Source organism: Symphalangus syndactylus, chromosome 1 (genome assembly GCF_028878055.3).
Source record: "Symphalangus syndactylus isolate Jambi chromosome 1, NHGRI_mSymSyn1-v2.1_pri, whole genome shotgun sequence".
Lineage (NCBI taxonomy): Eukaryota > Metazoa > Chordata > Mammalia > Primates > Hylobatidae > Symphalangus > Symphalangus syndactylus.
The window spans coordinates 94,336,083-94,608,395 of NC_072423.2; the positions used below are offsets into that span (position 1 = coordinate 94,336,083).

General features: G+C 54.7%; 14 protein-coding genes, 3 long non-coding RNA genes and 1 pseudogene across 84 annotated transcripts; 10 read left to right on the forward strand and 8 right to left on the reverse strand.

Moving 5' to 3' along the window:
* The first annotated feature begins 3,088 nt into the window (after positions 1-3,088).
* On the forward strand, positions 3,089-16,205 carry SCYL1 (SCY1 like pseudokinase 1). Of its 29 annotated transcripts, none has more exons than XM_055254787.2 (18): positions 3,089-3,315; positions 3,625-3,765; positions 3,972-4,094; positions 4,175-4,401; positions 4,834-4,924; positions 5,013-5,168; positions 7,836-7,994; positions 8,776-8,883; positions 9,906-10,019; positions 12,741-12,896; positions 13,468-13,656; positions 13,777-13,852; positions 14,104-14,268; positions 14,505-14,647; positions 15,310-15,381; positions 15,468-15,683; positions 15,771-15,825; positions 15,943-16,205. In XM_055254787.2, the coding sequence occupies exons 1-18, from the start codon at positions 3,205-3,207 to the stop codon at positions 16,065-16,067; spliced, it is 2,427 nt and encodes an 808-aa protein (XP_055110762.2). In that variant the 5' UTR covers positions 3,089-3,204; the 3' UTR covers positions 16,068-16,205. The 29 variants fall into 29 exon arrangements, with proteins under 29 accessions (XP_055110762.2, XP_055110846.2, XP_063499013.1 ...); XM_055254871.2 differs by having other exon boundaries at positions 3,113-3,315; positions 15,313-15,381; XM_063642943.1 differs by having other exon boundaries at positions 3,117-3,315; positions 14,508-14,647; positions 15,313-15,381.
* A 113-nt stretch (positions 16,206-16,318) lies between these two features.
* LTBP3 (latent transforming growth factor beta binding protein 3) lies at positions 16,319-36,786 on the reverse strand. 6 transcript variants are annotated; one of them, XM_055254415.2, is made up of 28 exons: positions 35,677-36,786; positions 31,804-32,133; positions 31,454-31,656; positions 31,178-31,283; positions 30,917-31,009; positions 30,613-30,735; positions 30,004-30,162; positions 29,728-29,913; positions 29,304-29,320; positions 29,158-29,230; positions 28,882-28,980; positions 25,418-25,543; positions 25,181-25,312; positions 24,930-25,058; positions 24,308-24,430; positions 23,930-24,052; positions 20,888-21,010; positions 20,566-20,685; positions 19,067-19,195; positions 18,595-18,762; positions 18,340-18,423; positions 17,969-18,097; positions 17,728-17,865; positions 17,496-17,636; positions 17,204-17,365; positions 17,034-17,114; positions 16,814-16,945; positions 16,319-16,717 (listed from the first exon to the last, which is right to left on the reverse strand). In XM_055254415.2, exons 1-28 carry the CDS (start codon positions 35,996-35,998, stop codon positions 16,566-16,568), a joined length of 3,903 nt encoding a protein of 1,300 aa, XP_055110390.1. In that variant the 5' UTR covers positions 35,999-36,786; the 3' UTR covers positions 16,319-16,565. The 6 variants fall into 6 exon arrangements, with proteins under 6 accessions (XP_055110390.1, XP_055110621.1, XP_055110501.1 ...); XM_055254646.2 differs by having other exon boundaries at positions 35,681-35,756; XM_055254526.2 differs by lacking the exon at positions 16,814-16,945 and having other exon boundaries at positions 35,677-36,582.
* An 8,104-nt stretch (positions 36,787-44,890) lies between these two features.
* LOC129469271 (uncharacterized) lies at positions 44,891-49,324 on the reverse strand. Its single transcript, XR_008653002.2, has 3 exons — positions 49,201-49,324; positions 48,883-49,005; positions 44,891-48,383 (listed from the first exon to the last, which is right to left on the reverse strand). It is a non-coding gene; the product is annotated as an uncharacterized lncRNA (long non-coding RNA).
* ZNRD2 (zinc ribbon domain containing 2) lies at positions 49,202-51,270 on the forward strand. The gene is made up of 4 exons (XM_055255371.2): positions 49,202-50,015; positions 50,108-50,259; positions 50,388-50,472; positions 50,893-51,270. The coding sequence occupies exons 1-4, from the start codon at positions 49,919-49,921 to the stop codon at positions 51,234-51,236; spliced, it is 678 nt and encodes a 225-aa protein (XP_055111346.1). The 5' UTR covers positions 49,202-49,918; the 3' UTR covers positions 51,237-51,270.
* Positions 51,271-52,035: 765 nt separating this feature from the next.
* On the forward strand, positions 52,036-53,729 carry FAM89B (family with sequence similarity 89 member B). Of its 3 annotated transcripts, none has more exons than XM_055255579.2 (2): positions 52,036-52,499; positions 52,894-53,729. In XM_055255579.2, the coding sequence occupies exons 1-2, from the start codon at positions 52,218-52,220 to the stop codon at positions 53,065-53,067; spliced, it is 456 nt and encodes a 151-aa protein (XP_055111554.1). In that variant the 5' UTR covers positions 52,036-52,217; the 3' UTR covers positions 53,068-53,729. The 3 variants fall into 3 exon arrangements, with proteins under 3 accessions (XP_055111554.1, XP_055111461.1, XP_055111640.1); XM_055255486.2 differs by having other exon boundaries at positions 52,943-53,729; XM_055255665.2 differs by having other exon boundaries at positions 52,038-52,499; positions 52,904-53,729.
* A 1,767-nt stretch (positions 53,730-55,496) lies between these two features.
* Positions 55,497-72,899, forward strand: EHBP1L1 (EH domain binding protein 1 like 1). Of its 5 annotated transcripts, XM_055255908.2 has the most exons (20): positions 55,510-55,938; positions 58,599-58,656; positions 58,862-58,957; positions 59,461-59,514; positions 59,606-59,784; positions 59,862-60,004; positions 60,583-60,651; positions 60,736-60,898; positions 61,066-61,492; positions 63,119-63,292; positions 63,768-63,925; positions 64,013-64,061; positions 64,487-65,119; positions 69,593-69,662; positions 69,778-69,833; positions 69,926-70,049; positions 70,334-70,433; positions 72,049-72,122; positions 72,225-72,339; positions 72,452-72,899. In XM_055255908.2, the coding sequence occupies exons 1-20, from the start codon at positions 55,835-55,837 to the stop codon at positions 72,549-72,551; spliced, it is 2,946 nt and encodes a 981-aa protein (XP_055111883.1). In that variant the 5' UTR covers positions 55,510-55,834; the 3' UTR covers positions 72,552-72,899. The 5 variants fall into 5 exon arrangements, with proteins under 5 accessions (XP_055111809.2, XP_055111883.1, XP_055112051.1 ...); XM_055255834.2 differs by having other exon boundaries at positions 55,497-55,938; positions 61,066-63,292; XM_055255987.2 differs by lacking the exon at positions 63,119-63,292 and having other exon boundaries at positions 55,513-55,938.
* Positions 72,900-73,001: 102 nt separating this feature from the next.
* On the reverse strand, positions 73,002-77,148 carry KCNK7 (potassium two pore domain channel subfamily K member 7). The gene is given in 6 exon segments (XM_063643237.1): positions 73,002-73,395; positions 73,397-73,449; positions 73,714-73,780; positions 73,782-74,113; positions 75,692-76,128; positions 77,137-77,148. Coding segments are annotated over 5 exon segments (921 nt in total). The 5' UTR covers positions 76,011-76,128; positions 77,137-77,148; the 3' UTR covers positions 73,002-73,245.
* Positions 77,149-77,897: 749 nt separating this feature from the next.
* Positions 77,898-94,747, reverse strand: MAP3K11 (mitogen-activated protein kinase kinase kinase 11). The gene is made up of 10 exons (XM_055256757.2): positions 93,489-94,747; positions 88,728-88,908; positions 88,380-88,528; positions 88,099-88,274; positions 87,728-87,971; positions 87,177-87,290; positions 86,431-86,566; positions 86,246-86,337; positions 79,533-79,907; positions 77,898-78,769 (listed from the first exon to the last, which is right to left on the reverse strand). Exons 1-10 carry the CDS (start codon positions 94,225-94,227, stop codon positions 78,432-78,434), a joined length of 2,544 nt encoding a protein of 847 aa, XP_055112732.1. The 5' UTR covers positions 94,228-94,747; the 3' UTR covers positions 77,898-78,431.
* Positions 94,748-96,074: 1,327 nt separating this feature from the next.
* On the forward strand, positions 96,075-118,218 carry PCNX3 (pecanex 3). 4 transcript variants are annotated; one of them, XM_055256407.2, is made up of 35 exons: positions 96,075-96,944; positions 97,304-97,491; positions 97,730-97,829; positions 97,952-97,991; positions 98,093-98,188; positions 98,422-99,549; positions 100,019-100,142; positions 100,236-100,414; positions 100,820-100,910; positions 101,299-101,434; positions 102,975-103,135; positions 104,257-104,410; positions 104,695-104,727; positions 104,961-105,132; positions 105,237-105,347; positions 105,690-105,781; positions 105,936-106,045; positions 106,202-106,307; positions 106,449-106,541; positions 106,701-106,851; positions 107,701-107,845; positions 108,202-108,379; positions 109,391-109,499; positions 109,615-109,744; positions 110,135-110,193; positions 110,298-110,513; positions 111,127-111,380; positions 114,904-115,134; positions 115,316-115,419; positions 115,751-115,898; positions 115,996-116,226; positions 116,308-116,582; positions 116,953-117,086; positions 117,170-117,468; positions 117,545-118,218. In XM_055256407.2, exons 1-35 carry the CDS (start codon positions 96,792-96,794, stop codon positions 117,749-117,751), a joined length of 6,138 nt encoding a protein of 2,045 aa, XP_055112382.1. In that variant the 5' UTR covers positions 96,075-96,791; the 3' UTR covers positions 117,752-118,218. The 4 variants fall into 4 exon arrangements, with proteins under 4 accessions (XP_055112382.1, XP_055112501.1, XP_055112599.1 ...); XM_055256526.2 differs by having other exon boundaries at positions 102,993-103,135; XM_055256624.2 differs by having other exon boundaries at positions 103,014-103,135.
* A 643-nt stretch (positions 118,219-118,861) lies between these two features.
* SIPA1 (signal-induced proliferation-associated 1) lies at positions 118,862-131,669 on the forward strand. Of its 4 annotated transcripts, none has more exons than XM_063642931.1 (17): positions 118,862-118,967; positions 121,610-122,379; positions 123,026-123,153; positions 123,239-123,415; positions 125,709-125,883; positions 126,600-126,703; positions 126,965-127,122; positions 127,200-127,407; positions 127,714-127,809; positions 128,128-128,402; positions 130,003-130,221; positions 130,302-130,413; positions 130,498-130,606; positions 130,691-130,792; positions 130,879-130,933; positions 131,144-131,222; positions 131,314-131,669. In XM_063642931.1, exons 2-17 carry the CDS (start codon positions 121,701-121,703, stop codon positions 131,458-131,460), a joined length of 2,823 nt encoding a protein of 940 aa, XP_063499001.1. In that variant the 5' UTR covers positions 118,862-118,967; positions 121,610-121,700; the 3' UTR covers positions 131,461-131,669. The 4 variants fall into 4 exon arrangements, with proteins under 4 accessions (XP_063499001.1, XP_055112874.1, XP_063499002.1 ...); XM_063642932.1 differs by lacking the exon at positions 118,862-118,967 and adding an exon at positions 118,978-120,800; XM_055256899.2 differs by having other exon boundaries at positions 127,200-127,809.
* A 2,686-nt stretch (positions 131,670-134,355) lies between these two features.
* Positions 134,356-143,829, reverse strand: RELA (RELA proto-oncogene, NF-kB subunit). Of its 8 annotated transcripts, XM_055257578.2 has the most exons (12): positions 143,608-143,829; positions 142,963-142,989; positions 142,721-142,872; positions 142,471-142,619; positions 140,915-141,006; positions 140,457-140,588; positions 139,509-139,613; positions 139,078-139,290; positions 136,609-136,689; positions 136,442-136,516; positions 135,572-135,753; positions 134,356-135,262 (listed from the first exon to the last, which is right to left on the reverse strand). In XM_055257578.2, the coding sequence occupies exons 1-12, from the start codon at positions 143,612-143,614 to the stop codon at positions 135,131-135,133; spliced, it is 1,347 nt and encodes a 448-aa protein (XP_055113553.1). In that variant the 5' UTR covers positions 143,615-143,829; the 3' UTR covers positions 134,356-135,130. The 8 variants fall into 8 exon arrangements, with proteins under 8 accessions (XP_055113553.1, XP_055113313.1, XP_055113386.1 ...); XM_055257338.2 differs by having other exon boundaries at positions 134,356-135,753; positions 140,457-140,579; XM_055257411.2 differs by lacking the exon at positions 135,572-135,753 and having other exon boundaries at positions 134,356-135,546.
* LOC134737217 (uncharacterized) lies at positions 143,789-152,064 on the forward strand. The gene is made up of 2 exons (XR_010121896.1): positions 143,789-143,931; positions 145,158-152,064. It is a non-coding gene; the product is annotated as an uncharacterized lncRNA (long non-coding RNA).
* A 37,655-nt stretch (positions 152,065-189,719) lies between these two features.
* Positions 189,720-197,248, forward strand: KAT5 (lysine acetyltransferase 5). 13 transcript variants are annotated; one of them, XM_055258331.2, is made up of 14 exons: positions 189,728-189,984; positions 190,084-190,150; positions 190,479-190,547; positions 190,635-190,771; positions 191,061-191,216; positions 191,306-191,380; positions 191,487-191,561; positions 192,205-192,453; positions 192,531-192,620; positions 194,319-194,459; positions 194,539-194,632; positions 196,236-196,395; positions 196,521-196,602; positions 196,695-197,248. In XM_055258331.2, the coding sequence occupies exons 1-14, from the start codon at positions 189,973-189,975 to the stop codon at positions 196,827-196,829; spliced, it is 1,542 nt and encodes a 513-aa protein (XP_055114306.1). In that variant the 5' UTR covers positions 189,728-189,972; the 3' UTR covers positions 196,830-197,248. The 13 variants fall into 13 exon arrangements, with proteins under 13 accessions (XP_055114433.1, XP_055114306.1, XP_063491683.1 ...); XM_063635613.1 differs by having other exon boundaries at positions 189,735-189,984; positions 192,370-192,453; XM_055258458.2 differs by lacking the exon at positions 191,061-191,216 and having other exon boundaries at positions 189,720-189,984.
* Positions 195,324-198,482, reverse strand: RNASEH2C (ribonuclease H2 subunit C). Of its 2 annotated transcripts, XM_055258572.2 has the most exons (4): positions 198,221-198,482; positions 197,889-198,064; positions 197,692-197,811; positions 195,324-197,456 (listed from the first exon to the last, which is right to left on the reverse strand). In XM_055258572.2, exons 1-4 carry the CDS (start codon positions 198,390-198,392, stop codon positions 197,430-197,432), a joined length of 495 nt encoding a protein of 164 aa, XP_055114547.1. In that variant the 5' UTR covers positions 198,393-198,482; the 3' UTR covers positions 195,324-197,429. The 2 variants fall into 2 exon arrangements, with proteins under 2 accessions (XP_055114547.1, XP_063491690.1); XM_063635620.1 differs by having other exon boundaries at positions 195,324-197,811; positions 198,221-198,462.
* An 18,956-nt stretch (positions 198,483-217,438) lies between these two features.
* On the forward strand, positions 217,439-218,494 carry LOC129488773 (keratin, type II cytoskeletal 8-like; annotated as a pseudogene).
* Positions 218,495-235,369: 16,875 nt separating this feature from the next.
* AP5B1 (adaptor related protein complex 5 subunit beta 1) lies at positions 235,370-243,898 on the reverse strand. Its single transcript, XM_055258703.2, has 2 exons — positions 243,321-243,898; positions 235,370-243,221 (listed from the first exon to the last, which is right to left on the reverse strand). The coding sequence occupies exons 1-2, from the start codon at positions 243,468-243,470 to the stop codon at positions 240,735-240,737; spliced, it is 2,637 nt and encodes an 878-aa protein (XP_055114678.1). The 5' UTR covers positions 243,471-243,898; the 3' UTR covers positions 235,370-240,734.
* Positions 243,899-249,961: 6,063 nt separating this feature from the next.
* Positions 249,962-260,086, forward strand: OVOL1 (ovo like transcriptional repressor 1). Of its 3 annotated transcripts, none has more exons than XM_055258825.2 (4): positions 249,962-250,396; positions 256,906-257,123; positions 257,411-257,600; positions 257,919-260,086. In XM_055258825.2, the coding sequence occupies exons 1-4, from the start codon at positions 250,297-250,299 to the stop codon at positions 258,212-258,214; spliced, it is 804 nt and encodes a 267-aa protein (XP_055114800.1). In that variant the 5' UTR covers positions 249,962-250,296; the 3' UTR covers positions 258,215-260,086. The 3 variants fall into 3 exon arrangements, with proteins under 3 accessions (XP_055114800.1, XP_055114877.1, XP_055114905.1); XM_055258902.2 differs by lacking the exon at positions 249,962-250,396 and adding an exon at positions 251,753-251,943; XM_055258930.2 differs by lacking the exon at positions 249,962-250,396 and adding an exon at positions 252,316-252,581.
* On the reverse strand, positions 252,264-256,207 carry LOC134737218 (uncharacterized). Its single transcript, XR_010121898.1, has 3 exons — positions 255,160-256,207; positions 253,645-253,972; positions 252,264-252,325 (listed from the first exon to the last, which is right to left on the reverse strand). It is a non-coding gene; the product is annotated as an uncharacterized lncRNA (long non-coding RNA).
* Positions 260,087-272,313: the final 12,227 nt, after the last annotated feature.

Sequence of the window (272,313 nt, forward strand, 5' to 3'; positions counted from 1 at the left end):
ACTTTAAGACTTTCACGGCCGGGCGTGGTGGCTCACGCTTGTAATCCCAGCACTTTGGGAGGCCGAGGCGGGCGGATCACGAGGTCAGGAGATCGAGACCATGGTGAACCCCGTCTCTACTAAAAATACAAAAAAATTAGCCAGGCGTGGTGGCAGGCGCCTGTAGTCCCAGCTACTCGGAGAGGCTGAGGCAGGAGAATGGCGTGAACCCAGGAGGCGGAGCTTGCAGTGAGCCGAGATTGCGCCACTGCACTCCAGCCTGGGCGAAAGAGCGAGACTCCGTCTCAAAAAAAAAAAAAAAGACTTTCACTATTCCTTCTACCGCTATCTACTTCGAACTTCAAAGAGGAACCAGGAGTATGGGAGGTGCGTGAAAGTGGACAAGCAGCGTGAGCATTGAAGCACAGCACCACAGGGAGGGGTTTAGACCTCTGGATGACTGTGGGCAGGCCTGGATAATATCCAGCCTTCCACAAGAAGCTGGTGGAGCAGAGTGTTTCCTGACTCCTTCAAGGAAAGGACACTCCCTTTCGCGGTCTGCTAAGTAACGGATGCCTTCCCAGACACTGGCGTTACTGCTTGTCCAAAGAGCCCTCAAGTGGCCCTTATGCAGGCGTGACAGAAGGCTCACTTCTTGCCTTCTAGGTCACTTCTCACAATGTCCCTCCAGCATCTGACCCTATACCCACCGGTTATTCCTAGGTTATATTAATAATGCAACAAAGAGTAATATTAAAAGCTAATGATTAATAATGTTTATAATAATGATTGATAATTGTCCATGATCATTTCTAGATCTAATTTGTATTATGACTATTCTTATTCTAACTATTTTCTTTATTATACTGAAACAGTTTGTGCCTTCAGTCTCTTGCCCCGGCACCTAGGTAATCTTCCGCCCACACATATGTAGGGGAAAGGAAGACGGATCAGACTGTTACTGTGTCTACGTAGAAAAAAAGAAGACATAAGAAACTCCATTTTGATCCGTACTAAGAAAAATTGTTCTGCTTTGAGATGCTGTTAACCTGTAACTTTAGCTCCAACCCTGTGCTCACAGAAACGTGCTGTATTGAATCAAAGTTTAAAGGGATTTAGGGCTGTGCAGGATGTGCCTTGTTAACAATATGTTTGCAGGCAGTATGCTTGGTAAAAAGTCATCGCCATTCTCCATTCTCTATTAACCAGGGACATGATGCACTGTGGAAAGCCACAGGGACCTCTGCCCGAGAAAGCCTGGGTATTGTCTCCCTGACTGAGACAGCCTGAGATATGGCCTTGTGGGAAGGGGAAAGACCTTATCGTCCCCCAGCCCGACACCTGTAAAGGATCTGTGCTGAGAATTAGTAAAAGAGGAAGACCTCTTTGTGGTTGAGATAAGAGGAAGGCCTCTGTTTCCCGTATGTCCCTGGGAATGGAATGTCTTGGTGTAAAGCCGACCAGTCATTCTATTCTGAGATAGGAGAAAACTGCCCTATGGCTGGAGGCGGGATATACTAGCGGTGATACTGCTCTGTTACTCTTTGCTGCACTGAGATGTTTGGGTAAGGAGAAACATAAATCTAGCCTACGTGCACATCCGGGCACAGTACCTTCCCTTGAACTTATTTATGACGCAGATTCCTTTACTCACATGTTTTCCTGCTGACCTTCTTCCCACCATCACCCTGTTCTCCTGCCGCAGTCCCCTTGCAGAGATAGTGAAAATAGTAATCAATAAATACTGAGGCAACTGAGAAACCAGCGCCAGTGCAGGTCCTCATATACTGAGTGTGCCGGTCCCCTGGGCCCACTCTTCTTTCTCTATACTTTGTCTCTGTGTCTTATTTCTTTTCTCAGTCTCCCGTCTCCACCTGACAAGAAATACCCACAGGTGTGGAGGGGCAGGCCCTCTTCAAACATGTTGGTCAGGCTGACCTGGAACTCCTGACCTCGGGTGATCCTCCAGCCTCAGCCTCCCAAAGTGCTGAGATTACAAGCGTGAACCACTGTGCCTGGCCCTCACCCCAGTTTATAGATGGGGGACCTAACGCACCCAAAGGGAACTGTGTGAGTTCTCACATCCAATGAGGGGCTGAACCGTGATTGAAACCCAGCACCGTCTCACTGTGGCATCTCTGCCCTTGAGTTATCTCCCAAAGGCATCCCAACCAGACTTTTCATAACCGGTCCCAGAATCTCACCAGTGCTCCATAGCTGTGGTTGAGGCACTGTCCCCAAGCCTGGGTCCTGAGACCCTACTTGCAGAGGAACCACTGCCTGTCCAGCCCCTCCTACACAGCTCAGGGTCTGGATCCCCACCAGTGTGATGCGCCGATTGAGCTACCATCACCCCATGGCTGTCTGCACAGGCACTGAGAGATGCAATCCGTTGGCTTGAGAGCTGGGCAGCTGAGCCCAGGAGAGCAGGGGCCCTTCCCAGCCCTTTGGCCTCTTCCGGACTTGCCCAGCTGCTCCTTCTCCATCCCTCCTTTCCTGGGGTCACTTCTTCTTCCCTCCTTGGTCTCTCCTTCCTCTATTCGCTGGGTGCCCGCCCCTGCCCCGGGGTTCTGGATCTCCTTGGAACCTGGGATTCACTCTCTGCCTCTCACCCACGCTCTTTCTCTGGGGCGTCTCCTCGTGCTTCTCTAATGGTCACTTCACCAGCACGGACTCCTCCCCGGAGCCTGGAGGCACCCACTTGCTGGTGGGAGAGAGTGTCTGGCGTGGGGCCAGTCTCCCTCCTTGGGTCTCTGCCTCACTCCTCACTGCACCCTCTCATGCCTGTCAGTCTCCCTACCTCTCCCCCTTTTTGCCTCGGTTTCCCCACCCGTCTGTCCCTTCTTAAGCTCTCATCCTTACAATACGCTAGAAGGCAGGCTCTATTATCCTTTAGGATTTAGGCCCCTTTAGATATAAGGGCTCACAGCCTTGGAGGGTTTTAAGTGACTTACCCGGCGGCGGAGTACTGATCTTAGTACCGCCCGCCGCCCCTGACGGGCCCCGCCCTCCCCCCGCCCCTCCCTAACCCCCGTCCCCGCCTCTCTCCCGCCCCTCCCTTGGCCCCGCCCCTTCCCGCCCCAACTCAGGTTCTGCCCCACCCCGCCCCAGTTCAGGTCTTGCTCCGCCCCGACGTAGGCCCCGCCCCCTCTCCGCCCCGCCCCGGCTCGGGCGGCCGGAGGACCCGGAGCTAAGGCCCCCGAGCCCGTGGCGGCGGTGGGGACGATGTGGTTCTTTGCCCGGGACCCGGTCCGGGACTTCCCGTTCGAGCTCATCCCGGAGCCCCCAGAGGGCAGCCCGCCCGGGCCCTGGGCCCTGCACCGCGGCCGCAAGAAGGTGAGTGCGGCTGAGCTCCGTAGGCCGCGGCCGACCTGGGCCTTGCCTAGTCCGCGCCGCCGGCCCCGTCGCGTCGCGCCCGGCCTGACGTGGCGGCGGAGCCACGGGGTAGCAGGCCGGGGAGGGGGCGGGCAGTGACTACGTGGCGGGCGGAGGGACCGAGGGACCGACAGGCGGACAGGGCCGGGGTCACGTGGGCCCGGCGAAGTGTCCCTAAGGCTGACCTGGGGAGAGAGCTGGCTGCCTGCCCTTGTCTTCCGGCCACACAACAGCTCTGGGACCATCTCAGGCCCCGCTGCCCTCCCCTAGGCTACAGGCAGCCCCGTGTCCATCTTCGTCTATGATGTGAAGCCTGGCGCGGAAGAGCAGACCCAGGTGGCCAAAGCTGCCTTCAAGCGCCTCAAAACTCTAAGGCACCCCAACATCCTGGCTTACATCGATGGACTGGAGGTACCCGCTGCCTTGCCTGCCCGTCTCTGCCCCTCACTATCTCCTGGTTACCCACTTCTGTCTCCCCTCCTGCCCTGTTTCCACCCTATGTGCCCCAGCACCCCCAAATTTGGTTTCCTCTTACCCATCTCTCCCCACTTCAAGTCACTTATCTCTCCTTCCTCTCTGCGCCTCCGCCCTTGATAACCCTGTGTCCCCTTCCCCAGACAGAAAAATGCCTCCACGTCGTAACAGAGGCTGTGACCCCGTTGGGAATATACCTCAAGGCGAGAGTGGAGGCTGGTGGCCTGAAGGAGCTGGAGATCTCCTGGGGGCTACACCAGATCGTGGTGAGGTGGGGGGCAGTGGTGATGAGAGCAGGGATGGGGGGTTGCAGGTGCTGGGGCGTGATGGCTCCTTCTGCCCCCAGAAAGCCCTCAGCTTCCTGATCAACGACTGCAGCCTCATCCACAACAATGTCTGCATGGCCGCTGTGTTCGTGGACCGAGCTGGCGAGTGGAAGCTTGGGGGCCTGGACTACATGTATTCAGCCCAGGGCAACGGTGGGGGACCTCCCCGCAAGGGGATCCCCGAGCTTGAGCAGTATGACCCCCCGGAGTTGGCTGACAGCAGTGGCAGAGTGGTCAGAGAGAAGTGGTGGGTGACTGGGGGCAGCGTGCCCCAACCTGCCCTGTCCTGGAGGCCCCTGCAGCCTCAGGACTCCTAGACTAGTTGGCACTCCCCTGTTCCCTGCTGCCTGGCTGGGGAGGGAATCAGTGTCCCAGGAGTGAGGGACACTCCTCTGCCCCCAGGGTCCTCAGGGCGGTAGGGTAGGATGGACACAGCATTCGGGGTTGGGTGATTCTGAACTTGAAAGCTCTGTGACCTGGACAGATGTGCCTAGTTCTCCGAGCCTTGGATTTTTTTATCTGTTAAGTGAGGCTAATGAAACCTGCCTCTTGAGACTGATGGCTCAGCTGAGGGACATAGCCAGGCCCTGGCATGCAGTGGGTGCCTGGTGCCCAAGGCAGGCTGGAGGCCTGTGCAGGTGGTTGGTGGGGCCCTAAGAGCTCTGGGTCACTGCCACAGGTCAGCAGACATGTGGCGCTTGGGCTGCCTCATCTGGGAAGTCTTCAATGGGTCCCTACCTCGAGCAGCAGCCCTACGCAACCCTGGGAAGGTAAGTTTCTTGCCCCTGGCTCTTTGCCTTGCCTCAGCCCCTCTGCCAGCTGGCTACCCCTGCCCTGACACTGACCCCTCCCCTACAGATCCCCAAATCGCTGGTGCCCCATTACTGTGAGCTGGTGGGAGCAAACCCCAAGATGCGTCCCAACCCAGCCCGCTTCCTGCAGAACTGCCGGGCACCTGGTGGCTTCATGAACAACCGCTTTGTAGAGACCAACCTCTTCCTGGAGGAGATTCAGGTGAGCCCCCAACCCACCCTGGGCTTCGACCCTACCTTTTTAGTTCTGCCCCTACCCTGCTTTTCAGGGTACCTCACAATTGACCCTCAGGAGACAAGCATGGACTGTGGAGTTAGGCCAATCCAGGTTCAAACCCAGGCTCCAGCTCATACTCACTCTGTGACTTCCCTTGGCTGAAATTCAGTCCCAATAATAGTACAGGTTGAGCATCCCTAATCCGAAAATGCATGATCTAAGTACTCCAAAACTGGAAACTTTTTGACCACCAACATTACAGTCCAAGGAAATGCCCATTAGAGCATTTTGCATTTCAGATTTTTTGGATTACAGATGTTAAATTGGTGCCGGGCACAGTAGCTCACGCCTGTAATCCCAGCACCTTGGGAGGCTGAGGCGGGTGGATCACCTGAGGTTGGGAATTCGAGACCAGCCTGACCAACATGGAGAAACCCCATCTCTACTAAAAATACAAAAAATCAGCTGGGCGGGCACCTGTAATCCCAGCTACTCAAGAGGCTGAGGTAGGAGAATCACTTGAACCCAGGAGATGGAGGTTGCAGTGAGCCGAGATCGTGCCACTGCACTCCAGCCCGGGCGACAGTGTGAGACTACATCTCAAAAAAAAAAGATGTTGAATTGGTATAACACACATATTCCAAAATCTAAAAACATCTGAAATCTGAAACATTTCTGGTCCCAAACATTTTGGACAAGGGAGACTCAACCTATACCTACTTCAAAGGGACCCAGTGAGGAGTCAGAATTGAAAGTGCATGGTGTAGTGTTCTGTGCCCAGCAGGCATTTAGGGCCAGCTCTGGTTACTCCAGTCACTCCACGTGCACATTCTGGCTGTGGTCCCCAGGGGTGTAACACCCTGTGCTGGCTGCAGGGGGTTGGGCAGCACGGTGTGGAGGAAGGTGAGGCAGACCTTGATCACTGCCCTCAAGGATCTAGCAAAAAGTAAACAGACCAGATCCCCACCCTTGGGAACTCTTGCTGGGGGAGAGACAGAAAACATAAAAACCATAAATAAGAGCCGGGTGCAGTGGCTCACGCCTGTAATCCCAGCAGTTTGGGAGGCTGAGGCGGGTGGATCACCTGAGGTCGGGAGTTCGATACCAGCTGACCAACATGGAGAAACCCCATCTCTACTAAAAGTACAAAAATTAGCCGGGCGTGGTGGCACATCCCTGTAATCCCAGCTACTCAGGAAGGCTGGGACAGGAAAATCGCTGGAACCTGGGAGGTGGAGGTTGCAGTGAGTCAAAACTGTGCCATCGCATTCTAGCCTGGGCAACGAGAGCAAATCTCCGTCTCAAAACAAACAAACAAACAAACACCATAAATAAGAAAGCCAGTGCGGTGGCTCGAGCCTGTAATCCCAGCACTTTGGGAGGCTGGGGCTGGTGGATTATTTGAGGTCAGGAGTTTGAGACCAGCCTGACCAACATGGAGAAACCCCATCTCTACTAAAAATACAAAAAATTAGCCAGGCGTGGTGGCGCATACCTGTAATCCTAGCTACTCCGGAGGCTAAGGCGGGAGAATCGCTTGAACCTGGGAGGCAGGAGGTTGCAGTGAGCCGAGATCGCACCATTGCACTCCAGCCTGGGCAACAAGAGCAAAACTCAGTCTTAAAAAAAAAAAAAAAAAAAAAGAAAGAAACAAAAAACCAGTGCAGGAAGGAAAGTACTGGAGTGGGTGTTCAGGGATGGGCTCTCTGAAGTGTGACATTGGAGCTGGGGCCTGAAGGACGTGATGGTGGGAGCCAGAGGGATGGCACCTGGAGGAAGAGTTCCAGGCAGAGGCGACAGCACACGGAGAGATACTGAGGAGGGTGCCCTCTGCTTTGCCTCTAAATGTTGGTTTCCACATGTGTATAGTGAGGAGCATCTGGGTGCACTGGCCTGCAGGGTTGCTGTAGGGAGGAGGGAAGGAGGCTCTGCTCTCTGCAATGCCCGGACCCAGCCGTGTATGGGGAAAACAGTGGGGGCTGAGAATCAGAATCAGGAGCAGGGGAGGAGAGTGGCAGACACTCCACAGACCCTGACCCAGCAGAGGTCATGGAATCTTGACTCAGATGCTGCGGGGCAGGGAGAGCCTTTGGAGGGTGGAAACCTGGAAGGAGAAGCTGCTGGAAACGCTGAGGCCCCGTTGCCTCCTGAGCAGTGTCGGGGCAGCAGGAACTTTGCTACGTGGAGTTCTCCTCATACAGCTGGCTCTGCCAAGCTGCCCTTCTCCTTAAAGTGTACCCCATAGGAAATAGGGTTTCAGGAGCCTCCAGGAGAACATGGGAGGGCAGTGCCCAGGGCCCCCTCTTCCCATTGTTAGGTGGAGTGGTGGGAAGAACCCAGCTGCGACTCTCTTGAGTCGCGGTCAGGTGGCCGCAATGGCAGCAACAGTCCCTAACCGACCGAGCATCTGCCATGTGCCAGCCTATGCTGCAGCTTTTATGTGCATTTTCTGGTTGAATCCCAGAACTATCCCATAGATGGTAGTGCTATTATCCCATTTTACATGGCAGGTAAGTGGGACAGTTGGGCTTTGAAACCAGACAGCCAGGCACCGGAGCCCATAAGCGTCACTTCTCCTTGTCCTCACCCATGGCTGGGTTTGGGCTGCAACCAGGCTGATCTCTTCCCCGGGTCCTGTCCTCACTCCCCCAGATCAAAGAGCCAGCCGAGAAGCAAAAGTTCTTCCAGGAGCTGAGCAAGAGCCTGGACGCATTCCCTGAGGATTTCTGTCGGCACAAGGTGCTGCCCCAGCTGCTGACCGCCTTTGAGTTCGGCAATGCTGGGGCCGTTGTCCTCACGCCCCTCTTTAAGGTGAGTGGAACTGTGGGGTCCAGAAGGCTGGCTGGGTGCACAGGAACTGCCAAAGAGAAGTCCCTGGGGTAGGGCAGCCTGGTTAGGGCAGACCCAAGCCCATATGAGCTCCTGCCAGTGTCTATAAACAGGTACCTGACCAGCTATCCCCTGGGGAGGAGAGACTCTGCCCCTAAAATCCTTTTTTCCACAAACCTCTGGCATCACAACCCTCAGCCCTTCCTCCATTTCCCTGGGTCTGACCTGTGCACCTTGGTTCCCAGGACCCAGGGGATTACCTACTCACCACCGCACTTTACCATCCCCTCTCCTGACTGCTTAGCACTCAGCTCACCTGACTTCTGGGGGCTGGATCTTCCACCCCTTCCTCAGACCCCAGCCCGCCTTTTTATGGGCACCTGGCATTCCCTGCCCTCCTCACCTTGGGGAGAACTCTTTCATCTGAATGACTTGCCAGGAGGGGAGAAGACAACAAGCAAGTCCTGTATAGCTGAGAACCCCCAGAAATTGCAGGCAGAATTTCTGCATATGGCATAAAGGTACCTGTTTGTAGGGAGGGGCCCAGAGCTTTCATCAGCCTCCTGAAAGAGGCCTTGGCCCAGAAAGGTTAAGGGCAGGGCTGAGATGGAATATGGGTAGAGGAGCTGCTGAGGAAATGCCTGCCCCTCGCTCCGCCATCACTTCATTCCCACCCTGGGATATCAGCCCCAGGAATTTAGATGAGCCCAGCAAAGTCAGCCCATTCCTGTGAGCGGCTGAACCCCTCTTCCTGCCCTTTCAGGTGGGCAAGTTCCTGAGTGCTGAGGAGTATCAGCAGAAGATCATCCCTGTGGTGGTCAAGATGTTCTCATCCACTGACCGGGCCATGCGCATCCGCCTCCTGCAGCAGGTGAGGCCTCTGTACCAGACTCCGTGGTGGTCCACCTCACCCAGACCCCACCCTGGTGGCTGGGGAGGCACCTGCCCTGGCTGCACAGGGACCCCAGAAACCCAACCCCTGAACACGCACACAAGTGAGGGACCCACTGAGGCCAGGCTGTCAGAAAGTTGGCCACATACAGGGCTCCTTGGCAGTTTTGGGAATGGCCAGTTTGCCCAGGCTGCAGCGCTCTAATGCCCCCTCCTCTCCTGGCTCAGTCACTCTAGCGCTCTAGAGTGGGGATACAGTCTCTCTCCTGCCAACCCCAGGGCAGCTGGGAGCATCAGACAGGATGGATGGGATCTAGGAAGTACCAGCGGCTCCCAGTGCCATTCCCTCTGCAACCACCAAACGTACCAGTCTTCCTCATGGCACTGTGGGCAGGCGGGGAGGAGCAGGGCAGGGGTGATACCCTCGTTTATAGAAGAGGCTCAGGCTGGGCGCAGTGGCTTATGCCTGTAATCCCAGCACTTTGAGAGGGCCGAGGCAGGCAGATCACCTGAGGTCAGGAGTTTAAGACCAGCCTGGCCAACATGGCGAAACCCCGTCTCTACTAAAAATACAAAAATTAGCCAGGTGTGGTGGTGGGTGCCTGTAATCTCAGCTGCTCAGGAGGCTGAGGCAGGAGAATCGCTTAAACCTGGGAGGCAGAGGCTGCAGTGAGCTGAGATCGCGCCACTGCACTCCAGCCTCGGCCACAGAGCAAGACTCTGTCTCAAAAAAAAAAAAAAAAAAGAAAAGAAAATAGAAGAGGCCAGATGAGAGGGTGGCCAGATGAGCCGGACTATGAGCCAGGCCTTCCTAGCGCCCTCCTGGCCTTTCCTCACTCCTCTACCTGGGCCTGAGGCCAAACACCTGAGTGGTAGCTCAGGAGGTTGACCTGGCTGGCCAGTGCCTGCTGGGTGGAAAAGCTAAGCCAGGAGCGGTTCCATGGCTATGGGGAGAGAGTGGGAGGGGCTGACCATGTTGATACATCCCAACCTGGGCCACAGATGGAGCAGTTCATCCAGTACCTTGACGAGCCAACGGTCAACACCCAGATCTTCCCCCACGTTGTACATGGCTTCCTGGACACCAACCCTGCCATCCGGGAGCAGACAGTCAAGGTGGGTGTGGCCAGGCCCAGAGTGGCTACCCCTGGTTTTCCAAGGTTTGGAGGGGCTCACCCTAGACACAGAGGCCTTGGCTTTGGCCCATGGGTCCAAGCAGGCACTGTCTTTGCTGTGTGGGTTCAGGCCGTGGGTGCAGCTCGGCAGCTGGCGGGGGAGCACGTCCTCCATTCAGCAGACAACGAGCACCTGCCTGTTCCTGGCCCAAGCCCCATGCTTTGAGGCAGTGTGCATGAGGTACCCAGCCCCCTGCACTCATGGAGCTTCCTTTCCAAGGCACAGAGAGTGGGCTTGCCAGACAATACAACAGAATTAGAAAATATGTATTGTTGGCTGGTCGCAGTGGCTCACGCCCGTAATCCCTGCACTTTGGGAGGCTGAGGCAAGCGGATCACCTGAGGTCAGGAGCTCGAGACCAGCCTGACCAACATGGCGAAGCCCTGTCTCTACTAAAAAATACAAAACCAGCTGGGCATGGTCGCGCATGCCTGTAATCCCAGCTACTCGGGAGGCTGAGGCAGGAGACTCAATTGAACCCAGGAGGCAGAGGTTGCAGTGAGCCGAGATCATGCCATTGCACTCCAGCCTGGGCAACAAGAGTGAAACTCCGTTTCAAAAAAAAAAAAAAAAGGAAGAAAATATGCATTGTTGGAAAGTGTGGGGAGAAGAGTTTGTGGTTTTAAAAACAGTGGTCAGGGGCTGGGCGCGGTGGCTCACACCTGTGATCCCAGCACTTTGGTAGGCCAAGGTGGGAGGATCGCTTGAGCCCAGGAGTTGGAGACCAGCCTGGTCATCATGGCCAAACCCCATCTCTACAAAAAAATACAAAAGTTAGCCGTGTATGGTGATGCACGCCTGTAGTCCCAGCTACTCGGGAGGCTGAGGCGGGTAGGTAGCTTGAGCCCAGGAGGTTGAGGCTGCATTGAGCTATGATCGTGACACTGCATTCCAGCCTGGGCAACAGAGTGAGACCTCATCTCAAAATTTAAGAAATTATTTTAGACCGGGCGTGGTGGCCCATGCCTGTAATCCCAGCACTTTGGGAGGCCGAGGCGGGTGGATCACCTGAGATCAGGAGTTTGAGACCAGCCTGGCCAACATGGTAAAACCCCATCTCTACTAAAAATACAAAAAATGGCTGGGTGCGGTTGCTCACACCTGTAATCCCAGACTTTGGGAGGCTGAGGTGGGCAGATCACAAGGTCAGGAGATCGAGACCATCCTGGCTAACACGGTGAAACCCCGTCTCTACTAAAAGTACAAAAACAATCTAACTGGGCATGGTGGTGGGCGCCTGTGGTCCCAGCTACTCGGGAGGCTGAGGCAGGAGAATGGTGTGAACCTCAGAGATGGAGCTTGCAGTGAGCCAAGATCGCGCCACTGCACTCCAGCCTGGGTGACAGAGCAAGACACCGTCTCAAAAAAATAAAATTAAAATACAAAAAATTAGCGGGGCATGGTGGTGGGCACCTATAATCCCAGCCACTCAGGAGGCCGGGGCAGGAGAATTGCTTGAACCCAGGAGGCGGAGGTTGCAGTGAGTAGAGATCACACCACTGCACTCCAGCCTGGGTGACAGAGTGAGACTCCATCTCAAAACCAAAAATGATATGGAGATGAGGGTGGCTCTGAGGCTTGTGGCCTGAGCAACTGGAAGGTTAGGAGTTGCTATTTACTGAGAAGATGACGCAAGCATGTTGGGCCCCATCTTGGCTGTTTCTGTTAGGCAGCTGGATGGAGATGTCAAGTTGGCCACTGGTTATGCATGTGTGAAATTTAGGGAAGCCTGGGCTAGGGGTGTGTGCCTGGGGGTTGTCAGCTCACAAGATGGCATTTAAAGCCATGAAATGGCTGAGATCATCTAGGGCAAGAGTGTTAGATATAAAAGAGCCCTCTAGATTGGCTCCGAGTGTGTGAACGTTAGAATCTCAGCAAAAGCAGCAGCCACGGCCGGGCACGGTGGCTCACGCTTGTAATCCCAGCACTTTGGGAGGCCGAGGCGGGCGGATCACAAGGTCAGGAGATCGAGACCACGGTGAAACCCCGTCTCTACTAACAATACAAAAAAATTAGCCGGGCGTGGTGGCGGGCACCCGTAGTCCCAGCTACTCGGAGAGGCTGAGGCAGGAGAATGGCGTGAACCCGGGAGGTGGAGCTTGCAGTGAGCCGAGATTGTGCCACTGCACTCCAGCCTGGGCGACAGAGCAAGACTCCGTCTTAAAAAAAAAAAAAAAAAAAAAAAGCAGCAGCCAGCCAGGTCAGAGGAGAACCAGGAGGGGCTGGTGTCCTGGAAGACCAGAGACCAAAGTTTCAGGGAGGGAAAACTCAGGGGTGTCAGAACTGCTGAGGGTCAAGTTTGGTGAGGATGGAGAACTGGCTGTTGAAATTAGTACCATGGAGGGCATCAGTGACCTCACCCTGAGCCAGTTTGGCAGAGTGTGGGGCTGTTTGTGTGAGTCTAGGTGGGGTGCCATCAGGAGAGCAGAGCAGAAGAAATGGGAGACAGGAGTGCAGACGGACTTTGGAGGTTTTGCTGTAAAGGGGGACAGAAATGGGGTCCCTTTCCTCAACATGCTGGACAGGGCCAGGCCCAGGCTGGGAGGTGGCCTTGCAGGCTTTGATGGGTGTGCTCTGGGATGAGGGCTGCCAGGAGGCTGTTCCTGCACAAGGCCCTTTGCCCACCACAGCCCACAGTTCCCACTCATTTCTGCCCCACAGTCCATGCTGCTCCTGGCCCCAAAGCTGAACGAGGCCAACCTCAATGTGGAGCTGATGAAGCACTTTGCACGGCTACAGGCCAAGGATGAACAGGGCCCCATCCGCTGCAACACCACGGTCTGCCTGGGCAAAATCGGCTCCTACCTCAGTGCCAGTGTGAGTGTCCTGCACAACTGCTGGAGCCCGGTCCCTGTCGCAGGACCACAGCCTCCTTCAGGGCCAGGAGTCTTGTGTGTGGGGTCCTTCATTCTCCCAGAGGCGTAGGCCCTGCATGCTGCCGGCCCCATATCTGGGTTCCCAGAGGTGGAGTGAGTTGGCCGAGGTCACACAGCCAGGAGGGATCTGGGATCTGAATCCAGGCCTGCTTGGCCCCATGGCCTGTGTGCATCCCCTCAGCCAGGGTTTGTAAGTTCAGTTGCTTGCCATGCCCAGACAGTTAACAGGAATGAACGGTCAGCTGGGCAGGGAGGAAGGGAGCCTGTGTCCGAGCCCTGGGGACAGCTGCTGTTGTGGTCCCATGCCCTGAGGCAGTGTGGAGCCCAGTGATTTGGGAAGAGAAGCCCAGGTCCAGAGTTTTAGGTAAACTCTTCCCCATTTAAGTGATTCATTCACATTTTTCAGATTCTGGGGGCCTATGGGTGGCCCCGTTCTGGGAAGTAAGGGCTGGTGGTTCTGGGTCCCAACATTGACCCTACACTCAGGAGCCCTCTTTCCTGCCCCATCGTAGACCAGACACAGGGTCCTTACCTCTGCCTTCAGCCGAGCCACTAAGGACCCGTTTGCACCGTCCCGGGTTGCGGGTGTCCTGGGCTTTGCTGCCACCCACAACCTCTACTCAATGAACGACTGTGCCCACAAGATCCTGCCTGTGCTCTGCGGTCTCACTGTAGATCCTGAGAAATCCGTGCGGGACCAGGTGAGGCACAGCTGGGCCTGGGCCCTGGGCTGGGGCTGTAGGGGATGTCAGGCCCTAGCTGGCCTGGTAGGTTCTTGAGAACCCCAGAGGCCCCAGCTCTGCCCCTTGTTACCCCCACAGGCCTTCAAGGCCATTCGGAGCTTCCTGTCCAAATTGGAGTCTGTGTCTGAGGACCCAACCCAGCTGGAGGAAGTGGGTGAGTGGCCTACACTCGTGTTCCCTCTTTCCCTGCCATGTCCTTAACTGTGACCTGTTTGTGTCCCACCCCCACTGGAGTTTCTGAAAGGCCCTAGTGAGCAGACTTGACTCAGCTCCCCCTTCACAGATGGGAGAACTCAGGCCTGGAGAAGGGAGGGGCGGCTGCAGGGCACTGTCAGTTCCTGCTGTCCTGTCACCCATGGGTGCCCGACGTGCCCATACCCACCTCTCTCTCATGCCACTGCCCAGAGAAGGATGTCCATGCAGCCTCCAGCCCTGGCATGGGAGGAGCCGCAGCCAGCTGGGCAGGCTGGGCCGTGACTGGGGTCTCCTCACTCACCTCCAAGCTGATCCGTTCGCACCCAACCACTGCCCCCACAGAGACCAACATTCCCCAAAGACCCACGCCTGAAGGTGAGTGTCCTGGCCTGGCTGCATCAGTGGCTGAGGGGGCTGGGAGCTGCAGGCACCCAGGAACTGTTACTGTCTGACTCCCCCGGGGGTGGTGAGGGGGCTATAGGAGCTGGGGTAGGCTCTAGTTACCCTGTGGGCTTCCTTGGTGCCCCTTCCCCCCGGTAGCCCCCTTCTCCTAGTAGCCTCTGCCCTGTCCCAAGACCCCCCTGAAAGCTCAGTGAGCCTCTGCTCCCCAGGAGTTCCTGCCCCGGCCCCCACCCCTGTTCCTGCCACCCCTACAACCTCAGGCCACTGGGAGACGCAGGAAGAGGACAAGGACACAGCAGAGGACAGCAGCGCTGCTGACAGATGGGACGACGAAGACTGGGGCAGCCTGGAGGTGTGTGGGGCTGAGGGAGCCTCCCCAGGGGACCCCAGCTCAAATCCACAGGCTGCCATTCAGGGAGCTTCTGTGGGGCCTGGCTGGAGTTGGCCTGTCCTCATCAGCACAGCATCCCTGGCACGTAGGCCTCATGGAGTGGCCATTATAGGCCAGAGCCAGCAGCAGGCCCCATTCAAACCCAGCGGCCCCAGGGAGCAGGCCGGCCAGATGGTGCCTTGGGCATTCCCTGAACTTCCTCACTCTCACCCACACTGTCCCTCTTCCCCCTCCTCCAGTGCCCACCCAGCCGTGGGGGTCAGCAAGGAGGGGCCACTCCTGTGTCTAGAACCAGACCAGTTCTGCTTGGGGGATGGGCTCAGGATGGGCTGAGGGAGGATGGGGCAGAGCTGGGGGCCCAATTTCCCCATCTGGCTGACAGCAGCAGTTTCTGGCCCCCAAGGCTGTTGGAAGGGGCATCTAGATCTCACCCTCCAGCCTTAAAGAAGGGTGAGGGCAGGCCAGGGTCAGCGTTGATTTAATAGATGGGAAACAGAGCCTGAGGAGCAAATGAGGAGGAAGGCAAAAGACAGTGGTGGGGCCCGTGGCTGGGACGGTGCTGGGGCGGGCTCACTTGCCCTTTAGCATGCGGTGGGAGTCAGTGGTCCCTTCCCACACTGCAGCAGGAGGCCGAGTCTGTGCTGGCCCAGCAGGACGACTGGAGTACTGGGGGCCAAGTGAGCCGTGCTAGTCAGGTGAGCTGGGTCTGGCGGGGGTGTGTCTGTATGGGGCTCTTTCCTCCCTGGGCCCAGGGCTACTTCCCTCTCCCGCTCTTCTACAGGTCAGCAACTCCGACCACAAATCCTCCAAATCCCCAGAGTCCGACTGGAGCAGCTGGGAAGCTGAGGGCTCCTGGGAACAGGGCTGGCAGGAGCCAAGCTCCCAGGAGCCACCTCCCGAGGGTACACGGCTAGCCAGCGAGTATAACTGGGGTGGCCCAGAGTCCAGCGACAAGGGCGACCCCTTCGCTACCCTGTCTGCACGTCCCAGCACCCAGGTACCCAGCACGGGTCTGGCGAGAGGGTAAAGATGGTGGACCTCAGCCAGAAGTGGGCCCCACTGCAGCCCACACTTCTCTTTACAGCCCAGGCCGGACTCTTGGGGTGAGGACAACTGGGAGGGCCTGGAGACTGAGAGTCGTAAGTGCTTCCCCTGAGTGGGCTGAAGACTAGGGCTCCCCGACTAGCCCGCCCCTACAGGCCCCGGGCAGGCACTGGCTGGAGAGCTGAGACCGGGGCTCCCCTTCTTGACCCCAGGACAGGTCAAGGCTGAGCTGGCCCGGAAGAAGCGCGAGGAGCGGCGGCGGGAGATGGAGGCCAAACGCGCCGAGAGGAAGGTGGCTAAGGGCCCCATGAAGCTGGGAGCCCGGAAGCTGGACTGAATCGTGGCGATGACCCTTCCCGGCTGCGGAGAGCCCGCCCCGCAGATGTATTTATTGTACAAACCATGTGAGCCCGGCCGGCCCGGCCAGGCCATCTCACGTGTACATAATCAGAGCCACAATAAATTCTATTTCACACCCCTTGTGCTGGGCTCAGTCTAGCCCCTGGGAGGCGGTTGGGGTCTGGCGCCGCCCTGCGCAGCCCGCGCCCACGTCAGATGTGAACATCAATTTGCTTCGAAAGCCAAGGGTAAAGAGGCACGATCTGATTTATCAGTTTCTAGGAAACACCCTCTGGGAGGAAGGCAGGCGGTCGGAGACCTTACAGCCGCTCGCCAACCGGGGAGGGGGGCCGGTAGGGGCGCCTCGGGTCTCAAGGCGCCAGGAGGGTCTGCGGGCCCCGAAGGTCCGTGGGTCCGAGCCCCAAGTCGAGGCAGGAGTGAGGCGGAGCTCGCGGAAATCCCTCAGTGATCACCGAGGTCTGGGCCGAGGGCGGCGTCAGCGGCGGCGCTGGGGAACGCAGGCCCCGTGCGGGCGGCTGCGCGCGAAGCCGGCTTTGCAGACGCAGCGGAAGGAGCCGCTGGTGTTCACGCAGCGCTCGCTCTTGCACAGCAGCCCGCGCTGGTTCAGCTCTCGGCACTCGTCGATATCTGAAGGTGGGGGCGACAGGTGCGGCTTCGCTGAGCCTCCAGGCGGCTCCTCACCACCGGCCCCGCCCCTGCCCCCACCCCCGAAGCCCGGCTCACCCACGCAGCGGGCGCGGGAGGCGTCGAGCTGGAAGCCGCCGGGACACTCGCACACGGCGCCGCCCGGCCGCGGCACGCAGCGGCCACTCACGCAGCGACACTCGTCCGAATCCTCCTCTGAACTATCCTCATCTGGGTGGCCCGGGACAATACGGACTTCAACACTGAGCCCCGGCCAAAGGCTACCAACCCCGCCACCGCCCGACCCGGCAGCACTCACCTCTTGGGGGCTTCCCCAGCAGCAGGGGGCTCGTGTCCCAGAAGGAATTGCTCTCGCTCTGCGATGTCGGGCACTGGGACCCTGGGAGGAGCAGAGCTGGTCAGCGACGTCCGGGTCCCGGGGCCCTGACCCCCATCCTCGCACCCGGCAACTCCTCCCGACTGCCTTACCCGCGCCGCGCGGCGGGCACGGTCGGCATTGGGCGCCCCAGCCGCGGCCCTGGCGGCAGCAGCAGTCGTCGAAGGTGAGGGCAGGCCCGGCCAGGGGGCCAGCGCACATGCCGTCCTCTCCGCGCTGGCTCCAGCACACGTCGCGCCGCTCCGGGGCGCGCTCTGCGGAAGGCACCTGGCATCAGGGAAGGGCCCAAGGCAGGGACCGCCCGCCTCCGCCTCACCCCACCTGCGCGGGAGCCACGTGATGGACAGGGCCCCGGGGTCGGCCAAGGCCGACCCTCGCCCTCACCGGCCGGGCTCTCGGGGAGCTGGCAATCGCGGCCGGAGGGCCCGGGCACCCAGGGCGGGCGACACTCGCAGCGGTAGGAGCCCGGCAGGTTGACGCAGCGGCCAGGGCGGCAGGCTGCCGGGTCCTGGCACTCGTCCACGTCTAAGAACAGCGAGGGGGTGGGTGGGGGCCGTCACAGCTCGGCCCGGGCCCCGCCCCTCCCGCGTACCCCACTCCCCGGCCCGGGCCTCACCCATCTCTTCCGGGCTCAGGCACTGGCGCTGCGCGGGACTGTACTCGGCCGGGGGCGTGCAGGCACAGCGGTAGCCGCCGCGCGTGTTCTCACACACTCCGTTCCGGCAGTTGGACTCGTCCAGGCACTCGTCCACGTCTGCAGGGAGGAAAAGCGTGGGTGGCAGGGGCAGGCCCGGGATGGGCGCGGTGGCGCTTGTCTCCCTGCCGCTTCCCCACGGCCGCCGGGGGGCTGAGCTCACCCACGCATTCCAGCAGGTTCCCGTCATAGTAGAAGCCTTGCTTGCAGTAGCACTCGTAGCCAGGCTGAGTGTTCACGCACTTGCCCTCCTTGCAAATCTCCGCCCCGAACAACATGCACTCGTCGATGTCTGCGGGGTGACAAACACTGGCCGCTCGGGTCCTGCAGCCGCAGCCCAGAGGCGTGGGCTGGGCGCACCACCTGAGCGAAGCCATCCTCGGGCGGGGCCTACAGGAGGGGCGGGGCCTGCGAGGAAGGTGCGGGCGGGGCTTACGCGGCGCGGTCTGCTGACCCAGCGAGCCCCGGCGGGATCCGGGCGAGCCCAACCCGGGGTGAGTGGGCGTGGGGTGGGCGGAGCCGCAGGGCGCTTACCACGGTGGGCTGGGATGCCGTAGTTGACGATGTTGTTGTCCTGGGTGTACCCCTTTCCGTCTGGGCAGAGGCTGTGGAACTCGGCTGCAGGGGCAGGGCGGCCGTGGGGAGGGAAGAGGCAGGACTGAGCGCGCGCGTGGGCTTAGGGCTGCAGCCCGCCGCCTATTTCCCAACTGCCAGGGGGCGCCATTTCCCACATTTGGCTTCCAGATGAAGAAACTGAAGATCTGGGAAGGGGTCTGCCCGGCTCCTGACCTGAGCTGTAGACTGGACAGGGGTAGATTTCGCAGTGGTCGCCCCAGCCGGCCCCCAGAGAGCAGCAGCACTCCTGCTGGGTCACGTTGGTGGCCAATACGCTGTCGCAGAACACTGTGTCATCGAAGTTCAGGTAGCACTCCTTCTTGTGGTGGGGCTGCTCCACCTCTGAGGGGCGGACGGCAGCTCAGGGTCGTGCACAGACCCCCTTGGCCCTGTCACCCTGCCCACCCACCACAGTTCTTTCCCCCCACCTTCCCTGGCTCCCCTTAGCCTCCTCCTGAGAGCTGGCTCTGTTCTCAACGTGGTGTTCTGGGCCCTTCATGGTCTGGCCCCACCAGACTCCCCCAGCCAAAAGGGATTTCTTCCGGTTCCCCAAATTTAGGTGGGTGGGGCCAGGACACATCTCTGAATCCCAGCTGCAGCTCAGGGGAGTTGTCCAGTCCGAGGGAGAAGCTGGGAGGACACTCACCCTCACAACCGTGCTGGTCCTGGGTGGGAGTGAAGCCCTCATCGCAGACACACACATAGGAGCCCTGAAGGTTCTTGCAGGCCCCATGGGGAAGGCACAGGCCTGGGTCCTGGCTGCACTCATCTATGTCTGGGGGGCAAGAGTAGCGCAGCTGGAAACCCAGCCCCTCTTTCCCTGGGGCTGCACCTCAAGGGCCTCACACAAGTTCAGAACCTGAATTTCCACTTTGGTTTCAAAGTATGTACAGCAGGAAGTCTGCTGTGTCTGTGCATGTGTCTGAATGTGCATGGGGACATTTCGCCGCTGTCCTTCTTAACACCTTCAGTGGCTCCCACTAAACTTACAAGACCTAAAGGTATCAGAAGCCCAGATGGAAAGGCCTCAAATGCCACTAAACTCAGCTTGGCATTTGAGGCCTTTCAAATTCAGCTTCTGATACCTTTAGGTCTCATCACGCCTTACTCTAGACCACCCTCCACTCCCAACTCTGTGCTCAGGGCACCCTCCCCTCCTCTGTAAACATAACTAGCTCCTTCCAGATCTCTATGCTTTGCAATTACTGCTCTTTGGTCCTGGAATGACTTCTTGTGCCTTTCCTTTCCCATGCCTAGGGAACTCCTACTTACGTTTCAGTCCAGTTCAGTCCAGTTCAACATCCACCTCCCCTTTGCAATTAATCATTAGTTCATACCTTTCTTGGCACCCAGGACCCTGAACTGTCAGAATCAGTTTACATGTCGGCCTCCCCTAGCTGGGAGCCCTGGGTGACTGCTGATTACCTAGTACAAAGCACAGAACCTGGAAAATAGTAGGTGCTCAATAAACTTTTTTTTTTTTTTTTTGGAGATGGAATCTCACTCTGTTGCCCAGGCTGGAGTGCAGTGGCGTGATCTCGGCTCACTGCAACCTCCACCTCCCATCTTCAAGCGATTCTTCTGCCTCAGCCTCCTGAGTAGCTGGGACTACAGGCGCACGCCATCACGCCCGGCTGATTTTTGTATTTTTAGTAGAGACAGGGTTTCACCGTATTGGCCAGGCTGGTCTCGAACTCCTAACCTCATGATCCGCCTGCCTCAGCCTCCCAAAGTGCTGGGATTACAGGCGTGAGCCACCGCCCCCAGCCTGAGCCACTGCACTCAGCCTAAACTTTTGTTGGATGAATGCATGTGTATGGGTGAGTTGATGGGGAAGACCAATACATTAATATCTGTAAAGAGCTTAACAGAGTGCCTGGCACATAGTAAGCACCACGATAGCACTAACTGTCATATTTACTGTGATCATTGTTATTCTATGTGAAAGACTGGGAGGCTGAGCAGATGGATGGGTGGGTGAGTGGAAGGATGAATGGAAGGATGGATGGATAGAAGGATGGATGGATGGATGGATGGATGGATGGATGGATGGATGGATGGATGGATGGAGAAAAGCCACAGTGTGTCTAGGGAATTACTGCTCCCTGCCATATCCCTCAGGAACCCTCAGCCAGTCCCTCATACCTTGGCATTTCCTGCCACCCACCAGCCGATGCCCCTGGGGGCAAAGACATCTGTAGGAGCCATTGGTATTGATGCAGTCACCCCCAATGCAGGCTGCAGGGAAGTCACACTCATCAATGTCTGTAGGGGATGGAAGGGATGGAGAATCTCAGGGGCTGATCACCAACCCCAGCCTGAGGCAGCCAAAGCTTTCCCCCAGAGCCCTGGGTCAGTCCCACGCCCCTATGCCCCAACTGAGATCTGGAGTAGGACTGGACCCTGGGGGGTGGGGGTCCTGGGGTAGGGAGGGACAGGTCAGCACCCCAGCTCTAAGATCCCTCACCCTCGCAGTGGCTTCGGTCCCTGGACAGATGGTAGCCAGAGAGGCACTGACACTGGAAAGATCCTGGCGTGTTGGTGCAGATGCCATTGTCACACACGTCCCCAGCCTCACACTCATCCACATCTGCAGGGCACAGGGGGTGTCAGAGGACCAGGCTGGGTGGTCTTGGGTTTCTACTACTCTTTTCTCACTTCTGCGCATGGCCTGGAGCACCAGAGCTGAGGCCAGCAGCACTCAGAAGCACAGGCCTCACCCCACTTCTGGGTGGCACACAGTGCCCTGGCGACCAGGTCAGATGCTGCCAGGGTCCCTAGGCCAGCTCTGATGCTAAAGAGCCTCCCCAGCCTCCCCCACCCTCTCTCCCTGCCCCAGCCGCTTTCACTGCTGTTCCCACCCTTCCCTCACCTGCCATGGCTCCCTTTTTCCCGGGTGGATAAACTCCCTATCCTTGTCCTTCCCACTTTCTTCTGCTTATGCAGTAAAGGAACTTGACCCTCCCCCAGGACACACTTTCCTGAGGCCTCTCTGGTGGAGCCAGTTGTTGCCCACACCCCAGACCCCTCCAAGCCGCAGCTCTGCCTCTGAGGTGCCGCCGGCCTCCTGCAGCCTCAGCCCTCCTGTGTCTGTCAGCACCCACCTTCCTCATTCCTCCTGCTCTGTTTTTCTCTCCATCCTGGGAGTTTCGAACATCCGCGTGGACAACCAGGTCAGCCTCTGACCTCACATTCCTGGATCTCTCGGCTTCCGTGACCTTCCCCTCACTCTCAGGGTCCCAAGGGGATTTTCATCACTCAGATCTGCTCCAACCTGGGGCCCTCAGAGGCTGCCTTCTTTCCACTGTTCTCAAGTCCTCACCTCCACCTTCTCTCTCACAGGGCTTGGTGGCCTCCCTCTCAGTCCTCCGAGCTTGCTGACACCCCCAGACTCTGAGAGTTCCCAGTTGGAACCCAGGGCTCATCATCCCTAGGACTCCCGTCCTTGACCCGTAAACACCTGTCCTTCCTTCTCACTGGTCTGGCAATGCCCAGTCTCTGGTCAGAGCTGTGGCCTGTGGATCCTGGGTGCAGGGTGGGACTGGAGCAGCCACCAAGCTGAGCATGCTGGGCCATAGCCACACACTTCAGCCTCAGTCCAGCAGAGCCTCATGTGGCTGGCACCTCCCTGTCTGACTCCTCTTCAAGCTTTGACTTCCATAAAGCCCCTAGGCAGCCCCATGCCCTGGGACACTTCCAAACCGCCACTGTTCTCCTGAGTCCCCTACTCAACCCAGGCCCTTCACTGTGTATTGAGAGAATTAAAGGTAATCACCCTTAACCCACTGAACATCGTTATCTACATCCATTCCCCTCCTGCTCCTGTTACAGCAAGAGATGTCCCTTCCCCTGTCCACAGCCAGCTGCCCGCTGGCTCTCCTCCCTCCTCTCCTGACCCTGCTGCCCTCGTCTCCTGGTCCACTCTCCTGGCATCGCCTCCTCAGCCTATACCAAAGCCCCACTTAGGAAAAGCAAGAGTCCCCAGGTCTTGTTCTTCCTCACTTGCTGCCCACATATCCTGGCCTCTGTCCCCATCATATCCCAAAAGCTACCCTGCCAAGGCCACCAGGGACCTTCTTGCCAAGGAAGGCATCACTAGGATTTCCATGTAGGATTAGGGGGCAGACCCCTAAGTCTTGTCCTAAGACTTATTGTCTCACCAGTTATTATTTTACAAGAACCTCTCTACTGCACTTGGCTCATCCTCCTCCTTCCCTGGAAATATGTCCTCCCCAGCTTCCCAGATGGTGCCCCTCAGGCGCCCCTACCATCCCTCCCCCACCATCTCCTCCAACGCCTTCCCCAGCCTGCCTCTGAACTGTCAGTGTCCACAAGCCTCTGCTAGATGCTCTGTTTACCCAACCCACCTTGGGTTGGCTAAGCAGGCCCACCCAAGACTCCACAGCTCCCCTGGTCCATGGTCCATCATTCCAGGTAGGTATGCTGGCATCTCCTGCTGAGAGGCTCACAGGCATGATCCACTCAATTTTTCCAATGTGGAGCTCAGCATTTTCCCTCCCAAACATGCCCACACCTGCGGACCCATTCCCAGTGAGCAGCACCATTCCCTCACTCACCCAAACTGGAAACGGGGAGGGGTCGTTAACACCCTCGCTTTCACTTGACATCCAGTTAAAAAACCCAGGAGGTCTAATATTTCTCCAGTATCATCGTCTCATGGCCATCCTGAGCCCACCACTCATCCTGTCCACCACTGTCTCCACCCTAAGTCTCTCCAACAGACCTCCCTCCACAATCAGCAGCAGGGAACGTTTTAAAACAAATGGCAAATCTTCTCACTCTTACACTTAAAATGCTTCGGGTGCCCTCTAACACCTTCTGGGTGAAGCACAACCTCCCAGGCAGGAATTAGGGGGCCCTCCAAGGGATGGAGATCTGCCCTTCCCCAGCCAGCCTCAGCCCCCATGCCCTGGTCATTCTTTACAGTTCCCCAACACCCCACCCCTGTCTCACCTCTGATCTGCCAGTGCCAGCCCCTGTGCCTGGCATGCTGTTCCTCTCCTCCTCCTCTCTTGCATAATTCCTAGTGATTCTTTAAGATGACCCAGGCCTCCTTCCTCCCATCCCGCTGTGTCTCCAGGAAGCAGCCCAGCTCCATCCAGGCCCAGCACTGCATGCTACAGTCTGTGTCTTGCCTTCTCCAGTTTTCTCTGAGTCCCAGCCCCCAGCCCCGCCTCTTGGTGTATAATAAACATGAGTGCAGGGGGGAGTACTATCGCCTGCCCCCATTTTTTGATATCTTTTTTCCTTCAAATTTAAGTAACATGCTTTGCAAACGCAGCTTCGAGCTCTGCCCCCTGAGACCCTTCCTACGTGGAAATTCTAGTGGTGCCTTCCTTGGCAAGGTTCGTTGAGAAAATGAGTGAGCAGAGTCACCTGGGGATGAATGAGCCACCTTCCACCCACTGTTTACAGACAGCGTGACCCGCTCCCACGCTTCAGCGCGTGGGGGGCGGCGGAGGCCCGGGGCGGGGGTGCTGGCGCTCACCCAAGCAACTGCGGCCGTCGGGCGCGGGCGCGTAGCCCTGGGCACAGGTGCAGCGGAAGGAGCCCGGGAGGTTCTCGCACCAGCCAGGCGAGCAAGGGCTGCCCTCGGCGCACTCGTTCACGTCTGCGGCGGAAAGACCTAGCCTCGGACTCTGCCCCACTGGAAGGCGGACCGCGGACCGCGGACCGCGCACCGCGCACCGCGCGAGGGTGTGGGTCGCCTCCCTGGAACGCGGGGTTGAGAGGGCAGCCTCTACTCCCGGAAGGCCCCGCCCCCGGACGCCAATCACCACCGCTAGCCCCGCCCCGCCCCCGGCGGAGCCAGACTGGGGGAGGCAACCGACGGCCCCACCCACTCGCCTCCTGGCCCCGCCCTCACCGCGACAGGCCCCGCCCCCCTGGCTGCGGTAGCCGGGCTGACAGGCGATGCACTTGAAGCTCCCGGGCTTGTTCTCGCATTTGCCATCCGGGCAGGAGCTCGGGTCCCGGCACTCGTCGATGTCTGCACGGGAGGGAGAAGGAAGAGGACCCATCTGCGGACAACGCGGGTGGCCCGGCTGCCATTGTCCACAGCAGGGCCTTCCTCCTACACAGATCAACGAGGCTCCCGGACCCCAACCTCTGACAGGCCCAGAGCCGAGCATACAGGCCGGGTGCAGTGGCACACGCCTGTAATCCCAGCACTTTGGGAGGCCGAGGCGGGTGGATCACCTGAGGTCAGGAGTTCGAGACCAGCCTTGCCAACATGGCGAAACCCCGTCTCTACTAGAAATACAAAAATTAGGCGTGGTGGCAGGCGCCTGTAATCCCAGCTACTCGGGAAGCTGAGGCAGGAGAATCGCTTGAACCCGGGAGGCGGAGGTTGCAGTGAGCCAAAATCTCACCACCGCACTCCAGCCTGGGCGACAGAAAAAAAAAAAAAATTGCAGGCCCCCTAGCCCCACCCCAGGTGGAGAGACAGCTAAGGAGCCCCTTCTTTGGTCTGAATGAGGTCCCCTCACCTTCGCACACAGGAGGCCGGGAGGCTTTGAGCCGGTAGCCGGGGTAGCAGTTGCACTTGTAGTGACCGGGAAAGTTGATGCAGAAGCCGCCGTCGCCGCACAAGTGGGGCTTGGCGCATTCGTTCAGGTCTGTGAGGGAGGAAGGGGCCACGAAGGGGGTGTAGGAGGCGGCGGGGGAGGGGAGGGATTACACGGCGGTCTGGAGGAGAGCCCGTCTCACCCAGGGCCGCCCCCGCCCTGGCGGCGCTCACCCACGCACGAGCGCCCCCCGGCGCCCACGTGCAGGCGGTAGCCGCGGTTGCAGTGGCAATTGTAGGAGCCGCCGGTGTTCATGCAGATGCCCCTCCCCGGGCCACAGGGCTCTGCCTCGCACTCGTTCACATCTGAGAAGAACGGGTAGGCCGAGAAAAGTCAAAGGAAGCGTCGTTATCTGGGGTCCCCCTCCCTCCACTACCCACCTGCACGCCCGCCGCCTGCCCTGCGCTCACCCACGCAGTAGCGGTGCTGCGGATGTGACCGGTAGCCGGGGTTGCAGTGGCAGGAGTAGTCTGGGGGGCCCGGCACGCACTCTCCGTGGCCACAGATGTTCTGGTTCAGTCGGCATTCATCAGTCTCTGCGGGCATGGCCAGGTCAAGGGGCGGAACAGGGAGCGCTCACCTTCTGTCATATCCCCAGGGCAGACCTCAACACCCCAGTCACACCATGACCTCAGGTTCCTGTATGCCCATACTCCAACTCCAGGATGTCCTATTTCTCTCTTTTAGATAAGTCCAATATCAAGACCCCAGAAAGATCCAAACTAGAACTCCAGGCCCCTGACGTCCGTATCACCCCACACCCAGGCCCGGATACTTCCATTCCCGGTTCACTCCAAGACCCTGACCCCAGTCACCTCAAACCAAACCACATCCCCTCAGGGCCCCTCAGTCGTCCCAGTACTCCCACCCAAGGGACTAAAACCACTTTCTCCCCAGTCACCTCAATACCTTAAACTCTAGCCTCAGTCACACCAGTGTCCTCTAGCCCAGTGATTCCATAAGCCCTTGCCCCAGGGACCTGACCGCCCTATTCCAGAAGGGTTGATTACCTCCTCCCAAGACTAGCAGGAGCTGGTTTCCTGGGAATCCTAACTAGTGCCAAAGCTGTGCACAGGCAGTCAGATCCAGGAACCGGCCCCCTCACTCTCTGTCACTAAGCCCAGGACTCCCTGACTCCAACCTCTCCCTCCTTTGGATCCTCACTGCTCACCAGTTTCATTTCCCACACCCCTTCCCCCCCACTCCTGCCATGCAGCCTGGGCCATGACAGTGAACTCTGCTCTGCCCCAAACTCACCTGGCCAGTGGGCTTTGCAGGCTGTTCTCTTTGCCTGGAGTACCTCTCTTTAGGCTTCCTTAACAGCCCCTCCTTTGAGGAGCCTTGTCCACATTCCCAAAGCCCCCAAGAACAGCCATCTCCCACCTGAGCCCTAACCCCAGGAGCTCATGGAGGATCAGGGTTTCAGTTGGGTTGGCAGTTCCCTTGTGCTTTTGAAGCCCACACGGGCATGGGCTTGAACGCGGCTCAGCTGTGTGAGCTGGGGCAGGTTACTGAACCTCTTTGAGGCTCAACTTTCTCATCTGGAAAATGAGGCTAACAATGCTCACTTTGCAGAGTATGAGAAGGTTAAATGGTATTTAGAATGTAAAACTCTTCAGACAGTACCTGGCACAGAGGGACTGCTCAGTCTGAGCTAGCAATTATGATGCTCAAAATCCTGCAGACACTGCCCATAGCCTCTGGCATTAAACTCAAGCCTCCTGACAAGGCTCTATGCACCGGACTTGCCCTGGTTCAGAGACACTGGCCTGTGTGTGGGTTCTCCCTCCTCCACCAGTGTTTCATGCTTCCATGCCTTTGCCCAACTTAACTTCCCTTGTGATATCCTTTTCCCAACCTGAATGCCTCTCCCTTCCTCATGTCTCTAGCATTTCTAACCATCTTTCTTTTTTTTTTTTTGGATGGAGTCTCACTCTGTCCCCAGGCCAGAGCACAGTGGCACGATCTCAGCTCACTGCAGCCTCCCATCTCCCAGGTTCCAGTGATTCTCCTGAGTAGCTGGGACTACAGGCGTGCACCACCACCCCCAGCTATTTTTTTCTTTTTTTGTATTTTTAGTAGAGACTGGGTTTCACTATGTTGGCCAGGATGGTCTCAATCTCTTGACCTCGTGATCCACCCACCTCAGCCTCCCAAAGTGCTGAGATTACAGCCGTGAGCCACTGCACCCTGCCACAGTTTCCCAGCTTTCACAGGAAAACTCCCCAGGCCAAAAAAAAAAAAGAGCATGGTGGCACACACCTGTAATCCTGGCACTTTGGGAGGCCAAGGCTGGAGGATCACTTGAGCCCAGGAGGTCAAGGCTGCAGTGAGCCATGATTGTGCCACTGGATTCCAGCCTAGGTGACAAGGTGAGACCCTGTCTCAAAAAACAAACCAAACAAACAAAAAGAAAGAAAGGAACCCAAATATTTCTTGAGCACCTACTATGTGCCAGGCACTGTTGAGGTGCTGGGGATACTGCAAGAACAAAAACAGACAAAAATTTCCTGTCCTTGCAGAGCAGACAGGCAACAAGCCGATCAATAAGCTGAATCTCCTATGTCTTATAAATGCTATGAAAAAATAAATCAGGGCCAGGCGTGGTGGCTCATGCCTGTAATCCCAGCACTTCAGGAGGCTGAGGAGGGCAGATCACAAGGTCAGGAGATCAAGACCATCCTGGCTAACATGGTGAAACCCCGTGTCTACTAAAAATATACAAAAAAATTAGCCGTCGGGCGTGGTGGCTCACGCTTGTAATCCCAGCACTTTGGGAGGCCGAGGCGGGCGGATCACGAGGTCAGGAGATCGAGACCACGGTGAAACCCCGTCTCTACTAAAAATACAAAAAATTAGCCGGGCGTGGTGGTGGGCGCCTGTAGTCCCAGCTACTCGGAGAGGCTGAGGCAGGAGAATGGCATGAACCCGGGAGGCGGAGCTTGCAGTGAGCCGAGATTGCGCCACTGCACTCCAGCCTGGGCGACAGAGCGAGACTCCGTCTCAAAAAAAAAAAAAAAAAAAAAAAAAAATTAGCCGGGTGTGGTGGCGGGCGCCTGTAGTCCCAGCTACTCAGGAGGCTGAGGCAGGAGAATGGCGTGAACCCAGGAGGCGGAACTTGCAATAAGCCGAGATCGCGCCACTGCACTCCAGCCCGGGCGACACAGCGAGACTCCGTCTCAATTTAAAAAAAAAAAAAAAAAAAAAAATCAGAGTAGAAGGAAGGAATTCTGAGAGTTGTGATAATAAGTAGGGTGGCAATGATAGAAGGCTTTCTGAACAGATTTTGAAAGACGGTTATGGGCTGGGAACAGTGGTTCATGCCTGTAATCCCAGCACTTTGGAAGGCCGACGCGGGCGCACCACGAGGTCAAGAGATCGAGACCATCCTGGCCAACATGGTGAAACCCCGTCTCTACTAAAAATACGAAAAAAAATTAGCTGGACGTGGTGGCGCACGCCTGTAATCCCAGCTACTCGGGAGGCTGAGGCAGGAGAATCGCTTGAACCCGGGAGGCGGAGGCTGCAGTGAGCCGAGATTGCGCCACTGCACTCCCGCCTGGCGACAGAGCAAGACTCTGTCTCAAAAAAAAAAAAAAAACTGGGAAACCTGCTACACAAATTCTAAAAGACCTGTAACACTAATAAGTATTTGTTGAATGAATGAACTCCCTCAGAATGGGCTAACCACCATACTACCCGGATCGTTTAGGGCAGTGGGATCTCTGGTGCTCACCAGGCTTCCCCAGTGCTCAGCCCTGGATACACGCTAGCCTATTAGCGCTAGGGAATGCCTGGGGGCTGGAGGGGAGGAAAGAAAACTAAACTGGGGGCGTGGCCTAGGCAGGGCGTGGCTTTGCTGGGCGGGCCTTACCTGTGACCTGAGTGGGAGCGATCTCCACGGCGCTGCGGGAAGGAGGCAAGTCCGGCAGGAACCAGCGCATGGTCGGGGGCGAGGGACGGGAGATCAGCTCTGCGGGCGGCAGTGCACTCTGGTCAGAGACGATATTGACTGAAGCCTCTCTTTCCACTTCAGTCTTGGTCCAGTGCCCCACCCCAGCTTGACTGTCCCCAAGTACTTAAACTGTGAACTCCCCGCCCACCCAGTGATTTAGCCCTTGAGGACTCATCCCTACAGTGCCCAGCTCACCGGGGTAGGGCCGGGCAGGAGACGTGGTGGCAGTTGGGTGGCTCTGCTGCACTGACCGCTGCTCACTCACTGGCTGCGGGTGACAGCAGCATAAGCCCTCCTGTCCCTCGCCTGCCCACCCCTCCCATCTGGGTTCTCATACTCACTGAGTCCGTGGTCACCCCTAAAAGGGAAGAAGATGGGGCCATGAAGTGTTGGGGTGGGAGAAGGGAGTCAGATCTGGGATCAGCAGCTGAGTATTTGTAGTTAGGGTCTCTGGGAGTTCAACAATCATGTCTCCAGGTCAAGGGTCAGGAGTTAGATTCTGGGGTTTGGGTGTGTTTGCATAGTAGTCACATGATCAGGTTGATGGGCCTTGGGTTACAGGTCAGGCTGTAGAAGTCTTAGGAGGTTATAGCTCAGGGTCAAATATCTGGGTCAGGGGTCAGAGGGTCAGGTGAGAGGTCAGTGGATGGGTCAGGGATAAGGAATTGGGGGTTAGACTGTGAGGTCAGATCTGTGGATCACAGGTCAAGGGGTCAGGCCTAGGGGCTCGGCATGGGTCAGGGATCAGAAGGGGTCAGGCTAGACCTCTCTCTTCCTCTGTGTCCTCAGGTGGTGGAGCCTGGCTAGGGCTCTCCGGAAGCTGCTGGGGCTTGGGTGGCCCGTCAGGGTGCAGGAAAAGGGAAAAGTCACTTTCGCCCTGAATGGTGAGCGTCTGGTGGGAGGTGAGAATGTGGTATCCCTTCCCAGCTGGGCAGATCTCCTTGAACGCAGCTGCAGTCAAGACAGCAGACACAAAAGTGAGCATTTCCTGGACAGGTGCATGGACCTATGAACCCCTACCCCTGGGTAACCCTGACTCACCGGTGCCATCTGCTGGGCAGCGCTGACACCGTGCACCCCAGGCCTTGCCGACACTGCAGCAGCAGAGCTGGCGGGTCAGGCGGGTGGTCAGTGGGTGCTGGCACTGGTGCTCAGGGCTCACCAGGCGGAAACACAGGCTCTTCTCCTCCGATTTGTCTGCTGCAGGGGGCAGTGGGGGGCATGGGCATCTGAGCCTGCTCATTGCCCATGTCCCTCTGCCCAGCTGCTGCAGACCTTGCTTCTCCGGCCCAGACAACTTGATCCCCCATGTGGTCTCTGACCCCATATGACCCTGAACTCATGTGACCCCTGAAACTTATGTGACCACTGACCCCATTGACTCCTGATTCTAGCTATCCTGGATGTCACCACTCCTATTTATCAAGCCTGTGTTCTGCATGACTCTGACTCTATGTAATCTCTGACCCCATGTGACTGCTAATGGCAGATCTCATGTGACCCCGGACCCCGCAGATCCCTGATCCTATTGGCTCTGGGCCTTGTTCCTCCTGCAGTCAACCCTTAACCCCACTCTGATCTCTTGTGATCTCTGATCCTTGCTCCCATCCATGCCTTGTGACCTCCCAGGAACCTGAGCCCCAGTCTCACCAATGCACTGTGTACGGGACGGGCCTAAACTATGGCCAGGTGGGCAGACACAGCGATAGGAGCCAGGGTTGTTGAGGCAGTCACCATGGCGACACACACCCGGCATTGCGCACTCGTTGATGTCTGTGGTAAGTGGAAGTTTGGCCCCTCTGGTCTGGGGCCATGGGGTGACAGCAAGCTGCTACAAGAACCTCAGGGTCTTGCCCCAGCCCCACCTCCTCTCTCGCCCACCTTGGGACCCTCCCCACCCCCAGTGATTGTTGGCCTGCCCCTCCAGCCTGCAGAATCTCCTAGCTGGCCATACCCTGGCAGTGGGTGCTGTTGAGCCTCTTGTAGCCCTGCGGGCAGTCAGCGCCCACTTCCCCACGTACAGGCCCTGGCTTCTGCACTCCTGTGTCTGCAGAGAGAGGATAGCTTGGCAGGGGTGAGTGAGGAGGGAACTGGGGAGGGGCACAGCAGATGTAGAGAGGAATCTGGTGACCTGGGGACTCCCACTGCAGGGATGGGTGGGGCGGGTGGGGAGGGGCCACCAGATGGGGAACGCCCCCTGAGCCCAAGCACTCACACTGCAGCTGGGGGCACTTGTGGCACTTGCTCTGGCCCCAGGCAGTGCCGATGCTACCGCAGCAGTCTTCCTGCTTGGTGAGGCCGGGGAGGGGGTTGCTGCCACACTAGGGGAAGGAGGGGGAGGTGGGGTCACAGAGCACCCCGCCCCGGGGCCGCCTGTTAGGGTTGGGCCTTTTCCTCTTCCCCCGCCCCTCAGTTTTCTGCTATCCGAGTGAGTTGGGGCAGAGCAACCCTGAGAGAAGGAAACACCGATCCCGACTGTGCATTCACTCACGGGCTGCTTGGGCAGAGTGTCCTGGAAGCAGCGGCCCAGGGGCTTCTGGGTGGGCGGCCGGGGGTGCGAGGGCTTGGGGTGCGGCAGCAGGTGCTGGGAGGGAGCCGCGCCCTCGGCGTTCGAGCTCTCAATGCGGTGCACCTGGACCGAGGCCTCGGGCGGGTGATGGACGCGCACATTCACCACGGGGGGCGGGGCCTGCACTGGGGGCGGGCGCGGTGGCCTCAGGGCTGCCCGCACCGCGCCGCGGGTCACCGCGCTGAGCTCCTCCAGGGCTGACCCTGCCCTGCCCTGGCCACCCTAGTGCCCACCCACTGGCGACCTTCCCGGGTTTGCCAGTTGCCTGGTACCTTCTGCTGAGATCTGTCCCGGGCCTAGGGGCACCAGGAAGGCTGCGTGCTGGGCAGGGGGCCCCTCCCCGGGCCCAGGAGGGTCAGCGATCACCTGGACGGCGTAGATGGCGTGCTTGCTGGCCACAGAGTCGCCCTCCGGAGCCAGGGGCGGCAGCGCCCCTGTGGACAGGGCCCCCGCCCTGCTCAGGCCGGGGCCCAAGCCGCCGGTACCCCCGCTGGCTCCTCCTGCGGGCACCTGGCAGAAGCGCCCGGTGAAGTCCGGGGGACACAGGCACTGGTTTCGCGAGGAGCACTGGCCGCCGTTCATGCAGGGGAGAGGGCACACCACTGGGGAGAAGAGGGGGGTCAGGCCCTCACCCACATCCTGTCTCTTTCCCCTCCTCCCTACTTCCTTGCCACCCACTGGCTCTGTCCTCTTGGGAAGCCAGGTTTTGAGATACATCCTACATAGGGAAACTGCCCTCTCTAGGTTCCGCAACATCCTTACACTCATGTTAGGTTCTGGAGTCCCAAGTCCAGGATTTAAATCCTCGCTAAGCCATGTGCCAGCTGTGCGACCCTGAGCAACTCATGTCCCCTCCCTGTGCCCCAGCGTCCTCATCTGTAGAGATGTGTGGGTTAGATGAGGTAAGGGCAGTACAAATGCTTAACCCAGGGCCTGGTACACAAAGGGTGCTTAATAAGGTTAAGCAAATAATTATGGTGATCTGGCTTTCCCCTTGGGCCTTCCAAAGGTATTGGCTCCCTCCCTGGCGCCTCCTCCTCTTCTCCCCTAAACTCTTCCCTCCTTCAGGCCTCAGTCCTCTCTGCCTGCTCTCCACCCTCTCCCTCTTCACCATCCTAGGGCCCCCACCTCACCACTGCCAGAGATGTCCACATCTCAAAACACAGACACAGCCCCCAGCCTTTCCAGGGCTCTCTCAGGCACTTCTGCCCAGGACATACTGTCAGAAGTCAGCATCCTGCCTCCCCACCTCCTCTTCACCTGGCCACCAGGCATCCACAGCTGAGCCCCCACGGCTCCATCCCTCCTGCTCTCCCCTGCCCAGTTACAGCCTCTAATGTCCCATGAACCTGCCTCACCTCCTCCCTAGGGCCACTGTTCCTGCCCTGGCTCATGCCTGGCCACCCGGACCCCTCCTTGGCTTCCAGCCTCCCCTGCTGGTCCACAATCTCAGTGTCCCAGAGAAACTTGCCTCAGGCAGAAGCTCACTCCATGGACCAGAACCTTTTCAACCCATCCCCCTCTGCTCCTTCCCTGAGCACTGCACACCCCAGGACCCATCTCCCTCTTGCAAATGTGCCTGCCTCCTGGCCTCATTCATGCCCTTCCCTCCACAACAGGGCCCCATGTCCCCCCTCTCTACATATGCAGATCTCATCCTTCCTAGCTCAGTGTCTCCACCAGGAGGGAGCCTTTCCTCCTATCCGGCCCACCTGAGCTCCCTCTCCTGCCTTACCACCCGCTGGCCAGCTCTGCCTAGCACCTGCTTGGCTATGTTCTTGTCCTTATAGAGGGTACTCTGGAAGGCAGGGCCAGGCTGGCCTCAGCTCTGGGTCCCACAGGGGGTTCGGGGGAATGAATGAAAGAGTGACTGAGGGAGAGGATGGGACCTCTGTCTGTTTCTGTCCCATACCCACCTTCCACCTATGCTACTACCAGCCTTGGGGCTCTGACTCATCCCAAAGCCCCAGCCCTTCTCCTGCCCACCCCATGGCTGCCCTCACTTCCCAGGGCAGGAGGGCAGGGGTGCTGCTCTCCTGGATGCCAGAAGGGCCTCACAGGGACAGCCCACATTCATGGCCCTCAGGGTCAGGCTAAGCACATCCCAGCCCAGCCCATCCTGCCTGGCCTCTTGGGGCCAGGCCTCACAGAGCAGAGGGGTGTGTCCTGGGCTGGGGGAGGTAGGATTCTCTTTTTCCTGTCTCCCAGTGAGTCACTCATAGCGGTGAGAGTGACCTCCCAATGACACCCGCCCACTGTGGCCTGGGCACTGAGCCTGGGGGATGTGGGCAGCACAGATGGAGACAGCAGCCTGGGCAGGATGGCCAGCGAGCCTGGGAGATGGACACACATACACTCACACCCACAGTCCTCTTGTCACACACACAGAGACGCATCCTGACACCAACACAGGTTCACATAAACATTCCCTTACATTTGGCCAGGCGCAGTGGCTCACACCTGTAATCCCAGCACTTTGGGAGGCCGAGGAAGGTAGATCACTTGAGATCAGGAGTTTGAGACCAGGCTGACCAACATGGTGAAACTCCATCTCTACTAAGTATAAAAAATTGGCCAGGTGTGGTGGCGCATGCCTGTAATCCCAGCTACTTGGGAGGCTGAGGCAGGAGAATCACTTGAACCCGGGAGGTGGAGGTTGCAGTGAACTGAGATTGCGCCATTGCACTCCAGCCTGGGCAACAAGAGCAAAACTCCATCTCAAAAACACAAAAAAACATTCCCACACACTCTCTAACAGCAACTAGAGACACACACCCGCCGGGCGTGGTGGCTCACGCTTGTAATCCCAGCACTTTGGGAGGCCGAGGCGGGCGGACCACGAGGTCAGGAGATCGAGACCACGGTGAAACCCCGTCTCTACTAAAAATACCCAAAAAAATCAGCCGGGCGTGATGGCGGGCGCCTGTAGTCCTAGCTACTAGCGGAGGCTGAGGCAGGAGAATGGCGTGAACCCGGGAGGCGGAGCTTGCAGTGAGCCGAAATTGCACCACTGCACTCCAGCCTGGGCAACAAGAGCAAAACTCCATCTCAAAAACACAAAAAAACATTCCCACACACTCTCTAACAGCGACTAGAGACACACACCCAAGACGACACAAAGACGGGTACTTCACAGTGTGCCACACCATGCCCATGGCATGACCCCAGACACAGAGGCAATACGTGCACAGACACACGCACGCACACCCCATCTCATGACAAATGTGAGCCACTTGAGTGGGGTTCCTTAGCTCTGTGAGTGGGCGAGTGAATATAGGAATGTGTAAGAGGGGCTGTTTTGCTGGTGCCATCCTGGGCCTGGCCTAATTACCCTGTCCAGGAGGGTAATTACTGCTGGGACACCTCCCCGAGCCTGGCCCACGGGGCCTAGCAGGAGGATGACTGAGCCCCAGGCCTGACCCTTGAAGAGAGATGCTGGGGAGGGGGTGGACTCCAAGCTGAACTGGGGAGGGTGTAGGGGCTTGGGGGAGGATGAGGGGGGCCCTGAGGGCCTCTGAGGCAGGATGTCAGGAGCTTATGGGGAGGCATTGGAAAAGGAGAGGCTGAGAACCCCAAACTAGTCCCTACCTTCAGGCCAGCACCCTACTTTTAAGCCTCAACACCCTCCCTTCTCAGACCTTGCCAGTAACCGGCTCCCATCCCCAGCCGTGACCTTAGCTCCTCCTCCCAGGGAATGCAGGTGTCTACTCTGGCAGGCCCTACTTTAGACATTTTGTAAAGACTTTTCTTGTTTCTTCCAGCAAGTCTGCTTCTTGGGGGAATATTTATCCCTTCTCTGAGGCTTCCTGTGCCCGGCTCACATTCCTCAAAAACCCTGTGTGCTCCTGCTCAGAACACAGCACCTTCTGGGTAGCCAGTGTCATCCAGGACCTCTACATTTCCCCACCCCTTAGGCCCCAACCCTAACGCAAAGCCTTAAAGTCCAGGCCTCCATGCAGCCCTCCAACTCTGGCCCCCAGAGTTCTAGCCTCCCAAGTTCCCTGAGGCCCCTGGTCCCCCAGGCCCTCGGACCTCTGCCCTTTATACCCTCAGCCCCCACTCTCTAAGGCCAAGACCCCACTAGCTCTCCCACCGGGCCTGGTGCCTGTCCTTCCCCTGCCCCCAGCCGTGCCCCTGGCCCTCACCCACGCGGAAGCCGGAGCCCGTGAGCGTGTCTGTGCTGTGGCCGTTCTCTCCGATGAGCGTCATGTTGGAGCCCTGCTGACAACTGTCCCGACACTGGCCCTTGAGACAGGTCCGCTTGCAGATCACCGGCGCAAAGACCACCTTGAAGCGCTCGCGGGCCAGCGCCCCGCCCCCGCCTGCGCCCCGCTCGCCGGCCGGCCCCCCCTCGACCCTGCTGCCCAGGCCCAGCAGCAGCAGCAGCAGCAGCGCCAGCAGCCCCGCCGCCCCCGCCCCGCGCATCTCAGGGGCCAGGCCGCCAGCAGCCCCTCGGGGCCCGGGCATCCGGGGCCGTAGGACCCGGGGGAGGGGGGGCGCGCCCGGGCGGGGCGAGGAGCCCGCGCCCGAAGGGGTAGAGGGCCGGGAGCCCCGGGAGAGGGTAGAGGGCAGCGAGGGAGGGCAGCGGGGGAAGCGGGCGAGAGGGGACCGCGGGGGCCCGGCGGAAGGCGCGGAGATGGAGACTGGACCGCGGGGAGCGCAGAAACTTCCCAGCCCCAGGACGAAGCCCAGCCCAGGCCCCGAACTCAGGCAGGAGCGAGGAGGCCGGAGCAAGTTGAGGCGGAGAGGAGGAGCGAGGGAGAGGAAGGCCGGGCGGCCGGCCCGCTCCGCGCCTCCCCCTGGCCGGGCTCCTCTCCCGCGGCCGCGGGGAGGCAGGGAGCGCGCGGGGAGGGCGCAGGGAGAAGTGAGCAGTTGTTTTCCCTGGCTGGAGCGCGGCGCGGCGGCGGCGAGGGGGGCTGGGACGCTGGCCCCGGGCCAGGGACAGAGTTTTTTTTTTTTTTTTTTTTTTTTGTTTAAAGCGTCGTCTCTGCCGCCTGGAGAAGCGAGGGTGTGCAGGCGGGCGGAGGCTGCGGGGGGGGGGGCGCGGGGACGGTCCCCACTCCAGATGCCCGCCCCCGCCGGAACCCGCGGCCGCGCTGGGCCCTTTCCAGAGGGCCCTCACCTGGGACCGTTGGGTCGGCCGCGGATTCCTCCGGGCGGGGCGGGGAGGCCTGCGTAGAGCGAGATACCGAGACTGAGGGAGAGAGGTGGCCCTGCCGGGTCACACTGAGGATGGAGGCCGGGTGGGGCTGGAGCCCAGGCCTTCCAGCTCTTTCCCAGCCTCCCTTGCAAACGTGGGGGTCTCAGGGCCCCAAAGGAACTTCTCGTTAGTGCTGGTCCAATCCCCTCTGAGGAAAGTGCTCAAGGGTGGGGACAGTCTTTGGCCAGGGCTCACGGAGGTCCCAGGAGGAAGTCTGTGGGGTCCAGAAGAGGAGCAGAAAGAACATAGCTAGAACCCAGCTTCCCTGCCAGTCCCCTCGGAATGGCTTCCTGGTGCCCACCCTGCCACCTCCCCCCTTTCCCTTCGTCTGGCCGTGCTGGCGGGGCTGGCTCTGGGCCTCAGACACTCTGGAATCGCCAAGGTCTGAGCTCAGGGCCTGGCCCCCTTCCCAGGCTAACAGCCGGGAGGAGGGGGGCGCTGTTCGAGGGCCCAGGGGCTGGAGAGAGGCACAGCAGGGCCGTAGGGCAGGGGCTGGCAGCGGCTGGGTGTGGGGGTCTTCAGGTTGGCCATGGCTGGAGAGGAGCATAGTTCCAGACCAGGCTTGTCCACTGGTCTGGAAGGAAAGGCTGCAACGTCCGGGGGCCAGGCCTTACTGTGGGGCCTGCCAGGAGACCCCAGGGTTCAGTCTCTGACTCACAGAACTCAGCAGGAGGTGGGGACGGCTAGGGCACATCTAGGAAAAGCACTGCCAAGTCAGGGCGGCACCAAACCCTCTCCCGGACAGCACCCGGGGCAGCAGTCTAACTGGGGAGAGGAGGTTCAGGGACTCACTTTCAGGCACACCTGTCCAAGGAACTCTCAGTTTTTACTTTGGGTGTAAGTTGATGTGGGTAGCTTTAGGGGGGCCCTTAGTAAGTACAGCTTGGCGGTGCAGGGCTGGGAGGGACAATCACATGTCCCCGGGGATCCCTGCTGCCGGAATCCAGGATGGGGTGCGAGGGGCAAGCCCCTGCTTCTTGGGGCCCTGGTCCACACTGAGGTAGGGAATAATGCTAGGTGCTGACCACCTGCCAGGCACAGGGCTGAGCATTGTATACTCGTTTTTTCCTAACACTCATCTGAACCTGTCCTGACCCTGCCTAGATCTGGCTGTGGCTCACCATGGAGCACAGCACAGTCAAACAGTCCAGGGTTGGATTCTTACTGTCTCTAAGCCAGTTTCCTTGCTTGTGAGATGGGGATCTATTCACTCAACATCTATGTTCAACTACTGGTAATAAAAATTAAAAATTAAAAAGTAAATGTAAAAAATTCACCCAACAAACTGAGACTCCACCACGTCCTAAGCTCTTGGCCACAAATAGAACCAGTCCTGCCTTCCTGGAGCTGCTGTGCTAGGGGAGCTGGATATGTACCAGATCAATTCACACAGAACTGTGGCTACAACAGAGGCTGGTACCGTGACAGAGAAGGGCAGGGAAGCAGGACAGGAGAGGGCTGGGACCTGGGAGACAAAGAGAGTCTTCCACTGGAAGCTGGAAGATGAGTAGGAGTGAGTCACACCTGTGGGCATCTGACCTCGGGGGAGGCTGCAGGGGGAGGCTATCCAGAGAACTGAGGGAAGGCCAGTGGAACAACAGGGTGTGGTGGAGAGGGAGAGCTGAAGGTGTAGTGGTGGTGGGAGGGGCCAGCCATGGTGAGGAATTTGCTTTTATTCTCATTGCAGTGGGATTGTGTCAGGGCAAGAGCAGGCACCCTGCCTTCATCCCAGGAGAGAGATCTCACTTGGCCCCGGGAGAGATGTATTTGGGAGGGGAGATGTAAAGACTGGGTGAAGTGGGCGTGCTGGAGAGGTAGGTGGCATGAATGGCTCCCAGGTTCCTGGCTTGATCTCTGGATGGGCGAAGAAGAGGGGAGGCAGAGGAGCTGGAAACATGGGGCAGGGTCCACAGCTCTGTTCTGGTCCTGCTGAGTTTGAGATGCTTGTGAGTCATCTAAGTGGAGGTGCCCAAACCCGGGAGTCTGCAGCTCAGACAGGATGTCTGGCCTGGAGACAGAGGCTTGGGGTTATACAGGGGGCATCTACGACAGCGGGAAAGGGTGGGCTTACTATGGAGAGAAGAGAGCGCAGGGTGCCCCAGGGAGATCACCGTTCCCAGGTCAGGGAGAGGAGGCGGAGTCAGTCAGGGAGAGGAGGTGGAGTCAGGCGAAAGACCAGAAAGAGCAGCTGAAGGGAGCAGAGAGGAAAACCAGGAGTGTGGTGGGGAAGAGCCAGGAGGAGGGTGTGGCCCTCGGTGTCTAAAGCTGCTGCCAGTAGGATGGGGGGATGACAGGGGCTGATGAGGGGACTCAGTGAGAGGGATCAATGAAAGTGTCCAGCCCAGTAATGATGCCCAACTCAAATGATACCCAACCAAATTCCTTCAGCTCTCAGGGCCTCCGCAGGAAATAGCTCAAACCACTGGGGCTAGCTAGCAACAGAAGGACATCACTCCAGTGCACACTGCTCCACTGGCATAACCAGGGAGGGTGCCTGAGAGGTGTGGCCTGAAGCAGAGCAGCAGCCCCTGGCCCCCTGCAGCCTGCAGGGAGGGCGCTGGGGGAACAAATATCACCCTAATCTCTTCCTAGCCATGGGTCTCCAGCTGGGCCAACCGTGGGCTGAACCAGAAGAAAGCCTGTGGGCTGAGGGGCCTGGGGGTACAGCAGGTGGAGCTTAGCTTCCTGGCGCAGCAGGGAGGTCAGGAATGCAGAAGGGGTCTGCAGGGCAAGCTGACAAAGCCCGACACACATGGTCTCTTTGGCCTGAACATCTTTTCTAACCTCATCACTACATGTGGCACCTCATTTGCCTAGAATCTGCCAGCACATTTTTTTTTTTTTTTTTTTTTTTGAGACGGAGTCTCGCTCTGTCGCCCAGGCTGGAGTGCAGTGGGACAATCTCGGCTCACTGCAAGCTCCGCCTCCCAGATTCACGCCATTCTCCTGCCTCAGCCCCTCCAAGTAGCTGGGACTACAGGCGCCCGCCACCACGACCGGCTAATTTTTTGTATTTTTAGTAGAGACGGGGTTTCACCGTGGTCTCGATCTCCTGACCTCGTGATCCGCCCGCCTCGGCCTTCCAAAGTGCTGGGATTACAAGCGTGAGCCACCGCGCCTGGCCACATTTTTTTTTTTTTTTTTTGAGACAGGGTCTCACTCCGTGCCAGGGCTGGAGTGCAGTGACATGATCTTGGCTCACTGCAGCCTCAACATCCCTTGAGCAGCCTCAAGGGATCCTCTAACCTAAACCCCCCCTCCCACCCCCGCCTCAGCAGGTGGAACCATAGGTGCACAACCATGCTTCGCTAATTTTAGGATTTTTTGGGTTTTTTTTTTTTTATTTTTTTGGAGACAAGCTCTTGCTCTGCTAGAGTGCAGTGGTATGATCTCGGCTCCACTCTGCAACCTCCATCTCCCGGGTTCAAGCGATTCTCATACCTCAGCATCCCCAATCAGCTGGACTACAGGCTCATACCACCACATCTGGCTAAATTCTTTTGTATTTTTAGGGGAGAGAGGGTTTCACTATGTTGGCCAGACTGGACTCAAACTCCTGACCTCAAGTGAGCCACCTGCCTTGGCCTCCCAAAGTGCTGGGATTACAGGCGTGAGCTACCCCGCCCGGCTACCGGCACACTTTTATTCCTCCATGATGTACATTCTCCTGTAAGTCCAAGGAGACCATGATCTTCCTGATTACTTCAGATCATTCCTAGCAATAACAGGTCTTCCCACTGCTACTCTGCATCATCTGGTCCCTCCTCCTCCTGGTGCCAGAGTCACCTTTCAAAACCTAATTCCACCATGACTCTCCTCCTTAAAATACCTCCAGTGATTTCCCTTGCTCACCCGAGCCTGCCAGGTCCACTGTGCCTCAGAGCGGCTGAGCTCATTCCTCTGTCTGGGGATGCGCTTCTGCCAACTTCATGGTCCTCATGTCAGGGTTCCTGCAGATGCTTTTCTCTAAAACAGCCATCCCTTGGCCAGGCGTGGTGGCTCACGCCTGTAATCCCAGCACTTTGAGAGGCCTAGATGGGCAGATCAGTTGAGGTCAGGAGTTTGAGACCAGCCCGGCGAACATGGTGAAAACCTACCTCTACTAAAAATACAAAAATTAGCCGGGCTTGGTGGCGGGCGCCTGTAATCCCAGCTACTTGGGAGGCCGAGGCAGGAGAATCACTTGAACCCGGGAGGCGGAGGCTGCAGTGAGCCGAGATCACACCACTGCACTCCTGCCTCAGTGACAGAGCAAGACTGTGTCTCAAACATAAATAAAATAAAAATTAAAAAATTTTTTAAAAAACGAAATAGCCATCCCTAGCCCTCTGGGTCACATCACCTGTGTTTTTCCCCGGTATTCCACAAAATCTGAAGCATTCTTCTTTGTGGACTTGTTGACTTGCTTATTGTCCATCTTACCGCCCTCTCAGGGAGGGACAACCTTGTCTCCAGATCCCAGAACAAGGCTTGGCACAGAGAGGGTGCTGAGGTTTGTTGATTGACTGCACAGAGAGGCCATGAGAGTGCCTGCCATCTACCATGCACTTTACACTGTGGAGTCACATCATCCTCCCAGTGACCCTGCAAAGGGGAAACCAAGACTCTGAAAGATGAAACAACTAGACTCAGCTGGGCGCAGTGGCTCACGCCTGGAATCCCAGCACTTTGGGAGGCCGAGGCAGGCGAATCACGAGGTGAGGAGATCAAGACCATCCTGGCGAATACAGTGAAACCCCGTCTCTACTAAAAAAAAAAAAAATACAAAAAAATTAGCCGGGCATGTTGGCAGGCGCCTGTAGTCCCAGCTACTCGGGAGGCTAAGGCAGGAGAATGGCATGAACCCTGGAGGCGGAGCTTGCAGTGAGCCGAGATAGCGCCACTGCACTCCAGCCTGGGCAACAGAGCGAGACTCTGTCTCAAAAAACAAAAACAAAAACAAACGAGGTCAGGGGTTCGAGACCAGCTTGGCCAACATGGGAAACCTTGTCTCTGCTAAAAGTACAAAAACTAGCCAGGCGTGATGGTGGGCGCCTGTAATCCCAGCTACTTGGGAGGCTGAAGCAGGAGAATTGCTTGAACCTAGGAGGCGGAAGCTGCAGTGAGCCAAGATAGCTGCTACTGCCCTCCAGTCTGGGCGACAGAGCGAGGCTCCATCTCAAAAAAACAAACAAACCAACCAACTAGACTCAGGTCACCTGGTGATTGAACCCAGGCCTGCCTGATCCAGAACCTATATATACAATGATCCTGGGGAGAGGAATGGGAGGTGTCCTGAAGGCATCAGGAGCCCTGACATTTGTTCACAAATGTCCTGAAGATAGGTGGGTAAGACCCTGAGGGCAATGAGGGGCTTTGCTGGAATGGTACAAGGAGGAGGAATGGGACCCAGGCCCAGGGAATGTTCGGGCTGCTCAAATGTTCTTGAGGTTCTTGGGTTCTTGAAGCCCAGGGAAGATATGGGACTTGACTAAGGTTACACAGCCAGCCATCAGCAGAGCCAGAACCTGAACTGAGGGCTCCTGATGCCATGTTAAGGGATTGGCTGGACAGGGTGACAGCAGCTGCATGATGAAAGTTCTGTCTCAGGAGGCAGTGTTGCGGTGGTTGTTTTCTAGCATTAGCTCATACTGGCTGTGTCATGCACCAGCTAAGTGAATTGGGAAAATTCTTCAACTTCTCTATGCCTCAGTCCTCGACCCCCTACCCTTCCTTTTTTTTTTAGCGACAGTCTGTCTATACTGCCCAGTCAATATAGAGTCAAACTCTTGGCCTCAGTGATCCTCCCCGCTCAGCCTCCTGAGTAGCTGAGATTACAGGCACACGACCCTGCACCTGGCTTTCCTCATTTTTAAACAGGGAATGAGGCCAGTCTCAGTGGCTCATGCCTATAATCTCAGCACTTTGGGAGACCGAGGTGAGCAGACTGCTTGAGGCCAGGAGTTCAAGACCGGCCTGGCCAACATGGCGAAACTCTGTCTCTGCTAAAAATACAAAAAATTAGCCGGGTGTGGTGGTGCACATCTGTATTCCAGCTGCTTGGGAGGCTGAGGCACAAGAAGCGCTTGAACCCAGGAGGCAGAGGCTGCAGTGAGCCGAGATGGCGCCACTGCACTCCAGCCTGGGTGACAGAGTGGGACTCTGTCTCAAAAAAAAAAAAAAAAAAAAAAAAATTGGCCGGGCACGGTGGCTCACGCCTCGGTGGCCGAGGCGGATGGATCACAAGGTCAGGAGATTGAGACCATCCTGGCCAACATGGTGAAACCCCATCTCTACTAAAAATGCAAAAATTAGCCGGACGTGGTGGTACGCGTCTTAGTCCTCAGGAGGCTGAGGCAGGAGAATCGCTTGAACCCGGGAGGCAGAGGTTGCAGTGAGCCGAGATTGTGCCACTGCACTCCAGCCTGGCAACAGAGCAAGACCCCATCCCCCCACCAAAAAAAAAAAAAAAAAAATTAACAGGGAAGTCTGGGTGTGGTAGCTCACATCTGTAATCCCAGCATTTTGGGAGGCCGAGGTGAGTGGATCACTTGAGGTCAGGAGTTCGAGACTAGCCTGGCCAAGATGGTGAAACTCCATCTGCCAAAAATACAAAAATTAGCTGGATGTGGTGGTGCACGCCTGTAATCCCAGCTACTCAGGAGGTAGAGGTTGCAGTGAACCGAGATTGTGCCACTGCACTCCAGCCTGGGTGACAGAATGAGACTCTGTCTCAAAAATAAAAATAGCCGGGCGCGGTGGCTCATGCTTGTAATCCCAGCACTTTGGGAGGCCGAGGCAGGCAGATCACGAGGTCAGGAGATCAAGACCATCCTGGCTAACACGGTGAAACCCCATCTCTACTAAAAATACAAAAAATTAGCCAGGAGTGGTGACGGGCGCCTGTAGTCCCAGCTACTCAGGAGGCTGAGGCAAGAGAATGGCATGAACCCGGGAGGCGGAGCTTGCAGTGAACCGAGATCACGCCACTGCACTCCAGCCTGGGCGACAGAGCAAGACTCCGTCTCAAAAAAATAAATAAATAAAAAATAAAAATAAAAATAAGCAGGGAATCAGTGGGCTGATATTTATGAAGCCCTTAGCAGATGCCTGCCACATAGTAAGCACCCAGGATATGTGAGACCTTTTCATCGTCTGGATCTGCAAGCCAAGATGGGCAGGGTGGCGAGAGACGGGCTGCTGGTAGGAAGGAGAGCCACCGTGCTATGAGGGCTGACTGTGTGTCAGGTGCTGTGCCGCCTCCATGTGTTGTCCCTCTGAGTTCTGAATGTCTTTGGGAAGCTTCTAGGCTCTGAAGAAAGAAATGGCTCTTGGCGAGGGGGTGGGTAGGTAGAAGGGAAGGGGGCCACACTCATCAGTTTTATTTATTTTTTTGAGACAGAGTCTCAGTCTGTTGCCAGGCTGGAGTGCAGTGGCACAATCTCAGCTCACTGCAACCTCCACTTCCTGGGTTCAATCGATTCTTGTGTCACAGCTTCCTGAGTAGTTGGGATTATAGGCAGCCACCACCACCACTCTCAGCTAATTTTTGTATTTTTAGTAGAGATGGGTTTTCACCATGTTGGTCAGGCTGATCTCGAACTCCTGGCCTCAGGTGATCTGCCCGCCTCGGCCTCCCAAAGTGTGGGATTACAGGCATGAACCACTGTGCCCGGCCTTGCTCATCAGTTTTAAAGATGAGGGATGGAAGTGATGAAGGCCTGGAGGGGACAATGTTGCCCTAAAGCATTTCTCTCCAAAGACACTTTACTGAAAGTGGCTGTTATTAAACCCCTCTAATGTGCCACTTACTGTGGATAGTAAAACGATGGACACTGAGAGTTGGGATTGGAAATGAAATGAAACTACCTTCACGCTTGATAAATCAGGGGGCCCTTCTGCCCTGCCACTCTTCCCCGCCTTTTGAGCACAGGAGAAATCTACTGGTAAGAGCTCAGGCTCAAGAGGTGCACTGGCTGCCAGCCGGGAGCCCCAGCCCTGCCACTCCCAACTGGGTGACTGTGGATACATCTCTTACTACTCCAGGCCTCAGCCTCCTCATTTGCAAATTGGGAATGATGATAAGACCTAGCTGCCAGTGTTGTCCTAAGGAATAAGTGAAATACTCCATAAAGAGCTCTTAACACAGTGCCTGGCCCAAAGAAAACACACACACCAAGTTGAGTGTGATTATTTTTATTGTTGTATCATCCAGCCACTTCCTGTTTCACAGAAATGTCAAGGTGATTCACATTGCAGTGAAAACCAAAAAAAAAAAAAAGAAAAAAAAGAATAGCTGACCCCTTTTCAGTGCCAGTGTGAAAATGCAAATGATGTGAGTTACGTTTTTCAGAGGCACAGCAATGTGGCATAGGCCACTTGTTGCCATGTGAACCATCCCCACCAAATCAGCCAGCCCAGGGGGAGCTGTAATTGAGCTGTGCATGACTGAGCTGCTGTGGTGTGCTCTATCACCCAGAAAAGAGCCTAACTACAGCCGTGTCATCAGTGCCACAAGGAGGGACCAGTTTGGACTGGCTCACATGAAACTGTGATTCCCTTCCCTCCCCCTCCCCCTCCTCCTTTCCCTCCTTTCTCTTCCCTGACTCCATGCTCTGTTGCCCAGGCTGGAGTGCAGTGGCAGGATCTCCACTCACTGCAACCTCCACCTCCCAGTTCAAGCGATTCTCCTGTCTCAGCCTCACGAGTAGCTGCAACTACAGGCTCGCACCACCATGCCCAGCTAGTTTTTGTATTTTTAGTAGAGACGGGGTTTCACCATGTTGGCCAGGCTGGTCTCAAACTCCTGACCTCAAGTGATCTGCCCATCTTGACCTCCCAAAGTGCTGGGATTAAAGTTGTGAGCCACCATGCCTGGCTGAAGGTGTGATACATTCTGTTGGCAAGGGAAGGGTGTGAAAGAGCCCAAGCCCACTGCTCCACAGACACTGGCCTGTCCACTGTGACTGCTGCAAATAGGTTTTACCACCAACACCTGTGAGCACCTTCTATGTCAAGGACTGTGAAGCATCTGAGATCTTACCCACTTGCAAGCTACCAAGGTAGCCCGTCAGGTTCAAGGATGCTGGCAGAATACAGGAGAGTCCTGGGTCAGAGACAAAGGACTTGATCGCTGTGCAGCAAATAGCATGAGCACCACATATTTCTGTTAGTTCCTTTTGACCCTAAGTCCCATGGGGGTGATGCTGATGGGCTCAGGCAATTGCGGGCACACAGAGTGAATTACATTGTGGGAGAGGACCCTAACCTTAGGAAACTCAAAGCCAGTAAGCATGGCTGTCCTTTGCTCTGGAGGGAGACACTATCTCCATCTTCCATGGCTGTTCCCTAGATAAACATCTTTGAAGCTGGCACAGTGGCTACGCCTGTAATCCTACCACTTTGGGAGGCTGAGGCGGGCAGATCACCTGAAGTTGGGAGCTTGAGACCAGTCTGGCCAACATGGTGAAACCCCGTCTCTACTAAAAATAAAAATAAAAATAAAAATAAAAATAAAAATTAAAAAAATTGGCTGGGCGCAGTGGCTCACGCCTGTAATCCCAGCACTTTGGGAGGCCGAGACGGGCGGAGCATGAGGTCAGGAGATTGAGACCATCCTGGCTAACACGGTGAAACCCTGTCTGTACTAAAAATGCAAAAAAAATTAATCGGGCGTGGTGGTGGGCTGTAGTCCCAGCTACTCGGGAGGCTGAGGCAGGAGAATGGCGTGAACCCGGGAGGCAGAGCTTGCAGTGAGCCGAGATCGCAACATTGCACTCTAGCCTCGGCAACAGAGCAAGATTCTGTCTCAAAAAAAAAAAAAAAAAATTAGCCAGGTGTGGTGGCGCATGCCTGTAATCCCACTCCAGTGGATGAGGCATAAGAATCACTTGAACCTGGAAGGTGGAGGTGGCAGTGAGCCGAGATCACGCCACTTCACTCCAGGTTGGGTGACAGAGACTTCCATCTCAAAAAACAAACAAGCACCAAATAGGCATAAGTGGCCCCATTTTTATTTTGAGTCAGGGTCTCGCTGTCACCGAGGTTGCAATGCAGAAGCCTGATCATGGCCCACTGCAGCCTGGATCTCCTGGGCTGGGAGCAATCCTCCCACTCAGCCTCCTGAGTAGCTGGGACTACAAGTGCATGCTACCGCACCAGCTAATTTAAAAAATACATATATTTTTTTAGAGTTGGGTTCTTAACTATGCTGTCCAGGCTGGTCTCAAGCAATCCTCTTGTATGTCCTCCCAGAGTGCTGGGATTATAGGTGTGAGCCACCGCACCTGGTCTACTGGCCTTGTTTTACAGATGAGAAATTGAAGTCCAGAGCGATGAAGTAAATTACTCCAGGTGATACAGTAAATAGCAGATCCAGGATCAAACCCAGGCCTGTCTCATTCCAGTTCTGTGTCTTGTCCACCCTACAGTGGAACTTAAGATGGTGAGGGGCCCTGAGAGGAGAAAAGGGACAAGAGTCCTCTTGAGCAGTGGGAGAAGAGGGATGCAGGGAGGATGGGAGATGTGTGTGCGTCTCTATATGTGTTGTCTGGATGTGGTGGGTCAAGGACCAGATTTATAGGACCTTGGAGACCATAACAAGGACTTTGGATTTTTGTCTAAGTGTGAAGAGGAGATGCCAAATGGGGTTTTTTTTTAGACAGAGTCTCATTCTGTCGCCCAGGCTGGAGTGCAGTGGTGTGATCTCGGCTCACTGCAACTTATGCCTCCCGGTTCAAGCAATTCTTCTGGTTCAGCCTCCCGAGTAGCTGGGATTACAGGTGCCCGCCACCATGCCTGGCTAATTTTTGTATTTTTAGTAGAGAAAGGGTTTCACTATGTTGGCCAGGCTGGTCTCAAACTCCTGAACTCAAGTGATCTGCCTGCCTCAGCCTCCCAAAGTGCTAGGGTTACAGGCGTGAGCCACCGTGCCCAGCTGCCAGATGGTTTTTAGTACAAGAACGACACTGTATTTTAACAGAATTATTCGCCGGGTGCGGTGGCTCACGCCTGTAATCTCAGCACTTTAGGAGACCGAGACGGGCAGATCACGAGGTCAGGAGATCGAGACCATCCTGGCTAACACGGTGAAACCGTCTCTACTAAAAATACAAAAAAAAATTAGCCGGGCGTAGTGGCGGGTGCCTGTAGTCCAGCTACTCAGGAGGCTGAGGCAGGAGAATGGCGTGGAACCGGGAGGAGGAGCTTGCAGTGAGCTGAGATGGCGCCACTGCACTCCAGCCTGGGCGACAGAGCGAGACTCCATCTCAAAAAATAAAAATAAAAATAAAAGGATTATTCAGTTTCCTGCTTATATGGGTATATATAAGGTTGTCATGAGGAGTAAATTGGAGAGATTAAGTGAGAGGACTCACGTAAGGGTCTTTGTAGGTGCCAGGCAGAACAGACAGTTGGGTGGATATCGGCCATGATGGTGACATAGTCGACGCACTGAGGAATTCAGGGTAGGGGTGGGAGCTGGAGACGGTAATAACCTGGGGGTCTGTGCATACAGGCTGGAGTCCAAGAGATGGTTCAGAGACAGTTCCTCTAGTCAGCCTAAGGCTGGGTGCCGTGGCTCTTCGCTGTAATCCCAGCACTTTGGGAGGCTGAGGTGTGAGGATCACTTGAGTCCAGGAGTTAGAGACTAGCCTGGGCAACATGGCCCCATCTCTACAAAAAATACAAACAAAACAAAACAAACACACAAAAAACGATGGCTCTAGTCAGCCTGACAGAAACGACTTGTGGTACAGGCCGTAAGTCAGGTACGCTGCTGCCCAAGAGCCTGACTGGTAGATGGAGATGTGAAAAGGACACAGGGCTCTCCAGGTAAGCAGGAGGCACCAAGAATGACAGTTCCAGGGGTTCTACGTGGAAGGAAGAGGGGACCAGGAGGAAGGGACTTCAGGTCAGATTGAGGGGGCCTGTGCCATCCGGAGGAGGAGAATGTCGATGTAATTATGAAAGTCCAAGTCCTAGCTGCTTTTCCACTCCCCTGGTGTACAGCCTCAGGCCCTGCAGACTGCACATCTGAGGACCCGTGCCTGCCCTGTCTGGCTTCTCTGAATAAGGGAGAGGATGCGTTTGAAAAAGAACACGGAAGAGAGAGAAAAAAAAAGCACCAAGGTCCATGTTCAGAGAGCCCTGGTAATTTTAACTTGAAACTCACCGAAGAAGGCCGGGCGCGGTGGCTCAAGCCTGTAATCCCAGCACTTTGGGAGGCCGAGGCGGGCGGATCACGAGGTCAGGAGATCGAGACCATCCTGGCTAAGACGGCGAAACCCCGTCTCTACTAAAAGTACAAAAAAAAATTAGCCGGGCGTGTTGGCGGGCGCCTGTAGTCCCAGCTACTCGGGAGGCCGAGGCAGGAGAATGGCGTGAACCCAGAAAGCGGAGCTTGCAGTGAGCCGAGATCGCGCCACTGCACTCCAGCCTGGGGGACAGAGCACGACTCCGTCTCAAAAAAAAAAAAAAAAAAGAAACTCACCGAAGAAGAGCCCAACGGTCGCAAGAGTATGTAGGAAGGCCCCAACCCGACCCGGCCCAGCACGCAGCACCCAAGGGCGGCTGGAAGCGCAATGCGCGTGCTCAGTACAGCGCTATTCAGTCCGCAGGCTTTTTGAGGATTTCAACTTCAAAGAACGGTCGGCTTCGGGGCGGACTTTGCTTCAGTCCCAGGCCTCGGGAGGCAGCGGGGAGGCAGACTGGGACACCAAGCATACAGAAGGGGAGGGGTCTTGAAATTGGCGGAAAGCGAGAATGCTCCCCTCCTGGCCAGCCTTGCCGAGCGAAGTGAGAAGTACTGAGGCCTGAGGAGGCTCCACGCGTGCGCAAAGGGCCGCTCGCTGTGATTACTGGTGTGGCGACGGTTGTGATGACGCCGCTGCCCCGCCTCCGCCGAAAGGGAAACTCCAGGGGAGGCGGAGGCCAGCGGGGATTTCTGAAGCCAAGTGTTCCCCTTCATCCACGACGGACAGGAAGGGCGACCCCCTGAGGCCACTTCCAGTTCTTGCGACCGGAGCAGAGTTACCACGGAGACGCTCCTCCCGACGCCTCGCGCGTCGGAAGCTCCTGTCCCCTGGATTCCGGCTGACGGACGCGTTCCCCAGGCAGGTTCTCGGTAGCAGCCGACACGCCCCACTCCGGGCACAGCGAGGTCTGAGGACCACGCTAAGGCGTCATTTCCGCCCTGATCCGCGGCCGCTATGGAAGGGGCGGAGCCGCCGCGGAGGGCGCTCCGCTTGGACGTCACTTCCTGTGAGCCCGGCGGTGACAACGGCAACATGGCCCTGAACGGAGCTGGTGAGGACTTTGGCGGCAGGGGCTTGTGGCTGTGAGGTACGGGAGGCAGCCGCTCCGGCAAGACCCCCAGTCCCTATGCCTCTCTTCCCCAGAAGTCGACGACTTCTCCTGGGAGCCCCCGACTGAGGCGGAGACGAAGGTGCTGCAGGCGCGACGAGAGCGGCAAGATCGCATCTCCCGGCTCATGGGCGACTATCTGCTGCGCGGTTACCGCATGCTGGGCGAGACGTGCGCGGACTGCGGGGTGAGGAGACTCGGGCGAGTGACCGGGGATGGGTCCCCGGGCCAGGCCACTCAGCGCTTCCTCGGCTCTCCCCTCTGGACCCCATTGCCGGCGTCTCATTCCGGCCCCATGTGCTTTTTGGTCCGTAGACGATCCTCCTTCAAGACAAACAGCGGAAAATCTACTGCGTGGCTTGTCAGGAACTCGACTCAGACGTGGATAAAGATAATCCCGGTGAGGGTAAAAAATAATCCGGGAGAGGGGCCGGATATGCTTAGCGGGGAAGCGTGGTTAAGTGGTGATAGAGGCCCGAGAACAGTAGGCCTGAGAGGTGACAGTGGAGTCTCTGGGTGGGGTAGAGGTAAAATTATTTCTCCTTTAGGCTCTAAAGAGGACCCTTAACTCAGTAAGAGCACCAAGCACCTCCTTTGTGCCAGCCACTGCGGGAGAGTCTGAGCTCAATCAGGCCCAGTACTGATGGAGAATTGAAGCTAGGGCATAAATGTGATACAAAGTAGAAAGTGGATGAGTTGCCTTATAGAGGGACAGAGAAAACACCTCAAGCACAGAAAGAGCAGAGCAGAAAAGGAGATGGCTCAGGGCTGAGGTGGGCCAGGCATCCTGACCATTCCACCCACTTTCTCCTCTTTTTAGCTCTGAATGCCCAGGCTGCCCTCTCCCAAGCTCGGGAGCACCAGCTGGCCTCAGCCTCAGAGCTCCCCTTGGGCTCTCGACCTGCGCCCCAGCCCCCAGTACCTCGTCCGGAGCACTGTGAGGGAGCTGCAGCAGGACTCAAGGCAGCCCAGGGGCCACCTGCTCCTGCTGTGCCTCCAAATACAGATGTCATAGCCTGCACACAGACAGCCCTCTTGCAGAAGCTGACCTGGGCCTCTGCTGAACTGGGCTCTAGCACCTCCCTGGAGACTAGCATCCAGCTATGTGGCCTTATCCGCGCATGTGCGGAGGCCCTGCGCAGCCTGCAGCAGCTGCAGCACTAAGAGAAGCCCCTGAGAAAAACCCTCTAGAAAAACAGCTGTTCCTCTGTGTCGTTTGTTCTTTTCCTGGTTCCGAGTGCGCATGCCAGCCCCAGCTCCACTCACCTTTTTCCAACTTTTGGCCTCTCACCTCTCCACTCTCTGCTCTCTTTGACGCCCTGAGATGAGTTGAGCTTGTTTCTTCTCAGTTTCCCTAGTCAGGATGAGAGAGTAGGTAGAGGACTATGTGATGCCCCTTTTCTAAGGAAGACGCCATAGCCTTTTCAAAGGTAGCAGCCAGAGGAGTGGACCCTAGCCTTGTCTCTGGCAGCACCTCTGCAGCCTCTTCCGCCATCCAGTGTCCATTCCCCACCTGGAAGTGAGGTTTTGGGTTCCGATCCCCTTGATAGATTCCCTTCCTTCCCCTGAGCATCCTGACCCTATCAGCCTATCCCATCTCATGCCCACCCCAGGTACTCAGACACCGACAGGAATTTGTGGTGACCTCAGCAGCGTCAGGTGGCACGTTAGGCACCAAGTGTGGACTTGCCAGTCTCCTGACTCCACTGTTAGATCATTTTCCTTGGGAGGGTAATAGGCAGAACACAGTGTGTGTGTGTGTGTGTGTGTGTGTGTGTGGAGGGGGGCGGGGCGGGGCGCGGCCGGGAGACGGGGTAGCAAAAAGAACCGTGAAGAAAACACGCCTGCCCCCTTCGGCCTTTTCCCCCCTCCGCCGCATTTTTCCATCTCCTCTTGAGTGAGTGGATGCCCCGTTGCCTTTTCTCAGCTTTGCGCGACGTGGTCCCACAGCCGTTGCCTTTTTAAGAGAGGCCCGGCCCATGCAGAGGGGGTGGGGCAGAGGCGGAGTCTGACGAGCTGGGGAAGGAACAAAGCGAGGCCTGCGGGCGGCGGCTGGGCTCTGGCGGGGCCGCGGGGTGCGGGGCTTGCGGGCGGCGGCCCGGGCGGAGCGTTGGAGGGAAGGAGGTGGCATCGCTGTCCGCGGCCATGAACGGGCTGCCCTCGGCAGAGGCGCCGGGCGGGGCGGGCTGCGCCTTGGCCGGGCTCCCACCGCTGCCGCGCGGCCTCAGCGGCCTCCTTAATGCGAGCGGGGGCTCGTGGCGGGAGCTGGAGCGCGTCTACAGCCAGCGCAGCCGCATCCACGACGAGCTAAGCCGCGCTGCCCGTGCCCCGGACGGGCCCCGCCACGCCGCCAACGCGGGACCCGCAGCCGGCCCGCGTCGTCCTGTCAACCTCGACTCAGCGCTGGCCGCGCTGCGCAAGGAGATGGTGAGTGGGTGGGCGCCGGGCCAGATGGGCGGGGGGCTGACGCGGAACGCAGGGGACCGGGACAGGCGGCCTGGGTCTCAGAGGACTTGCAGGCACCAGTTGGGTTCCAAGGGTTATGGTAACAGTAATTAGTGATAGTTACCAATTATGGCAGTAGTTACCATATATTTTCAAATGTTTTGCTGATGTTACTTCATTTCATCCTGCTAAATGGATAACCCCATTTTTTGGGTGAGGGTCATGACTAAAGTTGCATAGCTTGCAGGTGGTGCCTGATGTCCACAAAAACTTTGTTTAGGAGGGTGCGGGGAAGATGGGCTGGGGCCCACTATTCCAGGGGGCGGGGCGGGGCTGGGCTGGGGTGGCCTGGACCCCAACTCCAGCCCACCCTCAGTTGTCTACAGGTGGGGCTTCGGCAGTTGGACATGTCCCTGTTGTGCCAGCTGTGGGGCCTGTACGAGTCAATCCAGGACTACAAACACCTGTGCCAAGACCTGAGCTTCTGCCAGGACCTGTCATCCTCCCTCCATTCGGACAGCTCCTACCCACCGGATGCGGGCCTGTCTGACGACGAGGAGCCTCCCGATGCCAGCCTGCCTCCTGACCCGCCACCCCTTACTGTGCCCCAGACGCACAATGCTCGTGACCAGTGGCTGCAGGATGCCTTCCACATCAGCCTCTGAAGAGCTGGGGGGCAGGGGGCATGCACTCATGCAAAAGGCTCAGAAACTCCCCCTGCGGCAAGCCCTCAGACTGCGGAGCCTGCGCCTTCCCCCATACCGCCTCACCTCACAGGAGGGCCAGGCATGTATTCCTCAGAGGCGAAACTGCCAAACCCTTTCTCCTGTCTTGGGTTGGCTGGCACTGGGGCGGGCACCTAGGGTACAGCCTCTGCCCGTGGCACTGGGCCTCCACTTCTTCCATGTGTGCACCCCCAGCTTGGCCAACCCTCAGCCTTGCGGTGGGGCCCGAAGCATCTTCCCTTCCGCTTGGCGTCTCTGGGGTTGGGATGAGTGCCTGGCTCCCATATCCTCCTCACCTTTTGTTGCTATCGGCAGCTGCTGGCTCAGGGGCATCCCACCTCCGGGCTCTGGGTTCCTCTGCCCTGGAAGGGCTCCAGGACCCGTCCCAATACCCACCCACGGCCAGGAGGGCCAAGGCCCCGTGCTGGATATTTAAATTTAGGGGCCGGTCTCCATGGCGTGTAGATAAATAAAGACCCTCAGCGTCGTTGTGCTCTGCCTGGCTGGCTCTAGGGCGGGAAGACCGCGGTGTTTCTGGCAGGTGCGGCCCCGCGCTCTGTCGGCAGGTGGCGCCAACCCCCCCCCGCCGCGTCCAAGTGAAGGCCCTGCCGTCCCGCCTGGGCGGGGCTGGGGTTGCTCCCGGCTGGCGGATCCTGGCTCAGCCGTCGGGTGACTGCGGTCGAGTCACTTCCCCTCTCTCGCCCGCGACCTCCGAGTCCCCCTCCCCCTCCTCCCAGTTCGCTTCTGCCTTTCCCTGCCGGCCGGGAAGGAAGGAGAAGGAGCCGCCCACCTTGAGGAGGGAAACTTTCCACCCCGCGCGGGGCGGGGTTGAGGCGGCGCAGGAAATGGGTGGCCAGAGTCGGCGGAGCAAGGGGCCCCGGCGGGGGCGGGGGAGGCGCCTCCGGGAACGGCCTGGGAGCTCACGCCCCGCGGGTGGGAGGGAGGGGCGGCAGAGGCAGAAGGGAGCGAAGTCGCGGCACCTCGGGCCTTCCCGGATGCCAGGCATGAGACTCCGCGGCGGTGAAGGTTGATTAGGGTTCCAGGGACCCGTATTCCCTGCTCAGTCTATGAAGACCGCCGGCTCACCCCACAGCACTAGCTGTCTTTGCAGTTATCTGTGGAAGGTTTCTTCTTAGGAAACCGGGGACCCACACCGCTGGGACTGAGAACCAAACCCAGTTGTTAAGCCCACCGGAAGAAGCCAGCACGTTTGGAGACAGTGGGTACTCAGCCCCCCACACGCGCACACGACACCCCACAACCTCCTGAAAAGAGGCAAAGCCGCACACCGAGGTGTGCGGACGAACAGCACATCCCCGCCCCCTGCTGCAGCCACTTGCCTCCTGGAGATGCAGCCCAGATGGCAGTCCTGGCACTCAGACATCCCGTTAAACCAAGTAGCAGTCACGCACCGGGCTCCTGTCCATTCACACACCTTGCAGAACAGCGGGAGGGAGCAAACTGACCTGTTGCCCCAGGGCAGCTGACACCTGCAGAGGCTCATTACCATGCAGGGCGGGTGGGTAGGCGATAAGGCCTTTAATCTAGGGGTTCACAGCTGCTAACGCCCCAGGCAGGCTTTCCTGGGGAGGGAGAGTAAACATACACACAAAAATGACACGTTTTCCCCATCCATGATAGCGCATCCCATTTAATAAGGCACGGCAAAATCAGCCAGGCTTTCTGCTAAATGCATTCTGAGGTTTATCCTCTCGGTGATTCCCTAAAAGGTGGAACTACAATTATCCCCATTTAATAGACGTTGAAACTGAGGCTCAGAGTGTTAGCGCTTTGCCCAAGGTCACACTTGGTTGGAAGTCAGTTGTGACTCTCCAGCTACTTGTCGGGGTTTGGGATTATCTTCCCACTTGACAGCAGAGTCAGGTTCTGAGGTTGGGCCACCGAGGTTAGTGACGCCTTCCTGCTCTGGTTAAGACGTGGGTGGCTGCACCTTGGAGTTGAGGAGAGCTGGTCCTCGCCCACATTCACAGTATGACTCTGAGCAAGTCCCTTCCCCTTCTGGGTCTCAGTTTTCCCAGTCCGTGAAAGGGGGCCAGCAGTACGTACCTCCCAGGGCTGCGGGCAGGAAGGAAGGCGCTCTCTGGGGTGGCACCAAGTTGCTGGTTGCCCTCTCTCCACGCACTCTCTGTGCGCACCGAGTGGGCACTGCGGTCGGGCGACACCCCTTCCACGCCCCCCCCCGTTCCCGCTCCCGCTCCCGCTCCCCGGTCGCGGTCGCGGCGCGAGGCCCCGGAAGCCAGGTCGCCCCGCCCCCGCGCTCCTGCCCCGGCCCCCGCCCCGCGCCGGAGCCCCGCCCGCCTTCCGACGGGGGTGCGGCTCCAGGAAACGGCGCGCTCCCAGCTCCGCGCTCGGCCACCCGACGCGCCCCAGACGACCCCACCGACTAAGCCAGACCACCCGGCGGGCCCCAGCGGCGGCAGCGGAGAGCGCGGTCCCGGGTCGGAGCCTGGGACACCTCCGCACGGACGGGGCGGGCGGCGCGGACAGGCCATGGGGACCCGGGCCGGGCCAGCGGTGGCGGGCCAGCGGGAGCCCCGGGCCTGAGAAGTGGGCGGCGGGGCGGCGGAGGCCATGACCTCGGTGTGGAAGCGCCTGCAGCGCGTGGGCAAGCGGGCGGCCAAGTTCCAGTTCGTGGCCTGTTACCACGAGCTGGTGTTGGAGTGCACCAAGAAATGGTGAGTGGGAGGGAGGTCGGGGGGCTCCCCCGAACTTGCTGGGACCTCATCCGGCCCTTTGAGCCTGAGAGGACTCTGCCCCCCAGCCCAATGACCAAATGGGCCCCCACCGCAGCTTAGGCCCTGGTTCCGTTCCCAGGCTCGGAGATTCAGAAGTGCCCTTGCAATTTGTGGGACCCCTGGAGTTGGGGGCGTGGGCAGCCTTCCCCGCGCGGGGGTCAGGACTTTCAGGCCTGAGGTTCTGCCTGTGTCCATTCCTTCCTCAGCTGCGGTCAGGGCTGGGGGAGGGAGGCCGCATGTCTTGTGCCAGAAAGATGGTTCAAGAAAGGGATCAAGTTTTGAGGTCTGCAGGTGGCTAGGGCTGGGGCAGGAACCTCCCTGACCTTACTTAGTCCAGCTAAGAACAGAGATGTTGCCCCCTCCTCCCCTGCCATCTTGTTGAGCCAGAAGAACCCCTCCAACTCCTGCCTCTTCAGCCAGAGTGCTGGGAGGCTGGAAACATCTCCACAATGTCCTTAAAAGGGGAAACTGAGTGCTGGGAGGATTGAGGAGGGAGGCGGGGAGCAGCTTAAAGGGGCCTGAGGACCTAGGAGGTTGTGGGTCCGGGAGGAGAGGGTTGTGGAGGGCAAGGTGGCAGGGTGAGGGGTGATTCGCGAGAGGGTGCAGGCCCCAGCCCGGACTACCAACAGGCTCAGGGGCATCTCGTTCACATGCCGCCACCCATAGCTGCCCAGGCCCCTGCGTCACACCCTAAATATACGTGCTCGCTGGTGTCAGCTTCCCTTGGCTGGATTAGGGCACAGCTGTGGGGGCCTCACCCGCCAGGCGGGGCTAAATTTAGGCTCCCCAGGGGAAGGGCTGGGGCAGGAAGGGACCGTGGGGTCCAGGGGGAGGGGAGTGAGCAGGAGGCTGGGGTACCTTGGGCAGCTGCCATATCCCTGGCCTTGCCCACACTGGGCCTGCTAGAGGGCCATTCATGTCTTTCAGCAGAGCCTGGGAGAGCTTGGGGCTGGCACTTGAACTCTGGCCTCTGGCTCCTGCTCCAGCATCCTTCGGGAGGCCAGGGAAACGCTGGGCACAGCAGGCTGAGGGTGCCGGTAGTGTCAACGCAGCTGAGTCACAGGCAGCTGTGGGTAGGGCCTCCTGGGCTGCTTAGCCTGGAGCCCAGGCTGGGAAGCTGCCCCTGCCCAGGTTGCAGCTTCCCAGGAGGGCGTGCCCAGCCTGAGTCAGGCTGCCCAGCCAAGCCCCGCCCTCCCTAGGCACCCCCTGTCCACTTCCCCTTTCTGGGAAGGCCCCTTAGTTACCCTTGCTTTGCCATCGCCGGCAATTTGGGCTTGGGGAAGGGAACTTGGCTCCGGGCTGGAGGGCTCTAGGCTCAACCGCAAAAACTTGTTTGGCTCCAAACCTCTCTGGGCCTCAGCATCCTCAGGGTTAACAGAGAGTCACTTATCCTGGCTTGGCCCCTAGACGAACAGTGAGCTGGGCAAACCCCAGCATCACGAGAGGGTGCAGGCATGGGGCTGGGTACAGGCAAAGCAAGTTCTCATGCTGCCCTCAGCCGGATTGTCCCCTCAAGCATCACTCCTCCTGGGCAGCAGTTGAACATCTAACCCAAAGGGGCCCTCTGCCCCCAGGCCCAGCCATGAGTCCACTCAGTGCCTGGGAATGGGCCCTGCACAGCCATCTCTGTCCTCTGGCTTTGCCTCTGCCTCTCCTCCATGTCTGACCTGGCACATGTTATTCAGCTTAGATGTCACCCCCTGGAAGTCTTTTCTGATTGCCCTCCAGGCTCCACTGTCATCATCTCGCTGAAAACTGATCCTCCTTGGGACCCCTGGGCCCAGCAAAGGGCTGGACATGGCAGGCGAGGGATGGCGGTGTTGGTTAATGACAAGCTGACCCTCTGCTGCGTCTCTGGCCTCACCCCCAACTCTCTGCCCCTCTCTCTGACGTCACCCTCCAGCCACAGACCCTTGGACTTGCCATTCCCTCTTTCTCCAGATCGTCACACAGCCCATCCCCCTGCCACTCATCTCTGCCCAGACACCCAACCTCAAGGAGACCCCCAAGGGGTTCCCTCACATCACCCTGGAGTTCGCTTGTTAATTGATTGTCTTTCTTGACTGGTAGTCTGCCCCCACCTCCATTGTCCTCACAGGAAAGGTCTTGTCTCTCTTTTGCCCTCCTCTGTCCCCAAAACTGAGCTGGGTTTATGGTGGGCACTCCACAAACATCTTTGTGCGAAGGGACTTCTTTTATCCCTCATCTTTGTCTCTCCCTGTGTCGGAGTCTGCGTGTGTGCACGATGCTCACATGCGCATCTGTGTCTGGCATCTCTTGCCGGGTCCTTGTGTTTCTGTGTGTCTTGGTCTCTGTATGTGCCTGTCCCTGTCTCTCTTGCTGTCTTTCCTCATAGTCCCTGCCTGCCCACACTGTCTGGGCCTTTGCCCTTCTGCTCTGGCCCCACCCTGCCTTAGCAGCTCCACCCTGCACCCTGTGGCCCCAGATAAGGGGCTGCCCAGGCCCTCTCCTAGAGGAGGGGGAGGTGGGCAGAAGGAAGACCCTGAGGGAGCTGGGGGAGGAGGAAGAGGAGATGGGGAGGCAGGTGAGCCTAACCAAGCAGCCTGCTGCCTTTCTCCCTCCCTCTCCCCCTCCCCCAGGCAGCCAGATAAGCTGGTGGTGGTATGGACCCGTCGGAACCGACGCATCTGCTCCAAGGTGGGGAAGGATGGCAACTGGGGATCCAGGTTAGGGATGGGGGCCAGTGGGAGGCTGATGGGGGCTGATAGGGGAGTGGAGTAAGGTTCAAGCTCAGATCAGAATCCACAGAGGGGAGAGGAAGATGGTGTCAAGGTTGGCGATAGGGGGTGCGGGTGGGAGGGAAGAGTTAAGATGTGGGGAGGACTCAGATTGCCCCTTGTAGGCCCACAGCTGGCAGCCGGGCATCCAGAACCCATACCGGGGCACCGTGGTGTGGATGGTACCTGAGAATGTGGACATCTCTGTGACCCTCTACAGGGTGAGTCTCTAGCCCTCCAGCATGGATGGCAACGGGGCAGGCAATTGCAACACAGGCAGTCACCCGGGTCTCCTGGTAGGTTGTTCATCCAGATAGAAGAGGATGCGGGGGGTGAGGCCAAGAATTAGGGGGGCCTGCTCAGCATCACTGGCCCAGGAGGTCTCCTTGGAGGAGGCAGCATTTACCCAACACATGCAGCATGAGAGGCAGCTGGGACCAGAACCTGGGGTGCATCCCAGGAGGAGGTAGCAACCACCGCGCGCACCTGTAATCCCAGCTACTCGGGAGGCTGAGGCACGAGAATTGCTTGAACCTAGGAGGCAAAGGTTGCAGTGAGCCAAGATCGTACCCCTGCACTCCAGCCTCGACGACAGAGCAAGACTCCATCTCAAAAAAAAAAAAAAAAAGCCACCACCACCAAGCACCTCCTAAGCCAGCACAGGCTCTGCTCCCTTTGCTGCCGCCCCAGCAGCATTGTACTCACCAGCACCCCTTCTTCCCAGGACCCCCACATGGACCAGTATGAGGCTAAAGAGTGGACATTTATTATTGAAAATGTGAGTGTCTGGAGTGGGCTCAGGTCTGGAATCTTGGGGACCCTGGGACAGCACTGATGCCCCTTCTCCTGGTCTCTCCTCCGGCCCACAGGAGTCTAAGGGGCAGCGGAAGGTGCTGGCCACGGCTGAGGTGGACCTGGCCCGCCATGCAGGGCCCGTGCCTGCCCAAGTCCCACTGAGGCTGCGGCTGAAGCCGAAGTCAGTGAAGGTGGTGCAGGCTGAGCTGAGCCTCACTCTTTCGGGGGTGCTGCTACGGGAGGGCCGTGCCACGTGAGTGCCTACCTGCCCTCCTTGATCCTGGCCTGTGACCTCTGACCCCACCCTCACCTTTAACCTCTGCCCCCCAGGGACGATGACATGCAGAGTCTCGCAAGCCTCATGAGTGTGAAGCCTAGTGATGTGGGTAACTTGGATGACTTTGCTGAGAGTGATGAAGATGAGGCTCATGGCCCAGGAGCCCCCGAGGTCCGGGCTCGAGTCCCCCAGCCAGGTGGGCTCACAGCCTGCTGTGGATCGAGACTGCCAAGACCTGGGGAGGGAGGGTTACCCGGGCCACCAGCCACTTGCTGTGCCTGCCCTGTGATGGGAACTCATTACTGCCCAGGCAGTCCCAACCAACCCAGCAGCCTCAATCGTCCCAACCTGGCTGCTGGTCCCACGATAGCCTTGGTCTTCAGCTGAGTCCTGGAGAATGGGTTCCCAATGTCTCCCCGGGCTCCTGGGTCCTCTCCTCATCCCTGTGTGGTGCTTGCCAGGCCCGTACCTGACCCAGGACAGCTAGGTCAGAAGCCTGGCTCCTGATCCCTCACCACCAGCCCTCCTGGGCCAGCTGGGGCTTCCTCATCCTTCCTTGCTGCTTGTCCAGGCTTTTTCTCTGTCCACTGTTGAGGTTCTCTCTCTCTTTGTCTCCACATCTGTGGGCCTGTCTCTTCTCGCAGGCTGGGGCGGTGCCCTGAGGCCAGGGCGTTTCCCAGGTAGGCCCTGCACTGTAGTTGGGGGAGGGGGTCAGGCCTGCGGGGCCCTGCCCTGGGCTGACTCTGCCCTTCTCCCCTCTCCTACCACCCCCAGATCCCTCTCGAGAGCTGAAGACGCTTTGTGAGGAGGAGGAGGAAGGCCAAGGACGACCCCAGCAGGCAGGTGAGACCCAGGCTGGGGTTGGGGGTGGAGACTGGACCCCAGGTCACTGGGCCCAGGCCACAGTGTCCCCCTCTTTCTTCGCAGTTGCCAGCCCTTCTAATGTTGAGGATACCAGCCCAGCCCCTGTGAGTGCTCCTGCACCCCTGGCCAGAGCCTCCCAAGGCCAGGGGCCAGAACGAGCTACTGAAGCTGGGGGCCAGGTGGGCCCTGAGGCCCCAAGGCCCCCGGAAACCTCACCAGAGATGAGGTGAGCTTTGGAACCAACCCCACCCCCCAATGCCCCCTGATAGGTGCTGCAGTCCTCACCCCCACCAACCTGCCTCTCCAGGGCCCCAACAGTCTGAAGGGTGGGGGATGGTGCTGAGAGTTGGGGCCAAAGCAGCCCCCCAACTCCCCCTCCTGCTCTCTTCTCAGGTCTTCAAGGCAGCCAGGCCAGGACACGGCCCCCACCCCAGCCCCTCGGCTCCGGAAAGGCTCTGATGCCCTCCGGCCCCCAGTCCCCCAAGGGGAAGATGAGGTCCCCAAAACCTCAGGGGCTCCTCCAGCAGGATTGGGCTCTGCTAGGGAGACCCAGGCCCAGGCATGCCCTCAGGAAGGGACAGAAGCCCATGGAGCTAGGCTGGGCGCGAGCATTGAGGATAAAGGCTCTGGAGACCCTTTTGGAAGGCAGACACTCAAGGCTGAAGAGATGGACACTGAGGACAGGCCAGAGGCCAGTGGGGTGGACACTGAGCCCGGGTCAGGAGGCAGAGAGGCAAACACTAGGAGGTCAGGAGTCAAAGCTGGGGAGGCTGAAGAGAGTTCAGCAGTTTGTCAAGTGGATGCTGAGCAGAGGTCAAAGGTGAGACATGTGGACACTCAGGGACCAGAGGCGACAGGGGTGATGCCTGAGGCAAGATGCAGGGGGACCCCTGAGGCTCCTCCAAGGGGCTCTCAAGGGAGGCTGGGAGTCAGGACCAGGGATGAGGCTCCCGCAGGCCTGAGCCTGCCCCCAGCGGGGCCTGCAGGGCACTCTGGGCAACTTGGTGACCTCAAGGGGGCCAGGGCTGCTGCAGGCCAGGAGAGAGAGGGTGCAGAAGTGAGGGGCGGAGCCCCTGGTATTGAGGGGACAGGATTGGAGCAGGGCCCCTCTGTTGGAGCAATAAGCACCAGTCCCCAGGTGAGCAGCTGGCAGAGGGCCCTGTTATCAACTGCCCAGGGGGCAATATCCAGGGGTCTGGGAGGCTGGGAGGCAGAAGCTGGGGGTTCAGGGGTCCTGGAAACAGAGACTGAGGTGGTAGGGTTGGAGGTACTGGGAACCCAGGAGAAACAAGGTGAGGGGTCAGGGTTCCCAGAGACTAGGACACTAGAAATTGAGATATTGGGGGCCTTGGAGACAGAAGCAGCAAGATCAAGGGTCCTGGAGTCGGAGGTTGCTGGGACAGCACGGTGTGAGGGACTGGAGACCCAGGAAACAGAGGCGGCGGTCACAGAGACCCCAGGGACAGAGACTGAGGTATTGGGGGCCCAGAAAACAGAAGATGGGGGTTCAGGAGTTTTGCGGACAAGAACTACGATAGCAGAGACTGAGGTACTGGAGACCCAGGAGATATCTGGGGATTTTGGGCCACTGAAGATAGAAGATACAATAGCATCTGAGATGCTGAGGACCCAGGAGACAGAGGTGGAAGCTTCTAGGGTACCACAGTCAGAGGCTGAGGGGACAGAGGCTAAAATATTAGGGACTCAGGAGATAACAGCTAGGGATTCAGGGGTCCCAGAAATAGAAGCTGAGATAGCAGAGTCTGACATATTGGTAGCCCAGGAGATAGAGCCGGGGCTTTTGGGGGTTCCGGGAATAGAGACTGGGGCAGCAGAAGGTGTGATATTGGGGACCCAAGAGATAGCATCTAGGGATTCAAGGGTCTCAGGGATAGAAGCTGATATAACAGGGATCCAGGTGAAAGAGGTTGGGGGTTCAGAGGTTCCAGAGATAGAGACTGGGGCAGCAGAAGGTGTGATATTGGGGACCCAAGAGATAGCATCTAGGAGTTCACGGGTCCCAGGGCTAGAATCTGAGGTAGCTGGGGCCCAGGAGACAGAGGTGGGGGGTTCAGGGATCTCAGGGCCAGAGGCTGGAATGGCAGAGGCCCGAGTACTGATGACACGAAAGACAGAAATTATAGTTCCAGAGGCTGAGAAGGAAGAGACTCAGACTTCGGGGGTCCAGGAAGCAGAGACTGGAGTTGGGAGTGCTCTCAAATATGAGGCTTTAAGGGCCCCAGTCACTCAGCCAAGAGTTTTAGGATCCCAGGAAGCAAAAGCAGAGATTTCAGGAGTACAAGGGTCAGAGACTCAAGTTCTGAGAGTCCAGGAGGCAGAGGCTGGGGTTTGGGGGATGTCAGAGGGCAAATCTTGGGCTTGGGGGGCCCAGGAAGCAGAGATGAAGGTTTTAGAGTCTCCGGAGAACAAATCTGGTACTTTTAAGGCCCAGGAAGCGGAGGCTGGGGTCTTGGGAAATGAGAAGGGGAAAGAAGCTGAGGGAAGCCTCACAGAGGCCAGCCTGCCTGAAGCACAGGTGGCCAGTGGGGCAGCGGCTGGGGCGCCCAGGGCCTCTTCCCCAGAGAAGGCTGAAGAGGACAGGAGGCTGCCGGGCAGCCAGGTAGGGATGGGGGCCGCCGAGGGCCCAGTCTGCTGCTTCCCACTAACCTGGGGCTGAGCGAACGGCGGCTCTGCATGGACCCACCTGGTGGAATGGGATCGGGTGGGGTGGGGGGCTCAGCTTGAAGGAGCCCGCTCATCCCCTCCTCTCTCAGGATGCCCTGGCTCTCTTACCCCATCTTCCCTGGGCCACATGGAGCTGGACACCTCTAAGCTGATTTTCTGGGCTGACTGTGAGGTGTGGCTGCTGGTGACCTCTGATCTTGTCTGGGGGCCACTGACCTTTTAGGTGACCTTGGCAGATAACCCTGGATCTGGAAACCCTTTTACCTGGCCCCAAGGCTCTGGCCAGTGGTCTCTGGTGACCCCTGCAAGCTCAGAGATGGGGCTGTTTTGTGCCAGGCATGAGCTTCCCCAAGAGGCAGAGGGCACAGATCCCATTTATACATTCCCTAAGCCCACCCCTATGTCCCCAGGCACCACCTGCCCTGGTCAGCTCCAGCCAGTCCCTGCTGGAGTGGTGCCAGGAAGTCACCGCTGGCTACCGTGGCGTCTGCATCACCAACTTCACCACATCCTGGCGCAATGGCTTGGCCTTCTGTGCCATCCTGCACCGATTCTACCCAGACAAGATGTGAGCTGCCAGAGAGGTGGGAACGAAGGGGGGAGCCATCAGGGAGGGCAGTGTGGACCCAGCCTCTGACCAGCACTCTCTCTGCAGTGACTATGCCTCCCTAGACCCGCTCAACATCAAGCAGAACAACAAGCAGGTGAGATGGGGTCGGGGGACTGCCTGAAGGGAAGGAGGGTCTGGAGAGCCAGGCTTTCAGTCTCAGATTTGGAGAAAGTGGACTGCCGGGCCCAGCAGTGGCTTCTGGAAGTTCTGCCACTTTTTACCCCTTTGGTCATTAAATTGTTTGTTTTCCTTATTTTCGTTTGTTTGTTTTAAAGCGTTTTTCCTCCCTTAGATGGTTTTTCCAAAACCACCTTTTGGTAACGGGGTGGACCGTGTGCCGTTGCTAAGCAACGCGAGGGCGGGCCCCGTTGCTGGATTTCCCTCGCTAGGAGGGGGCGGTGTTGCTAGGCAAAACCCGGGGTGCCAATCCCGGGGACCCCCTCCGCGGGGCGGCACCGCAGCGTTGCCGGGTGGCGCGGGCCACCGCTGCCGCTGACCCCGAGTGCACCCTTCCCCTAGGCCTTCGATGGCTTCGCGGCTCTGGGCGTGTCGCGGCTGCTGGAGCCCGCGGACATGGTGCTGCTGTCGGTGCCCGACAAGCTTATCGTCATGACGTACCTGTGCCAGATCCGCGCCTTCTGCACCGGGCAGGAGCTGCAGCTGGTACAGCTGGAGGGCGGCGGCGGCGCCGGCACGTACCGCGTGGGCAGCGCCCAGCCCAGCCCGCCCGACGACCTGGACGCCGGAGGCCTGGCGCAGCGGCTGCGCGGTCACGGGGCCGAGGGGCCCCAGGAGCCCAAGGAGGCCGCGGACCGCGCGGACGGGGCGGCCCCGGGGGCGGCCTCCAGGAATGCGGACGCGGGCCGCGCCTCCAAGGACGGCGGGGCCGAGGCCCCCCGAGAGGCGCGACCCGCGGAGGTCCCGGCCGAGGGGCTGGTGAACGGGGCGGGGGCGCCGGGCGGCGGCGGCGTGAGGCTGCGGCGGCCCTCGGTCAACGGGGAGCCCGGGCCGGTGCCCCCGCCCCGCGCGCACGGCTCCTTCTCCCACGTGCGCGACGCCGACCTGCTGAAGAAGAGGCGCTCGCGGCTGCGGAACAGCAGCTCCTTCTCGGTGGACGATGCGGACGCGGGAGCTGCGGGGGCTGCGGCTGCAGTGAGTGTCAGGGCTCCTTTCTTCCCCCGCCGCAGCGCGCGGTCCCGGGAAGCTGGGCAGAGAATGGGCGAGTCCCCAGGGGTCCCAAGGACTGAGCTGGCTAGAGGGTGATGGTTTCAGAGTGGCGGGGCTCGGCTGGACCCGGAGGGGCTTTCAGATCAGAGGGACCCTGGTGCTGTGGAAGAGTCCTCTGGGGTGGTAGTGAGCTCCCCGTTAGGGGACGCATTTGAGCAAAGGCCCGCCGGGCAGGGTCCCCGGCTTTGCGGCCAGCCTGGGATAAGTGCTGAGGGTTTTTAGTAATTGGCACTTGGTGTGGGAATCATAGGCCGCAGTAAGAAGTTCCCGGAGGATCCACGTTCCTGGCACTCTGCCCAGTGCTTGGTAGGCTGGAAGGTGGGTTTGAGCATTTCTTTCCCTGCAGGTGGCTCATCGTCAATCAGCAGCCACCCTGCCCCATAAGCTGGGTGCAGACTATCTGTACTCAAGGAGGATTCTCCAAGGCCTCCCAGCCCCAGGACTCTGGCGTGCATCTTTAACCCCAGTTGCTGGAGACCAGTCTCCTCTTTTCTTACAATGGAAGGTTGGAGATGTGAGATCGTGAGGGCCCATGTCCCTGCTGTCATCCCCTATGGGTTGTAGGTCATATCCTAGAGTGTCATGACACTGTGCTGAAGGGGACATGGTCCCAGAAAGAGCAGGGATTTGCTCAGTGACCCACAGCTGCTGGAGTCCAGGACACGGGCTTTCCAGCTGGAGTCCCAGCAGTGCCCCATCCTGCCTGTCAAACAAGGGGCAGCTCTGCCAGGCTGCTGCAAACCTTCAACTGTCCAGGAATGACCCCTGCATTTGAAGGAAAGGAGTGAATTCATTGGGAAAGCCTTTCTGGAAGAAGCCACCATTTGAGCTAGGTTGATAAGATGGCCAGGCTCTTCCCAGGTGAAAAATGAGTGGGGTTCTCAAATGGTGGGACCTGCATTAGCAAAAATGTGGCAGCAGGAAAGTTCAGGTCTCGTTTAGGGAACTGCCAGCCATCTCCTGGAAGGTCCATAAGTGGCAATGAGGCCAGGCTGAGAGCAGGAGTCCTGGGTGTAGGGTCAGAGGCACCGCGTTGAGCCTGTGAGTGAGAGACAGAGGGCATGGGTGACGCCCATCTGTAGGAGATGTGATACACAGGAGTCAAGAGGATGAGGCCAGCTTTGGCCCATCTGTTGGCCTCGTTAACGTGTGTCAGTGGCTCTTTAAATCTTAAAGGGGAGGTGCTAACCTATGCCCCTCTGGGCCCAAGTTCCAGCATCTGGTCTTTCCAAGTCAGGCCTTCCCCCAGCTCTTGTCTCACAGGAGATATCTGACCCATGGGGCTGGAGGGGACTCCTCATTGGCCACCCCCATCCCTCATGCCCATTGTGTGCAGTGGGAGGTGGTCTGGCCTGGCCTGGCCCTTGGGAGCTCCCAAAGTCCTGGTCTTCCTGGAGGAGGGGTCAGGCATGAGGGTATTGAAAGAGGAATTTGAGGCCGGGCATCGTGGCTCATACCTGTTGTAATCCCAGCACTTTGGGAGGCAGAGGTGGGCTGATCACGAGGTTAGGAGATCGAGACCATCCTGGCCAACAATGGTGAAACCCTGTCTCTACTAAAATACAAAAAATTAGCTGGGCACGGTGGTACAGGCCTGTAGTCCCAGCTACTCGGGACGCTGAGGCAGGGGAATTGTTTGAACCCCAGAGGCGGAGGTCTCAGTGAGCCGAGATCGTGCCACTGCACTCCAGCCTGGCGACAGAGCAAGACTCCATCTCAAAAAAAAAAAGAGGAATTTGAGTTAGACATGAGGAAGCACTGGAATTCCCACGAGGCCTGGCACGAGGAAGCTTCGCTGTTGCTGAGGCTGGATTTCTCCACTCTCCTGCCTCTGCCTGTCCGGACAGCTCAGCACTCTCTATGTGCCTGGCCTGCCCATGGACTCTTAGAGTGTGTATGAAAGCCTTTTGCAAGGTGGTATTGAGGCCCCCTGCAAGTTGCTATTAAAAAAAGGGAGCTGGCTGGGCGCGGTGGCTCACGCTTGTAATCCCAGCACTTTGGGAGGCCGAGGCGGGCGAATCACGAGGTCAGCAGATCGAGACCATGGTGAAACCCCATCTCTACTAAAAATACAAAAAATTAGCCGGGCATGGTGGCGGGCGCCTGTAGTCCCAGCTACTCGGAGAGGCTGAGGCAGGAGAATGGCGTGAACCCGGGAGGCGGAGCTTGCAGTGAGCCGAGATTGCGCCACTGCACTCCAGCCTGGGTGACAGAGCGAGACTCCGTCTCAAAAAAAAAAAAAAAAAAAAAAAAAGGGAGCTGTGTATATCCCTAGATTCCTTTCTAGAAGCCCTGCAGCTCCCAGGTCACATAGGGCTGGGCTTTCTCCCATTTTACATACAAGGACACAAACAGAGGCCCCATGGGTGTGACTGGCCCTGAGGCACACAGCAAGTTGGTGGCCAAGCTTGGGAACAAACTTCTGGGTTAGACAACCCTGGGCCCTAGACCAGACCCTTTAGGAGCCTCATCTCTGATCCTCAGTTTCCTCATCTGTAAAGTGGGGAGGGTCATGGTCCCTGCCTCACAGGGCTGTTGGGAGGATTCAGGGAGTCAATGCACATAAAGTGCTTTAAGTGCCTGGCACAGAAACACTTGGTAGATATTAGCTGCTGTTATTAGTCAATGTACCCTGACTATATTTTCTGGGCCCAGCTCTGTATAAGGGGGAGACATGGGAAACCAGCAGCTGTGACGGGGTGAGTGGGGGTTGGAGCTGTGATGGGGGAGGCCATGAGAGCAGCATCTGCCCAGCCTGGGGATCAGAGGAGGCTTCTGGAGACATGGAAGTCAGGGAGGGAGGCGGGAAGAGTGCAGGGGCCCCGGCAGGGGGGTCTCTGGAGGAAGTAGGGCTGGGCTGGGTTATGGAGGTCACATTGGTACCAGGCATCCCAAGATGGAGGCTGACTCTAGGCTGAGAAAGCTATTTTGGGAACTGAAAGTCGGTCACTGTGGCCAGGGGGCGGTGTCTAGGCATGGCTCAGGGTGGTAGGAACATTGAGGCTGGGGCCGCCTGAGGCTTTGGCATGAGGCTGGGGGGCTGAGGAGAGATGTGAAACAGTTACACCGGGGGTGAAGGTGTCAGAGAGGCCTCTCAGTTTCAGCTTGAGTCAGCAGGCAGGCCATGGTGGTGGCTGGTGGGGAAGCCACCACTGCCCCAGGCCAGAGAGGATGGCCTCTGAGCCAGGGATGTCCAGGGCTGCCTCTCAGAGAGGTACAGGTGGGAGTGGACACGGGCGGCTCAACCACTGTACCTGCCCCATGACCCCGACACAGGTCAGATGACCCAGATATGGGGGGCCAGGGCAGGAGCAGTTGAGGGGCCAGGCTGTCAGCTGAGCCGAAAGTTGGGGACCCCCAGGGCTGACAATCCCAGCAAGTCACTAGGGGCGGGCAGGCACATGGGGTCAGCCTTGCCCTTCCAGGCTAAAATTCAGAGATCCAGCCAGCCTGGCTTGTCCTGTATGTGTGAGCGTGCAGCAGCTGCTCCTGGGTGTGGGAACTGAAAGGGCAACAGGGCACCCCCTTTTGGCCAGGAGGTGGAGGTGCTGGCTCAGGAGGGTCCAGGTCTGGGGAGCCCTGAGGACAGAAGGGGAGGGAGCCTGGGTGGGGCCTCTGCAGGAGGCAGGGCTGGGCTGGGTCACACAGATGGGGCCATATGGGGCAGTGCAATGGTCACTGCATGGGGCCCTGGCCATGATGGAGAAGCCAGCACTAGGTGACAGAAGTCAGAGGTGGCCTGAGGGAGTTCCACGGAGGAGAAGTTGAGGCCGGGAGTGGTGGGTCACACCTGTAATCCCAGCACTTTGGGAGGCCAAAGCAGGCAGATCACCTGAGGTCAGGAGTTCGAGACCAGCCTGGCTAACATGGTGAAACCCCGTCTCTACTAAAAATACAAAAATTGGCTGGGCATGGTGGCGGGTGGCTACTTGGGAGGCTGAGGCAGGAGAATCACCTGAACCAGGAGGTGGAGGTTGCAGTGAGCCATGATCCTGCCACTGCACCCCAGCCAGGGCAACAGAGCGAGACTCCATCTCAAAAAAAAAAGAGTAGGGAGGAGAGGCCTGGGCTGGGCCCTTCACAGGCTCTCATCCTGTGAGGCCGGAGCTCAGCCCAGCCCCAGGAGGGGAATTGGGAGGCTCGGACCCTGGGCGTGGGTGGGCCCAGGGCCACAGGGCCAGGAAGGCTGCAGGCCACGGCCTTTGCTTGAGGAGGCATTTTCCTTGGAAGGAGGTGGGCCCAGGGGTTCTGTGCATGTAGGACTAGAGGAGGGGCAGGGGCAGGCAGGGGCTGGGGGTCAAGGACCCCTCTTCCTCTCTGTGTGAGTGGTTCTGGCTGGCCCCAGGCCCAGGCTGGCGGGAAACCCCTCCCAGCCCTCACCGGCCCCTTCTTCCACAGGAAGGCCAGGCCCCTGACCCCAGCCCTGCCCCGGGCCCACCCACAGCTGCAGCCTCTCAACAGCCCCCTGGTGAGTAGCAGGAGTGGTGACCATCTCAGTTCAGGCTGCTCACAAAGCCTGGACTGGGGACTTCCTGGGGGTGGGTGGTGGTTAGGGGGTGCCTTATCATCATCTCTGTCTGCAGGTGGGAGTCCCCCATCAGAGGAGCCACCCCCAAGCCCAGGGGAGGAGGCTGGGCTGGTAAGGAGGGCTAAGTGGGAAGAGCTGATGGGTGAGCACCTATTCAGAGCCTGGGCTGAGTCCACCCTGTTCTCTGCCTTTTCCATCCCCAGCAACGGTTCCAGGACACAAGTCAGTATGTGTGTGCAGAGCTGCAGGCCCTGGAACAGGAGCAGAGGCAGATAGATGGGCGGGCAGCTGAGGTGGAGACGCAGCTGAGGAGCCTCATGGAGTCAGGTGGGGCATACATCTGGGGGTGCCTTCCCCAACACATGCCACTAGGTCTGTCCGGCCCTGCAGCTGTTCCTGACCTTGGGAGGAGCTGGGAGGAGGCACGGCTGGCGTCAGCGTTCCCATTTTACAGCCAGGCATGCTGAGGCCCTGAAGTGGCTTCCTCGAGGCACACAGTTCTGGCTTCTGGGATGTCATAAGGGAGCAAACCCCCTCCCCCAACCCCCAGGTGCCCTACCCTGACACCGGGGGCAGGGGGCAGGCCTGGTGACTGTCCCTGTCCAATGCAGGTGCCAACAAGCTGCAGGAGGAGGTGCTGATCCAGGAGTGGTTCACCCTGGTCAACAAGAAGAATGCTCTCATCCGGAGGCAGGACCAGCTGCAGCTGCTGTGAGTGCTGGCCCCGGGCTAACGAGAGCAGAGGGACTCTTAGCTACTTTGGTTAGGGTTCTTCACTACTTTCTTCTTCCTACAGAGATCTTTTTGACAAATGATTCCTCTTCCATCTTACTGTTTTTGTCCTAACCAAATTGCTGTTTAAAGTGCAAAACTGGCCAGGCACGGTGGCTCATGCCTGTAATCCCAGCACTTGGGGAGGCCGAGGCAGGCAGATCACCTGAGGTCAGGAGTTCAAGACCAGCCAACATGGTGAAACTCCATCTCTACTAAAAATACAAAAATTAGCCAAGTATGGTGGCACGCGTCTGTAATCCCAGCAACTTGGAAGGCTGAGGCAGGAGAATCACTTGAACCCGGGAGGCAGAGGTTGCAGTGAGCCGAGATCAGACATTCATTACATTCTAGTCTGGGCAACAGAGCGAGACTCTTGTCTCAAAAAATAAAAATTAAAACAAAATTAAGGGTAAAACTCTTAAATTGGAATTATTTTTACTAATAAGAAAACCGGCTGGGTGCGGTGGCTCACGCCTGTAATCCCAGCACTTTGGGAGGCCGAGGCGGGCAGATCACAAGGTCAGGAGATTGAGACCATCCTGGCTAACACAGTGAAACCCTGTCTCTACTAAAAATACAAAACATTAGCCGGGCGTGGTGGCAGGCGCCTGTAGTTCCAGCTTCTGGGAAGGCTGAGGCAGGAGAATCGCTTGAACCCTCCCAGGGTTCAGAGATTGCAGTGAGCCGAGATCGCGCACTCCAGCCTGGGTAACAGAGGGAGACTCCGTCTCAAAAAAAAAAAAAAGAAAGAAAACAGAAAGGCCGGGCGCGGTGGCTCACGCTTGTAATCCCAGCACTTTGGGAGGCCGAGGCGGGCGGATCATGAGGTCAGGAGATCGAGACCACGGTGAAACCCTGTCTCTACTAAAAATACAAAAAAAATTAGCCGGGCGTGGTGGCGGGCGCCTGTAGTCCCAGCTACTCGGAGAGGCTGAGGCAGGAGAATGGCGTGAACCCGGGAGGCGGAGCTTGCAGTGAGCCGAGATCGTGCCACTGCACTCCAGCCTGGGTGAGAGAGCGAGACTCCGTCTCAAAAAAAAAAAAAAAAAAAAAAAAAAGAAAACAGAAAACTGAGGCCCAGGAAGGTGAGGGCTGAATTCCCCAGTGTCACCCTGTTCCTTTACAGTAAGGAAAACAGAAGCCCAGAGAGATCTGATCTGGTTCCCATGTGGGGTCCGAAGCCACTCTGCGGCCATTGCCTTTGTCATCCTGCCGGGTGGAGACAGCTTTGTCTCCCTTTTGCGTTTGGGATCATTTTTCAGAATAACTGTAGCCAGTGCTTCCTGTTTATGAGGACTGTTCATCCAAATTATCCTTCGGGGGTCCTTCTGGGGTGTGTGTGGGAGGGGCAACACAAACACCCAGCAATTGGAGAAAACAGAAGAAAAGAGATAATGTGGTCTGGAGACTGGAGGATAGCGCTGCGGTCAGCCCTGCCCTGGGGGAACTGCTGGGGAGGTGGGATGGGGTCAGGGAGTGGCCAGAGCCCTGGGCACTCTCTCCCTACGCCCCTTTTCCTGACCTGCCGCCACCCCCGCCCCCAACCTTCCAGCATCGAGGAGCAGGACTTGGAGCGAAGGTTCGAGTTGCTGAGCCGCGAGCTGCGGGCCATGCTGGCCATCGAAGGTAGGACATGGGCTCAGTGGGCGGGAGGCAGGACAGAGCCAGGGTGGAGGCGGCACAGCGCTGGGCCCGCGCTTCCTGACGCTTAGCCGCTTCGACCCTCAGACTGGCAGAAAACGTCAGCTCAGCAGCACCGAGAGCAGCTCCTACTGGAGGAGCTAGTGTCGCTGGTGAACCAGCGCGACGAGCTAGTCCGGGACCTGGACCACAAGGAGCGGATGTGAGTGGCGCTGGGCGGCGCTGGGAGTTGGGAGGGTCCGGGACGGGCTCCCGCAGAGGGCTGGGTGTGGACCCCGCCCAACGGCGCGCTGACTCGAACCCGTTCCCCCCAGCGCCCTGGAGGAGGACGAGCGCCTGGAGCGCGGCCTGGAACAGCGGCGCCGCAAGCTGAGCCGGCAGTTGAGCCGGCGGGAACGCTGCGTGCTGAGTTGAGGCCGCCGGCCCGAGTGGCCCGTAACTTCTCGCGCCTCCGGCGTCTGCCGCAGCCCCGGGCCTGCGCTGCGGAGGACCCGGCCGTCCCGGAGGCCGCGCGCGTGTCCGCTAGGGGCCGCCGGCGCCCTTCCGAGTACGGGGCAGGGCGGATCCCCGACCCCACGGGCGGAGCGGCCGCTGTATTTATTTGTCACCGAGGATGTGTGCGCGCTCGCGGCGGGTGCGGGGTCTTCCCCGACGGCACTGCCGGGCCGGCGGCCTCGGGGAAAGGGATGCCTGGGCACTGTCGCCCCGCGCCGGCTTGCCCTCCTGTTCTCCAGAGCAATAAAGTTGGACGAGGCTACCCCAGCGCCGGCCTTTTCTTCGCTCCACCTGGGCTCTGAATAGGCGGAGGAGAGTGGGCCGAGGCTGAGGAGAGCGGCTCTGCCATCCTAAGCCGGGCGGTGTGGCTTCGAGGTTCCCAGGGCCAGCAGAGGCTGGACCTCGGCCTTCCTGGGATGGTGGCCGGTGGCTCAGGGAAGTCCCATTCGAAATACTTGAAGTCGTTGCTCATTTTATGATTAACACAGTATTCCCCGAGGCCTCCCGCCCACCCCCACCACGGCCCCATCTCCAGATTCGTCCCAGCCACTCCTGGCTGCTTCCTCCTCAGGTGCCGCCACCTTCCAGGAGCTGAACTCGGTCACCTAACGCTTCAGCAAGCAGGGGCTTGTCCTGAAGCTGGGGCCGCGGGCGGCAGGGTGCTCAGAGCCAGTTCATCCTGCCCTAGGATGCCACCTTGGTCCTCAGCAGTCATAGGACTGGGCCTGAAGAATTTCCCCATGGCACGGACTTGTGGCAGCTCAAGAGAAGGTCTCCATGGCCAGCAGCATGGCCAAGAGTCCTAGAAGCAAGTAACCTGGGAAGGAGAAGGTGCTGGGGCAGTGCCTGGGTTCTGGTGATGCTCCCCTCCACCTCCCAGCACGGTGACTTGCCCTGGCAGCTGGCGCCACTTGCCCCCTTCTCAACACTGCCACCAGAGCTCTTCGACTACCCCTCCCACACCGTGCCCTGGAGTGGGGTCACTCCACCTGCAAGGCCCAGCCCCCCAGTGATTTAGGGGAGTCCTAGTCCAGGCTCCTCTTCCGCCTTCCCCCACATGCTCTTAGGTGGCTGGACTTACCAAGAAGTGCGAGCTGGCCCAGGTGGTAAATCACGGGGTGCAGGCCGCGGCCGTGGCCGGGCAGCAAGGTCCCCCAGGCCAATGGTGCTGAGTGAGCTGAAGCAGAAGTAGACGGCCCCCAGCAGGCTGCAGTCGCCCTGAAGGCCCCACAGCACCAGCGCTGGCAGCAGCACAAAGCTGCTGGCCACCAGCAGGCCCAGTGCAACTGCCTGCAGCAGCACAGCCCTGGCCGGTGACAGCTGCCAGTGGACCACTACCCAGGCACCTGGGCGGCTAAGCACAGGCAGTAGGCAATGGCGCAGGGTGGCCACAAGAGCTAAGGAGGCTGGCAGCCCCAGGGCTGCATAGACCATGCAGAAGGCTTTTCCGCCTGGTGATAGTGGGGCCATGTGGCCATAACCTAGAGAAGAGAGAGTCAGTGGACAGTGAGAGCTCTGAGTGCCATGTCTGTTGGGGTCCCTGCCTACCCCAATACCGCCTTCCACAGAAGGCTGCCCTCTGGTGGCCTTGAACTGGCCAGGCCCAGGTTCTAGCTGGCTCTGCCCCCCCTTCCTCAGGAGAGCCCTTACCCTCTCTGGGACATTCTTCTCTTTTTTGGAAAATGAAAGGATGAAAGAAGACAGTTCCTCAGGCCTTTTGTAGCTGGGACAATTCTGAGAACTGCGCTGCCCTTAACAGATACTCCCGATTCCACAGCTGGTGGAATATCATCCACTCTTTCCCCAAATGTGTGTCATGTCCTGTGTGCCAGGCTTTGTACTGGGATCTGAGTCAGCCCAGGCCCTGCCCCCTCTGGTGGGGGAGTCAGGCAGGCAAATCATGAAGGGCTGCAAAGAGGCAGCATGGGCGAGAGAGGGCATGTGCCAGGCGGGGAGGGGTGGGAGTGTGGGGTGTGCTGGGAGAACAGGATCAGCTAATACAGAGCTGCAAGCACACATGCCTACCGGAGCCAGATAGATGGGAGACAAACAGGAGTGGTGGGGACAGGGGTGCACTGGAGAGTGTGAGCTGTATCCAAAGGGCAGGCCCCATTCTGCTCCGGTCAGGATGTTGCCTTGCAGGGATTCTGGCTCAGTGTGAGTAGGTTTCCTGATTTTCCAAAAGAAGTCGGAAATACAGGCTGGGCACAGTGGCTCACACCTGTAATCCCAGCACTTTGGGAGGTTGAGGCAGGTGGATCACTTGAGGTCAGGAGTTTGAGACCAGCCTGGCCAACATGGCAAAACCCCGTCTCTACTAAAAACACAAAAATTAGCCGGGCATGGTGGTGCATGCCTGTAGTCCCAGTTACTCAGGAGGCTGAGGCAGGAGAATTGCTAGAACCCGGGAGGTGGGGGTTGCAGTGAGCGGAGATCGCACCACCGCACCCCAGCCTGGGTGACAGGGCCAGACTCCGTTTAAAAAAAAAAAAAAGTTGGAAATACAAATTCCAATTCAAAAAATACTGAGACATTTTGTGGGGCAAAAAATATGAAAACCCAGGGCTGTGGGTCCCATTGCTGCTTTTCCCTGGGCATGTGCCCACGCGATTTCTCTGCAGGAATCCCTCATCCCTGTCTGTGCCCTCCTGGTCCACAAGCATCTCATGCCGACTTCCTCCCCATCTTTCCTCACTCCCCCACCCAAGGCCATGGTCCTGATCTGTCCTTCCCAGGTTCCTTCTATTTGCTTCCATCCAAGAATCCATCCCACTGTATTGTATCCCCTATCTGGCCACAGGCTGTGGCATCTGGGCAGCTCTCCTGGGTCTCAAAGGGTGCCTGGGGTGGGACTGAGGAGGACACACCCTTCCTGGCAGCTGAAGTGGAGGCACCAGTTGGGGTGTGTTGGTGGGGAGCCACAGCTGTGATGTCGGGCCTCACAGGGCCTGGGCTCCATCTGGCTCTTTGGGGCTGAAGGGCTGCATGAACCCCAAAGCCCCCAGGGAGCGATGGCCTCAAGAGCTGCGCCCCCCAACTTGGCTGCCTGGCTCTCTTACCTGTGGTGGTGAGGATGCTGGCAGCAAAGAGCAGGGCTGAGGGAAGGTCCCAGGTCCTGGCCTCTGAGCTGTTGCCCAGGCTGGAGACCCCATGGGCCTGGGTGGCCAGGGCAGTGCCCAGCAGCTCTTCCAGAGCTCCAGGTGGCAGGCAGGCCCTATGCTCTGCCTGGAAGTCTGCCAGCTCTGCCCTGAGTTCAGCCTGAAGTCTGCATGCAGGAGGCCCCTCCAGGGCCTGGAACACCACAGCCCCAAGCCCCAGGGCCAGCAAATGGGCCACAACCAGGAGCCTGTATCGGGCCCAGGGCCTTAGACCCCCCATGGCAGGCCGCTGGGGTGCTGTGGGAACTGGCAGCTCCACCTCAGGCACCTGGGAGGGGCTGGGCAGGGCAGGGCCAGGAGGAGGTGCTGTGTGGGTGGCTGGGACCCGGCTGGGGTGGCTGGGGTGTGAACAGGAGGGAGGTGAGCTGCATCACCCTTCCCACGTCCTGGAGGCAAGACATTTGCCCATTTCACAGCAGCTGGGATGGTGGGGATGGGTGAAGGAAGGTGGCTGCGGTGAGGGGAGGAGGCGGAGGAAGCTGAAGCCTAGAGAGGACCTCACACTTATTCAAGGTCCTGCTCACTCAAGTACCCATACCGCATTCATTCATTCGTTCATTCATTCATTCAAGTGCTTAGGGAAGAGGACAGGCACAGGTCCTTTCTTTCCTGGTGTTTACACAAGAAACCTCTTAGCAAAGAAACATGGCAACCTCCATTGTCATGAGTTCCATGAAGGAAAAGCCCTGGGTGATGGGAGAGCTCTGCGGGGTGGGGGGTTATCTCACTGGGAAAGCTCCGCTAAGGAGGTGACATTTCAGCTGGGGAGAAAGAGGCCAGTGAACGTAGGAACGAGCTTGGGGTGTGAGAGGAACAGAGGGCTGGCTGTGGCGGGGGACAGTTGGGGGTGAAGGGAGGATAAGGACACAGGCCCTTGAGGACAAATGTGGTCCAGGGAGACCTACGCTGGGCTACTGTAGGCGTCGTGGATGGAGTGATTTTGGCCTGGGCGGTTTGGTGGGAGAGGAATGGTGGCAGCTGGGAAGGATCAGGTGGGGGTGGGAGGTGGGGAGAGGACTCCAGGGTGCCCAGAGCACCTGAGCAGATGATACCCTTGCGCCCGATTGCCAGTTCTTCCCAAGAACCCTTTGTGCCTGCCCTCCTGACTCCCTGCCCCTGAACTGCAGACACAGAGTCTGGCTGCCATGGGGCACCTGGGAGAGGGGAAGGGGGAGCCCGGGTTCCAACTCCTAACCTCAGAGGAGCTGAGGACAGAGGCCGAGGAAGGGACCCTGCCCTAGGGTATGGTGTGGGAGTGCCAGAGCCCCCATGGCAGTGTGAAGAGAACTGTCAGGGGTGCCAGATGCCATGGCAAGTCACCATACTGGGAGATGGGTGGAACTTACTACTCTTTATCTTTTTTGAGATGGAGTCTTGCTCTGTCGCCCAGACTGGAGTGCAGTGGTGCAATCTCAGCTCACTCAACCTTCGCCGCCTGGGTTCAAGCTATTCTCCTGCCTCAGCCTCCCGAGTAGCTGGGGCTACAGGCGCCTGCTACCACGCCCAGTTAATTTTTGTATTTTTTTTTATTTTTTGTAGAGACAGGGTTTCACCATATTGGCCAGGCTGGTCTCAAAATCCTGACCTTGTGATCTGTCCGTCTCGGCCTCCCAAAGTGCTGGGATTACAGGCGTGAGCCACCGCGCCCGGCCTACGCTTTTTTTTTTTTTTTTTGGAGACGGAGTCTTGCTCTGTTGCCCAGGCTGGAGTGCAGTGGCGCGATTTTGGCTGACTGCAACCTCTACCTTCCAGGTTCAAGCAATTCTTCTGCCTCAGCCTCCAGACTAGCTGGCACTACAGGCATGCACCACCACACCTGGCTAATTTTTGTATTTTTAGTAGAGATGGGGTTTCACCATGTGGCCAGGTTGGTCTTGAACTCCTGACCTCATGTGATCCGCCAGCCTCGGCCTCCCAAAGTGCTGTGATGACAGGAGTGAGCCACCGCACCTGGCCGAGAAGAGCCTTGAATGACTGACCAAGGCTGGTGGATTTGGTCCCAGGAAAGGCATGCAGTGCAAGGCATCCAACTGCCTATTGTTGGGGCATCAGGACACCAATAGGTTGGGTCACCTGGTTACCTCCAAGAAAGGTGACAGGCTACATGTGGGGAGACAGCTTTTGAGTTTATTTGGCTTCTGGCTTCATTGGATCCCGAGGCTAAGACTCCAACCCTGGCTGGGGCAGCAGGAAGGCACCCAGGGAGCCCTGGCCCCAGATGACCCCCAGGGCAGGAGGTCCATGCTCTAAGCCCTAGGGCAGGGGCCGCAGTAGCAGGACTTGGTCAAAAGTGCTGGTGACAGCTGAGGCCGGCCCCTCTTCCCTGCACCTCCCCTTCTCCCTGCATCACCCCAGCGGGCAATTCCCTGAGACAGGCTCTGGTCCTCCCAACCAGCTGGGTACAGTGTCGGGCCCCAGTAGGGCAGGTGAGCTGGGGGGACCTACAGGTTTCAGGTGTGGGGGCACAGGCCCCCCTTCCAGTGTGAAGGCTTCCTGTGCAGTGTAGTGTTCCTGACCCCCAAAGGGGGGTGGGGTCCCTGCGGAAACTGAGGCAGCTGCAGAGGCTGGCCCAGCTCCTCTTCCAGTGTATGCTGTGACTCCTCCTAAGGCAGCTGGAGCTCGGGGGAGTGGCCTGGCCCACTCAAGGCCCCGCCTCCGGCACCCACGGGGCCTGGGCACCCATGTCTTTGGTCTGTGCCCTGCAGTCCTGGGGGCCCCCCCGGAAGGGGTTGGCAGGTGGGGAGTCCCAGAAGGGGTCTGAGTCCGGGAACAAGGTCCAGGGTGCCCGGCGGGGTGCAGGCTGTGGTGATGGCAGGGGAGAAGGCCGTGGCCCAGCTGACACAAAGCTCCAGGGATCAATGCGGCTGCGAAGGGGCGAGGGCCGAGGTCGGCTGATGAGGCCCAGGGGTGGTGAACGTGGGGTGCCTGGGGTGCCAGGAGCAGAGCGTGATGTCCCCGGTGGGGGTGAGACAGTGCCTCCTGTGAGGATATAGGAGGGGCAGAGGGTCAGGCAACCCCCAACTGCTGAGGTCCCCAAGACACTGTCGTGCTCTGGGCCTCAGTTTCCCCATCTGCACAGTGACCTACTTGACTCAACTTCCACGGCCCTTCCTGCTCCGCGGTGCCTGTTTTTTGTAATGGTTAGGAGTGAGGCCTCTGGAGCAGGCTGGCCTGGATGTGGATCCTGGCCCTGCCACTTACTAGCTGTGGGAGCTGTGGGTCCCTTAATCTCTGTGCCTTAAATTTCCTCATCTAAAAATGGGCATCTAAGAGCACTTAGTTCTCTGGTTGTTATGACTAAATGAGACCATTTCAGGAAAGCCTTGCAAACAGTACTTGGCACAAGTAAGGGGCCAGGAGTTTGCTACTATTATGACTACATATATGCTCTGTCGTCCAGGCTGGAGTGCAGTGTCATGATCACCACTCACTGCACCCTCAACCTTTCAAGGCTTACGTGATCCTCCCGGAGTGCTGGGATCACAGGCGTGCACCACCGCCTGGCCCAATTACTTCTGTTATTTCACAGCAGGCATCGCCCCCACCTGCCTGGACCACCTGATAGCTGAACTTAGAACTCTGCTCCCTACATGTGTCTTCAGTACCCCGAGCGCCTGGTTCAGGGTCCAGCTGATGACTGTGGTCTCGGCCTTGCCTCCTTGCATGTCCCCACCAGCCACTCTTCCCTCCCTGGGAACCCCCGTCTCCCATCTGCGAAGCAGGCCGGCCTCAGGCCACTCACCACGGGGCTCCTCCTCACGTCGGGGGCTCTTGGCTGACCGCTGGCCCGCAGGGATACCCAGGTCCAGCAACAGGGGTGCAGGAGTGGGCGGGGAGTCGGGTGTCTTGAGCGAGAAGCGGATGAGCGGGGAATGGGGCGGCTCGGTCGGGCAGGGCGCGGGCGTTGGCGTGGGGGGTGTTGTCGGGGACTCCCCGCGCTCGCGTCCTGGGCCTCCCGGCGGCTGCAGGTCACGGCCGAGGCCCAGCGAGGCGAGCAGGGCGGTGCCCCGCAGCAGCGCGCGCTGGATCAGCTTGGGCGTCCCAGAGCTGCTACCGCGCTCTGCGGGGACAGGCCTCTTGGGATCCTCGGGCTCCAGGCTAGGCCGCGGGGGGTTACCTACGGGCGGAGGCAGCACAGGTGAGGGCGTGGCCGGTGCATCTTCTGGGTGAGGGCCCAAGACCTCTCCGTGGTCTTGGAACAAGGACTGAGTTCTGCCCTCTACTAGCATCTTCCCTGGTCCCCCTGGTCCCACAGGTCCCACAGGTCCCATGGCCTCCCCATCATACACCCACATTCCAGCCTTTCACAAGATGGGTGCTGGGAGGGGAGGGCAGTGCAGGTGGAGGAAGTGGCAGCAAAGCCCAACGGCAGCCAGCGACCCCAGACCCCAAAGATGGATGGGCAGTCCCAGTGGAGGCAGGCTGGGGCCAGGTCACGGTGGGTCTCCGTGGCCTGCCAGGGGCAACCTCTAGGCCCAGGGGCATGGCAGGTCCCACTGACTGGGACCAGCGCCCTGTGCTCTGTGCCTACCAGCTTCCTGGCTTGGCAGCCCTGCCCCTTCTGCCCACCCACCCCCACTCCAGCTGTAGCTTGTAAGATGCACACAGTCAACTCTAAGGTACATGGCAGTCCTGAGGGCACAAATCCCTGTCTCTATTCTAGAAAGGAGGAAAATGAGGTTCAGAGGGGTCAGTACCTTGCCCAAGGTCACAGCTAATTTACAGAGTATGTATTTGTGCCAGGCCTGAGCTGAATGACATAGGGGCACTATGTTGTCTGATCCTCATGCCCCAGGGGTTCTAGGCTCAGAGGTTGAGGGTTTGTGTGGAGCTGTACAGCCAGTGAAAGGTGGAGCCAGACTCGCGTCAGGCAAGGGCAGTAGAGCCTTTGCTCTCCACCATTTCCCAACCAGACTCTGCCCTAGATTTCAAGACACTAGTGTCCTACCTTCCAGTCTAGGGTTGGCCTGACTCCATTCTACATCACTTGGGCAGGGATGGGGAACCCCTCATTAAGGACAAGGGACTCTAGGACGGGCTCTCACAAGCCCTGATTTCATCAGATCCCTCCTTGGCTCTAGAAACTGCTATGGCTCTCCACTGTCACTAGGAGAAAGTTTGGCCTCCTTGGCTGGTCTTCTGAAGCCCTCCCTGGCCTTGTCCCTCTGCCTTTCCCCTCCTGCCTGGAGTGCAACAGTGGGTTGGAGGTCGGGAGGAAGAAATACAAGGCTGGGAAAAATGAGCTTCTACTATGAACCAGGACTCAGCTCACAGTCCCTTCTGTCAGCCCCAACCCTTACTCAGACTCTCTGCCTCTTACCTCACCCAACTCCCACCCCGGCCACTGCCACTGAAGGGACAAGGGAATCCTTCTTTCTTTTTTTTTTTTTTTGAGACGGAGTCTCGCTCTGTCACCCAGGCTGGAGTGCGGTGGCGCGATCTCGGCTCACTGCAAGGCTCCGCCTCCGGGGTTCACGCCATTCTCCTGCCTCAGTCTCCCGAGTAGCTGGGACTACAGGTGCCCTCCACCACGCCCGGCTAATTTTTTGTAATTTTAGTAGAGACGGGATTTCACTGTGTTAGCCAGGACGGCCTCGATCTCCTGACCTCATGATCCTCCCACCTCGGCCTCCCAAAGTGCTGGGATTACAGGCTTGAGCCACTGTGCCCGGCCGGGAATCCTTCTAAAATGCAAACCTGTTAAAGACAGGTCTCTGCTTAAAAACTACGTATCACTTCCAGCTTCATTCACTCATTCATTCAATCAACATCTATTGACCCATGTGCCTTGGCCCCTGTCTGCAGCCCCAGTGCTGAGACTCCTTGGCTCTCAACTCTTCTCAGAGTTCAGCCAGGTTGCCTTTTCCTTGGGTATGGTGAGCTGCATGCCTGTGCACAAACTATTCACTCTGGCTGGCTGACCTTTCCCACCTCAGCTTTCAGTGACCTCTTATGCACCATCCAAGACCCACTGGGATGTCACTTCCTCTGTGAAGCCCTCCCAGAATCTCCCTGAACCTGCACAGTTATTGCTCACGTTATGCCTCATACAGGTGCTACTGGACTTGTTTATGAGTCTGCCTCCATCAGATGAGGTCAGGGCAGTGTTTAACATGTTGATGCCTGGCTCTTAAAATGCAAATCCCTGGGCCGGGCGCAGTGGCTCACGTCTGCAATCCCAGCACTTTGGGAGGCCCAGGTGGGAGGATCACGAGGTCAAGAGATCGAGACCATCCTGGCTAACACGGTGAAACCCTGTCTCTACTAAAAATACAAAAAATTAGCCGGGTGTGGTGGTGGGCGCCTGTAGTCCCAGCTACTCAGGAGGCTGAGGCAGGAGAATGGCATGAACCCAGGAGGCAGAGCTTGCAGTGAGCCAAAATCATGCCACTGCACTCCAGCCTGGGCAACAGAGTGAGACTCCGTCTCAAAAAAAAAAAAAAAAATGCAAATCCTTGTTTGATGAAGAATCCATTTTTATAATCCTTGCACCAACCACATGAGGTTATCATTATCACCCCCACTTCGCAGGTGAAGAAGTGATCATTTACAATGAGTTTAAACAGAAGAGGGGAAATCATGTTTAAAAAAAAGAGTTGGCCAGGTGCGGTGGCTCACACCTGTAATCCCAGCACTTTGGGAGGCCAAGGTGGGCGGATCATGAGGTCAAGAAATAGAGACCATCCTGGCCAACATGGTGAAACCCCGTCTCTACTAAATACAAAAATTAGGCTGGGCACGGTGGTTCACGCTTGTAATCCCAGCACTTTGGGAAGCTGAAGCAGGTGGCTCACTTGAGGTCAGGAGCTCGGGACCAGCCTGGTCAACGTGGTAAAACCTCGTCTCTACTAAAAATACAAAAATTAGCCGGGCGTTGTGGCACACGCCTGTAATCCCTGCTACTTCGGAGGCTGAGGCAGGAGAATCACTTGAACCTGGGAGGTGGAGGTTGTAGTGAGCCGAGATTGCGCCACTACACTCCAGCCTGGGCAACAGAACAACACTTCATCTCAAAAAAAAAAAATAAATAAAATAATTAGCTGGGCATGGTGGCACATGCCTGTAATCCCAGCTACTGGGGAGGCTGAGGGAGAACTGCTTGAACGTGGGAGGTGGAGGCTGAAGTGAGCCGAGGTCACACCACTGCACTCCAGCCTGGGTGACAGAACAAGACTCCTTTTCAAAAAAAAAAAAAAAATAGCAAGAGAAAGCCAGGTGTGGTGGCTCACACCTGTAATGCCAGCACTTTGGGAGGCTGAGGTGGGTGGACTACTTAAGCCCAGCCCAGCCTGGGCAACATGGCAAAGCCCCATCTCTACAAAAAATACAAAAATTAGCCAAGCATGGCATGCACCTGTAGTCCCCGCTACTCAGGAAGCTGAGGTGGATCACTTGAGCCTGGGAGGCAGAGTTTGCAGTAAGCCATGATCCTGCCATTGCACTCCAGCCTGGGTGACAGAATGAGACTCTGTCTTTAAAAAAATAAAAGAGAGAAATGAGACAAAGGGAAGAGAAGATAAGGTCCAGCAGACAAAATGAGAGTGAGCAGAAGTTCCTGCAGTCAATGGCCTGAGAAACTGAGGTTCTGAAGTGTAAGTGACTTGATCAACATAATCCAGCTAGGATTTGAATCTGCCTCTAAGCTTCCTGGCAGCAAGAGTTAGCAACTCTGGCCGGGCGTGGTGGCTCAAGCCTGTAATTCCAGCACTTTGGGAGGCGGAGGCGGGTGGATCACGAGGTCAGGAGATCGAGACCATCCTGGCTAACACGGTGAAACCCCGTCTCTACTAAAAAATACAAAAAAATTAGCCGGGCGTGTTGGTGGGCGCCTGTGGTCCCAGTTACTCGGGAGGCTGAGGCAGGAGAATGGCGTGAACCCAGGAGGTGGAGGTTGCGGTGAGCCGAGATCGCGCCACCGCACTCCAGCCTGGGGGACAAAGACTCCGTCTCAAAAAAAAAAAAAAAAAAAAAAAAAAAAAGAGTTAGCAACTCTGTTGTTTAGGAGAAAGCTGCGTGACTCTTCTTGACCCAAAGATAGACAGATAGAGGCAAAACTGCTTCTGTGAGGCCTCACAGGGAGGACACGGCCACGTAGTTATTGGCTCCAAGGCAATAAGCTTCACAGGGCAGCTGCTATCAGTGTAGCTGAGTGCACCCTGCCAATGTGCCACTCCTTGCAGCCAGCTCTCCAGGGACCAGAACAGCCCACTGGGGACAGGGTGAGGGGGTGTGTGACTCTCCAGTGGTATGGCATATGCCAGGGATCATCTCACAGGGTCTGGGACCTCTGTGAAGCCCCATTATTTGATTCTTAGCTGGGTTTCTGGGGGTGGCTGTGAGGTCAATGTCATGTACTTTCACAGACCCAGATGATGCATGGAGTGTGGGATTGGGCTAGGGGAACCAGATGCTCAGCCAGCCACTGAGCTGAGGCAGCTGACATCCTTTTGGGGCAAGTGGCAATCCATTTGTTCATCAGCCAGGAAGGGCACTGGTGTTGAGGATGACATACTTATCAAGAACAGTAACTACCATGGTTTCCAGTGCTTTCACAAAACCTCAGACGTGTGGCCTTCTGGCCACACATCTGCAATTTCATATTGTGGGAGCATTCGTTGTATCCCTGGGGGCTGCAGCTCTCTCAGTTTGCTGTGGCTGGACTAAGAAAGAAGGCATTTCAGATTTCTACTGGCACAGATGTCTACGGAAGTTATGATGCCATGAAATATTTCGAGGAGATGAGGAAGGCTGCTATCTCTCAGAATGCAAAGTGATTTTGGAATATGAAGAATTTCTTTGGGTTGAATTACTTAGAAGTTTGTCACTGACCTGAACTATTCATGAATATATGGGCTAATAAGTAGTTTCTCTTGATAAATAATTAACAAATTCTTTGGATAAAAAAACATGGGGCAAGCTTGAGAACGATGGGGCCCAGGCCCCTTGTGCCCCTGCTTCTGGGAGCTCAGGGCCAGAGGGTTCTGTGGAACAGTCAGGACCTGCTTCAACCTACACACCTGGGTTGACAGGCTCTCAACTTCTCCTTTGGCCCATTTGGTCTGGTACATTTTAGAGCAAGTGAATTCAAGAAGCCCCCTTGGCCTTCCAGTTCTCAGTTCAGTCCCTGCAGGACAGATGCTGGGGGTAGTGCAGCCGCTGGAGCAGCAAATGGCCAGGCGGACGGAGGCCCAGGGCTCTGCCTCTGTGGTCAGACAGACAGAGCAGATCAAATCTCTGCTCTATTGGGTGCCTTACATCAAACCACTTAATCGCTCTGTGCCTCAGTTTCCTCTGTTGTAAAATGAGGCCAATACTACTACTCCCCTCACAGAACTGCTTGGCACATAGAAGAGAACCAACAAAGGTTAGCTGTTGTTAACGACTATTGAGTGTAGCTCAGGGAATGGTAGAGGCGTTGGGCTGGGTGGGATGGGAGGAGTAAGTTTAAACGGCTTGCTGAACAGGACTCTCCTGAGAGCAGCTAAGTGGGTCCTACATTCTGGCTGTGAGCAGCAGGTGTGGGGGCTCTGAAGATGGTCCCTAGGTTGGCACAGGGACCCACAGGCAAGGGAGGCCGTAACTCTCTGGCCTCAGTCAGAGCTGGGCAGTGTTGAGCTAAGTGAGCCCTCCTCCCTGCGATGCTGGAGCCCTGCTCTCTGCCTGACCCTCTGGCTTCCTAAGCAGTCTGTACGTGAGAAGCCCTTTCTTCAAGTGAAAGCTTCTGAGCTCACTACGAGAGCATTAGAGCTGAAGCCTCTCTGGGTTCAAATCCTCAGCTGGGGGTTTGAGGTAGGTTACTTCACCTCTCAGAGCCTCAGTTTCCTTATCTGCAAAATGGGGTAATAGTAGCCCCTCTTCATCAATGCTTGGAGGGAATGCCTGGCACAGTAGGGCAGTTACCATCGTGGAGAACAGAAAGGCCCCGAGCTATCCTGGATGTGCTGAGAATGGGTCCTGGATCCTGCCTGCTCGGCCTTCTCATTCTCTTCTTCACCTACAGGCTCCCAAAAGGGACTCTGAGAAGCACAGTGTGGCTGACACTTGTCTGGCTCCACCCCACACAGGCTGATTCCTTCCCCCATTTGGGTCCAGCTTCCCTTGGGTACCAAATGCTGAGTGGGCTTCCTGTCTTTCTTTTCTCCCTGGAGCCTGCTAAAGGCACAGGGGCTGCCACAGGGCCAGGGAAGAGCCTTCTTGTAGGCCAGTTCTGAACAAGGGGATGAGACTCTGGGCCCCGAGCTGAGGCCTGGGCTATATGCTGCTTGATTGTGGGCCTGTAGGTCAGAGCTGGGTTCCAGGATCGGCTCTGTCCTGTCTGAGCCTTGGTTTCCTAGTCTCTAGAATAAGAGCAACCAGGGCAGGACTCCTTCTTTGCCTGCTAGCCTATCATGGCTTTCCCAAGGTGCCCACGGAAGGAGCTCAGCCAGATCCTGCCGGGGGAGGAAGGCCACTCACCATTGAGTGCTGGGGGTGTGGAAGGAGATCCTAAGGGGGATGAGTCATCTGAATCCAGGTACCATGTGGCTTCGTCCATGCGGGACCTTCTCCTGGTGATGGGAGGGCAAGGAGGGGTGCTTTAGGAATTTCAGGACTTGGGGAAAGCAGATGATCCTGGGTTTGGGGGGCACTCAGGTACTTACCTCCCATTCTGGGCTTCCCCAGGCTTGGGGGAACTGGGACCCCAAGCCCAGCATGCTCGCCGCTCTCCATTGCTTGAGTCCTCCAGACGTCGGGGGGACTGGCGGCCCCATGCCTGGCCTGGCTCTGCAGGCTCCACTGCAGGGGAAACCGATGAAATCGGAGATAATCTTTATCCTCCCTCCATCATCACAGTCAGGCTTCAGGGGTAACCTTTAGAGTATGGGGAGTAGGCTGGGCCCTGTACCATTCCCAGGGTGAGCTTTGGGCAAGATAGATGGGTTTGGGTCTTGGGACCAACAGTGGGGTAGGGCATCTCATCTAGCCCTTCAGCTGACGTTTGCTGCTTAGTAATTAGTACAGATACTGACACCAACTGCCTGGGTTTGATTCTGGCTCTTCCACTTATTAACTGTGTAGCAAGTTACTTTTTTCACTTTCCTCATCCATAAAACTTAGATTAACAATAAAAATAACTACCTAATAGAATTATTGCAAGAAATTAATATTAGCAAAGCATTTAAGAAAATTAGTAGTACACAGTGTCATACAATTATTTGACTAAACAAAAATAAGTAAAATTAATGCTGCTTGGGGAGTTCAGAGGTAACAGGCTAGACCTAGGGCAAGGAGCCTGGGGGCGGGGAGGAAGAGAGGATAGTGAGTGGGATCCACCTCCAAGGATAAGGTCTGACAGAGAATAAGGGGCTGGGGGGAGGAGAGGGGCATGAGAGGTTAAGTTTCTTACACTGGATGGCTCGGAACCGAGGGAAGGTGGGCGAATCCCCAGGCCCGACCTCGAAGACGTTTTTCCTCCGGTCAAGGCCGGGTGAGGCCTGCACGGTGATGCGGTGCTTGAAGTCTGGGGTTTGGGTTGGGGGGAGCAGGGTTCAGGTTTGTGATGAAGGAGAGCCAGGACCCCAACCTTCAGGGGCCCAAGGCCAGCTCCCAGGCCACATGGGGAGCGGCACGGTGGCTATGAGACTGTGGCCAGCCTCACTGCTCTCTTGAGACCCTGGTTCTGGATAAGCAAAGCTACTTGCCTGAGTCGGAGATACCCTGGCGCCGGCCCGCCCCGCCCCCTAGACCTTCCCAGAACTTTCGTGAACCCCACCCCTTCCCGGTCGCAGCCACTCCCAGACCGACATGCAAATACTTCCGCCAGAACCCGCCCACAGGCAGAAAAAAACACTTCTGACCCCACCCCTCCCAGCCTTCACCTCACGGGCCCACCCACAACACCCTAAACCAATCCCAGCGCGGTCAGCACACAGGCCAGGCTCCACCCCCGCCCCTCACCGAGTGGCATGCTGATACGCTCGCCGCCGTCGCGCGCCCGGAGCTTGCTGCGCTTGAATGTGCCGCGGCGGCGGCGCACGTGCGGTCGCTCGCGGTCTACCTGCTGCAGCAGCAGCGTCAGCTCGCGCTCGAACACCTCTAGCTCCCACTGGGCCAGCAGGTGCTCGCGCCGCCGCAGCTGCTCCGCCTGGGACCGCTGCTCGCGCGCCGCTCGCGTCAGCTCCTCCTCGCGGCTCAGTAGTTCCTGCGCCCGAGACAGCGAAGGTGGAGAGGTCAGCCTGGCACCGATCCCGGCAGCGCCCGCCCCGACTCTGCCCCAGGGGGATCGGGGAGGCACTCCTTCCAACCCTGGGTCCCTTGATTCCTCGCACCTTTTCCTTGGCTCGCAGCTCGTCGAAGAGACCCTGGATCTCGCGCTTCCAGCCTTCCTGCATGGAATGGAAGGAGTCCCGCGGCATTTCCCGTAGGACCTGTGCCTCCAGCGCCTCCAACTGCTTCAGGATGGAGGCGAAGTCGGGCCTGCGGTGGGGGTCCTGCGCCCAGCAGTCTAGGGGCACGGCGTGCAGCGGGGACAGAATAAGAAGGGGTCTGTGGGTGGACGTGTCCTGGGCCAGGGAGCTCTGCACCTCACCTGCCCTCCCCGTCCTCTTACCGGCCATAAGCTGTGCGAAGGGCTCGGGGCAGGTGGATGGGATGGGCAGTGTGAGTTTGTTAACAGCTACGCCATAGGCCACAGCAAGGCAGTCAATGCCACGGTATGGCACCTCCCCAGTCAGCAGTTCCCACAGCAGCACCCCAAAACTGTGGGCGAGACAACAGGTTTGTGTTCCCTTTGCTCTCCCAACCTCCACCCCCTTACTGCCACTTCATCCAAAAGCAACTAGGAGCCAAGTGGTTTGGGTCCCTGTCCCTGGACTTGGCCCAGCCCTAGACTTAGGCAGCCACCTCTGCCCTCTGCAGCCCCGTAGCAGCCCCTGTCCAGCCCCACCGAGGGCCGCACCTCCAGACGTCACTGCCCTTGGAGAAGGTGGAGGCCTTGATAACCTCAGGAGCCATCCAGGCGTAGGTGCCCGCGGCACTCATTTGTGTGGTTTTGTGCCACTCTCGGGCCAGGCCAAAGTCGGTGATCTTCAGGGTCTTGTGCTCCATGTCGTCACCCTCAATGGGCTGCAGCAGCAAAACTAGAGAAGAGGGGCCAGATTGTGGATGCTCCAGGATCAGGTGGTGGGGACAGGGTAAGAGCTGGGAGCAAACTCATCTGACGGACATCCTGGCTGGGTCCTGGGGGCACAGAGGTGACTTGGTCTAGATCTTGAGGACCTACTTGAGGTCAGGCATTTCTTTTCTTTTCTTTTTTTTTTTTTGAGATAGAGCTTTGCTTTTGTTGCCCAGGCTGGAGTGCAATGGCGTGATCTTGGCTCACTGCAACCTCCACCTCCTGGGTTCAAGCGATTGTCCTGCCCCAGCCTCCCAAGTAGTGGGATTATGGGCATGTGCCACCGCGCCCGACTAATTTTGTATTTTTAGTAGTGACAGGGTGTCTCCATGTTGGTCAGGCTGGTCTCGAACTCCCAACCTCAGGTGATCTGCCCGCCTCGGCCTCCCAAAGTGCTGGGATTATAGGCGTGAGCCACCGCACCTGGCTGAGGCCAGACATTTCACACTCAACCCTAGCACTCAAAACCATTTATGAGCTAAATAATATTTTTCACATTTCACAGATGAGGAAACCAAGCAGGGAAATGACTTGGCAGAAGTATACAACAAATACAGCAGAGATTACAACCTGGTCTGTGTGGCTCTGAAACCAGTGTTCTAGCTTTTCCCTAATACTACACTGAAGCAAAACTGGCAAGGTGGCAGCTCTGGGCATTTATGGCTTTGATTTCAAGAGAGATCCGTGAGTCTCCTGTCATTTTGTTGAGGCAGGAGCGTGAATCAGAACCCCCCTTGGAGTGGGGAGCAAGAGGGAAGCTCTTGGTGAGAACAGAAGCCCAGCAGGTACCACAGGCCCTTAGTGCCCACATCACACTGTGGCAAGTGCAGCCACTCCCAAGGCAAAGACTCCAAAAGATACCTACCAATGCAGCTGGAAGGGAAGAGAAAGGGTGGGGTCCAAGAAAGTGATGGTTCTTGGCCACAAAGGAGGAGCTTGGGGTAAATGTAGGCGTGGATGGTCAGACTTGGCAGGGGCTCATGGCTTTAACCCAAATGGGGCCACCGTACTTGGTACAAAGAGGAGAAGCAGCACCTTGCAAATCTCTCACCAGGACAGGAATGGCTCAAATGAGAGAAGTTTTCGAGGAATAGAAAGAGGACAAAGTCATAGAGTCATGAAGGGTCTGAAGGGCCCCTCTACTTTTCTGGTTACAGCCAACTGCACTGTGGAAGAGAAGCGATATCAAGTCAACCATGTTTCTGGACCCGTATCAGGGCACACCTCTCAGCTCTCCTGCCCTGTGTGACATGGCTGTCATGGGGGCAGCATAGGGGACAGGGGGTGGGGCAGATGGGAAGGGCACCTAATACAGCCTGGTGAGTCAGGGAAGACTTCCCAGAGAGGTGGCAGAACCAGGGTGCTCATTTTTCAGGGCTTAAAGCAACAAGCCCTGATCCTGCTGCTGGCCAGGGCACATGGGCCTTGAGGAGGCATCCGGCACTGCTGCCAGCCATCCCTGCTGCCCCACCATCCTCAGTCCCCACAGCCCCTGGCTGCTTGGCTGTGTTTCTGTGTCTTCCACCTTCAGCCATTTCAGCACTGGTGCTTCTCAGAGCATGGCCTCTCCTCAACCTCTGCCCACTGCCCCTGGCTGACTCAGCCTCTTCCAGGTACCACCAGCTCCCTCTCCCCACTGGCATCTTCCACATTTGCAACTCCAGGCCAGACAAATTGGTTCAGCTACCCCTCAGCAGCTCTACCTGATGTCCAGGTGCCCTCCATGACCACCTTTACTATCCTGGCATGCCCAGTAGATTTTCCTGCAATTTTTCCCAATCCAGAGAATGGTCTCAAAATCTACCCACTCCTCTGAGCCAGACCTTGGAGCCCAGTCCTGAACACTTCATCAAGCTGAGGATGACAACAAAACCCTCCTCAGATGGCTGTCATGAGCATGAAACAAGACCACACTTTTAAAGTTTTTGCACGGGGGCTGCCACCTGGCAGAAGCATCCTAAAGGCCGGTTGTCCTAAAGCACTTATCGTATCTCCACCCTTCTCTCCCTCCTCTGTCACTCCTTACTGCCAGCTTCACAACAGCCTCCGGTCTGGCTGCTGGAGGCTGGTGACCTGAGCATTTCGCAAGCCCCCCACAACAAGCTCATTCCAAAGGGGAAACACAGCAGGCTGGGGCAGTGGGTGGCGTGGAAATGGGCACCTCCCCTGGTGCCAGGGCCCACCTTCCCCTTTGAAGACCAACACTTGCTGCTTCTTGGCCTGTCTCTAGCCACTTGTGGCACCCCAGACTGGCAAACTGCTGTTACAGTATCTCAAGCCGGGTGGCCACTCTCCACCTTTTTCAGGTGGGGAATCTGAGGCTCAGAGAGGGGCAGCAACTCACCCAAAGTTTCAGGACTTCTTTGTACTTGTGGCCTTTCTGCTACCTCCCCGCTCCTGGCTCTGCCAGCTGCTAAGCCCCATCCTCTGCTTTCTCTCCAAGCTCCTCTCTGTGCTTTCAATTGTCCCAACTCAAACTGCTCTTCTGGTGTCTGATGTAGACCCCAGGCGTGGGAGGTCAGGGGTCACCCAGAGGAGAATAGGCCAGAGACCCCGAAGCTGGGGGAAGCTCTCAGTGCCCTTTAGGGCTCCCTGGCCTCTGACAGGGACCTGGCCACCAGCTCCTTCCCTGGGCTGGCCTCTGTGGGGCTCGGGAGTGGCCTGGGCAGCTCACGCCTCTTCCGCTTCCCTCCCGTGGTCCCTACTTCTCCTTTCTGGGAGGCCTGGGCCAGGTCTCCCACTTGGGAGGGGGAGTCCTTTTAGGGAGAACTAGGGGAGGTCAGGCCCAGGCCGGGCTGGCTGGTCAGTCCTGTGACTCGTGGGCCTGGAGAATTCCCCCTCCTCTCCCCGCCAGGCTTCCTCACAAGGCCCCCATTGTCCAGGAAAATCATGCCATTGTTTCCTGCCTGTGCCCCCCCAAGCCCAGGGACTCCCCCACCCCAATCCCGCAGACAGCAACTTGGGCCTAGGACTGGGGTCTCCGAGGTTAAATGCCACGCTCAGGGAGGCTGAGGGCACCTTGCCTGCCCTTTACCACCACCTCCCAGACTCGGAGAGGGAAGCAGGGGAACTAGAGGGGAGTGGGGGAGCAGTTCCAGGCTCCTTCCTCCCGCAAGCCCTCCACCCCCAGCTCTTTCCTCCCCTGCAGGCAGCTGGGCTAGGGAGGGAGCAGGGGCTGGAGCAGGGACAGGAAGCCGGCTCAGGGGCAGCAGGAAACGCAGGAAGCAGTGGGGAGGGTGGGGAGCAGGGGCCTGGGCTATTGTTCCATTTTTTCTGGAAAGAAAACGGAGGAAAAACAGAAGATGGGAGTCCCCTCCCCCTGCGCCTTCGGGGAATCCCCCTCAGATTGGGGCAGGTAGTGGGGGTCCCTAGATAGTTAGAGCCCAGGGTTGAGGCTGAGAGGTGGGAACCGCACCCTACCAGGGATGAGAAGAGTGGGTAGGGTGGTTGGCAGGCCTCCCCTGGCTCCTCCAGCTCTGGCAAGAACTTGGATATCTGGGGCTCAGCACTCTGTTTCCTGCAAGCCCCTTGTCCATGGTCAGCCCAGGCCAGGAGGCTCAAAATATCCACGTTGACTCCCCTTTAAGAATGTCTCATGCTTTTCCAGTGACCCCACTGAGCCTGGCCCCTCCTGCATTTCCTATTGCTGCTCTCCAGCCTGCACTCTGGGCTCTAGGAGGCCCCTGCTCCTGGTCCCTGCTGTGTGCTGGGTCCTGCTTCCACGCCTTCGCTCTCTAAATGCTGCGTGCACCAGGAAACCCTCTGAAGCTGTCACTCGCTTCTCTTGGGCCATGATGGGCAGCATGTCTGGGGCTTCAAATGATGGGAGATGGAGTCTCCCTTAGCCCAGCACTCCCACCCCAAGCACTGATTCCAGGCTAGGCCCTCTTGGCGATCCAGCCCTCAAATGTCCATCTCCACAGCTGAGGATCCGCTGCGGGTTGGGGATCGCAGGTCGGGCTTGCCTAGGCTGTTGAGCTGTTTCACGCTCCCTTTTTACAGATTCGGAAATTAAGGCTCCGAGTTGGAGTGACCAGCTAGAGGTCATGAAGCCAGGGAGGGCTAGGCCAGAATTCCAGCCCTGGCCTTGGCCTTGACTGCCAAAGAGGGCTTCCTTCTCTGACATATCTGTTCTGGAGGAGCTGCCCATGACGACGGGAGGGGAGGACAGAGCACCAACTCCACGAATATGAATTTAGGGGAGGAAGATGAGGAGCACGAGCTTCCAGGGGACTTCCTTGAGGTGGGAGCCACGGCTGGGCAGGATGCTTATGGCCCACCTGAGAGATACCAATTTCTTAACTTGTCCAAACAGCAGCTGCAGGCTGGGGTCAAGGGCTTCTGAAGCTGGGGCAGGAAGACTCTGCTGGGTGCCTGGGGCTCTGTTTGGGGGCTAGCTTGAGCCCATGGGCACCCCTGGTCAGCTGGGACCCCCTAGGGTGGGAGCTCCTACATGCAGTAGACCCTAAGCTAGGCTCAGTGGAAGGTTGGGAGCAGGTGTGTACCAGAGCCATGCCACCCCCAACCATGCCCCCAGAAACTCACTGTTGTTGGACTTGAGATCGCGGTGGATGACGGGCACCAGGGCCTCGCAGTGCAGGTAGTGCATCCCACGGGCAATCTGCACAGCCCAGTTGACCAGCACATGGGGAGGCACGCGCCGCCCGGCCAGAGCTCGGCTGAGGGGCCCACCGGCTGCATACTCCATCACCAGGCACAGGTTGGGCTCCTCCAGGCACACAGCCTTGAGGGCAATGATGTTGGGGTGTGCCAGCATGGCAAAGAGCCGGGCCTCCTGGCGAACGCTCTCAGCTGTCACACTGATGTCCTCATCAGGGTCCTGGCGAGCTGCCTTCACAGCCACCAGCTCGCCTCGCCAGCTGCCCCGGTACACCTTGCCGAAGCCTCCAATGCCGATCACCTCCTCCAGCCGCAGCTCCTGGAAGCTGGCCACCTCGCAGGGGGGTGGGCCGCCACCCCGAGACACATAGTTGGACGGGAAGATGCCCACCTGGCCACCCACCTGGCCCGCCCACCAGCCCTCGTCTCCTGAGATGGCTGCATCCCGGGACAGCACCTCCACACGGTCACCCTTCCTCAGGGCCAGCTCATCCTGCCCACTGGGCTCGTAGTCGAACAGGGCTGTCCACACCGGGTTGGCATACCCCGCTGCCTTTGGAGACCCCTCAGGCCGGCCTCCTCCACCGCCCCCACCACCCCCGCTGCCACTGCCATTCCATGACCCTAGAGGGCTCTTGAGGAAGAGGCTCTTCAAGGGCTCCATGGCCGGGAGCCGGCGTTGGGATGTGTGGAGGACCTTCTCTGGGTGCCCGTGGTCCCCACCCCCGCTGGCTGCCGAGGCCCTAGTCCCGGAACCTGGGCATCCGGGCCCTGGCCCTCAGCCCCAGACCCACGCCTCTCTGGGGAGCCAGGAGTGTCGTCTCCCGGCCCCCCGCATCTCGGGCTTCTGGAGGAGGGCACCCGGGGCAGTGTGGTCAGGCCGGGGGGGTGGCGCCCCGGGGCCTCCGGCGCCTCACCATGGCTAGCTTGGAGGGGCCCGAGCTTCCCTCGGTTCTGGAGCAGTCCTGGGAGCCTGGCTTCGGCCCCCGCCAAGCGTAAGGTGGGGCCTCCAGGGGCAGCGCCTCAACTCCGGTTGGGTCTTTTTGCGCAGGGGGTGGAGGAAGCGCCCGCAGTTGGGCCGAGACTGCCTGTTCCTGGCCCCGTCTCCTTTGGCCCCGACGGCTCCGACCCCGCTCCGCTCCCTTCTTCCTCCTCCCTTTGTACTTTGGCCCCGGGGGCGGGAGGCAGAGGTGGAGGGTGGAGTTTCACTTTTTTCCGCTCTTCTCCCTCCTGCAGGAAACAGCATCAGATGACGCGGGCGGCCTGCACCGCTCCCCTCCCAGAGGCTCCAGGCGGGGAGTTCCCGGGTAGGCGGGCCAGGAGAGGCAGAGGAGGGAAAGGGCAGAACCAGATCCCCCATTACAGCAGGCTTTTGAGATCTAGAAAGAAAAGCCCCCAGCTGCGTGCTCTGCTGCCTAGGGTGGAGGTTGGTCTCTGCTAAGGATGGGCCGTCTCTGCCCTCTGCATCCGCATCGGCGTCAGCAAAACGGGGTTACAGAACCACACTTGGGAAGGGGGTGAACCCGAGTCTGGTCTTGGCTGCGAAGTTGTGGGACTGTGCGATCCATCGATTCTGAGCCTCATTATTTTCTTTCTTTCTTTTTTTTCTTTTTTTGAGGCGGAGTCTTGCTCTGTCGCCCAGGCTGGTATGCAATGTCGCAGTCTAAGCTCACTGCAACCTCCGCCTCCCGGGTTCAAGCGATTCTCCTGCCTCAGCCTCCCGAGTAGCTGGGACTACCGGCGCGTGGCACCACGGCCGGCTAATTTTTGTATTTTTAGTAGAGACGGGTTTCACCATGTTGGCCATGCTGGTCTCAAACCCCTGACCTCGTGATCTGCCCGCCTCGGCCTCTCAAAGTGCTGGGATTACAGGCGTGAGCCACCGCGCCCGGCCGTTCTTTTCATATATGATAGGAGGACGAGAAAGCTCTGCCTCGCAGAGCTAGTAGGATGGGGTGGGGAACACTGGAGGACAGACGGAACTGGCTGCACCTCAAGCTCTTGGAGTGGATTGTCTATGGCTCTCCTCTTCTCACCTGGGAAACAATCCGCTTCTTCATATCCCTTTCCCATCGGCAGAAACCTGAGAGTTGTCCAGAACTTTGACCAGGATTGGATTCAGACTAGCTGAGTCGCCCTCACGACCTCTGGATAGGGCTGCCCCAGTTACTTTGAGCCTGTCACTTTAAGAAAGACGACGCTATCCTATTTCGACTAGTCCTGCCTGTTACGGAAGGTTGGTCTCTACACCCTAGGTCTGAGCTCTGACCCGGAAGTAGACGCCGCTGGGAGAGAAAAACGTTCGTGACGTACGAGGTCCAGCATCAAAGGGGGCGGGCCGAGAGGGGCGTGCTTCGATAGTGCAGAACTCTCGCTGCAACTAGGGGGGTCCACGCCTCCACCTTTTCCCCGCCTCCTGTAACTCATTGGAAGAGGTGTGCGCCAATTACTGTGCCGTTACCCAATGGCTATTCAACTGTCTCTTTGGTTCCGCCCAGTTGGCTACCCTGGGTTGGCAACACCTGGGTCTACGCATGCGCTCAAACGCTTTTACGCTCGAACTTGCTTTAGTCCTGGACTCTGCGCACGCCCAAAGGGCACTCTTCGCGTCCTACCGCGCCATCACTTCTCTGCGCTTGCGCATTCGTGCCGTCAAGTTTTCCTTTTCCGGGTCCCAATTGGAACCGTTGGGCGCATGCGCCACTGCAGGCTGGCGGTTCGCGGCTCCTTCTTCCGGCCTCCTCCTTAGGCCGGCACCGACAGAAGCCGGGCGAGCGCGGAGCCCCAAGCGAGTGACCTGCGACCCCGGAAGTGGACCCCAGATCCTGGGGTTCTCCCTTGTCCGGAGACTAGGGAGCTGTCGCCTGCACCCCGGGAGCACCCACCCCACGCCCACCTCTGGATGCCGCCGACGGGTGCCCGGCCCGTGCCCCGCGCCTGCCTGCCGGCTCGGCTCCTCGGAGCAATTCTGGGCCAGGAGTGGGGACCTGGACCCCGCCCCTGATGCAGCCCCACCCCCGCGTCCGGGCCTTGCACCGCTGACTGTCCCGGCCGGCCCCGCCCCCTGCTCGCACCCACGCGCGGCCGAGACCCCCTCCCCCGCTGGGGGAGGCCATGGCGTGAGCGTGAGGCCGGGCCCCGGGGCCCTCAGGCGCCAGACGGGGCATGGGCCGGGGGCAGCCCCCATGAGGGTCCCGGGAGGGGGGCGCGCGCAGCAGCGGCGGGGCCATGGGGTCGCAGGTGTTGCAGATCCTGCGCCAGGGGGTGTGGGCCTCGCTCACCGGCGGTTGGTTCTTCGACCCGCACCAGAGCACCTTCTCCAACTGCTTCCACCTCTATGTCTGGATCTTCCTGCTCATCTTTCCCTTCTTGCTGTACATGGTGAGACGCCACGGCCACCTGTAACTCCAGCCGGGAGAGGGAGGGCAGCCTGGCAGGGATTCGGGGCCGTGCCCTGGGCTCTGGGACGTGGAGAGAGAGGAATCACTGCAGAGTTTGGGTCTGTGTGGAAGAGAGGCCAGAGTCTTCCTTTCTTGGATCGAGTGACCTTGAACCCCACACTTAATCTCATCCAGCTAAGCAGAATACAGAGCCCTTTGCCGAGGTCTGTGTACTGGTTGTGTGGAGAGGTGATGAAACTTTCTTGTGAGTCTGTGAATCCCAGCTATGACGCTGATGGCAGGTACATCCTGTGGGTGCAAGGCTTTGTGAAAAGGGACCTGGCTTACTTTCATCTTCAGGTCCTGCCTCCCAGCTTGATGGTGGCCGGCGTGTACTGCCTCGTGGTGGCTGTCATCTTTGCTACTATCAAGACTGTCAACTATCGGCTTCATGCCATGTTTGACCAGGGTGAGATCGTGGAGAAGCGCAGCTCTACCATGGGGGAGCTGGAGGAAGAGCCTGCCCAGGGGGACAGCAATCCGCCCAGGTGGGTGGGTTAGGGGCTGTGCTGGGGATTGAGGGTTTTTGGTGCCTGGGCCTAAACCTTGCAGGATGGAGCAGGGGCTTAGGGCACATTGGCTCTCTGAGTGATTGTGAACACTTGTCCTGTGTTAGCCCTGGAATTGTAAAGTGATTTCTGAAGAAGAAGCAGTGACAAAGATGGGAGAAAGTAGCATACACAGAGGAGAGGTTAGCTCAAAGCTGCTGCTCTTTTTCACTGCCAGGGACCCCGGAGTGGAGATGACAGTGTTTCGGAAAGTCAGTTCCACACCCCCGGTGCGCTGCAGCTCCCAGCACTCTGTGTTTGGCTTCAACCAGGTCTCGGTGAGTGGGCCTGGACCTTAGCTTGTCCTCCTGTTCCTCCGCGAGCCAGTCCCTACTGTGGGTGCGTCCTGAGCCTACTTCTTGCCTTGTTTGCTCCTTCACGCCTCTCTCTGTCTACTCAGGAGCTGCTGCCCCGAATGGAGGACTCTGGGCCCCTCAGAGGTAGGTGGCTGCTCTTCAGGGTTGGAGCATAGTGCTGTGGAACAGGGGCTGGCATGCTGTGCCAGGGGGTCCTGCTGACACCTCTGGGGCCATGGTTGCAGACATCAAGGAGCTGGTGCGGGAGCAGGGCAGCAACAATGTGATCGTGACCTCTGCTGACCGAGAGATGCTGAAGCTCAGCTCGCAGGACAAACTGAGTGCGTGGGCCTTATGGGGCCGAGGCTTGTGGGCTAGACCAGCTGTTTCGTCGTTGAATCCCCTCAACTTTGGCTCCATCCTGGGTCTTCTCTGTATTCCTCTGTGGGACCTCCCCAGTGTGCTGCTGTGGCTGGGCTCTCAGGGAAAGTACAGGGCATAAGACTCCCCTTAACCACCAGTTTTTTTTGCAGAAAATCCTTTTTTCATTTTATGTCTCCCTTTCTTTTGGCAGTTGGAGACCTTCCCCAGACGCCTCCAGGGGCTGTCCCAGACCACTCTCTTCCCAGTACAGACTCTTCAGAGCCTTCTCCCCTGGCTGGAGATGGAGCGCCCTGGAGTGGGAGCAGCATGGCTGACACTCCCATGAGCCCCCTGCTGAAGGGGAGCCTCAGCCAGGAGCTGAGCAAGAGCTTCCTGACCCTGACCCGGCCTGACCGGGCCCTGGTGAGGACCAGCAGCCGACGGGAACAACGCAGGGGGGCAGGTGGCTATCAGCCCCTTGACCAGCGGGGCTCAGGGGAGCCCACGCCCCAGAAAGCCGGCTCCTCAGACTCCTGTTTCAGTGGCACTGACAGGGAGACATTGAGCAGCTTCAAGAGTGAGAAGACCAACTCCACCCATCTGGACAGCCCCCCAGGGGGGCCAGCCCCTGAGGGCAGTGACACAGACCCACCCTCTGAGGCTGAGCTGCCTGCCTCACCAGATGCCGGGGTCCCCTCAGATGACACGCTGCGTTCCTTCGACACGGTCATTGGAGCAGGGACGCCACCGGGCCTGGCTGAGCCGCTCCTGGTTGTGCGGCCCAAGGACTTGGCCCTGCTACGGCCTAGCAAACGGCAGCCACCCCTGCGAAGACACTCTCCACCTGGCCGTGCCCCTCGACGGCCCCTGCTTGAAGGTGGGGGCTTCTTTGAAGATGAAGATACCAGCGAGTGCAGTGAACTGAGCCCGGCCTCCAGTCTCCGATCGCAGCGCCGCTACAGTACTGACAGCTCCTCCTCTACTTCCTGCTACTCCCCTGAGAGCTCCCGGGGTGCAGCAGGGGGACCCCGGAAGCGGAGGGCCCCCCATGGGGCTGAGGAGGGAACTGCTGTGCCCCCCAAGCGGCCATATGGGACCCAGCGGACGCCTAGTACCGCCAGCGCTAAAACACATGCCCGTGTGCTGAGCATGGATGGGGCTGGGGGTGATGTTCTGAGGCCCCCACTGGCTGGCTCCAAGGCTGAGCTGGAGGCCGAGGTTGGGGTGGAGCAGGCTGCTGGTGAGCCTGTTGTGCTGCCTGCTGAGGCGCGAAGGGGACCCGCTGCCAACCAGCCTGGCTGGCGGGGGGAGCTGCAGGAGGAAGGAGCTGTGGGGGGAGGTGAGTGTTTGCTCTAGAGGCAGGGGATGGGGGACGTGAGCTACGGGCTTGGGTTTGGGCAAAGGGCAGGTAAGAGTGGACCTGGTCAGTGTCAGCTCAGCTTCTGTCGTAGGCAGCAGTTGGACATGGGCCTGGTGATGATTGACATTGCCTGCCAAACCTCTTAGACATGGGCTCAGCCACCTGGCTCCACATCCTTGATTAGCACCTGAGTCTCTGTTCCCTGAGGACTGTCATCATCCATACTCATTCTCCCACCACCACTGGGGTGGGGCAGGGCAAATCTGTGTCATCCTTGTTTGCAAGTAAGGAAACTGAGCATGGGGCTGTGTGACCTGGCTGGGCCTCAGAGCCAGGGCGTGGTTGTACTAAGGCCTTTAGCTCCCTGGCGGAACACCGTCCCCAGTCTTACTCCCCGAGCCGTGTCTGAGCATCTGTCACTTACACTTGGGGGCCTCTCTCTGGGCAGCGGCCGAGGAGACTGGCAGGCGGGACCGCTCAAGCAGTGTGAGGCGGACCCAGGCCATTCGGAGACGCCACAATGCAGGCAGCAACCCCACCCCTCCAGCCTCTGTCATGGGCTCGCCGCCCAGGTGAGCACCCTGCCGGCTGGGCTGAGGGGCCCCGGGGGCCGGGGAGGGCCCGAAAGCTCTAACTGGCGCTGACCTGGAGCTGACCCTCTCCAGCAGCCTGCAGGAGGCTCAGCGGGGCCGGGCTGCCTCCCACTCCCGGGCGCTGACACTGCCTTCTGCGCTGCATTTCGCCTCTTCACTGTTGCTCACCCGGGCCGGTGCCAATGTGCATGAGGCCTGCACCTTTGATGACACCTCTGAGGGTGCTGTGCACTATTTCTACGATGAGAGCGGTGAGCCTTTCCCAAGCCCGGTGGCCCGGTGCCTCCCCGCCCTCCCCCAACAGCCTGAGTCCTCCCAGCAGTGGTGCTCGCTCGGCCTTGTGGCAGGTATACTGCTAATGCTGCCAGACATCATCCTTGCAGCCTCTCTGAGGCACGGTGTCTCTGTCATCTTTTTCTCTGCTGATGAGGAAACAGAGGCTCAGCTTACAGTACAGGGGAGATCTAAAGCCAGGACAGGTGATTGCCATGCCCAGGCTCTTGACCTGTAGGCCCTTTCCTCTCTAGAGGCTGGGCTGCCCTCTCAGAGGACACAGCACAGGGTTCTGCCTCATTTGATGGGTCTGGTGCCCATGTGAGCAGGGCCTTGGTGCTCCGTCTCTGCCACGCTGCCTCATCTCCCATACCCTGCCCCAGGTGTGCGGCGTTCCTACACCTTTGGCCTGGCTGGAGGCGGCTACGAGAACCCTGTAGGGCAGCAAGGGGAGCAGACAGCTAATGGAGCCTGGTGAGTTCCCAAGCCTGGCCTCCCAGGCCATTGTCTTGGTGGCCTGCATCTCTGGGAAGTTCCCTGAGCCTGGAGTTTGCTCTCTTCCTTCTGGGCTTGGGCAGGGGCAGCTCAGACCTGCAGGGGGAGGATGGGGAGCAGCAAAGGACAGACTTTCTGGGGTCCCTGGCTCCATGACACTCCAGGCAGGAAGTTTCTAGGAAGCACAGCCTCAACACTCGGGCCAGGGTCTGGGAGGGAGGCACTTCTGCTCCCTGACCCCAGCACTTGTCCCTTGGGCCCTGGTTGGTCTCGGCACAGACAGCCCTACCTGCCTGGCCTTGGCCTCGACCCCACCCAGCCCCAGGGCTCGCCCGTGGGGGGATCCTGATGGCTGCTGTTCTCACAGGGACCGACACTCGCATTCCTCCAGCTTCCACTCGGCTGATGTCCCTGAGGCTACAGGCGGCCTGAACCTGCTGCAGCCAAGGCCTGTGGTTCTGCAGGGCATGCAGGTGCGCCGGGTGCCACTGGAGATCCCGGAGGTGAGGAGCAGCCGGGGAAGGGCCGTGCCAGTGGGGCGTGATGGGGTGGGCAGATCACTGAGTCCAGCCTGCATAGAGAGCTTGCCCAGGCGCCCCGGGAGGGACGGGCAGTGCTGAGTGAGGGCTCCAGGGGCCCTACTGTGTCTGTCCCGATCTTTGATGCTGGCAGAGACTCTGAGTCTGAATGGCTGGAGAAGTCATTTATTTGCTTATTCTACGAATGCCTCTGGAGTATATTCCTAACTCTGGAGGGGCCCACAGTGAACAGGGGTCATGGGTGTTAATGATGATAGTTGCGGAAGTGGCAGTGTTCTGTTGGCAAGCAGGGACCCTGTGGTGACTGTGCTTCCCTGCGTACACTGTGCACGTGTGGCTGCTGGGGTGTCTCTGTTAACGCTTCCTGTCTCAGTATGGTCATTAACAGTGCTCTGTCGGCCGGGCGCAGTGGCTCACGCTTGTAATCCCAGCACTTTGGGAGGCCGAGGCGGGCGGATCACGAGGTCAGGAGATCGAGACCATGGTGAAACCTCGTCTCTACTAAAAATACAAAAAAAAATTAGCCGGGCGTGGTGGCGGGCACCTGTAGTCCCAGCTACTCGGAGAGGCTGAGGCAGGAGAATGGCGTGAACCCGGGAGGCGGAGCTTGCAGTGAGCCGAGATTGTGCCACTGCACTCCAGCCTGGGCGACAGAGCGAGACTCCATCTCAAAAAAAAAAAAAAAAAACAGTGCTCTGTCACTCTTAAGAACATCACAATTTGGACAGTAAATTTATATACTTAACTATTAATACCAGAAGCGCTGAGAATGTATAAAACACCATCTCAGAGCTTAAGGAATGATCATAAAAGGGTACCCGGCACCTGACCCTCAAGGCCACAGATAGGTTGGGCAGCCCCCAGAAGCTCCCACCTGCCCCCTTCTGGTTCATTTCTTCCTCGTAACCATGTGGGGTGGAAGCATGGCCGGTGGCCGCCTCCGGAGGGAAGGGCTGCGTGCCTCTGGCTCGCCATTTTATCCTTGGAGCCCAGGGCAGGGCCGGGCCCATAGGTGGGGCCCCGCAAGTGTGTGCTGAGTGAAGGATACAACAAACGAGAGAGGTCAAGTCATGTGCCCAGGGCCTCAGGGCTGGCATTGGCACCTAGGCCTGTCCTCAAGGCTGAGCCCTGCATGCACTCTCGGATGGGGTAGTCAGAGTGACAGTGACAGGCCCTGTCTGGGAAGAGGGTAGCATCTGTGCCAGGTCCCAAAGGACAAGTGGACTTCCTTGAGCTTCAGAAGAGGTGGGAGAGTTTGACTGGAGAAGACAGGCATGGGAGCGGGTGACTCTAGGCAGCCCCTGCAGCCATTGGGCGATGTCCTGGGAACCTGGAGAGAGGAGGAGCCCCTTGGGTTGAAGGGTTTGGGTGGGGTCCAGGGCCCCTAGATAGGGGCCTTTATGTGCTGATGGAAATGGTCAACCAGACCAGTGTGCTGAAGGGGGGTAACAGTAGACCGTGCGGGGGTTGGCGGGGCTGACGGCCGCGGCTGTGGGGACTGCAGTTTGACCTGCTGGACCAGGACTCCCTGCACGAATCCCAGGAGCAGACACTGATGGAAGAAGCGCCACCCCGGGCCCAGCATAGTTACAAGTACTGGCTTCTCCCTGGCCGCTGGACCTCTGTGCGCTATGAGCGGCTTGCCCTGCTGGCTCTGCTGGACCGGTGAGTGTCCCGCAGCCTTGGCCCCCAATTCTTGGAAAGCCCCTGGACCTTGGCTCCCCAGACTCTGTACCTGTGGAGGCAGTCATGGCAGCAAAGAGCCTGACTCGGGGGAAGCTGAGACCCTGTTGTTGGCTGGAGTCTGCAGTGGTGGTTCCTGTGGTTCATTTGTGGTGTAAAGGGGTGGCCAAGTAGGTGGTGCTGTGTTAAATCTGTCTATTCAAAAGTCCTGCTGAAAAGAAACTTTTTTTGAGACGGAATCTCTCTCTGTTGCCCAGGCTGGAGTGCAGTGGCGTGATCTCAGCTCACTGCAAGCTCCGCCTCCCGGGTGCACGCCATTCTCCTGCCTCAGCCTCCCGAGTAGCTGGGACTACAGGCACCCGCCACCACACCTGGCTAATTTTTGTATTTTTTTTTTTAGTAGAGATGGGGTTTCACAGTGTTAGCCAGGATGGTCTTGATCTCTTGACCTTGTGATCTGCCCGCCTCGGCCTCCCAAAGTGCTGGGATTACAGGCGTGAGCTACTGCGCCCGGCCATCCTATTCACTTTTTTTTTAATAGCTTCTGTTGATTTGAAAATCGAGTGCTGTAACCTAGAAAAGCTTACAGATCAGTTATCTCATCTTTCCCATTTCTCAGAGGGGACACCGAGTCCTAGAAAATCCGCTAGAGAAGTCAGATGACGTACCCGTTGTAGAGCACTTGGGCCTAGAGCCCATGTGGCTTCGCGTCCATCTGGGTTTCTCTAGGCACAGGGACTGAGTGCTGGTCCCGTGTGCGTAGCGTGGCACGCCCGAGGCAGCATGCACGATGTAGCCATGTGCAGTTAACTCAGCCTCAGCTGGGGATGGCTGAATCCCGGGAATGATGGCACCCTGAGCTCTCAGCCCTCAATGTCCAGAGCAGGCAAAGATTGGGAAGGAGAGAGCAATACAATGGTCACTGCAGCAGGTGCTGCCGGGCCACATCCTCACAAAGTTATAGGTATTAGCATCTTCAGGGGACAAGCGTCTGGCATGGGCAGGATCCCAGAGCTGGGCCTTTAGGGCAAGATCCATCTCCCCCACTGCCCCACTGGAAGGTGAGGCAGGACGGGCACGCCCTGACTCGGCTGTCCCTGCAGGACGCGGGGAGTGCTGGAGAACATCTTCGGCGTGGGCCTGAGCAGCCTTGTGGCCTTCCTGGGCTACCTGCTGCTGCTGAAGGGCTTCTTCACTGACATCTGGGTCTTCCAGTTCTGCCTGGTCATCGCCTCCTGCCAGTACTCCCTGCTGAAGGTCAGGCCGGGCTCCCTGTGTTTCCTTCCCCACCCAGCTTTTCCCAAGATTGCCCTTCCCACAACTCCAGTTTTAAGGAGTATAAGCTGAAAGGTAGATAATCTGCCCAAGGTTCCCTAGAGCTGGCCAGCTCTTTTACAAGCAAGAAAACTGAGGCTCAGGACAGTTCGGGGGCCTGACCTGGTCACTCATAACTGCCTAGTGGTGGAGCTGAACAGGTCCGGGGCCTCTGACCATCCCGTGGGCATCGGCTCTAGTTGCCAACGTAGCCCTGTCTCTTCCAGAGCGTCCAGCCTGATGCGGCGTCCCCTATGCACGTGAGTACCCATGGAGCAGCGCCTCTGGCCAGGAGGCCCCGGGAGGGGCTGAGACCAGGTGGGGAGGAGGGTAGGGCATGGAGGGCTGGGGCTCCCTCACCACCCCCATCGCCCCCACCCGGCCAGGCTCTCCAGCTTGGACCCAGGGCCAGGCCCGGGGCCCTTGAGTGTGTGCATGTGTCAGAGGTGTGGCCAGTGGGGGAGACCCAGCTTCTCATGGGCTGACCCCTCAGGGCCACAACTGGGTGATCGCATACAGCCGTCCTGTCTACTTCTGCATCTGCTGTCTGCTCATCTGGCTGCTGGACGCCCTGGGCTCAGCTCAGCCCTTCCCACCTGTCTCCCTCTACGGCCTCACGCTCTTCTCTGCCTCCTTCTTCTTCTGTGCCCGAGACGTGGCCACTGGTGAGGCTGGGGCAGGGATGAGGTGGCCCAGGAGAGTGAGTCCCCGAGGGTGGGCCGTGGGAAGCCAGCAGGCTGACTGGGCCTTCGTGTCCCTTTCCTGCCAGTGTTCACCTTGTGCTTCCCCTTCGTCTTCCTCCTGGGCCTCCTGCCCCAGGTCAACACCTGCCTCATGTACCTGCTGGAGCAAATAGATATGCACGGCTTCGGGGGCACAGGTATGATGCCCGCAGGTGGCTCAGGGGTGGGGCCCGTGTGGAGGCCCTGGAGGGCCCTCGGATTGGGGCCTTGGCTCCACCATTGCAGAACCTTCTCCTGCATCTGTACTGCAGACTCAAGGTTTCCGCCCTCTCCCCTCTCCTTCCCTCCCCAGGCAAGTGGTTTAAATTTGAGAATCTTGGAAGCTCTGAAGGCTGCTTGGGGCTTAGGGCAGCAGAGAACAATGGGCTAGGGGTGCCTTTCCAGGGAGGCCAGGCTCTGGGAGTTGAGGGGAAGCGTGGCTAGGGTTGAGGTGGGTACCTGCAGGTGAGAGCTGGGCTGTACTTCTCCCCTCCACACAGCTGCCACCAGCCCGCTCACGGCAGTCTTCAGCCTCTCCCGCAGCCTGCTGGCTGCTGCCCTGCTCTACGGCTTCTGCCTTGGGGCCATCAAGGTAGGGGTGGCTTGCGAGGTGGGGGCATGCTGCAGTGCGTAAGGATGGTTGGGGCGGGGCTGTGAACTGGGCCCAGCAGTGGCTTCTCACACGGGGGCAGCCCGGGCCCCATGCTTACCTCACCTCCCCTGACCAGCATGGATTCTCTCCCCAGACTCCGTGGCCAGAGCAGCACGTCCCTGTCCTCTTCTCAGTCTTCTGTGGCCTCCTGGTGGCGCTGTCCTACCACCTGAGCCGGCAGAGCAGCGACCCCACTGTGCTCTGGTGGGTGCCCGCACGCGCCTGTGCTCACGCTGGTGTGTGTGCTCCAGGTCGTGTGTTTGTGTCTGCACAGTAGGGGTTTGTGGTCTGTGCAAGTGCCCGTGACTGGGGCTGGGGGGGAGGAGGGGCGTTATCCTCCTGACTCTTCCTCGCCCCCAGGTCTCTGATCCGGAGCAAGCTCTTCCCTGAGCTGGAGGAGCGCAGCTTGGAGACAGCCCGGGCCGAGCCCCCGGACCCCTTGCCTGACAAGATGCGCCAGTCGGTGGTGAGGGGGCGGGGGATGGGGGCCTGTGGGGAGGTGGTGACAGGTCCTGGGGGTCCTGGGAGGGGCGTGTCCAGCCCGGGCTGCTGGGCAGCTGAGTGTCTCTACTGGCCGGGCAGCTAAATGTCTCTCCTGGCCCTGCAGCGTGAGGTCTTGCACTCTGACCTGGTGATGTGTGTGGTGATCGCCGTGCTCACCTTCGCCATCAGCGCCAGCACCGTCTTTATTGCCCTGAAGGTTTGTGTGGCATGGGCCGCCGCTGCCTTTCGCTGTCTTGGCGGGAGCCTGCTCAATCTGAGCGCCCTGGGCAGCCCCTCCCCAGCCTGTGCCAGGTGGCCCTCTGTGGCCCCTTGGCCTGCTCCCATCAGCTGAGCCTCTGGCCTCTCCCTCCTGCAGTCGGTGCTGGGTTTCGTGTTGTACGCACTGGCTGGGGCCGTGGGCTTCTTCACACATTACCTGCTGCCACAACTCCGCAAACAGCTGCCCTGGTTCTGCCTGTCACAGCCCGTGCTGAAGCCGCTGGAGTACAGCCAGTATGAAGTGCGTGGTGAGTGCCCGCCCCTGATGGCCAGGCCTGGGCAGTGGTTTGGGCTGCAGCCTGGCTGGTGGGAGCTGTGGTCCTCTCAGCTCAGGAGTGCCAGCAGGGGGCACTCCCTGCCCACACTACCCTTTCTGCACCCTCCCTGCCCTCTGTATCCATGTTGCCTGGCTGCACTCTCCACTTACTCTTCTCCTCGTGCCCTGCTGTGCCCTTCCCTTGCCTGCGTTGCCCTGGTCCTGCCCTCCTTGCTGTCTGTGAGAAGACGGAAGAATGAGAACCCCAGGGCCCTGAAGGGATCTCTTGTCCAGAATTAAACACTGATCACCAGTGGACCAGAGCTGCCTGGAGCACATTGTCACTGGGCTGCGTAACGGTTTTTAAAAAATCCTGGAGCCTGTATTTTAGCATCTCGATTTGAGATATGAAGATCCATGTTTCTTGAGTTTTTCTTAAACGACAGAAGATTTTGCCTCCCAGACTAGCATCCCTCTGTGGCTACAACCAGCCTAAACCGAGGGGTCTGCCCTTTAGAAGGGCCCAGCTCACGGGCTCACTGTGCACTCAGGCCCTAGCCAGCCTGCTGTACGTGGGTGTTTGCGATTTCATTATTGGCCTTGTTTTCGCAGACAGCAGAGCAGGGCACCTGCCATAAAGCAAGCCTCAATGTGCTAAGTGGCATGTGGAACCCTTGCCCTGCTGGGGCTCGTTGCTCCCATTTGAGCTGCCACAGATCAGCCCCTCCCCGCAGGGTCTCTGAGGACTCAGGACCGCACAGCCTGCCCTCCTAAGGAAGGACTTCCTCAGGGAAGGCAGGTGTGTGGAAGCCAGATGCTGAGTCCTGGCCTCTCCACACAGGTGCCGCCCAGGTGATGTGGTTTGAGAAGCTGTATGCTGGCCTGCAGTGCGTAGAGAAGTACCTCGTCTACCCCGCCGTGGTGCTCAACGCCCTCACGGTGGACGCCCACACAGTCGTCAGCCACCCGGACAAGTACTGCCTCTAGTGAGGACCACCCCACCCTCAACGATCCCATCATCCGCTTTCCCTTTTGATCCATGGGGAACCTGAGGCCTAGAGAGGGAATGAGTCATGTCTAAGGTTGTTTAGCAATCTAAAGCAGGACCCCAGCTCCTGACACGCCATCCCAGGAAGTGGTTGCCTCTTCAAAGGCAAATAGGTTCCCACCACTCCTTTTGGAAGAGCAGAGACTAAGAGTCACGGGCCCAAAAGAGCAGGGACCAGCCCAGCAGAGCAGAGGCCAGGGGTTGCTCTCCGGCCAGAGTAGGCGATGGATGGGACACCTATACCCTCTGCCCCAGTCCCCTACCGAGCACCCGATGCCTGCCCCTCGCCCACAGCTGCCGGGCGCTGCTGATGACCGTGGCTGGGCTGAAGCTGCTGCGTTCAGCCTTCTGCTGCCCCCCGCAGCAGTACCTGACATTGGCCTTCACCGTCCTGCTCTTCCACTTTGACTACCCGCGCCTCTCCCAGGGCTTTCTGCTTGACTACTTCCTCATGTCCCTACTTTGCAGCAAGGTGAGTTGGTGGCTGTGGCCCAGACACCAGGCTGCCCAACGGGAGCAGAGCCAACTTCTGCCTGGGTGGGAAGAGAATTTCCTGAGGGCCTGTGGCCACTGCTCTGTATCAGCCCCGTGGGCCTTTGCAGCAGCCTCTTAAGGAAGGAGTTACTTCCACTCTCTACAGAGAGGAAGCTGAGGCTGAAGGAGGTTGAGGGACTTGCCTCAGGCTTCCAGAGAATTGATGGTCAGCCAGGATTTGAACCCAGGCCTGTCTGACCCCACGACCACCTCCTCAGAAATGGTTAGGGTAATCAGGACCTGGTCTTATCCTCGACGCAGACCTCTGAGTTCTGCACTCTTTTGCCACCCTGGATCCAGAGCCATCAGAGCTGAGTTTCAGAAGCCCCTAGTGCCTGGGCATGTATAGGTGGTTTGCCGGCTGTGGCATTGCCAGGGCTTGGGGGGCTCTTTGAACTAAGGAACCATGCTCCTGCACTCTACTGGAGGCCAGCAGTGGTGCCTGGAACCCCAGGCAGGCCTGAGCCTTTTTCTCCTTCACGTGGACATTCTGTTCTTGTTTTCTGGCCTGGCCCAGGATGGCGGGCATCCACACTGCGTACCATCCAAGGGCAGGGCCTGTGGCTGTCCTCGACTTTCAGTACTATAGTCCAGCTTCAGCCTCACCAGTGACCTAGTGGCATGACTGAGGAAGTCATTTACCTTCTCTATCTTTTCTGAACCTCAGCTTTTCCATCTGTGAAATGGAGCCAGCAATAGGAATAAGAAGCTCGCAGGGTACTTGTGTGAACTAAATGGCCACCGCCCCCTTAGAGCTCAGCCAGGGGTTGCTAATGGTATCAGGTGCCTTGAGCCATGTCCAGAGCACAAGGGCTGGCAGTGATCTTGAGCCTGGCCCCAGTGGGCCAAGCCAGCGGGATGACTCAAGCCTCTGAATGGGGCCTGGCATCCGAGGGCTTCCATGAGTGACCGTGCATGTCTTTTTTCTTCTCCCTGTTGGCCCTGTCAGCTGTGGGACCTGCTGTACAAGCTGCGTTTCGTGCTGACCTACATCGCGCCCTGGCAGATCACCTGGGGCTCGGCTTTCCATGCTTTTGCCCAGCCCTTTGCCGTGCCACGTATCCGGCTTGTGTTTGGGTGGGGGTGTGCAGGGAGGGCTGTGGCCTAGGGCAGTGGCGGGTGGTTGGGGGCTGGGAGGTCCTGTTGCCCGCCGCCTCCTTGACTGTGGCTCAGACTCGGCCATGCTGTTCGTCCAGGCCCTGCTCTCGGGGCTCTTCTCCACGCCTCTCAACCCGCTGCTAGGCAGCGCCGTCTTCATCATGTCCTACGCTCGGCCCCTCAAGTTCTGGGAGCGCGACTACAAGTGAGTCTCACAGGAGGCGGGAGCATGCCCAGCAGGGCAGGAAGGGAGGGGTTTGGAGCCCAGGCTGGAGGCCACCCACAGAGGGGCCCACAGCAGGTATGGGAGGGCTTGGTCACAGTGGGGACACGTGAGGCAGCAGGTCCGATGCGGGCAGAGCCTGCACCAGGCCAAGGCCTCAGGTTCACAGCTTGGGGATAGTGGGGTCTTCCCCGCTTCCTGGCTGTGTGTCCTGTGTGAGTCCCTTCATGTCCCTGAGCCTCAGTCTCCTCATCTGCCTGCATAACGGAGCTGTCCTGGATGGCGCTGACCTTGTGGCATAGGGAGAGCATGAGCAGGGTGCACCCTCTCCACCTTCTCAGCCAACCGCCTTGTTGCACTCTCTCTGAACAGCACTAAACGTGTGGATCATTCCAACACCCGCCTGGTCACACAGCTGGACCGGAACCCTGGTGTGTACCCAGCCATCCAAGGGGCTTTAGGGCAGGGCCTCCCTGGGGAGGGAGCCTCGATAACTTGTCACTTTGTCCATTTGCCTGTCTGTTCTGGGTCCTAGGCGCTGATGACAACAACCTCAACTCCATCTTTTATGAGCACTTGACACGTTCGCTGCAGCACACGCTGTGTGGGGACCTGGTGCTGGGCCGCTGGGGCAACTATGGCCCTGGTGACTGCTTCGTCCTGGCCTCCGACTACCTCAACGCCCTGGTGCACCTCATCGAGGTTGGCAATGGCCTCGTCACCTTCCAGCTGCGTGGCCTTGAGTTCCGGGGTGAGCCGCAGGACCAGGCTCGGGTGGGCAGGCACGGCTCGGGCCTGATGTGGGAGCTGTGTTCAATAGCACATGCGAATGAGGTCCAGTCCAGCTCTGCCCAGGCTGGCAGGTGGCCTTGGGCAAGGCACTCCTCCCTCGGCCTGCGTTTCCCAGTCTGAGCAATGAGGTGGCAGGGTCTCTTGGCCAAGCCCTGTGCCTGCCCCAACTTTAGGTCTCAGTGACTCTACAGGTCGCTGCAGTGAGGGCCTGGGCCTGGAGGTCTGAGTTCTCACACCCAGCCTGCTCTGTGGTCTCAGGCTTGGCCCATGGGTTGGGCGCCATGAGTGAGCCAGCTCCTTCCTCTCAGGAAGACGTGTGTTGGATGCCCTAAGAGTGCAGAGGGGCCAGACCCTGTGTCCCTACTCCCTCCCGCCCTGCCCTTGGATGCTGGGAGTTGAGAGGAGAAAGGCAGGCGCTCCTTTGTGAATCTTGGCATCCAATAAGGTTGACTCCCCTGGCGTCCAGGGGGGTGAATGGCAGCAGGTCTCTGATGCCATGTTGGTCACTCTCCCAGGACAGGGCAGGTAGGGGTTGTCCTGGTGACCCCTGACTGCACACCCCTCCTCCACAGGCACTTACTGCCAGCAGCGAGAGGTGGAGGCCATCACCGAGGGTGTGGAGGAGGACGAGGGCTGTTGCTGCTGTGAACCTGGCCACCTGCCACGGGTCCTGTCCTTCAATGCTGCCTTTGGGCAGCGCTGGCTGGCTTGGGAGGTGACAGCCAGCAAGTACGTGCTGGAGGGCTATAGCATTAGTGACAATAACGCTGCCTCCATGCTGCAGGTTTTCGACCTCCGCAAGATCCTCATCACCTACTACGTCAAGGTACGGTGGGCAGGCGCGGCTGGGCAGCAGAGCCCTTGCGAGTGAGCGCTCGCTGACCAGAGGCCCCAGTACCCCCCTCTGGGTTGTTGGGAGCCTGTTTTGTCCAAGGGAAGTCGAGGCCTCAGAGAGTTTAAGTGTCCCCTGAGGTGCCACTGCCAGACCTCAGGTTGCAGGAGCCTCTGTGCCCATGTGGCTTTGATAGGTGCCCAGGCAAGGAAGGCTTGCTTTGGGCAGTGAGTATGGGGCAGGTGGGCAGTTGCAGAGGCCAGCCTTTGAAACCACCAGCCCCCTGCCCCCAGCTCACCCAGCACAGAGCATTGGTAGAGCTAACAGTTGTCACGTTAACAATCGTCATGGGAGTAGCTGCCTGAGCAGTAGCACTTACCACGGGTGGGCGCTATGCTGGGCATCTCTCCTGAGCTGGGTGGAGTCCCCCACCCTTTGAGAGGGGCCCTGCTATCTCACAGATGTGGAAGTTGGCTTGCAGAGGTTCCAGAATCTGAAGAAAGTGGCCAAGCCAGGCTTTGAACCCAGGCTGGCCCTGAGCCACAGAGTTTTCCTGCCTCAGCCTGGGGGCTCTGAGCCAGGCCTGAGGATCTTGAGACCTCTTGGGGGTGCTGGGGGTTGGTGAGGCAATGTGGGGTGCATAAGGAGCCCTGGAATGGGGGTTCTGATCAGCCTGGAATGTTTCTTCCCTGTGTGCCTCAGCTTACCCCTTGAGAAATGGGGGTTATTGCAGTTCTTTGAGATGGCAGAAATGTTGAGGCTTGGCCAGGCGTGGTGGCTCATGCCTGTAATCCCAGCACTTTGGGAGGCCGAGGCAGGTGGATCATTTGAGGTCAAGAGTTTGAGACTAGCCTGGCCAATGTGGTGAAACCCCATCTCTACTAAAAATACAAAAAAATTAGCCGGGTGTGATGGCGGGCACCTGTAGTCCCAGCTCCTCGGGAGGCTGAGACAGGAGAATCGCTTGAACCTGGGAGGCAGAGGTTGCAGTGAGCCGCGATCATACTACTGCACTCCAGCCTGGGCAACAGAGCAAGACTGTCTCAAAAAAAAAAAAAAAAAAAAAGGAATTTTGAGGCTTGTGGTGCCCAGAATAAGGGTACTGGGAGTGGGGTGGCCTGCTGATCACAGTCCAGGCTCCCACGTGCCTTCTTAGGATCTACGCTGGCGCTCCCTGTGTTGGGCTCGGGGTGGCCTACTGGGGCCCAGGTGAGCCTGCCACCTAGGTTCCCTCTGGGGCAGTTTCACGCGGTCCTGGCTGTCCTTCTCCAGAGGAAATCCTGTTCACACCACATATCAGAGGAGCTGTCATTTGTCATTCCTTCTGCCTTCCCAGCCACTCCTAGGCAAGGATTTGTGAGACCACCCCCCTCTCATCAAGAAGGAGGCTGTGTCTAGAGAGGGACATTCCCAAGTCACCCAGAGGTCATGGCCCGGTCCACCTTCTGGTCCCATCTTGAGAGAGGTTCCCTTGCCCAGGTTGCCCTGCTGTGCCTGCCAGGCCAGGGCCAGCAGGTTGAGATGCGCCTGGCCAGGTCTCTTGTCCCATGGGGAAGCTGACTTGCCACATCTAAGGCTGCCTCAAAGGCTGGGCAGAATTTGAGTCTGGAGGAAGTGCTTGGAGGACCTGGGGTAGCTCCGCTGAGGATGTGGACCGAGGGTGAAGTTTGGAAGGACAAGTCAGGGCTGCCAGGAGTGGGGCGGGGGAAGGCAGGTGTGCTGGGGAGCCTGGTGCATCTGGGGAAGTGTCCCAGCTGCAGGGATAGGTCCTTTCCAGCCTTCAAGGTTGGCCAGTCGAGGCGGAGCCCCTCCCATTAGCTTTGCCTTTCCCGTGGGAGTTACTGGGCTCTCAGACCTGCTCCTGCAGCTGGGAAAGGCCACAAGAGCAGGAAAAGGCACCGTGGCTTGAGGCTGCACGGAGTCTGGGCAGTGCTTCCCAGGAAGCACCTTTGACAGAGCCCAGCTCGCAGTGAGCGCTCACAGGTGGAGCGGCTGCTGGTATTGCCCCCTGTCTTCAGTTTCCTCCTGAGATGACCGTGAGTGTTGTGTCAGAGAAAAGGATGGCACTGGTGAAGGTTAACCAAGCACCTGATATGTGCCAGGCCAGCTCGTCTCCCTGTCCCTGAAGCTTTTCTTTTTTCTTTTTTTTTTGAAACAAGGTCTCATTCTGTCGCCCAGGCTGGAGTGCAGTGGTGCCATCTGGGCTCACTGCAGTGTCCACCTCCCACGTTCAAGCAGTCCTCCCACCTCAGCCTCCCAGGTAGCTGGGACTACAGGCATGCACCACCACGCCTGGCTAATTTTTGTATTTTTTGTAGAGATGGGGTTTCGCCATGTTGTCCAGGCTGGTCTTAAACTCCTGGGTTCAAGCGATCCTCCCACTTCCGCCCCCCGAAGTGCTGGGATTACAGGTGTGAGCCACCCTGCCTGGCTGAAGCTTTTCTTTTCTGGGTCTTTTTAGCAGCTCTGGTGGTGCCTGGATTGTAGAGGCGAGCTATGGGCAAGAAAGTCAGTCTGAAGCGGGTCTGCCCTGGCAAAGGGCCTGCCCCATTAGCTCCATCTCAGGGTGGCACGTGGAATCCCCATCACCTCACTGGCTGCCCTGCCGGCCTTAACCTGCCCGTGCATCCTGGCCATGCCAGCTACCTGCCTCCCAAAGCTCCTGTACTTTTGCCCGAGTCCCTGCTTATAACCAACAGGGCCTTTTAACAAGAGGTCCAGGACCCCCAGCTTTGGGTAGCAGATGTGCCTGTGGCTTCTTTCTGAGGCGAGGCCTTGATGGCTGTCATGCTTCAGCTGCCTAAAGGGACCTGTGACCCAGGCGCTCTGAGGCAGGCCCACTACTTCAGCCTGCCCTTCCGGCCCTGAGATCTGGATCCCGCAGTGTCATGATGGGGAAGGTCCTGGGTTCAGACTGCAGTTCAGTCTGTCCTGCCCCCCTCGCTCCCTGCCCCCTGCCCATGTGACGTCTGGATGCTCCTGCGCTTGGGGTTATGTTTGTGCAGGAACACCAGCTCCTGCTGCTGCCTGGCCCATGGGCTGCACAGGCACTGAAGGTTCACCTGAGGGCCACACCACAGTGTCAGGGACAGCCAGAGGCAGATGGGGGACCGGGTTCAGGGCAGGTGGGGCCAGCTCCACCTTGATGACTTGGAAGCTGAGGTGGTAAAGGTTGAGCGTGATGATCTTGTTCTCGTCGGGGGCTGCCATTTGTTTGAGCCTCAGTTTCTCATATGAACGGGGCATATTCTAGGGCAGAGGCAGGCAGATGCTGCCTATGAGTGCTAGCCCCAGCACAGGACTTCCCGCTTCCTGGCGGCTTTGTCACTCCTCCCTGGCCTAGGGGAAGGAGCCAACTTGCCTGGTTGCTCTTGAGAGCTGAGATGGCTCTAGGAGCGGGGCCTCCCAGAAAGCGGACTTCAGCTCAGTCTCGGGGAGGAGCCTCTGAACCTCCATGCTTTCTCCTCCAGTGGCCAGGGCTGGGACCCCGGCCTGACGCCTGCCCCTCCTCTCCCAGAGCATCATCTACTACGTGAGCCGCTCACCAAAGCTGGAGGTGTGGCTCAGCCATGAGGGCATCGCGGCAGCCCTGAGGCCTGTGCGGGCGCCTGGCTATGCCGACTCGGATCCCACCTTCTCACTGAGCGTGGATGAGGACTATGACCTCCGCCTGTCTGGCCTCTCGCTGCCCTCCTTTTGCGCAGTACACCTCGAGTGGATCCAGTACTGCGCCTCCCGGCGCAGCCAGGTCAGGCTCCACTACCTGAGGCTGCCACCTGGGGCTGTGGGACCTGGGCTTCCCCGCTCCCCCTCTCCCCATTTGGTTTCCTCTCACTCTGAGCCTCCCTTGGCCTGGGCCCCAGCCCCCACTCCAAGTTCCCTGTCCCAGGTCTGAGCTGGGCTCTGGGACGGGGGTCCTTATGCCACAGCCCGTGGACCAGGATTGGAACTCCCCGCTGGTCACGCTGTGTTTTGGCCTGTGTGTGCTGGGCCGCCGGGCCCTGGGGACAGCCTCTCACAGCATGTCTGCAAGGTGAGTGCTCGGGTGTCCCGCTGGGCCTACTGCCGTCCCCACCCCACCTCTTCCATGAAGAGCCTTGTGGTCTCTGGTCGCAGTGGCCACAGAAACTGCAGTGGCCCTTCCTGTCGGGGTACCTCTTCTCCCGTGGGCAGGGCACTTCCCGGTCATGACCTTGCCTGCTCCTCAGTGCTCCGTGAGAGACATGGGCAGAGATTGGCCTCTTTGTCAAGATGGGGAAACTGAGGCCCAGCGTGAGGAAAGGCCTCTGCTTGGATCACTCTGAAGCCTTACCCCTAGGTCCTCGACACCCCTCTCTCCCCTCCCTGTTTTTCCTCCCACTTAGCCTGGAGCCCTTCCTCTACGGCCTGCACGCTCTGTTCAAGGGGGATTTTCGCATCACCTCCCCACGTGACGAGTGGGTCTTTGCTGACATGGACCTGCTTCACCGCGTTGTGGCGCCTGGGGTTCGCATGGCCCTCAAGCTTCACCAGGTTGGGGAGGGGTGTGCCCAGCAGCATGGGCAGGTGGGGAATGAAGCCTCTCTCCAGGGCAGGGGCCACTGACCCCTGTTCCCGTCTTCCCTACCAGGACCACTTCACGTCCCCTGATGAATATGAGGAGCCAGCAGCCCTATACGATGCCATTGCGGCCAACGAGGAGCGGCTGGTCATCTCACATGAGGGTGACCCAGCATGGCGCAGCGCCATCCTCAGCAACACGCCCTCCCTGCTGGCGCTGCGCCACGTCCTGGATGATGCCTCCGACGAGTACAAGATCATCATGCTCAACCGGCGCCACCTCAGCTTCCGAGTCATCAAGGTTGGGCCGGCCCCACCTGCCCTAAGCCCTGCCCCCAGCCCCCCTTGGGCCGGCCCCCTGACCCTGGCGTATGGCTCTCAGGTGAACCGGGAGTGTGTGCGCGGCCTGTGGGCCGGGCAGCAGCAGGAGCTGGTGTTCCTGCGCAACCGCAACCCCGAGCGTGGCAGCATCCAGAACGCCAAGCAGGCGCTTCGCAACATGATCAACTCCTCCTGTGACCAGCCGCTGGGCTACCCCATCTACGTGTCGCCTCTTACCACCTCGCTAGCTGGCAGCCACCCCCAGCTACGGGCACTGTGGGGTGGCCCCATCAGCCTGGGTGCCATTGCCTGCTGGCTCCTGCGCAGCTGGGAGAGGTGAGGCTACGGGAAGGGGTGACATGTGGCGCGGGAGGAAGCTGAGGTGCAGTACGTCCCTCCTGGGTCTCAGAGGGAGGACGTCCTGGAGCCAGGGCTTGAATCCCGAGAGATGACGCCCTCCCAGAGCTGGCCTGCCCCTCCTAGATGTCACCTTACCCCCAGAGCTGACAGTGGCCTTTAGCCGTCAAGCACTGTTGACAACGCACTCTCAAAAGACCACGCAAAGTAGGTGGCAGCTTCTTAGAGGGGAGGATCCTGGGGCTCAGAGGTGTTAGATGACTTGTCCTGGGGCTGAGGACTCGTGCTTGTGAAGCCTCTGGCCTCAGCCGTGTCCCTCCTGATCCCTTTTCTACCTCTCCACCCCCAGGCTTCACAAGGGCTGTGGCGCCGGCTGCAATAGTGGCGGGAACGTGGATGATTCAGACTGTAGTGGGGGCGGTGGCCTGACCTCCCTCAGCAATAACCCCCCCGTGGCACACCCCACGCCTGAGAACATGGCAGGTGAGCAGGCAAGGCTGGGCTGAACCCGTGGGTGAGGAGTGCAGCCCAGCTGAGGTCTCTGCTGTCTTATCTGTCTCCTACAGGCAGTGGTGACCAACCCCTCCCACCAGGCCCTGGCTGGGGGCCACGGTCCTCCCTGAGTGGCTCTGGTGATGGGCGGCCCCCACCTCTGCTGCAGTGGCCTCCCCCTCGGCTCCCTGGACCACCCCCTGCATCGCCTGTCCCCACAGAGGGTCCCCGGACCTCACGGCCCCCTGGCCCTGGTCTCCTCAGTTCTGAGGGCCCCAGTGGGAAGTGGAGCCTTGGGGGCCGGAAGGGGCTGGGAGGATCTGACGGGGAGCCAGCCTCAGGGAGCCCCAAAGGAGGTACCCCCAAATCTCAGGTAAGGCACCTGTGGGAGGGTTGGGTCCCAGAAGGCTAAGGCCTGCTCACCCACCAACCTCTCTCCCCTCCCCCAGGTGCCTCTAGACCTCAGCCTCAGCCTCAGCCTCAGCCCCGACGTCAGCACTGAGGCCTCACCCCCCAGAGTTTCCCAGGACATTCCTTGCTTGGACAGCAGTGCCCCTGAGAGTGGCACACCTACGGGTGCCCCGGGTGACTGGCCTGCCCCTATTGAGGAGCGTGAGAGCCCAGCAGCCCAGCCCCTGCTGGAACACCAGTACTGAGCTACCTGGCGCCCACTGGACCTCCTCCTAGGACTCAGTAACGGACGTGCTCTGCTGCCTCTCTGCTGGACCACAGAACTGAGTGGCTTTGGCCTCCATGTCTGAACCCTGACCTTTGGCTGCCTTGGCCAGAGTACCAAAACTGAGTGACCCAGACCTCTGACCTTGACCCCTGATCTCTCTCATCCCCAGTCCAGGGCCTGGGCCCCCCAGATGGAGGCAGTCAGCCTCCCAGCCAGGCCCTAAGAGCCAAACCATGGGCTGGTCCCACTTGGAGCCTGTGGCCAGGACCACCTCAGCCCCTGGGCCTGTACTGCCTGCGGGGGTGGCCCCCTTGGCCTGGTCTTGGGGCCTGAATTGTGGGAAGGGTGGTTTCTTTCTTTCCGTTTTTTTTTTTTGTTGTTCTTTTTTTTTTTTTTTTTTGTGCTTTGGAGACATCAGAATTAATAACACTATTTTTGATTTTGGTTGACAGTTTCTTTTTCTACCTGGGAATGGGTACATAATACTACAGGCGGCCAAGTTGGGATGGACAAGCACACAGGGGTGAAGGATGTGGGGCTGAAGTATAGTAGAGATCAAGGGCAGACCAAGGTGGGGTTCAGGTAGAACCGAGTCCTCTTCCCCGCAGGGCTGCTCCCTTTTCAAGCCTTTATCTGAAGGGTATTGTCTGCCATTTCCCACCATATGGTCAAAGACTTCCAGGTCTGGTGGCTCCTACATTTATCAGGCTTGTCTTTGGCCAAAGCCTTTCTCTGGACCTCAGTTGCTCCAAGGCGTAAAGAGATGACACCTATCTAAGGTGTTTTTAGAATAAATGAGAGCGCGCTAGTGGAACAGTTGCCCAGTGCCCAGTGCTTACAAGTGCTCCATAAAATAGTGGCAGACACTTGAACACCTGCTGTGTGCTGGCTGGGAGCTGGACGCTAGGTGGCCTCCGCTAGCCCTCCCGATTGGTCTGGAAGGCTGGCACAAGTTTCTCAGCAGAGGAAATGGCCTTAGAATCAGCACTGGTCGGTGCTCGCCGCCGCCAGGCCTGGAATTCCCGCTGGTGCGCTTCCCGCCGCGGACGGCTCCCGGCCGGCCCCGCCTCCCAGCATGGCCCCGCCTCCCAGCATAGCCCCGCCCCCAGGCGGAGCCGGCGCCGGGAGCGGTAGCGGGAGAGCGGCAGCGGGACCCCAGCGCGGGCGGCGGCGGCTGGGCGGGAGCCCCAGAGGTACTGGCGGGAGCAGGGGACGGGAGGCACTGCTGTCGGGCCCGACAGGGGAGAGGTGACCTAGCCGTGGGCCCGGGTGATGTGTATGGGAGTGGGGTCCTCGCCACGTTCGCCGCCAGCACCCTCCCAACTTCCCTCCGGGCTCCAGCTCAGTCCCGAGTCAGTATGTCCAGCCCCCTGTCTCTGACCAGCCGTTCCTACTTTTTCTCTGTGTGACGGCTTAGCCTGGCCAGCCAGCCGGTGAGTGGAGGCGGCGGCTCCTGACTCCTGGTGGCGGCGCTGTGACCCCCTCCCCCTCAACACTGCAAGTGTGTGCGGGGCTCCCCCTTATTCTGAGGCGCCTCTTAGGCGGCCTCCACCCCAGTCCCTGGCCTGGCCTGGGAGGAAACATCTGTCGCGCCCCCTGGCAGCCGAAATGGGGTCATGACCTCCAGATGTGCTGGGAAGTGGCCAGCTCCTCCTCCTGGGGCAGCCAGGCCTTCCGGATCTGTGGGGGCGGGGCCGGCCCTTTCCCCCCACCCCTAGTGACACAGGCCCAGAGGAATGTCCTGGCCTCAATGGGCCCTGTGTGAAGCTTCAGGGTGGGGGGCAGAGCCCAAGAACACCCCTCAAGGCAGCGCCAGAGCCTGGCACTGGGCCACAGCAAGAGGCAGCGCACAGGCTGGGTGCACACATGCACAGATCTCACTTCCAAGCGTGTAGAGCTCAGCCCACACCGAGCAGGGCTTGCACAGACCCCCTCCCTCATGCCCTCCTACTCCTTCACACACTATAGCCCATGCCCGAGCGCTGGATGTGCCCAGAGCTTGGCTCACGGAGCCAGGGGCTACACCCGTCACACACACAGATCGCTAGTGACACTCACCTCACTCTTCTCAGTCTCTCAGCAGCCTTGGGAGGGGACATAAATAGTTAAACTCTTTTTTTTTTTTTTTTTTTGAGACAGTCTCGCTCTGTCCTGCAGGCTGGAGTGCAGTGGTGCAATCTCGGCTCACTGCAACCTCTGCCTCCCAGGTTTAAGTGATTCTCCTGCCTCAGCCTCCTGAGTAGCTGGGACTACAGGTGCGCACCACCACACCCGGCTAATTTTTATATTTTTAGTAGAGACAGGCTTTCACCATGTTGGCTAGGCTGGTCTTGAACTCCTGACCTCAGGTGATCCCCCCGCCTTGGCCTCCCAAAGTGCTGGGATTACAGGCCTGAGCCACCGCACCCAGCCAGTTAACCCCATTTTAGAGATGAGAAAACAGAGGCTCAAGGTCAGCATGGGAGTTTATTCAGGAGAAATCAAGGTAGAAGTCACCTGGGCTGGGGAGCCGACCCTTGCTTGGTTCTGGAAGCCCCAGACGAGGGGTGTGTGGAGCCCCTCCTCTATCCCCCTCCGGCCCAGCCCGCATGATGTCGCTGGATGCTGCATGAAGACCCACCATTAGATGCCTGTACCCCCAGTGGAGGTTCCCCAGCTCCCTGTCCTCACTGCCTACTCCATCCAGGGCTTGCCTGGGCGTGGCTTCCCTCAAGTTCTCACACCACCATTTGCACCTGCCTCTGGCGTCACATTTCCGCACTTAGCACGTCCCTGGGGCTTTGGGTGTCTCAATCTTGCATCCTGTGAGACCTTGAACCTCAGCCCAACACCCACCCCCGCAACACCTAAGCACACAGACAGCAGTGGGCAGGTGCAGCCCTGCTTAGGGCCTGGAGATGGACAGACCCAGGCTCACATCCTAGCTCTGACACGGAATTGCTTCAGGCAAGAGCGTCTCCTCTGGACCTCATCTGACCATCTGTCACATGGGGTTCAGACCTCCCTGTCTGCATCAGTAAGACCAGGTAGGCAGAGGTCCCTATGGGTCCCTGTCATTGTGACTCCTCTTGCCCCCAAGCGTGGGCACAGTAGCCTGCAAGAAGGTGAGCTGGCCTGTCCTTCAGGCCAGGGTGACTGGGGTCCCATGACAGCTGCTGTGACCCCAGCACCTTCCTCAGGATGTGGGGGCCTGGCAGAGGGCTGGGCCCACAGTTGGGGCTACTTCCTGTGCTGAAGGAAGTCCTCTTGCCATTCCTGCTGCCCTGCCGCTGCCCTCCTGGGAACCCATGTGTCCTTATGGTATTGAGGCCTTGAGGTCCAGGGCACTGAGATCAGACCTCTCTGGGTGATCAGCTCTCCAGGGACCCTGAAGGAAGTGGGAGGGACAGGGAGGAAGGTCTCTGGGGACAGGACGTCCTCCCTTTGTTAAGTGGGCAGGACCCAGCCACCAGTGGCCCCTGGGTTTCCCGTCCCAGCCAATACAAGTCATCTGTCCAGTTGGGCTAGGTCCTGGTGGGACCCTTACTCTGGGCCCAGGCCAAAGCTAAGGTGGGTGGGTGGCAATTGGGGGACCCTGGCAGCCCCAGGGCTGCCCAGGCTCCAGGACCCTCAGGACCAAGACCCAACAGCCCAGCCTCTAGCCCTGCCCAGCAAAGCTGGGGAGGGGGCTGGAAACCTCAGCCCTAGGCAGACAAGGAAGTGGCCTGGAAAGCGGAAGCAGCTTTGATGGTCTCGGATGGGGCCGGAAGCCAACACGGGTGGTGGAGGACCAGGCTGGGGGCCTGGGTTCCTGTTTTCTGCCCAGGCCCCTCTGAGCAGCCCCCTCCTCCTTCAGGGCAGGAACTGCTGCCGCAACCTCAGGCTGGGCACCAAACACCCGTGCCTGCCAATGCGGCCCAGCCCCCGGAGAGTCAGGCCCACAGAACATGCCCATGTGGGCCGGCGGTGTGGGGAGCCCTCGGCGGGGCATGGCCCCTGCATCCACGGATGACCTCTTTGCCCGCAAGCTGCGCCAGCCAGCAAGGCCCCCGCTGACACCGCACACCTTTGAGCCGAGGCCAGTCCGGGGCCCGCTCCTGCGCAGCGGCAGCGATGCAGGCGAGGCCAGGCCCCCTACGCCAGCCAGCCCCCGTGCCCGTGCCCACAGCCACGAAGAGGCCAGCCGCCCTGCAGCCACTTCCACCCGGCTCTTCACTGACCCGCTGGCATTGCTGGGGCTGCCAGCAGAGGAACCAGAGCCTGCCTTCCCGCCAGTGCTTGAGCCTCGATGGTTTGCCCACTATGACGTGCAAAGCCTGCTCTTTGATTGGGCTCCGAGGTCTCAGGGGACGGGGAGCCACTCAGAGGCCAGCTCTGGGACCCTGGCTTCAGCCGAGGACCAGGCTGCCAGCTCGGACCTGCTGCATGGGGCACCTGGCTTTGTGTGTGAGCTCGGGGGTGAGGGTGAGCTAGGCCTGGGTGGACCAGCATCCCCACCTGTGCCCCCTGCACTGCCCAACGCGGCCGTGTCCATCCTGGAGGAGCCACAGAACCGAACCTCGGCCTACAGCCTGGAGCACGCAGACCTGGGTGCTGGCTACTACCGCAAGTACTTCTATGGCAAAGGTGAGGAAAGGCAGTTCCAGGGAGGGGAGGAGGGGGGCTGAAGAAGAGGTCCCTGTCACCTGCAGTGCACACAGTAGGGCTCATGAACTGTCCATTTCCTGTAAAGTCCCTGGCCCTGGGAGGCCTCAAGAGCTGAGCTGGGGTCCTCCTGGACCCACTTTCAACCACCTTCTTAAGGCTAATCCCTGGCCCCTCACCCCAGCCAGGGCTGGTCCCTCTGCCTCCATACTGGTTCATCCTCCATCTGGTTCAAACTGCCAGGTTGGGGAGAGATTCCCTATGGGCTTTTCCGTGGGGTGAAAACTCAGGCCTCAAATCCCTGCATCCGTGAACCCTGTTCTCACCAGCACTGCGGAGAGAGGACTCCAGGACAGACGGGAGAATGAGGGCGTGGTGGGCGGGGCCAAGGCAGGATTTAGGCCTGGGAGCCGGCCGCGTGGGTCTAGGTCTAGGTCTGGGTCCACCTCTGGGTCAGGGTTGAGATCAAGATATTGAGCTTGGGGCTACAGAGGGGCGGGACTTAGTCTAGGGTCAGCATTTGGTGGTGAGATGAAGCCTAGGGCGGGGCTTAGTGATGCGCGTGGTCGAGCGGGGGCGGGGCTGCCAGAGGGCGGGACCAATCGTTTTCTTCGGCGCGGTCCCCCAGAACACCAGAACTTCTTCGGGATGGACGAGTCGCTGGGCCCGGTGGCAGTGAGCCTGCGGCGGGAGGAGAAGGAAGGCAACGGAGGGGGCACCCTGCACAGCTACCGCGTCATCGTGCGGACCACGCAGGTAGGCCGGGATCGCGGGATCAGGACGTGGGTTGCCTCCCCGACACCCTGTATGCATCCTGAGTGCCCTTACACCCCTTCCTCAGCTCCGGACCCTCCGTGGCACCATCTCGGAGGACGCGCTGCCGCCAGGGCCCCCACGGGGTCTGTCCCCAAGGAAACTTCTGGAGCACGTGGCGCCGCAGCTGAGCCCCAGCTGCCTGCGCCTGGGTTCAGCTTCACCCAAGGTACCACGGACGCTGCTCACACTGGATGAGCAAGTGGTGAGTGGCGGGCCGCGGAGCCCCCAGCCATACAGCTGGCCCCAGTCTGAACCCAGCCTGCCCAGCTCCCAAACCCCTAGCCTTGACCCTGATCCTGGGTTGGGTGGTGACCCCAGGAGAGCTGGCTTTTCAGAGAGAAGGCATCAGAGGTCATCTGGAGCCTTGCGTCTCAAAGTGAGCTCTGTAGACCAGCAGTAGCCACATCATGTAGAAATGCAGATTCTGGGGCCCCACCCCAGACCATCTGAATCCGAGTCTGCACTTTATTTATTTTGAGATGGAGTCTCGCTTTGTCACCCAGGCTGGAGTGCAGTGGTGCAATCTCAGCTCACTGCAACCTCTGCCTTCTGGGTTCAAGCGATTCTCCTGCCTCAGCCTCCTGAGTAGCTGGGATTACAGGTGCGTGCCACCATGCCCAGCTAATTTTTGTATTTCTGGTAGAGACGGGGTTTTACCATGTTGGCCACGCTGGTTTCGAACTCCTGACCTTGTGATCTGCCCACCTCGGCCTCCCAAAGTGCTGGGATTGCAGGCATGAGCCACTGCACTCGGCCCAGAGTCTGCATTTTAAAAAGATCTTTGCATCCCTGGACGCCCTGGTCTGACTCACCCCACTGGTCCTGCAGTTCCCGCACAATTCCTGGCCAATTTCCCCCACAGCCCCTGCTGGGTTTCCTCTAAGGTGGTGCTCACAGCTTCCTGGAGGCTTCTTCCATCCCCCACTCCATGCTGAAAGCTGCCCATTGGCTGAGTCTCCTCCTCTGTATCATTCAACCCATCAGTCATTCAACAAACATTTCTTAGACCTTCTTGGTGCCAGGCCTCAGACTGGATGCTGGGGACAGGTCTAGACCAGGTGCTTCACTTGAGTAGCTCACAGCTGGGTGGGAGAAAGAGACCCACAGAGAACTGCTGAAATACAGGAGCAGTATAACACTGAAAGGGGAATGCTGAGGGCTCCCTGGGCCACAAGGGTAGTGATGAGAGCCCTTCCTTGGCCAGGGTTTTCCAGCATGGAGAACACAAAAAGGGCTCAAGCCCAGATAAGCAGGTGTTTTCCGGTCAAAAGGAATAACTTGTGCAAAGGCTTGGAGAACGAGAGCATGGCACATTAGGCAGTCAGTTCAGCGTGGCTGGGGTTGGGATTCTGGGGAGGGGCTGGGGAGAAGCTTGCATTTGTTCCCGTGGGCACTGGGGAGCCATGGAGGGATACAGTGCAGATCTGAGAGGGGCAGCTCTCTGGCTGCAGCATGGGCACTAGACTGTATGGGGCAGGGATGCCAGGCTGAAGCCTGTTGCAGTTGACCAGGCTAGACACAGTGGCAGCGATAGTGGAGGTGAAGAGGAGGTGACAGTCCAGGAGGGACTGGGTAGTCATGTGGCTGACTGGAAGGGGTGAAGCGCTAGGATTCCCCAGCTTCTTGGCACCCAGAAATGGTGCCTTTAAGGAGGAGGAGCAGGGTGGGGGAGTCACAGCAAGGTGAGACATTAGGCAGCTGGAGAAAAAGGCCTGGGGTTTGGTAGGCTGGTCTGAATGGGAGGCAGAGATGGGGGTGTCATCCTTGCTGCAGCCAGGGAGGGGGAGGAGCATGGGTGGAGAAGAGGCCCAGGTAGAAGAGGGCGGGCTCCCTGGGGCCCTAGGCAAGGTGAGTTTCCAGCTATCCCCAGTGCCACCTGTGGCTGAGACGGTGCCAAGATGAGGCCACATCTGGGGGCCATATGGGGAGTGGGGGGGTGCAAGGGGTTGGGAGGAATGAAATCGAAGTGGGGACTGTGAGTGCAGACAAGTTTAGTTGTGGAAAAAGGAAGTGACCACTGGAGGGGAGCCTGTGCTGTTTGGAGGAGTTCAGAGCACCTTGAGCTGGGCACGGTTATCTAGTTATCTGCAGAGGGAAGAGCCGGGAATAGAGGGCGCAGAAACGGGAGCATGGTGGAGAGGTGATGCCTGGTTCAAGGCCTGCAGGGGCTGGGGTGCCTTGGATTCAGGGGTGGAGAGGACAGTCCAGCCTTGAGATAAGGAGGATGATAATGTGTATGTTTATTGGAAGGGTCCTTTCTGTGAATCACCTTCTCTACTGCCACATGGGAACCAGCCTCCTCCCATCCCTTCCTACCTGTGCCCTCCCAAGCACGAGGAGCACAACAGACTGTACTCACCTGACATGCAAGGACACAAGTGGCTCAGAGAGGGCTGGTGCTCAGCCCCCAGGCCAGCGTCCCATCCATTCCCTAAGAGTTGGTGGGGTGGGGCTGCAGGGGACTGAGACATATGCCTTCTGTCTCCCACCCACAGCTGAGCTTCCAGCGCAAGGTGGGCATCCTGTACTGCCGGGCGGGCCAGGGCTCGGAGGAGGAGATGTACAACAACCAGGAGGCGGGACCGGCCTTCATGCAGTTTCTCACCTTGTTGGGCGACGTGGTGCGGCTCAAAGGCTTTGAGAGTTACCGGGCCCAGCTAGACACCAAAAGTGAGGCCCAGGGGCAGGAGGGGTGGGAGCAGATCTGTGCTGAAGGGGTGAGCACGAATTGCCTTGTCACTCCTTTGTCCATACAATCCTGGGGCTGGGGACTGGAGAGGTCTTTGGGTGAGCTAAGGATCTGCGTCAGGGCTATGAGGGCCAAGCTATGGGCTGAAAAGAGGGGCTGGGACTGTCCCTCAAGGCCCAAGTACCCTACTGCCTGAGCTGGGGCTAAAGTGGTTTGGGGGCACTACCCCTCCACCAAACACATTCCAGCAGCTCAGCCTCATGGAAGAGAGGTGCCCCTGCCTCCCTGGTGGAAGGGGCCCCAGGACCCCGGGAGATGTTGTACTGAGCACCCCCTGCCTGCCTTTCACTTTCCCAGCATGCCACACATGCTTGGGCCTGGACAAGGTCCTCCTAGGACACCTGACCCTGGCCTCCCTCTGAGACCACTTCTCATTTCTGTCTTCATTCTATTTCAACTCCCATCCTGACCCCTCTTCACTCTGGCGTGGGGCTGGAGCCTGTGGAGGGAGGGGAGGAGGGGCACCCAGAGCTGAGGCCCTTGGATCTCACTGGCTGGGCATTGGTTGGTGGCATGACTGGTTGTCCACCTGCTGTTTGGGGCACAGAGGCTCCTGTGTGCAGACAGGAATGGCAAGTTCAAGCCACTCAGACTCCCCTTGTTTTCTCCTTCTGTGTCCCTAACACCCTGGCCACAGCGGATTCCACAGGCACACACTCCCTCTACACCACGTACCAGGACCACGAGATCATGTTCCACGTGTCCACAATGCTGCCTTACACCCCTAATAACCAGCAGCAGGTGTGAGGGGGACCAGCGTGGGGGTGGGGCTTCCGGGAACCATGGAGGGCCCTGCATGGTCCATGACATTTGGGCTTTGGCCGGAGCTCTGTTGGCCCCAATAATCCGCCCCTCTAGTAGCCCTTTCCCAAGGACAAACACCCTAGGTCTTCACCAGGGGCAGTGGGGGAGCCATTGGTGCCTTGGCTTTCTCCTGCCTGAATGAGGAGGGGTTTGGGGCACAGAAGGCCTCATCACGAGCCCCTACTATCCAAACCCTAGCTCCTGCGGAAGCGCCACATTGGCAACGACATTGTGACCATCGTGTTCCAGGAGCCTGGCAGCAAACCCTTCTGCCCCACCACCATCCGCTCGCACTTCCAGCACGTGTTCCTAGTGGTGCGGGCACATGCACCCTGCACGCCACACACCTCCTACAGGTGGGCACCGGAGTGGTCACAGGTCTCCCGTGGGCATGGAGTCCTGCCGCCCCTCACTACCACCTCCCTCCCCGCAGGGTGGCCGTGAGCCGCACCCAGGACACCCCGGCCTTCGGGCCAGCTCTGCCTGCTGGCGGAGGCCCCTTCGCAGCCAACACCGACTTCCGGGCCTTCCTGCTGGCCAAGGCGCTGAATGGCGAGCAGGCGGCCGGCCACGCGCGCCAGTTCCACGCTATGGCCACGCGCACCCGCCAGCAGTACCTGCAAGACCTGGCCACCAACGAGGTGACCACTACGTCACTGGACTCGGCTTCACGCTTCGGCCTGCCCTCCCTGGGTGGGAGGCGCCGGGCGGCCCCTCGAGGCCCGGGCGCCGAGCTGCAGGCAGCGGGCTCACTGGTGTGGGGAGTGCGCGCGGCGCCCGGGGCGCGGGTCGCCGCCGGGGCTCAGGCGAGCGGCCCCGAAGGCGCCGAGGTGCCCTGCCTGCTGGGCATCTCGGCCGAGGCTCTGGTGCTGGTGGCGCCGCGCGACGGCCGCGTAGTGTTCAATTGCGCCTGTCGCGACGTGCTGGCCTGGACCTTCTCCGAGCAGCAGCTGGACCTGTACCACGGCCGCGGGGAGGCGATCACGCTGCGCTTCGATGGGTCCCCCGGCCAAGCCGTGGGCGAGGTGGTGGCGCGCCTGCAGGTGAGCCTGAGCGGGAAACTGGCGCCCCTGCGCGCGGCGGGGCGGAGCCTGCTTTGGACCCCTCCCTCCCGCCGCCTTTGTCCCCGACTCCTGCGGAAGGGAAAGTCGAGGAGGGCAGAGCCAGACCCGGGGCTTGGCAAGGCCGGAACTGGTGCCCTCGGGTAAGCGACTTCTGGGCTTCATCCCTCGGGCGGTGGCACACTCGGCCCTCGGGGGCTGTGGAACGTTCCGTGTGGCCTGGTACGCAGTCCAGGGGGCGGGCGCTGGGGCGGCCCCACCTCCCGGCAGCCCCGCCCACTCGTCCTGCCCGGCCCGCAGCTGGTGAGCCGTGGCTGCGAGACCCGCGAGCTGGCGCTGCCCCGCGACGGTCAAGGCCGCCTGGGCTTCGAGGTGGACGCCGAGGGCTTCGTCACGCACGTGGAGCGCTTCACGTTCGCCGAGACGGCGGGGCTGCGGCCCGGGGCGCGTCTGCTGCGCGTGTGCGGCCAGACGCTGCCCAGCCTCCGGCCCGAGGCCGCTGTCCAGCTGCTGCGCTCGGCGCCCAAGGTCTGCGTCACCGTCCTGCCCCCCGACGAGAGCGGCCGGCCTCGCAGGTCAGGGTGCCGGGGACGCGGGGAGGTGGGAGGGCCGGCAGTTGGCCACCACGCAGTCTGCGCCTCCCGGGTCGCCATCAGCAGTTTCAGGAACCCAGTGTGGATACCTTTCCTTCTGGAAAGAATCCCCCGTCTCTTAGCCCGTCTGAGCCTGTCTCTCCCTGTCTCTGTCTCTGTCTCTCCTTCCTTCCTTCCTCTTTCTCTCTCTTTTTTTTTGAGGCGAAGTTTCGCTCTTGTTGCCCAGGCTAGAGTGCAATGGCGTGATCTCGGTTTACTGCAACCTCCGCCTCCCGGGTTTCAAGCAGTTCTCCTGCCTCAGCCTCCCTTGTAGCTGGGATTACAGGCATGCACCACCACGGCCGGCTAATTTTTTGTAGTTTTAGTAGAGATGGGGTTTCACCATGTTGGCCAGGCTGGTCTCGAACTCCTGACCTCAGGTGATCCACCTGCCTCGCCCTCCCAAAGTTCTGGGATTACAGGCATGAGTCACCGCGCCCTGAACCTGTTTCTTCATACGTAGAATGGGACCAGTTAAGGGCGTTGCTCCCACTGCTTAAAAGATCAAATAGCAGCCCCCACTATCTTTTTTTTTTTTTTTTAAGTATTGACACCTGCCCTCCCACCACACACACTACACACTATTGATAACTTCCTGTGCCAAGCTAGGGGTAGGCAAACATTTTCTGTAAATGGCCAAATAATAAATATTTTGGGCTTTCTGGACCATCTGGTCTCTGCCGTAGGTACTCTGTCGTAGGTAAATGAATAAATAAATGTGCCTGTGTCTCGCTAAAACTTTACAGACACTGAAATTTGGATTTCATGAGATTTTCACTTATCATGAAATAATCTTTTTATTTTTCCACTAGTTAAAAATGTAGACTCCGAACCGGGCGCGGTGGCTCATGCTGGTAATCCCAGCACTTTGGGAGGCTGAGGTGGGTGGCTCACCTGAGGTCAGGAGTTCGAGACCAGCCTGGCCAACATGCTGAAACCTGTCTCTAGTAAAAATACAAAATTTAGCCGGCTGTGATGGCAGGCACCTGTAATCCCAGCTACTTGGGAGGCTGAGACAGGATAATAACTTGAACCCAGGAGGCGGAGCAGGTTGCCATGAGCTGTGTATCACGCCATTGCACTCCAGCCTGGGCAATAAGAGCAAAATTCCATCTCAAAAAAAAAAAGTAAAATCCATGCTTAGCTCACAGTACAGAAACTGGCACATCTGCTTTAGAAAAGAAAAGGAAAAGGCACAGGCTGGATTTGGCTACAGATAGTAGTTTTGGGATTTAAGCAATTTACACGGGTTATTTAAACCCTCACAGCACACTATGAGAGGTTCGTACTATTAACCCCATTTCACAGATGCAGAAACTTATGTTCAGGGTGATTTGCTTGGTGATATACAGGGGCAGCACTGGAATTTGAACCATGGTTTGGAAAAATGGCCATTAACCAGGCAGACATTTTTCACTGTTGTCAGGAAGCTGGGGAGCTCTCCTGCTCCTGGAAGTGAGCCTGGCAGGGGCTGGGGGTGGGGCTGGTGATGCAGGACGCTGGGGACTGGGGAAGTCCTGCCTGACCCTTCCCCCACCCACAGGAGTTTTTCAGAGCTGTACACGCTGTCGCTGCAGGAGCCCAGCCGGCGGGGGGCCCCAGAGCCTGTGCAGGATGAGGTCCAGGGGGTGACCCTGCTGCCCACCACAAAGCAGCTGCTGCACCTGTGCCTGCAAGATGGTGGCAGTCCTCCAGGGCCTGGGGATCTGGCCGAGGAGAGGACTGAGTTCCTGCACAGCCAGAACTCGCTATCACCACGCAGGTGCACACTCTTGGCCTTCCCTCTCCTCCAGGCCTCTGGGAAAGCCGCTTCCCTTTCTGAGCCACCCCTGCTCTCCCCAGCTCCCTGTCGGATGAGGCCCCAGTCCTGCCCAACACCACCCCGGACCTCCTCCTGGCCACCACAGCCAAGCCATCAGTACCCAGTGCTGACAGTGAGACACCCCTGACCCAGGTGAGCAGAAACCAGGCTCTGGAGCCCAATGGCACAGTGGTGACAGTGGGCATCACTGAATCTGTATCCACTTCTGTGGCACAGGACAGGCCAGGCAGTCCCAGTGGCTCTGAGGACAAGGGCAACCCGGCCCCGGAGCTGAGGGCCTCCTTTCTGCCACGTACCTTGTCTCTGCGGAACTCCATCAGCAGGAGTGAGTCTGGACCCAGGAGAGCAGGGGAGGGGTCGGGGGGTGCTCCTGGGCTTCCCCAGCTCAGCCTGCTCCTTGTGCCTACAGTCATGTCGGAGGCGGGCAGTGGGACCCTGGAGGACGAGTGGCAGGCCATCTCGGAGATTGCCTCCACTTGCAACACCATTCTGGAGTCGCTGTCCCGAGAGGGTGAGGCCACCAGGGTGCTGCGGTAAGCCTGAGCAGTGCTCTTGCCCCCTTTCTGACCTGCCCACCTGATCCCTTTGTCCCCACAGGACAGCCCATCCCAGAGAGCGGAGACCCTAAGGGAACTCCAAAGTCTGATGCTGAGTAAGCTCCCCAACTCCCCACAGCCGCTTTACCTGCCCACATGACCCGCCCCCTTCGTGCCTGTCCGCTGGGGTGGAGCTCTGTCCTGGGCTCTGCTGCCACATATGCCTAGAAGACCAGCGGGGCCCCTCTCATTAGGTGGGGCTGGGAGTCAGCTGGTGCACTGCCCCCTGCCTTGGTCCTGCTGAGTCTTGACCCCTATGTCTTCAGGCCAGAGCCTGGGAACCTCTCAGAGAAGGTCTCTCACTTGGAGTCCATGCTCAGGAAGCTGCAGGAGGACCTGCAGAAGGTGAGGGGTGGGCTGGGCTTGGGGGGGGAGTCACAGCGCTGCCCCAGGAAAGGGGCTGGCGGCTCTGACTCCTGTCTCCCTGGCACCCCAGGAGAAGGCAGACAGGGCGGCCCTGGAGGAGGAGGTGCGGAGCCTGAGACACAACAACCGGCGGCTGCAGGCGGAGTCTGAGAGTGCAGCTACACGCCTGCTCCTGGCCTCCAAGCAGCTGGGCTCACCCACCGCCGACCTGGCCTGAGCCGTCTGGAACCACCTGGGCCCCTGAGGGCACCGTGGTCACACTGGGCCCTCCTCAGGAACTCTCCCTGCGCAGAGGCGCGTCTTAGCACTGCCCCCCTCCCTAGCCCCTTATTTGGTGGCGGAAGTGGCCTCCACCCCTTCCCTGTTTGTAAATATTCTGTGGAGAAAAGCGGACTTCAGGGAGTAAAAAAGCCACTGCCGTCTGTGTCTGAACATGTGTCCAAGACAGGGCAGGGCAAGGGGTTTTGCCTCCAGAGACCCCAGCCAAATTCCTCGGACCAGTCAGGTCAGGCCCTGGGAACACTGGCTCAGAGATGGGCTGGCACTCACTGAGGGGGTCCCTGAGGCCAGGCCACTGCTTGGCTTCTCTCCCATAACGTTTATTCGGTTCTGCAGGGAAGCAGGTGGCCACACCCCACACCTACCCTGGCCATGCATCACAAGGCCCTGCGCCTCAGTGCAGGCCTCACTTTTCTCTCTGAAGCCACTGAGCCCCCAGGCCTTGTCCTCTCTCTACCCACCTGGCCACTTCTTGCAGGGCCCAATGCCAGAGGCGGTGGCATCTCCGCCTCAGTTGACTGGGGCTGTTTCTATGTCCTGGAGGAAATGAGCCCTTGACCCACTTCTCTCCTCACCAGTCTATGGTCCTCTCTGTTCCTCATGAGGCCAGGCCTTTCCCCGAAGTGGCATCATCAAGTCCAAACTTGGGACTTTGTCTAAATCCTTTGTTTTCTGGACCTGAGGCCCAGACAGGACAGACTTGCCCAGCATCTCATACCTATTCCAGTCCCTTCCCTAGGCTGGGTGAAGCTCCATGGTGAGACCTAGGCCCTGGGTCTGTTAACTTAGGTGCTGGCAAGATGAGCTAGGCTCGGAGAAACAGAGCATCTGAGGATCAGGAAGGCTTCACGGAGGAGGTAATATGAGGGCTGAGTTTTGAAGGTTGGGTAGGAGTTCACCAGGCAGAGACGTCAGAGGTATCCTGGTAGGACCAGTCTGGCTGAGGCGTGCTGGACTAGAGCCAAGGCACACATAGGAACCCAGGGTCAAAGAAGCCGGATCAGAAAGGGTTGTGAAGGTGCACTAGGGATCCTGAGTTAGCAGTTCCCAAGACTGCCAGTTTTTCCTGGTTGTGGACTAGTGTGGAAGGCTCTGGTCAGTGAGGGTGTGTCTGCAGAAAACTTGGATCTGGTCATGTGGTTGATGTTTGAAGGGAGATTGATGGGGTGAGATCTAGATGTCAGAGCTCTTTGGCTGCAGGGAGGCGGCTGTAGCCGCAGTCCAGTGGGAGGTCTAGTGGTGACTTAAACTCAGTGATAGCGGTGACAGTGGGGAGAAGTGGGCAGATTTTCCAGGACCTTGTGGAAAGACTGGACGCAAGTTACTAAGGGAAGAGGCGGCATCTGCGGTAGTGGCCAGGTTTCTGGCTGGAGCCCTTGAAAGGTGGCAGGGCCAGGGCTGACAGGGAAAAGGAGAGGCAGGCTGGGGATGGCTGAGGTCATTTGGAACAGGGTGAGTTTGAGAGGCTCGAGGACGTCAGAGTGGAGATGTCCAGGGGCTGGCGCGCAGGGGAGAGAGATCTGGGTTGGATACGAGGACTTGGAGCTGCTGAGCCATGAGCATGATGGGGTCATTCACGAATGAGAGAAGAACCAAGAGAGGTCTTCCGTGGGTCACGGGAGGTCGCGGGACCGAGAAAGCCAAGACGAGGGAGGCGCAGCCTGGGCTGCAGGGCCTTGGCTCCCTGGTTTCCCTCTGGGCCTCGGGTCGCGGACCTCCGGTCGGGGTCCCTGCGCAGCGCAGCCGTCGGCTTCCTCAGCGTTAGGAGCCTTCTCACCCCGCCCGCTTCCTCCCCGGCCCCGCCTCCCAGGCGCTCCCCGGCAGCTTCGCCTGGGTCCTGACCGGGCCACCGCGAGCCCGGGCTCCGCCCCTCGCGTGGGAGTTCCGCCGAGGCCCGCCCTCGCTCCAAGCCCCGCCCCTGGCCGTCCCCCGGAGCCAGAGCCCCGAGGAAAGCTCCACTTCCTCGACGGAGTCGGCCTGCTGTCTCGCAGGCGCCGCCCATCGGAGCCTGCACCCAGGGCCTTTTGTGTTCCTGGGAGACTCGCTGAATTTGGGGACGCCTCCCGCTGACGATAACTCCTTTTCTCCAGCTATTGTCCTCCCGCGACCGTGCGAAACCCAAAGGAAGACGCCTTCGGCCTGGGCTGGGATTTCCCCCAGACGCGGGACCCGGCCTCCGGTTGCTGAGTGCTCCTTGTGCGCCTGCGCACTCGAGAAGGGGGCCTACGCCGGCCAGCGCTTTTTGCTGCTGCGCTTGCGCTGGGGCAAAGCGGAAGCACGTCCAGCTGTAGCCCTGTGGGCTACGGCTCGGCCTTTGTTTTGGCTTCCTGAGGCTGTGGATTGGAGATTTCACCATTCCTCCCAGAACAGAGTATCAAAGCATCGGTGGGCAGGGTAGATCTTTACCTGGCACCACACATTCCCCAAGAGAAGCACACACTCCCTGGGCCGCCCAAGGAATTAAGCCCACATTTCCTGGCCCCATCATATCTTTCGAACATCGTTTCTCTTTACCTCTGACGCTGGCTAGTCCCTCTTTGAGATCCACTCTCAGCTGATCTAAGACCTGGAGCTAATGGGGCCTCTTGGAAGACTCCTGAAACTCCTCCATCTCCACAGCCAGCGGGCTCTACTAGGCTCAGTGTGCTAGGACTCTTGCCTTAGCTGCCCGTTTTCATCCACTGGACGGTAACTCGGGGTTTCCGAGGGCATTCTCAGACTGCAAGCTCTCAGAGGACAGTGCACGCATTCACCCAGCTCTCTACCACCGTCTGGCCTGATGTGACTAGCAAAATGTGTGCTCAGTGTTTGCTGAAAAAAAGCGAATCTCTAGCCAGCTTGGCAACAGATTTATTAGTTCAGAGTAGAAAGAGCAAGAGTCCATGTGCTTTGATTGTTCGGTAAAAACTATGCCTCCTGACTGGAGAGCTGCCAGCCTGCTCTCCCTCACTCTCTTAACAACTTGCCCTACTATTAAGGCACTTGAGAAGAGGGAGAGCAGGGAAGTCCCAGACCAAACCCCCTCTGGATCCTGGAGAGAGCCAGCGCTGTTGCACTGGTTTCCTTCAGCCACAGTTGAGCAACGAAAGAGCCAGCAGAGACCTCTGTAGAGCAGGAAGGCCAGCCCCTCAAATGCTGGTGTTAGGCACAGGGACAATGCCAGTGCCACAGAGGGGCTGGTATCTGGGGTGTTATTTTGATTAAGCTGTAATGAATCCATGATGGAAGACACTTGATAAGGCTTTGTGGGCTCAAAGGCCTTACCTCCAGCCTGCTCCTCTCTCTAGGAGAGTACCAGAAGCTGGAGGATGGGGATGGGGGACCCCAGAGCTCCCTACAGAGAAGGGAGCTGACCATCAGGACGGGAAAAGTTTGAGTTTCCCCAGCTCCCCCCTTTCCAGAGAAGTTAATGCTTCTGCTTAAGCACCTCCAAAAAGAGAGAGAGATACAAATATTGCCAATAAAAGAATAATATGCCTCCCCCCTCCAAGGAAGACATCCACAAAGTTGGGGGCAGTTGGAACATACCCCACCAGAATCCGTAAGTGCTTTTGGAGGGCTTCAACCCCCTGCAACCCAGTGCTCTGGGGAGGGCAGGCGTCACCCCCTTAGGAGCTGATCTGACTCAGCAGGGCTGAGAAGTCCATGTCCGCAATGGAGGAGAAGTCTTCATCTCCTGAAAGGAGGCCGTTGGGGAGCCCCGGGGCCCCCAGTGGAGCAGGAGCTGGGTCGGGGGGCCTCTGGGCCCCTGTCACTAGGCGAGTTATAGCCTCAGGGTACTCCATCAGCATGGGCTCAGTTGTGTGGGGGGCCACAGGTATGCCCTGGTTCAGCAGCTGCTGAAACTCGGAGTTGTCGACGGATGCCAGGTCTGTGAACACGGCTGGGTCTGTGCTGTTGCCAAGCAAGGCCCCCAGGTCTTCATCATCAAACTGCAGCTGCAGCAGGGCCTCTGACAGCGTTCCTTCCCCAGCCTGGGTGGGCTTGGGGGCAGGTGGGGCCACAGCCTGAGGAGGGCCTGGGGCTAGGACTGGGACAGGGGCTGGGGCCTGGGCCAGAGATGATACCATGGCTGGAGCAGGGGCAGGGGCTGGAGCCTGGGGCAGGACTTGGGGAGGGGCCGGGGCCAAGGCTGAGGCCTGGCTTATCTGCCCAGAAGGAAACACCATCGTGGGAAACTCATCATAGTTGATGGTGCTCAGGGATGACGTAAAGGGATAGGGCTGGGGTGCTGGAGGAGAGAGACAGGGAGGCAGGGGTCAGAGAAAGCCCTAGATATCCACCCCGTCCTCTGTACCCCAGCCCCTCTTCATGGTGCTTAGGCTCAATCACTCTCTAGGGAGTCACTGCCAACACCCTATCTCCTTCCTCTTACCCCATCTGACCCATGCTATAGCGTCCAGTTCTAGCCACACCTCCACCTTGGAGTCCTCCCTGACTACTCAAGCCCACGAAACTCTCCCAGACTTTTAGAGGAAGGGACACTTTGAGAGATAAGCTGGATTCCTCAGTTTACAGCTAAAAAACTAAGTCCTGAGAGGCAATGAGCCCATGGAGCACCAAGTGAGCAGCGGCCTGAAGTGGACAGCTTGTCAGTTTTTGAGCCTCGCACCGGCACATACATCTTGCTAATTTAGAGGTGATTTTTGTTCCCCCTAATTCAAGTGAGAGATGAGAGCAGAGATTCTGCATTTTTAACTTCTGAATCCCAAGATACCCAATATAGGATTTAACTGGCACAGTGGTTCCCAGGCTTCAGTGTGCATTGGCATCCCAGGAAGTCGCTGGTTCCTGTGCCATCCTTTCAAACCCTCTGATTCAGTAGGTCTGTAATGGGGCCCAAGAGTCAGCATCTCCACTGCTCGTCAGCTGAACAGAGCTGAACCTGTCGTTCCAGTGGGACAAAAGGAAATCCTTACCTGGCTTGGGGACAGAAGCTGAGCTGCGGGAAGGCACAGCAATGCGCCGAGGTGGAGGCCGGGGGTCGGTGGGTCCTGTAGGGCAAGGGCTGGGTCAGTTCTCAGCCCCAGGGTGTCCCCTCCCTGCCCGATGCCTTCCTCTCTGGCTTTGCCAGTCCCCATCTCACCGCTGAAAGGACTCTTCTTCATGATGCTCTTGAAGGTCTCATATGTCCTTTTGCGTTTCTCCTCAATCCGGTGACGATCGTCTGGGAAAGTAGGGGAGAAGTGGGACTTGCTCTCCTCAGGTGGGCCCCCAACACTCTCAAAGGCCCCTCAGGAGGAAAGTGAGGAGCCAGGCTTTCCCAAGACCCGTTCTCCCAACCTTCTCTGCCAATGAGAAGGGATGTGTGACGCTCAGCAGTTCTGAGAATTGCACAGCTTTTGGAGGCCTCTCTTGGCTGAATCTGCCCCTCTAAGACCACATGGTGAGGCCGAGTACAGGGGCCATGCTCTGGGGAAAGAAGAGCCCTGGGGGGCCCCGGCCTGCAGCTCACGCCTTCCTGCACTGCTTATATCCTGGCTCATTGTCAGCCTCCACCCAAGCCTGGCGAGAATTCCTTGGCACTCTGGGGCAGCTGAGGCACAACTGCCTTAAGACTTCAGCAGAGACTCTTATTTTTATCTCTAATGGTTTCATATTTTAGTCAGAGCTTTCAGAACTGTCTTTCTAATTACAATGGTACTTCAGTAGCTCCAAAGCACCTCAATTCCATCAATTCAGATGAGATCGGGCGCGTTCAGGGTGGTATGGCCGTAGACAATTCCATCAATTCAAAGACAACCTCATCATCCCTCAAAAACTAGGTTCTTTCTCCTGTATTCCCTGACCAACCATCTGCCATCTGCCCTGTCACCAAAGCTAGAAACCTTGGAATGATTATCTTCTTTTCTCTCACTCCCCACCACTAACTTGACACATATTTATCAAGCGCCTCCCTTCTAGACACTGGGGATGTGGCCGTAAGCACACAAGGTGTCTGCTCCCAAAAAGTTGGCATCCTAGTGAAAAAGTGAGAGGGACACAACCATATACACAAACCAGAAAATCTCGGCCAGGCGTGGTGGCTCATGTCTGTAATCCCAGCACTTTGGGAGACCGAGGCAGATGGATCACGAGGTCAAGAGATCGAGACCATCCTGGCCAACATGGTGAAACCCTGTCTCTACTAAAAATACAAAAAATTAGCCGGACGTGGTGGTGGGCACCTGTAGTCCCAGCTACTCGGGAGGCTGAGGCAGGGAGAATCACTTGAACCCGGGAGGCAGAGGTTGCAGTGAGCTGAGATTGCGCCACTGCACTCCAGCCTGGGCGACAAGAGTGAGACTCTGTCTCAAAAAAAATAAAAAATAAAAATAAATAAAACCAGAAAATCTCAAGTGACGGTGGTCCAGGAAAGATATAGTGATGTAACGATACCGGAAGTGAGGTCGGGGCAGTCTAAATGTAGAGGGAAGGACTAATTTAGAGGTCAGGGAAGGGCTGGCATGAGCCACTTGCATTAAAACCTTGGGCCAGGCATTCCAAGAAGAGGCAACAGCTAGACACACGTCCTGAGGTGAGACTGAGCTTGGTCTGTAAGATGCAAAATGGCTGCAGGGCTGAAGGGTAACTGAGGACAGTGGTGGAGATGTGAACTTGCTTTGCTATTCCTTCTGTAAGGTTTGTGCCGCATCTTCTCTTCCTGGACTACAGCAACATTTTCCAATATGGCCTCCCTGCTTTGAGTCTGTCTCTGATCTTCTACACGTGGCCTCCTGAGTCAACATCCAAATCTGCCCCTGCCACCTCTCTGCTTAGAGGCCTTCAGCTTAACCAGGCCCTCCTATCTCTGAGCCTGTTCACTGCCCAACATCAGCTCAAACCACGAAGATGGCCCTGAACAGGACGTGCAGTTGCCAACACCCCTTCCCTTCCAGGTGCTGGGCCACCTGCCTGGAGAACACACCTCCGTGTCTTTCTCCAGCTTCAATGCCACCTTCTCCATGCAGCTGTCTCCAGATCCCTGGAGGCCACCATGCCCCCATGCTTCTCTGTGCACACCTCTGTTTCACATGTCATTCTGTGACTTAAGGATCTGTTTTGCACATTTGTCTTCCTCAAGTGACTGAGATTCTGAAGGGCAGGGAGCATCTCTTACTCATTTTTTGTATTCACAATACCTGGCACAGGCCCTGAAACCAAGTGGACACTCAAACCTCGACCAAAATGTGGCTGGGCTGTATGGTAGTGACAAGACAACCAGTGTGGCAAAAGGACCCTGAAGCCAGATGGCCTGGGTTCCAGCGCTGACTCTGCTACTTACTAGTCACGTGAACCCAGGCAAGTTGGCCACTACCTCCTACTTCAAAAGGGTCATGAGATTAAAATCAGGTAATCCAGTGGAGTGCCTGGAATAGGGGTAGATGTGTAGTACTAGCTCAGTGTCTGAGGTATCATTATTATTAAATGAGGCAAGAAATGGATTCCAATTTCTTGGATCCCAAGATCTGACTCTAGCTTCTGGCCCTCAACTACAGCCCCAGACATGCAGTCTTGGCCTCTCTCTCACGGCACAGAGCCCAGCTGCCCTGATGCTGCCACCCTAGCTGTGTACCTGTATCTGGCAGGTACTGGAATTCCATGGGCTCACTGAGCTCCCGGTCGGAAGGCCGCCGCAGCTGCATGGAGACACGCACAGGAGCCTGCAGGCTGGGGTCTGCGTAGGGAGGGGTCCGGAACACTATGGCCACTTGTCGGTGCACATCAGCTTGCGAAAAGGAGCCTCGGGCCTCCCAGCCTGGTCCCGTGAAATACACCTCAATGTCCTCTGCAGGAAATGCAGGGGCAGTGTGGGTCAGTGTGTCTAACCCTCCATGGTCTCCCCCTCAACTTCTGATGCTTGTCTTCTGATACATCACCCTGTGGCCCACCTGAGGCCCCCGAGGCACAGGAGGAAGTATCCAAAGCCAGTTACCTGACACTCCCCTTCTCTGCTCACCTTCACCCCTTGCTCCCAAGAGCCCACCCCTGCCTCCTGATGTGTACCTTTCTGCACCTTGTCACACAGTAGGAAGATCTCATCCCCACCGAGGCAGCTGCCAGAGTTTCGGTTCACTCGGCAGATCTTGAGCTCGGCAGTGTTGGGGGCACCTGAGGCAGTGAAAACAAGCAAGGATGACCTGAGCCACCAGAGGTCCCCAGGGTGGCCTGCAGGAGATGCAACTTCCCTGCCCAGCCCTGAGTCAAGGTTGCCCAGAGCTTGCCACCTACACCTTTGCAGCCAAAGTCAGATCTTATCAGCTCCTCACCCCAACTGATTGAACAAGTATTTGCCCACTGTGCGCTCAACACTGATCTAAGCAAGGAGAATACAACCACATACAAAACCTAAACCTCTCTGCTCTCACGGAGCTTATAGTCCAGTGGGTGCCAATCTGATCACACTCTTTCTCCACCTGACCAAAGCAATCTTTAAGGCCAGTCCATACCCACCTTGGCAATGAGCCCTTCCCTCCTGACCCCCAGTTTATCCTGGTTTCCCATCCTTGGGACTCCAGATTCGTTTTATTTCCATTCATCCTGCTGGTTACTTAATTAAAGACTGCAGCTGATCAGTCAGCCCAATTCGTCTGTGGGCTTCCATCACTGAATCATCATTCTCAAACACTATCTTGTTCCTGGGAGTTCATTTCCTAGAGTCATTATCGCAGTTGTGGGCACACCACCTTCTCATCACACAATACTGAAAATGCCCATTTCCCATCAGACTCCCTGCTAGACTTCCTGCCAGGCCAGAGCTACACCTCAAGGACAGCTCTGGGTCTTCTTTGCCCTCTCTCCCCAGCCAACAAAGAGCTGGGCAGAGAAGAAGAGACAAATACGCAAGATGAGTGAATGAAGCCAGAGCGCCTCTTGTAGGCCACACTCACCCCAACCCCCTTCCTCCTATTCAGGCCCACCCTCTCCCCTTTCTGCGTCTCCCTCACTACTCACGATTGTCAAAGATGGGATGAGAAAGGACAGGCGGCAGGCGGAGGGGCCTGCCTGATGGATCCCGCACTGTCACCTGGAAGCAGAGCCGCACAGCATTCAGGTCGTAGTCCCCACGCTGCTCTTCTATAGGAACTGCCAAGAAAACAGGCGATCAGGAGAGCAGGGGAAGTGGGGATATAGGTGCTATCAGTGGGGGCAGGGAGCTCTGCGCTGGCAGGGCCGTTGGTGCGTGTGTGAAACACAAGTCCTAAAGGAGGTAGAACCCAGCACTGACTCCACTGTGACCTGAATGTCATGTTCCCTCCTGGGCCTGAGTTTCCCAATGGTAAAGTGGGAGAGTTCTGAATGGGCACCAAGATTCCATCTTTACTGTGTCTTGGCCAGTGAGGGAGATGCAGGAAAGGCAGGCTGGGGAGGGTGACAGAGGGTGTGGGTGCCGCAGGCAGGTTTGCCCTCACCTTGGAAGGGGTTGTTGTTGGTCTGGATGCGCTGATTGATAGCCTGCTCCAGGTCCCGCTTCTTCACACACTGGATTCCCAGGTTCTGGAAACTGAGCGCCCCCAGTCGTCTGTCCCATTGTCTCTCACAGAGCCCGGACCTTCCTGCCTTGCCCGGCCTGCTCCTTCCTACCCCGCCCACCCCCAGATCATGGCTGCATGCCTAACCCTCTCCAGTGGCTTCCTACTGTGCTGCAACGAACCCTGTCCCTTCACTCAGCTGACAAGCACCTCTATGCCCCCGCCTCTGCCAGCCTCCCTGTGGGCTCCCTGCTTACAACCACCGGGGCTCCTTTTCCATCCTCTAAACGCAGGACACTCATTCCCACCTCAAGGCCTCTGCACTTGGTTGGTCGGCTTGGAATGTTCTTTTCCTACTTCTCTCTTCCTTCTCACCATTCAAGTCTTAGCTGAGGGAGGCCTTCCCTGACCTCCCAATCTAAAGTCATCACACACCAGCTCCCCTAACTCCCCCACCCCAGGTTATCCTTCTGTCCTATGACCTTGTTTTATTTTCAGGACTGAAACTGTTACTCTGACAGCACCTTGTTTATTTATCTGTGTATTTATTTATTTTTAAGAGACACGGTGTCGGGCTGGGCACAGTGGCTCAAGCCTGTAATCCCAGCACTTTGGGAGGCCAAGACAGGCAGGTCACAAGGTCAGGAGATGGAGACCATCCTGGCTAACATGGTGAAACCCTGTCTCTACTAAAAAATACAAAAAATTAGCCAGGTGTGATGACAGACGACTGTAGTCCCAACTACTCGGGAAGCTGACGCAGGAGAATGGCGTGAACCCAGAAGGTGGAGGTTGCAGTGAGCTGAGATCACACCACTGCACTCCAATCTGGAGACAGAGCAATACTCCGTCTTAAAAAAAAAAAGACGAGGTGTCGCCCTGCCACCCAAGTGCAGTGGTTCGATCACAGCTTGCCGCAGCAGTGACCTCCTGGGCTCAGGCGATCCTCCCACCTCAGCCTCCCAAGTAGCTGGGACTATAGGCGCATTGCCACCATACCCAGCTAATTTATTTTTTGTAGAGATGGGGTCTTACTATGTTGCTTTGGCTAGTCTTGAATTCTTAGGCTCAAGAGATCTTCCTGCCTTGGCCTCCCAAAGTGCTAGGATTATAAGTATGAGCCACTATGCCCAGCCTGTATATTTTTTTACGGCCTGTCTCTTAACTGCGATGTCAACTCCAGGGAAGAGTGCTGGTTCAATGGTTTTCTTTCTCAAACAAGAGATGTGACTCTGAGGGACTTGTCCTTCCAGCTACAGGGGTCAGGGATTCAGAAGTGATTAGGGACCCATCCGTATCCCCTGGAGCTCTTATCTGCTAGAGTAGACGTACAAATAGATAATTTCAAGACAAACGGAGTTTACTTGCAGAGCTGAGTCAGGGCAAGGAGTGAGGAATTCTGCCCTGTGTCCAGAAAGGAGTAACACTGTAACGGCTACTTCATAGCCCGCCTCCTGTCCCCTCATGCTGGGCCTCCTAGCCTGCAGGGAGCTCACCTGTGGATGCAGCGGTCTGGGCAGAGCTCAGCCTCATAGAAGCCATCCCGGCAGTCCTTTCCTACAAGCTCGTGGGGGTGAGGCCGGTGAGGAGGGTCCTTGGTGACCAGGGAGATGCGTACTGTCCCTGGTCCTGTGTAGCCATTGATCTGTCCAAAGTACAGAGGCCCAGACATCCAAACCTGACTCCCAAACACAGAGGGCTGGGGTTCCACAGTCCCTTCCCCGCACACCCTGGCGCAGTGCTGACCTTGATGGTGGGGTGGGTCTTGGTGGTATCTGTGCTCCTCTCGCCTGGGATGCTGCCCGCGGAGCGCCCCTCGCACTTGTAGCGGAAGCGCATGCCCCGCTGCTTGGGCTGCTCAATGATCTCCACATAGGGGCCAGAGGCCTGGGCTGGCTCTGCCAGGGGACACCGCAGCCCCATTAGGCGGCTGCCCCCGCTGCCCTACCCCAGGGAGCACCTCCCCGACCGCCGCGGGGGCCACTTACCTGCCGGGAAGATGAGGGGGAACAGTTCTGAAAGGGGAGGGAGATCAGGGTCAGCACATACCCAATGCCCATCCTCAAAAGAGGGAATCTGCTCTCCACGGGGAGGAGAAGCCAGGCTCCCTCCCAGGGGAACTGAGTCAGGACCTGCTCCCTAGAACCTGAGGTGAAACTAAGGGGTGGAGGAAAGGAACCAGAAACACCTGCTTCTTGAGGGAAAACGGGGTAAGGAATCCTTCTTCTCCCGAGGGAAGCTGAATCAGGGCCTGTTGTACTTTCATAAGGAAAACTGAGGGAGGGCACGCCCCACCTCCATCCAGAGAGGAAACTGGATCAGATGCGTTCTCCCATAATAGGGAAACGAAGCCAGAGCTGCCCCCATAGACGGTGTGGAGGGAAACTGAGTCAAGGTTCCCTCTGCTCCCCCACCCAGGGAGGATGCTGAGTCAAGGGCCCCCCTCCACCCAGAGGGGAAACTGAGTCAGACCCCTCCCCGCCTGCCCCGCCCCGCGCCACCATCCGGCAGGCCGACCGCTCCCTGCGTAGCGCCCGTCGGCGCAGGAAGGGACGGAAAGCGGCGCGGGGGCTCCCGCCACAGCCGCGGCGGCCCCGGCGCGGCCACCCCGCGGGGTCAGAGGGCGTCCTCACCGTCCATGGCCGGGGTCCCGGGGGCGGGGCCGGGGTCGCAGCTGGGCCCGCGGCGTGCACTACAGCCGAGCCATTCGCCAGAGGCGGAAATGCGCCGCGCGCGCCCGCCGTCGCGTCACTGCCCGGAATCCGACCGCGCCTGCGCGCTGCCCCGCCGCCGCCCGGCGCAGGGGCCGGGAGCAAGTGCGCGCCGCGCGGAGGACGAAGAGGCCGCACGCACAGCCGCTGCCGGGGGTCGGGGCCAAGTGCGCACCTCGCCGAGGAAGAAGAGGCTGGCGTGCCCGGTGGCTCGGCTAGCTCCCGGGTCCCGGCCCCGCCTGGAGGGTGGGTCCGCCGATTACTCACTTTGTTTTTAGGGGATTTCAGGGCCCCCTCCCGCCGATCGGCGGAGTTTGGTGATGTCACTCTGGGCCGGGTCTGGAGCAAAGCCAGGGCTACTGGGCTGCGGCCGCCCGCCCCGCGCAGGAAAAGGCCCGGCCGGGCCTTCTGCCCCGCAGAGGCCGGGTGGTTGAACTCCGCGCGGGTTTCCTAATCGCTAAAGGTGCCTTTCAGTGTGGCTGTCTCAGAAGCACGTTAAAATGTCCTACCTACCCCAATCTAGATGCGGGGTGTGGGGGAAGGGGAGCGGCCGGATCTCCCAGCCTGACAGTGCATCAAGAGCTTTGCGGAGCCTGCATCCCGGGTGGGACGACTGAGTCCTTCCCGCTGGCGAGCTGGCCGAGGGCTCGTCCCTTTCCAGCTAAAGCGCCAGCTTACGATGCAGCCAAACTGCCGGCTCTCAGCGGCTATGGGAGCAGGAGGCCCCCAGGGGTAAATCCCGGAGCCTCGTCTCTCAAACCTGGCGCTTGTGTCTCAGAAGGTCCGGGACCCGCAAGGGATACTTGAATCAGCAGGGTCACGACCCCCCAGCCCCCTGCCCCCGCTTGTGTTTGCCCTGGACCTCCAGCTAGGGCTGACCACTAATTCTGTTATGTGACCCCACAGTGCAGGTAGCTCCCCCAAGACCAAGCCCAAGGCGCGTCCGTGTGGGGGCTGGGGCTGGCGCACCCCCACCCCAGGCCTCATCCCCGAAGGAGGATGCTCCACTGCAGGGGGCGGAGTCTTCTCCAGATGGAGAAAGACTTTTTTATTTTCTCTGAATTCATCTTAAATTAGGAAATCATGTGGGAATTGGAAAAGATTGGAAATTCTGACTTGTTTCCCAGGCTCTGAAGAAACAGGAAGAGAGAAGTGAAAATAGAGTTAGCACCCCGCCCACTCATTTCAGTTTCTCCAGTGGCTGGCCCTGATTAGAAAAGTGTTTACTTTTGGCAGGGGGGCGGGGGAGGCCGACTTCAGGTGACAGAATGGATTAATTAAAATCTTTGGTTAATGATATACAATTATCATTGAACCTTGCATGGATCCTCTTCTTAAAATTCATGTATGTTTATAACTTTTAAATAAATACGATAAACACTCATGTACCCATTGCAAAACTCAAGGGGCCACCACCATCCAGAATTCTGTATTGTATTGTGTTGTATTTATTTATTTATTTTTTGAGACAGGGTCTCTCTCTGTTGCCCAGGCTGGAGTACAGTGGCACAATCTCGGCTCACTGCAGCCTCTACCTCTTAGGCTCAAGCAATCCTCCCACTTCAGCCTCCTGCATCGCTGGGACTACAGGAGCACACCACCATGCCCGGCTAAGTTTTTGTATTTTTTGTAAAGAAGCGGTTTAACCTTGTTGTCCAGGCTAGTCTTGAACTCCTAAGCTCAACTTTCCTCCCAACTTGGCCTCACAAAGTGCTGGGGTTACAGGCGTGAGCCACCACACTGGGCTAGAATTCTGTATTTTTAAAATTAATTAATTAATTAGTTTTTTATAAATAGAGATGGGTCTCGCTGTGTTGCCCAGACTGGTCTTAAACTCCTGGGCTCAAGCAATCCTCCCATCTCAGCCTCCCAAAGTGGGATTACAGGCATGAACCACCACGCCTGGCCCAGAATTCTGTATTTTAAAGAAAAAAAAAGTTACTCATATCTGCATGCCTACACAATATATCTTTTGGTTTTCCTTAGTTTTGAACTTTTTTTTTTTTTTTGAGACAAAGTCTCACTCTGTCACCCAGGCTGGAGTGCAGTGGCATTCTGCTCACTGCAACCTCTGCCTCCCAGGTTCAAGTGATTCTCCTGCCTCAGCCTCCTGAGTAGCTGGGATTGGGTCCAACCACCATGCCCAGCTAATTTTCTTAGTAGAGATGGGGTTTCACCATGTTGGCCAGGCTGGTCTTGAACTCCTGACCTCAGGTGATTTGCCAGCCTCTGCCTCCCAAAGTGCTAGGATTACAGGCATGAGCCACCGCACCCGGCCAGTTTTGAACTTTTATGAAGAGGGCATCATAGGATTTGTTGTCCTTTGTTACTTGCTTTTTTCACTCAACCTATTACTACAATTCATGTTTCATAGTTAATTCACTTTTCACTGCTGTATACTATTTTGTTGTGTAAATATACCACAGTTTGTTTATTCATCCTGAAGATGGGCATTTTTTTTTTTTTTTTTTTGAGATGGAGTTTCTCTCTCGTGGCCCAGGCTGGAGTGCAATAGCGCCATCTTGGCTCACTGCAACCTCTGCCTCCCAGGTTCAAGTGATTCTCCTGCCTCAGCCTCCTGAGTAGCTGGGATTACAGGTATGTGTCACCATGCCCAGCTAATTTTTTTTTTTTCTTTTGAGACGGAGTTTCGCTCTTGTTGCCCAGGCAGGTGTGCAATGGCACAATCTTGGCTCACTGCAACCTCTGCCTCCCGGGTTCAAGTGATTCTCCTGCCTCAGCCTCCTGAGTAGCTGGGATTATAGGTGCCTGCCACCACTCCCGGCTTTTTGTATTTTTAGTAGAAATGGGGTTTCACCATGTTTGCCAGGCTGGTCTCAAACTCCTGACCTTAGGTGATCCACCCACCTCAGCCTCTGAAAATGTTGGGATTACAGGCGTGAGCCACTGCATCCAACTAATTTTTTATTTTTAGTAGAGACAGGGTTTCACCATGTTGGCCAGGTTGGTTTCTAACTCCTGACCTCAGCTGATCTGCCTGTCTCGGCCTCCCAAAGTGCTATTACAGGCGTGAGCCACCGTGCCCGGCCATGGGCATTTGGACTTCTAATCTTTTGCTACCATAAGCTTTAGAGCACTGAGCTAATGTGCAAAAACAGCAATCATGTAGTTTTTAAAACTTAGTCTGGGGTTAAAGAAGTATGTAAACAACTATGTTTTCTTAAAGATTTATAGGAGCATTGTGACTGGACCAAAGACAAGGAAGTTCCCAACCTCCTCGGACCCTCGCTGCTGCCCAGATGTCTGCCATGGGGTACTTCTTGGTCACACCCTCCTCCTCTTCCCTGCCCTTAACATAGAAAGAGCCTAAGATTGTACTGACTTAAAATGGTACTTCAGAACGCTAGTACACCATCCTCTCAGTCTTGCTGGCTTTCAGAATAAATCAGTAAACCTACTTTTTCTCCCACCAACGCCCCTATCAGTTGGGATCCTCTTACCTCGGCCTCCCAGGTAGCTGGAAGCACTCACCACCACACCCAGCTAATTAAAAGAAAACAATTTTTTGAGGCAGGGTCTCACTCTGTTGCCATGCTGGAATGCTGTGGCATGACTCATTGCTCACTGCAGCCTCAAACTCCTGGGCTCAAGCAATCCTCCCACCTTAGCCTCCCAAGTAGCTAGGACTAACAGTGTGCACCACCAGACTCAGCTAATTTCTTTTTGTTGTTGTTGTTTGAGACGGAGTCTTGCTCTGTTGCCCAGACTGGAGTGCAGTGATGCGATCTCGGCTCACTGCAAGCTCCGCCTCCTGAGTTCATGCCATTCTCCCGCCTCAGCCTCCTGAGTAGCTAGGACTACAGGCGCCTGCCACCACGCCCGGCTAATTTTTTGTATTTTTAGTAGAGACAGGGTTTTCACCGTGTTAGCCAGGATGGTCTCGATCTCCTGACCTCCTGATCTGCCCGCCTCGGCCTCCCAAAGTGCTGGGATTACAGGCGTGAGCCACCGCGCCCAGCCTAATTTCTTTTTTTTAAATTTTTAGTAGACACAAGATCTTGCTATGTTGCCAAGGCTGGTCTCGAACCTCTGAGCTCAGGCAGTCCTCCTGTCTCAGCCTCCCAAAGTGTTAGGATTACAGGCATGAACTACCAAACCCAGCTGAGTTTTTAAAAATCTTAATGAATGCATGGATTTAAATACGTTAGCTGTGTTTTAATCAATTATAGTTATTGAAATTTAAATTATTCATCTTTGGTTAGGGAGAACTTCTTCAAGTTGGTTGTTCTTCAGTCCTTTTGACACAATTCCAATATGTGAGTCTTGGTGGCTCATACCTGTAATCCCAGCACTTTGGAAGGCTGAATGGGGAAGACTGATTGAGGCCAGGAGTTTAAGACCAGCCTGGTCAACATGGCAAGATCCGTATGTCTATTAAGAAAAAAAAATAAAAAGCAATTATAGTAGGCTGTGATAGCTTCCTTGCTGTCTGGTATGAAAAGATATTTCTTTTCTTTTTTCTTTTTTTTTTTTTGAGATGGAGTTTCACTCTCACTGCCCAGGCTGGAGTGCTATGGTGCAGTCTCGGCTCACTGCAACCTCTGCCTCCCGGGTTCAAGCAATTCTCCTGCCTCAGCCTCCCAAGTAGCTGGGATTACGGGGGTGTGCCACCACGCCCAGCTAAGTTTTGTATTTTTAGTAGAGATGGGGTTTCCATGTTGGTCAGGTTGGTCTCGAACTCCTGATCTCAGGTGATCCACCTGCCTCGGCCTCCCACAGTGCTGGGATTACAGGCATGAGCCACAGCACCTGGCCTGAAAAGATATTTCTAGACTCATCTAGTAAATGTTCTGCCCCAGATCTGGAATCAGACAGCTTTCCAAGGAGTCCTGATTTCTCTTAGTAAGAAATAATATTTAAAGACTACAGCTTGAGTACTTCGGATACTTATTGCTACTAAGTCAGTCATTGTAGATGTTTTCAGTGAATAGTTAGTAATTTTTTTTTTTTTGAGACAGAGTTTTGCTCTTGTTGCCCAGGCTGGAGTGCAATGGCATGATCTCGGCTCACTGCAACCTCCGCCTCCCGGGTTCAAGTGATTCTCCTGCCTCAGCCTTCCGAGTTGCTGGGATTACAGGCATGCGCCACCATGCCCGGCTAATTTTGTATTGTTAGTAGAGACAGGGTTTCTCCATGTTGGTCAGGCTGGTCTCCAACTCCTGACCTCAAGTGACCCGCCCACCTCGGCCTCCCAAAGTGTTGGAATTACGGGCGTGAGCCACCATGCCCAGCCAGTACTTTTTTTAAAAATGGGAGTCTTGCTTTGTCATCCAGGCTGGATTGCAGTGGTGGTGTGATCATAGCCCATTGCAGGCTCAAACTCCTAGGCTCAAGTGATTTTCCCTCCTCAGGTCCCCCAGTAGCTGGGACTACAGGCACACACCACCATGCTCAGCTAATTTTTTATTTTTTAGTAGAGATGAGGTCTCACTATGTTGCCCAGGCTCATCTTGGACTCCTGGGCTCTAGCACTCCTCTTACCTTAGCCTCCCAAAGTGTTGGAATTACAGGCATAAGCCACTGTGCCCAGCCTAGTTAGTAATTTTTTTTTTTTTTTTTGAGATGGAGTCTTGCTCATTCTCCAGGCTGGAGTGCAGTGGCACGATCTCGACTCACTGCAACCTCTGCCTCCCAGGATCAACCAATTCCCCTGCCTCAGCCTGCTGAGTAGCTGGGACTATGGGCACGCGCCACCACGCCCTGCTAATTTTTTTGTATTTTAGTAGAGACGGGGTTTCACCATGTTGGCCAGGATGGTCTCGATCTCCTGACCTTGTCATCTGCCTGCCTTGGCCTCCCAAAGTGCTGGGATTACAGGCGTGAGCCACCGCGCCTGGCTGTAATTTTTTTAAAATACAAAATGCATCAGGAGTTCATACTAATGTTTCATATTCAAATTTAGAATTACAGGGTTTTTAAATTTTTATTTATTTATTATTATTATTATTATTTTTGGGATGGAGCCTCGCTTTGTTGCCCAGGCTCACTATAACCTCTGCCTTCTGGGTTCAAGCAGTTCTCTGCCTCAGCCTCCTGAGTAGTTGGGATTACAGGCACCTGCCACAATGCCTGGCTAATTTTTATATTTTCAGTAGAGACAGGGTTTCACCATCTTGGCCAGGCTGGTTTTACACTCCTGACCTCGTGATCCACCTGCCTTGGCCTCCCAAAGTGCAGGGATTACAGGTGTGAGCCACCACGCCCAGCTAGAATTACAGGGTTTTAACTTAACCTTAGTCACTTTACATATTTCTCCCATGTCAAAAATCTTGATTTTCTTTTGAGGAAATAGAAAAGTCCACTCTTAAATTAAGTCCATATGGAGTCTCAAGGGACCCAAATAAACAAAACAATCTTAAAAAAGAGAAACAAAGGTAGAGGACTCATACTTCCTGATTTCAAAACTTACTACAAAGCTACAGTAATCAAAACAGTGTGATACTAGCATGAAGACAGACATATAGGCCAGGTGTGGTGGCTCACGTCTGTAATCCCAGCACTTTGGGAGGTGGAGGCAGGCGGATCACCTGAGGTCGGGAGTTCAAGACCAGCCTAACTAACATGGAGAAACCCCGTCTCTACTAAAAATACAAAATTAGCCGGGCATGGTGGCCCATGCCTGAAATTCCAGCTACTTGGGAGGCTGAGGCAGGAGAATCGCTTGAACCTGGGAGGTGGAGATTACAGTGAGCCGAGATTGAGCCATTACACTGCAGCCTGGGCAGCAAGAGTGAAACTCTCTCCAAGAAAAAAAAAAAGACAGACATATGACCCATAGTACAGAATAGGGAGCCCATAAAAATAAAACCTTTCCATATACGGCTGAATGATTTTCAACAAGGGCGCCAAGACCATTCACTGGGGGAAAGGACAATCTTTTCAACAAATGGTTTTGGGAAAACTGGGTATCCACATGCAGAAGAATGAAGTTGACCCTTACCTAACACTATATACAAAAATTAACTCAAAATGGATCAAATGGCTGGACCTGGTGACTCACATCAGTAATTCCTGCACTTTGGGAAGCCAAGGCGGGAGGATCACTTGAGCCCAGGAGTTTGAAACCAGCCTGGTCAACATAGCGAGATCCTATCTCTACAAAAGAAAAAAATTAGCCGGGCATGGTGGTGCATGCCTGTAGTCCCAGCTACTCAGGAGGTTGAGACGGATCGCTTGAGCCCAGGAGTTCGAGTTCCCGGCAGTGAGCCGTGCCACTGTACTCCAGCCTAAGCGACAGAGTGTGACCTTGTCTCAAAAAAATAAAGAACTGGGGCCGGGCGCGGTGGCTCACGCCTGTAATCCCAGCACTTTGGGAGGCCAAGGCGGGCGGATCACGAGGTCAGGAGACCGAGACCATCCAGGCTAACACGGTGAAACCCCGTCTCTACTAAAAATACAAAAAAAAAAATTAGCCGGGCGCGGTGGCGGGCGCCTGTAGTCCAAACTAGTCAGGAGGCTGAGGCAGGAGAATGGCGTGAACCCGGGAGGCGGAGCTTGCAGTGAGCCGAGATCGCGCCACTGCACTCCAGCCTGGGTGACAGAGCGAGACTCCATCTCAAAAAAAAAAAAAAAAAGACGAAGAGATACCACTTCACACCCATTAGGATGGCTGTTATCAGAAAAATAAGGTAAGCTGTTGGCTGAGCAATGTGGAGATGTGGAGAACGTGGAGAAATTCGAACACTTGTGAATTGCTGGTGGGAATGTAAAATGGTGCAGTCGCTCTGGAAAGCAGTAGGGCGGTTCCTCAAAAAAATTAAACCATAATTAACACATGATCCAGAAATTTCGTAGTACTCAAAACTACTGAAAGCAGGAACTCAAATTGATATCTGTACACCAGTGTTCATAGCGGCATTATTCACAATAGCCAAAAGGCGGAAACAACCCAAATGTCCATTGATGCATGACCAGCGTGATAGTTAATTTCGTGTGTCAACTTGATCAGTCCAAGGAATACCCGGATAGCTGATAGAATATTATTTCTGGGTATGTCTGTGAGAGTGTTTCTGGAAGAGGTTAGTATTTCAATCAGACTGAGTAAAAGGATCCACGCTATCCAACGTAGGTGGCCATCATCGAATCCACTGGGGGCGCAAATAGAACAAAAAGGTGGAGAAAAGGTGAATTCTCTCCTTTCTTGAGCTGGGACATCCATCTCCTCAGACATCAGAGCTCCTGGAGGCCTTCAGACTCCGAGACATTACACCATTGGCTCACCTGGTCCTCAGGTCTTTGGACTTGGAATGAATTACACCACTGGCTTTCCGGGTCTTCCAGCTTGCAGATGGCAGATTGTGGGACTTCTCAGCCTCCGTAACTTTGTCATCCAATTCCCATAATAAATCGCCTCTTATATATCTGTATCTGTTTGGTTCTGTTCTGGAGATCCTGGATTAATGCAAATGGATTAACAAAATGCAGGCCGGGTGCAGTGGCTCACGCCTGTAATCTCAGCACTTCGGGAGGTCGAGGCGGGTAGATCACTTGAGACCAGGAGTTCAAGACCAGCCTGGGCAACATGGTGAAACCCCACGAAACCCTGTCTCTACTAAAAAAAAATACAAAATTAGCTGGGTGTGGTGGCGCACCCCTGTAATCCCAGCTACTTGGAGGGCTGAGGCAGGAGGATTGCGTGAACCCAGGAGACGGAGGTTGCAGTGAGCTGAGATCACACCACTGCACTCCAGCTTGGGTGACAGAGTGAGACTCCATCTCAAAAACAAAACAAAAGAAAAAACCCCAAAATGTGGTATATACATGCAAGGGAATAGTATTCAGCCTGAAGGAAGGGAATTCTGATACATGCTATATTGAGGAGCCTTGAAGGCCACATGCTAAGTCAAAGAATCCAGACACAAAAGGACAAATGTTATGTGATTCTACTTATGTGAGATACCTACAGTAGTCAAATTCATAGAGACAGGAAGTAGAATACCCATTACAAGAAGCTGGAGAGAAGGGGAAATGGTGAGTTAATGCTTAACAGATGCAGAGTTTATGTTGGGGATGATGAAAAGATTCTGGAGCAGGATAGTGGTGATTGATGGTTGCACACACAGTGTGAATGTACTAAGTGCCATTCAGTGGCACACTTATAAATGGGTAACATGGTAGATTTTATGTTGTACATATTTAACCACAATTTTAAAAATCTCAATTCTTTCTCTGTTTTTTAATTTAATTTTGTTTTAGAAATGGGGTGTTGCTCTGTTGCCCAGGCTGGTCTTGAACTCCTGGGCTCTGGGCTCAAGCAGTCCTCCCACCTCAGCCTCCCAAAGTGCTGGGATTACAGATATGAGCTACTGCACCCAGCCTCAGTTCTCAGTGGCACCAACCCATTACTCATTTGCTTTATCTCACACTGTATACAAAACAGTTTCAGAATAATGATACCAACTCTACCTCCATAATGATTTCTTTTTTCTTTTTTTATTTTTCATAAAACTTATGACTCAACATAATATGATTTCTGAAAATATATTTTTGTAGTTCTTGTCCTTAGCTTATAGCCCACTAGGGATGATAGTCAGATAACTTTGTTTTGAATCTCTTTGAATAGTTAATCTCCATAAAGTTATACCAGCAAATTGATACATAGTTTTATTTTCCTTTTTTAGGAATTGCTTTTTTTTTTTTTTTTTGAGACGGAGTCTCGCTGTCGCCCAGGCTGGAGTGCAGTGGCGCGATCTTGGCTCACTGCAAGCTCCGCCTCCCGGGTTCACGCCATTCTCCTGCCTCAGCCTCCCGAGTAGCTGGGACTACAGGCGCCCGCCACCGCGCCCAGCTAATTTTTTGTATTTTTAGTAGAGAGGGGGTTTCACCGTGGTCTCGATCTCCTGACCTCGTGATCCACCCGCCTCGGCCTCCCAAAGTGCTGGGATTACAGGCGTTAGCCACTGCGCCCGGCCAGGAATTGCTTTTTAAAGTTTTATTTTTCTTCAAAATGATGTGAAATATTACATCGTTCCAAAATCAAATCTATATAACAAGATATATTAAAAGAAGTCTTGTTTCTATCCCTGTCCTCTCCAACCTGCTGTCTCCCTCCTCCTATAGGTAACTATTTTTTTTTTTTTTGAGACGGGATCTTGCTCTGTTGCCCAGGCTGGGGCAATAGTGCAATCATAGCTCACTGTAGCCCCAAACTTCTGGGCTCAAGGGATCCTCACCCTTCAGTCTTCAGAGGAGACTGAGGAGACTGAGGCCTGAGACTACAGGCACTCGCTATAACACCCCACTAATTTTTTATTTTTATTTTTATATATTTTTATTTATTCATTTAGTTAGTTTTTTTGAGATGGAGTCTTGCTCTGTCGCCCAGGCTGGAGTGCAGTGGCGTGATCTCGGCTCACTGCAACCTCCGCCTCCCAGGTTCACACCATTCTCCTGCCTCAGCCTCCTGAGTAGCTGGGACTACAGGTGCCTGCCACCACGCCAGGCTAATTTTTTTTGTTTTTTTTTTTTTTTGTATTTTTAGTAGAGACGGGGTTTCACCGTGTTAGCCAGGATGGTCTCGATCTCCTGACCTCGCGATCTGCCCGCCTCAGCCTCCCAAAGTGCTGGGATTACAGGCGTGAGCCACTGCGCCCAGCTAACACCCCACTAATTTTTTTTTTTTTTTTTTTGAGACGAGTCTCGCTCTGTCGCCCAGGCTGGAGTCCAGTGGCGCAATCTCAGCTCACTGCAAGCTCCGCCTCCCGGGTTCACGCCATTCTCCTGCCTCAGCCTCCCGAGTAGCTGGGACTACAGGCGCCTGGCACCACGCCCGGCTATTTTTTTTTTTTTTCTATTTTTAGTAGAGACGGGGTTTCACCATGTTAGCCAGGATGGTCTCGATCTCCTGACCTCGTGATCCGCCTGCCTTAGCCTCCCAAAGTGCTGGGATTACAGGCGTGAGCCACCTCGCCCGGCCACACCCCACTAACTTTTTAAAAAAATTTTAGTAGAGATGTGGTCTCGCTCTGTTGCCGAGGCTGGTCTCAGACTCCTGGGCCCAAGCAATACTTCCACCTCGGCCTCCTCCCAAAGAGCTGAGATTACAGGTGTGAGCCACCACACTCAGACTGATAACCACTTTTTTCTTTTTTTTTCTTTCTTTTTTTGTTTTTTGAGACAGAGTCTCGCTCTGTTGCCCAGGCTGGAGTGCAGTGGTGCAATCTTGGCTCACTGCAAGCTCCACCTCCCGGGTTCATGCCATTCTCCTGCCTCAGCCTCTCGAGTAGCTGGGACTACAGGCGCCCACCACCAGCCCGGCTAATTTTTTGTATTTCTAGTAGAGACAGGGTTTCACCATGTTAGCCAGGATGGTCTTAATCTACTGACCTCGTGATCTGCCGCCTCGGCCTCCCAAAGTGCTGGGATTACAGGCGTGAGCCACCATGCCTGGCCCACTTTTTTCTATTTCATCATGTGTTTTCTTCCTTCTCCTTCTTCTTCTTTTTTTTTTTTTTTTTAAGATGGAGCCTCACTCTGTGGCCCAGGCAGGAGCGCAGTGGCATGATCTTGGCTCATTGCAACCTCCGCCTTCTGGGTTCAAGCAATAATCGCTCCTGCCTCAGCCTCCCAAGTAGCTGGGATTACAGGTGTGCACCACCGTGCCCAGCTAATTTTTTTCTTTTTTTTGAGATGGAGTCTCACTCTGTTGCCTAGGCTGGAGTGCAGTAGCGGGATCTCGGCTCACTGCAAGCTCCGCCTCCCAGGTTCACACCATTCTCCTGCCTCAGCCTCCTGAGTAGCTGGGACTACAGGTGCCCGCCACCATGCCCAGCTAATTTTTTTTGTATTTTTAGTAGAGACGGGGTTTCATCGTGTTAGCCAGGGTGGTCTCGGTCTCCTGACCTCGTGATCTGCCTGTCTTGGCCTCCCAAGGTGCTGGGATTACAGGCGTGAGCCACTGCGCCCGGCCTGCCCAGCTAATTTTTGTATTTTTAGTAGAGGCGGGGTTTCACCATGTTGACCAGGCTGGTCTTGAACTCCTGACCTCAGGTGATCCACCCCCCTCGGCCTCCCAAAGTGCTGGGATCACAGGTGTGAGTCACCACACTCGGCCTCTTCTTTCTTTTTAAAAAATATATTTTATATCCAGAGTTTCTTAGATAAATTGTAGTATGAGGATGCCTTTTTTTTTTTTTTTGTGACAAGCGTATTTTATTGTATTCTAATTTTTTCAAAACAAGCAATATTTTTTTTTTTTTTGATGCGTATCAAATATATTAGGAAGGTTGCACATGGGAAGTCGGGGAATAAAAATGGGGGGTGGGAGTTAAAATAAATGAGAGAGGGACTTTATGTGGATCAGTGATAATAACTCAATCCCCTATTTGACAAGAGGGAGAAGGAAGAGGAAGAAAAAGAAAGTGGGATAAAGGATCAGAAAGGGAGGAAAATAGAAAAAATTAGAGTATGACTCCAGGGTAGACCTGTTTTGTTGTCACTGAGTTGGTTGGTTGGTTTGTCTGTTGTATTTTTCATGTTTCGCCAAGTTGGCCAGACTGGTCTTGAACCCCTAGCCCGAAGTGATCAACCCACCTCGACCCCCAGAGTGCCGGGACCACAGGCGTGAGCCACCACGTCCAGCCCCCACATTGCTTCTGGTCTCCGTGGTAGACCTCCCAGACGGGGCGGCCAGGCAGAGATGCTCCTCACTTCTTCCCAGACGATAGGTGGCCGGGCAGAGGCGCTCCTCACTTCCCAGACGATGGGTGGCCGGGCAGAGGCGCTCCTCACTTCCCAGATGGGGCGGCCAGGCAGAGGCGCTCCTCACTTCTTCCCGGACGGGGCGGCCGGGCAGAGGCGCTCCTCACTTCTTCCCGTATGGGGCAGCCAGGCAGAGGCGCTCCTCACTTCTTCCCGGACGGGGAGGCCGGGCAGAGGCGCTCCTCACTTCTTCCCCGACGGGGCGGCCGGGCAGAGGCGCTCCTCACTTCTTCCCGGACGGGGCAGCCGGGCAGAGGTGCTCCTCACTTCTTCCTGGACGGGGCGGCCGGGCAGAGGCGCTCCTCACTTCCCAGACGGTGGGTGGTCGGGCAGAGGCGCTCCTCACTTCCCAGATGATGGGTGGCCGGGCAGAGGCGCTCCTCACCTCCCAGAGGATGGGTGGCCGGGCAGAGGTGCTCCTCACCTCCCAGACGATGGGTGGCCGGGCAGAGGCGCTCCTCACTTCCCAGACGGGGCGGCCGGGCAGAGGCGCTCCTCACTTCCCAGACAGGGTGGCCGGGCAGAGACGCTCCCCACCTCCCAGACGGGGCAGCGGCCGGGCAGGGGCTGCAATCCCAGCACCCTGGTAGGCCAAGGCAGGCGGCTGGGAGGCAGAGGCTGCCGCGAGGCCAGACTACGCCACCGCACTCCAGCCCGGGTAACACCGAGCACCGGGTGAGCGAGACTCCGTCTGCAGTCCCAGTACCTCGGGAGGCTGAGGCGGGCAGAGCAGTCGGCGTCAGGAGCTGGCGACCAGCGTGGCCAAGATGGCGAACGCGTGCCTGCAGCTAAAGGAGAAAAAGCAGGCAGCGGTGGCGTGCGCCGGCAGTCCCAGGTAGTCCGCAGCGCGGGCAGCAGGGAGCCGAGTAGATTGGAGCCGGGGCCACAGAGGGAAGGAAAGAAAGAAGAAAGAAAGGAAAGAAGAAAGAAAGGAAGGAAGGAAGGAAGGAAGGAAGGAAGGAAGGAAGGAAGGAAGGAAGGAAAGAAGGAAAAGGAGGATGCCTTTTGATGAACAGAAATCCTGAGTTTTAATATGGTAAAATTATTCAATTTTAAATGAATTTTTGTGGGCTGCACCTGGCCCACAGTTTATTAATCCATTTGCATTAGTCCAGGGTCTCCAGAAAGAACCAAACGTATAGATATATAAGAGGTGATTTATTATGGAAATTGGTTGACAAGTTTATGGAGGCTGAGAAGCTCCACAATCTGCCATCTGCAAAAATTTTTAAATGAATGCTTGAACCTGGGAGGCAGAGGTTGCAGTGAGAATTCTTCTGTAAGAGTTCTCTAATCAAGATCAGAAAGACTGATCTTGATTGGATCTCCTAGACTTAAGCGATGCTCCTACCTTGGCCTCCCAAAGTGCTAGTATTACAGGTGTGAGCCACAACACCTGGCCAATTTCTTTAATATACATGAATATTTAGTATTTATAGGATTATTCCATTTTTCTTGAGTCAGTGGAATATTTCCATTCTGGCTGCTGTAACAAAATACCTTAGACTAGGTAATTAACAAACAATAAATTTATTGCTTGCTTTCCAGAGGCTGGGAAGTCCAAGTCAAGGTGCCAGCAGGTTCAGTGTCTGGTGAGGGCTTGTTCTCTGCTTCAAATATGGTGCCTTCTTTTTTTCCCCCCCAAGACAGAGTCTTGCTGTGTCACTCAGGCTGGAGTGCAGTTGCTCGATCTCAGCTTACTGCAACTTCCGCCTCCCGGGTTCAAGCAATTCTCCCTGTCTCAGGCTCCCGAGTAACTGGGATTACAGGCGCCCACCACCACAGCCGGCTATTTTTGTTTTCTTTTTTTGTTTGTTTTGAGACAGAGTTTCGCTCTTATTGCCCAGGCTGGAGTGCGATGGCGTGATCTCGGCTCACTTCAACCTCTGCCTCCCGGATTCAAGCAATTCTCCTGCCAAAGCTTCCCGAGTAGCTGGGATTCAGGCATGCGCCACCACCTCCGGCTAATTTTGTGCTTTTAGCAGAGACAGGGTTTCTCCATGTTGGTCAGGCTGGTCTTGAACTCCCGAATTTAGGTAATCCGCCTGCCTCGGCCTCCCAAAGTGTTAGGATTACAGGCGTGAGCCACTGTGCCCGGCCAATATGGTAACTTCTTACTGTGTCCTCAAGCGGCAGAAGGGGCAAAAGTCTTTTCTATTAATATAAGGGCACTAATCGCACTCTCATGACCTAATCACCTCCCACTTCTAATCACCTTGGGGTTTAGGTTTCAGCAGGGCACTGGGTTTTCAAATTTATTTGTGTTAAGGACAGTTCTCATATGTTTTTAGTATCTTCAGCTGGACACGGTGGCTCACACCTGTAATCCCAGGACTTTGAGAGGCTGAGGTGGGAGGATCGCTTAAGGCCAGGAGTTCGAGACCAGTCTGACCAACATGGAGAAACCCCATCTCTACTAAAAATACAAAATTACCCGGCCGTGGTGGCGCATACTTATAATCCCAGCTACTCGGGAAGCTGAGGCAGGAGAATCACTTGAAGCCGGGAGGCAGAGGTTGTGATGAGCCAAGATCATGCCATTGCACTCCAGCCTGGACGACAGAGTGAGACTCCATCTCAAATAATAATAATAATAATAATAATAATAATAATAATAATAAGCTGGGTATGGTTGTGCATACCTGTGGTCCCAGCTACTCAGGAGGCTGAAGTGGGAAGATTGCTTGGGCCAAGGAGGTCAAGGCTGCAGTGAGTTATGATTGTGCCACTCCAGCCTAGGTAACAGTGAGACCCTGTCTTAAAAACAACAACAACAACAACAACAAACCAACACACACACACACACCCCATCTGGCTGGGCATGGTGGCTCACACTGTAATCCCAGCACTTTGGGAAGATGAGGCAGGCAGATCACCTGAGATCAGGAGTTCAAGACCAGCCTGGCCAATACCACAAAACCCTGTCTCCACTAAAAATACAAAAATTAGCCGGGCGAGGTGGTGCGCACCTCTAATCCCAGGTACTCCGGAGTCTGAGGCACGAGAATCGCTTGAACCTGTGAGTCGGAGGTTGCAGTGAGCTGAGATCACACCACTGCACTCCAGCCTGGTCGACAGAGTAAGACTCCATCTCAAAAAATAACAACAACAACAAATCTGCTATATCTATAATTACATTTCCCTTTCATTCGTTAGAGTATTGATTTGTACTTACTCTTTTTATTGTCAGAGATTTGAGGTTTCTTTTGAGAATCTTTTCTCATGTTATTTCTTATCCATGTATCTGTTTTTTTTGAGACATACAACCTTGCTGAACTCACATATTAGTTCTTGTACCTCCATTTTTTGTAAATCCTTAGGATTTTCTAGATAGATGATCATGTTGTCTGTAAATAAAAGCAGCTTTACCTTTTCCTTTCCAATCTGAATGCCTTTTAATTCTCTTTTAAAAACAAAACAAGCTGGATGCGATGGCTCATGCCTGTAATCCCAGCACTTTGGGAGGACGAGGCGCGGGTGGATCACGAGGTCAGGAGTTTGAGACCAGTCTGGCCAACATAGTGAAACCTCGTCTCTACTAAAAATACAAAAATTAGCTGGGCATGGTGGCAGGCGTCTGTTAACACCAGCTACTCGGGAGGCTGAGACAGGAGAATCGCTTGAAACCAGAAGGCGGAGGTTGCAGTGAGCCGAGATCACACCACTGCACTCCAGCCTGGGCAAAAAAGCAAAACTCCGTCTCAAAAACAAACAAACAAAAACAAACAAACAAACAAAAAACCAAAACAAAACTACTCCATTGGTTAGAACTTCTAGTACAAGTTGGAAAAGAAGTGGTAACAGTGGACATTCTTGTCTTTTCCAGATCTTATAAGAAAAGCGTTCTTGTTCCTCATTAACATGTTAATTGCAGGTGTTTCATATATGCCTTTAATAGGCTGAGGAATTCCTTTCTATCTCTAGTTTGCTGAGAGTTTTGATTGTGATTACTGGATTTTGCCAAATGCCTTGTTTATTTTATTATTTATTTATGTATTTTTGACATGGAGTTTCACTCTTGTCCAGGATGGAGTGCAATGGCGCAATCTTGGCTCACCGCAACCTCTGCCTCCTGAGTTCAAGTGATTCTCCTGCCTCAGCCTCCCAAGTAGTTGGGATTACAGGCATGCGCCACCACACCCGGCTAATTTTGTATTTTTAGTAGAGAAGGGGTTTCTCTATGTTGGTTAGGCTGGTCTCGAACTCCCAACCTCAGGTGATCCGCCCGCCTCGGCCTCCCAAAGTGCTGGGATTACAGGCGTGAGCCACTGCGCCTGGCCCCAAATACCTTAATATGTTCAATATGGTCTTACTATATTACGATAATATTGAACATACATATTTGACTCAATAAAGTCTTAATGTAAAACACTATCTTAACTGCTCTACTCACGTCCCTACAGCAAAAGGGACTTTAAAAAACAGTTTGGCTTTGAGAATAGAAATGTTATCTGAAACATGTTAGTCCTTTCAAATAATCAGGCCCATGGCCGGGCATGGTGCCTCACACGTGCAATGCCAGTGCTTTGGGAGGCTGAGGTGAGAGATTGCTTGAAGCCAGGAGTTCAAGAACAGCCTGGGAGACATAGTGACCTCCACCTCTAGAAAAAATTTTTTTTTTTTTGAGATGGAGTCTCACTCTGTCGCCCAGGCTGGAGTGCAGTGGCTCGATCTCAGCTCACTGCAACCTCCGCTTTCTGGGTTCAAGTGATTCTTATGCCTCAGCCTCCTGAGTAGCTGCGATTACAGGCGCCTGCCACCATGCCTGGCTGATCTTTGTGTTTTTAGTAGAGATGGGGTTTCGCCATGTTGGCCAGGCTGATCTGTAACTCCTGACCTCAAGTGATCCGTGCGCCTTGGCCTTCCAAAGTGCTGGAATTACAGGTGTAAGCCACCGAGCCTGGCCTCAGGTTGACAGTTTTTATTTTACCACTCATGATCTACATAGACTTGTAGCTGAATTTTGCAGATTCACTTTTTTTTTTTGAGACGGAGTCTCACTCTGTCGCCCAGGCTGGAGTGCGGTGGCACAATCTCGGCTCACTGCAACCTCTGCCTCCCGGGTTCATGCCATTCTCCTGCCTCAGCCTCCTGAGTGGCTGGGACTACAGGTGCCCGCCACCACGCCCGGCTAATTTTTTGTATTTTTAGTAGAGATGGGGTTTCACCATGTTAGCCAGGATGGTCTCGATCTCCTGACCTCGTGATCTGCCCACCTCGACCTTCCAAAGTGCTGGGATTACAGGCGTGAGCCACCGCGCCCAGCCCACTTTTGTTTCAATTAAATAAATTAGACATTGGCCAGGTGCAGTGGCTCACACCTTTTTTTTAAATTTTTTTTTAAGACAGTCTCTATCTATTGCCTGGGCTGGAGTGCAATCTCAGCTCACTGTAACCTCCGCCTCCAGGTTCAAGCGATTCTTCTGCCTGCCTCAGCCTCCCGAGTAGCTGGGAGTACAGGCACGTGCCACCACACCCGGCTAATTTTTTGTATTTTTTTTTTTTTTTTTTGAGACAGAGTCTCGCTGTCGCCCAGGCTGGAGTGCAGTGGCGCTATCTTGGCTCACTGCAGGCTCTGCCCCCTGGGGTTCATGCCATTCTCCTGCCTCAGCCTCCCGAGTAGCTGGGACTACAGGCGCCCGCCACCTCGCCCGGCTAATTTTTTGTATTTTTAGTAGAGACGGGGTTTCACCATGTTAGCCAGGATGGTCTCGATCTCCTGACCTCGTGATCCTCCTGCCTTGGCCTCCCAAAGTGTTGGGATTACAGGCGTGAGCCACTGCGCCCGGCCATTTTTTTTTTTTTTTTTTTGAGATGGAGTTTCGCTCTTGTTCCCCAGGCTGGAGTGCAATGGCACGATCTTTACTCACTGCAACATCTGCCTCCGAGTTCAAGCGATTCTCCTGCCTCAGCCTCCCGAGTAGCTGGGATTACAGGCATGCGCCACCACGCCTGGCTAATTTTTTGTATTTTTAGTAGAGATGGGGTTTTGGTTTTTTTTTTTTTTTTTTTGAGACGGAGTCTCGCTCTGTCGCCCAGGCTGGAGTGCAGTGGTGCAGTCTCGGCTCACTGCAACCTCTGCCTCCCAGGTTCAAGCGATTCTCCTGCCTCACCCTTTCAAGTAGCTAGGACTGTAGGCATATGCCACCACACCCGGCTAATTTTTGTATTTTTTAGTAGAGATGAGGTTTCACCATGGTGGCCAGACTGGTCTCCAACTCCTGACCTCAAGTGACCCACCCGCCTCAGCCTCCCAAAGTGTTGGGATTACAGATGTGAGCCACCGTGCCCAGCCAAATATTGGGCTTGATTAAAGAAGGTTTTACTGACAGTAACAGAACAAAACAAACAAAACTAAGAAAATAACACTGGCTGGGTGTGGTGGCACATGCTTATAATCCCAGCACTTTGGAAGGCCGAGGCAGGAGGATTAACCTGGACAATATACTGAGACCTCGTCTCCACAAAAATTTTGAAACATTAGCTGAGTCTGGTGGCCTACAAAAAATACTAAACTTAGCTGCGTGTGGTGTCACACATCTGTAGTCCCAGCTAGTTGGGAGGTGGAGGTGGGAGGATTGCTTGACCCTGGGTAACAATGTGAGACCCTGTCTCAAAAAAAAAAAAAGTGATGAAGGCACTGTTTATTGCAGAAATTCCCTCTGTTTACATTGCTGGCAATGTTTCCTAGCCAGTCCTGGAGTGAGAACAAATTCTTCCCTCCATTCACCTCTCCTTCCCTATTTCTCTTAATTGATTTCTTTTTTTTTTTTTTTTTGAGACGGAGTCTCGCTCTGTCACCCAGACTGGAGTGCAGTGGCGTGATCTCAACTCACTGCAAGCTCTGCCTCCCGGGTTCACACCATTGTCCTGCCTCAGCCTCCCAAGTGGCTGGGACTACAGGCGCCTGCCACCATGCCTGGCTAATTTTTTTGTATTTTTAGTAGAGACGGGGTTTCACCGTGTTGGCCAGGCTGGTCTCAATCTCCTGACCTCGTGATTCACCCACCTCGGCCTCCCAAAGTGCTGGGATTACAGGCGTGAGCCACCGCGCTCGGCCTCTCTTAATTGATTTTTAATAAGTTTTCCAAGGAAACTTAATGGGGGAAAGTTTAATCTTTTTGAGAAATGGTGCTGAAACAATAGGGAAAAATAGTGAAACTTGGTCTTTCCCTTATGCCATATACAGGAAGTTGTTTCTTGTTTCTGCTGATACGCACTCATGGTCGTTTACCTTCATGGGTTTGGTGGGTGGTTGTGAGGTCAAATAACAGTTCTGTGGGTTCACCTTGGGAACGTTTCCTTCCACAGAGGGCTTGTTTCTGCTTCTGCTCCATCTTCTGCCATTAGGACTGGTAGGGTGAGGAGGTATGGGAGCACTGGATCCATTTTGGAACTAATTTGGCCTCTCTTGTGAGTTTAGCTCTAAGTAAGAGTCTCAAAGTCAGCATTTCATCATTGTTCTTGTTCTGGGAATTTACAAACATTGGCCTAAGGTTAACTACATTTGCTCTTTTTTTTTTTATTTTTTATTTTTGAGACAGAGTCTTACTCTGTCACCGAGGCTGGAGTGCAGCAGCATGATTTCCATTCACTGCAACCTCCACCTCCTGGGTTCAAGTGATTCCCCTGCCTCAGCCTCCTGAGTAGCTGGGATTACAGGTATGGGCCATCATGCCTGGCTAATTTTGTTGTTGTTGTTTGGTTTTGTTGTTGGTTTTGAGACAGTATCTCGCTCTGTAGCCCAGGCTGGAGTGCAATGGCGCGATCTCACTCACTGCTACGTCCGCCTCCCTGTTCCCGGTTCAAGGAATTCTCTGGCCTCAGCCTTCCGGGCACGCGCCACCACGCCCAGCTAATTTTTTTGTATTATTAGTAGAGACTGGGTTTCACCATGTTGGCCAGGCTGGTCTTGAACTCCTGACCTTGTGATCCACCCCCCCCCCCCCCCCACCGCCTCCCAAAATGCTGGGATTACAGGCGTGAGCCACCAAGCCGGTCCAACCCGGCTAATTTTTATGTTTTTAGTAGAGACAGGGTTTCACCATGTTGGCCAAGCTAGTCTGGAACTCGTGAGCGCAGGTGATCCGCCCACCTCAGCCTCCCAAAGTGCTAGCATTACAGGCGTGAGCGACTGTGCCCAGCCCATTTGCTACTTTTTTTTTTTTTTTTTTTTTTTTGAGACGGAGTGTCGCTCTGTCGCCCAGGCTGGAGTGCAGTGGCGCGATCTCGGCTCACTGCAAGCTCCACCTCCCGGGTTCACGCCATTCTCTTGCCTCAGCCTCCTGAGCAGCTGGGACTACAGGCGCCCGCCACCACGCCCGGCTAATTTTTTGTATTTTTTAGTAGAGACGGGGTTTCATCATGTTAGCCACGATGGTCTCGGTCTTCTGACCTCGATCCACCCTCCTTGGCCTCCCAAAGTGCTGGGATTACAGGCGTGAGCCACCACGCCCGGCCCCATTTGCTACTTTTTTTTTTTTCTTTTTTTGAGACGGAGTCTCCCTCTTGTCACCCAGGCTGAGTGCAGTGGCGAGATCTTGGCTCACTGCAACCTCCGCCTCCCGGGTTCACGCCATTCTCCTGCCTCAGCCTCCCGAGTAGCTGGGACTACAGGCGTCCGCCACCGTGCCCGGCTAATTTTTTGTATTTTTAGTAGAGATGGGGTTTCACCGTGTTAGCCAAGATGGTCTCGATTTCCTGACCTCGTGATCCGCCTGCCTCGGCCTCTCAAAGTGCTGGAATTACAGGTGTGAGCCACCGCAACCGGCCTTTTGCTACATTTTAAAAAACTGTTGGCCAGGCGCAGTAGCTCAGGCCTGTAATCCCAGCACTTTGGGAGGCCGAGGTGGGTGGATCACGAGGTCGGGAGACTGAGACCATCCTGGCTAACACGGTGAAACCCTGTCTCTACTAAAAATACAAAAAATTAGCCGGGCGTGGTGGCGGGCGCCTGTAGTCCCAGCAACTCCGGAGGCTGAGGCAGAAGAATTGCTTGAACCCGGGAGGCGGAGCTTGCAGTGAGCAGAGATCGTGTCACTGCACTCCAGCCTTGGCGACAGAGTGAGACTCCATCTCAAAAAAAACCAAAAAACAAAAGCAAACAAACAAAAAATAAATAAGTAAGTAAGTAAAAAACTGGTGAGCCAGGCACAGTGGCTCACACCTGTAATCCTGTAACTGAAACACAGGTTCAATTGCTCACTGCTTGCAGAGTCCAATTAATAAGAGTGAAGTCTGGTATAAAGAAACTGACTTTTTATTCCAAAGCCAGCTAGGGGAAGAAGTACAAGTTTCCTGCCTTAAGGGTACCACTTTGCCTTCAGGGCAGAAAGCTGATGCTTTTAAATATGGGGGTGCTGGCATGCTGGCATGCAAACAAGTGGGGGTTCACGTACTCGCTTCAGTGCCTTATCTACCAGGTGGTCAAGCGGGTGGCTGCTGTTGCCTTTGTGGGCAGGATTAGGTTGTAAAAGTGGCCCAAAACTCTCCAAATGGGAGAGATTTTTGTAGTGGGCATACTTTGGGTTGTAGATGGACTACTGTTATAATGTAGGTTCTTGAGGCAACCTCCTGGTGGGAGAGATTTCATAGCGGGTACACTTTGGTTTGTAAATTGACTGCTATCTGTTGGGGCAGTCCCCTGGTCAGACAGAGCTCTGCCCTGGAGCTTCCAAGCACCTAGTTAGATGAACTTGCCCTGTAGGGAGTGTGTGGTGAACTGGAGGTAAATGTTTATAATTGCATTTCTAAAGGGCTACATAGGAAGCGGGGAATGGGGGAAATGGAGAAAACAGAAAATAAGATAAAATAATTTTTAAAAAGTAGTAATTCATTATCTTTTTCTTTGAAAACTGGGGCTACTTGGTTACAGTTCCCCACCGTCAAGTTCCGTTCCATTTCTTTGGGATTTGGACACCATATTCATTCTGGCTACTTCCTGCTGAAAGGGGTTGTAGGTCATTGGGTGTCAAAGAGGAACTGATCTATTTGAATTTTGAAATCTTCACAAGTAGCCTGGTCTTACAGATGATATTTTTTGGAACATTATGGTGCAAGGTGTGGAAATTCTCTGGGAAAGCCTGTCATGCAGTCTCATACAGAGGATGCAACAGCAGTAAAATCCACACTGGAGAAGTGTACCTGTTTTTGCAACTAGGGCTAGAGTAGTAAGTAGCTTCCATCCCCAGGACAGTCCTGTCCCGAACCAGGATGCCATCCATGGATCTAGTGACCATGTTGGGGCAGACATAGCTTTGATTTGCTGGTGCATATCTTGCAGGGCTATCTGAGACGTTTCCAAATTATCTGGGATGTATGCACAGCAGTTAGTCTTAATCATAAGGCAGGTTCCCCATTGTCCCTAGTAACCAGATATGATGACAGGTTGGCTAAATATGAATTTAACAGGTTACAGGAAGGTGATCATGAAGGTGATCATAAACACTCATGAAGGTGATCATAAATCCTGTCTAGTTCTTGAGAATGGATCAGTTTGGTTAAATAGTTGCATCCCATCCAGGAGGTGGCATTGCAGATGGGCTAGGCATTTACATGTGATGAAAGCAAACAGATTTTTAATAAGAGGCATTTCTGGCCAGGTGCGATGGCTCACACCTGTAATCCCAGCACTTTGGGAAGGCGAGGCATGTGGATCACAAGGTCAGGAGTTCGAGACCAGCCTGGCCAATATGGTGAAACCCTGTCTTTACTAAAAATATAAAAATTAGCTGGGCGTGGTGGTGGGCACCTGTAGTTTCAGCTACTCAGGAGGATGAGGCAGGAGAATCACTTCAACCTGGGAGGCAGAGGTTGCAGTGAGCTGAGATCAAGCCACTGCACTCCAGCCTAGGCGACAGAGTGAGATTCCGTCTCAAAATAAAAAAAGGCATTTCTTCTGCCCGGCCACCCACCGTCTGGGAAGGGAGGAGCGCCTCTGCCCGGCCGCCCCATCTGGGAAGTGAGGAGCGCCTCTGCCCGGCCACCCATCGTCTGGGAAGTGAGGAGCGCCTCTGCCCGGCCACCCACCGTCTGGGAAGTGAGGATCGCCTCTGCCCGGCCGCCCCGTCTGGGAAGTGAGGAGCGCCTCTGCCCGGCCACCCACCGTCTGGGAAGTGAGGAGCGCCTCTGCCCGGCCACCCATCGTCTGGGAAGTGAGGAGCGCCTCTGCCCGGCCACCCATCGTCTGGGAAGTGAGGAGCGCCTCTGCCCGGCCACCCTATCTGGGAAGCGAGGAGCGCCTCTGCCCGGCCGCCCTGTCTGGGAAGTGAGGAGCGCCTCTGCCCGGCCACCCATCGTCTGGGAAGTGAGGAGCGCCTCTGCCCGGCCACCCACCGTCTGGGAAGGGAGGAGCGCCTCTGCCCGGCCGCCCCATCTGGGAAGTGAGGAGCGCCTCTGCCCGGCCGCCCCGTCCGGGAAGAAATGAGGAGCGCCTCTGCCCGGGCGCCCCATCCGGGAAGAAGTGAGGAGCGCTTCTGCCCGGCCGCCCCATCCGGGAAGAAGTGAGGAGCGCCTCTGCCCGGCCACCCATCGTCTGGGAAGTGAGGAGTGCCTCTGCCCGGCCACCCACCGTCTGGGAAGTGAGGAGCGCCTCTGCCCGGCCGCCCCGTCTGGGAAGAAGTGAGGAGCGCCTCTGCCCGGCTGCCCCGTCCGGGAAGAAGTGAGGAGCGCCTCTGCCCGGCTGCCCCGTCCGGGAAGAAGTGAGGAGCGCCTCTGCCCGGCCACCCGTCGTCTGGAAAGTGAGGAGCCCCTCTGCCCGGCTGCCCCATCTGGGAAGTGAGGAGTGCCTCTGCCCGGCCACCCATCATCTGGGAGGTGAGGAGCGCCTCTGCCTGGCCGCCCATCGTCTGGGAAGTGAGGAGCGCCTCTGCCCGGCCACCCATCGTCTGGGAAGTGGGGAGCGCCTCTGCCCGACCACCCATCGTCTGGGAAGTGAGGAGCGCCTCTGCCCGGCCACCTATCGTCTGGGAAGAAGTGAGGAGCGTCTCTGCCTGGCCGCCCCGTCTGGGAAGTGAGGAGCCCCTCTGCCCGGCCGCCCCGTGTCTGGGTAGAAGTGAGGAGCTCCTCTGCCTGGCCGCTCCGTCTGGGAGGTCTACCACGGAGGCCAGAAGCAATGTGGGGGCTGGACGTGGTGGCTCACGCCTGTGGTCCCGGCACTCTGGGGGGCGAGGCGGGTTGATCACTTCGGGCTAGGAGTTCGAGACCAGTCTGGCCAACTTGGCGAAACATGAAGAATACAACAGACAAACCAACCAACCAACTCAATGACAACAAAACAGGTCTACCCTGGAGTCATACTCTAATTTTTTCTATTTTCCTCCCTTTCTGATCCTTTATCCCACTTTCTTTTTCTTCCTCTTCCTTCTCCCTCTTCTTTGTCAAATAGAGGATTGAGTTATTATCACTGATCCATATAAAGTCCCTCTCTCATTTATTTTAACTCCCACCCCCATTTCTATTCCCCGACTTCCCATGTGCAACCTTCCTAATATGTTTGATACGCATCTTTTTGTTTGTATGTATTTTTAGAAAATGTTTATTGTTTTTGTATGCAAAAAAAATTAATTAAAAAAAAGAAAAAGAAAAAAAAAAAAAAAAAAAAAGGCATTTCTATGAAAACAGAAGAAAAACAAAGGTTAATTTTGGGCACAATTTATCCAGATGTTAGCGTCTATGGAAACAGAAGAAAAACAAAGGTTAATGTTAGGCACAATATATCCAGATGTTAGATTCAAAGCATCTTTTTTTTTTTTTGAAGTCAGTAGGTTATTTATTTATTTATTTATTTATTAATTTTTGCATACAAAAACAATAAACATTTTCTAAAAATACATACAAACAAAAAGATGCGTATCAAACATATTAGGAAGGTTGCACATGGGAAGTCGGGGAATAGAAATGGGGGGTGGGAGTTAAAATAAATGAGAGAGGGACTTTATATGGATCAGTGATAATAACTCAATCCTCTATTTGACAAAGAAGAGGGAGAAGGAAGAGGAAGAAAAAGAAAGTGGGATAAAGGATCAGAAAGGGAAGAAAATAGAAAAAATTAGAGTATGACTCCAGGGTAGACCTGTTTTGTTGTCATTGAGTTGGTTGGTTGGTTTGTCTGTTGTATTCTTCATGTTTCCCCAAGTTGGCCAGACTGGTCTCGAACTCCTAGCCCGAAGTGATCAACCCACCTCGCCCCCCCAGAGTGCCGGGACCACAGGCGTGAGCCACCACGTCCAGCCCCCACATTGCTTCTGGCCTCCGTGGTAGACCTCCCAGACGGAGCGGCCAGGCAGAGGAGCTCCTCACTTCTACCCAGACACGGGGCGGCCGGGCAGAGGGGCTCCTCACTTCTACCCAGACACGGGGCGGCCGGGCAGAGGGGCTCCTCACTTCCCAGACGGGGCGGCCAGGCAGAGACGCTCCTCACTTCTTCCCAGACGATAGGTGGCCGGGCAGAGGCGCTCCTCACTTCCCAGACGATGGGTGGACGGGCAGAGGCGCTCCTCACTTCCCAGACGATGGGTGGCCGGGCAGAGGCACTCCTCACTTCCCAGATGGGGCAGCCGGGTAGAGGCGCTCCTCACTTCCCAGACGATGGGAGGCCGGGCTGAGGTGCTCCTCACCTCCCAGACGATGGGTGGCCGGGCAGAGGCGCTCCTCACTTCTTCCCGGACGGGGCGGCCGGGCAGAGGCGCTCCTCACTTCTTCCCGGACGGGGCGGCCGGGCAGAGGCGCTCCTCACTTCTTCCCGGACGGGGCGGCCGGGCAGAGGCGCTCCTCACTTCTTCCCGGACGGGGCGGCCGGGCAGAGGCGCTCCTCACTTCTTCCCGGACGGGGCGGCCGGGCAGAGGCGCTCCTCACTTCTTCCCGGATGGGGCGGCCGGGCAGAGGCGCTCCTCTCTTCTTCCCGGACGGGGCGGCCGGGCAGAGGCGCTCCTCACCTCCCAGACGATGGGTGGCCGGGCAGAGGCGCTGCTCACTTCCCAGACGATGGGTGGCCGGGCAGAGGCGCTCCTCACTTCCCAGACGGGGCGGCCGGGCAGAGGCGCTCCTCACTTCCCAGACGGTGCGGCCGGGCAGAGGCGCTCCTCACTTCCCAGACGGTGGGTGGCCGGGCAGAGGCGCTCCTCACTTCCCAGACGGTGGGTGGCCGGGCAGAGGCGCTCCTCACCTCCCAGATGGGGCGGCCGGGCAGAGGCGCTCCTCACTTCTTCCCGGACGGGGCGGCCGGGCAGAGGCACTCCTCACTTCTTCCTGGACGGGGCGGCCGGGCAGAGGCGCTCCTCACTTCTTCCCGGACGGGGCGGCCGGGCAGAGGCGCTCCTCACCTCCCAGACGATGGGAGGCCAGGCAGAGGCGCTCCTCACCTCCCAGACGCTGGGTGGCCGGGCAGAGGCGCTGTCACCTCCCAGATGGGGCGGCCGGGCAGAGGCGCTCCTCACTTCCCAGACGGGGTGGCCGGGCAGAGGCGCTCCTCACTTCCCAGACGATGGGTGGCCGGGCAGAGGCGCTCCTCACTTCCCAGACGATGGGTGGCCGGGCAGAGGCGCTCCTCACTTCCCAGACGGTGGGTGGCCGGGCAGAGGCGCTCCTCACTTCCCAGACGGTGGGTGGCCGGGCAGAGGCGCTCCTCACTTCTTCCCGGACGGGGCGCCCGGGCAGAGGCGCTCCTCATTTCTTCCCGGACGGGGCGGCCGGGCAGAGGCACTCCTCATTTCCCAGACGGGGCAGCCAGGCAGAGGCGCTCCTCACTTCTTCCTGGACGGGGCGGCCGGGCAGAGGCGCTCCTCACTTCTTCCCGGACGGGGCGGCCGGGCAGAGGCGCTCCTCACTTCTTCCCGGACGGGGCGGCCGGGCAGAGGCGCTCCTCACTTCCTCCCGGACGGGGCGGCCGGGCAGAGGCGCTCCTCACCTCCCAGACGATGGGTGGCCGGGCAGAGGCGCTCCTCACTTCCCAGACGGTGGGTGGCCAGGCAGAGGCGCTCCTCACTTCCCAGACGGTGGGTGGCGGGGCAGAGGCGCTCCTCACTTCCCAGACGGGGTGGCCGGGCAGAGGCGCTCCTCACATCCCACACGATGGGCGCCAGGCAGAGACGTTCCTCACTTCCTAGACGGGGTGGCGGCTGGGCAGAGGCACTCCTCACCTCCCAGACGATGGGTGGCCGGGCAGAGGCGCTCCTCACTTCTTCCCGGACGGGGCGGCCGGGCAGAGGCGCTCCTCACTTCTTCCCGGACGGGGCGGCCGGGCAGAGGCGCTCCTCACTTCTTCCCGGACGGGGCGGCCGGGCAGAGGCGCTCCTCACTTCTTCCCGGACGGGGCGGCCGGGCAGAGGCGCTCCTCACTTCTTCCCGGACGGGGCGGCCGGGCAGAGGCGCTCCTCACTTCTTCCCGGACGGGGCGGCCGGGCAGAGGCGCTCCTCACTTCTTCCCGGACGGGGCGGCCGGGCAGAGGCGCTCCTGACTTCTTCCCGGACGGGGCGGCCGGGCAGAGGCGCTCCTGACTTCTTCCCAGACGGGGCGGCCGGGCAGAGGCGCTCCTCACTTCTTCCCGGAAGGGGCGGCCGGGCAGAGGCGCTCCTCTCTTCTTCCCGGACGGGGCGGCCGGGCAGAGGCGCTCCTCACCTCCCAGACGATGGGTGGCCGGGCAGAGGCGCTGCTCACTTCCCAGACGATGGGTGGCCGGGCAGAGGCGCTCCTCACTTCCCAGACGGGGCGGCCGGGCAGAGGCGCTCCTCACTTCCCAGACGGTGCGGCCGGGCAGAGGCGCTCCTCACTTCCCAGACGGTGGGTGGCCGGGCAGAGGCGCTCCTCACTTCCCAGACGGTGGGTGGCCGGGCAGAGGCGCTCCTCACTTCCCAGACGGTGGGTGGCCGGGCAGAGGCGCTCCTCACCTCCCAGATGGGGCGGCCGGGCAGAGGCGCTCCTCACTTCTTCCCGGACGGGGCGGCCGGGCAGAGGCACTCCTCACTTCTTCCTGGACGGGGCGGCTGGGCAGAGGCGCTCCTCACTTCTTCCCGGACGGGGCGGCCGGGCAGAGGCGCTCCTCACTTCCTCCCGGACGGGGTGGCCGGGCAGAGGTGCTCCTCACCTCCCAGACGATGGGAGGCCAGGCAGAGGCGCTCCTCACCTCCCAGACGATGGGTGGCCGGGCAGAGGCGCTGTCACCTCCCAGACGGGGCGGCCGGGCAGAGGCGCTCCTCACTTCCCAGACGGGGTGGCCGGGCAGAGGCGCTCCTCACTTCCCAGACGATGGGTGGCCGGGCAGAGGCGCTCCTCACTTCCCAGACGATGGGTGGCCGGGCAGAGGCGCTCCTCACTTCCCAGACGGTGGGTGGCCGGGCAGAGGCGCTCCTCACTTCCCAGACGGTGGGTGGCCGGGCAGAGGCGCTCCTCACTTCCCAGACGGTGGGTGGCCGGGCAGAGGCGCTCCTCACTTCTTCCCGGACGGGGCGCCCGGGCAGAGGCGCTCCTCATTTCTTCCCGGACGGGGCGGCCGGGCAGAGGCACTCCTCATTTCCCAGACGGGGCAGCCAGGCAGAGGCGCTCCTCACTTCTTCCTGGACGGGGCGGCCGGGCAGAGGCGCTCCTCACTTCTTCCCGGACGGGGCGGCCGGGCAGAGGCGCTCCTCACTTCCTCCCGGACGGGGCGGCCGGGCAGAGGCGCTCCTCACCTCCCAGACGATGGGTGGCCGGGCAGAGGCGCTCCTCACTTCCCAGACGGTGGGTGGCCGGGCAGAGGCGCTCCTCACTTCCCAGACGGTGGGTGGCGGGGCAGAGGCGCTCCTCACTTCCCAGACGGTGGGTGGCCGGGCAGAGGCGCTCCTCACTTCCCAGACGGTGGGTGGCCGGGCAGAGGCGCTCCTCACTTCCCAGACGGGGTGGCCGGGCAGAGGCGCTCCTCACATCCCACACGATGGGCGCCAGGCAGAGACGTTCCTCACTTCCTAGACGGGGTGGCGGCTGGGCAGAGGCGCTCCTCACCTCCCAGACGGGGCGGCCGGGCAGAGGAGCTCCTCATAACCCAGACGATGGGCGGCCAGGCAGAGACGCTCCCCACCTCCCAGACGGGGCGGCGGCCGGGCAGAGGCTGCAATCCCAGCACCCTGGGAGGGCAAGGCAGGCGGCTGGGAGGCGGAGGCTGCAGCGAGCCAAGACCACTCCACCGCACTCCAGCCCGGGCAACACCCAGCACCGAGTGAGCGAGCCTCCGTCTGCAGCCCCAGCACCTCGGGAGGCCGAAGCGGGCAGACCATTCGAGGTCAGGAGCTGGAGACCAGCCTGGCCGACATGGTGAAACCGCGCCTCCAGCCAAAGGAGAAAAACCAGGGAGGGGTGATGGCGCGTGCCGGCAATCGCAGGCAGCCCACAGGCCAGAGCAGGAGAATCACGGGAGCCTGCAGCGAGCCGAGTGTAGTCCAGCCTGGGCCACAGAGGGAAGAAAAGAAAGAAGAAAAGAAGCAAGCAAGGATGAAGGAAGGAAGGGAGGAAGGAAGGAAGATTCAAAGCATCTTTAATCACAGAGGAGGAAGGGGGTGGCCATCTGATGTGTTTTCCTCACCTGTTTTACAAGGAATAATGTAGTAGTACTTTCACTGAGTTCAAATCAGAACAATGAAGAATAATTTGAAAGCATTAATTTAATAACCTGTAGCCTGGAAAGAGTTCAAGATTTAATCCAGGTTGTAGAAAATTATAAAAACTCAAAAACAACAGACAAGACTAGAATCTAACAACAGGTTTACTATATATATATATTTTTTTTTGAGACAGAGTGTCGCTCTGTTGCCCAGGCTGGAGAGCAGTGGCACAATCTCGGCTCACTGCAGGCTCTGCTTCTCAGGTTCAAGTGATTCTCATGCCTCAGCCTCCCGAGTAGCTGGGATTACAAGCATGTGCCACCACACCCAGCAAATTTTTTGTATTTTTAGTAGAGATGAGGTTTTGCCATGTTGGCCAGGCTGGTCTCGAACTCCTGGCCTCAAGTGATCTGCCTGCCTTGGTCTTCCAAAGTGCTGGGATTACAAGTGTGAGCCACTGCTCCCGGCCTATAGTTTTTTTCCAAAACATAATTTTTATCTCTCTAATCCCAATTTTGCTAAAGACAAATCATAGTAGGACAAATTTATTTGCAAAATAAGTTTTAATCTTATTTTATGAAGTATTTTAACTTCAGACCTCTTGTTTGATGGAGAGACACATAGAATGCTCACTCATATTATCAACTTAGGCCAGGTTCAAAAGTCCTTCAAGGTATGGAAATAAAATATTGCCTCCTTCCACAAGAGAAATAATTACCCCCACCCCTTCAGCCAGGAGGCTTAGTCTTACTAAAAATGTGGAAAGAAGGAACCCCTAAGGATCAATTACAACCAAAATGGAAGGGCCCCTAACAGGTGTTGCTGAGTATCCCCACTGCTGCTAAACTTCAAGAAATAACTTGCTGGGTACACCTATCTAGGATTAAACCTGTTTTTTTTTTTTTTTTTTTTTTTGAGAAGGAGTCTTGCTTTGTCTCTCAGGCTGGAGTGCAGTGGTACGATCTTGGCTCACTGCAACCTCCGCCTCCTAGGTTCAAGCAATTCTCCTGCCTTAGCGTCCCAAATAGCTGGGATTACAGGCGTACATCACCACGACCGGCTGATTTTTTTTTTTTTTTTTGGAGACGGAGTCTCGCTCTGTCACCCAGGCTGGAGTGCAGTGGCGCAGTCTTGGCTCACTGCAAGCTCCGCCTCCCGGGTTCACGCCATTCTCCTGTCTCAGCCTCTCCGAGTAGCTGGGACTACAGGCGCCCGCCACCACGCCTGGCTAATTTTTTTGTATTTTTAGTAGAGACGGGGTTTCACCGTGGTCTCGATCTCCTGACCTTGTGATCCGCCCGCCTCGGCCTCCCAAAGTGCTGGGATTACAAGTGTGAGCCACCGCGCCCGGCCCACGACCGGCTAATTTTTGTATTTTTGGTAGAGACAGGGTTTCACCATCTTGGCCAGATTGGTCTCGAACTCCTGACCTTGAATGATCCACCTGTCTTGGCCTCCCAAAGTGCTGGGATTACAGGCGTGAGCCACCGTGCCCGGCCTAAACCTGTTCCTTATGAGTTGCAGGCACAAAAGCCGAGATCATGCCACTGCACTCCAGCCTGGGTGATAGAGCGAGACTCCATCCAAAAAAAAAAAAAAGAAAAAAGAAAAAGAATCAACACTCAGCCAGAAATGGTAATGTGATGCTGTGGGTGGGAATAGGAGCATTCATTTTTCCCTTCTTCCTGACTGTAATACTTCTTTTCTACTGCTTTTGCCAACCGCCTCCTCCTAGGAAACACCTATTTTGTCTTCATTGGGTATAGATGTCACTCTAAGGCTTTGCTCTCCTAGTTACCCTGATTGACTGTGGCTGGGAACAAAATTCCATAGTAAATATTTCAAAAATTATAGCATCAGGGAATCATCTTCACGGTTGATGGATTTGTCATCAACATCCCCAGGAGAGAGAGTTGTACCTTCTGTCCCATCCAGAAAATCTATAATCTCCCCAGCCTTCCTAACCATAGCAATCCCAAGGTACCCAGAACCCCAACTTGTTAGGTGGAACTCTCCACTGACAGATTCCACCTGAATCCCGCTACCACTGTTGCCTGGACCTGGGAAGTTGGTATGTATATCTCCAGTGCACTAATGATTCTGTCTTTTGCACTCACTGTTGTGTTAATGACATAAAAGCAGAAGTTTCCCTGCAATGCTCTGATCCAACTGTAGTTGCCAAGTTCCCAAGGCCTCAGCGAGATAAATGGGATTCCACTTGTAAGTGAGGAAACCATATATGGTGCTTTCTCCCAGATGAGACCACACAGGGGAAAAGCAACTGCCTAGTCTAGGAAGGGGGGAGTACTGGCCGGGCGCGGTGGCTCACGCCTGTAATCCCAGCACTTTGGGAGGCTGAGGTGGGCGGATCATGAGGTCAGGAGTTTGAGACCATCCTGGCCAACATGGTGAAACCCCATCTCTACAAAAATACAAAAAATTAGCCAGGCGTGCTAGTGTGTGCCTGTAATCCCAGCTACTCGGGAGGCTGAGGCAGGAGAACTGCTTGAACCTGGGAGGTGGAGCTTGCAGTGAGCCGAGATTGAGCCACCGCACTCCAGCCTGGGCGACAGAGCGAGACCCTGTCACAAAAAAAAAGAACTTGACTCAAACTCTAGAATCCCCAGTTACCAACACAGGTGAGGCATTAAAGGGAATTCAAGAGTCCCTAGGCTCTTTGGCAAATGTAGTTCTTGAAAACAGACTAGCATTGGATTATTTACTAGCTGAACAAGGTGGAGTCTGTGCAACTATGAATAAAACCTGCCGCACATATATTACCAACTCTGGACAGGTTGAGATTAACATTCAAAAGATCTATGAGCAAGCTACCTGGCTACATAAACAGGGCACTGACCCCAATTATATCTGGTTGACTATCAAAAATGCCGTCCCAAGCTCACCTGGTTCTTACCTCTCCTAGGACCTCTGACAGCTGTCTTGTTATTACTAATCTTTGGCCCTTGCTTGTTTAACCTCTTAGTAATGTTTGTGTCTTCTAGATTACAGAAGTTCCAGGTTACAGAAGTTCTAGATTACAGAAGTTCCAACCCATCCAACTTCTGACCTGGAGAATAAAAACATTCTGCCTTTTGGCCCCTTAGATCAGGTATCTGGAGATTTTTACCCTTCCAGTACTAGGCAGGGCCTATGCCCATCAACTCAGCAGGAAGTATTAATAGTTACAGAAGATGGACCTCTACCCTTCTGTAGCCCCCTTAAGAGTAAAGAGGAGTATCTAATCTCTGAGGGGGGCATGAGGTAGGAGTCAGGACTTGACTCCGGAGATGGGGCTTGAACTCTGGACCAGGCTGAAGACCAGCTGAAACAGGGAGGAGGCAAAAGCACCTCTCCATAAGACACACTCACCAGTGCCATGTCACTTTACCATTGCCATGACTGCACCTGGAAGTTACCACCTTTCCAGAAATACCACCCCTTTTCTAGAAAATTCCAAACAACTTGCCCCTTTATTTGCATATAATTAAAAGTGGACATGTATATGTCTGCAGAACTGCCTCTGAGCTGCTACTCTCGACACACTGCCTATGGGGTGGCCCTGCTCTGCAGAGCAGTTATGGAGCGGTAACACTGCCACCTCAATAAAGCTGTTTTCTTCTACCACTGGCTTCTCTTGAATTCTTTCCTGAGCAAAGCCCAGAACCTTCCCAGGCTAAGCCCCAGTTTTGAAGCTCGCTTGCCCTCCAACAGTTTAATATACCAACTAGGCCGAATATGTCTCTTTAGGTCTTTAGGGTGCCTAATATAAAAAGCGTTAATCAGATAAAAACAAGACTTAATTTAGAATTTGACTTTGGAAAGTTTGTCATATATCAAAGGTTTAAACACTTGATATTACAAAATAGAAACCCAGGTCATTAGAAGTCATTTATGTAGCCAAAATGATAACTCAAAAAAAATTTTTTTTTTTTTTTGAGACGGAGTCTCGCTCTGTCACCCAGGCTGGAGTGCAGTGGCGCAATCTTGGCTCACTGCAAGCTCTGCCTCCCGGGTTCACACCATTCTCCTGCCTCAGCCTCTCTGAGTAGCTGGGACTACAGGCGCCCGCCACCATGCCCGGCTAATTTTTTGCATTTTTTAGTAGAGATGGGGTTTCACCGTGGTCTCGATCTCCTGATCTCATGATCCGCCCGCCTCGGCCTCCCAAAGTGCTGGGATTACAAGCATGAGCCACCGCGCCTGGCCTCAAAAAAATTTTAAAGGCAAAAATCTTTACTTCTTGACTGATGGTAGCCTCGACTTTCCAAACGAGACTCAGTAAAGACAGCATGAGGCCAACCAAATCTGTCTCTTTTCCCTCCCCTTTTTTTCTGTTGTTTATTCAAATGACAAACAATGTTTTGGTTTTTTTTGTTGTTGTTGTGACAGGGTCTCACTCTGTCACCCAGGCTAGAGTGCAGTGGTGTGATTTTGGCTTTCTGTAGCCTCAACCTTCCAGGCTGAAGCAGTCCTCCCATATGAGTGGCTGGAACTATAGGTGTCTGCCACCACAACCAGCTAATTTTTGTATTTTTGGTAGAGACAGGTTTTCACCATGTTGCCCAGGCTAGCAAAATGTTTTATTACCTTTAAATATTACACAAAAATTTGTTCAAAAGAGAAAGTCAATTTTCACCTTTGCTTTGGTGTACTATTAATGTTAAACCCAATTCTTTTTTTTTTTTTGAGACAGAGTCTCGCTCTGTCGCCCGGGCTGGAGTGCAGTGGCGCAATCTCGGCTCACTGCAAGCTCCGCCTCCCGGGTTCACGCCATTCTCCTGCCTCAGCCTCCGAGTAGCTGGGACTACAGGCGCCCGCCACCGCGCCTGGCTAATTTTTTGTATTTTTTAGTAGAGACGGGGTTTCACCGTGGTCTCGATCTCCTGACCTCGTGATCCGCCCGCCTCGGCCTCCCAAAGTGCTGGGATTACAAGCGTGAGCCACCGCGCCCGGCTCTTTTTTTTTTTTTTGAAATGGAGTTTCACTCTTGTTGCCCAGGCTGGAGTGCAGTGGTGTGATCTCGGCTCACTGCAACCTTCACCTCCCGGGTTCAAGTGATTCTCCCACCTCAGCCTCCCAAGTAGCTGGGATCACAGGCAGGCGCCACCATGCCTGGCTAATTTTTGTATTTTTAGTAGAGATGGGGTTTCACTATGTTGGTCAGGCTGGTCTCGATCTCCTGACCTCAGGTGATCTGCCCACCTTGGCCTCCCAAAGTGCTGGGATTACAGGCGTGAGACACCGCGCCTGTCCTGTTAAACCCAATTCTTAATAAAACCTTATAAACAAATCTATCTAATATTAATTAGTTTTAATAAAATAAAATTTTGGGCTGGGCATGGTGGCTCATGCCTGTATTCCCAGTACTTTGGGAGGCTGAGGCGGGTGGATCACTTGAGGTCAGGAGTTCAAGACCAGCCTAGCCAACATGGCACAACCCCATCTCTACTAAAAATACAAAAAATAGCTGGGCATGGTGGTGGGCGCCTGTAATTCCAGCTACTCGGGAGGTTTTGGCAGGAGAATTGCTTGAACCCAGGAGGCAGAGGTTGCAGTGAGTCAAGATCGCGCCATTGCATTCCAGCCTGGGTGACAGACTGAGATGCCATCTCAAAATAAACAAACAAATAAATAAATAAAAAGAGGAAGGAGGAACAGACAGGAGTAAATGGAGAATCAGACAGGATTCTATTGACTGAGGAGTTTTTAGAGGGACAGCAGGGGCTTCAAAGCACTATCTGTACACATATAGCCCAAATATCAGCTTTAATTAAGTCAGTTTCTAACTATAGAGCTCTCAAAAGAAAAACCCTTTTTAAATCTTTTATTACCAGATTTTAGCCAGCACAAATGACTGATATTTCTGACTTTTGAACTTTTTTTTTAACTAAATGTAACCTCCTACATGAAATCAATAAGCCTTAACTAAGGGTATGACTTAACCACAGGTGCACGAGGTATTTTCAAAGAGATGGCAAGCGTTTTTGTGTTTTTTTTTCTTTTTTTTTTTTTGAGACGGAGTCTCGCTCTGTTGCCCAGGCTGGAGTGCAGTGGCATGACCTCGGCTCACTGCAAGCTCCGCCTCCCAGGTTCATGCCATTCTCCTGCCTCAGCCTCCCAAGTAGCTGGGACTACAGGTGCCCACCACCACGCCTGGCTAACTTTTTGTATTTTAGTAGAGACGGGGTTTCACTGTGTTAGCCAGGATGGTCTCAATCTCCTGACCTCGTGATCCACCCGCCTCGGCCTCCCAAAGTGCTAGGATTACAGGCGTGAGCCACTGCGCCCGGCTGTGGCAAGCGTTTTTTACACAATCTAGAGTTGCCCCAGAGGTAGCTGAGAGAAAGAAAAATTTCAAGACAGGAAATCAGAATATGTCCACGGAGGGAAAATGAATCAATAAATGGCAACGGTCAACAAATAACAAACCAGAAAAGACTCATTCCCTAAGTCATGAATTGGACCCAGGCTGCCATTGTGAAAGGCTGAACCTTAACTACTGAGCTACAGCATGGGGGAGACACCATTGTTCTTCCCAGAAGGAGCCTAGAGCAGTCACCGGTGAGCTTGCAAAGGATTTTAACTCCTCAAATGAATTAAGGCTGAACATGACATTATCATGTGCCCTTTTCAGACCCAAGAGTCAAAGCCCTGTAACTTAACAGCACAAGGGGTTTAAAAGCAATACAGAAGGTTACATGCATGTAGTAACCTTTCCAAGTCCATAGTTTGAAGTAGTTTTTTTTTTTTTGAGACAGGGTCTTGCTCTGTTGCCCAGGCTGGAGTGCAGTGATGCAACATGGCTCAGTGCAGCCTCGAACTCCCAGGTTCAAGTGATCCTCCCGCCTCAGCCTCCCAAAGTTTTGGGATTACAGGCATGAGGCCCGGCACCCAGCCTGAATGAGCTTTTAGATAACTTTTGAATTAGACAAAATTACTTTTTCTCAATAAGAACACTTTTTTGGCCGGGCGCGGTGGCTCACGCTTGTAATCCCAGCACTTTGGGAGGCTGAGGCGGGCGGATCACGAGGTCAGGAGATCGAGACCACGGTGAAACCCCGTCTCTATTAAAAATACAAAAAAAATTAGCCGGGCGTGGTGGTGGACGCCTGTAGTCCCAGCTACTCGGAGAGGCTGAGGCAGGAGAATGGCGTGAACCCGGGAGGCGGAGCTTGCAGTGAGCCGAGATTGCGCCACTGCACTCCAGCCTGGGCGACAGAGCGAGACTCCGTCTCAAAAAAAAAAAAAAAAAAAAAAAAAAAGAACACTTTTTTGTTTTTTAGACGGAGTCTCACTCTGTGCCCAGGCTGGAGTGCAGTGGCGTGATCCGGGCTCACTGCAATCTCCGCCTCCTGGGTTCAAGTGATTCTCCTGCCTTAGCCTCTCAAGTAGCTGGGACTACAGGCACGCGCCATCACACCCAGCTAATTTTTGTATTTTTAGTAGAGATGGGGTTTCACCATGTTGGCCAGGATGGTCTCGACCTCTTGACCTCATGATCCACCCGCCTTGGCCTCCCAAAGTGCTGGGATTACAGGCGTGAGCCACCGCGCCTGGGTAAGAACACATCTTCTTTGGCACATTTTATATAAACTTGGGAAGCAAGAATCCTGAACTGCCTATCAGATATTAGCATTTTATAGATGAGAACCATTCAACAACTTTTGGAACGTTTTCCATACGATAACCCTTTCTTAATTGGAAATGACATAGACATCCGATAAGCATCCAACATGATTTTAAGATTTTAAATTATACAAAAGTTTACTTACAAGAATGTATCTCATTTGTATGTACCCAATTTTCCCATTTTTAATCCTTTATATTACTTCTGAAAACTAAGATATTACACAAAGGTGGTCATTATTTAAAATTATTTCCCTGTTAACCATTTTTAAAGGCTGTGAGCACTGGGTGTTTAAGAACCTTAAAGTCAAACGCATAGGCATTCTGTTGATAACTCAGAAGATTTAGCTGTTTTCATTGAACTAGTAATAACAAATTAGTCTCATTTGTTAAAAAAAAATCCAGACTCACCACTTTATAAAAGATAGCTGAATCCACACTATTCTTTCATGAAATTGGAATGTTTATATGGCTAAATAAACTTTGTTCGCCCCAGTATATAATCCAATGAAAGCTATGAACTAAAATTTGGGTAGGCCAGGCATGGTGGCTCACGCCTGTAATCCGGGCCATTTGGGAGGCCGAGGTGGGTGGATTACAAGGTCAGGAGTTCGAAACCAGCCTGGCCAATATGGTGAAACCCCGTCTCTACTAAAAATACAAAAATTAACTGGGTGTGGTGGCATGCACCTATAGGCCCAGCTACTCAGAAGGCTGAGGCAGAAGAATCGCTTGAACCTGGGAGGTGGAGATTGCAGTGAGCTGAGATCACACCGCTGCCCTCCAGCCTGGTGACACAGCCAGACTGTGTCTCAAAAAAAAAAAAAAAAAAAAATTAAAAAAAATTTTGGGTAAAGCAGCCTCTATGGCGGTTTGGTTTTTAAAAACACCTCTTTTGCTCATTTTTCCTTCAGTTTCAAATTCGTTTCCGGTGTTCACATTCTAGCTAGTCCGCAAACAATGAGTCTTATCTCAGCACCAGCAGCTTAGTAACAGCAAATGTAAAGCAGGCAGAAAAGAAGACAGAGAAAGCCAACCTGGCAGGCCTCTGCATAGGAGCCGGGATTCACAAGTGGGGCACGAGAAAGGAGAGGAAGAAAGAAAGGTAAAGTGACCAAAAGGAAACTCATGATCCTTCCAGCCACCACAGTTACTAGACTTTGGCTCAGCCTTTCACGAGCACCTCACTTCTCACTTCCTGGACAGGAAGCACAGCAGGTTTATCCAGATGAACTGAGAAGGTCAGGTGGTGTGGGGAGGGGCAGGGAGATGGCCGTCCAGAATACCACTGCCCCCCAACCCCAGGGCTGAGATGAGCGAAGATGTGCCTCTGTTCGGGACCAGGAGGCAGGTGTTCAGGAATGCTACCTGGCACCTGGCTGGAAAAGAAAAGCCATTTCCCTATAAGGAGTGTTCCCAATGTTCTGTCTATGATGGCCTTGTTATTTTATTACCTTTAGAAATTGAGTCCTGTTCTTGTTACAGCAGTCACACTGTTGGGAAGTGGCTAAATAGTAATATCAATAAATAGATGAGGCTGGGTACGGTGGCTCACGCCTGTAATCACAGCGCTTTGGGATGCCGAGGTGGGCAGATCACCTGAAGTCAGGAGTTTGAGACCAGCCTGGCCAACATGGTGAGTCCCCGTTTCTACTAAAAATACAAAAATTAGCCAGGCATGGTGGTGCATGCCTGTAATCCCAGCTACTTGGGAGGCTGAGACAGAAGAATCGCTTGAATCTGGGAGATGGAGGTTGCAGTGTGCCGAGATCGTGCCACTGCATTCCAGCCTGGATGACAGAGTAAGACTCTGTCGCAAAAAAATAAAAAACAAAAAAACCCCCACCATTCTTGTTTGTCTTCCATGAGGGAAAGTCTCAGTAGCCCATGTGGGCAGCTCTCCTGGATAGTCAGGAGGGTGAAATTGAAGGTAGAGAGTCAAGAAAAGGGCCAGAGCCCACACACAGTCATACATTCACATTTGCAAACAGTGTGCTTCCCAATGAGTCTCCAATTGAGGGGCTGGGTGAGGTCCTGAATCCCCCTCCTCAGATCCAAATGCCTCCATGGGCAGCTGAGTTTGAGCTAAGCAAAGCTCTTATGGTTCCACATGCACAAACAAATATAAATGCATAAAATGCTCAAATGGTGTCAATAGCAGCCACATCTTAAGCAGAGCAGGGCCCCCAGTGACACCCCAAAAGAGGCAGAGGGTGGGCCGGGCGCGGTGGCTCACGCCTGTAATCCCAGCACTTTGGGAGGCTGAGGCGGGTGGATCACGAGTTCAGAAGATCAAGACCATCCTGGCTAACACGGTGAAACCCCGTCTCTACTAAAAATACAAAAAATTAGCCAGGCGCGGTAGTGGGCGCCTGTAGTCCCAGCTACTCAGGAGGCTGAGGCAGGAGAATGGCGTGAACCCGGCAGGCGAAGGTTGCAGTGAGCTGAGATCAAGCCACTGCACTCCAGCCTGGGAGACAGAGCAAGACTCCATCTCAAAAAAAAAAAAAAAAAGAGGAAGAGGGTAGTCAGGTGCACTCCAAATAAGTCACCCAGTTCCAAAGTTTGCTGTCTTCTTCAGAGGTCACTTGCGCTTTGTACCAGTGAAACACTGAAGGTGGCAGATGTCATGCCGGGAGGTGAAAGAAAGGCTCCTCCAAAAACAAAAGCATTTTTGGCAGCTGCCGGGAAGTTCCATGATGTTCCTGTCACGGGGTCCGCTAGCTATGAGCAGCTGGCACTCACAGGTGACCCCATGCCTCACCCAGGAGCATAACTGGGCTATCCAGCTCAGACTCACCTAGAGCAGGCAGCACTTCCCCATGTGGGTCATCAAAATTGTAACTGAAATGCAGGTTCAGTCGCTTGCTGCTTGCAGAGTCCAGTTAATGAGAGTAAGGTCTGGTATAAAGAAAGAGACTTTTTATTCCAAAGCTAACTTAGGGGAAGAAGTACCAGCTTCCTGCCTTAAGGGCACTGCTTTGGCTTTGGAGCAGAAAGTGGGTGCTTTTAATGTGGGGGAGGCTGGCATGCTGGCATGCATGGCACATGCGAGAGGAAGCAAGCAGGTGGGGGATCTGCTGACTCCCTTTGGTGCCTTATCTACTGGGCAGTCAAGTTGGTAACTGCTGGCACCTTCATGGGTTGTAAAAGTGGCCAAAGACTTTCCAGGTGGGAGACAGTCTTGTAGTGGGCATACTTGAGGTCGTAGACGGACTGTTGTCTTTTGAGGCAACCTCCTGGTGGGAGAGAGTTTCATAGTGGGCATACTTTGGGTTGCAAATTGACTATTATCTCTGAGACAGTCGCTTGGTGGGAGAGCGCTCTGCCCTGGGGCCTCTAAGCACATGGTTAGATGAACTTGCCCTGTGGGGAGGGTCTGGTGAAGGGGAGCTGAAAGGTTATAATTGTATTGGTTAATTAGGAAGTGGCGAATAGGAGAAATGGAGAAAAGGGAAAAGAAAAGAAGAAAAAAAATAGTAACTTATTCTCTTTTTCTAAGAAAAATGGGAATACTTGGTTAAAATCACAGCACTGTTTTGGGAGACTGAGGCAGGAAGATAGTTTGAGTCCAGGAGTTTGATACCAGCCTGGGTAACATAGTGAAACCCCATCTCTAAAAAAAAAAAAAATTAACTAGGCTTGGTGGCATGCAGCTGTAATCCCAGCTATTCAGGAGGCTGAGGTGGGAGAATCACTTGAGCCTGGGAAGTTGGGGCTCCAGTGAGCTGTGATTGTGCCACTGCACCCCAGCCTAGGTGACAGAATGAGACCCTGTCTCAAAAAATAAAATGATAAAAAAACCCTGAAAGTTTATTGTCATTATTGATGTACTTATTATTTCTACAAATGATCCAGTTTAACACAGAGTTTAGGTTAATAAAACAATGTAAGTATTGTCAGTAGCACTATCTAGAGAGCTTTCTTTTTTTTTTTTTTTTTTTTTATTTGAGACAGAGTCTTGCTCTGCTGCCCAGGCTGGAGTGCAGTGGTGTGATCTTGGCTCACTGACACCTCCGCCTCCTGGGTTCACACAATTCTCTTGCCTCAGCCACCCTAGTAGCTGGGATTACAGGTGTGCGCCACCATGCCTGGCTCATTTATGTATTTTTAGTAGAGATGGGGTTTCACCATGTTGGCCAGGCTGGTCTGGACCTCCTAACCTCAAGTGATCTGTCCGCCTCAGCCTCCCAAAGTGCTGAGATTACAGGCCTGAGCCACTGTGCCCAGCCCTAGATAGCTTTTTTGTTGGAGATGTTTGTTCTAAGAGGGAAGAAACTAGGCCTGAAGCCTTTCTGTGTGCATAAGCGACTTAGAATCAAGATATCTGTCATTTTGTATTTAACACAAATGAGAAACATCGATACCAGTTACGGATTTAGTATCTGTTTCTGTAGCTCTTTTAAAAACACCACCTTTTGTATCTCTGGATATTGCTCCCCACTCCCCATGATTATTTGGAAGTACATGAATCCAAATTGTATGAAATTGCTAGGCACACCCCTATGGTGGCATATGTCTACAGTTCTAGCTACTGGGAAGCCTGAGGTGGGAGGCTTGCTTTAGCCCTGGAGTTCTAGGCGACAGTGCACTATGCCCATTGGGTGTCTGCACCAAGTTCAGCTTCAACAGGGTGACCTTCCGGGAGCAGGACCACCACGTTGCCTAAGAGGGGTGAACCTGTCCAAGTTGGAAAGGAGTGGATCCAAACTCCTGAGCTGATCAGTAGTGGGACCGTGCCTGTGAGCAGCCACAGTACTCCAGCCTAGGCAACATAGCAAGACCCTGTCTCTTAAAAAAATTGTATCATACTAGAAAAGTGCACTTTGGGTACCTAAAGAAGCACTCATGCACCTTTCTGTCTGCCAACCAGTTTGTTTACATGTGGTCCGTCCTGGTTCACTGGGCCCTAGGAACCAGCCCCCTCTGGCCCATCTCCAGCATGGTAACAATAGCCAATGTTTATTGAGTCTAGGCTGTGTGCCAGATGTTGATCTAAAATAGATGTTGCTCTAAATAACAGGCTATTGTTTGAGGCTGAGTGCAGTGGGTGATGCCTGTAATCCCAGCGCTTTGGAGATTGCAGCAGTAGGATTGCTTCAGGTCAGGAGTTTGAGATCAGCCGGGGCAACAAACTGAGAACCTGTTTATACAAAAACAAACAAACCCAGAAAAGAGCAGGGCATGGTGGTGCGCATCTGTGGTCCCAGCTACTCGGGAAGCTGAGGTAGGAAGATCGCTTGAGCCCAGGAGTTTGAGGTTGCAGCAAGCCACTGCACTCCAGCTTGGGTTACAGAGCAAGACTCGGACTCAAGGAAAAAAAAAAGGTTATTATTTGAATCTAATGCTTACAGCCAGCCTTTGAGGTGATACCATTAGTATCTTCACATTGTAGACGAGGTAACAGGTTTAGAGACATTGAGTAACATGCCCAAATCACACAGATTAATGGAGGACCCAGGATTTAAACCTAGATCTGTCTGACTGCCATCTCTCTCTCTCTCTTTTTCACATTAAAAAAAAAAAATGGAGACGGGGAATGGCTATGTTGCCCAGGCTGATCCTGAAATCCTGGGCTCAAGCGATCCTCCCACCTCGGCCTCCCGGGTAGCTGGGACTACAGGCCCACACCACTACCCCTGGCTAATTTTTGTATTTTTTGTAGAGATGGGGGTTTTTACCATGTTGCCCAGGCTGGTCCTGAACTCCTGGACTCAAGCGATCCTCCCACCTTGGCCTCCCAAAGTGTTGGGATTACAGGTGTGAGCCACTGCTCTTGGCTGAGAGCTGCCATCTCAATTGCCATTACCTACCACAATGGGACCGAGAAGCCTAGTTCTGGACACAGTGGCTGCAAGGACTCTCAGGGGCCCTTCAGGTCTGCTTGAAGCAAGCCATTTTCCATAGTGTCATTCCAGGTCCACCCTTGGCCCCAGCATGGTCAGCTCAGGTGACAGGATGCTCTCAACAGCTCTGGCTGGTCAAGGCCCTTTGTGATGTAGGGTCAAATCTATCCCCCTTTAGCTTCCATGGGATGGTCAGCCTTCTGCCCTTTGAGGCTGTAGAAAAGACACCTGGCTCCTTCCCACCCTAGGGAATCCCCTCAGATCTTGGCTCATTCACTCAGCAGATATTTACTGTGTGTCCACAATGTGCCCAGGATAGAGGAGTGGACAAGAAGAAGTCACAAGGCCTGGTGGAGTTGACATTTTAAAGAGACAGTAATTAAGTCCCATGTTGGCAGAGACATGCCCCACCCCCTTGATCTAGAGCCTCTCTGGATCATTCCAGCTTTCTAGATCGGAGACCCATTGGAAATGTGGTCCCAGATAAGGTAGCCACATGAAGAACAGGGCCATGGGGCTGGCTGGGGTGACCCTACATAAGAAGTCTTGGCTGATCCCAGGGTTTGGAGAGGTCATATGTCCAGGGCAGTCCTAGAACTTAATCTGGCCAAATTCCAGTAAAAAGGAAAAAAAAAATCCTGCTTCCCCATCACCAAACACTAAATAAGCAGACAGCAAGACAGGCCCAATCCACTGGCCTCCCCACCTCCTCCCAAACTCTGGAGCTCCCTCCCTGTCTGCTGCCTCCTCTAGCCAGCGCCCATGGGCATTTCTGACCAAACTCCCATTCTGCCTTCTCCAACCTGAAATCTGGCTTACCTATTCTCAAGACATCTTCCTCCCCACTCTCACACTCTCCCCCTATCTCGGGCCTCTTTTACCTCCAAAATCTCTCTCCAGCCCTGCTAGGGTCCAAAATCAAGCATCAGCACTATTCCCCCCAAGACTTCCACCCTCCCTCACTCCCCTTAATCTGATTCTAACAGACACCTGAACAGGAGAACACAGTGTGAGATCATATCACAGGTCACACACACACACACACACACACACACACATTTCCTGTTGTCCTGTGACCCTCCCACTCCAGTCCCTGACTCAGGACACAGTAGAACAAAAGAACTCACGATGCCGGTTTCAGTGTCATAAACAATAGATATGGGCTGGCACAGTGGCTCACGCCTGTAATCTCGGCACTTTGGGAGGCTGAGGCGGGTGGATGGCTTGAGGCCAGGAGTTCCGACCAGCCTAGGCAAGCATGGCCAAACTCTGTCTCTACCAAAAATACAAAGATTAGCCAGGTGTGGTGGCATGGACCTGTGGTCCCAGCTACTTGGGAGGCTGAGCGGGGAGGATCATGAGCCCCAAAGGTTGAGGCTGTAGTGAGCCGTGATCACACCACTGCACTCCAGCCTGGGAGATAGAGTGAGATGCTGTCTAAAAAACAGAACAAAACAAAAACTCCCCAAAACCCAAAAAGATTTGGAAGAATAAATGCTCAGATATTGAGCCAGTCACCTTGCCACTGCCCACCAAGGCGATTATGAAAGGATGAGGAAAGGGGAAGAGAGGAACAGCAGAGGTTGTAGAAAGGAGCAGAGGGGTTGGGGTGTCCCCCGGAAGAGCCCATGTCCCAGCCCCCACCACCCCCCACCCTGGCTTAGGAGTGAAAATGAAAAGAGACCCCCACAGGCCGGGCGCGGTGGCTCAAGCCTGTAATCCCGCCACTTTGGGAGGCCGAGGTGGGCGGATCACGAGGTTCGAAGATCGAGACCATCCTGGCTAACACAGTGAAACCCTGTCTCTACTAAAAACACAAAAAATTAGCCGGGCGTGGTGGCGGGCGCCTGTAGTCCCAGATACTTGGGAGGCTGAGGCAGGAGAATGGCATGAACCCAGGAGGCGGAGCTTGCAGTGAGCCGAGATCACGCCACTGCACTCCAGCCTGGCGACAGAGCGAGACTCCGTCTCAAAAATAAATAAATAAATAAATAAAATAAATAAAAAATTTTAAAAAGCCTAATATACAAAATAAAGCTAGGAATCTTCCCTGAGTCCTCCTGCCTATGGAATGAAGTCCACAGGCTTTGGGGAGCCTTCGAGCCCCTCTAAGCCCACTTCTTTCTCCAGCCTCTGGCGCGCAGTTGACTCCCGGCAATACCTCCCGCCGCCACAAGGAGACGCCCGAGGACTGCCCTCCATCAAAGCCCAAACGGTATTGCCACGTGACCCGCTCCGCATTCACGTGACCAGCGTCGCACCCGGTGGGCGTCACGTGACGGACTCAGTAGTCCCCAATCGCCGTGCACGTTGTGGCGTTTCCACCTAGGACTTGGCCTGAGGCTTGTAACACTCCGTTTTTCCCCCAAGTCACAGGGGCAGTCTTGCCCCTTGCAGCTGGGTCGCGGTGTCACTCAAAGGTCCCCCTCTACAGGGGCTTCGTGAGGCCCAGGCCCACAGGGGGCTCGGTTCCGGAAGTGACGTCTCCCAGAGGGGCCGGAAGTGGCAGTGGAGGGAGGGAAGATGGCGGAGGTGGTGAGTCCGGTGCCCGGGGCGGGGCGGAGGGAGCCAGGGGAGGTGGGTAGAGCCCGAGGCCCCCCAGTAGCCGACCCTGGCGCCGCGCTGTCTCCCCAGGGGGAGATAATCGAGGGCTGCCGCCTACCCGTGCTGCGGCGGAACCAGGACAACGAAGATGAGTGGCGTGAGTGACGTTGGTGGGGCGGGGCTAAGGAACCTGAGGGCGAGGGGCGGGAGGGAGTCAACGGAACCCCCGGGATGGGGAGGGGCCTCTGGAATTATGGGGCGGGCGGGGAGCAGATACTCTGATGAAGGGGCGTGGCTCTTAGCTGCTCCGAGAGGTACAGGGCGGGGCCTGGAAAGGGGTGGCACTTGTGACTGAAGGAGGCTTAGGAGAGACCTTCTAAGTGCTGGAGCTTAGGGATCCGGCCTGGGGGTGGAGTTCAGGTCGTGGAAGGGTGGAGTCTCATAGCCTGGCCCGTCTAAGGCCCCTGCCTATGCTATTCCCATAGCCCTGGCCGAGATCCTGAGCGTGAAGGACATCAGTGGCCGAAAACTTTTCTACGTCCATTACATTGACTGTGAGTTCTGGTCCTGAGGTGGGGCATCAGGGTAGGGTTGGGGGACAGCCTTTGGCATTCTGTCCTGAGCCATCCCCACTGCTACAGTCAACAAACGTCTGGATGAATGGGTGACGCACGAGCGGCTGGACCTAAAGAAGATCCAGTTCCCCAAGAAAGAGGCCAAGACCCCCACCAAGAACGGACTTCCTGGGTCCCGTCCCGGCTCTCCAGAGAGAGAGGTGGTGAGTAGGTCCCCCACTTCACCTCTTCTCTCCTGCCTCCTATTTCTCTTATCTGTTGGCATTAGGGGCTCCTGGAGGGGCAGGAGGCGGCTCCCTCTCACCCTGACTTCATCTTGCAAAGGATGGGGGCCAAATTGCACATGTAGCTCCCAGAGTCCAGTAGCTAGTCCTGTGTCCTTCAGAAGGCGAGGGTGGGGTTTGATAATTTTGAGGTGAGGGATCCCTCTTCCCCTTCCCCATCCCACTGCCATCCCCGCCCCAGAGGAAGACCCTGGACCTATCTCTACAGCCGGCCTCGGCCCAGGCCAGCGGGAAGACCTTGCCAATCCCGGTCCAGATCACACTCCGCTTCAACCTGCCCAAGGAGCGGGAGGCCATTCCCGGTGGCGAGCCTGACCAGCCGCTCTCCTCCAGCTCCTGCCTGCAGCCCAACCACCGCTCAACGGTACCCTCAGCAATTCCAGGGACCTTGCTTTCTTCTCAGGTCCCACCTTCTCTACCTTCTGACCCACCTTTGTTGGTTTCTCTCTGCAGAAACGGAAGGTGGAGGTGGTTTCACCAGCAACTCCAGTGCCCAGCGAGACAGCCCCGGCCTCGGTTTTTCCCCAGGTGAGTTCCCCAAATCATCTCTTGTTCCCTTCCTCTCTTCTACCCTCTGGTGGCCTCTTTCAGGCTCATTTCACAGCCATCCCTTCTTTACCTACTATCCCGGCAGAATGGAGCAGCCCGTAGGGCAGTGGCAGCCCAGCCAGGACGGAAGCGAAAATCGAATTGTTTGGGCACTGATGAGGTGGGTCTGGGGAGCAGCAGAAGGGAGCTGGGTGAAAAGGAAGGGATGCAGGCAGGGTGGAGAGTTATTTAGTGATGAGTTTAAAAATAAAGAAGGGGTGGTAGGCAGGGCTAGTGTTGGTGGGATTAGGAGCCAGGCAGAACATGGTTCAAATGAGTCATTGGGGTCGGGCACCATGGCTCATACCTGTAATCCCAGCACTTTGGGAGGCCAACCAAGGTGGGCGGATCACCTGAGGTCAGGAGTTCGAGACCAGCCTGGGCAACATAGTGGAACCTTGTCTCTACTAAAAATGCAAAAATTAGCCAGGCGTGGTGGCGGGCACCTGTAATCCCAGCTACTCAGAAAGCTGAGGCAGGATAATTGCTTGAACCCCGGAGGTGCAGTGAGCCAAGATCGTGCCACTGCCCTCCAGCCTGGGCGACAGAGTGAGACTCCATCTCAAAAACAGGGTCATTGGGTGATCTTTTCCACATCATCAATCCCTTAGGGTTTCAGGTTTTTTATCTGGAAATTGGGGATCATGGTACCTCCCCCATAGGGTTGCTGTTAGGCTTGAAGGAAACCTGTCAAAGGGCTGTGAGCTATGGTGTTCTGCTGAGCTCTCTCTTATAACCTGGTATTTTCCACTGGCCCTGGGCAGGACTCCCAGGACAGCTCAGATGGAATACCGTCAGCACCACGCATGACTGGCAGCCTGGTGTCTGACCGAAGCCACGACGACATCGTCACCCGGATGAAGAACATTGAGTGCATTGAGCTCGGCCGGCACCGCCTTAAGCCGTGGTACTTCTCCCCGTACCCACAGGAACTCACCACATTGCCTGTCCTCTACCTGTGCGAGTTCTGCCTCAAGTACGGCCGTAGCCTCAAGTGTCTTCAGCGTCACTTGGTATGAGGGGTCCAGGGAGGCTGCCTTCCCAGCACTCTCCACGTTGCCCTTGTTCCTGATCCTCCTCTCTTCCCCAGACCAAGTGCGACCTACGACATCCTCCAGGCAATGAGATTTACCGCAAGGGCACCATCTCCTTCTTTGAGATTGATGGACGTAAGAACAAGGTTAGTGTCTGAGAGGCAGTGGGGTGCTGGGGTGAATCAAATGACAGCTTCTTCTTGCTCAAGTAAGCACTGACCAGTCAAGCCAGCAGATCAGTTCAGTCCATTTTTATTGAGTTCCTGCTGTCTGGCAGGTGCAGGTAGCCAGGAATGAGACCGTCTCTGTTCTCTGACAGCTTAGTCCATGGGAGAGACAGACATACCAATGACCTCTAGCTCCCAGTGTCCTAAGTGTCATGAAACAGAGGGTAGGTTAGCAGGACCCAAAGGAGGTGGTCAGCAGAGCTTCATAGAGGGTTACCTTTGAGCCTTGGTGGATGACAAAGTGACTGAGGGAATTTCTCACTGGTGTTCTGAGTAGGCATGGATGCACAAAGATGGTCTTTGTGAAAGGCAAAGATCATTCTGGCTGTGAGGCAGAAAAGGGAGGATGAGGGAAGGCTTTTACATGAGACAGAGCTCAGGTGATAAAGATGCTGTGTTAACCACTATTCTGTAATTATTAACATGGGCCTGGGCATCCAAGTGGCAGTACGTAGCAGCAGGCGGTTAAAAAGCAATTGCTGGTGGCTCATGCTTGTAATCCCAGCACTTTGGGAGGCCGAGGCGGGCGGATCATGAGGTCAGGAGATCAAGACCACAGTGAAACCCTGTCTCTACTAAAAAAAATACAAAAAATTAGCCGGGCGCAGTGGCGGGCGCCTGTAGTCCCAGCTACTCGGGAGGCTGAGGCAGGAGAATGGCATGAACCCACGAGGCAGAGCTTGCAGTGAGCCAAGATTGTGCCACTGTACTCCAGCCTGGGAGACAGCGAGACTCTGTCTAAAAAAAATAATAATAAGCAATTTCTGGCTGGGCACAGTGGCTCATACCTATAACCCCAGCACTTTGGGAGGCCGAGGTGGGCCAATCACTTGAGCCCAGAATTTCGAGACCAGCCTGGGCAACATGGAGAAACCCCCAGGTACTCAGAGGCCGAGTTGGGAGAATCACCTGAGCCTGGGAAGTCAAGGCTGCAGTGATTCATGATTGCACCACTGCACTCCAGCCTGGGTGACAGGAGTGAGACCCTGTCTCAAAAAAAAAAAAACAAAAACAAAACACAATGCCTGAAATGCAGGAGAAATCGTGTGCAGAAATAAAGCAGCAGGATTCATAATTTTGCTGGGGTAACCCCTAAGGCAATTATTTTGTTAAATTCCAGAACTCCTTAACTCTGTTGTAGAGTAGCAGGTCAGTTCCCAGGAGGTGTGACTGTGGATGTAGAATGCTATGTGTTTTAACAGCTAGACTCTCAAGACTGTCAGATAGGGAGAGACCTTCTCTAAGGAGCCGTGGTCAGAGTCTGACTTTGGACACATTAGTTTGTTGACTGCTGTTAAAAACATTAAAGGGCAGTGGTCTCTCCTGGCCAGGCTTAGATGGAGGTGTGCGGAGCAAGGCGGGAAACTTGCCCGACTGAGCAGGGAGGCACTTAGATACCATCACACATCTGGCACACAGGCTTTTCAACACTGAGAAGCAGCCCTGCCTAAGCTGTGGGCTGGTGGAGTGGGTCAGGCCCAGCCAGGGAAGAACACTCATTACCTATCAGCCTGGGGCATAGCACGAACCACTGTTCCTGGTTCCTGGTTGACCCTGAACTACTGGCCAGGCTCAAGGCGGGATACCCAGAGTGGTGACAAGCCTTTTCTCTTGCAGAGTTATTCCCAGAACCTGTGTCTTTTGGCCAAGTGTTTCCTTGACCATAAGACACTATACTATGACACAGACCCTTTCCTCTTCTACGTCATGACGGAGTATGACTGTAAGGGCTTCCACATCGTGGGCTACTTCTCAAAGGTCAGTGCCTGCCCAGGCTGTCCCTGTGCCCTGTCCTGAGCCAGGTCCCTTCCCTGACACTCACCTGCACCTTTTCCAGGAGAAAGAATCAACAGAAGACTACAATGTGGCCTGCATCCTAACCCTGCCTCCCTACCAGCGCCGGGGCTACGGCAAGCTGCTGATCGAGTTCAGTGAGTATGTGTGCTGCGGCCAGGGGGTAGTGCACCCATGATCGGTGCCTCACGGGCAGATGTGCCGGGCTACCGTGATTCTCAACCCTGGCTGTGCAGCCCAGCCTCTAGGGGAGCCAGCCAGTAATAACAGTGGCACTCTCTCGGGGTTCTCTCCATTCAGGCTGACTGCCCTGCTTATCTGGGGTAGGTTCTCAGCCCCACAGTTTGCTCCTTAGCCAGGGTTCTAAGTGCCACTTAGCTTTCCCCGAATCTGATTTACATGCTCCTGCCTGGGGCCACAGGCAGAAGGTTAGTGAGCCGCTGGTGCTCATGTATCTGGTAACGTGTGCCATGATACAAGTCCTTGGGCAAGGACCAGTGGTTAATGTCCGCAGTTGTCCCCTGAGCCTTGCAGGCAGGTGTCCAAAATGCTGTCAACAGATAGACGTAAGCATGGATTTGTCCCTCGCTCCTTGTGTCCAGTGGTCAGTCTCTTAAAGCCAGAAGGGACTCTGACCTTCATCACACATGGGCTCTTCAGTGCCCTCCTCAACCCTGAAGCCCCTTCTGCTTCTCAGCCTCTTACTCCCCATCACCTCCCATTCTGTCTGTCTCACCACTCACTTGTAATAACCAAGCTCTGACCTGAGAAACGAGGAAGTTCTAGCTGTTGGCCTGGTGAAGACACAGAGGCTTTACCTGATCAAGGTTATGGTCCATTTGAGACATTTTATTGGTTAAATAATGCCCAGATGGGGTCACATTCGCAGAACTTCTCAGCCTGGTAGCACAAATGGATCCTTGAAGAAACTCAGTCTTGGAGCTCAGACAGCAATGGAGACGGGATGTGGATAGGACCAGCAAGGGGCTAAGGTCCATTCTGAGGGTGAGGAAGGGCTTCTAGAAGTAACAAACATCCCAGGTCCCTGACTGGGGAGAATGAAGACACTGACCAAGAGATGTGAAGCCACTCAGGGCTGTGCAGGGTCTGAGGATCTCACTTGGGACTTCCTCCCAGTGCCCAGCTATCAGCACTAGTTGGAGGGAAACACCCACGGTGGGGGTCAGTCACCTGGCTCCCAGGAATGGTCTCCCCGACTTGGGAGGCACCTTGGTGCACCTTTTCTCCTTGCATCCTCACAACCACCCAGTCAGGCCACTCAGGTCTTACAGCAGCTAATACTCCCAAGATCCCAGCTAGGAGGACTTTGAGAATTGAAGCATTCTCAGGTCTGGATTAGAGACAGGAATCTGTCTCTACTTCCTTACATGCCCAGACATGGAGCCTGGGATGGCAAAGGAAAATTGGAGGCAGCTTTGAGCCATTTTCTCTGCATCCCCGGCCCATAAGCCTTCACTGGCCTCTGATCACCCTCATGGTTGACTGCAGCTGCTCCTCTCAGTGCCCTCATGCCTTCCACTGTGCTCAGCACACAGGGGAAGAGTGAATACTCAGTTCTTCCTGAGGGAACTGAGGCACAGAGAAGCGGAGGGCACAGAACTGCCAAGTGGCAGGGCCATGATGGGAACTAGGCAACCTGCCTTGGTGACCTGTGTTTTCAAATGTTGCTTATGTTCATCTGTGACCTCTTACTCACCCTCTCCTGCTCCATTGCTTTAGGCTATGAACTCTCCAAAGTGGAAGGGAAAACAGGGACCCCTGAGAAGCCCCTCTCAGACCTTGGCCTCCTATCCTATCGAAGCTACTGGTCCCAGACCATCCTGGAGATCCTGATGGGGCTGAAGTCGGAGAGTGGGGAGAGGCCACAGATCACCATCAAGTGAGCCTGGCGCTGCCTACCTGGGGGTACATGGCATGGCCTGTCTGTTCCTGGGCTTACTCACTCTTGGGGCTCCTGGGGACAGATGAAGGTCCTCAGGGAACCTGACCTTTGCTCTCCCACAGTGAGATTAGTGAAATCACCAGCATCAAGAAGGAGGATGTCATCTCCACTCTGCAGTACCTCAATCTCATCAACTACTACAAGGTAGGGAGGCAGGCAGGGGAGACAGGTGTGTGGGATGCAGAGTGCAGGCCCCTGTGGGCTGACCACCTGCTGAACCCATCTCCTCTGCCCAGGGCCAGTATATCCTCACACTGTCAGAGGACATCGTGGATGGCCATGAGCGGGCCATGCTCAAGCGGCTCCTGCGGATTGACTCCAAGTGTCTGCACTTCACTCCCAAGGACTGGAGCAAGAGGGGGAAGTGGTGACCAGGCACTGCCCACTGCAGTACCAAGATGGCAGCAGGACTGGGGCTGATAGCCCACCCCGCCCCCACTGTAGCTCCCACAAAGCACTCTAAGGGAGATGGCGCTGAGGACAGCTCCAAAAGGAGGGGACAGGCCTGGCAGGGGCCCATTGGTGCCCGGCAGCAAGGCAAGCACAGGGCTCAGGCCACCTCCAAGGTCAGCTGGCCACAGGCCCAGGCCTGCTCTGAACCAGGGACCAAAGGGAGCCAGGCAGCTGTGTACAGTGAGATGGGGGGTGGGGGAGCTCTGTACAGAGGGCTGGTGATTGTAAAAATTTCTTTTGTAAAGTAGAAGTTGGGGGTGGGGTGGGTGCTGGCTGCAAAAAATTCTGGCTTCTCTTACCCATATTGCCCCTGGCAATAAATTGTTTCTATATGCCAGAGCCATGCAAACTTCTTGAGGGGCGGGGGAAAGGGGCCCATGCTGGCTTAGGGGCTCTAAGGCGCCCAGACTCACAGGTGCTGTGAAGAGCTCCTTTATTGGGGTGATGGAATCAGTGGTTCCAAAGAGCTGGTTTACTGCTGTGAAGGGATCGCAGCTTTGAATTTCAAGCTCTGGTTCTCAGTCCTCGGGCACCTGTGCGTGAATCTGCAACAGGAGTCGCCTCTACTGTTCGACTTGTAAGACAGGGCGGCAGGCTGGCCCCCATACCCGAGGAAGGACCCAGCTGTTCAGAATAACCCCTTCTAGACATGCTAGGAAGAGTGGTCAGGGAGCTACGCTTCCCACGCACTGCCCAGCAGAATCCTCCAGGCTCCATCTGCCCAACTGTGCTCCCCAGCCCATCCACCCGGCGGCAAGACGGAGCTCCTCGTTTACTCACCGCTGCCGCAAGGCTGGGCCAAGTTAAGGCCCCACGCACTTTGGCATCCGGGCCAGGGACGGTCTCCAGACCCCACAGGGTGAAGCGGCTGAAGCTGGCAGTGGCTCCAATGAAGCAGTCCTGGGGAAGGGGCCTGGCTCGGCATCGGGACTACAGCTCCCGCCCGCACCCCCTTTCAACCCTATCCCTTTGCTCACGAAGTCCCGCTCCAGCGGCTCCTCTGCTTGGTCGTCAGTCCCGGAATCCCGCAAGAGGTCTGGCTTCCCCATCGACACCTCCTTCTCTTCCGTCACCATCACGTATCCCACGAGGCCAGGCGGCACCGCCATCTCCTCTCCCCGTAGACAGCGGCCCCGAAACGACACTTCGAGTCCTGGAGCGGGAGGCGCAAAGGGCCTCAGGCAGGAGTCCCTAGGGGCGAGCCTGGAGCTGCCCTCCCGCCACCTCCGGACGGAACACGATCCCCAAGAGCCCAGGCGATGAGGAGCGCGGGGGCTGCCGGGAGCCGTAGTCCGGCCGCGGCGCTCACCCTCGGGGCCCTGGCGGATGGCGGGGGTGAAGAAGCGCCCCACTGGGGCGGGCCCGTCCAACGCGACCTCGCAGGGCAGCAGGTGCAGTGTGGCGGCGACGGCGTCGCGCAATGTAGCGGAGCGCAAGTGGACGCGGTGCCTCTCGATGGCCGCCTCGTCGCCGCTCTCCATCCTCGCTCCTACGCGACGCCAGGGCTCGCGGGCTGACGCTAAAGCTGGCGCGGAAAGCGCGCAGGGCCTCTCAGGAAGCCTCCGCGGAGCCTCACGGGAAGCCGCCGCGGAGCTTCACGGGAAGTGTAGTCCCCTTACCCCTAACACTTTCCCTGGGTCCAAGTCCTACGGTTTTCCAGTTTTGTTTTGCTTTTTTCCTTCCTTCCTTCCCTCCCTCCCCCCTTCCCCCCTCCCTCCCTCCCTCCCTTCCTTTCTCCCTTCCCTTCCCTTCCTTCCTTTCCTTCCCTTCCTTCCCTCTTTCATTCTTTTAATTATTATTATTATTTTTTTTTAGATACAGTCTCGTTTTGTCGCCCAGGCTGGAGTGCAGTGGCACGATCTCAGCTCACTGCAACCTCTGCCTCCCGGGTTCAAGCGATTCTCCTGCTTCAGCCTCCGGAGTAGCTGGGATTACAGGCGCGCACCACCACGCCCACCTAATTTTTGTATTTTTAGTAGAGACGGGGTTTCGCCATGTTGGCCAGGCTGGTCTCAAAGTCTTGACCTCAGGTGATCCTCCAGCCTCGGCCTCCTGAAGTGCTTGGATTACAGGCGTGAGACACCGCGCCCAGCCGGGGTTTTTTTTATTGTTTTTAATGGCACATGTCGTTGTAAAAATCTAAAAGGATTCTGAAAAGTACTCTTTTTATATTGATTAGTAGGTAGGTTATTCATTTTTAGTTTATTAGGGACATCAACCCTTTTCTCAAAAGCATTGAAACTGTTTTATCTGTGGTCTGTCTTGCAAACCTGTGTAAAGGTGATTTTTGCTGGACAAAGACTTATTTTTGTTGTTGTTTGGTTTTTTAGACAAGGTCTCACTCGCCTAGGCTGGAGTGCGGTGGTTTGATTGGCTTACTGCAGCCTCGACCTCCCAGGCTTAATCCATCCCCCAACCTCAGCCTCCGGTGCAGCTGGAACCACAGGCCTGCGCCACCACGCAGCTAATTTTTGTATTTTTTTTTTTTTTTTTGAGACGGAGTCTTTCTCTGTCCCCCAGGCTGGAGTGCGGTGGCGCGATCTCGGCTCACCGCAACCTCCACCTCCTGGGTTCACGCCATTCTCCTGCCTCAGCCTCCCGAGTAGCTGGGACCACAGGCGCCCGCCAGCACGCCCGGCTAATTTTTTTGTATTTTTTAGTAGAGACGGGGTTTCACCGTGTTAGCCAGGATGGTCTCGATCTCCTGACCTCGTGATCCACCCGCCTCGGCCTCCCAAAGTGCTGGGATTACAGGCTTGAGCCACCGCGCCCGGCCTTAATTTTTGTATTTTTGGTAGAGGTGGAGTTTCGCCATGTTGCCCAGGCTGGTCAGGAACTCCTGAACTCAAGTGATCTGCCCGCCTTGGCCTCCCAAATCACGCTGGAATTACAGGCGTGAGCCACTGCACCCAGGACAAAGACTAAGTTTTTGTAGCCAAATTTATCAACATTTTTCAGTCTTTTAGATTTCACAATTCTCTCTCTTTGGTTTCTCATCTCTTCTCTAACGTTTATTTGTTCAGACACCCAACTTAGATATATTTTTTCAAGTTCTCACATAAAACAAACACAAAACTGGAAATTTAGATTTAAATTGCATTGAATTTATACATCCCTGGACATCTGGGAGCTGGTCTTTGTATTCTGTTGAACATAAACAATTTCAGAGAACATCAGCATCGGACAAGGTCACTCTGTGACCATGAGGGAGCAAGACAGAAACAGAACTACTACATCGTCACATCTGAACGCTGGCAAAGGTGAACACTGTCCAAACCACAAAAGGCATGAAACATACCTCTTTCTTCCATAAGAGAGTGACTGTTGTTTCCTTACCAATTACAGCATTAGCCTCCAACTAATCTTCTCTCCTTCTGGGCAGGATTCATTAAGATAGTTTGTCATAAACATACCCCCACCTCTGACAGCATCCAAGCCAGAGAGCAGCCTGGCTTCCCTAAACCCTGACTGAAATCACTGAACATGGGCACAAATCCTCCTTTAAGTCCTTTCTAGCACCCTCTTACTGAAATTCCCCAGAGTGCAGGAGTAATATACCCAATTTGTTCAACTGCAGATGTATTCCTGTTGGTCTTTGACTAGAGTGGCAGATAAATTTAGAAAAAGGCATGCTTTAGTTTTCTATCAGGAAAGACATAATTCCATTTATTCACATCTCCTTGGATATCTGTACAGTTGTGAGGTTTTTTTCATATATAATAGTTATTAATACATATTGTAAAGTTTATTTCTTCCTAGCTTATATTAATAATTGTTTCTGTTAAGAACTGAGGGGCTGGGCATGATGCTTCACACCTGTAATTCCAGTGCTTTAGGAGGCCAAGATAGGGGAGGATTGCTTGAGGCCAGGAGTTTGAGACCAGCCTGGGAAACATAGCAAGACTCCGTTCCTACAGAGAAAACATTTTTTTAAACATGAGTGGGGCACAGTGGCATGTGCCTGTAGTCCCAGCTACACAAGAAGCTAAGATGGGAAGATCACTTAAGCCCAGGAGTTTGAGGCTGCCGTTTGAGTCACGATTGCACCACTGCACACCAGCCTGGGTTACGGAGGGAGACCCTTTCTCTAAAAACCAAAATTGGGGCTTTTATTTTTTTCATTTTATTTTCTGACTGATGTTTTTTTTTTTTTTAATCTATAGCAGGGGTTGGCAAACTTTTTCTGTAAGGGGTCAAATAGTAAATATTTTAGGTTTTGTGGACTTTATGGCTTCTGTCGCAGCTACTCAACTTCACCGTTACAGCATGAAAGCAACCATAGACAATACATAAATGAATGAGCGTTGTTGTGTTCCAGTAAATCTTTGCAAAAACAGACAAGGGGTTGGATTTGAACCACAGGCCATAGTTTTCAGACCCCTTGTCTACAGCAGACCTGTTGGTTTTTATAAATCCATTTTTAAACTAGATATCGACTGAATTATTTTGTTCCTGATGATTTTTATTTTATTTTCTTAAGATCCCCAGAATTAGTCACCTCTCTTTCAAATGATGATAATTTTACCTCATCATTACGTCTTCTTTTTGTTTTTGTTTTGTTTTGTTTTCATTACACCTTGTAATTTGTTTTCTTTTCTAATTGCCTTGGCCAGTACTTGCAGAACAGTCTCTCAAATGTTACTGGTGTCAGAGGACAACATTGTCTTTTTCCTGAAACTTTCATGGGAGTGCTTCTGCTGTTTCACCAATAATCATGAAACTGCCTTTTGACTTGTTATATACGTCTCATTAAAGCTGTACTACTAAGAGCTTTTAAAAATTGAGAGTAGATGTTGGATCTTATTTTTTATTTTTATGTTTTCGGTTTTGCAAGTTTCCCATAGTCTGGATATTAGTAATTGCATTCCTATAGTGTCAAGGTAATCTATACCTGTATTTTCTGTAATTACATCTAGAAGCTTAATTTGATTCTTTGGGGAGGGGAGGGGGCAAGACTACTTCATGGGTGGTTTTGTGTTTTTCCCTCTTTTTGTGAGGTTAGCAGCCATAGATGATCATTGCCTAGATCCTTTAATTCATTAGAGGTTAAAACGCGCGCGCGCGCGCACACACACACACACACACACACATAGATATTTTCGGGACAGAGTCTCACCTGGTAACCCAGGCTGGAGTGCAGTGGCATGATCTCGGCTCACTCAGGTCAACCTCTGTCTCCCAAGTTCAAGCAATTCTCCTGCCTCAGCCTCCTGAGTAGCTGGGATTACAGGCGCATGCCACCACGCCAGGCTAATTTTTGTATTTTTAGTAGAGACGGAGTTTTACCATGTTGGCTAGGCTGGTCTCCAACTCCTGACCTCAAGTGATCTGCTCCCCTCCCTTGGGCTCCCAAAGTGCTGGGATCACGGGTGTGAGGCATGGTGTCCAGCCTAAAACTGATATTCTAAGTCCTCCCATTTCTTCTTCATTTACTAGCTGAAATAGGTCTATAAAGAAAAACTCTCCCCATCATCATTTGGTTGCCTGTTGGTACAGTGAGGATAAGAAAGACAAAATAATTAGGCTGGGCACAGTGGCTCACGCCCGTAATCCCAGCACTTTGGGAAGCTGAGGTGGGTGGATCACTTGAGGTCAGGAGTTAGAGACCAGCCTGGCCAAAACAGTGAAACCTTGTCCCTACTAAAAAATACAAAAATTAGCCGGGCGTGGTGGCGCATGCCTGTAATCCCAGCTACTCAGGAGGCTGAGGCAGGAGAATTGCTTGAACTCAGGAGGTGGAGGTTGCAGTGAGCTGAGATCGAGCCACTGCACTCCAGCCTGGGTGACAGAGCGAGACTGCATCTCAAAAAAGATCCTTTTATTTTCCAGTTCTTAAAATAATGATTTGTTGCCCTAACATATTCCAATGGTGACCTTTTAAAAATGTTAAATAAATATTAAATAAATAAATAAGTATAAATAAAAATAATAAATAATGGGTTAACAGTTTTATGTTTCACATAATTGTGATTATTATTCTTATTGAGGTGCAAATTTCCCCATCTTTTGCCAGTCTTCAAGTTATCTCTTGAACCTTTTGATGTGACCCTAGTGATCTTTTATACATATCTTTGTTTTCCAGTACCACAAGATGTTCCTGGCTCATCTTGTACATTTCCTGCCCCAGACTTGGAATTATACATCTCTCCAAAGATCCCTGGTTCCCTTCAGTGGGAAATGATATTTAGTAATCCGATCTGATACTAGATGTATTCATTGCTACTGGGTTAGCCTTTGTTTCTAGATATTTCCAGTGGACAAAGCTAGGAAATATGCATTTTTTTCCTTTCCTTTTTTTTTTTTTTTGAGACAGAGTCCACTCTGTCAGCCAGGCTGGAGTGCAGTGGCACGAACTCGGCTCACTGCGACCTCCATCTCCTGGGCTCAAGCAATTCTCCTGCCTCAGCCTCCTGAGTAGCTGGGATTACAGGCACCCACCACCATGCCCGGCTGATTTTTTATATTTATTTATTCATTTTTGAGACGGAATCTCACTCTGTTAGCCAAGTTGGAGTGCAATGGTGAGATCTCGGCTCACTGCAACCTCTGCCTCCCAGGTTCAAGCAATTCTCCTGCCTCAGCCTCCCGAGTAGCTGGGACTACAGGCACACGCCACCACACCTGGCTAATTTTTGTATTTTTAGTAGAGACAAGGTTTCACCATGTTGGTCAGGCTGGTCTTGAACTACTGACCTCGTGATCCATCCACCTCGGCCTCCCAAAGTGCTGGGATTACAGGCGTGAGCCACCGCACCCGGCCGCCTGGCTGATTTTTCTATTTTCAGTAGAGACAGGGTTTCACCATGTTGGCCAGGCTGGTCTCAAATTCCTGACCTCGGGTGATCCTCCTGCCTTGGCCCCCAGAGTGCTGGGATTACAGGTTTGAGCCACAGTGCCCGGCCACATTAATCCTTTTCAATTCTATGAAGGCTGAGAGAAGTAAGGAAGCTGCAGAAGGAAAATACAGGCCTAGCAGAGGTTGGTTTGTGAGGTTTGAGGAAAGAAGCCATCTCCATTAACATGAATGTGGTAAAGCAGCAAGTGCTGATGCAGCAGCTGCAACGAGTTTCCAGAAGGTCTAGCTAAGATCCTTGATGAAGGTGACTGTGCTACACAACAGATTTTCCATGTAGACAAAACAGCCTTCTATTGGAAGAAGATGCCTTCTTAGAATTTTAGAGCTAGAGAAAAGTCAATGCCTGGCTTCAAAGCTTCAAAGGACAGGCTGACTCTCTTATTAGGGGTACTGCAGATGGTGACTTTAGGTTGAAGCCAGTGCTCATTTACTATTCTGAAAATCCTAGGGCTCGTAAGAATTCCATTCAATCTACTCTGCCTCTGCTGTACAAATGGAACAACAAGCTTGAATGACTGCCATCTGTTGACAGCATGGTTTACTGAATAGTCTAAGATCACGAGAAGTAGCGCTCAGAAAAAAATACTCTTTTTTTGTTTGTTTGTTTTGAGATAGCGTTTCGCTCTGTTGCCGAGGCTGGAGTGCAGTGGTGCAATCTCAGCTCACTGCAACCTCCACCTCCTGGGTTGAAGTGATTCTCATGCCTCAGCCTTTGGAGTAGCTGGGACTACACGTGCGCACCACCATGCCCAGCTAAATTTTATATTTTTAGTAGAGATGGGGTTTTGCCATGTTGGCTAGGCTAGTCTCAAATTCTTGGCTTCAAGTGATCTGCTTGCCTCAGCCTCCCAAAGTGCTGGGATTACAGGCATGAGCCACCATGCTTGGCCTAGAAAAAAATATTATTTTCAAAATATTACTGCTCATTACCACTGCACCTGATCACCCAAGAACTCTCATGGGGACAGGCAAGGAAATTGTTTTTTCCTGCCTGCTCACACGACATCTATTCTGCAGCCCATGGATCAAGGAGTAATTTCTACTTTCAACTCTTATTATTTAAAAAATACATTTTGTAAGGCTATAAGCTTCCATAGACAGGGATTCCTTTGGAATCTAGAATCCTGGATGTCATCAAGACCATTTGTAATTCATCAGAGGAGATCAAAATAGCAACATTAACAGGAGTTTGGAAGATGTTGATTTCAACACTTATGGATGACTTTGAGGGGAGCAAGACTTCTGTTACTGCAAATGTGGTGGAAATAATGAGAGAACCAGAATGAGAAGTGAAACAGGAGGATGTGACTGAATTGCTGCGATTTCATAGTAAAACTTGAATAGATGAGGAGTTGGTTCTTATGGATATGCGAAGAAAGTAGTTTCTTTATTTTTATTTTCTTAGAGATAGAGGTCTTGTCATGTTGCCCAGGCTGGTCTCAAACTCCTGGGCTCAAGTGATCCTCCCACCTTGGCCTCCCAAAATACAGGCGTGAGCCGTTGTGCCCAGCTCTGAAAGTGATTTCTTGAGAAGGAATCTACTCCTGGTAAAGATGCTGTGGACATTGTTGGAATGACAAGAGAGGATTTAGAGTATTACATAAATTTAGTTAATAAAGCAGTGTCAGGGTTTGAAAGGACTGACTCCAATTATGAAAGTTCTGCTGTGGGTAAAATGTTATCAAACTGCATCACATACTACAGAGAAGTCTTTTGCGAAAGGAAGAGTCCATCGATGTGGAAAACTTCATTATTGTCGTATTTTGAGAAATTGCCACAGCCATTCCACCTTTCAGCAACTACGATCCTGATCAGTCAGCAGCCATCAATATCAAGGCAAGACCCTCCACCAGTAAGAAGATTACAACTTGCTGAAGGTGCAGGTGATCATTAGCACTTTTTAGCAGTAAAGTATTTTTTATTTTATTTATTTTAATGCTAGTCACATGCACTAGTGAGAAGAAGGGAAAGAGTAGAGCAAGGAGTTTGATCTGTAACTGACTGAGCAGTTGAACAGTTGAGATAACTCACTACCTTTGGACTAGCCAAAGTTTTTTTTTTTTTTTTTTTTTTTTTTTTTTTTTAGACAGAGTTTCACTCTTGTTGCCCAAACTGGAGGGCAATTGCGTGATCTCAGCTCACTGCAACCTCTGCCTCCTGGGTTCAAGCTATTCTCCTGCCTCAGCCTCCCTAGTAGCTGGGATTACAGGCGTGTGCCACCATGCCCAGCTATTTTGTGTGTGTGTGTGTGTGTGTGTGTGTATTTTTAGTAGAAACAGGCTTTCACCTTGTTGGCCAGGCTGGTCTTGAACTCCTGACCTCAGATGATCCGCCTGCCTCAGCCTCCTAAAGTGCTGGAATTACAGGTGTGAGCCACCTCGCCAGGCCCCAAAGTTTTTTTTTTTAATTAAGAACATTGTTTCTGTGCCTGACTTACTTCACTTAACATAATGTCCTCCAGGCTCAACCATGTTGTGGCTTTTCAGCTTGAGGGTGGGGCTCACTGCAGCCTTGACGTCCTGGGCTTGGGTGATCCTCCCATCTCAGCCTCACAAATAGCTGGGACTATAGATGCGTACCACCATGTCGTTTTTTAGTATTTTTTGTAGAGATGGGGTTTTTCTGTGGTGCTCTGGCTGATCGTGAACTACTGGACTCAAGCAATCTGCCTGCCCTGGCCTCCGAAAATGCTGGGATTACAGGCATGAGCCACTGCAACAGCTGTCTTACTTGTTATTGGTTTGTTCAGGTTTTCCATTTGTTCCCTGTTCAATACTGGTAGGCTATGTGTCCAGGAATTTATTCATTACTTTTGGGTTTTCTGATTCATTGGCATATATTTGTTCATAATAGTCTCTAATGATCCTTTGTATTTCTGTGATATCTGTATTAATGTCTCCTTTTTAATTTCTGATTTTATTTATTTTTGTCTTCTCTCTTTTTTCTTTAGTCTAGCTAATGGCTTGTCAATTTTATTTATTCAAAAACCAACTTTTTGGTTTTTTGATCTTTTGTAATTTTTTAGCCTCTATTTAATTCTGCTCTGATTTTATTATTTCTTTCCTTCAACTAGTTTTGGATGTAATTTGTTCTTGCATTTCTGATTCCTTGAGGTATACTGTTCAGTTGTTTATTAAAAATCTTTTTACTTTTTAGTTGTAGATGTTTATTGCTATAAACTTTTCTCCTAGTACTGCTTTTGCTGTATCTACAGGTTGTGGTATGTTGTATTTCCATTTTCATTAGTTTCAAAAATTTTAAATTTTCTATTAAATTTCATCATTGACCCAGTGGTCATTCAGGATTATGTTACTTAATTTTCATGTATTTATGTAGTTTCCAGAGTTCCTCTTATTATTGATTTCTATTTTTGTTCCATTGTAGTATGAGAAAAAACTTGATAAGATTTCAATTTTTTATATTGGTTAATATTGTTTTGTGACCTAACATATGGTCTATCCTGGGGAATAGTCCATGAGCTGATAAGAAGAATGTGTATTCTGCAGCTGTTGGATGAAATGTATGTATGTCCGTTTGGTCTATAGTGCAGTTTAAGTCTGATATTTCTTTGTTTATTTTCTGTCTACATGATCTGTTCAGGGCTGACTGTGTGGTGTTAGAGTATCCAGTTATTATTGAATTGGGGTCTATCTCTCTGTTTAGCTGTAATAATATTTGATTTATGAACCTGGGTGCTCCAGTGTTGGGTGCATTCATTATGTCCTCTTCTGAATTGATCCCTTTGTCATTATATAATGACCTTTTTGGTCTCCTTTTATGTTTTTTTGGCTTAGTCTATTTTGTCTAAGTATAGTTACTCCTTCTCTTTCATGCTTTCCATTTGCATGGAATATATATATATATATATACATTTTTTTTTATCCCTTCACTTTCAGTCTGTGTGTCTTTACAGATGAGTGAGTCTCTTGTAAGCAGCATATAGTTAGGTCGTGTTTTTGATACCCAGTCAGCCAGTCTATATCTTTTAACTGAGAAATTGAAACCATTTACATTTAAGGTTATTGAGAGATGTGGACTTAGTCCCACCATTTTGTTAATGCGTTTCTGACTTTTTTGTTTATCCTTCTTTTCTTTCTTCCTCTTTTATTGTTTATCTTTGTAATTTGGTGTTTTTCTGTGGTAGTAATATTTGATTCCTTTCTCTTTCTCCTTTGTGTACCTGCTCTACCAGTGATTTTTATACTTTTGTGTGTTTTCATGATGATGGATATCATCATTTTGCTTCCAGATGTAGGACTACCTTGAGCATTTCTTGCAAGTTCAATGTAGTGGTAATAAATTCCCTCAGTTTCTGCTTATCTGGGAAAGACTTTATTTATCATACATTTCTGAAGGCTAGCTTTGTTTGGTATAGTATTCTTGGTGAGTGTTTTTGGCCTGGTCTGTAAGATTTCTGCTGAGAAATCTGCCATTAGTCTGATGAAGATTCCCTTATATGTAACTTGATACTTTTCTCTTTCTCTTTTTAGAATTCCTTCCTTCTTTTTGACTTTTGGCAGTTTGATTATAATGTGCCACAGAGAGGACATTTTTGGGTTGAATCTATTGGGAAATCATTGAGCTTCCTATACCTAGATATCTATATCTCTTTCAAGACTTGGGAAGTTTCCAGCTATTATTTCATTAGATAGATTTTCTGTGCCTTTTCCCATCTCTACTTCTGGAATTCCAAAAATTTCAATATTTGTCCACTTGACGGTGTCCCAAATGTCACATAGGCTTTCTTCATTCCTTTTTATTCTTTTTTCCCTTTGTTCTGACTGAATTTTTTTCAAAAGGCCTACCTTCAAGTTCAGAAATTCATCTTTCTGTCTTATCTAGTCTATTGTTGAAGCTCTTGATTATATTTTTATAATAGTCTATTCCTAGACCATTTCAATTTTAGGCTTTCTGTTTGGATTTATTTATTTATTTATTTATTTATTTATTCTTTCATTCATTCATTCATTTATGACAGGGCCTTGCTCTGTTACCCAGGTCAGAATGAGTGGCATAATCATGGCTCATTGCAACCTCAACCTCCCTGGCTCAAGTGATCCTCTGCCTTAGCTTCCCATGTAGCTGGGAACACAGGCATGTGCCACCATACCCAGGTAATTTTTTAAAAAACTTTTGGTAGAAACAGGGTCTCCCTATGTTGCCCAAGCTGGTCTTGAACACTTGGGCTCAAGTGATCCTCCCACCTTGGCCTCTCAAAGTGCTGAGATTATAGGCGTGAGCCACTGTGCCTAGCCTCACTGAGTTTCCTTAAGATTATTATTTTGAATTCCTTTTCAGGCATTTCATAGATTTACTTTTCTTTGGGGTCTGTTACTGGAGAATTATTGTGTTTCTTTGGAGGAGTTGTATTTCCTGCATTCTCATGTTTCTTATGCCTTTATACTGATATCTGCACATTGGGTGTAATAGTCCATCCTTCCAGTTTTATGGAGTGGCTTTCATAGGGAAGTCTTTTTTCTGTAGATGTGTCTATAGTGTTGGTTGGTTAGGGCACTTTGGCTTTGGTTCTGAGTGGGTGCCATAGTGTAGTCTTTATATGATTTATTCAGTTGTAATCAATGTCAGTGATATCTGTGAATTCCTGAGTAGCTTAGGCTATAGTTGTTTGTGGAGGCTTTGGTGAGGCTTTGCTGGGGCCTGGGGCACCAGGTAGGCTGGTCATCAGGCCTCCAGGTGGTGCATGAAGGCACTAGCGGTTGTGATAGTGAGCCCCAGGTTGACTGGTCTTCAGGACTCCAGGCATCTCGTGAGGGAACTAGTGGTGGTGGCAGTGGACCAGATATTGGGTCCTCGGGCAGTGCATATTGGTGCATGGTAGCCCTGCTGCTGGAGGGAGTGGGGTTGCTGTCTGTGGCTATGGCCCTGAGCAGACAGCTCTCAGGTTTAGGGGGCATGCATTTTGGCTCCATATATCCTGAGGGCAGTCTCTCTGATATACTGGACCACCTGTTCCCTGGGGTGTAGGGCAATATGTGGGCTTATGTGCTGGGGACCCATTTTAACTATTATTACTTTGCATAAGCAGTTACCTATTGGATCAAGAATGATAAAAAATAAATGAGATTTGTTTTACTTTAATTTATTCCTTCTCTAATGATCTTCCTTTATTCATATAGATCTGAACTTCTGGCCACTATAATTTTCCTTCCCTCTGAAGAACTTCTAACATTTCTTGCAAGGCAGGTCTACTAATAACAAATACCCTCAGTTTTTGTTTGTTTGATTAAGCCTCCTTCACTTTTGAAAGACAGTTTCACTGGCTACAGAATTCTAGGTTACTATCTTTTTTTTTTTCATTCAACATTTTAAATGTTTCACTCCACTCTTTTCTTGCTTGCATGGCTTCTGATGAAAACTCTGATGTAATTCTTTTCCTTGTTCTTCTGTAGTTAAGGCATTCTCCCACCGTGGTTTCTGTGAAGAATTTCTCTTTGTCTTTGGTTTTCTGAAGTTTGAATATTAACGTGCCTAGACATAGATTTTTATTTTTATTTATTTATTATTTTTTTTGAAGACAGAGTCTTGCTCTGTCACCAGGCTGGAGTACAGTGGTGAGATCTCGGCTCATTGCAACCTCTGCTTCCCAGGTTCAAGCGATTCTCCTGCCTCAGCCTCCCGAGTAGCTGGGACTACAGGCACGTGCCACCACGCCCAGCTAATTTTTCTATTTTTAGTAGAGACGGGATTTCACCATGTTGGCCAGGATGTTCTCCATCTCTTGACCTCCTGAGCCACCCATCTCGGCCTCCCAAAGTGCTGGGATTACAGGCGTGAGCCACCGTGCCTGGCCTAGACATAGACTTTTAAATATTTTTCATTTAAAAACATTGTGTTAAAATGGACATAACATAAAATTTACCATCTTACCCATTTCTTTAAAAGTTGGGAGCCTCACTATGTTGCCCAGGCTGGAGTGCAGTGGCTATTTGCAGGCACAATCATAGCATACTATAGCCTTGAATTCCTGGCCTCAAATGATACTCCTGCTTCAGCCTCTCAGGTAGCTAGGACTATAGGCACATACCACTGTGCCCAGCTTTAATCAATCTTTTTTCTTTTTTTTTTTTTTGGGACAGAATCTTGCTCTGTCACCCAGGCTGGAGTGCAATGGAGTAATCTTGGCTCACTGCAACCTCTGCCTCCCAGGCTCAAGCAATTCTCCTGCCTCAACCTCCCAAGTAGCTGGGATTACAGGCGCCCGCCACCACGCCCGGCTAATTTTTGTATTTTTAATAGACACAGGGTTTCACCATGTTGGCCAGGCTGTTCTTGAACTCCTGACCTCAGGTGATCTGCCCGCCTCGGGCTCCCAAAGTGCTAGGATTACAGGCATGAGCCACCGCAACCGGCCACTTTAACCAATTTTAAGTGTACAATGCAGTGATATTAAATACATTTGCAATGTTGTGCAACCATCACCACCATCCATCTCTGTAACTCTTTTCATCTTGTAAAACTGAAACTCTATACTCATTAAACAACAACTCTCCATTACCCCTTTCCGTAGTCCCTGGCAAGTACCATTCTACTCTCTCTCTCCATGACTTTGACGACTCTAAGAACCTCATGTGAGTGGAATCATACAGTATTTGTCTTTTTGTGATGAGCTTATTTTACTTAGCATAATGTCCTCAAGGTTCATCCATGTTGTAGCATATGTCAGAATTTCCTTCCTTTTAAAGGTTAAATAATATTACATTGCATTGTGTATACATCACATTCTATTCATCTGTCAAGGGACAATTGCGTTGCTTTCATGTTAGCTATTGTGAATAATGCCGCTATATACATGGGTGTACACATATCTCTTCAAGATCCTGCTTTCAATTCCTTGGGGAGTATATATCAATAAGTGGAATTGCTGGATCATTTGGTAACTGTGTTTTTGATATTTTGTCGAACAGCCATACAGTTTTACCCACTGGCTGTACAATTTTACATTCCCACCAACAGTACACAAGGGTTCTAATTTCTCTACATCCTTGCCAACACTTGTTATTTTGTTTTTTGATAATAGCCATCCTAATGGGTGTGAGATAGTATGTCATTGTGGTTTTGATTTGAATTTCCCCAATGATTAGTGATACTGAGCCTCTTTTCATGGGCTTGTTGGCCATTTCTATATCTTATTTGGAAAAATGTCTATTAAAGTCCTTTGCCCATTTTTGAATCAAGTTAGCTTTTTGTTGTGGAGTTTTAGGAGTTCTGTCTATATTTTGCATAGCAATTCTGAGATATATAATTTTCAAGTATTTTCTCCCATTCTATGGGTTGCCTTTTTACTTCATTAATATTGTGTTTTGATGCACAAAATTTTCAATTTTCGTAAAATTTGATGTCTATATTTTATTTTGTTGCCTGTGCCTTTGGTATCATATCCAAGAAATCACTGTCAAATTTAATGCTGTGATGTTTTGCCGTCATTTTTTTTTTTTTTTTTTTTTTTTTGAGACAGGGTCTCACTCTGTCACCCAGACTGGAGTGTATTGGTACTATCTTGGCTCACTGCAACCTCCACTTTCAGGGTTCAGGTGATTCTACTGCCTCAGCCTCCCGAGTAGCTGGGGCTACAGGTATGCACCACCACACCCAGCTAATTTTTTGTGTTTTTAGTAGAGACGGGGTTTCACCATGTTGCCCAGGTTGGTCTTGAACTCCTGAGCTCAGACAATTCACCCGACTCAGCCCCCCCAAAGTGCTCAGATTACAGGTGTGAGCAACTGCACCTGGCCCTGTCCTTAGTTCTTTTCTAAGAATTTTAAAGTTTTAGGTCTTACATTTAGGTATTTAATCCATTTTGAGTTGATTTTTGTATACGGTGTTTTGTATATGGTCCAACTTCATTATTCTGCATGTCAAGATCCAGTTTTCCCAGCACCATTTGTTCCAAAGAGTGCCCTTTTCCTATTGGGTAGTCTCTATACCCTTGTCAAAGATCACTGGACCATCTATTAGAGGGTTTATTTCTGGGCCGTCTATTCCATTGGTCTATGTGTCTGTCTTTATGCCAGTACCACATTGTTTTAATTACTGTAGCTTTGTCATAAATTTTGAAATCAGGAAGTGTTTGTCCAGTTCTTTTTCAGAATTGTTTTGGCTATTAGGGGTCTCTTTGGGGTAGAGGCAGGTGGGAATCAACTCCAGACTTGAATGAAGACTGACTGAAATGAAGAAGAGGCACCAAAAGCACCTGCCCATAAGACACACCCATGAGCACCATAACAGTTTACCATCGCCATGGCAATACCCAGAAGTTATCGCCTCTTGCCTTAGCAACGCCTGGAAGTTACTGCCCCTTGCCATGGCAACACTCAGAAGTTTCTAGCTATTTTTAGGCTAGGTGCAATGGGTCATACCTGTAATCACAGCACTTTGGGAGACCAAGGTGGGTGGATCGCCTGAGGTCAGGAGTTTAAGACCAGCTTGGCAAATATGGTGACACCCTGCCTCTACTAAAAATACAAAAATTAGCAGGGTGTGGTGGTACGCACCTGTAATCCCAGCTACTTGGGAAGCTGAGACATGAGAATCATTTGAACCTGGGAGGCAGAGGTTGCAGTGAGCCTAGACCACACCACTGCACTCCAGCCTGGGTGACAGAGTAAGATCTGTAAAAAAAAAAAAAAAAAAAAAAGAAGTTTCTAGCTATTTTTGATATAGGCTGGGCGTGGTGGCTCACGCCTGTAATCCCAGCACTTTGGGAGGCCAAGGCGGGTGGATCACGAGGTCAGGAGATCGAGACCATCCTGGCTAACACGGTGAAACCCCGTCTCTACTAAAAGTACAAAAAAATTAGCTGGGTGTGGTAGCGGGCGCCTGTAGTCCCAGCTACTTGGGAGGCTGAGGCAGGAGAATAGCGTGAACCCGGGAGGTGGAGTTTGCAGTGAGCCGAGATCGCGCCACTGCACTCCCAGCCTGGGTGACAGAGCAAGACTCCGTCTCAAAAAAAAAAAAAAGAAAAGAAAAGAAAGGTGGGTATAAATAGGACTGGAAAACTGGTGCTAGGCTGCTACTCTCAGCACACTGTCCATTGCCTGCTCCACAGGAGCAGTCACGGAGCTTTAATGCTGCCACCAATTCAACAAAGCTGTTTTCTTTTACCACTGGCTTGCTTTTGAATTCTTTCCTGTGTGAAGCCAAGAACCTGCCCTGTATCAGTGGTGAGTGAGCCAGGGGTGAAGAAGAGATGGTGACAGGAGTAGCTGAAAAACAAGGGATGCTTTGGGCATTCTCACTCAAAGGCTTGGGAAGAATCCTAGATCAGTGGCTTACTTTTCTAAACAGCTAGAACAAGTGGCAGCTGGGTGGCCAGGATGCTTGTGAGCTGTGGACCTGTGGCCCCCACCAGTCTATTGGCAGAAGAAGCCAGTAAGCTTACTTTAGGACAAAAATTAGATGTCATGACCCATCCCCCTGACCCAGTGCAGGGGGTCCTAGAGGCCAAAGGACACCAATGGCTAATAGGAGGTTGCTTACTTAAATATCAAGCTCTTCTGCTTAATACCCCAGTTTTTTGTTTTTTGTTTTTTTTTTGAGACAGAGTCTTGCTCTGTTGCCCAAGCTGGAGTGCAGTGGAATGATCTTGGCTCACTGCAACCTCTGCATCCCAGGTTCAAGCGATTCTCCTGCCTCAGTCTCCTGAGTAGCTGGGATTACAGGCACCCACCATCACACCCAGCTAATTTTTGTATTTTTAGTAGAGATGGGGTTTCACCATGTTGGCCAAGCTGATCTCGAACTCCTGACCTCAAGTGATCCACTCGCCTCACCGCCTCAGCCTCCCAAAGTGCTGGGATTACAGGCGTGCATCACCACACCCGGCCTTCACCCCAGATTTTACCCTTAAAAGTATGTCAGGTTTTAAACCCTGCTACTCTGTAGCCATATTTCATGTCCTAAGAAACATTCCCAACTCATTTACTCCTGCGTGGAAATCATAGAATAGACTTTTCTCCAGCAGGCCTGACCTCAAAGATGAGCCCCTGCCTAATCCAGATGTCAAGTGGTTTATAGATGGAAACAGCTTTATTCATAAGGGAGTAAGACCGGCACTTTATGTAGAGGTCAGCCAACAAGAAATCACTGAGGCAAAAGTTTTACTTCCCCAGACTTCCGCTCAAAAAGCAGAATTAATTGCTCTAATTAGGGCCCTCCAATTGGGAAAAGACTTAAGAATCAATATATTTACTGGCTCCAAATACGGGTTGTGGGTGTTCCATGTTCATGAAGCCATAGGGAAAGAACAGCTACTACTGACAGCCAAGGGACCCCCCCACACAACATTCTGAGAGCTTGGAACTGTTAGATGCTGTCCAACTCCCAAAGTAGGTAGCGATTACTCACGGCAGGAGATACCAAAAGGGAGACACCTCTATTATCAGAGGAAATGTTCTGGCAGACAGAGCAGCCAAAGCTACAGCTGAAGAAACACCAGTACTCCCAGCCTGACCAACATGGTGAAACGCTGTCTCTACTAAAAATTAGCCAGGCATGGTGGCGGGTGCCTGTAATCCCAGTTATTTGGGAGGCTGAGGCAGGAGAATCGCTTGAACCCGGGAGGCAGAGGTTGCAGTGAGCTGAGATAGCGCCACTGCACTCTAGCCTGGGCAACAGAGCGAGACTCTGTCTCAAAAAATAAAAATAAAATAAAAAGGCCAGGCATGGTGGCTCAAGCCTGTAATCCCAGCACTTTGGGAGGCCAAGGCAGGTGGATCACGAGGTCAGGAGATCAACACCATCCTGGCTAACACAGTGAAACCCCGTCTCTACTAAAAATACAAAAATTTAGCCGGGCATAGTGGCGGGCACCTGTAGTCCCAGCTACTCAGGAGGCTGAGGCAGGAAAATGGCATGAACCCGGGAGGCGGAGCTTGCAGTGAGCCGAGATTGCGCCACTGCACTCCAGCCTGGGCAACAGAGCCAGACTCCGTCTCAAAAAAAAAAAAAATAAAATAAAATAAATAAAATAAAAAATAAAAGGACAGTAGCAAAATCCTGTCAGGAGACCTCAGAGGCCTGGGTTTCTCTCCTACCCTAGCTTCTCTGCACATGAGGACGGCTCCAAGAGGAGCCTTAAAGCTTAGCTCATTTGAAATGACTTATGAGAGGCTCTTTTTAATTTTAGACCTCTTGTTTGATGAAGAGGCACTTAGAATGCTCACTCATATTATCAACTTAGGCCAGGTTGAGTCCTCCAAGCATATGGAAATACAATATTGGCTCATCTCACAAGAGAAGAAATTGACTCCACCATTCAACCAGAAGGCTTAGTCTTTTTTTTTTTTTTTTTTTTTTGAGACGGAGTCTTGCCCTGTCGCTCAGGCTGGAGTGCAGTGGCGCGATCTCAGCTCACTGCAAGATCTGCCTGCCGGGTTCACGCCATTCTCCTGCCTCAGCCTCCTGAGTAGCTGGGACTACAGGCGCCCGCCACCATGCCCGGCTAATTTTTTGTGTTTTTAGTAGAGACAGGGTTTCACCGTGTTAGCCAGGATGGTCTCCATCTCCTGACCTCGTGATCCGCCAGCCTTGGCCTCCCAAAGCACTGGGATTACAAGCGTGAGCCACTGCACCCGGCCAGGAGGCTTAGTCTTAATAAAAACTTGGAAAGAAAGATTCCCCCGAGGATCAATTACAACCGAAATGACAGAGCCCCTGTCAGGTGTTGTTGAGTAGCCCCTCTGCTGCTAAACTTCAGGGAATAACTTGTTGGGTACACCTGTCTAGGATTAAACCTGTTTCTTATGAGTCACAGGCACAAAAGCAGGATACCACGACCCACATCTGTGAACCTTTGGAGGACCTCTGCTACCTATTTAAAAAAATCAATATTCAGCCATAAGTGGTAACGTGACGCTGTGGGTGGGAATGTTTTTCTCTTCTTCCTGATTGTAATACTTCTTTTCTGTCGCTTTGGGCAACTACTTCCTCCCAGGAAACATCTCTTTTGTCCCTGTTGGGTGTAGAGGCCACTCTAAGGCCCAAGTGGATACCACGTGCCACCATTAATCCTGTTTGCTCTCCCAATTAACCTAATCCCATGTAAGTGGGAACAAAACTTTATAGTAAACATTTCAAAAATTATAGCTTTAGGAAATCATCTTCATGGTTGCTGGATTTGTCATCAACATCCCCAGGATAGAGAATTTCACCTTCTGGCCGATCCAGAAACTCTCATGGCTAACTCCCTGGCCCTCTTCACCATCCATAGCAATCTCAAAGTACCCAGACCCCGACCATTAGGTGGAACTTTCTCTCGCGCACTTGATGGATTCTACCTGAAACCCCCCACCACTACTGCCTGGACCTGGAAAGGTGTGTGTCTAGATCTGCAGGGCACTAATGATTCTATCATGGCATGTATCTAGATCTCTAGGGCACTAACGATTCTATCTTTTACACCCACTGTTGTGTTAATGACACAAAAGTGGAAGTTTCCCCGCAATGCTGTGACCCAACTCTAGCTGCCAAGTTCCCAAGGCCATAGCAAGATAAATAAGATTCCACTTGTGATCAAGGAGACCATATACAGTGCCTTCTCCCAGATCGGAACATACAGAGAAAAAAACAACTGCCTAATCTGGGAAGTGGGATTACCGCCCCCTTCTGGAAAACAAGGGCTAACCTACAGGCAGCTTCTCCACTCCTTGAATCTACATCTGGTTCGGCCTGCCTACCTCCACTCCTGCCTCCATTGTGTCCATTACGGTGACCCAGAAGCCCTACAAGGCATCCATCTCTGGCCTCTGGGCCTTCAGTAGCCGCTCCTACACCAGCGGTCCCGGTGCCCACATCAGCTCCTTGAGCTTCTCCCGAGTGGGCAGCAGCAGCAGCTTCTGGAGTGGCCTAGGCACCAGCATGAGTCTGGGTGGTGGCTATGGTGGGGCAGTGGTATGGGGTGGGGGTGGGCGACACAGCCATCATGGTGAACCAGAGTCTGCTGAGCCCCCTTAAGCTGGACCTGGACCCCAACATCCAGGCTGTGCACACCCAGGAGAAGGAGCAGATCAAGACCCTCAACAAGTTTGCCTCCTTCATCGACAAGGTGCAGTTCCTGGAGCAGCAGAACAAATGCTGGAGACTAAGTGGAGCCTCCTGCAGCAGCAGCAGACAGCTGGGAGCAACATGGACAGCGTGTTCGAGAGCCACATCCACAACCTTGGGCAGCAGCTGGACACTGGGCCAGGAGAAGCTGAAGCTGGAGGCAGAGCTTGGCAACACACAGGGGCTGCTGGAAGACTTCAAGGATAAGTACCAGGATGAGATCAACGAGCAGACAGAGATGGGGAATGAATTTGCCTTCAGTGAGAAGGATGTGGATGGAGCTTACATGAACAAGGCAGCACTGGAGTCTCACCTGGAAGGGCTGACTGACAAGATCAACTTCCCCGGAGAGCTGTGTGAAGAAGAGATCTGGGAGCTGCAGTCCCAGATCTTGGACAGGTCTGTGGTGCTGTCCGTGGACAACAGCCGCTCCCTGGACGTGGATGGCAGCATCGCGGAGGTCAAGGCCCAGTACGAGGAGATCGCCCACCGCGGCCACGCAAGGCTAAGAGTCTGCACCAGGTCAAGGATGAGGAGTTGCAGACACTGGCTGGGAAGCACAGGGATGACCTGCGTCGCAGGAATATGGAGAACTCTGAGATGATCTGCAACATCAGCGGGGTCCATGCTGAGATTGAGGGCCTCAGAGGCCATCGTGGATGCTGAGCAGCGTGGGGATCTGGTGGAGCTGGAGGCCGCCCTGTAGCAGGCCAAGCAGGACCTGGCGCCGCAGCTGCTTGAGTAGACAGCTGAGCTCGGCCCCTGGGGGCCTCACAAGCCCTGGCCTCAGCTACCGCCTGGGCTCCAGCCTTGACTCTGGCAGGGATTTCAGCTCCTTCAGCCACACCAGCTCCTCCAGGACCATGGCTGGGGAGCTGGTGTCCGAGTCCACTGGTGTCCTCGGAGGGACTGCCCAAGAGAACAACTATGGCAGTCCCTCCCAGCCTACCCTCTCCTGCAGCTGCCCCAGAGCTTGTGGGGGAGGCCGCTGTGCAGGAAATCACAGGAGACCCACTTGAGGCTCAGCCCTCCTCCACAGCCCACTTGTTCGGGGTAACTCCCTTGCCCATGCTTCCAACCACAAAACAATTCCATTGTTTTGTTTTGTTTTGTTTTTTCAAGATAAAGCCTCAGCTAGCTCTGCCAACTGTCAAAAAGCAAAAAACAAACAAAACCCAGAAAACCCTACCAGAGTTGTTTGGTCCCCCCCATTGGAATGGGGGTAGATATCTTGTATCTCTACAGACCCAACTTAGTGGCAAAAGATAGACATCACACCTCATAGGGCCTCTATTGCACCCCAAATGGGTTCGTTTTCATTTGTGGTCATAAGTGGGAAGAAGTCACATCCCATAACCACTCCTAACTCCCCAGGGGACCTCCTGTTCTTTTAGGAGTAGCTTTCCTTTGTATATCAAAAACTTGGAACAGGGGTGAGTGTATGTTGGCCACCCTTTGGCCTTCCGGGGGTCACCATATAAAACCCTGTAAGACTGAGGAATACCAGAAATGAATGAGCAATAGGATTAATTCTGACAGGAACTGGAGTGGCATTAGAACTAGTGGCCCCTCTAGGGTGGCTTTGCCTACCATGAGTTAACCCTAAAGAACTGACTCAAACCCTGGAATCATCAGCCACCAACACAGGTCAGGCATTAAAAAGAATTCAAGGATTCCTAGACTCTTTGGCAAATGTAGTTCTTGATAACAGACTAGCATTGGATTATTTACTAGCTGAACAAAGTGGAGCCTGTGCAGTTATGAGTAAAACCTGGACAGGTTGAGATTAACATTCAAACGATCTATCAGCAATCTATCTGGTCACATAGATGCTGGGTCACTGACTCCAGCTATATCTGGTTGATTATCAAAAATGCCCTCCCGGCCGGGCACGGTGGCTCATGTCTGTAATCCCAGCACTTTGGGAGGCTGAGGCGGGCAAATTGTCTGAGGTCAAGAGTTCTAGACCAGCCTGGCCAACATGGTGAATTCCCGTCTCTACTAAAAATACAAAAATTAGACATACGTAGTGGCGGGCGCCTGTAATCCCAGCTACTTGGGAGGCTGAGGCAGGAGAATCACTCGAACCCGGGAGGCAGAGGTTGCAATGAGCTGAGATTGCACCATTGAACTCCAGCCTGGGCGACAAGAGCGAGACTTCATCTCAAAAAAAAAAAAAAAAAAAAAGCCCTCCCAGGTCTCACTTGGTTCTTACCTCTCCTAGGACCTTTGATAGCTGTCTTGTTATTACTAATCTTTGGCCCTTGCTTGTTTAACCTCTTTTTTTTTTTTTTTTTTTTTTTTTTTTTTGAGATGGAGTTTTGCTCTTGCTGCCCAGGCTGGAGTGCAATGGCACGATCTCAGCTCACTGCAACCTCCCCCCTCCTGGGTTCAAGCGATTCTCCTGCCTCAGCCTCCCGAGTAGCTGGGATTACAGGTGTGAGCCACCACACCTGGCTAATTTTTGAATCATTAGTAGAGATGGGGTTTCACCATGTTGGTTAGGCTGGTCTCGAACTCCTGACCTCAGGTGATCTGCCCACCTCGGCCTCCCAAAGTGCTGGAATTACAGGCATGAGCCACCACTCCCGGCCTGCTTGTTTAACCTCTTAATAAAGTTTGTGTCTTCTAGGTTACAACAGTTCCAGGTAAAGACAATGCTGGCACAAGATTTCTAACCCATCCATCTTCTGACCTAGAGAATGAAAGCATCCTGCCTTTGGGCCGCCTTGGGTCAGGTGTCTGGAGATGTTTACTCCTCTAGTGCTAAGCAGGGCCTATTCCCATAAACTCAGCAGGGAGCAGTTACAGAACATGGACCTCCACCCTTTTGCAACCCCTTTCAGATTAAGGAGGAGTATCTGATCTCTGAGGGGAGAATGAGGTAGGAGGCAGGTGGAACTCGACTCTGGGCCAGGTCGAAGACTGGTTGAAACTGGGAAGAGTCTGGGTGTGGCGGCTCATGCCTGTAATGCCAGCACTTTGGGAGGCCGAGCCGGGCGCATCACTTGAGGCCAGGAGTTCAAGACCAGCCTGTCCAACATGGTGAAACACCGTCTCTACTAAAAATATAAAAAATTATACAAAAATTAGCCAGGTTTGGTGGCGGGCGCCTGTAGTCCCAGCTACTCAGGAGGCTGAGATAGGAGAATCACTTGAACCTGGAAGACGGAGGTTGCAGTGAGCTGAGATTTCATCACTGCACTCCAGCCTGGCTCCATCTCAAAAAAAAAGAAACTGGGAAGAGACACTGAAGGCACCTTTCCATAAGGCATGCCCACTAACGCCATAACTGTTTATCATTGCCATGGCAACACTTGAAAGTTACTGCCCATTTTTGAGCTATTTTAAAAGAACTGACCCCTTAATTAGCATACCATTAAGAGTGGGTATAAATATAACTGCAAAACTGCCCCTAGGCTGCTACTCTCAGCACACTGCCTGTGGGGTAGCCCTGCATGGCAGGAGCAGTCACAGAGCTGTAACACTGCCACTGCTTCAATAAAGCTGTTTTCTTCTACCCCCGGCTTGCTCTTGAATTCCTTCCTGAGTGAAGCCAAGAACTTGCCCTGCGTCACCTTGAGATACCATATACGTTTTAGGATGGTTATTTAAGAAATGTCAGTGAAAAATATCATCGTGATTTTGATAGAGATCGCATTGAATATGTAGACTGCTTTGGGTAGTATTTCACATCTTAGCAATATTAACTCTTCCAATCCACAAACATGGGATGTGTTTCCATTAATTTATGTCTTCTTTAATTTCTTTCAGCAATGTTTTGTAGTTTCTATTGTATAAGTCGTTTTAGCTCTTGGTTAATTCCTAAATATTTAATTTAATTTTATTTATTATTTATTTATTTTAGTTTAGTTTAGTTTAGTTTTTGAGATGGAGTTTCCCTCTTGTCGCCCAGGCTGGAGTGCAGTGGCATGATCTTGGCTCACTGCAACCTCCGCCTCCTGGGTTCAAGCGATTCTCCTGCCTCACTCTCCCGAGTAGCTGGGATTACAGGTGCCTGCCACCATGCCTGGCTAATTTTTGTATTTTTAGTAGAGACGGGGTTTTGCCATGTTGGCCAGGCTGGTCTTGAACTCCTGACCTCAGGTGATCCACCCGCCTCAGCCTCCCGAAGTGCTGGGATTACAGGCATAAGCTACTGCAACCGGCCAATATTTAATTCTTTTTAATGCATTGTAAATGGAACTATTTTTAAATTTCCTTTTCGGATTGTTAGCATATAGAAATGTGACTTTTTGTGTGTTTACTTTGTATGTGCTACTTTGTTGAAATCATTTATTAATTCTAACAGGTTTTTTTTGGTGTGTGGAACCTTTAGAATATTCTACATAAAAGATCATATCAGGCCTGAGCCTGGTGGCTCATACCAGTAATCATAGCAAATTGGGAGGCTGGGGTGGAAGAATCATGTGAGGCCAGGAGTTTAAGGATGCAGTGAGCCATGATTGTGCCACTGCACTCTAGCCTGGGTAATAGAGTAAGACCCCAACTAAGAAAAAAAGGATCAATATAATCAGTGAACAGAGATGATTTTACTTCTTCCTTTCCAATGTGGATGCCTTTTATTTCTTTTTCTTGCCTAATTGCTCTGGCTAGAATGTTCAGTGCTATGTTGAATGAAAATAGTGAAAGCAAGCATCTTTGCTTTGTTCCTATATTAGAGGAAATATTTTCAATGTTTCACCATTGAGTATGGTGTTCACTATGGGTGTTTTGTATATGGCTTTTTATTATGATGAGGGGGTATACTTCTGTTTCTAGTTTGTTGAGTGTTTATTTTTGTCATGAAAAGGTGTTGAATTATGTCAAATGCTTTTGTTGTTAGAAGGGGAAGGGTCTGTATACTGAAAACTATAAAACACTGATGAAAGAAATGGAAGGAGGCCCGGCACGGTGTCTCACGCCTGTAATCCCAGCACTTTCGGAGGGTGAGGTGGGCGGATCATGAGGACAGGAGTTCGAGACCAGTCTTTCTAATATGGTGAAACCCCGTCTCTACTAAAAATACAAAAAGTAGCTGGGCGTGGTGGCGCATGCCTGTGGTCCCAGCTACTCAGGAGGCTGAGGCAGAAGAATCAACTGAACTCAGGAAATGGAGGTTGCAGTGAGCTGGGATCGTGCCACTGCACTCCAGCCTGGGTAACAGAGTGAGACTCTGTCTCAAAAAAAAAAAAAAAAAAAAAAGAAAGAAATGGAAGGAAACACAAATAAATGGAAAAATATCCCATGTTCATGGATTGGAATAATTAGTATTGTTAAAATGTCCATAGTAACCAAACTACCCAAATCCACAGATTCAATGCAATCTTCACCAAAATTCCAAAGTCTTTTTTTTATAAAAAAGAAAAACTAATCCTCAAATCTACATGGAACCACAAAAGACCCCAAATAGTCAAAGCAATCTTGAGCAAAAAGAACAAATCTGGAGGCATCATACTCCCTGATTTCAAAATATATTATAAAGTTACTGTAATCAAAATAGCATGGTACTGGCATTAAAAAAAGATATATCAACACATGGAACAGGATATAATGCCCCCGAAATAAACCCATACATTTATGGCAAATTGATTTTTGACAAAGATCTCAAGAATATACAATTTGAAAAGGATAGTCTCTTCAATAAATGGTATTGAGAATGCAGAAGATGAAACTGGACTCTTACACTATATACAAAAATCAACTCAAAATGGATTAAAGACTTAAATATAAAACAAACTGTAAAACTCATAGAAAAAACATAGAGGAAAAGATCCATGACATTGGTCTGAGCAATGACTTTTTGAAAATGACCCTGAAAGAACAGGCAACAAAAGCAAAAATAGACAAATGGGATGGTATCAAACTAAAAAGCCTCTGGGCAGCAAAGGAATCAATTAACAGAGTGGAGACAAAAACAGAATGGGAGAAAATATTTGCAAACCATATATCTGATAAGCAGTTAATATCCAAAATATATAGCTCGAACAACTCAATGGCAAGAAAACAAATAACCCAGTGAAGTAATGGGCAAAGGACCTGAACAGACATTTCTCAAAATACATATGAATGGCCAAAGGTATATGAAAAAATGCTCAACGTGACTAATCATTAGGGAAATGCAAACCACAATGAGATATCACCTCACATGTGTTAGAATGGCTATTATTAAAAAGATGAGGCTGGGCACGGTGGCTCATACCTATAATCCTAGCATTCTGGGAGGCCGAGGCAAGCAGATCACCTGAGGTCAGGAGTTTGAGTCCAGCCTGGACAACATGGCAAAATCCTGTATCTACTGAAAATACAAAAATTAGCCAGGCATTGTGCTGCATGCTTGTGGTCCCAGCTTCTTGGAAGGCTGAGGTGGGAGGATCGCTTCAGCCCGGGAGGCCAAGGTTGCAGTGAGCTGAGATTGCACCTCTGTATTTCAGCCTGGGTGACAGAGCAAGACCCCGACTCTAAAACAAAACAAAAAACCTACAGATCAATTTAGGGAGAATTGATAATTTCTATGTTACATCTTCAAATACAGGAACACAATATGCATCTCCATTTATTTAAATATTTTCTTTCATTAGCACTTTATAATTTTCAGCATACATATCCTACACATATTTTGTTAGGCTTATACCTGAGCATTTTATTTTCTTTGGAATGATCGTACATGGTATTGTGTTTTACATTTTGGTTTCCATATGTTCATTGTTAGTATATAAAAATATGAGTGATTTTTATGTTACTCTTCATCTGCAACTTTGCTGAACTCAATTAGTTCTAGGAGATTTTCTGTTGTCTTTTTAGTTTGTTTATGGTGATTTTTGCCATGCAATTTAAAAAATATAGTCAAGCTATCATTCTTTTATTTTATTGTCTGTGGATTTTTTTTTTGTTTTGAGACAGGGTTTCCCTCTGTCACCCAGTGGTGTAATCTTGGCTCACTGCAACCTCTGCCTCCTAGGCTCAAGGGATCCTCCCACCTCAGCCTCCTGAGTAGCTGGGACCACAGGCAGAAACCACTACGCTTAGCTGATTTTTGTACTTTTTGTAGAGAAGGTGTTTCACTGTATTGGCCAGGCTGGCCTCCAACTCCTGGCCTCAAGTGATCTGCCCACCTCAGCCTCCCAAAGTGCTGGGACTTATTTATTTATTTTTTAAACACGAAGTCTTACTCTGTTGGCCAGGCTGAAATGCAGTAGCGTAATTTTAACTGACTGCAACTTTGAACTTCTGGGCTCAAGCAATCCTCATGCCTCTGCCTCCCAAGTAGCTAGGACTACTTACATGTGCCACTATGCCCGAATAACTTTTTAAGTTTTTGTAGAGACAGGATCTGGCTCTGTTGCCTGGACTGATCTCAGGCAACCTCTTGACCTCAAGTGATCCTCCCATCTCAGCCTCCCAAAGTGCTGGGATTACAGGCATCAGCCACTGCATCTGACCTATTTGTTTTAAGCAGTCAGAAATTCAGTGGATATATTTTGTTTTAATGTCTGGCAGAGCTAGTCTTCACCATAGTTATTCTTTTTTTTTGGTATTTTTCTGGGTATTCTTGCATTTTTTTCTATGTAAATATTAGTTATCAATTATGTAATGCCATATAAAAGCTTATTGGTATTTTTATTGGGATTGCATTAAATTTATAAAGTAACTTAAGAAAAGCCAACATCTTTATAATGTTGAGTTCTACTTGTTTATGTAAGTCTATCTTTGTGACTTTCAGAAGTATTTAAAAATTTCCTCATATAAGTTTTGCACATTTCCTGATACTTTTACTTCTAAGTATTCAATCTTCTTCAATACTACTTAAACGAATTTTATCATTATGCCCTCTGATTATTGTTTGCTTGTATGAAAGCTATTGATTTTTGTATGTTAGCTTTATATGCTGTCACTTTACTGAATTTTTTAGTTAATTTTATTTTTGATTTGAGTTTTTCCAGCATTGTTGGCAAATAGAGATAATTTTACTTCCTCTTTACCAATCTTATGCTTTGAATTGATTTATCATGTTGAATTGCAATGGCTAATACCTCTAGACAATGTTGAATAGTAGCAGAGATGGTGAGCATCTTTGCCTTGCTTCTGAGCTAAGTGAAAAATACTTTTAGTATTTCCCTATTAAGTAAGATGCTGGCTAAAGCTGTGATGTTGGGATATAATAAGAAATTCTGTCCCATTTTCTGGCATAGAACTTCTAATCTTTTGGAATTTCTTGAGCTATAGGACCATCTATTTTCCCCTAAAATCTATTTATTAGGAAGAATGAATTTTCATGATTCTAGTAGCAAATCATACTACAGAAGTATCAGATAGAATTCTCATAGCCTTGATATATTGTCTCAATGTTATAAGAAGTTGACCTCCAAATTAACAATCATAGTCAACTGAAAAATATCATTTGTTGATATCTTTCAGAGGCCAAGACATGATTTTCTGACTTTTAAATCTTTTATTCTCCACTTAGTGGCATAAAGGAATCTCTATTATGCAAAACTAATCTGAAAGTTAATAGTTATATAGTGGCTACAGAAAATTTTACTTTTTTTCTTTTTTTTTTTTTTAGACGGAGTCGCCCAGGTTGGAGTGCAGTGGCGTGATCTTGGCTCGCTGCAACCTCTGCCTTCCGGATTCAAGCAATTCTCCCGCCTCAGCCTCCCGAATAGCTGGGATTACAGGTGCATGCCAACACACCTGGCTACTTTTTGTGTTTTTAGTAGAGATGGGGTTTCACCATATTGGCCAGGCTGGTCTTGAACTCCTGACCTTGTAATCTGCCAGCCTCAGCCTCCCAAAGTGCTGGAATTACAGGTGTGAGCCACTGCACCCGGTAGAAATATTTTCTATATCCATGTTAAATGTGATTCTCTGTTCATTGCCTAATTCTCACCAAATAGAGCAAGTAATTAAGGTTTCACAAACACCTTGTTAGAATGGGCAACATTACATCAGAGAATGGTCATGTTATTTAAAGTTGGTTTACCACTCTGCACCTCGGTCTTATGTAGAAACTTGACTGACCACAAACACAAATGTTTTAACATTTAAATATCTGTGTGTTCATTTTTATACTTCTTGAAAGTACTTCTAGGAGTACAAACACGAACTGCTAACAAGTCCTTTTTCCCCCAGATGGCAATATTATTGTGGGGGTAGGAGCATCTTCTGTCCTAACAAGAGGACCGACTCTTGGTGACTCCTGGATGAGGCCTGGTCGCCAGAAAGATCAAGCCATAATGAGAAGCTTGGACCTTTCAGTCCCACCCCCGATTCTCCAGGAAGGGGAGAGAGGCTGGAGATCGAGTTAATAATCAACCATGCCTGGGTGATGAAGCCTCCGTAAAAATCCTAGAACTACAGAGTCTGGAGAGCTATTGGGCTGCTGAACACGTGAAGGTGCCTAGACAGTGGCACATCCCAGAGAGGGCAGGGAAGCTCAGCAGCTCTTCCCGCGTGCTTTGCCCTGTGCATCAATTTCATCTGTATCCTGTTTAATAGTCTTTAGAATAAATGGGTAAATGTAAGTAAAGTTCCCCTGAGTTCTGTGAGCTGTCCTAGAAATTATCAAACCCCAGGATGGGGTTTTGGGAACCCCTATTTATAGCTCATTGGACAGAAGCACAGGTCACAGCCTGCGGCTTGTGACTGGCCTCTGAGGTGTGGGCAGTCTTGTGGGACTGAGCCCTTAACCTGTGGGTTCTCACTCTAACTCCAGGTAGATGGTGTCAGAATTGAATTAAATTATAAGACACCCTGTTAGTGTCCACTAGAGAATTGTTTGGTGCGTGGGTTTGATCACCCACACATTTTGGTGGTCAGAAGCATTCTGTGTTGAGTGTGAATGTAGAAGGAAAAACAGTCCATTGTTTCCTAACTCATACAAAGGCTAAGGTGCTGTATGTGGGCAGTCTTTGCTTTGCCCAGTCCCCATATGGATGTATTTCGCTTACCACATTTTAGTTAAATAACTCCAATCCTCCCCACCAGCATTGTTCAAACTTCATTTACCATAGAATTTTAATGAATTGTGTAAGGTGCAAACCTTGCTGCTGGCTCCTTAGTCCAAAAGAATGACATAAATAACAGATGGGCATCATGATTAGGACATCACTGGTTTTGAAGACTAGTGGTGATTGGATGGTCAATGCCGGTGTGTTATTCAGCTCATGCAGACGTCAGACAAGTGTATAGTTGGGTTGCCTTCTCATCTCTCAGTGATCAACAGATATAACATTTTACGAAATTCAATGATTGGGCCAGGCGCAGTGGCTCACACCTTCAATCCCAGCACTTTGGGAGGCCGAGGCGGATGGATCACATGAGGTCAGGAGTTCAAGACCATCCTGGCCAACATGGTGAAACCCTGTCTCTACTAAAAATACAAAAATTAGCCAGGTGTGGTGGCGGTCACCTATAATCCCAGCTACTCGGAGGCTGAGGCAGGAGAATCGCTTAAACCTGGGAGGCAGAGGTTGCTGTGAGCCGAGATCATGCCACCGCACTCCAGCCTGGGTGACAGAGCGAGATTCCGTCTCAAAAAAATGAAATAAAAAATAAAAAATAAAAAAATCGGATGGATAATTGGAAGGGGGAATGGCTAACAAATATAAAAGTGCAGCAAAAAAAAAAAAAATGAGGATGATAAGACTGGAAGTGAAATTGTATATGAAGCTGTGGCATGAACTATATTGAAAGTCTGATGAATATCATAATATGGTTTGGATGCTTATCCCCTCCAATTCTCATGTTGAAATGTGATCCTCCCAAAGTTGGAGGTGGGGCTTAGTGGGAGGTGTTGGGCCATGGGAGTGGATGCCTCAGGAATGGCTTGGTGCCCTCTTCAAGGTAATGAGTGGTAGTAAATTCACATAAGAACGGGTTATTTAAAAGAGTGTGGCAGCTCCCCCTCCCTCTCTCTTGCTCCCTCTCTTGCCATGTGATACACTGCTCCCTCTTTGCCCTCTGCCATGATTGTAAGCTTCCTGAGGCCTCACCAGAAGCAGGTGCTGGTGCCATGCTTCTCATACAGACTATAGAACCGTGACCCAAATAAACCTCTTTTCTGTGTAAATTACCTAGTCTCCAGTGTTCCTTTAGAGCAACACGAAATAAACTAATACGTATAATAAACGAGGTAAAGTTGCTTCAACATATTTTTTTAATTTTTTTTCTTTTAATTTTTTTTTTCTTTGTTGCCCGGGCTAGTCTCAAACCCCTGAGCTCAAGCAATCCTCCCACCTCAGCCTCCCAAAGTGCTGGGATTACAGGCATAAGCCACCACGCCCAGGCTGCTTCAACATCTTTTAGTTTAAATTGCACTGGAAACAAGTCTGTCGTGGTTGAAATGGAATGTTTACTTCTATGCTGAACTGAAGACTGTAATTTGTTAACAATCCCCATCAGTTTGGCCAGCATTCAGGCTGAAGCATTGAAGTTAATTGCCACATTGACAGAAAACAGTAATTTCAAGGAGACTGCAGAAACTTTTACTAACGGTAAAAGGTGGTTTGTTTCATCATTTCAGAAGTTGGCATGAATTGATTAATGTGAAACTGTCAAGCACAGATGAAGATGTTGCTGTGAAATCTACCCCCAGATGTCAAGGATTTTTTTTTTTTTTGGTCAGGGTCTCGTTCTGTTGCCCAAACTGTACTGCAGTGGCACAATCATGGCTTACTGCAGCCTCAAACTCCTGAGCTCAAGCAATCCTCTTGCCTCAGCCTCCCAAGTAGCTTAGATGATAGGCATGTGCTACCACACCCAGCTAGTTTTTTACATTTTTTTAGAGGCCAGGGGCGGTGGCTCACGCCTGTAATCCCAGCACTTTGGGAGGCCGTGGCTGGCAGATCACCTAAGGTGAGGAGTTCAAGACCAGCCTGGTCACCATGGTGAAACCCCGTCTCTACTAAAAATACAAAAATTAGGCCAGGTGTGGTGGCACACACCTGTAATCCCAACACTTTGGGAGGCCAAGGATGGCAGGTCACCAGGTCAGGAATTCGAGACCAGCCTGGCCAACATAGTGAAACCCCGTCTCTACTAAAAATACAAAAAAAAATTTTTTTTCTAGAAATGGGGTCTCACTATATTGCCCAGGCTGGTCTTGAACTCCTGAGCTCAGGCAATCCTCCCGCCTTAGCCTCCCAAAGTGTTAAGACTATAGGCATGAGCCACCACATCCAGCTGATTTTGTTTTTTTAACTAACCACTATACTAACGAGGATCAAGGATAATTATTAAGGCAGGCAGTGATTACAAAAAGGATAAAGATATCCTAGAAGAAATGCCGCTGGCAAAAAGTTTAAAAGAACTTGGAGATATTTCACAACATTGGAAGTACAAAGGATAAGATGTTGAAAGTTGATCCAAACTTAGAAAGGAGTATGACAATTTGCCAAGGCATGGAAAATGTGTTTTTTTTTTCTTTTGAGACGGAGTCTCGCTCTTGTCGCCCAGGCTGGAGTGCAATAGCGCAGTCTCGGTCACTGCAACCTCCACCTTCCAGGTTCAAGTGATTCTCCTGCCTCAGCCTCCTGAGTAGCTGGGATTATAGGTGCCCACTACAACACCCAGCTAATTTTTGTATCTTTAGTAAAGACGGGGTTTCACCATGTTGGGCAGGCTGGTCTTAAACTCCTGACCTCAAGTGATCTGCCCGCCTTGCCCTCCCAAAGTGCTGGGATTACAGGCATGAGTCACCGTGCCCGGCCTTCTTTCTCTTTTTTTTGAACAAGGCCTCACCCTGTCACCCAGGCTGGAGTGCAGTGGTGTGATCATGGCTCACTGCAACCTTGAGCTTCTGGGCTCAAGCTGCCATCCTCCTGCCTCAGCCTCCTGAGCAGCTAGGACTGCAGGTATGCGCCACCACACTTGGCTGTTGTGTTTTTTCTTTTCTTTTTTAAATTTTTGTAGAGACAGGGTCTCACTATGTTGCCCAGGCTGTTCTCAAACACCTGGCCTCAAGCTGCCATCCTCCTGCCTCAGCCTCCTGAGCAGCTAGGACTGCAGGTATGCACCACCACACTTGGCTGTTGTGTTTTTTCTTTTCTTTTTTAAATTTTTGTAGAGACAGGGTCTCACTATGTTGCCCAGGCTGTTCTCAAACACCTGGCCTCAAGCGATCTTCCTGCCTTGACCTTCCAAAGTGCTGGAATTACAGGTGTGAGCCACCACGCTCAGCCTATATATAGTATTTATAATTGTTTTCTTTGGTGTGGATGAAACACATCTCTATCAGACTGGCTCATGGGTGCAGAATTCCATAGGTACTTATTGAAAAACAGAAAATTGTTTCCCATAACCATGATACTTGAAGGATAGTTTGTCTGAATATAAAATCCTGGCTCACACTTGTAAAGGTGTAATGTCTAAAACCTGCTGCTCCGTTGCTGTCTTGCTTTGTATGCTGGTTTAAAAAGTCTGCTGTCGGCCTGGCGCAGTGGCTCATGCCTGTAATCCCAGCACTTTGGGAGACCGAGGAGGGCGGATCATGAGGTCAGGAGATCGAGACCATCCTGGCTAACATGGTGAAATCCCGTCTGTACTAAAAAAATACAAAAAATTAGCCGGGCGTGGTGGTGGGTGCCTGTAGTCCCAGCTACTCAGGAGGCTGAGGCAGGAGAATGGCGTGAACCCGGGAGGTGGAGCTTGCAGTGAGCCGAGATGCACCACTGCACTCCAGCCTGGGCAACAGAGCGAGACTCCATCTCAAAAAAAAAAAAAAGTCTGCTGTCATGCTCATTATTTCATTATTTTGCCTTTGTGAGTTATTTGATCTTTTTGCCTGGAGTCCTTGAGGGTTTTTTTAGAAGAGTCTTTGAGGCCGGGTACGGTGGCTCACACCTGTAATCCCAGCACTTTGGGAGGCCGAGGTGGGTGGATTACGTGATGTCAGGAGTTCCAGATCAGCCTGGCCAACATGGTGAAACCTCGTCTGTACCAAAAATACAAAAATTATCTGGGTGTGGTGGCAGGTGACTGTAATCCCAGTTACTCGGGAGGCTGAGGCAGGACAATCACTTGAATCCAGGAGGCGGAGGTTGCAGTGAGCTGAGATCATGCCACTGCACTCCAGCCTGGTTGACAGAGTGGGACTCCATTTCAAAAATAAAAAATAAAAAATAAAAGTCTTTGAAATTAGAGTTTTACTAGGAATATGTTTCAAAGTTGATCACGTTGAGTGAATTTTCCCACATTCCCAGTGGGCTCTTCCAATGTGCAGAGTTTTTGCTCCTGGACAGTTTTCTTACAGTGTTAAATATTAGTTCTGGTTTACTTGTTTATTTTTTCTTCAGGGACTCCAGTAATACACATGTGATTCCTTCTTTGAGTATATTCTGTTTCCGTTACTTTCTTTGGACCCAGCCTACTTCTTTATCTCATTTTCATTCTCTTGCTTGGTTTCCTGTATTCCTTCAATGCTCCTTATTAAATTTTTATTTGACTTTATTCTCCCTTGGGCATCTTGTAATTTAATCTTTACTTCTAGATAATTTTGTCTGTTTATTCCATTTCTTTCCTGAGCTCAATCAAATCTATTTTCATTTCTTCCTCTGTTTTGTCTATTTCTGTTCTTTGTTTTTAAATTTCCCACCCAAAGTGGTTTTGCATGTCTTCAAATGCTTGTTTTGCATATATTTGGTTCTGTTTAGTGTTGTATTACAGCTTTCTTCTTCTTCATGGCTATTGTTTCAGAGGTTTGTGTGAATTTTCCTTGGTTCATATGTGGTGAAATTCATTTTCTGATATTTTACAATAACTATATGAACCTATCTTTTCATTATTCATTTTTGTGGTATTGGGTGTTTTACAAGATCCCTAGATAATGCGCCCTCTTCTGGCAACATTGTGAAGTCCAGATGCTTTAGTGAATTTGTTTTTGCAGCGATGGGGGTTGTGGGTCTTCTTTATTTTTTTTTTTTTTTGTCTTGGATGGCAATTAAACTTCTCCATTTGCTTCTCTTTTCACACCCAAATGCCAAAGGACACTTTTCCCTTCTTTTGTGGGTAGTTGCTCCCCAAGGATCTATGTGTTTCCAAGACTGTGGCTTCACATTTCATGTGTAACTTTTTTTTGAGACAAAGTCTCACTCTGTCATCCAGGCTGGAGTGCAGTGGCACAATCTCAGCTCACTGCAACCTCCACCTCCTGGGTTCAAGCGATTCTCCTGCCTCAGCCTCCTGAGTAGCTGGGACTACAGGCACATGCCACCACACCTGGCTATTTTGTATTTTTAGTAGAGATGGGATTTCACCATGTTGGCCAGGCTGGTCTCGAATTCCTGACCTCAGGTGATCCACCCGTCTTGGCCTCCCAAAGTGCTGGGATTACAGGCGTGAGCCACCGTGCCTAGCCTCACGTGTACTTTTAAACCCCCCACCTGTTGTCCCAGCTCTGACACTACTGCAGACACTTTTGAACATTTTCAGGCTCAAGGTGTACTTAGTGTTTTTGGTGAGGTCTTAGATCAAGCTTAAGCCCCATTACAACTCCCTCCTCTCCTTTGCCCCAGTTTTCCTCAGCCAGTCTTGTGGCAGGTGGGGCTAGAATGGGTGCGTGGGAAAGAGAGTCTGAGCTGTCACTTGTTTTTCCTTTTTCTTTCTTCTCTTCTCTTTCTTTTTTCTTTCTTTCTTGTCTCACTCTGTCACCCAGGCTGGAGTGCAGTGGTGCAATCAAAGCTCAGCACAGCCTGGACCTCCTGGGCTCAAGTAATCCTCATATCTCAGCCTCCCAAGTAGCTAGAACTACAGGTGCACACAACCACACCCAGCTAATTTTTGTACTTTTTGTAAAGACAGGTTTTCACCATGTTGCCCAGGCTAGTTTCCAATTCCTGGGCTCAAGGAGTCTGTCCACCTCAACCTCCCAAAGTGCTGGGATTACAAACATGAGTCACCACGCCCGGCCACGTAATTTCTATGTTATTTGTTTTTCTTGTTCTGTTTAAGTTTGAGCATTCTTGTCTCCAAGTTATCCTGAGGGCTTGCTGTTGCATAATTTTATCTTTTCTCCTCATTCCATATTGGTTTTCTAGGCGACATTGGGGACCTACACTGCTATCATTGTCCTCCTACCTGAAAGCCTCTGACAAAATATTGTCTTCCCATTCCATCGAAGGTTTAGAGGCCTCAGTGTCCAAGGGAGAACGCTGCCAGGAATGGACGCTGCATGGCTTTTTTTGAACTGGAAGTAAAGGCTGCCCTGCTGTCGCTTTGCCTTGGGACCAAGAGCTCTAAGAGGAAGACTGACCCTGACTGTCCACCGAGAAGCTGTTGCTGCCATACAACGGAGACAAGGAGTCCATCGTACCCAGGGGATCCCCTGAAACATCTCTGAGGATTGCCGGGTTCAATGACAGTGTTAATGAAAGCCTCAAGTGACCCAATACAAGCAGAATAACCAAGGACTCAGACCCTTCAGGAATGAAGTTTGGGTCACCTCATGAAGTAAAGGAACTAAAGGAACATAGAATGGGTATGGAAGAAAGAAGTTGTAAATATCAATCCAGGGTTAACAGATAAAATACAGGATGCTCAGTGTTAAAAGGAAAACTTTAGCCCAGATAAGTTTCACAGTGTTTAACTGAGCAAAGAACAATTCAAGAATCAGGCAGCCTCTCATGCCAGAGTGGGCTCAGAGACTCCAGTGCAGCCACGTGGTGGAAGATTTATGGACAGAAAGGAAAATGAAGTACAGAAAACACAAATGAGATATAGAAACCAGCCAGATTGGTGTTTGCCTTATCTGAACACAGTTTGAACAGTTGGCCACCTTTGATTAGCCAAAACTCAGTGATTGCCACAAGCATTGGCTACAGCCTGTTTACAAGTCCATTTAGGTTATAGTTTACGATGTACAGAGAAACCTTTAGGCCAAACTTAAAATACATAAGGAGGCAGCTTTAGGATAAACATGATTTAACCCTGGTTATAGCCCGGGCACAATGGCTCACACCTGTAACCCCAGTACCTTGGGAGGCTGAGGCAGGTGGATCACTTGAGGCCAGGAGTTGGAGACCAGTCTGGCCATCATGGCAAAACCCTGACTTTACTAAAAATACAAAAATTAGCCAGGTGTGGTGGCACATGCCTGTAATCTCAGCTATTCGGGAGGTTGAGGCACAAGAATAGGTTGAACCTGGGAGGCGGAGGTTGCAGTGAGGAAACATCATGCCACTGCACTCCAGGCTGGGCAACAGAGCAAGACCATCTCAAAAAAAAAACAAAAAAAACCCACCACTTATATCTGAACCTTGGAGAAACAACTACTGGTTTTTTAGTATAAGTATGTCCTATTAACAACTAAAAAATTCATTGCTTCTCCAAAATTCAAATTTAAATACACATCCTATATAATATTTTTATTTGCTAAACCTAGGAACCCTAATTAGGGCCTCGTAACACATTGCACAAAAGATTCATACTTTCTTCCTTGCATGTAAAATAGAGATTAACCGATATCTTTCCCCATCTTTTCCCTTGTTTCATATAAAGTGTATTATCGATAATTGTTAACTAAAAAAAGAAACTCAAGATACACAATTTATAAATTTTGAAAGGAGGAGACTTTATTTCTTATAAAGGGTTAGGCTGAGCCTGGTGGCTCACACCTATAATCCCAGCACTTTGGGAGGCCAAGGCAGGAGGATCACTTGAACCCAGGAGGCCTTAACCAGCCTGGACAACATAGTGAGACCCCATCTCTGCAAAAAATTTTACAAATTAGCCAGGTGTGGTGGCATGCACCTGTAGTCTTAGCTACCCTGGAGGCTGAGGCAGGAGGATCACTTTTGCCCAGGAGTTTGAGGTTGCAGTGAGCTACGATCGTACCACTGCACTCCAGCCTCAGAAAGGGGGTGAGACCCGCTGGGAAGCATGTCTCCAGCCAAGACCAGGGACAGGCACTTCAAAGGAGGAGGCGTTAGGATAGGAGCTTCATGCTCAATGGATTGACTAAACATACACATTCAATAGGTTACATGAGGAGCTATGAATATTCATGAAGGTGGTTCTGACACATGCATATTGAACAAACACTCATGTAACATACAACCCATGGTCACTTTGGGGTGGAGACTTAACATTTAAATGTATTACAATTAGGCCCTATATGGCAAAAGGTCTTTTCAGGACACAAAGACATGCAAGTGCAGGAGCTCTGTAAGCCAGCCAGAACCAGTCCATGGTGGGTGGTCATCTTGTCAGGAAAAAGTTACGAAATCAGTCTCTTATCCAACCAAAGCTGTAGTTATGGCTGGTGGAACAGTGGCTGGAGGTCAGTTATTCAGCATCTGGTGGAGCTGAAAATGTTTTTAATATTGCTTATCTCAAAGCCAGTGCTTGGACCAGGTGCGGTGGCTCATGCCTGTAATCCCAACACTTTGGGAGGCTGAGGCGGGCAGATCACCTGAGGTCAGGAGTTCAAGACCAGCCTGGCCAATATGGTGAAACCCCGTCTCTACTAAAAATACAAAAATTAGCCAGGCGTGGTAGCGGACACCTGTAATTCCAGTTACTCAGGAGGCTGAGGCAGGAGAATCACTTGAACCCAAGAGGCATAGGTTGCAGTGAGCCAAGATCATGCCACTGCACTCCAGCCTGGGCGACAGAGTAAGACTCCGTCTCAAAAAAAACAAAAAACAACAAAAAAGTGGATTTTGTTTTGTTTTGTTTTTAAGCTTTTTAGCTACTACAGAAAAAAAAAAAAAACCTTGTGCAGTTAGAACATAGTTTATTCATAAGTGGGGGCAGGGGAGGCTGGGCATGAAGGGGGGCCCTACATGACTTAACCCTTACTTGGCATGGCCTTAGGTCCTGTTTACAATTTGGTATCGTATTGCCACAGTCTGTTCTGTCCATCTCATGATCCCTATTTTGTTCATTCATGCTGGGCAGTTGTGTCTAAACCATAAAGGGACGGGGTATAACAAGTTGCATCTGACCTCCCAGCCCATCAGGGCTAGGAATTGTTTTAAGTTTCTTCTGAGATCCCCTTGGCCACGAGGTGGCGTCTATTCAGTCGGTGGGGTTTTAGGATTTTTAGTTTACGTAACTAATTTGATAATCCAGGGCATTTGTTACAGTGTACCAAGGTGAGATTATGACTCAACTATTTAGCACCTCCATCTCAACACGTACTTCTCCAACGGTCATGGCAGAGGAAGGGAGGGCTGGAAAATTGAGCACCGGCAATGACATATTTCGCCCCAAAACTGACCCCTTCACATTTCTTTTTTCTATTTTGAGACGGAGTCTTGCTGTCGTCCAGGCTGGAGTGCAGTGGCCCAATCTCAGTTCACTGCAACCTCCACCTCCCGGGTTCAAGTGATTCTCCTGCCTCAGCCTCCTGAGTAGCTGAGATTATGGGCACGCCACCACACCGGCTAATTTTTGTATTTTTAGTAGAGACGGGTTTCACCACGTGAGCCACTGCGCCCGGCCCTTGACTCCCTTCACATTTCATTAGCCAGAGCTGGGCTTGTGGCCAGATCTGCCTTGAAGGAGGTAAGGAAGGGTATGTGACCATGAGCAACGTCCACACAGGTGGACAAGGTGACCCATGTGACTTTGGTTCCCTCTCTTTAGGAAGAATTTTTGGTTGTACTTGGGACAGTTACAGGCATGCTGCTATTGCCATGATCTTCGGGAAGCTGAAGTGATGAGCAGCAGTGTGTGATTCTGAGGACACAGAGGGCTGGGGTCTAGGAGCTATCTCAGGTGGGCTCAGTCACTGCCATCCTCCCTCTTGGTGCCTCCCTAGAAGTGCTGAGAAGATGCAAAACCAAAAGCTTTTACTCCAACATTGCTTAGCCAAGCTAAGCACATGCATTCCCTATGATTCAGCAATTCTGCTCCTAGCATGTATCCCAGAGAAATTGTCCCATGGGTCCATGGAGGCATATAAGAATGGCCATTGCAGCACAGTTCTGGTTGGGGTTGGGGGAGCTGAAGATCATCTGGTGTCCACCACTGGAGGAATGGATGGATAAAATGGGATGGATGCACAAGTGGGCAGACAGATGGTGAAAGGATGGTCAGTCCTCACATGGACCAGTTTCCTTTCTCTTAGGCTAAGGATTAGCATCTCCAGGCAAAAAGAAAACATTTCTGGATTCCCTTGCCACTGGAGTTCTGTGGAAGAGAGAAATGGAGTTCACTAATGAGATGTCCTTTGAAGGATATGGACAGAGGAAACAGGGCCAAGGAAGTTTGCTTTGCGGGCCCAGCCTTGGAGATGTTCAGTCCTTCTGCAGCAACATCACGCTTCTGGCTTTGTGGGTGTCAGGAGGCAGGAGTGGCAGTCCCACCCCATGTCCCAGGGCCCAAGCCCAGCTTCCTGGGTGCTTAGAGGGGGTGGATGGCAGGCAGGACAGTATGTTCTGATCCCAGCTCCAGTGGGAGCCTCCTGGAGGCGACTTCTCTAGCCTTCCCATGTACTTTGTTAAGTACCCTGATTCCCTTAAATCCCCTTCTGCCAAAAACAGCTGGAGAAGTTTCTGTTTCCTGAAACTGACCCCTTCCTGATTTGGAAATGACTTGCCAAGGTGACAAAGCAAGTTACTGACACATCTCAAGTTTGAAACAGGCCTCCTGACTCCACCTATAACAGTCCCACTGTCCCATGCCTTTTTTTTTTTTTTTTCTTTTTTTGATTCAGAGCCTTGCTCTGTCGCCCAGGCTGGAATGCAGTGGCGTGATCTCGGCTCGCTGCAACTTCTGCCTCCCGGGTTCAAGCAATTCTCCTGCCTCAGCCTCCCAAGTAGCTGGGATTACAGGCACATGCCATCACACCCGGCTAATTTTTGTATTTTTATTAGACACAGGGTTTCGCCATGTTGGCCAGGCTGATCTCGAACTCCTGGCCTCAGGTGATCCACCCACCTCAGCCTCTCAAAGTGCTAGGATTACAGGCATGAGCCACCGCACCCAGCCCCGGCTCGTCTTTCCTCTCCTAGCCTGCCCCAATCAGAAGGATCAGGAGGGGTAAAGCTGGCCCATGGGGAACCTGTGGCTGGGAGCCCCATGAGGCAGGGCAGCAGAAGAGGGCAGAGAGGGTTGGGACCTCTGTGGCCCTGGCTGAGGTCTGCTCTGATGGCATGGTAATGGAAACCTGCTACCAGATGACAAAACACTATTACCAAACAGCTGGGTGACCTTAGGAAAATCACTCAACCGCTTCTGCCTACAGATTTCCTCATCTGCGGGGCCCTGCAGAGCTGTTGCAAGGATGAAATGAGGCAATGTACATGTGCCTGGCAGCAGAGCTGACCCCACACAGCTCAATCCTCAGTGTGTGCATGTTTGGAAAAAAAACAACAACTAGAGGAACTAGTTCTTCTTACCTGGGAAGATTCCTAAGCACAAATTAGGTTTCTTAGGGGCTGAGATTAGAAAAAGCTTAGTCTCAGCCCCTAGACCTTATTAGCACGACCTTCCTAGAGCTGGCTCTAATCGGCACAGCTTGGGAAGCTCTCTCTGGAGAAGAAACCACCTGGCCACTGCAGCCTTTCTGTTTCTGGCTTAGGCCCACTGGCCTGCCTGGTGTGAGCTCCCTGGGGTAGGGAGCCTGCAAACCTAGGGAGTTGAGAAGCGCTGGCTTGGCCGGGTGTGGTGGCTCACTCCAGTAATCCCAACACTTTGGTGAGGCTGAGGCAGAAGAGTCGCTTAAGCCCAGGAGTTCGAGAACAGCCTAGGAAACAGGGAGATCCTGTCTGTAAAAATGATAGCGGTGACTCACACCTGTAGTCCCAGCTACTCAGGAGGCAGGCTGAGATGGGAGGATCACCTGAGCCTGGGAGGCAGCGTCTGCAACGATCCCTAATCACACCACTGCACTCCAGAGCGCCAGAGATCCTGTCTTGAACCCCTCCCCGAAAAAAAGAAAGAAAAGTACTGTCCGACAGGTCAGGTCCACACTCTAGCTCCAGCCTCCTTCCTAAATCACTGAGCAGCCTTGGGCAAGGCCAGACCCTCTCTGGGAAGCAGAAAGGAGGTTTTTCCCCTGCCTCCTGGGCAGGGCTTCTGGAGAGCGCTAGTGTGTCTGGGTGAGAAGGAACTCTGTAGCTCTGCAGTGCTGGGTTCTGTCTGGAAGCCTTCTTGGGGCCTATGACCCTGCAATGGTTTGAATGTTTGTCCCCTCCCACATTCATGTTGAAATGTAATTGCCACTGTAACAGTGTAAGATTAGATCCTAAGAGGTGGTCAGGCCACGAGGGCTCTGCCCTCCTGCGTGGACTCAGGCCGTTATCTTGGGAGTGGGTTCGCTCTCTCCCCTCACTCCTGCCATTCTGTCCTCTGTCATGGGATGATGCAGAAGGGTCCTCACTGGGCTCTGGGCCCTGAACTGTGGAGTTCTCAGCCTCCAGAGCTCTGAGCCAATACATTTCCGTTTATTTATTTTTTATTTATTTTTTTGAGACGGAGTCTCGCTCTGTCGCCCAGGCTGGAGTGCAGTGGCGCAATCTCGGCTCACTGCAGGCTCCGCCTCCCGGTTTCACGCCATTCTCCTGCCTCAGCCTCTCCGAGTAGCTGGGACTACAGGCGCCCGCCACCACGCCCGGCTAATTTTTTGTATTTTTAGTAGAGACGGGGTTTCATCGTGGTCTCGATCTCCTGACCTCATGATCCGCCCGCCTCGGCCTCCCAAAGTGCTGGGATTACAAGCGTGAGCCACCGCGCCCGGCCTACATTTCTGTTTATTAGAACTTACCCAGTCTCAGGTATCTTGCTAGAGCAGCAAAAACAGACTAAGACAGACCCTCACCCCCATGAGCCTGTTCCCAACTGGGGCCCACAAGAAAACAAGCCAGCGAGGGCGCTGCAGAATGCAGGGTTTTGGGGAAAGAGCTACAGGAGTGTGACTTGGGCCCCACAAGGGCCACAGTCCTGCCACCTGGTCTCCCGCGGCTCAGACAGCAGCCGCTAGCCCACGGAGGTAGTCCCCTGCCAGGGGCAGCACGGCCCAGTCATCGGTCCGCAGGGCCACAGGCACTCCATCTGCCAGGGCTGCCTCCAGCCGCAGCAGCAGCTTTGAGTCCGGGGGCAAGTGGATCGCCACATAGTAGCTGGTAGGGGGCTGGGCCACCACGACGAAAGGCTCCAGGTGGCGGGACACCAAGCCCTCCAGGCCCTGTGGCCCAAGTGGACACCACACACGACTCTCAGCACCCTCTGGCAGGCAGGAATCCCAGAGCTCCTCAAAGAAGCCCAGCCCGGCCCCCGCTGGGGGCTGAGGGAAAGGCAGAAAGAGGTCGGCAAAGTTCACGAACAGGGGTGGCAAGTGGGCATGGCATGTGAAACCAGTGGATGTGGTGTAAAGGGCGTGGACATCCAGCCGTGCGGGGGCCGGGCATCGGGGCTGCAGCGGCAGGAGCAGAGGGCGGGCAGAGCGGCCAGGACACAGGCAGGGCACATGGACAGCCTCCAGGGGTGCATATAGCTGTCCTTCCACACGGAAGCGCAGCTCCACAGAGTAGATGGGCTCCAGCGCCTCCGGCTGGAGCTTCAGCACTGGGAGTGGGCCCTTGACCCGATGGGACCCCATGCTCAGCCGTACCAGGGCCGGGGCCTCCTGCACCATCAGTGCTGCCACAAAGCCCTGGTTCTCGGCCACCAGTGAAGACGCCAGTGCAGGTGCGGCAAGTGAGGGGCCCAGGACCACCCCCAACTTGGGTGCTGCCAGGTGTGCCAGCAGGATGTAGTAGAGGCGGGCATGGTCACGCCCATCAGGGTCCTCCAGCTGCCTGGCCAGCACCTGCAGCAAGTCGACCAGGCCACCCCTCACCCCTGCCCGCAGCAGCGCCCGGCAGACCCGCAGCAGGCCCTGCTGTAGGTCCCAGTTCGTGCAGTGGGCAGCTGCGGCCTGTAGAAAGTTGAGGGTAGCACTCTGGGCATCTCCATCTGCCACCTTTGCCAGCATTTGCAAGTGCCAGCAAAGAGCTTCATCCCTGCCTGGCCTGGACACCACCACCTGCCGCAACACCACCTTCAGGGGCTCCCTCAGCTCAGAGTCCACCTGCTCCAAGAGGTCCACAAAGTGGGGAGCCAGAATGGGCTGGGCTTGGTACAGCTGGGCCAGTCCGTGGATCAAGGGGGTCAGCACCGTAGGTTGCCCAGCCAGGCAGCGGGCCACCAGATATGAGGCCTGGAAGCAGAGAGTGGCCAAGGCCCGGGGGCCCCCATCCAGGGCTGCCCGCTGCCGCAAGCCAGCCAGCAGCTCTTCCAGGTAGTGCCGTGGGCTTGGAAGCTGGCCTTTCTCCTCTTCTTCGTCCTCGGCACAGAGCAGGCACAGTAAATGCAGGCGGGCCAGGAGGGCCATTGGGTCATGCACGAGACTGGGCAGGAGACCACGGCATAGCTGGGGCCCTAGCAGCAGTGGGGCAGCCTCCTCACCTTCAGGGCCCAGTGGCCAGTTCTCAGGGAAGCTCAGGAGGCAGTGCAGGTAAAAGAGATGGGTGGGCGGAGGCAGAGCAGGGTGCTGGGCAGCCAAGGTGAGCCGGCGGAGCAGCAGCGCTTCATCCTGGGCTGTGAACAGGGCCTCACCAAAGGCCGCCTTGAGCGCAAGCACGGCGTGCAACAGTGTCAGCTGTGCTGTGCCTAGCAGCCGTACCAGCTGCGGCTTGAAGAGTGCCGGTGGCTGTCCCTGCAGACCCCGCAGGGCCCAGCCCAGCAGCCACAGGAGCTGGGCCTGGGCCACAGGAGTGAGCAGATAGGAGGTGTCCAGAAGCTGGATCACCGCAGCTCGCAGCTCCCGCGCCTCCTCAGGGCTTTGCTCTTGTGCTGTAAGGCTACGCTCCCCCTCTCCCTCCTCAGCTGCCGGCCAGCTGGGTGCCTGGGGCTGAAGGCGTCCATCGCCCTCCTCCACTAGTGTCCAATCCCAGGGACCACCCCCAGTTGGGGAGACCTTATCCGTGAGCAGTCCCCCCAGGCCAGCCCCAACCCGGGACTGGAGCACCAAGGTGTTGCGCAAAGCAAGGGCCAGCAACAGGCTGAGTGGCTGGACGGGGCCTTCCTGCCCCAGCAGGCCCCGCAGCAACCCCAGGGAGCCCCCCAGCAGCCCAGGTTTGCAGCTCTCTAGCTCTCGCAGGCACTCGCAGGCGGTGGCCCGCAAGGGGCGCTGTTCCGAGGCAGGGACAAAGCCTCGCCCCAGATCGCTGCCCGCGGCCAGGCCGAGCAGTAGGGGCAGGAGCCGGCAGGAGGCGCCCGAGGTGGGGCCCAGCGCGCCGCCCGCCGCCAGGGCAGTGGTGGCCGCCAGCAGCAGTGGCCGACGAAGAGCTGAGGGACGCGGGGGTAGGAGGACCAAGGTGTCCAACAGGGAGGTGGCGGCCACCTCGGCCGCAGAGGCGTCGGGCCACAGCTGCGCAGGGTACTCCAAGCTCAGGGCCACCAGGGAAACCTGGATGGGGAATTAGAAAGGAATCACGAAGATGAGGTTCAGGACGCGGCGGGCTGGGGTGACCCTGCGGGCCGGGGCAGGGGACGCGTGGGGGCCTACCTTGGTCTGTTCGCTCAGCTTCTCACTTCTCAGGTCGCCCAGCAGGTCGCGACCCAAATCCTCCCCCTCGGGACCTGCCATGAAGGCGGACGGGCTGGCCCGGAAGGCCCCCAAGCGCTGGGCCCAGGCGTCCCGGCTCAGGGGCCCCATGGTGAGGCGCGCGGGCCCCTGCGCAGGGGAGAGGGACTCTCAGGCCGCAGCCACCGGCAGCGTGGGGCCCGCTGCCGACCCCAAGGGGCTGCGGTCACCCCCGGCCGCCGCGCAGATGCCGGCGGGACCCGCGCCCGGCTCCCACGGTGAAACTAGGGCTCTCGGGGCCGACGCCGGAGCTGGGCGCCGGGGCCCCCGCGGGACGGGACAGGAGCGGGGCGGGGGAGGGTGCGTGCCGAGAGCTCGTTAGGCTGCCGCCCTCCCGCCCGCGGCCCGCACCGAAACCACAGCGCCACCCCGGCCCCCGGCGCCGGCGGTAACGGGCCGCGCTCGCCGCCTGACTCAGCCGCCGCGGGCGCTCAGGCCGGCCGGCTCCTTCCGGGCTGGCGGCGCGGGGCGGGGCGCGGCGCGGGGGCGGCCGAGGCCGGGCGGGGAGGGGCGGGGCGTAACGGGGCCGCCGCCTCCCGCAGGTGCCGACTCGCCGGTTTCGCGGGGGCTGACTAACTGTCCCGCCGCTCAGGCCCCCTTCCCCGAAACCGCCGCAGGCCCGGGCAGAAAAGGCGGAAGGGAGTGGGTAGGGGCGGCGGAGCGGGGTGGGCCTGGGCCCCCGATGCCGGGTCCCGCGGCGCAGGGCTGCGATCCCGCGGCCCTCGGCGGACATCGGCCCGGCCCCACCAGCGCCTGCCAAGCCGCGCAGGGCGGCAGCCAGCGCGCCCCCCGCCGGCGCCCGGGCACACCGCACCCTTCGCCAGACGCGCGGCCCCGGGGGGCGTGGGTGCGGGTCCTGGGGCTCCCGGAGTGGCTGCTGGGGGTGAGCAAGGTGCGGTCGCAGGGCGCCCGCAGGAAGAGCGCCCCAGCTGAACCGGTCCGGCGGGCGCCGCAGGGCTTGGCTTCGCTTCCCTGACGCCTGCCCGGGCCCCCAGCCCGCTCGGCTTGGGGGCGAGGAGCCGGCGCCGCGGTTGCGGCCAGCCAGGAGCTTCTGACCTTTGTTTGCCCCAGGCCGCGCTGGCGGCCCGCAGGGGTCGTGACGGCGAGGGCGGGGCAGGGCCCTAAGTCGAAAACAACGGGATCCATACTCGGGAAGTGCGGGCTGTCAGGGCCTGGCCGGTCACGGGGCTCGAGGCATGCCTAGCGATGGGGAAAACAGGCCCGGGAGGAGGGCGGCCTTGCCAACCGAGACCTGGGGCCAAGCAGGGCCGGAACCCAGCACTCTTGACTTCAGTGGGCTGGATTCTGGCTGTTTGGGGGCATTCGGCGGTCTGGGCCGCGGTCTCTCCTAGGCCAGAGGCCCAGGTTGCAGGTGCCCCACAGACCACCGGTTTGCAGGGCACAGAACCGCCGGCGCCCAAACCCCACCACCCACCTCTGGCTCCAGTTAGCCGCTCTGAAGATGAAACAGGCCTGAGCCCCCATGAAAGCCACTGCCAGCTGGCCTCTCCCTACCCCATCCTGCTCCAGATGGGAGGTGGTGGAGAGTTGAGGGGTGGAGAGTGCCAAAAAGGAGGCTGTCTGGGTGCCCTTGGGGATGGAGAGATAGAGACCCACCCGGAGGGACAGGTCCAGCCAGAAGGCCCGGTCCCGGCTCCTCTAGGCCCTGGCTCCACAGTTGACTCACAGGCGGCAGCCCCAAACCACTTCCCTCTAGGTGCCTCAGTTTCCCCATCTATAAAATGGGAGTGATAACTCCCACCCAAGAGGCTGTGTGTGGGGTGAGGCAGCCTGGCTAATTAAACCCAAGATGAAAGAGGCAGGATGAGAACAGCCCTGGGGAGGGGAGGCAGCCTGCAGTAGGAGCCAGTCTGGTTTCTCTGTCTGAGCCCAGAGGGTGCTGGTAACTGCACATCCCCGGCCCTCACCACCCTCACGGTGAGGCAGGAATGATTATTAAACTCCTCGCAGAGTTGAGGAGACAGGCTTCCAAGGGTCAGGGGGCCTGACACTGGCTCTGGCCCCGGCTCAGCCTCTGACAACGTGGCCTCTGCACACCTCCTGCCTGAGTCTTGGCTCCTTGAGGCTGAGGGTCTGGAAGGAGGGAACCCACTTGTGGTCTCCAATACTGCAATGGACGAATCCGCATGGACTTACTGAGGCTCACAGCAACCCCAAGTACCGAGGGTGGGTACCAGATGAGGAAAGGGAAGCCCACAGAGGTGCGGTCTCTCAGTCACAGAGCCCCTCAGAGGTGGAGCCTCGACTTCCACAAACAGCCCCTTGTTGCATCTGACCTGGTCCTCCCCCAACACCAGGTACCCTTGGCCCTCTTGGGTGTCCAGGTCCCTGGATGGGCCCTGTTCTCACCTGTCTGCTCCCCTATGGGTGGGTGGTGCTGGCTCTGTCCCTGGCAAGGCCAGGCATGGAGCTGAGCTGAGACCGTCATCAGACTCACCCGGGACAGCAACATCCCAGCCGAGGGCCCAGGTGTGGGCCACTGCCGGATGCTGAGCTGGGAATTCCCCACTCCATGCCCTCCCTCATTTCTTCTCCTGCTGAGTTTCTGTCCTCCCCATGCAGCCCAGTTGTGGGCAGACACTAAATACAACGCTTGTAAAAGGAAAAAAAAGTCAGTTTCCCAAGGGGTCCTGAGCCTCAGTTTTCTCATCTGTAAAATCGGGCTACAGCAAACACACCCTCGCAGCACTGGCTGCTGGGGATACAGGAAGGCTTAGGAAAGAACGAGTCAATAGGCAAAGCCATGGAAATAGAGCAGATAGTGGGTGCTGGGCCAGGGGGAGGGGAGACACAGTGACAGCTAATGAGTACAGCGTTTTCTTTGGGGCAATGAAGATGTTCTGAGATTTAGTGATGACGGTTGTACAGCTCTGAGGTTACTAAAAACTGGTGAATTGTACATCTTATAAAAGGGTGAATTTGATGGTACATGAATTCTATCTAAACAAAGCTATTTAAAATGGTGTTTAAAAGGGGGTCCCACCCCAGACCAGCAGGGGCACAAAAAGTAAAAATAAAAAATAAGGCCAGGCGCGGTGGCTCACGCCTGTAATCCCAGAACTTTGGGAGGCTGAGGCGGGCAGATCATGAGGTCAGGAGATCAAGACCATCCTGGAGAACACGGCGAAACCCCGTCTCTACTAAAAATACAAAAAAAAAATTAGGCGGGCATGGTGGCGGGCGCCTGTAGTCCCAGCTACTCAGGAGGCTGAAGCAGGAGAATGGCGTGAACCAGGGGGTCGGAGCTTGCAGTGAGCCGAGATCACGCCACTGCACTCCAGCCTGAGAGACAGCCAGACTCCGTCTCAAAATAAATAAATAAATTAAATAAATAAGTAAATAAATATAAAAATAAAAAGGGGTCCCTCAAGTTCAGAACTTGCACTGATGGGGAGGAGAACCAACAATAAACAAGAAAGACAAAACAAAACGCCACGGAGTGAAAGTTGTGGCAAAGAAAATAGGATAGTGGGACAGAGGTGGTGGGGGACAAGGATTTAGCTGGGGTGGATGGAGAGGCCCCTCAGAAGAGGGGACATTTGGTTGAAACCTGAATGAAGAAAGGTGGCCCGTAATCCAGTAGGGAAAAGTGTTCCAGGCAGAAGGAGCATCGGGAGGAGGGGCCAGAGCTGGGAACAGGCCAAGGCTTGTTTAGGGGACGCAGGAGACAGCAGTGTGGCTGGCATACAGGGACCCAGCTGGAAGGGAATTGGGAGGTCAGCGGTGGCCCCAGCACGCCAGGCCTCAGGCTCTTATTCCAGCTGCAGTGAAGCCACTGGAGGGTGTTAGCTGAGGGGAGGCCTGGCCTGGGTTTTAACAGCACCTCGTGTGGCCCACCTGCCTCTCCAACCTCAGTTCCCCTACCCTCTCTTCCCCCCACTGCACGGCCAGGTTGCATTTGGGTTCGCGGTACACACTAGGCTCATTCCTGCTCAGGGGCCTTGGCATCAGCTGTTCCTTCTGCTGGTCATGGTCTTCTCCACTCTGCACAGCTGGCTCCTCCCTCTCATTCAGGCCTCAGCACCCCTACCTGCCACCATCACATTCTCTCACCAAATGTTCTGTGTGCATTTTATGCTTCTGCTTACTTGTTTCCTATTTCTTTGTCTGCCTTGCTTTGTAGAATCTCAGTGCCTGGCACAGCAGATTCTCAAGAATTAAGGGATGAATTAAGGGATGAATGTACGCCATCTAGCTGGCACTGTGCTGCTAGATGAACAGAGATGTGCTGCTAGATGTGGTGAACAGAGCACAGGACGCCAGCCTTCATGGCACTCACAGTTCAACTCCATGTTTCCCCGCCATCACATACATCGTCTGTCTCCTGAGCTGCCCGTGAAGACAGCCACGCCACACACTGCGGCCTGTGGGTCAAACCTAACCCACAAAGGTGTTTTGTTGGACCCATTCCATGTTTTAAAATTTTTTGATTAGCTGGGTGTGGTGGCAAACACCTGTAGTCCCAGCTACTCAGGAGGCTGAGGCAGGAGGATCACTTGAGCCCAGTAATTCGAGATTGCACCACTGTGCTCCAGCCCAGGCAACCTAGTGAGACCCCAACTCTTAAAATTATTTTAAAAATAAAAAAATTGAGCTAACATTTAAAAATTAGTTGATTTCACTTACAAATCTGGACTTCTGGCTTCTCTTGGAAAATGGAAAGCTGTGGCCACGTGGGGTTTGTGCACCTGAATGACAGGATTGTGACTGCCATTTAGATAGGCACATTCTCTCCTGTCCCCCCCACTCTGTTCTCCCCGACGGCCAGGGCCAATTGTGTTTTATCACTGAATTTGTAGTATTGTCTTCCCATATCTATGTCTCTACCAAAAGTTGGACTGTGAAAGGTGAATGGATCACAGGAGTCAAGAAAAGAGGATATTCATTCATTCAACAAACATTTATTGATAATCCACTTTGTGCCAGGCACAGCTGTAGATGCTGGAGATATAGCAGTAGACAACACCGCCTCCCACCTGGGGCCCCATTCCACATCCTGTAACTCACTTGTGCAGGGAGGGGTTCCCCTGGCCGGCTTCACTTTATTTACCCAGTGTCCTGTCCTTCTGGACATTGGAGTTGCTCCCTTGATAGGGAAGACTGACCCTTGTGTCTAGGGACATCTGTGAAGACTTCACCGTAGTATCCACCGAGCACCCTCTGTGTACCAGCCCATCAGGGCTTGGCACAACAAAACTGCTCAATCAATATTTGTTGAATGAATGAACTAACTGAACCTCTCTCCTAAACAGATTGTGTTTAAGGTTGTTTCTCCTGGATTCACCTCAAAAGATAGGCACATACCAAGTGTTCACTTAATGTCAGTTGAACTCAAAGGTCTGGCTGGGATCAGGGTGGAGGTCACAGCCCTTGGAAAGGCAGGGGAAGAGGCAAACACGAACGCCCCATCCCTGCCCTTAAGCAGGTCAGCGAGTGAAGGAAGCCCAGCCAGCGCCAAAGTGTCACGATGAGAGTGTGGGCTTCATGGAGGCCTCTGAGGAGCAGGGGCATCCCTCCACGTGGGCCTGGGGCCTGAGGAGAGTATGAAGAGTGGCTGGGGGCGCGGGTCCCAGGCTGAACCTCAGCCCAGGGCAGGCCGTGGGTAGGAAGCTCTCCGCGGTGGCCGCAGCAGGGCAAAGGCGGCTGGGCCTTTCCCGGTCTGAGGTCCCCAGCCCTCCGCGCTCCACCAGCCTGGCTGCACCTGAAATGCACCCATTTGGGACAAGGAGGAGAGTTTTTGAGGATGCATAGGTCCCAGTGGCCAAGACGCGGGGTTCTGTCGGGCTCTCGGCGCACTCTGCGCAGTTGAAGCCACTTCCTCTGTGAAGCCCTCCGGGCAGAAGGCGGGTTCTCCGCCGGGTACTCGGTCGCGCGGTCCGCGCCTCCCCACACACCGGCCGGGGCAGTTCCTGCGGCCCTGCGTGCCTTTTCGCACAAAGCCGGCGCCCAGCAAACACCTCCCCGGCTGAGCCACGAGTTGCTGAGCCACGAATTGCTCAGCCAAGCCTTTGGGATCCCGCGCCGTCTGGGCCCAGGCCCGGTTCAACAAGTGCGGACCGGGCCGCCCGTTCCCGCCCGGCGGCTTCACGCCTCCCCAGGAGCCTCGGGCGCGCCGGGTTGGGCCGGCCCTAGTGGGACGAGTTTCGTGTCATCACCCGCGGAGCGTGCCAGCGCCGGTGCAAATAACGTTGCCCCCTCCCTCCCTGCTCCGCTCGCTCCGAAACTCCTGTTTGCAAACGCCAGTACGCCTGGCTAGGAGGTCCCGCGGGGGCCGGTCCAGCTGGGCAGCCAGGGGCTGAGTGCCCGAAGCCCGCCCCCCGACCCCGCCCCGCCCGGCCGCCCCGCCTGGGCCGCGAGGCCACCTCACCCGCAGCGGAATGGAAACCGGTTCGACAGGTAACAAATAGGTGGGTTGTCACCGTTATTTCCCAACGCATGCGCCGTCGCTCCCCGGGCCACCCCAAGCTAATTAGATCAGATCACCGCCCCCCACCCCCACCCCCCACGCCCCAGCCACCAACACACACCGCCGCGAGCCAATAAAGCGTGAACCCGTCCGTCCGGCTCGCACTTTAAGACTTCCCGAGCGGCCGCGGGGACGCCAGTCGAGCCGGGAGACGCTTACCTGCCGCTTCTCCGCGCCGCCGGGTGCACCTGGCCGCAAGGGACCTCGTTCGCAGGGAAGACGGCGACACTCCGCGGAGTTGGAACCGGCGCGCGCCGTCCGGGCTCGGACCTTCCCCGGAACGTGGGGGCGCCTTAGCGACTCCTTCCCTGCCGTGCCCCGTTCCCGGCGTTCAGCCCGGCCCCGCAAAGGTGGGACGGTTCCCGGTTTCAGTTACGGAAGCGGCCCGTGTCCAGCGACGAGGGTTCGAAAATGCCCCGCGCGTTCCTGGTGAAGAAGCCGTGCGTCTCCACGTGCAAGAGGAACTGGAGCGAGCTCCCCGACGAGGAGCGCGGCGAGATCTACGTGCCAGGTGAGGCTCCAGCCGCCCTCCGGCCTGGGGCGCCCGCGGCGGCGTCGAGGCTGCGGGCGGGCGGGCGCAGGTCCGCGGAGCCAGGCGGCAGGCGAAGTGTGGGCGCCGGGGCTTAATGCGGCCGCGGCCTGGGCTGGGTGGGCCCGCGGCTCCCGACCCGGGACTCGGGGGTCGGGGGCGGGGCCGGCGGAAAAGCGCCGGTCGGGGCGGGGGCTGCATGGTGGAAGGGGAGCCGCCCCCAGGGCCGAGGGGCGCGGAACCGCCTACCCCCGCCCCCTGAACCGCGGCACAGAGGAGGCAGCGGGGTGTGTCACTGCTCAGGCGACCCTCGGCTCCGACGTCGTAAATCCAGAAAACCGGGACTTGCATGAGGCGGGAGGAAGGCACTGGAGCGATGCCACTTTGGGGGGCGGGGAGCGAGCTGGAGTTTCGGCCGCTCGCACAGGTCCTTCCTCCTCCCCCACAACACTGGTGGCCGGGTCGGAGTGAGGGTCAGGCCAGTGGGGGGCTTGGGCCCCCAAATTTTCGTTGGGCTCCGGCTGCTGGTCCCGCGCAGTGAGCCGAGACGGTGGGGCAGGCGCCCGCTGCGCCCCGCTTGCCCTTAAAGCAGAGGTGGGATCGGGTCTCACCTCTGCTAGAAACGCACTTCCTTCACCTTGCGGAGGGCACAACTGCTTGGAAAGCAGCTGCAGGGAGCCCACCCCACAGCAGAGGGCCAGGCCCGGGGAAGCTGGTGTACCCAGTTATTTTTGGCAGACGCCTAGACAGCGTCGACTGTGAGAATTGCTTCTTCCTCCAGCGGCATCTTCCCCTGAACGCCCCAAGAACACTCCTACCCCTTCTGCCCTCCCCCACCCCCAACAAAGTCTTTGGTCTGGAGAAAGCCTGCTTCCTTCCGAACGCCCCCTCCCCAGGCCTTGGGGGCGGGGCGGGGACGCTCTGAACGCCCAGCCCAGCCCCTCCGAGGGGGGAGGGGAGGAGTAATTAACCAACTGACTTTGACCCTTGATCTGCAGACTCCCTGGCACCGCCCCAGGCCTTGTAGGAAAGTGGGGAAATTAGGGCAGCAGTGAGGGGCCCTGTGAGGGCTCTTGCTCAGTTTCCCTCCTGAATAAGCTGTTGGAGACAGTGTCCTGGTGAGGTCTTTGTGGCCTGACCTTCCAGGACCCAGTGGCCTGTGGCGCTGGCAGGATGTTTCACAGCTTAACCTGATCTCAAGAGGACCCCTCTTCCACAGTTCCTTAAAACAAGGGAATGTGCCAAAAGACCCTGATAACCCCAGTGGGGAAACTGAGGCAAAAAGGGACGTGAGTGGCCTCCTCACCTGAGGCAGATTAGGGTGTGGGCTCAGAATTCTGTTTATAGCTTCTTTCTTGGCCACGCTCCCTGGTGAGCTGGCTGGTTCTCTACCTGGGGGTTGGTGAGGGCACACAGAGGGCCAGAGCCCCCTCCCCGCTCCACCCTCCGCCCTCCACCCTCACCTGTGTTTGACTTGCTGCTTAGCTGCTCCTTGGGATCTGATAAACTGAACTTGGACCGTGGTAAAGGTGAGCTGAGCCCTGAGCCAGGCTCAGTGTGCTGTTATTTTTAGTTTTATTTTACATCCCAATCAGTAACAGATCATGTGTTGACTTTTACAAAGGACAAAGAAATTCCCTTGGTTGAAATCATTGACTTCTTTTTGTCCTAGCAATTTTCTCTGCCACACTTCTAGTGGCCACAGTGGAAGTGGCAGAGGAGACTTATGCCCCAGGGGCTTCCCGTCAGGTGCAGGGGAGGGCCTCTGGGTGGTCCAGGCCACCAGCTGCCACCATCCAGGTGAGGGAGACCTGCCGGCTTCTCCGTAGGCTCCTCCAGGATGTGTGGCGGGAGTCCAATCTCAAGGATGAAGGGAGAATTTGTCCTCATCCCCATGGCAAGGAGAGAATCCTGTGGGTCAAGTAAAGGGTAGAAGATAGAGAACTTAATTTTACCTCTGAAAGTCATGTGGCCCACTGGAGAGTTTTCCCACAGTTTTTGGCAATGAGAAAGGGAATGTCCTCAGTCCACGCTTGGGTGCCTCAGATGGCTGGAGAGTGGGGGTGTGTTTTGTGCTGGCCTGTCCCCTGGCTGGGCCATTCCATCACCAGCCAACCATGACCCCAGAGCCAGCTGGGCACGTTTCCGTTCACCTCACAGATTCCTGGTAAGTTGTGACCAGCTAAGCGTTGACCCCATTTCCAGTGGAGGGCCCAGGAACATGGGAGTGTTTGAGTTCTGACCTTCCTGCCAGGTTCCTCTGAGACCCTCAAAGCCTCCCAGAGACCACCTGGAAGGAGAAGGTTTTACTGGCCAGAGACGCTGGGCCCCAGCCCGACAGCACTGATTCCGGGGCCCCAGTTTGACAATCGCATCAGCCTCTCTCCCCAAGGCAGAATTCTAGAGCTTCTCACTCCCAGGGCAGAATCTTTCCCCTGGGAAGAGGTGAAGATGGTTCCAAGCACCCTGGAGACTTGAAAGGATTATTGGCTAGGAAGCCACCTTGAACCGCTGCCCCCCCAACCACCCTCTCCTCACCTTCCTTTGTTATGTCAATATTGACTTGGAGTGACAGGGAGTGATGCTGGTTCCTTGAGGATAAACCCAGGCACCTGTACCCAGGGGGTAAATTCTACCTCCTGGACTGACTAGGGAAGGGCTCCAGGAACAGGGTTGAAGCTGGTTCCCCCGAGCCCCACCCTATGCCGAGTGAAATCTCCAGGCCCGGAAAGCACCTGAGGACAGACTGAGGCTGGAAGCTGGAGTCAAGGAGCATCCCAGGGCCTGTCCCAGGCCTCCCACCACTGCTTCCCAGCCTCCCCTCTGTCACTGGGCTGGCCACGGTTTGCTCTGCCACTCGCCTGGTGGACACTCGAGCTCAGGGAGGCCAGCAGGCTGGGCGGTGGGACACTGGAGCTTCCTTCAAGGAATGCGGTCCAGCCTGGCTCTACCACTAGGTAGTGTGGGCATTTGGGCAGATTTCTTTCCAGCTGGTCAGGAAGGCTGAGAGTGAGCTTTGGGGCCCGAGGATGTGTCGGGGGTGAGGATAGGGAGAGCTCCGGCCTCCGATGGGATGGTTACCCTATAGTCATCCCTGGGCCGTGTTTGGCAGTGAAGGAGATGTTTGCTGCGCTCGCCAGGGAGCGGGGCTGGGAGAGTGGACAGCCACACAGTGGACAGAGACAGAAGGGCAGCATGGGCATGGGCAGCCAGCTAGATGAGACTCCTACCTGTCCCCCAGGATCCTGTCACCAGGCTGCTAGGCTGTCTGTACTGAGCTTGGGTGTCCTGAGGCGGAAACCTGGCAGATGATTTGTCTCAGAAAGAACAGGTGAGGGCGAGTCCTTTGGCCGCAGGGAGGATGGTGAGGGAAGCTGGCCATGGGTGAAGTCGGGGCTCCTTTGTATCATCGGCCATTTCAACAAGTCCTGGACAGAGTCCCACAGAGGCACTGGGCCTGTGCCTGGCCGGGTGGGGGCTGCAACAGGAAGCGCTGTTCTGGGCGGGCACCCTGGCGCGAGGGCCGAGGCACAGTGTTAACTTCTTTGTGGATACCCACTGAAAAGCGGTTGGGAAAGAGGGAAAATACACTGTCTGAGGGGACCTGTGACAGGTCACAGCATGGAAACAGAAGGCCAAGAGACTGGCCCATGTGTCTCCAGGCCGGCCTGCCTCTGGCTGGTGCTGGGCCCTTTTGGATGATTGCTAGCTGACTTACAGGGACCAGAGGAGATGGGCACGGGGGGCACCAGCCCTTCCTGATAAGGGTGCAAGGCTGCTGAGAACCAGCTGCACTGTGCTGACATGCTGGGCCCCCATCTCACCTTCAGAACTGGGCTGACCCCCATGCTCTGGGGCAGCACCCATGTAGTCAGTGGGGCCCAGGAGGGGGTCATCCTTGCATCTGCTTCACTTACTCTCCCCAGAGAGCCAGGGACAGGCCTCATGCCCAGCCCTGTCCTGAGGCCTTGGATGGGGGACCCAGCACTTTCCCCAACCTCTGGGCCAGCAGCTTTCCATCCAAGAGATGGAGGACTTACAGAGGCTAAGGCAGGAGACAGGCCTCGATGGGCAGCTGCCCTGGACATGGTCCCTTGGTGTCCGTGCCTCTGCTCTGGGCCTGGCCCTCAATATTGTCCAGGTAGAGGCAAGTTGGGCCAGCAGAGGGGACCCATAAACCCCCAGGCAATAGGAAGAGTGCCAAGCTAGTTTGGCCTTGCCATACTCCACAGCTGTGGGCGGGTGATGAGTGGTCATAGCGCCACCGCCTTGCCGGAAACATCTAATTAGGGACAGAGAGCACCACAAGCAGGGCCCAACCAGTTCTGCTTCCTGCCTCCTGCCACTCAGCGACACTCAGTGCCAGGTGGCACGCCAGTGCGCACTCCCTGTGCGTGTGGCCACAGAAGGGACATGCTCATGGGGGTGGCAGGGAGACAGGTTTGGCGGGGTGGGTGGGATGAGGCAAACGTCCCCACCCTGGCAGCAGGTGGCCGCCCATCCAGCCTCCTCTGCCCCTCGCTCAGGGTGGAGGTGGACCAGAGAGCCAAAGCAGGCAGGCCCACTCCCCGGCCCCGGTCTCCCAGCACCAGCTCAGCCAGGTTTGTGTGGAATAGCAGAGGCGGGCAAAGGACACAGGTCTCCTCCCAAATGCATGGATCTCAGGACCCTAACCATGAGCCTCCCCTCTCGTGGAGCAAGGCAGCCCAGAGCAGCCACCCTTGTGGGCTCAGCCCATCCCTCACCTGCTGTCTCCTGCCCTGCTGTGGTGCAGCTGGGGGACCTCGCTCACACCATCCAGTACTGACAGGCAGAGGAGGGTAGAGGTTCCTGTTTGTCTCCACCTGGACTGAGAAATGGAAGCTGTCATCTAGCTTTGAATTCTCAGCCAAGGTCTCCGATAGCTGGTGAGCCTGCATCAGAAACTCACCATCGCCCCTGCACACCCCCAGCCCTGTGGGCACAGACAGCTCCGGCGGCAGGGGAACAGGCCTGGGTAGACAGCCAGACCCCGACAACTTGAGCCTGAAACTCAGGCTCAGAGAAAGGTGCAATGCCAGCCCAGAGGCCAGGCCGGGGCCAGGCGCTGGTGAATCAACCCTAGGAATGAGGTGGCTCATTAAAGGTCCCCGGACAGACGGACGCCAGTGCCTGCAGGACGGGTTCTGGGCGGCGGCGGGCGCATTCTTCTCTCTCAGACCTTTGTTGTGTTTTGAGGGGGCGAGAGCTGGGGCCTCTCCCGAAACTTCAGCACTGTCAAACGCACCCTCGCTCCACAATCACATTCCTCTGCTTCCCCCACATCCCTGTCCTCCTGGGAGAAGAGGTGAGGGCGGCAGCCCTCCTGCCCGGGCCCAAGCCCGTTCTCTGTCTCGCCGGCTGCGGGATGGCAGGGTGCACAGGGCCATGCTCCTGCTTCTGCAATCCCACATCAGCCTCCCTCGGAAGCTCACTTATCCTTTTGGTCATAGGCCCCTTGTGATTTTTCCTTCTGAAGCTTGGAAGATGTCCTTAGCTTACAGGTTTCAAGTACTGAGCTCAGGCTCTTTGGAAGAAAAATATTAAGTTGAAAAATTTGCCCCAGCTCTGTTGGCTTTGAGAATTGTCTGTCTGTGTCCCTCGAGAGTGCTCTCTTTCTGCTTCTCTCTAGTCAGCACTGGGCTCAGGGTCTGAAGCCAAGCCTCCCCGGCCCGTTCGGTGTGAGGTATCTGCTGTGGGGCGTGGCTGCATCCAAGGGCTGCCAGGTATCGGTGCTGCCGCTGCTGAGGGAGCCCCAGCCCAACATGCCCCGGCGAGCGGTCCTGCCGAGGGGTAGGGTTGCATAAGCCTGGGCAGGCTGCCGAGACTGTTAGGCTGCATCCACCTGCGGCTCCCTGACCTCCTCCCTTTTCCACCCACCTGGCCTGTTTCCCTGCAGAGCTGGGACCAGCTGGGAGTGGATAGCCTGGAGCCCTGGGGTGCAACAGCAGGGACCGGCCTGCTGGGATGGGTGTGGGAGGCAGGGCAAGGACCACCCAAACCCCCAAGGCTAGCAGTCAAATCTGTTGGAGGAGAGGCCTGGAGTGGCCCAGACCACCAGGGACCCTTCTGATGAGGCTCCAGGAGCTGTCCCTGGGCAGAAGGTCTCCACTGGTGCCCTTTGTCCCTGCAGGAGAGTGGATGAGGCCTGGAATTCAGAGGGACCTGCCCAGGTGGGGCAGGCAGACAACTCCGGAGGGATAATTGGCAGGGCAGTTCGGTCCTCCCAGTTCCGCTAAGACACAAATTATTCAGCGGGCAGTGGCGCTTGGCTGGCATCACCTGCAATTACCTTAATAGGGCGGGAGGGCGGTGCAGCAGTGGTGGTCGGGGCAGCCCCGCTCTGCTGCATGCCTGCGATGGGAGGGACGGAGTCTCCAGGTTCCAGCCGTCTCACGGCTAGGGAAGCTTCCAAAAACCCGCTGGATCCTCTGTTCTCTAACAAGCCCCTCACCTGTCTGTTCTCTCCCCAGTCAGCCTGGGCTTCTGCCCACCACAGCCCTACCGGGAGCCAGAACCCTCTGTGGCCGAACCCCCTTCCTGCCCCCTGGCTTTGAACATGAGCCTTCGAGACTCTAGCTACAGTATGGCCCCTGGGCCCTGTGTGGTGGCCCAGCTGCCCTCTGAAGACATGGGCTACTTGACAGACCCCCAGAGCAGAGACCATGGCTTCCTGCGCACCAAGATGAAGGTAATGCCAGTCACGCTGTCTCTGAGGGCCAGGGGCGTGCGTGTAGACCTGAGTCCAGCTCATGAGACATGGCACAAATGAGATGTAGGCAGAGACTGACCTGGGACCTGGGCCAAGGTTTCTGCAGAGGAGTGCCGATCTCCGGGCAGACGGCACAGAGCTGTGGTCTCTGGGAGGTGGGCACCACCCTCCTCGGGCACTGGGGGCTGGCATCCACATCTTCCCAGTCTGCCAGCCTGTGGCCCCAACTTCTGGATGTCTGTCAGCAATGCCGTCCTCACCCACAGGTGACCCTTGGGGACAGTCCCAGTGGAGACCTGTTCACCTGCCACATCTGCCAGAAGGCCTTCACCTACCAGCGCATGCTGAACCGCCACATGAAGTGTCACAACGATGTCAAGAGGCACCTCTGCACGTACTGCGGGAAGGGCTTCAATGACACCTTCGACCTCAAGAGACACGTCCGAACTCACACTGGTAAGTGGAAGCCCATGGCTGGGAGGAGCACGCCGAATCCACCTGGCCGCGGCCGTGTGGGAAAAGTCCAGCACCCCCTGCTCTCCCTCGGTGACAGGCAGCCCGGGAGGGCATCCCAGAGCTCAGGGCCAAAGTCCTCCTGAGCTCATCAGTTAGGAGTTTTGATTTGAGAGTCACTCGGGAGGCTGGTGTTGGACAGGCCTCCGTCCATCCCTTGGCCCTAGAGGCAGGGGTCCTGTCCTTTCTGTGTCTGGAAGCAGCCGACAGCCTCTAAAGTCCCTGCCAGGTCTCTGATGCTGGCCCCTGTCCTCCCCACAGGCGTGCGGCCCTACAAGTGCAGCCTGTGTGACAAGGCCTTCACGCAGCGCTGCTCTCTGGAGTCTCACCTCAAGAAGATCCATGGCGTGCAGCAGAAGTACGCGTACAAGGAGCGGCGGGCCAAGCTGTACGTGTGTGAGGAGTGCGGCTGCACGTCTGAGAGCCAGGAGGGCCACGTCCTGCACCTGAAGGAGCACCACCCTGACAGCCCGCTGCTGCGCAAGACCTCCAAGAAGGTGGCCGTGGCACTACAGAACACTGTCACTTCCCTGCTGCAGGGCAGCCCCCACCTGTGAGTGGCTCGAGCCCTGGGGGTGCTCCTGGAGGCCCCGAGAGGGTCCAGGATTGCCTCCCAGCTGCCCAGCCAGCCCACCCTCCTGCGACCTCTCACCCAAACACCAGTGATCAGGACTGGAGCCCCCGTGCCTTGGTCTCCCCCCGGGCACACGTGCTCACTCAGGCCCAGCAATGACCTCTGCTCATTTTTGCATTTTTGACTTATGGGCTGAGGCTGCTCTGAGCCTGGGAAGATGTGCCTATGTCAGGAGAAGGGATGAGGCCAAGGCTGCCTTCAATTAGAAGCAGCCGCCCACAGAGACAGGCACTGTGTGCCTGGCAGCAGGACTTCCTACCCAGAGGAGGTTCGAGCTAGGATCCCACTGCCCCCGCCTCTCAGCACAGGGCAGGGGCTGCAGGTCCCCAGTGGACATCAGAGTCAAAAGCACTGGCAAAGGGTACCTGCAAACAACTGCTGTGGGGGCTGGCAGCGGACCCCCACCTGGCAGGGCTTCTAATGCTCAGGGTTCTGGAGGGCTCTGTCCTTCCGGCAAGGAGAGGCACACGTGTGCCCAGCCATGTGTGTGCGTGTGCTTGTGTGTGTGCACTGCTGTGTGTGTGCATGTGCACGCACAGGAAGCCTTTCCACATATCACCTCATTTCTAAGAAATAAACTGCAAGGTGCCAAGAAGGTTTTATTTCCTTTTTTTTTTTTTAAGATGACAAATGTACAGATGTTAATATATTTTTGGTGCCAATGGCGATGTTTTTGTTTTTAAGAGTGGGATGGAGCTGGCTTTTCTCCATTCCCATGCGCTTCTATTTATCCTGGACATTTCAAACCTCCTCTGTGCCTTGGCTCTGGGCGGGGGCTGCCCCAACCCACCCCCATTCTTTGTACGTGCTGAGACAGCCACTGGAAGATCTTCCTCCAGCGGCGCCCTAGACGGCTGCTCCTGCGAACAGCCCATGGCATCATCTGCTCTTCCCTCCCGGCTCTGCCCTGCACATCCTATTGAGGCAAGCCCCAGTGACCCGGAGAGCTGGCCTGATGCTGAGGGTGTGTCCTTCTGGGGCTTTAGGGGGCAGGCAGGTGGAACAAATGACGATGCCCATCCACTACCTGAAGTACTAGGATACTCTTGCAGGGCCAGGCTGGAAGACCGGCCCTTTTCTTGGTTGAGTCAAAAGCCCTAGCACAGTGGCAAAAAATGTGACAGAATGATGACCAGCACCTCAGAAACTTCCAGAGGGAGGAGAGGATTTGATGGCTACCAAATTGTATCTGTTGCCTTTTTTCTGACTTTTTCACCTGGCCAGGCTGGGGTTTGGAGTGGCTGTGGGGAGAGCCATCCTGGCTGGCTGGCTGGCTGGCTCCCTTGCTGCAGCTGGGAAAGGGGTTCTGGGTGTAAAGGGGTGTGTGTCTTGTGGGCCAAAGGGAAAGACAGGCAGGGGTCAGAGCCAGCCTGCCAGAGGCAAATGCAAAAGAGGTCCCCAGAACACAGCCAGCTGGGCAGCCCCTTAAAGCCAAACCCCACCTGAAGCGGAACCACTTTGGCCTCCCCTGCCCAAAATGGGTAGTGTCTATACCTCCCTGGGCTCAGGCTCAGGCCCAGCCCTGGGCTGACCTAAGAGGAAGGCTCCTTCCTGGACTGCCCTCTGAAATGCGTATAGATTGATTCTAAAAACTCGTTTCACTTGACTTTAGAATGTCTGGGGAGCCGCTGTATTCTGAAATTTACATAGCACACCGTAATGTTATCTGGAAGCTCTGTTTTTGTTTACATTTCTGTATCCCTGGGTTGACTGCCAATCCGAGGCCGTCATGAAGCTCTGTGTTGTCTGTTTTATTTTATAACCTTCCTCTCAACTATTAAAATTAGAGATCTAATGTTTTCTGTGTTTCCGATGTTTTTGTCTCATGGGCCCCTTTTTCCCCATGCAGAGAAGTAATCGAAACAATTGACACATTCTTATCCAAACCTTTCCTCGTTACGGTCACCGGGGGGCCCTGGTCAAGACAAGAGCCTGGCCCAGATAGCTTAAGTGACCTGTCCAGGGCCTCGGACAGCCACTGCCTGCTGAGTCCTGGTTTAGCATGCTCTGCTCTCGGCAGTGGCAGCAGCGGGGCCCCCTGGGCTCCGTCCATCAGCCTCATATTACCCTGCATCCTGACCGGTGGCCTCTGCCAGGCCAAGACTGCCAGGCTTTATGTAGTCACCTGGGGATCCACTCTTGGCCTCCCAGGACCCTCCCAGGGTTAGACCACAGGAGGAGCCACAGTCCCAAAAAGAGGGTGCAAAGCTCACATCACTTCTGGTCAGATGCTTAGGATGGCCACACTCTGTGTCCACACACCTAGGGACAGCCATATTCTGTATCCATGCACCTAGGGATGGCCACACCTGTGCCCACACACCTAGGGACGGCCACACTCTGTGTCCATGCACCTATAGACAGCCACACCTTGTCCACGCACCGAGGGACAGCCACACCTGTATCCACACACCTAAGGATGGCCACACCTGTGTCCACGCACCGAGGGATGGCCACACCTCTGTCCAGGCACCTGGGGACAACCACACCTGTGTCCACGCACTGAGGGATGGCCACACCTGTGTCCAGGCACCCGGGGACAGCCACACCTGTGTCCATGCACCTAGGGATGGCCACACCTGCACAGCACTTGTGCTGTGCCAGGCACACTCAGAAGTGTGTTATGTGTATTGGTTCACTTAACTCGCTTCTGAGGCAGGTTCTGTGACCACCCCCAACCTGGCAGAGAGAATTTGGGTAGCTGACACAGTGTCTCACAACTGACCAGCAGTGGAGCTAGGCTGCTACCCGCCCGGCCTGGCCCAGGGTCTGCTCAGTAACTGCTCACGCTGTGGATGGAGAAAGCAGGAAGGGATGTAGGGTCCCTCTAGGCAATTCAAACTAGGAGGAAATTTGGAGCTTGCCTGGCTTTCCCTGTCGTTTACCAGGATTGCTCTGGGAGACTGATCTCTTTGGGGGCCCTGGTCCCGGGGTCCCAATTCGTGCTTTTCCACCATGGCCTGGCCAGATGGATAAGAAAGCTACAGGCCTGGGACACTGGTCTTGTTCCAGGAGGCGTGAGAAGGGTTGGTACCAGGCGCTGTGAGGCGAGGGAAGACATCCTTTTCCAAGGCTCCCTGTAGCCGCCCACAGGACTAAAAAGGGCCCCAACCCATCTTCTAGCTGGCCATGAAGGATTTCTCTTATCCAGAGAGGCCTCTCTGTGAAAGGCCAACTAAATCCCATTTCCTATCCCAAGACGTGCACTCCGCTGTTGGGAACCCAGGGGACTGCCCACCACATGAACTTCAGGAGGCAAGACAGCCTCCAGGAAGCAGGGGCAGTGTAGGGGTGGAAGAGGCTCCCTCTGAGCCTCTGCACTCCCTCCCATGCCTCAGATGAGCTCAGGTGGGTGCTGTGCCCTGTGCCACCCAGAAGAGCTCTTCCCTAGCAGGGCGGGGCCAGTCACATTTCCAGGCCCAGAATATTCTCCAGGCTCTGTTGGATTGCGGCTGTGAGGGAAATGAAAAGCGTACAGGGCTCTGCTGACTGGGAAAAAGAGAGGAGATTGTCTAACCCAGAACAAATGGCATGGCCAAACTACAAACACTATGGAACCCAAAAGCAGTCTTTTGCATCAGAAAGAACAAAGGCTTCTTGGAAGAGGTGGGTCTGTGGCTGGGCTGGAAGAACAGGAGGATGTGAGTAGAACAGAGGAGGAGGTGTTTCAGGGAAGGAAAGTGGGCTCAGACAACAGGGGAGGAGTGAAGCCAGGAGAGGGGTGGGAGGCATCCCTGTTTCCACTAAAGCTGATGCCTCTTCGTTCAGCCAGTCACACCGTAGGCATTTTTTTGAGTCCCGCCTAGGTGCCAGGAAGAACTGGTAACTATACAAGATTCTGCGACAGAGGAGAGCTGGGGGATGTAGACAGACAGCCTTATCAAGGATGAACGGAGAGTCCTATTTTTATACCTAAAAACAAAGCAACCAAGGGCTGGGTGGGAAAAACTTTACCACAACAGTAAGTGCCATTAAGATTTATATTCTATCTTGGAATATTTTCCAATAGATGTATATTTTTGAGACGGAGTTTCGCTCTTGTTGCCCAGGCTGGAGTGCAATGGCACGATCTCGGCTTACTTCAACCTCTGGCTCCCAGGGTTCAAGCTATTCTCCTGGCTCAGCCTCCCGAGTAGCTGAGATTACAGGTGCCCACCACCATGCCCTGCTAATTTTTTGTATTTTTAGTAGAGACAGGGTTTCATCATGTTCGCCAGGCTGGTCTCGAATCCCTGACCTCAGGTATTCCACCCATCTTGGCCTCCTAAAGTGCTGGGATTACAGGTGTGAGCCACTGCACCCAGCTCCATTTTTTTTTTATAGTGAATATATATTATTTTTACAATCAGAACAAAAAGTTATAAGACAATTTAGGTGTTTTTACTGACCTGAAGTTCAACAGGTCAACAGGAAAATGGGGCGGTCCCTTCCCCTGCCACCCAAAAAAGAACTAATGATGGCTGAGAGTGGCGGCTCACAGCTACAATCCCAAAATTTTGGGAAGCCAAGGCAGGAGGATCGCTTGAGCCCAGGAGTTAGAGGCAAGCCTGGGCAACATAGGGAGATCCTGTCTCTATAAAAAAAATTTTAAATTAGCCTGGGTGTGGTGGCTCATGCCTGTAATCCCAGCACTTTGGGAGGCTGAGGCAGGTGGATGGCCTGAGGTCAGGAGTTCCAGACCAGCCTGGCCAACATGGCGAAACCCTGTCTCTACAAAAAATACAGAAATCTGCCAGGTATGGTGGCACACTCTTGTAATCCTAGCTACTCAGGAGGCTGAGGCAGGAGAATTGCTTGAACCCTGGAGACAGAGTTTGCAGTGAGCCGAGATTGAGCCACTGCACTCCAGCCAGAGTGACAGAACAAGACTCTGTCTCAAAAAAAAAAAAAAAAAAAAAATTAACTGGGCATGGTAGCATGTTCCTCTAGTCCCAGCTACTCCCGGGGCTAAGGTGGGAAAATCACTTGAGCCTGGGAGGTCGAGACTGCAGTAAGCTGAGATTGCACCACTGCACTCCAGCCTGGGTGACAGAGCAAGACCCTACCTCCCCAAAAAAAAAAAAAAAGCTAATGTGATTTTGGACAATATCAGAAGTGTGGCACCAACAGCCAAGGCTGCCCCCCTCTGCTTGGTCAGGCACCCATCCGTGGTGCAGGGGAAGAGCAGGGCCTCAAATCAGGAGCCTGGTCTGAGCCTAGCCCTCTGTCACTGTTTGCCTGATCCCAGGCAAGTGACCACCTCTGTTTCCTCATCTATAAAATGAGGTGGGCTCCTAAATCCAAAAGTTCCAGTTCCTCTCTGCTCTAAAGACTCCATAAAAACTTTTTTTTTTTTTTGAGACAGAGTCTCACTCGCTGTTGTCAACCAGGCTGGAGTGCAGTGGCTCAATCTCGGCTCACTGCAACCTCCGCCTCCCAGGTTCAAGGGATTCTCCTGCCTCAGCCTCCTGAGTACCTGGGATTATAGGTGCCTGCCACCATGCCCAGCTAATTTTTGTACTTTTAGTAGAGATGGGGTTTTGGCATGTTGGCCAGGCTGGTCTCAAACTCCTGACCTCAGGTGATCCACCTGCCTTGGCCTCCCAAAGTGTTGGGATTACAGGCATGAGCCACTGTGGCTGGCCTTATAAAAACTCTTGAAGACACTTGCTGGCAAACTGGCAGAGGTGAGGAGGCTAAAAGCTGGGAGGTTGCCCTGCAGGAGGGGCCAAGGGCGGGGAGGCCAGGAGAGCAGTGCAGGCAGCAGGAGACTCTTCCAAGTGCCCCAAGCCCCAGCTGCTGGGAATGGCTGGAGGGCTGCTGGCCTGGCTGGGGGTCATTTGCTGGGACTCACTAAAGGGACCTAATTCTGGCACTGCAGGTGGGACACAGCCACAAAATCTCCTAGCCACAAAATCCTCTAAGGTCAAAGTGCGCTGGCCGTGACTTCCGGGCCTGCTCATCAGATCCAAGAAGGCAGAGCCAAGGAGAAAATGCTGGTGAGCCGAGTGGGATGGAAAGGACAGCTGAGCAGACAGCAAGACCTGCAGCAAGGCGGCTCCCTGCACTGAACCTGGACTCGCCGTGGGCAGGGGCTCCCCTTTGACCCTCTCACTGTCTTCTGGGTCCATTCCCTCAGGCGATGGCAGCCACCTGACCCAGGATGTCCCGCTCTTTTCACAGCCAAATCTCTCTTCCTGAGCTCTGGAGTCTCTTTGGCTCCTGCTCTCCCACCTTAGGCTCCAGGGCCTGGCTCTTTCAGTCCCTACAACCAATCAGTCAGCTCCCAGTTCACCGCCCTCCCCCAACACCCCAGCTCTCCCAGGCGGAGGCGGCATGGAGGCAGCGGGGGCAGCAGGCAGGCTGCATGTGGGGGCTCAGGCACCTCGCCCCTGCGGGGCCCATGCCAGGGGTAGGTTGACTCAAGTGTGGAGATCGGGGTCTTGGGCAAGGGTGCTCCCTTGTGACTTAGATCTTCCAGGTTCTGTTTCCTGATTGTAAGAGCTGGCTATCAGTGCCTGATTTCCTCCGTTCCTCATTTTCTATCTCTCTGTGAAATGATTCCATATAATCCTACTTTGATCAATCTTTTAAAATAGATTAAAGGCTGGGCGTGGTGGCTCACGCCTGTAATCCCAGCACTTTGGGAGGCCAAGGCGGGCAGATCACGAGGTCAGGAGATCCAGACCATCCTGGCTAACACGGTGAAATCCCATATCTACTAAAAATACAAAAAAAAATTTAGCCAGGCGTGGTGGCACGTGCCTGTAGTCCCAGCTACTCAGGAGGGTGAGGAAGGAGAATCACTTGAACCCAGGAGGCAGAGGTTGTAGCGAGCCGAGATCGCGCCACTGCACTCCAGTCTGGGTGACCGAGCAAGACTCTGCCTCAAAAAATAAAATAAATAAATAAAAATAAAATAAAATAGAGTAAAACATAAAGGAAACAGATCATTTAAAATGTGCTCAGAGGCCAGGTGCAGTGGCTCACGCTTGTAATCCCTGCACTTTGGGAGGCGGAGATGGGAGGATCACCTGAGATCAGGGGTTCAAGACCAGCCTGGCCAACATGGTGAAACCCCGTCTCTACTAAAAACACAAAAATTAGCCAGGCATGGTGGCACACGCCTGTAATCCCAGCTACTCAGGAGGCTGAGGCAGACATCGCTTGAACCCAGGAGGCGGAGGTTGCAGTGAGCCAAGATCGCGCCACTGCACTCCAGCCTGGGCAACAGTGTGAGACTCCATCTCAAAAAAGAAAAAAAAAAAAAAAAAAGACCAAGAGTTCTTGGGGCAAGATTTGGCTCTTTGGGGGCAGAAGTAAATAGTCCTGTAATAACAGCTAATCACGACTTGCAGTACCTGAGCTCCTACTACGCGTCAGGCCGAAGCCTCTGACATCATCTCTAGTCCCCAAAACAACCCTAGGAGGTAGCTATTATTGTTGCTATTTTTAGACAAAAAAACTGAGGCTCAGGGAAATTAACCATCTTGCTCAAGGTCACACGGTGAGCAAGTGATGAAGCTGGGCTCTGACCTGACGCCTGCTAGACTCTAAAGTTTGGGCTCTTGTCTCTCAGGTCCTCAAGTGCTTATGAAACTCCTTCCCATTCAGTTCTTCATTTTGTCGCTGAACATTCAGTCTCTGCACCCACTCTGTGCCATGGGCGGTGCTCAGGTTTTCGGGGTGCAAAGATGCCTAAGATGACCTCCGTCCAGAAGGTCACCTTCGAGTGGCGGGAACAAATATGGCCCAGTCCAGGCAGCGGAAGAGGAAGGTGAGAAATGGAGACTGGAGGGGGCCAGGCCGCCCCAGGGCGCAGAGACTCCACCACCACAGACTCCACCCTCCAGCAGGAATCTCTTGAGCTCCGGAATGTCACCCCGTGTCAAGACAGTTGAGAAAAGACAAAGGAGGAAGAAATACTAACACGGGTGGGCACCTACCTGCCATCTGTCTGGCATATTGCACATGGCATCTCATTTAATCTTCCAGCAACCCTGAGAGGCTGGCACTGTTACTGTCGCTTTCTAGACAAGGGCAGTCAAACCTAAAGAAGTTAAGAAACAGCCAAGGTCAGCCCATGGTCCCTGCTGAGCGGAGCGTCCCAGCTCCACGCCTGGGCTCTCTCTAGAGCATGCCACTGTCTTCCCAAGAATGTGTAGAAGTAGAAGGAAAGAGAGTGCGGACACCCCGAAGCCCAACTGCAGGGAACTAAACCCAAGACCCGGAGGGAGACCACAGGTGCCCGGGGCTGGCCCCGCCACACCACTGTCAGGTGTGTTTGCTCCTGCTAATGTCGCAGCCACAGCTGTCTCTTAAATGTCTCAAACCTGGAGGAAGGGTGGGACGGAAGTGCAGGAAGGAAGATGCTGGGGGATCTGGAGTGAGCGAGGACATTCCAAACCCACGGGAGCTCTGGAAGGAACTCCCGACGTCCGCCCCCGACATGCCGTGAACTCCTCCCTACAGTTCCAATTTTCCAAAGTAATGATCTTGGTGGGTAAGAAACTCATACCGTCCTCACCACCTCAGCCTTGGCGGGCCAGTCTAGCCGGCTCCCTCCGCCTCTCCCCCTTGAACACTCCAGGCAGGTAACAGGCCTGAGCGCTTCCCTCCCCACGCACAGCGGACAGGCGAGACCAGGAGGACTGGAAGGACTTGCGTCCCTGTCACCAGCAGCACAAATGAAGCCGCCAGCGGTAATAACAGGGCAAGGGCGCACTCACCAGCTCTCAGGCCTTGCTAGAGCACGGGCCCTGGAGGAGTGGGGTTCTCTGTGTGCCAGACTGGTGCCTCCTGCCCTCCCCAACCAGCGCACTCTCCTCTGACTCAAACGCCCCCTAACCGTTTGCTCCCCTCCACTCCGTTCCAGGAGCTATAAGAGGTTCCTGCCAGGGTTCTCAGAAGCCTTGTGTAGGGACCTCTGTGGGGCCACCACAGCCCTCAGGCCACAGCCCTGTAAGGGAGGCGGTAGGTGCTGGAGTCAGGGCAGAGGGGCTGAGAGCTGCCCTGGCTGAGTTTCGTGCCCAGGTGGGGAGGAAGCGTTCCGTAAGGAGGCCAGGAGCCCTCAAAGAAGTTTGATTTCTTTGGTGTTTGAAATTTCAGCCTTAATATAAAGAGTTCCTACATATCTGTGAGAAAAATAAAATGCGGCCAGGCGCAGTGGCTCACACCTGTAATCCCAGCATTCTGGGAGGCCAAGGAGGGTGGATCACCTGAGGTTGGGAGTTCGAGACCAGACTGACCAACATGGAGAAAGCCCGTCTCTACTAAAAATACAAAAAATTAGCTGGGCGTGGTGGCACATGCCTGTAATCCCAGCTATTTGGGAGGCTGAGGCAGGAGAATTGCCTTAACCCGGGAGGCAGAGGTTGCGGTGAGCCGAGATTGCACCATTGCACTCCAGCCTGGGCAATGAGAGCGAAACTCCGTCTCAAGAAAGAAAGAGAGAGAGAGAGAGAGAGAGAGAGAGAAAGGACGAAGGAAGGAAGGAAGGAAGGAAGGAAGGAAGGAAGGAAGGAGGGCGGGCGGGCAGGCAGGCAGGCGTGGTGGCTCACGCCTGTAATCCCACCACTTTGGGAGGCAGAGGTGGGCAGATCACTTGAGCCCAGGAGTTCGAGACCAGCCTGCCCAACATGGCAAAACTCTGTTTCTACTAAAAAAAAAAACACAAAAGATTAGCTGGGCGTGGTGGTGCGCACCTCTAATCCCAGCTACTCAGGAGGCTAAGGCACGAGAATTGCTTGAACCCAAGAGGTGCATGTTGCAGTGAGCCAAGATTGCACCACTGCACTCCACCCTGGGCAACAGAGCAAAAAGTAAAAATAAAAATAAAATAAAAAATAAAATATGTACCACAGGAAGCTGGCAAACAGTATGGATTATTCATAAAACAGCTTCAAATGATAACAATTACACGAAAAAAATTCAACTTCATTCATAATCCAAGGAATAAAAATGAAAATTAGGTATCTGTTACCTATAAGCAAGTCTATCAAGGCCCAGTGTGGTGGCTCGCGCCTGTAATCCCAGCACTTTGGGAGGCTGAGGTGGGCAGATCATGAGATCAGGAGTTTAAGACCAGCCTGACCAACGTGGTGAAACCCCATCTCTACTAAAAATACAAAAATTAGCCAGGTGTGGTGGCACGCGCCTACAATCCCAGCTACTCAGGAGGCTGAGGCAGGAGACTAGCTTGAACCCGGGAGGCAGAGGTTGCAGTGAGCCGAGATCATGCCATTGCACTCCAGCCTGGGCAACAGAGCAAGACTCTATCTCAAAAAAAAAAAAAAAAAAAAAAAGCGCCTATCAAAAAACTCGTTATAATATTGAAAAAGTAGAAACAATCTAAATATTTAACCTGAGTACATTAAAAATTATAATTAAATAAGCTGTGTGTGGTGGCTCACACCTGTAATCCCAGCACTCTGGGAGGGCGAGGCAGGCGGATCACTTGAGGTCAGGAGTTCAAGATCAGCCTGGAAAACATGGTGAAACCCCTTCTCTACCAAAAAATACAAAAAAATTTAACCGGGCATGGTAGCATGCTCCTGCAGTCCCAGCTACTTGGGAAACTGAGGCACAAGAATTGCTTAAACCTGGGAGACGGAGGTTGCAGTGAGCTGAGCTCACACTCCTGTCCCCTAGCCTGGGCAACAGAGTGAGACCCTGTCTCAAAAAAAAAAAAAAAAAAAAACTATAATGAAATACGTGTATCTCTTAAATATGATGGCATAAAAATATTTCAGGAAAATGCTTGCAATATATTAAGTTTAAAAGCAGGTTCCAAAACAGTATTATGGGGTGGGCACCCTTGTCATTTTTATAAACGTAAGTCAGTCCACATGTCTGTAGTAAAAATCACAGAAGTAAAAATCTTAAATTCTTCTTCAATGGTGGAATTATGACTTTTCTTTTGTTTTTCTATATTTTGTACTTTTTTCTACAATGTTCCCATATTGCTTTTGTAGTGAAATCTTCTTGATGATTTTGAAAGAGTCCTTCAGGAAGGCAATTTTGGAATAATTGGCTGCAAAAGGATGTTCCTCATTGAACAGTGAAAATTCTTGCCAATTTAGGCCGGCCGCGGTGGCTCACACCTGTAATCCCAGCACTTTGGGAGGCCGAGGCAGGTGGATCACTTGAGGTCAGGAGTTTGAGACCAGCCTGGCCAACGTGGCGAAACCCCATCTCTACTAAAAATACGAAAAAATTAGCAGGGCGTGGTGGCGGGCGCCTGTAATGTCAGCTACTCAGGAGGCTGAGGCAGGAGAATCGTTTGAACCTGGGAGGCAGAGGTTGCAGTGAGCCGAGATTGCGCCACCGCCCTCCAGCCTGGGTGACAGAGTGAGACCATGTCTCAAAAAAAAAAAAAAAAAAAAAAAAAAAAAAAAATTGCCCATTTGATGGTTATAGAAATGGGCTGGGATGGCAGTGGGTGGGAGGAAAGCCGAGGGAATAAACTGCTCCAGATCAAGGAATCCTGATTTTTGATGTTACCATGAAATCTAAATGTGTAGAAAGCACAAAGAATCTGGAGTCCCCGGACACTAAGTCTGAATCCTTCAGCTGCTTTGAGGAAGATGCCTTAGCTTTCTGAGACTGACTGTTTATAAAGTGGAAGTAAGAGCAATGTAGGATGATGGTGAAGATTAAGATAATGAGTTGCTTTGTGCCGGGCGCGGTGGCTCACGCTTGTAATCCCAGCACTTTGGGAGGCCGAGGCGGGCGGATCACGAGGTCAGGAGATCGAGACCGCGGTGAAACCCCGTCTCTACTAAAAATACAAAAAATTAGCCGGGCGTGGTGGCGGGCGCCTGTAGTCCCAGCTACTCGGAGAGGCTGAGGCAGGAGAATGGCGTGAACCCGGGAGGCGGAGCTTGCAGTGAGCCGAGACTGCGCCACTGCACTCCAGCCTGGGCGACAGAGCGAGACTCCTCTCAAAAAAAAAAAAAAAAAAAAAAGATAATGAGTTGCTTTGTGAAGCAGAAAGCTCTAAACAAATGCTGGATGCAGCAGATAATAACATCCATGTCTGGTTTAGCTTCGGCAAGACGGGCGGTGGCTGCCGTAGTTGAATTTGCCCTGACTGCTGAGAACGCTGGGCACGTTGCAGGTGAGAGACAATTTTCCCATAGGGTACAGGCAAACTCTTGGATTTTCCGGTCCACAGTAATATAGAATATAAAAATAAACTAGCTGGGCACGGCAGCTCATGCCTGTAATCCCAGCAACTCGGGAGGCTGAGGCAGGAGGATCACGAGCTCAGGAGTTTGAGACCAACATTGTGAGATCCTGTTTCTGCAAAAAATTTAAAAATTAGTCAGATACAGTGGCAGGGCCTATAGTCCCAGCTACTTGGGAGGCTGAGGTGGGAGGATCACTCGAGCTCAGGAGTTTGAGGTTATAGTGAGCTATGATGACACCACTGCATTCCAGCCTATGTGAACAGAACGAGACTCTGTCCCAGAATTTTTTTTTTTTTTGTGAAGAGTCCTATGCTGTTGCCCAGGCTGTAGTCCAGTGGCAGGATCTCGGTTCACTGCAACGTCTGCCTCCCAGATTCAGGCAACTCTCCTGTCTCAGCCTCCTGAGTAGCTGGGATTACAGGCATGCGCAACCATGCCCAGGTAATTTTTTTGTATTTTTTAGAGACGAGGTTTCACCATATTGGCCAGGCTGGTCTCGAACTCCTGACCTTGTGATCCGCCCACCTCAGCCTCTCAAAGTGCTGGGATTACAGGCGTGAGCCACTGCACCCGGCCTAAAAAAAATTATTTTAATTAAAAAAATTAAGTAAAAATAAACTTATTCTGAGTTCAGAGGAAGGTGTTTGGTGACCTGCTGACTACCCTTTGAGGAGTGAATATACGGCCCCTGATGAGAACCCCTGGTTAGTTGTGTGCTGAGCACTGGGAAGGAGAGAAAACGGCACAAAATGCAGACACCTGTGACCTCCTTCACCTATACCTGCTTACTGATGTTTTGGCGAAATGCTTGGGGGCTGAGTTGGGTGGACCGAGGATGCCAGAGCTTGTCATCTAAGGAGGCTGGGAGAGGCTGGGTGGTGGTTCCGGTTAGATGGGTCTCCACCCTGCACGAGATAGATGGGCAGGCTCATGAATCACGAGCCCCTCATGTTCATAACCGATTAGCTAGTTTGTCGCAGCGCCACTCTTGACTTTCCCACAATATGGGCCCAGACATTCTCAGAGAGTGCCACGTTCTTCAGTCCACTCGGATGAAATGGATTTACAAATCCAATGATGAGCTGAGTACTGACTGTGTTTGGAGACTCGTTCTTGACTGTGCCACTCCAAGTCCTTCAAATGAGAGACAATGTTCACCCTTTTTTTCCTTCCTTTTCTGCTCCTTCTAGGATACCCCTCGCCACGTTTTCTGTTTTACCTCCTTTTCTTTCAAGGAATCATTTTAATTGCTCTTCCTCTCCTTGTTCCTCAGTTTCCCTCACCTTCTCCTCATGTCCTCCTCTCTCTGCTTCTGGATCTAGCCAGCGTCTTCCTCTGTGCTCTTCATGTCACAGGCACCTGCCACCAGGAGCCACCGATGCCAGGCTGTCCTGAGCTAACGCACGGGGAGGACTGCGTGACGAGGGAGTGCAGATGGCAAGACAGCCACTTGACAGCAGAATGGGGTCTGCCCTTGCCGCCTGGGCCACCCAGGCTGTGGCTCCTGAGCTGCGTGGTCCTCCCTTCATCACTCGCCCCCTCTCTGAATTCTCCCACAGTCTTTTACAATCTTTTCAAACAGCTTTTCTCCCCATATTCCTGCCAGCCCTCTTCCCCTGCTCTCCCTCCGAAGGAGCCCTTGGATTTATCCACACCTGCTGGTGCCGACATGCCCTAGACTGACAGCACCGCTCCAGGTGTGGTTTCGCCTGGTGAATGGAGAGGCACGGGGTGGCTCTGTGTCCAAAGGTGGGAGAGGCTGTCCAGGGCCAGCCTTGCGCCTGGGTTCAGCCAGCGCGGCTGCCCCCATCCATGCCAGGCTGCTCTGTTGATCCCCGCTATCGAGCGGAGC

Excerpts from the sequence above, each read along its gene's own strand:
- SCYL1 (XM_055254787.2), top strand. The coding sequence starts at position 3,205 with ATGTGGTTCTTTGCCCGGGACCCGGTCCGGGACTTCCCGTTCGAGCTC. Across the intron at positions 4,095-4,174 it reads GGGGGCTACACCAGATCGTG|AAAGCCCTCAGCTTCCTGAT; the intron begins GTGAGGTGGGGG and ends TTCTGCCCCCAG. Across the intron at positions 4,402-4,833 it reads AGAGTGGTCAGAGAGAAGTG|GTCAGCAGACATGTGGCGCT; the intron begins GTGGGTGACTGG and ends TCACTGCCACAG.
- LTBP3 (XM_055254415.2), bottom strand. The coding sequence starts at position 35,998 with ATGCCCGGGCCCCGAGGGGCTGCTGGCGGCCTGGCCCCTGAGATGCGC. Across the intron at positions 18,424-18,594 it reads CTGTCCAGTCTACAGCTCAG|CCGAGTTCCACAGCCTCTGC; the intron begins GTCAGGAGCCGG and ends CTGCCCCTGCAG. Across the intron at positions 17,637-17,727 it reads CCTGAGCCCGGAAGAGATGG|ACGTGGACGAGTGCCAGGAC; the intron begins GTGAGGCCCGGG and ends CGCTGTTCTTAG.
- ZNRD2 (XM_055255371.2), top strand. The coding sequence starts at position 49,919 with ATGGAAGGGGCGGAGCCGCCGCGGAGGGCGCTCCGCTTGGACGTCACT. Across the intron at positions 50,016-50,107 it reads CATGGCCCTGAACGGAGCTG|AAGTCGACGACTTCTCCTGG; the intron begins GTGAGGACTTTG and ends TCTCTTCCCCAG. Across the intron at positions 50,260-50,387 it reads AGACGTGCGCGGACTGCGGG|ACGATCCTCCTTCAAGACAA; the intron begins GTGAGGAGACTC and ends TTTGGTCCGTAG.
- FAM89B (XM_055255665.2), top strand. The coding sequence starts at position 52,218 with ATGAACGGGCTGCCCTCGGCAGAGGCGCCGGGCGGGGCGGGCTGCGCC. Across the intron at positions 52,500-52,903 it reads CCGCGCTGCGCAAGGAGATG|GTGGGGCTTCGGCAGTTGGA; the intron begins GTGAGTGGGTGG and ends AGTTGTCTACAG.
- EHBP1L1 (XM_055255834.2), top strand. The coding sequence starts at position 55,835 with ATGACCTCGGTGTGGAAGCGCCTGCAGCGCGTGGGCAAGCGGGCGGCC. Across the intron at positions 69,834-69,925 it reads CAGGGGAGGAGGCTGGGCTG|CAACGGTTCCAGGACACAAG; the intron begins GTAAGGAGGGCT and ends TTCCATCCCCAG. Across the intron at positions 72,123-72,224 it reads GGCCATGCTGGCCATCGAAG|ACTGGCAGAAAACGTCAGCT; the intron begins GTAGGACATGGG and ends TTCGACCCTCAG.
- MAP3K11 (XM_055256757.2), bottom strand. The coding sequence starts at position 94,227 with ATGGAGCCCTTGAAGAGCCTCTTCCTCAAGAGCCCTCTAGGGTCATGG. Across the intron at positions 87,972-88,098 it reads AGCTGCGAGCCAAGGAAAAG|GAACTACTGAGCCGCGAGGA; the intron begins GTGCGAGGAATC and ends TCTCGGGCGCAG. Across the intron at positions 87,291-87,727 it reads GCGTATCAGCATGCCACTCG|ACTTCAAGCACCGCATCACC; the intron begins GTGAGGGGCGGG and ends CCCAAACCCCAG.
- PCNX3 (XM_055256407.2), top strand. The coding sequence starts at position 96,792 with ATGGGGTCGCAGGTGTTGCAGATCCTGCGCCAGGGGGTGTGGGCCTCG. Across the intron at positions 100,415-100,819 it reads CTATTTCTACGATGAGAGCG|GTGTGCGGCGTTCCTACACC; the intron begins GTGAGCCTTTCC and ends ACCCTGCCCCAG. Across the intron at positions 109,500-109,614 it reads CCAGCCCTTTGCCGTGCCAC|ACTCGGCCATGCTGTTCGTC; the intron begins GTATCCGGCTTG and ends ACTGTGGCTCAG.
- SIPA1 (XM_055256899.2), top strand. The coding sequence starts at position 121,701 with ATGCCCATGTGGGCCGGCGGTGTGGGGAGCCCTCGGCGGGGCATGGCC. Across the intron at positions 126,704-126,964 it reads CCCCTAATAACCAGCAGCAG|CTCCTGCGGAAGCGCCACAT; the intron begins GTGTGAGGGGGA and ends TCCAAACCCTAG. Across the intron at positions 127,123-127,199 it reads ACGCCACACACCTCCTACAG|GGTGGCCGTGAGCCGCACCC; the intron begins GTGGGCACCGGA and ends CCCTCCCCGCAG.
- RELA (XM_055257176.2), bottom strand. Across the intron at positions 142,653-142,720 it reads AGACCCACCCCACCATCAAG|GTTTGGATGTCTGGGCCTCT; the intron begins GTCAGCACTGCG and ends TTTGGGAGTCAG. Across the intron at positions 139,291-139,508 it reads GTGTGACAAGGTGCAGAAAG|AGGACATTGAGGTGTATTTC; the intron begins GTACACATCAGG and ends CATTTCCTGCAG.
- KAT5 (XM_055258002.2), top strand. The coding sequence starts at position 189,973 with ATGGCGGAGGTGGTGAGTCCGGTGCCCGGGGCGGGGCGGAGGGAGCCA. Across the intron at positions 194,633-196,235 it reads CAAGCTGCTGATCGAGTTCA|GCTATGAACTCTCCAAAGTG; the intron begins GTGAGTATGTGT and ends CCATTGCTTTAG. Across the intron at positions 196,396-196,520 it reads AGGCCACAGATCACCATCAA|TGAGATTAGTGAAATCACCA; the intron begins GTGAGCCTGGCG and ends GCTCTCCCACAG.
- RNASEH2C (XM_063635620.1), bottom strand. The coding sequence starts at position 198,392 with ATGGAGAGCGGCGACGAGGCGGCCATCGAGAGGCACCGCGTCCACTTG. Across the intron at positions 198,065-198,220 it reads CATCCGCCAGGGCCCCGAGG|GACTCGAAGTGTCGTTTCGG; the intron begins GTGAGCGCCGCG and ends CTCCCGCTCCAG. Across the intron at positions 197,812-197,888 it reads AGCCGCTGGAGCGGGACTTC|GACTGCTTCATTGGAGCCAC; the intron begins GTGAGCAAAGGG and ends CCCCTTCCCCAG.
- AP5B1 (XM_055258703.2), bottom strand. The coding sequence starts at position 243,470 with ATGGGGCCCCTGAGCCGGGACGCCTGGGCCCAGCGCTTGGGGGCCTTC. Across the intron at positions 243,222-243,320 it reads AGCTGAGCGAACAGACCAAG|GTTTCCCTGGTGGCCCTGAG; the intron begins GTAGGCCCCCAC and ends TTCCCCATCCAG.
- OVOL1 (XM_055258825.2), top strand. The coding sequence starts at position 250,297 with ATGCCCCGCGCGTTCCTGGTGAAGAAGCCGTGCGTCTCCACGTGCAAG. Across the intron at positions 250,397-256,905 it reads CGGCGAGATCTACGTGCCAG|TCAGCCTGGGCTTCTGCCCA; the intron begins GTGAGGCTCCAG and ends TTCTCTCCCCAG. Across the intron at positions 257,601-257,918 it reads ACACGTCCGAACTCACACTG|GCGTGCGGCCCTACAAGTGC; the intron begins GTAAGTGGAAGC and ends TCCTCCCCACAG.